A 243,793-nucleotide genomic window follows, 5' to 3' on the forward strand; every position below is an offset into this window, starting at 1 on the left:
TCAGTATCACCCACTCAGCCACTCTCCTGTAATGCACTGCTGCAGAATAATGGCAAGCACGAGTACAAGCAAGCAAGCACCCTCTCCCCGTCCCATTACCTGTAGCTTTCCCCTTCTTTGGGGAGCCATTTCATAGCCTTCCAAGATAATTCTTTGTCCTTCTTCAAAATGTGACCCTGCTTGTCAGCCATCACAGCTTTTTTGTGGCTGCAGCCCTGCCATGTGAGGCTCTGGGTATGACCTGAGGAAGGATGGCAGTGCAGCTGGACCAGGAGTCTGCAGGTAAACAGCTGTTCAAGAAATAAGCTATGGAGAACATCAGCTTTACACAAGCTTTAACTGTCTGGTTTGAACATGGGACTTATCAAACCCTGTGAAAATAGCTTGGATATGGGTGAAATAAATGATAGAAAACTGAGTTCTTCCCCTCCTTTCCTGAATATTTGCTGCATCTCCTTAAAGTCACACAGGTTCTTCCTGAAGGGCCCAATCCTCTCAAGCAAATGGCAGATGAACCTAAAGCAGACATGAAATCACAGACCTGGGCTGTTTGTCACTTGACATTGCCAGCAGGTGTGCCTCAGCAGCACTGCTGTCCTCATTACAATAGTTTGCCCAAGCCAGTTGTGGCAGCTACAGTAGTAAAACATACTTGCTGCCATATGTGTGCTCTGGGTGCCTCTTGGACTGCAAGCTCATCAGAGTCACTGCAGTCCTGGTGTCATCTTCCAAGGCTCAGTCCCATTTCGTTCATAGTCAGCATGAAAACCATGACTGCTTTGCAGGCTGCATGGGCACACAAGCATGAGAACAGCTCTGGTGCTGGCATGAACTGCAGGAGAGCGTTCTAGCATGGTGCACAGAGGGGGATCCCTGAACCAAGGGAACCTTAGGGGAGGATGAGAGAGTTACCAGGAGCCTGCAGTTCACACAATAGCAGCTAACAGGACCTGGGCAGGGCCAAGCCCCCCCCCCATAAAAGAACCACTTAGACATGTACAAGCAGAATTTGATCTGCTTGTGGGTTGCAAGATTCTACAGAGGGATATGGGAAGGATCAATGGGCAGAGGCCAATTGTATGCAGTTCAGCAAGGCAAAGTGTGGCACCCTGCACTTGGATCACATAAACCCCACACAAAGCTCCAGGCTTAGGGAAGAGAGACTGAAAAGTTGCCCAATGGAAAAGGACCTGGGGGTGCTGATTGACAGAGCTGAACATGAGCCAGCTTGTGCCCAGGGAGCCAAGAAGGCCAAGAGCATCCTGGCCTGTATCAGCAATAGTGTGGTCAGCAGGAGTAAGGAAGAGATCGTCTCCCTGTGCTTGGCAGTGGTGAAGCTGCACCTTGAATCCCGTGTTCAGTTCTGGGCCCCTCACTACAAGAGAGACATTGAGGTGCTGGAGAGGGTCCAGAGAAGGGAAACAAAGCTGATGAGGGGCCTGGAGCACAAGAATGATGAGGAATGTCTGAGGGAACTGGGATTGTTTAGTCTGGAGGAAAGGAGGCTCAGGAAAGACCTTATTGCTCTCCACAGCTACCTGAAAGGAGGCTATAGTGAGGTGGGGGTTGGTCTCCCAAGTTTAGGTTTAGATTAGATATTAGGGGGAGGTTTAGATTGGATATTAGGACAAAATTCTTCACAGAAAGAGTTGTCAAGCATTGGAGCAAGCTGCCCAGGGAAGTGGTTCAGTCACCATCCCTAGAGGTATTTGAAAGATGCATAGATATAGCACTGAGGGACACGGTTTAGTGCTGGACTTGGCAGTGCTGGGTTAACAGTTTGGCTCGATGACCTCAAAGTTCTATTCCAACCTAAACAATTCCATGATTCTATGAAGAATTTTCTTACGTTAACTTCATAACAAAGCAAAAATTTTGGTCTCAAATTTCGCTGCAAAACAGGGAGTAAAGTACCCTGGTGGTCACTGGGGGAGAATAATAATCAGTGAAAATATTAGAATAAAATCCATGAGTAAAAACCAAGAAGCAGCATAGCCAATAACCAGCATTAGCATTTCTCCCACATGGAGACATTATTTCACCACCATATTTCTCACACACTGTTGTTTCAGGTTCACTGGAGCGATGTGACTGCGCAATCGCTCCCCTCACCCAAAACTAAATTGACCTGAGAGAACATCTTTGATTTTATTGCCTTGCTTTCAATGCCTGTTCAGGATCCAGTGCTTCTTTAGATATAGCTTTAATATGCACTTTTCTAAAGTGCTTTTAACAGTAAATATAGCAGACCAGGGATAAATTTGGCCCAATGCATTTAACCACATGAAATAAATCCAAGGCACAGAGGACATCCTTGAGTTTCAACTCATCTGCCCCCCAAAATCCATAATAATAATATTTTTATTTTAGCACTCATACCTGAAGGCCTCTAGGTACTTTAAAAAAACGTGTAGAGTAGTAAAAGCAATTTAGTCCCCAATACTTTCATATTTTAGTTCATGGTATATTATTATTCCTCTGCACACATATTGCTTCAGTCATCTACATTTTTATACCCTTTCTTTTTACTGTACAACTGAGTTCTTAACTATATTTATGGACTGATGTATTTTCCCTGTACACCTATGCACCTTATTATTTATTCATAATCTCCCATTTCTCTTTAAGTTATTGTTCACAATATATTTTTAAAATAATAATAAAGCTTAAACTCCAGATTTTGACTTTTTAAAATAAAGAAGAGACTGCACAGGACTAAGCAATGTTTGTTTTACACAACAGGAGTGAAGATGGGATTTGGCTCAAGAATACATTACTCCAGGTAGGAGGGAAACCATTAAGATTCACACCACATCCTGCCTCTCTTGTGCACGTATAACGAGCAGGCACAGGTACAGTTGTGAAGAGAATGTATTTTGCTAGCACAGACATCTCATTAACCATTAAAATTCCTCATAGCAGCAGGTTAGCCAAGGCCTTACCAGCACACTGCGCCATTTCCCAAAGCACCTTTCTGTAAGCAAGGATGCTCTTGGCAAGTCCTTCCCAGGACCACTGCCCCCTCCGACAGCACCAGCACGAGTAGGTCTGCATGCAGCCATTCAGGAGCCTTGTGGCAGTAATTATCTGCTTTGTAATCGACTGTGGTGGATGTTTATAAAAACACTGCACTCTGAGCCTGGTGTTTTTCCATGTCTTTTTGCCTTGAAGGTCTTTCCCAGAGAGGAATACTGTGTACGGTTAATCTGAATTAACTGTTAAAACGGATTAGTTAAAAATGCATTAAATCTCTACATACATATTCTCCTTCAGAATTAACTTGGCCTTTATGAGACTTATCTTTCTTTACCTTAATTCTGAACAAGGACATCTACACAGGGACTTGATGCAATTTAATCAATCCACTTAAAATTCAGATCACTTAGCTAGCTTGTATTTTTTTCCTTTCACATGCCTGTAGACTAACTTATGACTCAACATATCTGAGGAAAAGCTGACAGAGAGCAGGAATCTGTAGAGAGTTGTACCTGTTTTCCTGAGACATAGTGAGTACTTCCTATTTTCACATATGTATATGCACTCACAGAGCCCAGCAAAGCATCCACATGCCCTTGCAATTTTGAAAGAAACTTGGGTCTGAAAACAGCCAGGATCCCTTCCATCATAACCATATGAAGGTGCCGAGAGATGGCCCTTAGGAAGTCCATGCGGCTCTAGCAGGGTCAACAAGAACCTCCTCCATGCAAAACTGAGGCATCCAGATGAGAGGAGACAGCTCTACCATTTTTTGTAAATTCCCACCTAAGGACTAAGTCACAGGGAGACACAGACACTATTTCTTATCATAACTTCTATTTGGTGAGCTGTCTCCTCACCTGACCAAGAGGTCATGCCACAGGGTTTTTGCTATCTACCACCTATTCCAGCAAACCAAAACCAGGTCTCTTCCTGGAGTTAGAGGAGACCAGTTAGTCCCAATTGACTGTGTGTTTTTGGCAATGGTGAAATGAGCATCATTTAAGCTGCTTAAGTGGAACTTCGACATTTTTCCGACTTTTCCAGAAATGAGGAGAATTGAGCTGTGAATGTAAAACCTTGCTCTCTGTGTTACAGCTTTCTCTTTCCCTATATATTCATATATCTAAGCCTTCTTCCTCTCTATTAGGATGTTTCTCTTCAGAAGTCACATATTTCACTGTTCATCTCCTAAGGGCAGCCAGAATATCACATGAAAGGGAGTTGTCATTTCTCCGCTATTCCTTTGGGGTTCATATCGTAATTCAGAAAGGCCCAGACAAGCTGGTAACTTACAGGATTTTTGCAGGTTTTTCCTGCATGCTCTCTTTTCTAAAGAGATTCGAAATAAAACTCACAATACCAGCAGACTTGGTATGTATGAGAAAGATATTTTTTGTTGCTGGGTTTGAGATGGAGGAAGAGAGGCCAGTGAGAATTGGGAAGATGCTGCATTTTAGAATGAGTAAAGTGTAGGCTGTGACACTGCCCTCTCACAACACAGCCACATGCTCTTAGACTGCTTGAGGAGAGAAAAGATAGCATTTGTCACATCACACGTCCAGTCACTGCCATCTAAAAAATACCGGCTTACCATGAGCACCTGGACAAGTCTCACCAGAACTCTCTGCTGAAGGTAAATAACATTCATAAGCAGATGGGCTCATTCTGGATTTGATACCACTCCTAAGCCACTGGATCGATGTCTTTCCCTCCTCCAGCTCCCCATACAGAGTCAGACACCAATTCCTTAGTGTATTTACAGCACTGCTCTGTCCCTCTGCCTGCACTTGTCCTTGTCCTTTTGGTTGCACCGTCTTGTTATCATCAAACTCTGTACCCTAGAGAGAATCTCCCATGGATAATCTCTTCCTTATGTACATATCAGTTAAAATAAATTTCTGTTGCTATATTTTCATGTTTGCCTTCTTTCTTTTCAAATAATCAAAGCATTTTTCCAGGTCTTTATCACTCCCCTCCTCCAGGACTACAGATTCAGATTCACCTTTGCAAAGGGTATCCATCCTTTCTGGTGTCTTCACTTCCTCTTCCTTCTAAGCACTCGTTAATGCCAGTCTCCAGCTAAACATGCCTCATACCTTCACCCAGGCATTCCAGCCTCTTGCTTCATCTCCCACCAAATATTTCCTCCATGTTTTCACTTGCACCAGCTTTGCTGCCTGCAGTTAAGCTTCTTGTGATGATACCTTAACATGCTCACTAGGACAGACCATTAGATGAACAACCTCCCTACACCTGTCCAACAGGTTTATCCACAGTCCTTCTCATTCTGCTCCTCTACACAGGGAGGTCCCATATAACCAGCCCCTCAGTGATGGCTGGGCAGCCAGCATCCAGCTGCCACGCTATTTACAGTATTTTCACTGTAATTGTTTTCACAGCTTAAAATTACTTTGCTATTCTTCACCCTCCTCCCCTTCTCTTAGGCTACGTAACTTCTTATATACATCACCAAGCCAGCAATCAAGTCAGCATCACTACTCCTGAGTCCCTGTTGCTCCTACTGAAATGCAGACCTTAAATGATAGCATCCTGGGACATGGGAAATACCCTTGATGTTAAGATAAGTGTTGCCTTGTCTCACACATGCACACAAACATTAGGTGGCCACAACAGAGTAAGTGAGAGTCACTATTAAATATCTGGTTAGCGAATGTCCTTTTGCTTACATCTTGTTGCAGTAAGAATATCTGTCTTTCTCTTAGTGTTTTGCTGCTTGAAGGGTTATTTTAATTAAAACGTAAAATGTCAAACATTAGTAAGAAGGAGGATAACCCTGTGGGGAGTGAGGATGAATCAAATTTATTAGTCACTGAGCAGCAGGCTGGTAGCCCTTCTCTTGGAGAAATTTTAAAAGGCAGTTAATGCAAAATACAGAATCAGTCTTATCTCCCCCTATTCTAATAAGCCTTCTGAAAAACAGTATTACAAGTTTCCAACAATTTTGGAAATTAAAGACAAATCTGCTACAGAGATTAAAGCAATGTCATTTTTGTGTGCAGTACACACAAAAAGTAAGTCTCATTCATGGACTGTAGAGAAAAATGTCTCTGTTAGTGTTATTTATCCCTGTTATCAAGAGATGCCTGTGTTAGCACCATACATGGTGTGTCACAGGACTGTAAGAGCCACTGGCATTTGGTAGCAAGCATAAAAACCAACCCTTGGAACTACTATTTAGGGAATTGTTTCCAAGAACAGAATTTGCCCGTCCACACTGCTCAGGAGCAAGGATGACTCAAGACCCCTCAGACAGGAGTGGAGAAGGTTAGGATTTTAGCACATGCAAGCTCTAGCTCTCCACCTACTAACATGATATTCTCTGCAGTTCTGCTTTATCCTGTGTCTGAATCCACTGGACTGTTCTATCTGTCTTCCTAATCATCCAGAGATAAATACCACCTTGGTTATTTTGTAATGTTTATTTCATAAATAATTTCTGGTGTATTTTTTACTTTGTTAGCATCAAGCTAACAAACGATCACTTTTTGTTTTACTTTTCAAGGTTCAAATTTAAGATGCAAAGGTAGAGCCTTGTGACTTGTTCCCCACAGAGATTACTCAGACACTTATGAGGACATGGAGAGCTTTTTACCCTATACACATACTAAATGCACGTAGTGACACAGAGATAACCATCACCTGCAAAGGAGGGCCTGTGAGTGGTGGTCTTCAGCTAGATCTTCAGCTCCTCTACAAATAAATGGATGGTGGCATTTGCTCTGAACAACTCTACTCATGGCAGCAGCCAAGGATTTTAGTTGATAATGATGTCCTTTGGGTTATTTACAGCCCATGAACACTGTTTAGTCATAAAGCAGGGTACAAGCACTCCTCCTTGGTCATTCATGGTCCACACACTTGGCCTGCTAGGGCTAAGGTGCCTTGGGCAAAGTGGGTAAGTCCCTTCCTTGAGAGGGCATCAGCTGCTACAGGATAAATCAAAGCAGCCATCTCAACAAACACCTTATATAGGGGATAATTTTCACACCATCTCTTCATAATGATTTTTTTTTTTTAACTTATGATGCGGTGTAAGTTCTGGTAAAGAATTTGAACAACTTTTAGTTAAGAGTCCTTAAAATTAAATTGTTTCATTCAACTTGAAATATAATTCTGTATGGCAGAAAAGACAGGCAGCATTTGGGAGGTGGGGAGGGAGATAAAAAGAATAGAGCAACAATATAGAGCTTACAAATTAAAACCAAGTGGAGCTGTCAATAAGATCTTGCTCACCATATTGTCACAGAATTTTCCTTCTGTGTCACGTTGGTCATTACTGTAACACTACATGAGAAATCACTCCATCTGTTAAAAAAGAAAAGAAAAGCAGCTGCTATCTTCCTGCAAAATGGAATTAACAAACACCCAGTAACTGTATTCCTTTTAACTTTTGTAGTCACAATTTCAGTTGTGCCATGCAAGCCACCAAGCAGTTCTAATAAGGCCCGTAAAAAACTCATTAACCAACAAAAGGATGCTACCTATGGAAACTGCAATGACTGTGACAGTTTTAGCTCCTGCACTGATGGTTTGGAGGTCTTTGGGTTCTCCTGTGGCAGGGGAGACGTTAACATATTGGGGAGAGGAGCACTAATCCAATCATTGCAGTAGAATAGGAGAAATCTTAACAGAGATTCGAGATTATTTTGCTGACTTAACTTGGCAGTTGAACCAGGTGAGTATCATTACATCCAGCCACAGAAAATACAAGCATCTGAATGCATGAAGTAGAGGAGCCTGGAGCAAGAACAGCAGGCTGCCAGAGGAGGCACTCAAGCTCGGGAGGAAGCCTGGGCTAGGATTTTATGATTTGCCATTAACACTGAACACCTGGGAACAGGCTGTATGTACCAAGAAAAGGACTGGGTGGGATCACGCCTATGTGCCACACTTTTCTGTATCTAAATTAGGCTGGAGGGCAGCTTGCAGCCCTTGCAATTCAGGGAATATTGAGCCAAGCTCAGGGAGAGCCCAGATCAAACACCTAATGGAGACCAAATCCTGAAACAGTTGTATTTCTCCTAAGAAGGGCAAGATAGCTAAACTCCACTTACAGAAAAGAATCCATAGCAAAACCATACATGATAACCAGTGTTTTTAAAGAGCTACTGAGGAATGAAGGCTGGCCTGTGATCAGACAGGACTGTACTGGAGACAGCACTTTGCATTAGATGGAGCCAGCTGCTAAATAATGCCTTAGGCAAGCTGCACCCTGCCCGGGGGGGACACCCCTTATTCTCCATCTTTGGGTGTGCCTCCTTGCCCTCCCTTCCATCTTCTTAGTCTTGGCTCTGGAGGTACGCATCCCATCAATGGTTGCCTTCATGCCGGCAGGTTTCTGCACCAGCTTGAGCCGTGACAAGAGCCATCAAGCCACAAGAAAGTGTTCAAACATGTATCACCATTCTCATGTCATGATTTTTATGCCCCTCACCAAGCATGTGCTGCTGGCCAGGGATGGAGATAGGAGCCCCTTTAGAGGCACGATGTTACAGTGAGTATAGCTGTTATCATGCAAGGGTAGTTTGGGTTATTTTTCCCAGCAGTTCAGGCTTCTTTTTTCCTGGCAGGTTGCTTCAACACACTTGTAACCACATCTACATTGGAAGAAAACACAAGAGGCAAACACAGTTCCAGCTGTTTGAACAGAAACCCCCTGAACTAAAAGAGGGTTCACTCTGGGGGCATTCCTGACTCATTTGCTATCCTGTAGGACTCTTCAGTTCACCAGGGAGTGATTTGCAGCTATTCTGCAGCAGAAGGAAAATGCCGGTAGACAGCATAATTCCAACAATCTGCAAGATGGTACTCTAATTTTCTGGAAAGATTAGATTTTGTTATAAGTGCGCGAGTTGTATCTGTTCATCTGGTCTTTTAATTCATCCAAAGGCTTCACCATTCTAATAGGCTTAACGGTTACTGTAGCTGGTAGGATACCTCAAAATAATCACTTAATTAAAGATAATGTTATTTATATTACAACAATACACAGATGCAAGTGAGATCAGAGTTCCATTTTCTACCACAACGAAGTACTAAAAATCAACTTCCAAAGGATTTTTATGGAAAAGACAAGTAATGGGAGAAGGGAAGTTGAGGCACAGAGATTTGAAGTGCTGCTGCACAAAAGTAGCAAAGCAAGGAATAGAATTACATGCTTTAAGTTCCCCTGATACATCTACAAACAGGAACTTCATGTTAGTATCAAGGTATGGTATTCAAATAAATTGTTCTGCAGTAAAAATGATCAAAAAAAAACCAGGATCAGTGCCCACTAAAGTTGGCCAGGAATTTTTCATAAAATATCACCACAGAAGGAAGCAAGATTTTTTCATAAGAACGCATCCGTTTCTAAAAGGAAGAAAAAAAAAAAAAAAGACAAAACAAAGCAAAATAAACCTTCCTGGGAAAGCTTCCTCCAACCCATGATGAAAATTCTGGCTATGCCAGAGAAAGGCTTAAGGGACTGGAGCCCACCCTGAGATGATTCAGAGCACAGCCTGGCCCAAGGTTTACCTCAATTTGGAGCACCTTGTCATGGTGAGCTGAGTCCTTCTCATTTTCCCTGCACTCTTTTGCAAGTGAATGCAGCTGGACTGATGAAGATCAGGTTTTCTATCCCTGTCCTGAACAGGACAAGAAGAAATTTAAAACAGGGGCTTCCAACTAAAGGGTTCCACTAGAGTACTTACCTGAAGGGCTCTGGAGCCTCGAAACTCAGCAGTCATGTCTCCTGCCTACCTCTGCTACCTACATGCATGGGACAGAGTCACTGTTTTAGCATGTATCATGGGTTTTAACAAAATATGCTGCAAGGGCTGCTTGACATTCCAGTCCAATTGTTTTAACCAAGACAGGTCACAGGGCTTGGATCTGTGCAGGCATTTTAAATACCACAAGGTCTGTTACCATTTATATGGCTTTGTTTCAAGCTATCCCATTTTGACAAGAAACAAAACTGTCATTTTGAGGCAACACAACGTGAAGGCATTCAATGCACCTGCCAGACTGCCACCATGAAGTTTTTCAGCATAAAGGGTCAGCAAAACCACTGCACCACACATGAACTCTTACATAGCCATATTCATTGTGCAAACGAAAAACTGTTCTACACAGCATGCCTGACCAAGTGCTTGGCACCATTGCAAGAACTGGTCTACAAGGCAAACTGGATTTTATCGCAGGCTGAAAGACTCTTCAAGTCCTTGAATACAAAGAGCTCCATTTAGAAAGAAATTGCAGTGTGTAAATATAATCCACAATCAAGGCTCTCAGAGTCACAAAATAGCATGACTATATCTCTGATTACTAATTTAATCAGGCACCACAAGCACTTAAGTGAAGAACCCCAACCAGACAAAGGGAGCTCCTTACAGCTGTTTTTAGCAGGCTGTATTTTGCAACAGACATGTGAGCACAGATCCCAGTTTGTAAGCTATCCCATGTCTGAGGGGCAACATTTACTAAAACAAAGTGAGATTGTACTGACACAAAGTGAATTCCAAAACTGCACAGATCCAACCCTGCACTCATAAACGATCTACCACCACGTTATGAGCAAACAAGTCCAGAGAAGGGCCATGAGGATGATCAGGGGACTGGAGCACCTCCCATATGAAGATCGGCTGAGAAAGCTGGGGCTGTTCAGCCTGGAGAAGAGAAGGCTGCATGGAGACCTCATAGCAGCCTTCCAGTATCTGAAGGGGGCCTATAGGGATGCTGGGGAGGGACTCCTCATTAGGAACTGTAGTGACAGGACAAGGGGTAATGGGTTAAAAATTAAACAGGGGAAGTTTAGATTGGATATAAGGAGGAAATCCTTTACTGTGAGGGTGGTGAGGCACTGGAATGGGTTGCCCAGGGAAGTTGTGAATGCTCCATCCCAGGCGGTGTTCAGGGCCAGGTTGAACAGAGCCTTGCGTGACATGGTTTAGAGCGAGGTGTCCCTGCCCATGGCAGGGGGGTTGGAACTTGATGATCTTAAGGTCCTTTGCAACCCTAACTATTCTGTGATTCTATGAAACACAAGTCTTTGCACCATTCACCCTGTTTCCCATTCAGTCAGGATGCATCACAAACTGGAGTTAGCTTGAATGACATTCAAGTCATTCATGACTTGAATGACTTTCAATTTTTATTGGAAAGATCTACCATAATTTCTGGTGCATAAATAAATAAATTAATCAAACGAAACCCTGACAGATGCCTGCTACAGATGCAAGTCTCATTATGGACTAAGTGGAAGTCCTAAGTCACCTATACTCTGCAAAACATCTGGGGAGAGCAAGACCTAGTGGGATTTTCTGACCTGAGCTCTTTGGAAGCTTCAGAGGAACTAGGGCCACTCTTGCCCATCCCAGGGCAGCAGCACATCCCACACAGCAGCTGGAAAGTTCTGACTTCCTTTTCCTCTACGCTCCTGTGCAGTGTCTGAGGGGAAAGGGAGATCTAACATTGCTTTATTCTTTTAATTTGCCAAAGAGCACACAGGTCTCTCTGGCTATGCGTTAGGTGCCTCAAATATATCTGTTGATCTGGGTGCCAGAGCATAAAGCAGTGTGAATACATAGGCAACCCTTGCATTTTAGCTCACTTCCCTTTTTCCCCTATTTACCTTGTTCTGTTCGCTGTCATTGAAAACCTTTGAAGCAATTCAGCTAGCATCAAGACATCTTCTTAGTGGTGCTGTGCCACAAACTGCCAATCCCATATGGACATGAGGGAACTAGGTTGTTTAGTCAGAGGAAGAAAAGGCCCAGGGGGGACCTTATCACTCTCTACAGCTACATGAAAGGAGGTTGTAGTGAGGTGGGGGTTGGTCTGTTCCCCCAAGTAACAAGCAATAGTACAAAAGTTAACGGCCTCAAGCTATGCCAGGGAGGTTTAGATTGGATATTAGGAACAATTTCTTCACAGAGAGGGTGATCAGGTATTGGAACCAGCTGCCCAGGGAAGTGGTGGAATCACAGTCCCTGAAGTGTTCATAAACCATGTAGATGAGGCCCTCAGTGACATGGATTAGTGGTGGAATTGGCAGTCCTGAGGTAATGGCCGAACCTGATGATCTTAAAGGTCTTTTCTGACCAGCCAACTCTAGGATTCTACCTCAGACATAGCAGAGCAGTCAAAACTGGCAAGCTTTACATACCTATCAATGAGTCCTATGACCAGCCCGCTGCTGCTTACAGACATGAATTATATCCATTTGCTTAATTTTCTGACAATATCTCAAAGTGATATAAAAATATCTATATGACACATATGTTCTCCCCCTCTCCTACCCTCCTCCCCACTCAGCCCTAAGCAAGCAATGGGTGAAAAAAATTCAGAACGCCACATAACATGAAATCTCTGCTTGGTTGGGTGTATTAATAGCTCAGCCCATTTTCTGATGCAATTGCATTAATTGTTCCTGTCCCGACTGGCTTTGTAGGAGAAAAAGGAAGGTTAATTTAAATATTAAACAAGGAAAATGTTGGGGTTTTTGTTACAGCTTTGTGCGCAGATGTGTAACAGAGTGCTAAATATCAGCACTCTGCCTAGTTGAAGGCTGTTGTGTTAGCAGGAATCCTCACCTATTCGTACAAACTAGCATGTACCAGATGGCTCCATGGGAGTCAGGAGGCTTGAAATGGAGCAATCATTCAGTCTGCAGATGGAATATACAGTACGTTCCTAGTTAAGTAAGGGGCTCATTTATTCAGATAGATTCTGCATATATGGAGCGTGTCTCAGAGGACAAGCCAGTTTCTGCCTCCAGATTTCTAGCAAATTTCTAAGCTAGGTCCATTTCTAAGCTGGCTACCAGAGTCCAGAAAAAAAAAGCCCCCTTACTAAAAAGGTGGAATTTTGTTCAAGCCGTGGTGAAACAATACAAGGAGCACAACATTTACTTTTTATTTTTGAAAAAAATCTTCCCAGCCTGGAATATAAAACATGCTCTAATATTCTTTTTTCCTACTCATCATGCAAACATTTGGACAGAACCTCTTAATTCAGTGCTCCAATTAGAGCAGAACTACATATTTATATGCTACTTATGATTATTTATCACCAGAAAATAAATCAATGACTTAATGTTATTCAAGACCTGCAGCCGCAACACCCACTGTTGCCATGCAGAGTCCCAGAAGAGAGCCATGCCTTGCCTTTGACGTCTGCAGTAAATGAAGCACAGAGGCAAGACACGTGCCTTAGTGGAAAGAAGCAAGAAGGATCCTACCTCTTGAACAGACATACAGAGAAGTCCAAGGTAGAAGTTTCTGACATGGGATTGTCATTATTTGTGTAAGAATGTAAGCTAGAGGCTATCCTGAACAAGATTAGGGACTCAAGGAAACTATTATATTGCAAAGCAACATTGCTCTCAAGGACACGGAACAAATCCGCATTCTAGCCTAAGATTTTCAGTGGCCTAGTAAAACTTACTTAGGCAAATAATTGAAGAAAACAATGAAAAAGCATTTTCAAATATCTGGGCAAAAGATATTCACTGTTTCATAATGTAAGGCTTTGTAGAGCTGATTCTACAGGGGAAGGAATATGAAAAGTTACCTAGGTTTTGTTGTGTTCTAACCAAAGCCCATGAAAGCACAAGAGTTCATTTTCCACACAGAAGGGAAAAAACCGTCATCCTATGCTTTGGCTCCACAAAGTGGCTAAGAACATGGAAAGGCTTTCTCTCCATACCAAATACAAAACTGGGTCCTGAGAGCTTCGTCAAGCCATGAGCTAGATCCAGCCTCAGCAAAGTTACTTCCCACCTTCTTCCTGGGGACACCAAGCTGCTTCAACATACTGTCTGCTTTGCTGCTTCCTAGAAGCACTAGCATCTCCCTGCACAGAGGGGAAGGGATGGCTTTCAGGCTGGATGCTTCTTCTGCCCTCCCCACAGTCCGTGCTACTGCTGCCTACTGAGGGACTGCTCACTTGATCCCTTATTTTTTACCAGTAGGCATAATTTTGGCTCACAGTGCCTGACACAGGTGATGTAGTATGTGATAATAGTATAGTTTACAAATGTGAACATCACAGGGTAAGTACTGATTCATAATAACAAGCTAGAGGAGCAGAAAGAGGGAATTGTCTTCTATCACTTTCCAAGGATGGGAGGAACTCAATTATACCCAGCAGCCTCACCTAATGTAATTGTATTTGCTGGCTGTTTGCCTTTGAAGTGTCTCTCCTGAAGTATGTCTTGGCAGGGTATTCTGCCACATCAAAAAGGGAAAGTTTTACTACCTGTGCTTTTGGAAGGCTCATTAAAAGCACACCAAGTAAAGAGATGGAGCAGAAAATTGTTATCAAATCCTCTGGGGCTTTTTGTTTTGTGTTGTTTTTCTTCTCAGATCATACAGAAACCCATGCACTTTGTGGACTCTGTTACAGAAATGTTGATCGCACGGACTGCTGTTAATTCATCACAGCTTTGCTAGGCTACTTGTCTTCATTTGCCATGAACACAAACAAATTCTACAGACACACCATATCAAATCTGTTCTCCTGAAAAGAGACATTCACTGGTGAAACAAAGAGAAACGTAATGGCAATTAATAAACTAACATTTACTGCACTAATTAGCATCTCCTAGAGGGCTTGATTATGTGTTTACACCAGTTAGATACAGCTCAGTATGAGAAAATACCCACATTTCATACATCAAAAGACATTTCTTTCATATTTCCTCTTCCATTCTTATAGTACTGAAGTATGAAGACAAGAGCATGAAGGAAGGTAGAATAATTCATTACCTTGTCTCCTACTGATTTGTACATTCAACATTTTTTTGGAATAAACACAAAGTCATAAATTAGCTTGTAGCAAAACAGAATTAATTGAATGCCTTAGTAGGATCATCAAACCAAGGTTTAAAGTCAATTTATCTGCTCGGGATTTTGCTAATGTAGCTTCAACTCATTAGGGTGAGAGCTGATGCTGTGAATGGGGTGCACAGGCTCATGAAAACACAGAACAACCTATGTTTTCTCTATTTAGGGACTAAAGTCTCTCATACATGTCATGCACAAACACATGCATACACATGTACACATATTTACATTCACAGAAGAAAAAAGTGTGAGCCATAAAATAAATGTTCTCAAGAAAAGGATTTTATATCAAGAGGCCAATACAAGGGTTTCAAACGCCTCCTGAAGACATCCAGTCATATGCATAAACCCAGTTTGTCCCAAGTTTCCTAGGATCCTTATAGCACCATGTTATTTGCTCAGTTCATGAACAGTGCAGAAGCCACATTAGTAAGCAATGGATACCGAGAGACAGTTCGGTTATATTGGCCCCTATACCTAAGAGGTAATATTCTGAGGCTGGAAACAGATGAGGGACAATTATGACACAGAAGTCAGTAGTGTGGTTTTGGGAGACGTTTTGGTAACAAATACCGTATTAATCTCTGTGGATATACTTCATTACAGCCAGAATGTTTCCTGTCAGGAGGGCTTTCGACAATAAATGCTCCAGCTAAGCAAGGCAGATGGAGTGCGGCAGGAGCAGTCTAATGGAAAGCATTCCACCGGCTCCTTCAGCCCACTCCTGTAGGCAGTGGGTTGGTAGGTTTTCCTGAGCTGGTGCCACAGGGAAGCAGGACACAGAAAGCACCTCAAGTGCAGATCAGAGCTTGAAGGCTACCCTGAGCACTCTGCGCTTCCGGATACATTCTGCAGAAATGGCACCAAATTTTTATGGGATGAAAAACCTACCAGGGCTCAAAAGCAGCTCCCAGCTGTACCTGGCTAAAAGGAAACTCCAAGCTGCCAAAAGACAAAGTGCAGCTACCACATGTCATTAGGTGGGAGAAGAACCAAGTACGCAGCAGCTCAAACAACTTAAATCCTGGGGAAGGAAAAGACAACGCAGTGCAGCACTTCAGCACAGCTTCAGATGAAGTCACTGCTGGTTGCACAGGCTGATGCCAAAGGCCAAATACAACACCTGCCACATGAACAAAGTCAGTACACTGAGACAAACAGTCAAGAAATAAATAGCATTTCAAATCTGCAAACCTGTGACACACAACTTGCCAGCTGTGAGCATCTCACTTTTGTCACTGCATAAATGCCTCATGCTCTTATTCCTGTTTACTACTTTCATTTCATGAGGACTTCAATCTCAACCAGCTAGCTGAGAGCCACGTAAGTGTATGGTAGCAGGAAGCAGTACCTCACAATCCAGTAAAAAGAAAAAAGAAGCTGCAGCAATGATAAGAATCTGAATGATGAAACCTCTCAGAAAGGGCGATAAGCTGTTCTACTCACATCTTTAAAACATTGAAAACACTCTAAACACAGCAACACATCAGACTGCTTACACACCTAAAGACAGCAGTGGTACAGGCAGCAATCTCCAAAAGCACCCAGGTTCAAATCCTCCTGAATGGGCCACTCAGAAACTTTTGATAATGCCAGCAGTTGACTTCGAATGGTTTGCTGAGCAAACTTATTTTAAGAACTTCAGGATGAGGGAGATACCCACTACCTTCAATCACAGCTTTAGTCAGAGCCTGCAGATAGAGCACTTCTTCATTTACCAGCAACCCCCGTGGGGTGTTATCAGTAGCCTTACCTGTCTCCAGGAAGAAAGCAGTTGCTTCAGAAGTCTTCCAGTTTGTCAGCACTTTCACTCAGCACATTGGCTTTGACCATGGACAGATCATAAGTGGAGGGTCTGCCACATCATCAATATAGGGGCAACCACTTCGCCTGCACTCCCAAGTCATGAGATCTAGCTTCTTGTGTGGGTATGAGCAAATTGTCCCAGGCTCAACCACAGTCCAGTAAAAGCAATGCCTGTAGGTAGTTTAAAATGCATAATAAAGACAGCTGGTGGTCAGCTGGCTCCCCTGGAACATGCAGGCCTGAGTTTTTCCAGCCTGGCTTGGTAATTCTCAACAGAACTGGATCAGTTGCTGCTTTTAGATCCTAGGGGACAAACCGTGGTAGGAATGGATTTTTTGGCCCTCAGGCTCACAAGAAGCTGTGACTTCTGCTGCAGTAGATGGGACTTCTGACATTCTGAAGTCTTTGAACTTCAGCCCTCAGTTTCAGAGATTTCCAAGTGCAGCAAACCAGTCCTGAATGCATCCCCCCTTGTTTCAGCCTATGCCATGCTGAAGTGCTGTGAGCATTGGACACATAACATGCATGCATAAACATGTTTTCTCACTCTTCTGCCTAGTCCTGCATTACCCCTCAGCTAGCTGCACTCCCTTCACAATTTACTAATCTGTTTGCTAGAGACAGTACAGCAGCATCTTAAATGGGATATATCCAGCTGGGAACGGGGAAGACAAATAGCTGTTAGCACCACTGCCTTCCTTTAATGGTCCCAGCTTTCAGTTGTCTTCTCCCTTGCCAGCCGTCTGTCCTTCTTCTGCAACCATGGCCGGCTGCAGACCATCTGATACAAAAAAGATGTCTGGCACCTCATGCTCTAAATAGACTCTCTGATGTAGCCCCTCATCCTTGCCAAACACCCCAGAACTAGGCTAGATAAGGGAGAGCCAGGGCTGAATTGTGTATACAACTGTATTACCCAGGGCTAATACAAATATTTGTCCATATATTCAACCAGTGTTGAACCTAGCACCACTAGCTGTAATGGATGGATGCCATTTCACATCAGTCCTCCTAAACAGCAGTAAGCTGTTCACAGCACGTTTTGCTGCAGATACAAGAGAACTTCTAAAATTCTTTATGAAAGACCTATTTTCCTATTACCTTAAATCAGCCTTTCTTCAGACAAAATTCCATTTTCATTTTACGGAGGGAACTTAGGGCTAAGAAGTCTCATAAAGAGTCAGCAGTAAAGTAGAATCAGGACTACTCTGAAATCCAGCCCACAAGCTATCTTATTCAGACTCCAAACTCTCCCACATCATATTGACTTCTCACATGCTTCTGTGTGCCTTCAGAACAATATTTATGTTTGTAGTTTCCCATTCTGTGCATACAAGTCGCTGCCTTCCTCTTCTTAGAGAAGACATTTGCCTTTCTGCTATGTCCTCTTCTTCTACAGAGAAGGTCCCTCTGGCCCATGAGGTAGGACAGTGCATAGGCTCTGTGTACTTCTTCAGCAGCTACCTTTTACAGCTGCTTAGATAAACAAGAAGAATTACAAAATCCTAGAAATGTATCTGCTTGAAGAAAATTCATCTGTGTTTTCTTGCAATGGAAACGATCCCGCTATAGTTAAAAAGACTGTTTGCTTTTGGTGAATTTACATTTGTTGGCAGCTTGAATGTCACTCCAGCTCCTCTGCTTCCCTGTCCTTCCCTTTCATGTGATCTGAAAGCAACTTTGGTTTGTTTCTCTCACTCACAGCAAAGCAGAGCTGCAATAACAGCAAATGGTCCTTGGAAATCACAGTCACATTAGGCTTCTGTTCAAATAGCTTTTAGGGCTGCGATAATAGGAGGCATTCCTAATAACTGGTGACTCAGTGAGACCCTGCACAGAAGGCCTCCAAATGACAGTACACAATTTAGAATTTAATCTAGAAACAGTGGCGGTGATGAGATTCCAGCTGGGGACCTTCTGGTCTGGAGGCCGGTGCTGTACCAAATAGTCTAAAGCAACTACATTACCCAACCAGAAAGCAGATGAATCCCCTTCTCTTCCCCTAAACTTCACAACAACTTTGGGGCTAGTGTTTGACCCATGAAGCAGAGAGTGCCTTCATTGCTGCGTTGACTCTGGAGACTCACCACCCTGAATCATGGCACGTTAAACTGCTGATAAGTGAGAGCATGAAGTCATGCAGCATTAATGTGAAAGTTAGTTCCTGAAAACTGAATTTCAGCACACTTCAGTTCACAGGCCACCCATATTGTGCATTTGGACTGTCCTTGATCTGCTATAAATCTAGACCAGATGCTCGCCCAGAGAGAACAAGAATAGAGTTCATCCCTTGCTCTCTCTCTCTCTCCTAGTGCATTGCTTATGCTGAAATCACACAATGTTACCATGACCTATGCTTAGCAACCCAGATTACATAAAGAAAAGGTTTCTTTCTTGAGAGTAGGAAACCATGACCCGAGTGACAAAAGTGTATTACATTTCTTAAAATAAAGCCTTCAGACCCTCAGTCTTTGCCACTGTGATATACAAAGGAAGGAAAATTCAGCACAGACTTATCTTTACAAAAAGGTGGCCACTAGGAAACAGTCAATGGCCAGAGACAAGCGCAGTGCTTGGAAAGGGAGAGGATGGATGAGGGTCTCCTGGGAACAGACATACCTTCCTATGCTCCTACTTAACGTTCCTCTGATGTGCCCTGGTAGCATCCAGTAAGAACGGGAGGAAAACACACACAACAGAGAAAGGACAACTCCACCTCGGGAAAGCAGGTTGAGAGGAGACATGATTGCACTCAGATGGTTGGGTCCCATCTAGTGCAAAACTCACTATGGACAATCAATTTCAAAAAGCCAGGACAGCATTTGCTGAATGATGGGCAGTCAGAACAAATACCAGGGGTTTGGAGTTTTGTTGGGTTTTTTTACCATCAGTGGTCTTCCAGCGGGGTGCAGTGTTTGCTAATATAGCATAATCTATTACCCACAGATAGTTCAAAAATACAAAGAGTTCATTGCCCAGATATCTCTATTTAAAATAGATTTGCTTTTGTTCATCAGTGTAATGCACATGGCTGAGAAATGGCAAGGTGCCAAAATGAAACTGCTCCTAATTTTCAGAGAAGGCCACCGGCTAATTACACAGACTGCAGGTGTGAAGAGAGAAGCTCAAAGTAATCAATAGTAGTAATTAATCTGCTAGACTGGAGCTAAAGAGCTAACAGCTGGACATCAGAAATGGACACATGCAACAAGATCAGCAATAATTACCTCTTTAAATATTGAATTTCCATAGCAACAATTAAGCATATAAATAAAGGCTTGAAATCAAGGCTCCGAGGCATGATGCTGAATTGCAAACACAACATTCTCCAAATCAACCATTTTAATAAAACAGTAACAATATGCTTGGGCTGGGTCGACTGGTCTCTGGTGCTAGCAGAAGCTCAGCTTCTGCTGCCTCCAGATTTTTTGGCTGTTTCTCCTTGGCTGCTTCCAAACCCACAGATTCTGCTGTAACTTCTCTTCGTTCAACTAACATCTAATGAGACCTGATGCAACACATGCCTGCAGCTCACCCCCCTCTATTCTAAGCCTGTTCACCTTACAGTTTTGGCTTTTCCACCCTCTGGAGATGATATCCTCTCAAAATGTTCTTCTGAGGCACCATCTGGATCAGGCTGGCAGTGCCATTTTGACTGGGCAGTGTCAGGGCACTACCTGGTAGGTGACCTCACCACAGCCTCTGCTGGAGTGTCAGATGGATCAAGTGCCAGAGTCACAGCTTTTCTGGAAGAAGTTTCCCTGAGCATCCTGCAACCATGGGAAGTACCGCCACTGCCTCTCAAGTAAGCACCCAGAGACCTCTCCTTTTGTCTCACGGCATAGGCCCACAGCACACACAGCAGCATTGCATTCCCCCAATACCTTCATGGGGTCAGTAGTAACTGAAGAAATTGATACCTGATTTCCCTATTGGCTTAATAGCATGGCTTCACCACAACAGCTCTCTGCCATGGAGATGCCAGGAAGCTCTCATTAAGCTCAAGCTTATCTTCTCAATAAATGTTACATTATGATGTATACTGGCTAAAACCCACCTTTGCTTAGGTCCATGGAGATGTCAAGGCCATCTGCTCCCTTCTCCAGAAAATTCAGACCAATGGAAAAGGCACAAATCTGCTCTTTGTTATGTTCTTGTGTGGCTGTGGGACCAGAGATGGCTCTATAGATCCTGACCCCTACAGGCTGCACCAAACCAGGTGGCAGCCACAGACCACCAGGGTTTTAGCAACTGGAGCAGCCAATGCTGTAAGTTTACTGCAGGGATGATGTGCCTTCTCCTTTTGAGGAGTTAAATAGGGTCTTACCAACATGTTTGACAGGCCACATGTTAACTCATATGTTACCTCAGTAATTAAGGAAAAAAAATATAAATTCACTCAGCAACTATGTGCTATTTGAAGCACCGTCAGAAGCATTATCCTCCTTACATCTGCTTTAGCGCAAGGAAAACTAAATCACACCTACACAAATTCAAAGAAAAAAGAAATCCTAAATTACATACATGCATCATTTTGAACACCATGTTTCCGGAACCAAACCTGGCACTAGATGAACATTTGGGGAACTGTTTTTAGAATTTATATCTTACATTTTCTGTATTTTAAACATATCTTTTTTGAGTCATTTATGATCTCAAAAGTTTTCCTTTTCTCCAGGATATTTTACTTTTTTTTCCTTAAAACAGTTAGAAGTAAGGGACCTATTTCTATAGCTGGCTATAGAACTACATCCAGTTAGATAACACAGTTGAAGAACAGAATCTCCTTGAACTTTCCATTGGTTTCAGTAAAATTTTGTAAAGGTCCACATTAACTGCTATTAAGGTAGGACGGGGACCTATATTTTTTGCCTCAGAAAGCAGCAGCATTTCATAATTACCCTCATGTATCGATTCCCCCAACCATGCCAGCAATATTTCTGAATCTCCATGGTCTGTAAATAATTCTACACATTGTATTGTAAACTTTTCTGCAATATTGATTTGCAATGTACCTGCCATGCTATGATATGTTACCGGTACTGGTACTGACTGTGCTTTCTGCTTTTCTAACAAGCATGCAGCAGTTCAACTCTGTGAAGAACTATTGCCAGATATTACCAACACATCTAAGCTGAACTTATTTAAAAAATAAAGCGATGTGCTTGACTGAGAGACACATTTGACTTTATATCAGGCATATATGAACTACCAGAGCTCAACTATTCGCTCAACTCAGCCGCAAAATAGTATGATAAATCATCTGCTTCCCCCCACACTCCTCCATGGCGAGACATGTGCCACTGCTATTAAGAATTGTTTCGGAAAAGTAGAAACTGGAAGAAGGCTTTACTACAAGCACTTCTCTGAGCAGCACCTATGATCCCATTTGCCCTGGTGCCAAGGGTGGGCGGGTGCTGAGGACCAACATCCACAAACCACAGAGGTGCCTGGCTCTGGTAGCAAGGATCCAGGCAAAGAGTAGAGCACATAGCCAGCAAACATGCCTGCCCAATAACAACCATCTGAGAAAAGCATCAGATCTCACCCTCCAGTGCCTCATACCTTACATCTTCTGGAAAATTATGCATGTATGTGGTATGAAATGCTGCCATTCTACTCCAGGAATCGAAACAAGAAGCTCAGAGGGAGGTCAGCACTGTGGGGCTGAGAGCAGAGGTTGTTCTCAGCTCCACTATGGCTCTCCTGTGAGACTTCAGCTAAACTGCTCGCACCTACCTTTTTGTACCTATTCATCACTATGTTGGAAAGGCATGTGAAGAAATGATGTCATCTTCTTTCCTGAATCTTCTAGCTTGTTTCCACAAAAGGGGATCTCTTTCTTGGGAAAGCTTGTCTAGATTAGGCAAACAAGTTATGATTAGTCTTTCCCTCCCTCTAAAATGGGCACACTACACAAGGTGAGGGCCAGGATCTGTTAAGATCCCTCTCTATCACTGGACAGCCACAACAGTACTCTCACTAAGTCAGGTACTCATGTTGCCCAGCTCTTAGAGGATTCAGAAAACATGGTACTTGACCCCAGCCTATTCTCAGAGTCTTTTTCTCAGTGGCTTTTCTTGTGCCACATCAGCAGTCTCCTTTGCATACAGGAGCAAAACTGGAAAAAGCCTGTGAAATATCTTCTCTCCCTCCATCATTCAGGATACATCAGGAATCCCTATCTGTGGCTCAAGTAAACAGGGAGGCAGAGAAAGAGAGATCCTGTTGTCTTAAGGCACAAACATTACAGTGGCAGCTATTCACTCTGCTCAACACTATAGATAGTAAATTTAGATGCCAACACTGAAGAACATAAATTATCCTAAATTGTCCATATATTAAGAGAGGAAGGTACTCCTCTGAATTTGTGCTCAGAGGAGTCTATCGCACTCGTGCTTGTCCTCTCTTACTTGTTGCACTAAGCATCCTGAAATGCATATTACACATGACTAAGTGGTAGATAGGTTTTAAGTTAACATTAGCATATATTATTCAACTAAGTATTTTGATGGAGAGACAATTTTTTAAATACAGTGTGGAAAAATAACAGGTTTTATTATTAGTATGGCTGGAAAATAAGCTAGGGATGGGAATGAGATCCTTCAGTTTCTTTCCTATATAACTGTCTTTTGGGGAAGAAACCACAATAAACTATCAGGTCAATGTCAGTGCATCAGAAAAAATGCCAAGGCTGCCTTTCTCAGGATATTTTGAGCACATTCACACTGGAAACACACAAGAATAAGAAGTCTCATGACATTTCTGCCAATTCATGTCTGGACTGCATTATCATTTGAGAAAGAGACCGAGCCCCTCCCAGAACAGGGAGTCATTTCCATGAAGAGCTGTGAAACAGAGCCAAAGTTTAGAGTGGATCAAGGGCAAAGCAAGCACAGCACAGCTCCAAGCCCCTGGATCATCCTGCATCAAGCAGGGCAGCCCCTCCAGGTCCTACTGCTGGCAGCTGCAGGGAGATCTGGGAGCCCTTCACTCTTGCTAAAAGCCAGGCAGCTGTTTTCAACACTGAAGTAGTTTAGAAGCTTAACTTTAAATACACTTCTCCGAAAAAGAAGAAGAAAAGAAGACACAAAACCCCCTAGCTGCCTCTCGTAGTTCACATCTCTCTATGAAGGGCATTCATGCAGGCTCACAGCAATCTTGGCCCTCACTGTTGAGAGAAAAGCCCTTGCATAAGGAAATTGCCAGAAAAAAAGTCTACTTCTGTTGCTCTAGCTCCTCTCTTCCCCTTGACAAGGGCAGGAGTCTAGAGACCTTGCTGGGCAAAAGATAGCCCCTGCAAATACTTCTTGGGCAAGACAAAAGAGTTTACAAATCCCCCAGCCACACTACAAGCTTGCATACCGCTCTGCAGAATCAAATTGACTTGGGTCATGTGTACACATATGTGTACCCACATGTGCACAATAAACAACTTGATAGTTATTGTTTCATCTTAAAATAGCTGTTAGGAGAAGCATATCTTTATTTTTAAAAGGCAAGATTAAATAACCCTCCTCTTCCTGTTTTCTCCTAGTGGGGTTATGGCTTGCCACTGCATAGTTGGTTCATTAATTCATTCTGTGCTTTCCATGCATCTTTTGACTTTCTCCTCCCACAGCACGCAAGATCCATGCACACATAGAATTAACACTTGCATGTATTGCTGGTCCTCTGTCATTAATAGATCTTGACAAGCAAGCACCTCCTAGCAGGGCTCATGTGCTCCCTGGGCTGGCAGGCAGCCAGAAAATTCCAAATCAGGTTGATCACCTGCATGTAGTGTACTGAGCTGCAAAGTGGATGAGGAACCACAGCACTGTGTGCCGATGAGCAAGAACCATGCCCAATGGCCAGAGAAACAAAAGTTGGCTGCATAAAAATCTCACATCTGTTTGCCTAGCATGTGCCACCCGTGTGGGATAGTATTGACTAGACAGAAAAATGTACGAGGTGCTTCTGAAGGCATCTCCAACCCAACAAAGACACCAAAACAGCTCTGAACAGAGCTAAGTATTCTTTAGGTTTATTGTGTTGACAGTATTCCTTGCTCATGCTCCAACCTCAGACAAACCCTGAGTACCCCTTCCCTCATGTTCGTCCTAGCCCTTGTGGACCCCACTGGTTGTGACCAAACACAACAAGCAACTTGTCCTTTTATGCATGCTACATACAGTCTGTCACCTCCAGAATAACATCTGCAACAGGACATCCACGGGATACGCGTACCTTGGGTGGAATAAGCACTGAATTTTGTATTCCTGCATGCCATCATAAGCCATTCGCATAATGACTTTGTGCAAGGATACCCATTTTATCAGACCAGCAAGGCAAACAGAAGTAACATTACACAGGCATCCATCTCCTTGGATATCTATGCATTAGAAAAGCACTGTCACATCAGAGAGCTGCTGTTGAGTGAGTGTTAAGGTAAAAACATGTATCAGTGTGACACATCACAGCCTCTAGATATTGAAGGAGACATTTCAATACAGTCACATGCCTAGTGCCAGCAGACAGGCAGCTCCTTGCAACCCTTGAAAATGACTCAGTGCTTAAGACAGACAGCCATTTCAGGAAGACTGACATGATATGATTATGCTTAGGTTTATGCCCTGTATTGAAGCACGGCTCCACAGCTAACTACAATGCCCTGCTCACAAGGACTGAGAATTGAACTCATTTCTGTTTCCATGTATCTTCAACTAAAGTGGTTATATAGGAACGGAGGTGCTTTCACTGAAAAAATAGTTAGCATAGTCTTTTTCAGACTCGGTGACTTGCAAGTACTTGGACTACCATACTTGGAGATTAAAAATACACAAGAGAAGCATAGGAGTCATCTACTGTGACTGTGCAAATATCTGACCTATATAAACCCAAGTCCTTATTGCTGATTTCATTGTCTTTTTTCCAAGTGTTATTACATCTTTTCAGATTTGAACTCTAAAATACTCAGACAGTGGAACATTTCCTACTTTGGTCTTACACAGCATCTAGTGCCATGAGGCCTGAGTCCCCGTGCTACCAAAACATAAATATCGTCTTGAACACTGCTGTTGGGTACATGATGTGTTGCTGTTCTTGTTCAGCCCGATGCAGAGGACACTCAGTCTAAAACAAGATGATAGATCTAAAGACCTGGATCTCTTGATGATTCACAGACTGACACCCACCCCACCTCACACACTGCCTTGCACAGCCCCATTCCCACCTAGCAGGATGCAGTGCAAGAGCTGAACCTCTCCATCCCACCACACACTGCTGCTCACGAGCATTTCCTCTCCTCACAGATTAACATCTTCAGTATTTAGCAAAACTACATGTGTACAATGCTTGCCATGCTGTTCACACACGAAATCAAAACTGTTTATTTTTGCAACAGGCAAATTGTGGGCTAATTTATACAGATGTATTTATTCAGTGACTCATTAACAATAAGTATCAGCAACTTCATTTACTGCAACATCAGCCCACAGATTGTGGTAAATTATGTTACACAGAGAAGACGACCCAGGTCTGTCAGAACTGACATTTAGAGCTGAGGTTTATTTTTAGCATCCATTTCACAGCCAGCTTTACATCAGCAGGATGGATTCTGTCAGTACTCTCAGGAAATGCTTACCCACCTATCTTCAAGTCTTTTTTATTATTATTATTTTATTTTTTTTTAAATCTGATGACAGGTTTGAGTTGTTTTGGGTTGGTTTTGGTTTTTTTTTTTTGTTTTATATGGCAAAACATAATGTTCCTGAGGATTAAATAGGAAAGCATGTAGGGTCTGAGTGCTTTAAAAAGCACCTTAATACAATGATGTCAATAATCAATTCCTTGTTCCTCTCAAACCAAAGAAATATTGTTGGGATGGTATAAGAAAAGGAAATATTTAGCTTGATCTAAAACAGCTTTTAAAAATTCGATTTACTTTACCTAGTAGACAAGTGCCAGCCAATCCTTTTCTTCAGCTCCAATTTAAAAAAGTTTGTATTTAAGGTACTTGTAATGAAAGAACCTCAGGTAAGGAACACACAGTCTGCAAAAGGAAACCATTCTCCTTGCCTGCAATGGTCTGGTGGCCAGACTATTCACCCTAGAGGCAAAATAAAAGCTTTTTTTCTTCCCTCCAATTCAAAGATATTAAGCCACGGTCTCTAACCATCAGGAGAAAGTTCTAACCATCAAGTATGCTGCAGGGTACTCAGAGATAAAGTTTTTGTTTGAGTGTCTCTGATTAGAGTTGTTCTACTTCTCAATGAGTATCTATGGATGCATTAAGAGTCAGGGAAAGAGAGACTACACTTAGCTGGGAAGGCTGGTTACCCAGTCCCTGTACTAGTGAATATCTTATTATCTGTACAAAGATGAACCAGGGGCAAAAGACAAGTTATAAACATTCCCCTTTCCAAGCCAGAGCATCCTATCACTTGGCAGGCAGATAAGAGGCCTCATGTGCATGGCCACATCATGGTTGAGTGCCCTGAGAATCAGGCTCGGCACTAAAAGGCAATCCATAATAATTAACCTGTAAAAACCTTCCCCTTCCCATCTCTAAGGGGGACAAAAGAAATGGAAATGCAAAAGTCCCATTCTCATTTCAGAATGCACATTCACAAACTAAAAGTCCTTAAAACTAGCAGTGCCTCCCAAAAGCTTTAAGACCACAAGTCCCCTCCTTCACTACTCAGATCAACACATGTTAGCTTGGTCAGATGCTCCCAGAGTTTTAAAATGTAAACAATGCATATGTTTTGAATGCTTGGTTTTTCATCTCACCGTGCCTTTCTCAGCTTGACACATGCAAGCTTTATTGTAAGCGTTCATTTATTGCTTGCATTTAAATTTATACACAGCCCATAAATGATTAATACGTACCCGTGAAGAAGACTTTAATATCAGTCAGATCAAAATTAATGAAACCAGTCAAGTAGGTAGGTAGCTGTTCTACATGTTTTTATTCCAACATTATCCTATCACATGTTATATTACCCTAGAAGTGTTTTAATGTATTTTGTATGTATTGTGAAATGCTTTTGTGGTCTCTTGCCACTGCACCCTGGTGAAAACGCCCCCTGGTTAGAAGTGTTTGAATAAATTACTAAATCCAGCACAAAGAAAGGAAGCCAGTACAGAAATTGGGGAGGAGGAGAAATCAGTGCAAGGGAAGAATGTATTCTTAGACACAAACTCCCTTGCATAATACTTTGTTCAATAGATCGTATTTTTCTTTAGCACTGAGGGAAGAAGCTTTTTGCAGATTATAACATTTCGAGCATTTGATGGAAGGCGGGCTAAGTTTATTTATAAAGAGAACCACAAAGGAACAATAGGCACTAACATCTGTAGTCACTTGTGAGTTATGTTTCTGAGCATCAGCCTGAGAATATGAATAATTTCTTTGCAAACCATCCAGTTCCTCACCCAGCTCAGGTCAATGAAAGTAAGAGCCCCTGTACTACCTTTATTTGTCTTCAAGACTAACCTCATACAAGATGATTACTCTTTTATTTATTTTTTGTACATCAGATGTATTTCTGAAGAGTTTTTGAATCATGGGGGGAAAAACCCAAAACAAACATTTCCTCTAACCCTTCTTTTTCTCTCCACTGAAAATACAACCATCAGTGGTCTACCTGCTAACACTCACAGACCAATAACTTAAATTTTTGGCACTAATTTATAGACTCAATATATCCATCCACACCTCCTTTTCCCTTAATTAGTTGGCTATCCAAAGGCTGTAGACTAGCTGCTGCCAGCTTCCTCTACTAATAGGAAGATTACTTAAGGCTGATATAAAAGCACTAAATAAATACATAAAAATATCTCATTCAGAAACACAAGGAAAATATTAACACAAAAGGGAAAATACAAATGAAAACTGAGAAGGGCATGCATTGTTGGGGAGGGTTGTTTCTTGTTTTGCTGGGGTTTTTTTAAGTCTGAGAAACTTAAGCCTGCAAAGTTCTATAGGTTGATAAATAAGCAGTGAAAGGCCCTGATTCAGTACCATTACAGTACTTTCAGGGAGTTCCGGATCACCATGGAGGAGATGAAATCTTCAACCTCCTCCAACTACACATCTTATAAAGAGAGCTATTGTGGTGGTAAGAGTCAAACTATTATTAGATTAGCTATTAGCCAGAGGGAGGAAAATGCTTGAGAGAGATTTACTTTCCACTGTGCTATCAGCTGAGTCGCTAGAATAGTAGGCGTCTGAAGACTAAAATGACAGGAACATTGTAAGCACCTAAACGGACAGGGAATGGGTTGGGGTATTTTTTTTTAAGTAAACACTTGGGTCTTATTTTTCCAAGCTAATAACACAGAGACAGCATTCACTACACTTAGCCAGCATACAGCCTCTCAAAAAAGTTGGTCTCCCATCCCCAGATAGGGACCACGTCAAGGCAGCACCCTGTTGCAGCTTGCACCCAACCCATTTCAAAGGATGGGATTAGCTTCAATCAAGGGCTGCAAGTTGCACAGGAGATAATGGTTTTCTTCAGTGCTCTGCTGCTTTTAAGTTCCTGCCTTAACACATAGCGAACAGCACCCTGCACAAGGGCATCTTCATCAATCTTATATCCTCCAGACAGCGCTGTAATTACAAAGTCTGGTCCTACCGCTGCTCAGACCTTTCAGAGTTTTATTTTTAGGAGAGTAGCTCCAATAAAGCACCCAAGTCTTACCATTTCCAGGGCTCAAAGAAAAAAATTGCCTTGTGGTGCATGTTAGGACAGGAGGAAAGGAAGACTGTGCAATTAAATACCTAACTATGAAATAGAACAAGTAGGATAGTAAGAACTAATTACTCATCTGAGGGTTTGCTTTGACCTGCTATTCTGCAGTCACACCTATTTTACTATTATGTTTCAATAACCCATTTTTGTTCTGCTCCAAAGCTTAGACCTATGATATTACATTAGATGAATTTCCCACTTTGTTCTTTTCTGTTTGGGTAGTGGTATAATTATAGAGACTGATTTAGAGAGAAACAGTTTGAAAATGTTGCCTGAGGCATTCCAAAGTCCCATGACTTGTTAATAAGTCACTTCTCTCCCAGAGGCTTTTTTTTTAGCTACTTCTTGAAACAACATTAGGGCTTCATCGCGACATTTTCCTAATATTTGGGTATGCCAAGAAACAAGGGTAAGAGTAGCTGTTTGGGTGTATCTATTGCAGTGGAGAGCCAGCTTAGCTCTTACACAGGCTGAGAAGCCCTTCCTGTTGAAAGGTTGAGTCTCCAAAGGGGTCTGAAATCTCTGCTGACTCAAACTACCTGTGAATTTGCCATGCCTCAAAAGCGTCTGTTTGCCACCCAAAGTTAGGGGCTTTTAAGAAAAGGACAGAAGACACCTCTGCGAGACACACAGTCTGAAGGTTAAATATCCCAGCTCCAGCCCTACCCATTGGAGAGGGCTGTGCCAGCATTGCTGTCAGGACCTCACTCCAACCCTCACCTGCCTAAAGGCTGCCCAGTACAGCCTCTAAGCAAAGGCACCATGAATTCTAGTGCACCCAGGACAATCCAGACTCCTCTTGCCTGCGAGAAATGTGTATAACATGTTTTGCACCCACCTGCATGTACCCCTAGCTTGCTCCAAGCTTGAACTCCAGCAGGATAGTGTATATGTGCCAAGACCTGGAACCCTAGCTCGTCAACCTGTGCTGGAGCAACATAAAGGCCAGGGCGCAGGCTGGGTCAGCTCCAAAAACCCAGTTTAGAGGAGACAATCATATGGGAGCTCAGTATACAACTTTTGAGGTATTAATATTTTAACAGCCTGGGAAAGGGACTGGGCCAAAGATGCATGTGAGGTTTTATAACTTGCCTGAAACACAGGGGAATGGAGATGCATCAGGCTACTCTTGCAAGCTTCTAGGCATTACAGCCACTTCTTGAGAAAACACTGAAGACTGGAGAGACAGATCACAGGTTTGTATTCTCTTCTGCTAGCCCATAAGCATTTCAAAACGTGCCTATAACTTCAAATCCATGGTAGCGAAATCGATATTGTTACACATAAAAGAATAAAACCACTTAATTATAAGACATCTTATTTCCTCTTTAGATACATATATCAAGTAAAAACCTGTATGTTAACTTCAACTGCCTAAGTCACCACTATTTTCAACAACAACAACAAGAAAATTCTGTTACAATTGTTTCAGCCTAGGAAATTCACTGGCAAATGTCTTTGTTACCAGAAAGTCTGGGCTGCCCAGTAACATGCACTGCTCTGAATGAGCAACCCTTTGGAAATGAGAAAATTCAGCTGCACAATCGTCACCTGACCTCAGTTCTCTTATAGCACACTTTGTAGATGCAAGGAAAGGGAGATGACCACTGGTGACCACAGTGGGACAGTGTCCAACACTTTTTGTTAATGCTAGCTGCACTGTGTGCTGTACCAAATGGAAGTTGCACATACCTACCCCACACCCAGCTACGTAGCCTACAGCAGCACCCTCAACCCAGCACTAAACCTGTAAGTCAATATTATCTTATGCCATGCTGCCATTAAATCTCCATTTCTATATCTTGTCTCCTTCAGCATCTCAGTGCTGAAGTGAAATTCCAGAGCTGCCCCAGAACATAGATGCTGTTTTCCTTTATGCATGCATATACACACAGAGGTACGTGTATTCAGCTTTTCATCTCGCCCTTCCTGAAATTTTTTCCTATTATTCTCCAAGTTCTGCCAAACTCCAGCTAATCCTCCCACCATTCAGCTAATACAGTGACTGCAGCTGGAGTAGTTGCAAATAATTCCCAGTGAGCACTACCAGCTCCAGGGAGGCAGAGTTAATGTTGGCAGAGTTAATGTTGCAGAGTTAATGTTGGCATGTACCTTGATTCTGTATTTCCTGGATTTGAATTTTCCACTTGGAAAGGTCTCTGCTACAACCGGGTCATCTTAACTCTGCATTAACAGTGATTTTTTTTATTTCTTCTTTTTTTCTTCATAACCCTCAGAGCTTCTTTGTGGTAAGGTAGCTGTAATTATCTTCAAAGACTTTCTGTCAGATTTTTTAGCATCTTACAATGCATATCATCTATAGAATTAAACAGATTTGTAAAGCAAATTACAAATCCCAAATACTGAATGCAGAAAGCTATAAATGCAGTTTGACCAGTGAAGACATCCATTTACAAAAGGCAACATCTCTGCAGCAATACAGAGCAAGAAATCACTGTAGCAGGTGTGGGAACAGGGGCTCTGCAGATGCTGGGACACCCAGGAGCCTGTTGTTGTTTACAGGCAAACATTTAAGTTCTAGGAGGCACACTCCAGTCGCTTAAAGGAAGGATGATGACTGCAGCAGGTTTGAAAGCCCTGGTGATTTTCAGCCAATCACCATCCCTAGGTACAAGGGATGAGCATCACCCTTATTTTCTATCCTTGTGAGCAGCATTACTGATGCAGTCCAGAGGGAGGAATTGGCAACCTACCTCTTAAGCAGCACCTTATCCCAGAGCAGCTGGGCAGGGCAGGCATCCCCAGTGCCACACACATCACTGGTCCCCAGCACATGGCCAGCCAGAAAGAGCTGCCTTGACAGAAGCCAAGCAGAGCCTGCAAGGGCTGCTCAGCATAGTACAAGCCCTGTTAGGCCAGCAGTACTGGCACTTCATCCTTTCAGCCTAGGGACAAGCCAGACACCATCAAGAATAAACATCTGCAAGGCTCTTTGACCACCCCTTTCAATCCTACATGCACCCCGTGTGCCCACGGGGAGCATTCTTCAACCTGATGCCAAACTAGAGAATTATGACTTTATTCTGGTGGTTTGGCAGAACTTCAGGATTCTCACTCAATCCCCCAAGCCTTGTATAAATGTAAACTTCCCTCTGAGACTGAAAAGAGGGTGAACCAGGTTCTGCAGCTTTTCCTTTTCATTGTTGCTGAGCTGTAAAACATTATATGGCAAGTAAGGCAAAAAATCTTGCAGTCCTGTGGTTGCGGGCAGTACCGGATCCCCTAACTGACCCTGTAACAGGTACCTGCCCTCATAAAAGGAACAGCCATCTTAGAGGGCTTGCAGTATGCAAGGTACCAGCAGGGCAAGAGATGCAATTTCCTCCTCCTTCAGCCTCCATGAGCACTCTTTTCCTCCCTTTTCTGAAAATTGACCAACTCTTCAGCCATGTAGCAAATGTTTCTCCCCATGTACCCTATGTGTGTGCCCTCCCATCCAGTGTCTAGAAGAATGTCTAACCTGACATGGAAGCAACTTGAACCAGCCCAGAGCATCTCATCTCAACATATGACAGCCTCACTGGCACTATTATACATGAAACACTCCCACCCACACATGAATAGGCACTCGCAGGTGACTGCTCCTGGGATGGCTTAAAAGCAATCCTAGGTTCAAGCCAGCTATACTATATATTAAAGTTTACAGTTAGATTTTTCCTTTATCATCACTTAAGATCATAGCAGCCTTCACTAGACCAAGCTAAGTGATGTGGACAGAGTACTTTATACTGACCTTGATCAGAGGCTGCTCATTCAGCAGTATGGGACATGTCAAATTTGACCAAGCAGACATTTCTCCAAAAAGACACAGTTGTTTCAACCGTGACAACCTTTGGGTAATTATCACCTTTCCCTCCCATCTTCCAACCCCAATGCCACTGGAGAAAAAAAATTCTTTCTTAAATAAACTGATTTGACTCACCCTTTTGAATAAACAGGCTTGAGCAAAGCTTATTTCTTAGGAAAATTCTCCCATGTCCTCTATGTCCTACTCTGTCCTGCTGCAGTACAACTTGGATTTTAATCCCTCAACTGAAGTGTTTGGCTTCTGCATTCCACATAAAAGTTTTTAAGTAGAGACCTCTTTTTATCTATTCCTACAGCTGCTTTCTTACAATTACTTTAGCTATCTATTTATTTTCCTGCTTGGAAAAAAAAAAAAAACAGTCAAACCAAGCAACTTACCATTATTTCTCAAAATATATATGCACTTTTCTATAAAGCTCTGCAAATTCTACAGAGCTTCATCCCCTTCTTCTCTTAATAAGACTCATTTTAGAGGGCAGCAATATTCCCAAGGAAATGGTGCCTCCTTCTCTTACTGCACCAGAAAATGCATTTCAAACATAAACAAGCTAGCAGCAACCATATCTTTGTTTAGCAAATGGAGTAGTCTCATCACTTAGTCCTGTTCATAGCAACACACAAAGGAGTACTCTGTAGCCAGGGGTAATAGCTGATCCCATAATCTGGCACTAACACTTAGAAAGATTAATTACCCTATTAAGATCTTAGACACTACTAAGAAAATCTTTGTATAAACCTTTTAACTCACAACAAATGCAGCATATTTGGTGCCATCAGTTTGTTGCACAATAAAGGTTCTCACCCTCCCACACTTGTTCAGTTTTGTCTCTGTCTCCCATACAATAAAAACACACACACACGTGCTCACACACACAACACTTTTTTTCCTTTTTTTTTTTCTTTTTCTTTCTCTTTTCTTTTTTTTTCCTGTTTTCCCAATACAAAGGAATAAAATACAAGTGTGTTTGGAGCAGATAAAGTAAAAACTCCTTCTGTCCCCAAATTGGCTGCCTCAGAGATTAAGCAGCAAGAGCAGACGCTCGCCGATTCAAAGGCTGCTGCTGTGTCAGAAACCAGAGGCACCTAAGCAGATTCAGGTTGTAATCCCCACACAAATTATAAAACCAAAAATATGAGGAGGGTTAAATTATTAAAGCATGTTATCAAAGACACCTTCTAAAGTACATCGTTACTGATTAGCACCATCAGATGCCAATGCAAAATAGCTTGTCACCTTGGCACGGCCTCCCACTTCCAAGCTATCTCACTCTCTCACTCTGTCCTTCTCTGCCACATCGTCACCAGCAAGAAAAGCTGCAACAGTGTGAACAGACTTAGATAAAGCAAATGTGAGTCATCCAGTAATGTTTAAGATCACCATTGCTGCCCTGGCTATCCATAAGGTAATTGCATGTGACTGAAGTCTGGCGCAAGACAAAAATGTGTGCTTCAGTTGCAGCCTGCAAGGAAGCGGCTGTGGAGCTCTCCCCTGCTGGGAAGCAAGTGGGAAGAGGCAGGGAATAACGTTTTACCTGTACCCCACTTCCCTTATTCACAACTGGGGCTAAGCACCAGATTGCCCTTTCAGGAAACACTTGGGCTGAAAGTCAAAGAGGCAGTTTAACATTTCAAAGTTCTTTTCTGCAGGAGCACTTCCAAAAAGATCATTGTAAAATCTGTGATGCTTCCTTCTTGCAAATGAAATGGTTGGAGCACCTCCTACCCTAGATCCTAAATGCAACAGGCATCAGCAGTAACTTCAGATTGCCAGCAAGCTGCCAATACTACAAAGATCACGCCTGCTTTAATGCATCGTCTATGAATACTTGTCCCTGAGCTTACCATTTTGATTTCAAAATATATCTGAATCTGACCTTCATGGGAACATACCCGGAATCAAAAAAAAAAATAACATTCACATCCTAAAACACAGTTTTCTCGTTGCTCATCACAGCTTTTCTTGATAATTTCTGGGCCCAAGCTTTGTCAAGGATGATTTCATCGGTCAGCAGCTGGTGCGGGTGGGTGAGTGGCCATCATTACTGGTACACAGGGAACATCTGACACAGCTACAGTCCTTCACCAGGAGTTGCCTGAACAGCTTTTATTATTCACATCAGACATCAGCCACACAAGTAGCTGCTGCTTTGCAAATCAGACCCCAACGCCCAAGCAGACTCGCCTTGTTGCCAACTCTTTCCCCATGAACACCCTCAGTAGTGCATAACCCAGCCTCGCTATGCAATCATGTTGCTCATATGAGCAGTTGATAACATTATTTGCACAAGCCTACACCGAGGATGACCCATTTCTTCCTCCCTGACATCTGGTAGGTTTTTTGCAACTCAGTGGCCAGGACAGAGCGCAGTAACTCTAATAATCTTCCACTGCCACATCCAGGTCCCTTTCAGTGCCTTATGGCCCACACTGCTCCTGCCGCAGCCATTATGGAGACAGCAGTTGTGCTGTAATTAGGATCCTCTGGGCCAGCCAATCTGAATTAGCAGCGGAGGCCAGCTGCTCCATGCCAGACAGATCTTTTTGGCACACCCTCCTCTCAGGCACTCGTCCCCTCCTGGAACCCATCCTCTCTTCCCAACCACCGGCAACACTCAGGCAGGCTTTTGATGAAGAAAATTTCCTCCTTCCCACCACTGCCGGCCCCGTCCAATGCTGCAGCCAGCTGAGGCTTTCCCCCAGGGAAGGCTGAGCCTGGAGCACAACGTGGCATCTGCATGTCCTGTGCCACAGGGATTTGCTGCTACTTCAGCCCCTCCATGTTGTTTTCACTGCCAGAAGACATCTTGCACATAGTGGATGTACCCATTTCTTTTAGTATCAAATGATAAAGGTGGAGTATGTTCAATATCACACTACCCTATCCTTTTGCCCTCCTGATAAGGACCAAGGCAGTTACAAGCATAGCCACCTCTTAGTCACTTATTAAGAAACTCTCAGCATGGTATGATCTCACATTTAAATTTTTTCATGCTTCCTTTCATTAATAAAGTGCGCTTGGGGTGGTGAATTGTGGACATTTTTTGTTTGTTTCCTACTGCTATCACAATATATAACAGCCTGTACTTAAATAAATAAATATGAAAGCCAAACACAAACCCAGATATGAGCTTTTTCACTTCTAAACTGTTAATATCCCTGTTTTTCCATTGTTCAGGCTTGAGCAACAGCCATGGTCACATTCATTCTTGGTCAGTTTTACCTCATTTTGAAATTATTATTATTTGCATGTTTCAATAAATTGTTTCTCTTAACTTTTTATTTCATTTTAAACCTTTTTTTTTTTTTTTTTAAATACCAGTCTACTGTCTTCCCTCAAAGGCAGCAACCTCCCAAGAGATGACAACACCCTTGCATGCAGTGCTATACAGCACAGTGTTATGACCATGGCCATCACAAAACCTAGAAGAGAGATGTGCCCTTGGTTTTCTTACAGAGCCAGTAGCTCATTCTGACATGCCTGCTTCCACCCTTCCATATCTTGTAGGAGAGATGGACAGTCCCTCTATCACATGAGGCTAAAAACACCATAGCTAACTGATGGCACTCTGGTGAAGAAAGCTGACCTTAACTACTTCTCATAATCCCAAATCTAGAGGAAACTGATAAAGAGCTACCAGGTTTCACGAAATAGGTTCTGAAAGCAGGGAAGTTGTCTTCTAGTACTTCCCATGGGAGCAGGTTGACTTTACAACAGTGTTCCTATTCCTAGGTTGAAACTGTCATCATCTTTCTCTTAAATGAATTTCAAAATTGCTATGCTTTCAAACAAAAAAGAAGTGTCGATGGTGCACTGCTTCAAGAATCTATCACCTAACAATGGCATTTGTTCAAAGTTGTGGGGTTTGCTTGGGTTTGGGGTTTGGTTTTGTTGTTGTTGCTTTTAAATTAGCTTTCTTAATATATCTGTTAGGTAGAGAACAGTCATCCCTTAAGCTGTGTTTTTTTGAATGGTTTGATTCGTTCAGCCACATCACAGCTTCGGAAGCTAGAAAATATACAAGAGCTGATAAGTTATTTGAAGGAGAATATTTCTGGGGAGATATGCACATATTCCCCCTCAGCTCAGAAGGGTGCAAGGACACACCATATGGTGTTCAGCACATACCTTCACCTTATGGCGTGCGTTAAGTTCTCTCAGCCCTTCGCCCACCCTTTTAGTTACCACGGGTGGAATGTGACTTCTTCGCCACTGCACTGCAATTTCACTTCCCACAGAAATTACTCCAGGGAGTATGGCCAGAACTTGCTGACAGCTCTGAATATGTCTGCAGCCTGCTTTGCTCTCATGGTCCTCCTCCTTCAGCAGGTGCCCAGGGCTACGCACAGCTTCCCTGAACCCTGCTCGCAGCAACCTGCGAGGATGAGCACATCTTCGGTACCCTGCTTGCGTACCATCGAAAGAAAAAGCCCACCTACCAGGTTTTACCTGTTCCTCATACAAAACGTGCTAGAAGAGCATCTGCTGCCCTGCCTGGAGCGGTTGGACGGAGGGGGAGACCAGAGATGAGGGAAGGGGTGATAATTCCGTGTAGTTTTCCTCCCTCTAGCGATGGAAACCGAGATTGCGGGTCACTCCTCCCGCACTGAAATGGGACAGGAGGCTACGAGGAAATCCCCAAAAGTCAGCCGCCTCGAATTACACTGGAGGAGCGGGCTGGCTGCTCAGAGCGGCTCCCAGACCCCAGAGCTGGAAGTATGTGCCAGGAGACCACCACGTCCCAGACTGGGGGCTCGGGAGCCCGGTTTTCACATCTGTGCCGGCAAAGAAACCCCTTCTGCCAAACATTAGGGGCAGGATTTTCAGCTGTGACCCGAGAGGCACCCGAGCACACTTTTTTTTACACAGATAAGAACAAAACGGGGTGATAAGTGTGAACTGCTGTGGCTCTTTTGTTGCATTTTGCCTGGGTTTAACGATTGCGGGGCTCATAAAAGAACATGTGTCTTCCCAACACCACTTGGCGAGGCTTTTCAAATATTTACAAAATGTATTTGGTATCCTTGGCTAATAATAGCCCAATAGGTCCCCAGATAGAGAGCGAGAGACTGAGGCACTCTTGTTCTGGTTGCTGTTTCGCAGCCTTGCTTCACAATGCTGAAAGACTTCTCAGTTCTCGTAAAAGGGTAAGAGACAGGGAAACAGATTGCAGAGGTTCCCGAGGCTGTTATTTTAGGAAACACTGCCTCAGTGGTGGAACTGCACACTTTCTCCAACCAGAGTTGTGTGAGGCCTCTGGTCCTTCCTTACTTTTTGTTCAACTTACTCCAAGCAGAGAATAAAAACCTGTAGAAGCAAACAAGCTTGCTGGAAAGCTTTCTTGGGCTTGCCCCTTTGTAGGGAAAATTAGCAGTTTTAACCACACTGCATTTCTGATACCAGACGCCAAAACTAAAACAAATACCATTTCAAAAGCCCCTGTCTTTGGCAATGAGCTATAAAACTAAAGCCTATCTATACAATGGACAAAGCCAGACACCTGCCTTTTGTGATACAGTCAACCCTAAACCACCAGGAGCTACTCAAACTGCAGGAAATCAAAGCTGTCTTATGCTCTGGGCTGACAAAAGAGCCAAACAGACCTTGTTGGGAATGCTTCCCAGCAGGGACCTATAGAAGAAACCATGTTTCCCACACCCTTCCTTTGATCTCTGGTCGCACACGCAGTCCCCAGGGACCTGAAGCTCCCACTGCACTAGGAGAAGGAAATGAACAGCATAAATCCCCTATGAAATCTCTGTGGGAACAGGGACGAGAAAGGGTTACTTTGTATTGTCCCATCCTGCAAGAGCCCTCATGCAGTCCCTGTGCAGGGATCCCATCCCATTCTACATACTCCCCATCAAAAAACCACAGCTCTGGCCCCTCTCTGAGGGCCACCCATCATCATGTCTGGAGGTCCAGAGCCAGCTCTTCAGCTGAGTTTCAGGGACAGACCTGTGCAGCTGGAATGAGAATGGTCACTCCTGCCTGTACCACACTGGTGGCATTGGGGTGCAGGACATACAGGATCAACAAAATCTAAACTTCTGGCCTGCCGGGATGTCATCCACATTTTCATTCGTTGTATGCACTCACGAACATCAGAGAGGGATCAGGCCTGCCTCAGCTGCGGGTCTTGCTTGGTGCAGCAGAGCAGTTACAGCCTGCAAATGAGATCCAGGTCTCAGCTGTATATTCCCTCTCTTTAAGCATCACTCATGTCCCACTCAATCTCAGTTTAACTCCAACATGCAATTAAATGCTGTCCTAAGTGGAAACACTCCTGTGAACCGGGCTCAGAAATGCAGTTTTCCCAAAGTACATTTTAGCAGCAGCAAACTAAAGAGAGTGGCTGCTGTCAGGAATGGTGCTGAAGGCATCACCACCAAAAACAACTCCTTTGGGGCAGCTGGGTGGCAAGCAGGCAGGTCCCAGATCAAGCTGGTAAGAGGAAGCTTTTCCTTCAAGGCATGTGTTTTGGGTGGTTTTTTTCTTCTTTTTCTCCTCCCGCTCTTCTTCCCCCTTCATGGTGCAATGGAAAAGAAGAAGCAGGAGTCACCAGCTGTATTTTAGTGCCAGAAGCATTAACAGCAGTGCTCAGTGATAGTGAGAGGGCTTTGTGGGGCACATTTGGGGCTCCAGGAAAACTGGAGTGGGGCCAACCCGAAAGGAGTCACGTCTCCCTCCTGTTTTCAAGAGCTCCACAGCACGCACACCAAGGACAAGCATATTCTGCATGGAAGCCTTGTATAGGATAGCAGTGCAGCACAAGCAAGGAAATTTGATGCATGTGGATACACATGTGCCTTTCTCTCATGGCTTTATGCACAGTCTTCCTATCAGGCTGTAAAATGGTATCCCAAAACCAAGATGGTGCTTTTCTACTTAGAGTGCCCCACATACCACATGCTTCAAGAACTGCATCAAAACCCTTGGCAACGCATTTGTTATCCCCTGCGGTTCGATGCTCTCCTGGGCTGAGCACAGGTTCTTGGTATGACAAGAGCATGTAAGTTGAAAGCCTCTCAAGTGAAACACTCAATAGCCATGGGTTTGCACCTTTCCCTAGTGCACAGGAAGTGGCACACAGGGAAGTGGGAGAAAAATTCTTTCAAACAAGTCTAAAAACTCCCCTTAGCAGCCAAAAGACTTGTTAACATTGGCAAAAAGAAGCAAGGATGAGTCCGCCAGTTAAGGGAAGAGGTATGACTGCAGTGGGATTTCTAGGAATAGCTTCACTTCTTGTCTCCCCCAAGAACTCATGTGAAGAGCTGGAAATAGAATGAAGCTAGGCACATGCAGATGTCCTGAGGATGCACTATGGCACGTGCCAGGGCAGTTTCTCCAGGAACAGTTCACTGCAGATGGGTGTTGAGTACATTCACATTGAGTCCAAGAATGTCTCTGCATGCTATCTGAATTCAAAGGGATGGAGCAGGGTTGCAGGAGCAAAGGCTGTAAAGTGAGGGCCCAAGGCTCACCCATCCCAAATTACTCCCATTTTTCCCACCTAGGCCAGCACTGGCAGCCCCACATGCAGTATGTAGGGTCAGCTCTGGCCATCAGCACAGTAGTACTCATGTTGACTGAGCTGGACTTTGCTGGATTTGATTCACACGCAATGATCTGCCAAAAGCCCTATTTCACTACATCCTACAGTGACCACTATTTACTTTGGGCTGCTGGTGGCTCATCCTGGCTGGCAGGTCCCTTTGCTTAACCTTTATCATCCAGTTGGTCACCTTTATCCTTAGCCTTACCCTAGATCTTGGGCTCCCCAGTGCTTCTGCTGGCAGCCTCCACCATCTGAGAGCACTCACCCACTAGCATCCCATAGGACCTCTGAGACCTACAGTACTAGCAGGAACAAAACAAAAAAAAACATGCAAAAGATGCACATCTGAGTCTGAACTGTGTCTGCCTCTAAACTAGCCAAATCAGAACTCCAAGGACAATGTCACAAAGCAAACCTGACTGTACCATTGTAGTCTAAAACCCTCCAGACCATAGTTACTTAGGTGCTGGACCCAGTATTTTGGTCACTCCCATCTGAGCTGTTGACAGCCTGTACCAGTATTGGGCAATGTGTTTTGGGGTGATTCAACCTTCTCCATTCCCAAATCTAAAAGACAGCCTTGGAAGAGTGCAGGAACAGGCTCATGCTCCATTTCAGCTCAGCTTTTCTGGAGGCAACAAGCATATACAAGTGTGAAAGTGAATGCATGAGGAAGATCAAAGCTGCAAAACATACATGACTGCATGTGCGGTTTCTATATATGTGATTCACAATGGTTAAAGTATCACCCAACAACATTATCACAGCAGCATTTGGCAAACCAAGAGCCACCCAGTTGCTAGATACAGTAATTTTCTACACAGGTACTGTGGTTTGTCCTTCAGAAAACTTCATAGCCTTGTCATGAATCTCTATGATTTACAGTACCTGCTGCTAGCTGGAGCTCACAGATGGAGCACCAGTACTCCAGACTGACAATATGCAGCCAGTAACGCTGAGCAGGGATGTGTCACCTCTATAAAGGTTGAAAATAGGACAAAAATATCAGAGAACAGAATAAACTTCTGGGAGAGGCTATTTTAGTCTTCTAATGTGAATATTCAGGCTTAATTTGGTATTTTACACCAGGCCAATTAGACACCCACAAAATGACACAAGGCTGGTTTGCCACTGATGAGTGTTCGGGCTTTGTAATTCTTCTGTCAGTACACTTAGTCACTCGTTATTTCATGGTCAACTTATGGGTACCTTTGCAGGAGGTTAGGGAGGTAGGGAACATAGTATTTTTAAAAGATACTGACTAAAATGCCATCAAGAGGCCATCCGTCCCCACTGACATTCCCAAATTTGCTTAACTAGGTTACTTGCCATTTTCAAACACTAGAATTTCAAGTCATCTACCAAAATGAAGCAATTGTACTCTAGGGAAATGGTAGGTTGGGGGGGGGGGGGGGAAAGGAGGGAGAAAAGTACACACAGACAGACACTTCCCTGGCTTTTAGAAATCAGAAAATTTCTGCTATCAGCATCAGATGATTTAGGGGAAAAAAATAAGTGAAAATATAGCAAGCTAGTTGTGGGATTAGCCAGCTATATTTAGCCGTTAAGCAAGGGCATAGGGTGCTCTAAAAGGAACATGCAAGTGGGTATCAGTGGAAGTCTCTGCCACAGCAGTACTGTGAGCCAATGCTTCTCCACTTGTGGCACAGTCTGGAAGGGACTGCACTCCTGTCTATCATGAGCAGATCATTTAAAGTGATAAGAAACATTTCTAAAGGAATGACGAAAAGTGTCAAAATGTTTTAAGCGTTAAAAGCAACAAAGACTTGATTCTGTGTTTTTCTCCTCTGCCCAGCCAGAACTATTGTCATCAGGGATGCCTGAATCTTCTCAGATTGTTTTTTTTTGTCCTTATCCAACCCTCCCTCCCCACTTTCATCTACTAAATTTAAAAATAATCCTATAAATTGTAGGTCTATGACATGTTTAATGAAAGAAACTGAGCCTTCCTAGCAGCCAAACCAACTTTCAGCAGACTTGTTGATACATATTAGGAGACGGGGATGCTATGGACATTAGGTGATGGAAAGTTTTCAGCAGCCTTTCGCAGACTTATTGATACATATTAGGAGATGGGGATGCTATGGACATTAGGTGATGGAAAGTTTTCAGCAGCCTTTCACAGACTCAAGAAGAAGGATGATGCACCAGATGACCTGTGTATGTCATGCACATGCTCACTTTACATGCTGCAAATCACAGAACTGGCTAGAAGAAAATCAGTCCTACCTCATCAATGTGACCAAAGCCATAGCCAAATTCTAGCATTAACAAACTGAACTCTGGAGAGAACATCCTCACCTAAATTGGTTGAGGCCATACAGGAAAGACCACACCTGCTCAGCATGGCTCTGAGCCTGATGGGCCATGCTCTGTGGATGGGGAGCTTTAGAGCTCAGTCTCTGTTACAGCATGCACATGGGCATGCACTGGCACAGACGTGGCAACCATTCAGCCATTCTAGGTTAAGAAAGACAATTTAAAAGCATAACAAATGGTCAGGTAGATAGACCTTTATCAGAAGGTTTTTAATAAGCAAAACTACCAAGCCTACACCAACACTACCCTTAACTGCATTTGACCTTCAGCTTTCTCTCAAACACTGCCTTCCTAAAGGTCAGAGCTTTTCCCGGCTGAGATCGCAAACAAGACAAGCTTTCCCTGTGGCAAGCCTGGTGCTGGTTTGGGAGCACACTGCCAAGCTCTCACTGAAGGAACAAGTGGTGCTTGTGCCAGATTTGGCTTCTGGGGCACTCCAGTCCCAAAGGAGTTTGGAAATGCAGCAAACAACAATCACAACCTGATGGGCTGAGGAAAAGGGTCAGAGCATGAAAGGGGTCTCAGCTAGAGAGGGATCTTAGAAGTGATCTGCCTCCTCCAGAGAGCGTAGGAGAGCATAATTTTCCAAGGAAGAAGGCAGCTTTTAGGTGACCTATTTCAAAAAAATAAGAGCCCAAAGTAAGTTATGCAATAAGTCATTGATTTCTGTTATCCTTACACCTTTGCCTTCCCATTTTCCCCTCACAAAGCAGAAGGCGGCCTAGGAGCTAGTATCACATGTTTCCAAGACAGGCTGAAGCTTTTTTCAGGGTACGAACAGACCAGTCAAACATGGGACTAGTCATTTTTGTGACTCTCAGAAGGAACCTTCTTGCCCTGAAAAGCCTTCATTGTGCTCCCTGTGGGCAGCAGCCAATGCAGACCTCCAGCATCTGGTGAATCCAGAAGGAGCAGTGGCTGGAGGGGAAAGGGGACAAGAAGGATGACCCTCCTAAATAACTTTTGCAAAGTGACTCATCCTTTCACTGACAGCATTAACATCTCTGCTCCTGCCAGCTGGGCAGCTGCTGGCGGCACTCTGAGCTGTGAGGGAATGTTTTGTTCCAGAGATGAAAAAAGGGGGGCTCAGGGGGGGAAAACAACCCTTCTGCGTGCATGTGAGCATGCATGTGTAATTGCCACATGATTTTAGCTATTTTGACCTAATAAGAGTTACTGCATTAGTCACCAGCCTTGGTACAAACAGATGGATTTGCAAGAGTTTAAAACAGAAAGAGAAGAAAATAAGAGAGATGAGAGATGCCACAGACCCCAGGGCAACAGGGCATCCTGGTCATGGGCAGTGGGGAAGCCCCAGTGTGAGCAGCAGACCCACAGCACCCTGGGCTCACCCCAAGTGGTGGCTTTCCATCTCTGTGCACCAAGGTGCCAGAATCCCCTACCCTTCCAAGTCAAGAGGACTTGACTGCTCTACCTGTGCTGAAGAAGTTTCTCATGAGAAAGAAAAAGCACAGCTGACACTGTGTAATAGCTTCTTTAAAAGCCTCATTATTTTTGTCACATTGTAGGGTCACATCTTTCAGCTATTCATCATAAAGCTGCAGTAAGGCTCGCTTGGGGCACAGACTGCCTGGTTTTGCTAATCAGAAAAGGCATGGCAAGGCATCAGAGCAGCGTTCCTGCCCTCTGAAGCCTCTAGATTGACCAGACATGAGCTTCAGGCCCACAGGGTTAAGCCCACCAACATTAGGAAAGAAAATTCAGTGCACTAGGAGCACTGTTCCCCCAGCCAATATTTACTTTTCCAAGCTGAAGCAGGCAGGCTTTGCCATCGTGCATGGAAATATGGGCAGTTCTCTACTAAAAATACTTCTTAGCCTTCCCCCTTTCCTCCTCTCTACAGGAGGTCCCACTCTCCCTCCAAAAGCATCTTTTTTGCATAGGTCTCTGCTGACTCCACTGCCAGATGGGGAGGGGAAGGAACAAAGAATGTTTCTCTTTTGCACATGCCTGGCTCCAGCATAACCCATCTCACCCACCCTCCCCAAAAAAAAGTTATCTCCACCTGAGAGCTCCATCCTCCAAAGCCACTAACTATCCCCACTCTGTCTTTCTCTGTCTGTATTAATTCTTTCCCTCCTCATCTTTCATGCAGCCAGTGCCAGCAATGCAACATCCCACATATCTGCACCACAGCATTTACCAAACTATAGATACGGCCATTCCTGCAAGGGGCTGAATATGGGGCAAGACAGCACAGAAGAGGACTCAGTTAAAGCACAAGCTACACATGGACCACACCACTTACTGTTTATAGGATGCCTGTTCCCAAAAAACAGGGGAGCTGGGAACACAGACATCAGCCCTGAATGTTGACCTGAGCCCCAGCATACAGGAAAAGGGAGGGAGAAGCTTCTTGCCCTAAATTACAGGTCTGAACTTCAGCAACAACAACCCCACTCAATGAAAACTTGTAAGGACCAACCCGAGCACGTACATTTCCATTTTGAAATATAAAGAACAAATTTGAGGACATAAAGGTTTTAAACTGTTGATTGGAAGATTTGCATGTAGACAGAGTATTGTTTTCTTCTCCTGGCTCCCTGGGTAGCAAAACAGAAAAATTATGTGTAATTAAAATGGAAACAGTATCAATTAGCTGTGATTCTCTGAGCTGTGGAAAGAGTAAACCAATGAGGAAAGACTATTCTTGTCCTCTGGCAGCCTCTTCACAACAAGATTATTCTGAAGATATCTTAAATCCACTTAAGCATAAACTATGCAAACAAAATTTAAAAGGAATTGGTGCAGGTGGAGGAGTATTTACTAGCCAGTGTAATACTTGATCAAACAAATCCTGAGGAATTAACTTGATTGCCAGTACTCGAGCTCAATTCATTAACATTGCATCCTTGTCCTCTTTTGAGTTATGCCCCTGAAGTTTAATCTAGATAGGGGCAAGCTTATCTTTTACTTCTACGGAAAGTTCCTCTTGTGTCAACACTTTAAACACGCCTAGAAAAAGGACACACACAAGAACAGAAAAAGTTAACGAGTTACTGCATCTAGTCACACACAAAATCAGGAGCTTAAAAATGAGGTAGACTCTGCAAGGACACTGCCTGTAAGTCCCATTAAGCAGAAAACATACTATAGCATGATGAGAATCGCAATTCTGATATGAAGGAGTGTGTTATTCCTTCTAATAGAGAAAAAAAAGAAAAAGACAGATCACTTTTGGATTTGATACAGACTTATTTTCTCCTCTGAGGTATTGCCAAGTCAAAGATTGCATCAGTTAAATCTATTAATTCACTATAAAAACAACTTTCTTGTCATTCATTATTTGAGTAGTACACTGAGCACACAGATCAGCAAATATTAACGTTCCTGTTTTATATTAGTGTTTCGTATGAGGAAAGAGTTGGACCTGAACGTCATATAGATAGATATTTCCGATAGTTCTCTTTTACAAGAAGAATTGCCATCATGCTCAAAGTAAAGGATATCATTTAACACTTTGCGGTGCAACTCCTGCATCTCAACTCAGACTTCCACAAACCAGCCTTTCACTAAACCACCACCAGCATGTCGTTCTTCCATCTTCTTCATGCATATTCTTTGGGTCAGCTCCAAAGGGGCTGAAGTACATAGAGAACACATTTGAGAATAAATCAATAAATAGAAACACAGCTGTACTGAGTCACCATTTGAAGCGATTTCACAAGCACTGTGAATAAGGACAACTTTTCCCTGCCACAGGGACAGTTTTGGTTTTCTGGTCATTTTGTCTTGAGAGCTTGACATTAAAACACCTCACAAAATTATTTCTTGTGAGCAAACAGCAACTTGCATTCTCTAAAACCCCAAGTCTAGCCTGTTGCTGCCAACCTGGGGATTTCTGGTGGTATCAAGAGCACACCTTGAAAGGGAGAGTAACTGTCCGTGACTCAGAAAAGCCTCTGCTCTGCACCAAGGTTAGCCCAATACCATGCATCCTGCCCACTCTCTGCCATGGTGTGACCCTGCTGGTCTTCCTCCAGGCAGGGAAGATGCCATCTCCATACCACCTGCCAGCGCCCTTTCAAACTGTTTGTCAAGTAGTTGTTTGTGAGTAATTGTTTTAGTGCTGACACATATTATAAGTTGGCTTCAGATAACTGACAAATAATGAAAAACTACAATTGCATAGTAGAAAAATTCATTGTTAATTATTCTCTTAGGTCTAAGAGAGTTGCTGACCTTCTTTTGGATATTTCTTTTAGTTAAATGAGTACAAACAGATGCTGACTTTCATTATAACAGCTCTGACATATTTCTTGAGGAAGCACAAATGAGAGTGTAAAGACATGACCAAACATATCCCAGCCAGTCACATGTTAGTCATCAGGAACATTTTCCAAAGTGCCTGCTAAGTTCTGATGCTTTATATTTTGGAGGGGGATAAAGGGCACATCACACCTCTGACAAGTCAAGTACAATGGTCTTGGAGTTGAGCAACTGGAAAACCCAAGGACGTAAACCAAGTAGGTGTTTCAGATCATTTCAGACATTGTTTTGCACGTTTTCTGTCAAGACAGCTTCTGGACCATTGTTACTCATCATTTCATTTGCATCAAGTTTTAAACTAAGGACAGCAAGAACTGCGGGTTTGAAATGTGACACCACACATCACAATTTAATGAGGCCTCTAGGGCTATGTGCAACACAGCCTCATTCCCCCTACATGTATAAGCACACTCACACAGTGAATCAGATCCAAGAGCATCTTGCAAAGCACCCCAGGGCTTTAAATAAATTAAAAAATAAAGTAAAAAAGTGTGATTTGTCAAAGACACTACAGCTCTCTTGGAAGGAATGAGATAGTCTTTCCTGAGTATTTGTGCTCATGGAGACTTAGAGATCCTTGTCAGCAGTGGAAAATGGAATCATTCTGGGTTTTAATCCTGAGCAGCTAGTCATTTTAACAGCAAGGTTTTTACAAAATCATTTTTCTTGACCTGAAAGGGTACATACATACAGCCTCCAACAGATGTGAAAACCAGTTAAGTCAGCATAGATGCTCCATTCAAGGCCCTCCTGAACAGAGATGCCAGTGCTACATAAAGACGGGTATTCATAGCATCCTCTTAGAGCAATTTCAACCATCCAACTTGGACATTATTTACAGCAGCTAAATTCAGAAATCCAAGTTTCCTCTGCAGTCCCTAGAAAGAGGAGATCAACCAAGTGCAGCTCAGACTACCTAGGGTAGGATGGGATGGGCTGGGTGAGGACCACTGCTCCCCATCAAGCACTATTTGAGATGGAAATTGGTGACCTCTGTGTGACAGATTTCGTAGAAGTAAACCAGTCTACATGCTTTATGATGGGTTTCATCTCCCAGCTACAAGGCTACAGTCGGTGCTTTAAGTAGCTTTGAAAGCACAGTAGAGAATAGAACGACCAAAACATCACTTACCCTTTTACGAAGCTGCTGAGTTGAAGAAAGAATCTGAACTGCGGTGATAAACTTCAGCTTTCAATTTATAAAGAGAAACTGACTAAAATCATTTAGCACAAATCCAGGTCCTGGTTTCTCTTAAGCCTTATCAAACCTTCATGCATATTCTTTTCACCTACTCATTTGTACAGACTCAAAATTAAAAAGCTGAAAACATTGAGAAACCTCATTCTAGCATAAAAATTATTAATTACAGAAGACAAAATAAGCTTTCCATTTTCACATCCCCATCTCTCTGTGGCTCTGCGTGTATGATATACATACATAAAATATAGAAGCTACATGTTTTTCCAAGTACAAGCAAAGTACCAGTAGTACTCATAGCACCTTGTTATGAAAGGTAGTACCCAACTCTACATTTTATACAGAATCTGATGCATGGAAATGAAGGGCTTTCACATGAGATTCATATTTTATATGTAACATTGGCTTAATGCGGATAGGAAAATGCTGACAGACCACTTTATCCTACCTATACCAGGGTGTTCCACATCACCCACAAACTGCTGGTTTTGAACTTCTGAAAGGTTGGTGCAAGAGCCTACATCGCTGTTGATGATGAAACAAAGAGTTGGAAGGGCTGGTGGCATTACCAAAACCCACAACCCTGTGATGGCTGGAAATTCAATAGCTTGACCTCACACACCATTTTGACTCTGGGCAGTATGTAATCAACCCCATCTCCGGGGTACAGATCCCCCATCGAGAGCTCTATGCATAAGGATGGCTCTGGTGACCAGGACATTTCACAGAAAAATAAAAAAAAAGAGCTAAACAATCAGAAGAACAAGTCCTACCAGTTCCACAGGCAGGGAAAATCCCTTCCTGGCAAACACGAGTGAAGCCGGAGATCTGTTCTGCAGCCTGTGTCCCAACAGCAATCACAGCACTGCTACCCTGTCAAAAGAAACCCTTCTCCCCTGAAGATCCACAAAGTTGGTGATGAAGGAAGGAACCCTTGTGCCAAGAAGCACTCACTGTGTCCATACACAACCTTATTGTTAAAAATAAAGCCACTAGCTTGGGTTGGGAGGGTTTTTGGTTGGTTTTTTGTGTTTTGTTGGTTCTTTTTTTTACCTTTCTCCCCCCACCTCCACTTTCCTCATTGCAGAGCTACAAGTGAAGCTCTCCTCTGTTTGCACTGTTCAAATTCACGGAACACTGTCTCTCTCATCAAGATTGAACTCACATAACCAGCAGGGACCTGCCATCAGTTCTTCCACAGAAAAAAGTGTGTTGGAAAAGGTACTTATATGGAGTGATCAAGTTATCCCTCAGACTGTTTCTGACACACTGAATGCACTAACTTCCTTAGATCTCACAAGATCTAAATAAGCAGATTTTATAACACATTCACCATTTCTCTGGCCTTCCCTTGGACTTTCTTTGCACGCCAGCACTGATTCTACTAATAGTTCAGAGATGGACTATAGTCCTTTTAACATGAGCATGACAGAAGGAAAAACAAGAAGAAAAAACATCAAGAAGATAGGAAGTTAATTTCCCTGAAGGCATAGCGTTTATATGACTATTTGCCAGTTTTGACAACAAAGTCCCTCTCACAGTGTAGGTACAAACTGTCATGTACTGTTCTCCCATTATTAGCCAGCATGTGTCTGGATCAGACCATCTAGCTGGAACAGGATGCAGAAGGAATTGCAAAGACAGAGAAGAGTCTATATCACCTGAGCATCACAAGTGAGCACAGCACAGCATATTTTGAACTCCAGCCAGAGACTATATTGAGTTGAGCCACGGGAGGAAAGGCTTGCATGAAATTATTAACACAAAAATCAGTGTGACTTCTACCTCAGCAAGCAAAGTACTTAAAGACCCAAGCTGAAGACACACAGAAAACAAAGTCTCCTACTGAAAGAAAAATTTAAAAATAGTTCTTTAGAAAATTGAAGCTTCCTTTATTCTCAACTTTACAACAAAATAAGAATGAAGAGGGCACTTTACTACTCTATTTCACAAACCTAAGAGCAAATCAGAAAGTCCTCTAAAAACAAACACTTAACTAGGACATTTCTCAAAGCTGTTCTGCTTTCCCTAGTTGCCATGCAGAAAGTCACCCTACTTCATGCAGCTAGCAGCACTGAAACTCCCCTCACAAATACCTGACTTGCTCCCTACAGCTTTTGTGATACTAAAATTAGTTTACAATTGGAAACATCTTCAGGACTAAGAAAGTGACAGAACTAACATTCCTCCACCTTCTTTTCTGCTTGATTTTATCTTAGCCCTGGGAGATGCAAGCACTTGCAATGTGCTGTATCCTGTGAGACTATTAGCTTTTACTTTAAAACCATACTTTGCTCTGTTATTCTTAATGCTCTATTTGTGTATTCCATATTGTTCACAGAGCTGTCTTAAGAAGCCTTGGGAGAGAAGGCTAAATTCTACTTTTGCCTCCACATAAATGTTATCTGTTACCTCTGGGGAAAACAAATTCAGGTTCTCCAATAACAGCAGAGAGAATATAGGAGGAAAATGTTTGGAGGAACTCAGGTCTGACCAAACCTCACTCATTAGTGAGGTCTGGGAGCACAGACAAGAAATAAAGTATGTGTCTATGGTGGGAGATGCAGCTAAGGAGCTGAGGATAACAAGGATTTGGGACTGGAAAGAGATCCAGGGACTATGAGGGTCAGGCTTACCATGGGAGACAGCCTTTGTGGAAAAGTCTTTTTTTCTCCCCCCCCGCTTGCCATTTCTCCAGTCTCTACAGCTACCCTCCTTCCTCCCATCCCTTTTCCTCTTATTCCCCTACTTGAGAAAAGGCAGGAAAAGATCAAGGGGTACTTTGAAGTACTAGAGATCAGCATTTGCACATCTTTTTTGTTGTCGACACTCTCACATGTTCCCACCTCCTCCTGGTGGTGGCCAACAGCTGGGCAAGCAGAAAGCATGGATGGGTTGTTGTCTGGCAGGAGCACTTGAAAGCACTTCATGTGGACCATGAAGACCATGTACATAGCTGGGTGCTGTGCCTGTGATGGTGAAAGCCCTGCTGAGCTGAGGAGGGAGGAGGGCAGGTAAGGACTGCTGGGGAGCAGCATCACCTCGGCAATGCTGGATTCTGCTCTCTATTAATAGGGCAGCAGCTTCCTGCTCCTGCAAGAGTCAGAGATGCTTTGAAGTAAAATCAGCTTTTCCGGAGACCGATCAAAATAGAAATCCAAGCTGCCTAAATCTGCAATGGAAATTTCAATCAACACCAAGTTTTTAAATAAAATTTGGACTCTATTCCAGTTCGAAATGAATTGATTAAAGAAATCAGATACACAAATAAGTCTTTTGGTTGGCTTTTGCTCTACATTAGCTCCAATGAAACTTCCTGTAAAGTAAGCATTAACTCTCAGAGATCCCAAGCCCTCTCGCTCATGTTGAGATCCTGCCAAAGATACCAGCAATCAGCCCAGATGAAATAAAGAATCACTAGAAAATTTGTACAGGTAGAGACCCTGCTCTCCAGTGCTGACTAGCTCCCGGTCGGCAAAATTCAGCCTCCCAAAGAGTTAACTTTCAATGGGCCAATAAAGTGTGATTGATTCATCGATAACACGGCGCTGCCTTTGGGAGAGGGAAGAAGCCATCTCGAGAGACAAGCGAGGCAATTGTTTGCTTTCTGTGGCGTTCACAGAGTGCCCTGCGGTAACCCTCGTGCTCTGCAATACTCATATTGGTTATTTCAAAGTTGGGTGCAGAGCTGTGCTTTCCCATGGCTGCCACTAATGACTTGCAGCTGTTGCTAATCTGTGCCTCTGATTTCCTTTGATTACTATGTGTATTGATGCCTGTGGTAAATAGGCATCTGCCAGGTGCCAGCACAATCAGGGGGAAAATATAAAAAGTTCCCTGTTTCAAATTCAATGTGACATTGTGCTTGTGGAGAGGCAGCCGGTTAACTATTTAAGGGGAATAGTTTCCTGGGCTCCTCACTGGCCTCCTGGCTATAGAGGAGACTCTAGTGCATTTCAGTGACAGCAATCCCCCAGCTCCTTCTTCCAGCCCCAGCTGTAGGAAATAGCCACAGGGAGAAGTTGGTGGGAACTGTCTCAGCCATGTAACAGTCCATGATACCTGAGTTTGGCTCTGCTAACCTGGAGAGAGTGAAGAGACTCTGACTCAACTCATCCCAATCCCTGCGCACAGCATCCCAGAGCTGCCTGGGGATCTCTGCTCCTGCACATGGACTTGGGCTGGCTACAGCCTGCTGCCTCTTTATCCTCTTGTGTAGAAGAAGGTCCTGCTTCAAACCACACTGAAAGGCAGCAGGGCACTTTTGCTCACAGTCCCAGGGTAAAAACAGTGGAGCAGAGGCTTCCCACATTGCCCATTAGGAAAACATCTGTCTTGCTGACAGCCAAGGCTAATATTAGATTTTCCAGAAGGAAGCATGAGGGTCTTGCAATAAGAAGCATCCCTGGAAGAATTTCCCCAGCAGGCTGCTGTAGCATGACCTGTTACTACCACTTGCATTTTGCCCCAGCCCCAGAGCCTCTCCAAGCAATGTCTCTGGGTGCTTCTCATCTCCCCCCCTGCCCTTGCAGCAGCCAGCTGAAGACACCACGCAGCTGCTCCTCACTTCCATCCATCATGCTTCTTCCTGGTAGCAGGTAATTATTTCCAGCTGTTAATTATCCAAGACCATCACACCTGACCCATATTGTTTGCCTTTCATTTGCACCTCATGTGCTGAAAATAACTGAATAAAGGCAAACTTCAGAGAGACACCAGCTACGTGTCAGTGCTAGAGAAAGGAGCAACTTGCCCTCTCAAAAACTGCATTTGAGGTTCATTTCCTCAGCTTGGAGGGGTCACTATTCATTTATGTGCCAGGTTGTGTTTAAGGAGCAGCAATGATTTGAAAACACAAGCCTCCTGGAGCATACCTAAGTGTCCACAGCACTGATTTAATTTCATTCCCCTCTCTGCTCAGCTTGCTTCCCTGTGTGCTGTGAGCTACCCTGGGCTCAGGAGGGTGGGGAGCCCATGGAGCACAGCAAAGTACACAAGCCCCTTCCTCGTGACTGCAAGGGTTATGGAGCAGAGGCGTAGCTGTACGCTGACATTTTGGACCTCCTTCCCACTAGGAAAAGAAGGATGAAAATTTAAGTCATGTACCCAGCTATGCATGCACAATTTCTGTAGCCAGAGAAGATCACCTTAGCTGCCAAAAAAATCAAGTTGTCTGGTACATATCATTATCATATCTGATATTATCATGTGAGTTTTGTGGAAAGTGCTAGATCTAACTCCTTATAAATCATTGGAAGAGGAAAGATGGGCATACATGTCCTCCTAAAACAAGTCAGATAAGGTGCCTTAAAAATTAAAGGGCTCTCAGTTAAAAGGGTTAAAAGGGATAGGGCTGAGCTCTGTTTCAAAGAGCTATGATGACAGAGGAAGCTGGAGACAAGCTGATCCAGCTGCAGGAGGAGAAAGGCTCTTCATAGGTATGCCACAGTACACAGGCCATGAGAGTGGTGGAAAGCAAGGTTTTGACCTAGGGAGCAAGGTACTGGAAACTGGGATTTTTAATAAAGATACAGACTCCTAGTTGTTTGATTGCTACCGAGTTCAGGTTAACACAACCTTGTACATGGGAGGTACAGCCTGACTTCAAAGACAATCAAGCTCTCCATTAGCCTTTTCTCCAAAGTGGAATAACCTTAAAGACCTAAACTTTTGGCTTTAGTCATTATGTCAAATTTAGCCAATGTAGAAAAAGCAGACTGATTATGGTTATTGTCACTGAAATAGAGAAAGCAAAAAGTGCTGCAATGACAATGATGCACATCCAAAGAGTATTCTTTAGTTTAAAGACTGGGTGACATTTTGCCTGAGGCAACACCAGCCTTCAAGACCAGCCAACGAAGGCCTTGTGCTCCTTTTTTTTGTCAGCACTGACAGTCCATTCTTCCCCTGGGCTATAAAGCAAGCCCCTCCACATCCCCACTTCAGGGAGAAAAAGATGGACATTGGCAAAGCGCAGCAGAGTGCAGTTCGTGGCACTTCCCAATTAGCATGTTTCAGCTCACTTGAGAAAGTCACATATCCTTGCTCAGATGTGGCTGGGGACTCAAGGGGTCAGGAAGGTTTTACATTTCACCGCTGAGACTCCCATAGGTTTTGCCAAGTACTTGCTAAGTTATTTAAAAGGAAAACAAGAACCCGGCTGGGCTTCTCCTTTGTTTCAGTCCTGCTCTGGGCTCAGGCACCTGAGCTGGCAGCTGCATCTCTCTCTCTAATGGCACAAGGGAGAAGGGACATTCATGCTGTCATCCCTGCTGGCATATCCTGTTTCTGCAAACTCACATCTTGTAACTAGCCTAAGCTAGTCAGCGCTGTGTTTTTCAAGAAAAAGAAAAACATCTGAACTTTGGCATCAAAACCTCACTGGAAACCAGCCATTGGCTAGAACGTAACTGAGTCCTTCAGCTCAGCTTTCATTATAACAAGATTTCCCAGGAGAAAATGCCCAGACGACTGACAGCAAGGAGTTTTCTTAGGACTTACAGTCTCTGGGCCTCAGCCTCTGCAGCACTAAAACACACACACCACCCATCCCACTCAGAAGCTATTCACAGCCTGCTGCCACCTCTGCTAGGAGCACACTTCTGTTCCCAGCCTCCCCCCAGGCAGCAGGGTAGGAGGGTGCCCGAGGACCAGCTGGATGCTGGAGGCAGTGAGCAGGCTCTCCCAGGCATCCCCGTCTATGCAGCAACAGTCAGCACAGAGGATAGACAGGGCTCAGGCTCCATCTCCAAGCACCGTGCCAGTGCCAAGGAGAGATACTCTGCCCCAGGGAAGGTGTGCAGGGTTACTCTCCGCAAGAGAACAAGTAGGGACCAGACCAAGATGCAGGGTCTACCCCTGCTTTCCTAAATGGATTCTCCAAGTTACACTTTGTCCTCCAATCACTGAGCAGCCCCCAGGCACACTGGGCAGCATTGGATCCCGGTGACAGTAATAGCCCCTTTTACAGCTGCAGGCTCCACAAAATAATGGAGTAGGGTGAGCGCCTAGCAGTGGACAGAGGCACTGCTTGGCTTGCCACTCTAATCTCTTCCCACCATACCTAGGAATGGTTATAATGATAAAAGAGAGGCTGGAAACTGTTATTGTATCAAAGCAGATCTGTGGTTTCCAGATTTTGTGCAGTTCTATTGTATTATCCTGTGCTGGCTCTCTATTTTTAAAATCTAAGCTAGGAAAAATAAATTACTCTCGACCTGAGCATGAAAAAGAGTTTTCTTTCATACTGGCATCTTAACTTTATCTGATAATGAGACCCAAGTAATTTCCTTGAGTTTCAGCTGATGCAAGTAATGAAACAGTGAAATCTTTCTTTGCTGATTAACAGTATTAGGCTTCTAGGGAACTGAAGCAATTCTCCAGCCTCAGGAACATTAGAAATCTGCAGGTAATCCTAACCTCATCTGTGCCCCTTCTGCTTCCCCAGCTTCTGTCTCACACTGTATGTCAGGTTGGCAGCACTGCAGCAAAACATAACTTCCCAAATATTAAACTGATTTAAATCGGGGAGAGGGGAAGTGAGAAGAGGGAAGGGTTTTATGGGATTTGTTTTCTTGCTTTCTGGAGCTTCAAAAAGGGCAGAGTTTCAAGATTTCCTTCACAATAGGAGAGGAGGCCTACTTTCCACTCTTGGTATTTCTAGCTGCATCGTTCCATCCAAAGTACATGGAAAGTCAACGAGAGGCTTTCTATTAGCTTCAAAGGGCTCTTGAGCTGTAGGCTTCTGGTCAAATGCACATCGCTCGTTCCATTCACACAAAAAGCTTATCTGCCTACAAGGTCACATCTGCATTTAGGCTGTGTTATTAATCCACATATTTTTTAATTGTATAAGCTCTGTATATTCTCCTACAAGGTTTCAGATACATCAGCACATACTCCAAGCCTCGACATTTGTGTTTCACAGTGAATATCCATCCACCCACATAAAGTGGCTCAGCTAATCTCCAGTTTTCTTTTTGCAGCCAGGAGAGCATAGGCAGTCACAGACAAAAGTGGTCATGCCTTGAAAAGAAGTGGAAGTGTTGTACTAGAGAACAACTATGACAATAACTTATAGCTGTCTTACAGAAAGAATAACCTAGAGCCTTTGTAGATAAGCTTTCTGGGTAACTGCTAATAGTTCCAGTATCCAACTGGATTTAAGCACCTGGTTTCCAAAGGATGCTGAATATCTGTTCTCTGGCAATAAGATACCTGTGCAAGTTTCAGAAGCTAGACACAAAAAAGAGCAGAAAAGGCACCCAAAAATCTACCCAGCAGTTTGCTGCACGCTGTCATGAACTCATTCGTTTTCAGTCTTGAGACAATTTTGTATGATGACGAAGCTGCAGCCAAAACTTTCAGAAGGTTTTGTTTTATTTCCAAATGCTGCAACATCTTTGCTGATGCTTGTGGAACTACTGCTCATGGTGCCTGCGCAGCTTGCAGTAATAGAGGATAGCATTAACTCTCAAGTCTATGGCAACCACATGCCTGCTTACAACTCAAGTTAGTTGCACACCCTCATGCATAAGCCTACTACTTTGGTATTAATTGAACAAGCTTTCAAAAATAGTTTAAGCAAATTAGTTCCTGACACATTGCACATATCGAGCTTTCCATTTGTGGCCTTTCATTCATAAGCCATCATCCAGAGTGAAAAGAAGCACACTTCACTCTAATTAGGGAGGAGCTAATTATCCTCCATCAATTAGATCCTACAACACTTATCTGTAAACAGTTGCTGGAAAGGTACATAACAGATTAGTGATTGAAGACCTAATTAATAAGGAATAATGAGCTCCTTCCTGCATGAGATAGAGGAAATGTGCTCTCACTCCTTGAAAAAGCCCGGTGATAAGAGCCATGAAGCTGACCACAATTGTGTCAGGAGTCATTTCATACATAAGAGCTTTCTAATTTTTACATCTGATGCACAGTGTGTGCTTTCCTGACCTCATTGTGCAGCAACGCCACATCATTCTGCATGCCACTGATGTAGTTGTGCCTGCAAGACAAATACATCCAGGGCTGCAAAGCAGCCCCAAGGACATGAGTTCTAAATGCTTTATGGAGCAAGGACTTGGGAAATGCAGGAGCCTCAGACTCTGTTTTCTGGGTCTTCTCTGCCACTAGCACAGTGCATTTCTTCTTGCTCTGTCTCAGGGCACACATACATCCACTGACCTTCATTGCATTCGTCATTTTCACACACACACAGACCGTAAGTAGTGTTTCCTCCTCATCTCTGGACTGAAAGGAGTTTCAGCCCTTGGACAGTGTTTTCTGAGCCTTACCTTGCCTTTTGAGCCCCGTTTTACTGCCATATTTTGCCTCTGTGTTTCTTTAAAAGTGCTTTCCAGAACTGTACTCTCCTTCACCAAGGACTTAGCACTGCAGAGCTGAAAGGAATACCTCTCTCCCACAACCTATCAAAGTGAGAAGTGCCATTTTTTAGTGACAGCATCCATGTTATTAACAGACCTAGGCTGGAGCAGAGCAAGTCCCATGCTACCTGAGGTCATATCATTATTTTTAGGCATACAATTTCTTCATCTAGCAGTGAATTAGTGGCATAACTGGATATATGGATTGAGAAGAAACATCTGGAGTCCACTAGGACACCAGCAGTGTGGCAGAGGTCTCCCCTCTCTGAATAAAGATACTTACAGACTCCACAACAAGTCATTTCTCCTGTACCATGCTTGCTACCAGTTTACAAGGCAGTTCCCGGAGCCTTACTCAAACCAAGATACCCCACACTCACTGCTTTCCCGTCACCCATGTGGATGACTCCCATCAGAGAATGGAATTGGCCTGGTTCGGCATGATTTGCTCATGACAAACCCATGTTGGTTGGGTTTTTAGCAACACTGTAAATCCTTCTGATACTTACAAGGAGTGTTTTGTTCAGGTATCTTTCCAGTGTCAGGCAACCTGGTTAAACATTTCCAGCCTCTCCTTTCCCCGCCTTTTTAGAGATAGGAATCATCCTCATTTATCTTCAGACCTCTGAGACCTCTGAAGTTAATTTCCTCTTCACCTTATTCTGCTGGTCTGAATACACTCAGCTTCTCTAAGTTTCAACTGATTTTGACCAAATACTTTCTTCACAAAAATGAAGCAAAGAAAATGCTGAATTTTCCAGCCCCTATGCATCATCTGCTATTTGTACTTCTTTTCATTAAAGCATATTTTCCTCTGTCTAGCTATAGGAAGGTGGTGGAATTTATTTTTTTCTTAATTGGTTTTGAAGGGGATTTTTTTTTCTGATTGCACCCCAAGCATGTTTATGCTGCCTTGTTGCAGCCACTCAGTTACAAGTCCCTGTTTTGACCTATCTCTTAAGTCCCTTTGATTCTTAGGTCTTGGCTCCTGGTGCAGTTGGATGCTAGTCTCCTGCTTGGTTTCCTCTTTCTTTCACATCAGGATAACTTACCATTGTGCTTTTGTTAATGGCAGTTTCAGTAACTGACAGTTCATTTATCTTCAGGATTATCTTCCCAGAAGACACACATTTACCTGTTTCCCAGGCTTGTTGACGTCTGCTTTTTGAAGTTCATTACCCTTTTTCTGCTCCTTTCACTCCTTTCTTTTCTCAGAACAGCAATTCTCTTGTTTCATGGTTGCTTTCACTCAAATTGCCTTCTACCTTCTAATCTCCACCCAGTCCTCCCTTGCAGAGTCAAATCTAAACACAGACATTGCTTTGAGATTTTCAGTTTTATAAACCCTGAGCTTGGACTAACAGGGAAGATTAACAGACACTCATAGAAGTGATGCTGTGGTGTTTAGGCCAAGGTGCCCCTCCTACTCTGCAGCCAATGGAAGGAACACATCAGGTTATAATAAAACCAAAGCCTGGACACCTTTAAAAATTCTTAGCTGTATTTAGTTAAAAGTATGAGGAAATACATATTTTACAGACCAATAAATCAGTCAATCAAAAATACTATAAATGTCCTATTAAATCAGTTCTAGACTACATCAAAAGTCTAACTTCGAAACCTTTGAAAAGTTAGGAAAATAAATTATTCCTGAGGAATCATTGGCTAAGGTTACCTAGACGCAAAATGCAACAAAACAAAAAAGGAAACTGCTCAGAACATCTCAAAACCCCACACCCAGAAAACACCCTATTAGTAGCTCCTCTCTCCTGTTAGTTCAGCAATGACCATGAAGGATTACAACAGTACAGATGTACAAATAGGTTCCAAGACAGACCTGAATCCAGGCAGCTTCAGATGCTATATCAAGAAGATTTTGTATGGGATGAGGTGCCAGAAAGCCAAGCCATGATCTGGCTGGGACTGGAGCAGCAGTGAAAGGCCCAGGCTACCCCAACCCACTCGTCCACATACAGAGTCATTATGCGCATCAACATTGTTCCTGAAGTGTGTGTAACTGTGCACCCAGGAACATGCAGAACAGAGGGATGGACAGTGATTCAATGCATACAAAACCCAGATATTACCAAAATTTCAGGGTGGTTTTTGAGGAACAAAAGTATGACAAAGCACCGATTGTTTTCTGGAAACACTGAAAAGACCAATTTCAGAAAGCAGCAGAGGAAATGGGAAGAAAATTTGTTGCTTCTGTACATAGCAATCTGTTCCTTCCGCTCAGCATGAATAAGGCCTCAGCTGGAGTACAGTCCCCAGTTCTGGGCATCACACTTCATGGAAGATAAGGACTAATAAGAAAGTATTTAGCAGAGATCCACAGTCAGACACCTCCAAGAGACTGATTATGAGAAAAACAGAGTTAAATGATACCAATTTTTTTCAGAGGAGAGAGAAATTAAAGAAGCAATGGAAAGAGTTTAAGAATTAAAAGATTTTTATTCAAGAAAATCTGTTTTTCATACTGAAGACATGGAACAGATGTCCTGCAGCACCACATTAGTGAGGAAAATAATCAGGTTAAACAACAGAAATGGGATTAGTCTGATTAAACACAGGTGTCTACACTGTAGGCATCTTCTGAAGTCAGCAGCAGTGAAGGTTGGGGTGAGATTCACTTTGTTCTCAATAGATGACTGCAGACAAACTCAGCTCCAATGAACACAGACACTAGCTAGAAGTCCACAGAGCACCACGGCAGCCAAGACTGCTAGATCAGAAGAACAAGTGAGAAATTAGCAGAAAAGACTCCCAGCTTTCTAATGAGGGCAGCTAGCACAGGAGCAGACAACCAAGGCAAAGCAGTGGGAGCTTCACCCCTTCTAAGGGCACTTCGGCAAACCTGCGGTAGCAAAGGTTTCAGAGAAGCTGGGCCCTTCTCTGGGGAAGCAGAGTGGAGCAGATGACCCATTGAGGTCCTTTCCAGACCTCTACTACATTGCAACCAATATCCAGGGTGGTTGCTTAAGGTGAAAGACCTGTATTCTCTCTCCAGAATGCACAGATATGGCACTCCTTAGAAAAGTTGCTCTCATTTGATCATTGTGGGTGATTGCTGCAGCAGAATTGCTGCTCTACAGACTCACAGACCCATGCAAAATACATGTGGATTTGCCAAGGATGCAATAACCTACATTTGTTACCTTCAGTGTACCAAAAATCCCTGAACACTGCTGCAAGAAAGCAGCAACTCCCAACACCAGCAGCAGTAGCAAAATCAAGTTGAAAGAAGGCTAAAGCCACAGCTACAGTTCTGCATCTCCACCAGCTGCTGCTGCAGCAGCCATGCAAAAATTGTAACATTTGCTTATGTCAACCCTCACACACCCCAAAAGAGTGCTGGTGAGAAAACAGCAGAAGGGATGCCCAAAAGGGAGAACGGGGAAGTCTGATTTCACAGCAGAGGTTTGATTCCAGCCGGAGACCAACACTGTGGTATGTGCAAAAGGCACAGAGTGACTGGAGCTTCTTGGGAGTCTCATTTAACTGTGCATCAGGGAAAAGTATAACTGGACTCAAAATACTTTTACACCAAAAAAAATCCTTTGTATGTCAAGGTGCATTTGAAGGCAACATTTATCAAGCACCTTAGTAATTAATATAGGCAAACTTAATTCACTATGAACATTTATATGTTTAATAAGAGTACATACAATATTTAGCCATAATGTAAAAAAGTAAAGTAAGGTTTCAATGAGAATGTTTTAAAGGGCTGTTATTAACTCTTCAAAACAGGGAGGCTTGGGATACAGTGCTTTGTCAATAAACCCTGAGCTCCCTGCTCAGGTAGATCCCACAGACATCAAATCAAACTCTAAGCAAGCCATCCTGAGTAGGACACAGATAAACTTGAATAAACTGATACACCAAGTCTCTGGTGGATTTGAACCAAATCCCTGTTGCAGGACAAATCTGGGACAGTTACCTCTGCCTTTTCCCACGCTTGGTCCCCTAAGGCACAGCTGAATGACACCAAGGCTGAAAAAGTACTCCTGTAGACCTAGAACCAGCATATCAATGCACCCAGGTGCTGCATGATGCCAAGGCACCACCACCGAGTCCCTTTGCCATCACAGCTGCGTAAGAGCCAAGCCCATGCCCAAGGAAGTTATGAATGCTCCAAGGCCAGGTTGGATAGGGCCTTGAGCAACCTGCTCTAGTGTGAGTCATCCCTGTCCATGGCAGGGGGGTTGGAACTAGATGAGCTTAAGGGTCCTCTCCAACCCTAACCATTCTATGCCCATTGGCACACCAGATGCTACCAATGTCTCAGCCACTTCTGAGAGCATCCACACTTCAGGGGAGGTTCAAGAAACACCTGGTCTCTGATTTTATGAGTTATCTGAACAAATGCTAAATTCAGAAATATTTTTAATCCACTCATGGTTAAAATTCAGGCTTGTCAAACAATTCCCCCCGGCAGGGCCAGCCCCTCTCTCAACTAGCCGACTCACCAGTTGGCCAAGGGTATCCAGAAGTATAGCTCCCTTAGGGCAGAAAGCATGGACTCCAGCTAGTGCTGCTCAGATGGTTAGGACTGGTTGGGATTATTGTGTCAGGAATTTGTCCTTCTTTACATGCCACAAAAACTATTGGACAAATCTGATGCAAACCACAATGGTTTTCCACCTGAAGGGCATTGGAAGAAAAGGGAGATTTCAAGGACAAAATCATTCTCATTTATATGAAAGTGAGCATGCCTTCAGACCCATAAAAACTCAGGGAAGAGTGACAAAATATCATTGCCTAGATAATGTTTTTATTTACCTGCATTGATATTCTTTAATTACCTGCAAGGGACTATGATCCAGTGGAGAGAGAAAAGCCAGTGCCTTACCACCAAGCTGAACAGAAAACCAAATCTGTGTGGACATGGCTGCCGGTGCCTCCTGCTGGAAATTAACTGATCGCAACGTTAAAAACCAAACAGGATCGCTCCTGCTTTCTTTCCGCATGTATCCACCGCTAGAGGTCATCACGCATCGACTCCTCTGGAGAAGGTTGCACTCAGTTAAGCCCCGGTGGCCCGACGCGACAAAAAATTACATGCTTTTAAATGAAGCTCCCTGTTTGAGGAGCTGCATCCCGAGTGACTGATAAGAGACAGCTGGCAGAAACTTTAAGCCTATAATGTTTCCTTTCTTAGCATCCAACATTCAGCCTGCAGGCTTTAGGTTTGATACACAAACTTCAGCAATCTCACTGAGGTGTCTTGTCCAGCTTGTATCTCCTGCCATCCCCTCAAGACAAAGCTGGGCTATTTCTTTTTAATCCATCCATTTAATTCAAGCAATGTCAGAGGATTATAGTTTACCCGTGTGCTTACACACATACAATCAAAGGGTACACGTGGTTTTCTGCCTGCTATGCAAGTAAAGCGAAGCATTTTCTCAGATATTTGGTTATTTTTCCATGGAGTTTTGAAGTCCTGATTTTGGTCCTCGTGCAGCTGACCATGAAGTTGATCTGAATGTTTGCTATGCACGTGGTTCCTAGCATGAGGAAAGGCTGACTTAAAGTTTGCATATAAAATAACCACCTTCTTTTTCTCCTCTGCTTTAAAAGTAACTTTAACAGAGTCAGCTTCTGAGTCAGGTTTTGGAATCACTGAAGCCAGTTGGTCATTTTGACACCCTCAGACATACCAGGGAAAAAGGGGGATAGAAGGCCAGAACTTGAGTATTATCTCTGCAAGAGTCTACTCCCCAGCCTTTATTCTAGCAAAAGGTAAAAAGTAGCACAGAACAGCTCTGGAAATGTAATCCTTTGCTAGTTGCAAGGAAGATACTGCAAACACTGGGGTTTGATATCACCAACATCTGAGACTTGTGAACCATCATCTGAAGTTTGGGGTATGCACTCCTGCTCTTGCTATGCCCTGAGGCCAACTACTTACGGCTTTGTTATACCATGATTTTGGCAAAGACATTGCATCTTGATTTGGCAACTCCAAATAACAGAGAAGTCACCATGTTACCAAGGCAAGCAGTACCAAGAGTTAAACGCACTCCTTGCTTCAAATTGAGTCTGGTTTCCAGTCTGGACATGCAGTGTGAATGTGCAACAGTGTAATTTTTGGATAATGTTCCACGAGTGGTCTCTTTCACTCATAACTTGCCATCATTAAACCTGTTGCATGGTGCATGCCAGGGGTTTGGTATTTGTGGGCTGAATTTCTCCAGACTATCTCACTGGGACGAGTTAAAGTGTAAAATCCATCCTGCACAACAACTTTTGGTCTTCAAGTGTGACAAAGGACAGGCCCATTGATGCTCCAGAATTAAAGCCCAGATGTGGTGTGCTCAAATATTTCAAAGCTGCACTCCTGATTGGAGCAGCAGAAGAGCAATGCACCAGGTGCATCAGGAGCCGACTGGGCCAAGCACTGATTCTACCACCCTATACGCTGTGTCCTCCACAGCCACAAGCCCAAAAGTTTGCAGGAACATCTCTTATGCTTCCTACCAGGGCAAAGCAGGGGGTCATCAAACCAAGATGGGCTTCATTAGTTATGTAGTGCCATGGTATGTGCCAGTGAAGGAAATGTCAGCCAATGTACATGTAGCAGGGGTGGAAATGTCACATGTTTCACCATACAGCAGAGTGGGAAAGCCATTCACCTTGTGGAAGTGCACTGCTCTTCTGAGAGAGCTCTGCTTTCTGTGCACTTTCCACCATCAGTCATCTGCACACCTCCAGGAGATGCTTGACTTTGCTTCTGTCCAATTTTGTACCTCCCCAGTGTTCAAAGAGTGCAGCAGAACTATCACGGCAAAGACAGACTCATCTCCTGGGGAGAGTGAAGGAAGGTATTACACCACTACCTCCTTATGAGGCAGCCTGGCCCATGAGCATCCCCAGCTTACCATTCCCACCCCCATCCAAGCGCACTGTCAGCACCCTAGGTCACACACACATCACTTTCATGTGTCCAAATGAACCTCCAGACTCCAGTGAAGAGGACAGTCATCTCCAATTCCCTTGTAATAATCTTTAACGTATTATAGGTGGGAAAACAGTCACCACTTTTAAGAGCACTGCACATTTGTTCTCTTTAACAAGAGATCATTAACCTTGTTTTAAAAATACACAGGTTGGGGGGCAGTAGTTTGAGTATTATATTCCTGTTTTGGCTACACACAGTGCCCTTGATGCCAACAGTTTACATCCTATCAAGGATTTAAGCTCTTCTGGGATCATGGCAAGGTTTTCATGATGGCTGAAAGCAAGGGTCACTCCAAGTAATTATTGTGGCTGCCCCCAAGGACACAAACAGCAGAAATGATTTATCACCATTGGCACCGCAGATCCCTGAGGTGCCAGGGAACAAAATAGACTAAATTAATGGTAATGGGATAGTATTTCTAGGTGTCCTGCTCTCAGCAGCTAAAGCCTGGGGCTCCCTGCAAAGCTGCAGGCCAGGAGGAAAGCAAGTGAAAGGGGATATAAAGGAAAAGTCATCTTGCAATACTCTCTTTCCATCACTGCTCTTGCAAGCCACTGTTCAGAGGTGGAGAGGAGAAGCTCTCCAATATGATGCAAAGGCATTAGTTCTTGCCAAAGCTCTTTATAGAACGTCTTGCATACCCATGATGTATTTGTACTGGGATGAACAGGCCACAGCAGCAGCATACACAAAGAAGCTCCAATGAACTTTACAAAAACGTTTTCAAGACTAAATATTCTCATCATATTATTTCAGAAGCAGTAAATGGACTCCCGACTTTAAATGCGACAGCTTGGCCTAATTGAGATCCATAGGAGATTCTCCCATTACTTTCTGTAGAAAAATCTTTATGTTTTTACCTGTAAGTCCAGTTTTAAGAGTGAAGATGAATTGCAATCTTATTAATTTCCTAGAACTGGGAAGGCCAAAAAACACCTGATCCAAATAACCCGCCTCAAGCAATCTACAGATTTTTTGCTTTGTTAAACCTTCCCTGTCCTTCTCCATAAGGGATGGTGGTAGAAGGGGGGAATCATACGGATCATGGTCCATCATTATGAAGTAAGCCTGAAGCACTTGAAAGGTCAAAAATGAAAGAGCTTTTCTCCTTTTTATTGAGAAAATGCCACTTCCCTCAGGAGAGCTTTTATCAGGGGCTTCTCCCTGTGTCTGTGCAGACATTCCAAAGGCACAGTTAAAAGGAAACGAAGCCTGCCCCAGTCTGGAGCAGCAATGCTATGGAGGGGGAAAGGCAGCTGTAATTTTGCCTCTACTTTGGGAAATAATCTTATTCAATGACAAATGCACTTCATGACTAATTACCCACCGAACTCTGTCTTACAGTGCCAGAGCTTCCCACGGCTGTTTTGCGGGAGATACAGAAACCAGAAAGACCAGGATATTTCGGGATTATTTCCCTGCTGTTTAACTTCGCAAGTTGAGCGGCTCCGTTCGCAGCCCGGCGCTACAACCAGGCGGCTCCTGACACTTTTCGTTACCCTTGAAACTCACTAGAGGGCAGCAAGAAACTACATTTGGCAGCTGTTTTCTCCCATTGATCGTTTCGGTCAGCATTCCAGGGGTGATCCCACACACTCAGTTCTCCTTCAACTCAAAGGCCTACATTTCTTCAACCAGCTGCTCTTTTACTTTATTTTCTATTAACAGCCACCTCTTTCCCTTTACATACCTGCACTGATCTGCATGACAGAACTACCTACAGAGACGCCCTCCCCATCTGCCTGATGCAGTGGAAGGTCAGGGGAGAGAGCATAACTGGGATAACCCACTGGTTTTGTTTCACTCTGTTTTCAGTATTTGCTTACAGGCCACCTGCCCTGCCATGCATTATGCAACATCTCCCCACACGATATCCCATGACAGCTCTTCTCAAGGGGCAGGAGGGTCACTGCAGCACAGAAAGCCTTCCTGTATACCCTATGCAGGGGTGGAAATAGCAACAAGTAGGCTGTTTAAAACTTGTGGTGATGGCCTCAACTCCTGTGGCGTAAGCACTAGAAGCAATGAGGCTGCTCACAGGTTTGCTTTCCCAAGCTGTATTTCCTGTATACAGGCACCCAGCTGTGCAGCCTCTCAAACTATACACTCTTTGCAGGCCTCTCAGAGCAATGCCAACCACTGACTATCCTGGGAGATTATCTGAAGGGCCTCCAAGCACTGTCCGGGAGAAGCTAAGGCTGAACTGGGGTACAGCATCATCAGTCATGCCCCATTTTTAAGCTTGTATTTTAGATGGCAGGCCAGGATTGTGGTGAATCCTTCATCTTTCAAAACACTCTCTAGGGCCTTTGATGGCTCACCCAGCCCCAGTTGGTCTGCTGCTGTCCCGCTCTTTCAGGTGACCCTGCTCCTGTTCAGAGAGGACCCTGTTTCCCTCAGGGGCTGTGATTTTACCCATCTGATCTCTTCCGAGTATCTAACCCAGCCTGCTGCAGCACAGAACCACTGATATTTGCACAGTGCCTGCTGGCACCAACCATCCTTCAGCCACACCAAGCTTTCCTATCATATCCAACAGCAGCTCCAGGGAACCCCCGCAGGCAGCAGCAGGGGGTCACTGACATCTCCAGATCCTTTGGAGCGCATGCCAAGAAGAAATTTCAGCTTTTAGCAGGAGAATGGTAGCTCCATTTCCTGGTGCCCACTCAGAGATAAATAGGTATTGGTTTCTAAAAGGCAAAGCTACCTTTATTAGCCCCGTTTAGCAGGTGCTGGGAAGGTCAGTCCCAGCCCTCACCACAGTGGCACTCTGGTTACAGAGCACTCATACAGGTTTGACTCCAAAATGGTACTTGGCTGAAACCTCTGGGTTAGGGCTCAGCTTTATGTCAGAGGGAGGGCAGCAGCCACAGGGAGGTCACAGGGGCAAGAATGTAGCAATCCCTTTACCCTACCCCTTGCCGTTGCATTGAGTCATGCTTGCAGAAAGGGGAAAGCAGCAAAGTCCCAGAGTCCTCCTAAGTATACACAAAGGAAAGGCAGGTTATTTCCAAAGTCGTAAAGGCATTGTCCTGGCAAGTAATAGTGAAAGCTCCTGCACAGAGAAGTATCTGAAGTATTTCAGAGACATCCTTTGACTTCAGTTAAAGCAAAAAATTCCACTTTGCTTCCAGAGCCTTACATTTCACAGCTGAAGTGCACAGCAATTCTTGTAAAACCCCTATCTTTGTTAATGGGAAGTTGCATCACCCCAGTAACTTAAAGCATGTTTGGATGTGTCAGATGTTATGGTACTTGAAGAATGTAATCTACTTCTACTAGCTAAATTTGTTCCTATTTGCAGAGAATCACCCACTGCACCAGAGCCAGGGAGGGGAGGTTGCACTCATCTGTGCTAAAGATCATCATTTAACCTTCCCATCAGTGCAAAGGGGAAATTGCAGTGAGTGAATCCATGTAGAGACAAACCTCACCAATTTATCCTATTTCTACTCCCACCCTGGCTAAAGGTCAGGAAACAGAGAGCTGGACACCGTGAGGCAGCTTGCATGGCCCCATCTCCTCCTGCCCCTCTCTTCCCAGATATAGGGAACCAGTGCTTGGTGACATGGGGTGTCCCATTAGCCAGGCAGCAAGACACAGGCATACTTCAAATCATTCTGCAACCCACCTAACATCCCTGTAGTCACTGTGCACAGCCTACAGACGTGGCTTGGAATGTAGCTAAGTGCATGACTGTGGTGGAACCGCACATAGTTCTAGAGCAGGCATGTGTCTCTGCCTGGTGTGTCACCCCTCCTTGAGGCCATGCATGAGAGGTTTTGGGAAAGCAGGGGAGGCAAACAGGGAGAAACGAGGACATTAGCACAGCTTCATATGCTCAAATCAGGTGCCCAAAAGTTTTATGTGGGGAGAGGTATACAGTGGCCAGGACCCACCACTGCAGCATCAGCTCAAGGAAGCAGCATCCACCTGAAGCCTTAATACAGGCTCTAAAAATGCCCATGAAGAGGCTGGAGAAGGGGAAGAAGATTAGACATTCATGTACAAGATGCCAGCACAGGGCTCTGTCCCACCCCGTGCTGGATCCACAAGGTAAAAGGCAAAGGCCCACCCAGCATAATCTCTGGGGACATCCCATGACAGCAGGGCAGAAGGGTCCTCACATGCCACCCCTCTGGGAGTAGCTGTGCTGATCTTGTGCCCTGTGGAACCTCCACCAGCACCCAGCTCAGCAACACATGCAGGTGTCCATGCAGTAATGAATGCCTTAGTGTCTATCATCTGTCAGTCCCTGAGCTATCATTTTGAGAGCCCCATCTCTCACACACTCAACACCCACCTCCAAAGCCAGAATCACCTCCAATTCCTCCAGAAGCAGGAAAAGTCTGTGTGTCTGACAGAAAAGTCTGTCACTGAAATCAGCTTGCCACAATTCCTCATTGTTTTTTTGCCTTTGGGTCAGACAATTATTATAGCCTGCTTTGTACTTATTGGCCCCTGTTCTGCCTGTCTACCCATGTAAGCCCTCCTTTACAAGTTGCTTCCATGCCATGATACAGGCAGGAGTTTTGGAGCACAGGGGACAGCCTGCAATTGATCCTCTGCAGCGTTTGACAGCTCCATCACTTCCCAGGAACAGAGATGATGTAGCACAACCTGCAATAACACTGCAATGGGGGGTATGATGGCCTAGGAGACACTTTAGAAGTACAAGACAAATCTCTGACACTCGTTGCTTTCACTGTAGTGCCCTTTTTCCCTTCCCCACACTCAGTTTCTCCTCTACCCAGTAACTGGTGACCAGCCACTGATCCTGTGCTTCTGCTGTTACTCCCTCGCACATCACGAACCACATGCTCCTGAGAGATGCAAGCAGGGTGGTGGGTTGTGTTTCACCTCAGAGCTATCAGCATTTGACCGTCAGTGTTAGCAAGATGAGATGCACCAAATGGTGCCAATGGATTTTCTGTGGGTACCACAACCGTAAATGGCAGAATCTTACATCCTATGCAGTATTTGGTTTTTCTTTTTCCTCAATCTATCTCTCTCCCCACCTCTGCCCCACACCACCCTCCCCCAGCTTGGGCTTGTTTTCCCAATGCAAAAGCACATGATGTAAATGAAACACAAAGAATACAGCATGAACCAAAACAAATGATTTCTAGTTAAACCCTGTTTAAAAATAGATGGTATCTTTCCTTTTAGTACATTGGCATGCATTTTTTAAAGCGAATCTTGGGGAGGAAGCTATAATACGTATGCTTCTTAATGCAGTCCCATAGGATATAAAGGACTCTCTCCTCCCTCTGTCCTGCCAACCCATGGGAATGCTGCAGCCTAGCAGCAGCCCCACATTAGTGCCAGCTTTACAGGAAGCTCTGGATGTTCAAAATCCAGTAACAAGAGGCAGAGAGCACAACTTCAGCCAAACCCACTCTGTCATTTCAAAGAACAAGTCCGGGCTGGGACGGGGAGGAGCACAACTTACAAAGAACAAATTACTTCATGTTTCCTGAGGAAACGTCTTCATCTTCCCCCCCCAGCAAAGCAATGTCCCTCATAACCCCAGCACCTTATCATCCCCTGGCTTCTCCAGGCCTTGGATGGCTGCCATGTATTTTAGTCTCACACATACTGGAGCATAATCCTTCCTGAGATGAAACTGGTCACCTCAGGTGTTCTAAGATCACTACGTGCATACAAATAATGACGATTACATAAAATGATACTCTGTGATTGTAGAATGATAACTTGAGAGCAGTGGGGTTTATAATAACACCTCCACTGCTGAGGCCATAAGTGAACCTGGTTACAATTGGTGCTAATCCTTCCTACATGACCTCAGCATAATGACAGATACAGACACAAACTGACACAGAGCCCTGGGTCTGAGAGGGACTTGCTTTCCCAGAGGAGCAGAAGGGGGAATCACAGAGTACTTTCCTGCTCATGCACAATTAATCTGAGAGAAGGAAGAGGTGAGCTGCAGACATTCCTCTCTGTCAGGGGGTATATGATGGGGACACACACTTCCCTACATGGCACCACCACAGCTTGTGCTGGAGAAGCCACCATGGACACTTACTGTTGCACCTCCCTCCCCACAGCCTGCACAGCCTCCAAGCTCAACTGGAATTACTTGGGAGTGAAGATGTTTATTGTTCACATATCAAAGCCACCTTTAGCCTTTCCTTGAAACTGGAAGTCTGGGTCTGGCCATGCATCAATAACAGCCAAAACAGATGGGTACAGGGCCAGAAGGAGATGGAAGCTGCTTGGTGGCACCACCTTCCACCCCCCTGTGTCATTAGCAACAGACAAGGCTGCTGGAGGAAGGTGGGCATGAAACCTCACCAGTCTCTGTGCCCACCACCATACAGGGCTCCTCTGCAGAGCTGCTGTCCCACAAAGGCTTACCCATGAGCACAAACTGGGCATAGACCAGACTGGCTGCAGTGGGACACACACGAACATGTAGCACCAAGCACAGCCACAGACCAAGGCCTGAGGCCATCCAAACCAAAACTGCAGCTGGGAAGAGTGACCAAAATGCTCAGAGGGATTATGAGCCACCAGAAGCTTAGAATTAGAATTTTGCTTTTAATTAACCCAAAAGCACACACTCTATTCTTTGAGTTACCCCCTGTTGTTAACATACACACTCTCTTCTTAGAATTCCCTTTAATGATCCCATATGCCTCAACTCTGGCAGCTGAACTAAGTCATCTTATGCAAATTAACATAAACATAATGTATTTTTCCACACTGCTCCCATTGTCGGTTTTTCCTGCACACGCACTTGCCTTTGTGTCTTTCTTTCTTCCCCTCTCTGCAGTCAGTCAGGTCTGGTTCGTCTCTGCAACCCTCACTGCTCCAGGGCTCCCAAGAGGCTTTGAAGGGGTTCAAAGGCCTTGCCCCACGAGGGGCTGCTGGGAAGCAGCTCTGAGCACAGACAGCCCTGGAAGGCAGGAGAGACACCAGGGCAGCAGCAGCCAGGCCTCCCTTCTCTCCCAGTGCCCACATGGACAATGTGAATACCTCTGTGTATCCTGTTCAGGTCCCCAGCTGGAGCGCAGGACAACAGGAAAAGCTGCCACAACCATGTTCATTCACCTTATGTCCAAGCATCTTCCCAAGTACCTCTGCACCCTCAGACCCTTCCTTCCCCCTCTGCCTTCAGCAGGGTCACCTCTCCCAGCAGTCTCCCATTCTGACATGTCAGGAGAACACTATGTGGCCCAGGAACAGCATGCACAGCACCAACACCAAAGGAAGGCAGGTGCCAGCAGCAAGGAGCTTGGCTGCCCACTGGCTGCTCCTTGCAGATGCTGTAGAGACTGGGTCTCATTAAGCACACTGATAATTTCACTGGTTCGTGTAGCAGTGATTAGGTCTTTTCTGCAAGAAGCGGATTCTTACATGGAGGGGAGAAGTGAAAGAAGCAAATCCATAGCAAAGCTCTCCATCTCACCATGGGAGAGGCCCCTGCCCAAGCCCCATACATGTGATGAACGGGTGTCAGCCAAGCTGCTGTGCAGCAGCACAGCCCTGCAAAGGAGTCACTTTTACCACCTCTCACAGCACTCAAGCACAACAGTCCTGGGCTACAGCTGGACCAGCCAGGCCAGGGGCCAAACAACAAACAGCCCTCAAGTACTGCAAGCACGAATCTCTTCTCCCAGCTGGCCCCTTGCCACCCCCATCCTGCTGGAGCTCAGTGCCCCCCTGCCCTTGACTGGCCTCCCCACCATGTCAGAGGACACAGCCACATGCACAGAGCGCAGGCACTGATGGGGAGGCAGGCAGAGGGGCTCCCTTCTCTACCTCCACAGAACTAACATGCTGAACCGTAACATCAGGCTTTATTTTTATGGCTCCCGATCTGCAAACTGAACAGGTTGCTCTTGGCAGACACAAACAAGAGCACTCAACTACTCCTGCCGGGATGCACATCTGAAAACCTGCTTGCCCAAGCAGAGATTAGGTTTTAAGATGATGAGGGAACACAAGGGAAAACAAAAACCAGCCACCTAACAACAACAGCAGAAAAAAACAGGGAAGGGGAAACAATAGGAGAAAAGCTTAGATAAGAGTTAGATTTGAGGTCACTAGAGCTTGGATGCCAGTTAGACACCCGTGAACTGAAGATCCTAGCCCCTCATCTGTCCCACTGGGGCCAGCTCAGCACTGCTGCTGCTGCTGTACACCAACACACAGGCAGTCCAGCCACAGAACAGGCAAACTTCAGTAACACCAGCACCAACAGCTGTACCACTTGTCTGGAGACAACAGGCAGAAAAAACCCACACATGCATGGAAGTCTGTGTTAGGGACTTAACATCAGTGAAGCTACTGACCCACTTCTGTTAAAAAAGAGATGATTTGTGGGATGTCACTCTCCTTCATAAACAGTATTAGTAAGATGGACATTTCACCAGGGAAACATATCAGAACACCTGAAACTAACTAATTTTTCCTCCAAAAGCTACATGTGATGCAGTCCAAAACCTCAGCTTAGAGAAATCCCCTATATTACTATAGGAAACATTATACAGTTGCAAGGAGAGAGAAGGATAAAGTTTTCCTACAGACACTCTGAACCTCCACCCTGCCTGCCAGAGTCTTCCTGCAGCCAAGCTCCCTAAAGCACATACCAGGGAGATGCAGGGCAATGCAAAGACAATGCAGCTCAAAAGCTGGGGAGATGGGTGTAAAACCCAGCTGCTGCTGCACTCACCCAGCCGTGAGGAACTCTGGCTCCTGCCCAGAGCATCCCTCTTACCGCTGTGAAACTATTGCCGCAGAGAAGCCATAGACTGCTGCCTGCTTGGTTATACCAAAACTTGTGGGTGACACAGGATGGAAGCCTCAGGGCCTGTCACATTTTAGTTGTTTGCATTTATAGCCTGAGCAAAGCTAGAAACTTACATTCCATTCCAATTATGTTTTTACAATGGCACTGTAACACTGCATACTTAAGCTCACATTGGTAGCAGATGCACTGCAAGGCTTCCCCAGCTAAAAACCATCAGGAACAACATTTCCTCCAAGCAACAGCTAAACATGCAGAGTATTAGTTCAGCAAGACTGAATACAGTATACAGGCAAACAGATGCATTCCCCTCTCCAGTCACTGCTGAGAGCAGAGTGAGAGAGTTTAGTCAAGCCTCAGCCCCCCAAAGAAGCAGATATCAAATGCAAGTCTTCCCTTGGTCTTTCCTATTGCATATCTCACTGTCCACACTATCTGGAGCTCCTAGGGAGACCAAGGGAAAAAAACCTACAAATGGGAATAAATACAGTTTAAAAAATCCCTCAAAGCTTTCTCAATAGCCAGTTGGCTGAGCTAGTCTCACAGTCCTGAGCTATCTCCTCTAGTATCCAAAGCACTGCTCCAAAGCACCTTCAGTACACCCTCCAAAGTCCTGTTCCTAGGCCCTGACCCACAGACTCCATTTCAGACCCAACTAAGCAAGCAGTGGAATGTTCAGGCACACTCACATGAGGAAATCCAACAGCTCCCAAGGCAGCTTCCCTGATAGTGTTGACATCCAGGATGAAGAACAGCTGCTGGAGACAGCAAGAGTCTCTTGCCTTTCACAACATGCAGCAACACAGACTGCCACAAGCATATGCACTCACCTGGACTTAAGTTCGTTAGCCAAGATCCAGGAAAAGTCAATTACTCACTAATTGGCCAGTCCTCCCGGCTTTCTCAAAGTCTGGTGTTTTGGCACTGGCATGGATCTCAAGAAGGCAAGACTGCAAACTTATCAACTGTGCCTGCTGATGGATAGTGCTAATCCATGTCAGCACTGGGAAAGGATTTTTCATGGTAGTACTAAGGAAAAAGACCAGGCAGTCTCTTGCATGGAGGCATCATACTAACCCTTTAGCAGAAACTTCCTGAAGCCTCTGTTTGAGAAGCTAGAGATCCTGCAGTTTTCCCTTTCTGGATAGAACATGGGCACATCTTCAGGCAGGTGTGAGCATTGGGTTGTTGCTTTCAAGCTCTGCCACCAAGCAGCTATTCCAGCATCCCTGCTGAGTTTTAAAGTATACCTACCACTATGTGCACTTGATAGCCCCTCTAAAGCTCAGGCAAGGGAAAGGAATGACAAGAAAGGATTATATTTATGTTGAATATCACAGCCCAAACTTGCAGCTTTGAGTTTGCTTGTTGGACAGCCATGAGGCTCAGCATGGCAGTGGCTTGAGACATCACTCTGGCATTTACAAGCCGGGCTCTGAGTTGACAAGCTCAGCCTGAGAGGTCCCATGTGAGAAGTAACCCATGATGTAAGATGGAAAGTGTTTGCTCTGAAAAGTATGATTTCATGGGTGGATTTATTTTATTTTATGTTTTTGCTTTTGTCTTGTAATTCTGGGGTATCCCTGGAAAGGTCTGTGGAAAACCAAGACATACATATAATTTTCAGTGATTTCTGGTTTCCAAAACCTAAAGTTTTCAGATCGGAAGAACTGTAGAGCTTGAAAGAGAAAGGAGTTGCCATGTAGGCACCAGGCTCAAAGCCATTGGAAAATATACTTGCAAGGGCAATCCTTCTCAGAGGCCATCAACACCTACAGGGCTGGTAGCATCCCCAGAAGGAGTCACAGGCCCTGCAGACAAACATGACAGAGTGATGATAGGGTGGAGAGCATCAGCTGCAGGGTAACCCCGGAGCAAAAATGTTGACCCACTTGCTGGGAGACCAGAGGAGGTGTTTTATGAGCGTAATACGGGTTGTGTTTGCCAACTGGAAGGATGGATCAGGCTGAGGCTAGTGTTTAAGGCAACACTTGCCCCATGCAGAAGGGGATGTGGGCTTGCAGACAGCTGTTATAAACACACAGGTTAAGGTAAACAATGTCTTTTGTAATCTCAAAAAAAAGAGGAGTTTAAAGTCCAGGGATTTGGTTAAAAATAACCCTGAAATAAAAGGCTGTTGAAGAAAAAAAAGGGGTAATGGGTTAAAACTTAAACAGCAGAGATTTAGGTTAGGTATAGGGAAGAAATTATTTACTCTGAGAGTGGTGAGGCACTGGAACAGCTTTCCACAACAGGAAGCTGTGGCTGCCCCATCCCTGGCAGTGTTGAAGGCCAGGCTGGACAGGGCTTCGAGCAACCTGGTCTAGTGGAAGGTGTCCCTGCCCATGGGTAGGGGATCTGACCTAGGTGATCTTAAGGTCCTTTCCAACCCTAACCATTCTATGATTCTATAGGAACTGGGAGAAAAAATGCACATTGAAGCTGGAATGAAATCAAATGTGAAGCCATCAATTTTTTTCCCCTTCTTAGGACTGGTCAGAAGATGTTTGGGTCGGCAGGAGTAGTGGCAAGTGCCAGTTCTCCATACACATGAAGAGAAAGACTGAATGTGGCAATTAGTTCCTGTTTCTGGCAGTTAGCTCCTATTTCTGCTGAAGAACAAGTGAGCGTGGAAGATGTGACAATCCAGGAGTCAAAGGGCCTCTGGACTTCCTGCTCTGCTGAAAATTGCTCACATTCATCTGATAAGGAATTTCAAAAATCGGAGAGAAATTCAGAAACATCAAACTTTGCTTGGAAAATGCTTGTTGGGGTTTTTCTTCAAAGTTGCCAGGTGAGGAGCTGGCAGTTTGCTCGTCTGCCCAGTGGAGCGCTGGGCAGTTTGCCCATCCCTGGCAGCTGGTGTGCTGGCAGGGCACCAGGCCTGTGGGCTGCCAGCAGCTGGTGTCCATCATGAGTTTGTCAGAACTGACACGTTCCCACTGCAAAGCAAGATGCTCTGAAAGAGAAGGGCCATGCTGGAAACCTTCTGCCTGCTGCAGTACTTCACCTGCGTTACTGTGCGGACTGATGCGTTGCCGCTGCTTTGTTGCACATTCACAGAACAAGATCAGAGCCTTGGCCACAGAAAACAAGTAAATAAATAAAATGGTTGTATTTAAGTGGAATAACATCAGTGCTGAATTTACTCGACTCTAACCAAACTGATGGGGGGGGGTTTAAATTTACAGGCATGACCAAAACTTTGAGCTGTAGGTGACAGTGGTGACATTCTCTTTGACTCTTGTCCTGAAAAAGTGTCCTCAGAAACAAAACTATCAAGACCTTCCAGATAGAGATACCCAATTCACTCTATGATCTGCAATTAATTCACAGATGGCATGCTGGGTTTTCAAGGATGTGTCACCCAGGTGGAAAACCCTACCTTTGGGTGCTGAGTAATTGTAGATAAGCTGGAAATATTTACTAGTAAACATCACCATAACATGTGATGCTTACAAACACAGCTGTGATTGTCTCCCGCAGGCACTGAAGGATGTGGGTGTGTGAGAAAACTAAGGTGGATCTGAAGGCATGCAACCTGAAATTGCATGGCAGGGTGTAGTGTTTCATGATGTCTTTCAGAAGCACAGAGCAGGAGGCCTAATTCTGCTGCAGGGACAGGCAGGCTTGAGGGAGCAAAGGAAGTTCTCTTTCTAGTGGGCTCTGAAGCAGCAGACTTTTCTTTGTGCAGCTTTCCATGGGTGTCTGCCCCCCAGCCTGGGGTAGGTCCGGCTGCTCACGGTCATGGTCTTCACCAGATTTCGCATGGGAGCAGATTTATAGTAACCCTGCACCCCACCTGAAGAGAGCAAACAGCACCACCGCTGTGGTATCTGCATGCCACTGCAGCAGCACTCAGGAGCTAACACAAAGCCTGCCCCACTCGCTTTGAAAGGGTTTTAATGTCATGTACTTTTTGAGAAAGTATATAAGAGTCAAGACTCTGATCCTACCTCTTCTACCCTTGTTCATTCTCAATATTCCCATTAAGCACCCCAGATGCATTTGAGTTTTTCCCGTAATTTTTCTACGTTCACCTTTTAAAGGCAGTGAAGGATTACAAGACGAGACAATGTTTTTACACTAATTTTTTTAATGTTGCACATACGGCATTTTATAACATTAGAAGAAAACACAAACCCAAAATAAACCTGAAAGACAGAAAATAAATATATTCTTTTTATGAATGTATGCAGAGAGTGCAAAAAATCGCATCTGTAAAATGTTTAAATGCTGAATCATACAACAAAAAAATTACAAAAGCACTTACTTCTTTATACATGTTAGCTTTCCTCTTATAAACACAAACATATTTTAACAAATCTTACAAAGATCAAACCCTTTTGCCCTTCACCAGGAGAGAAGTGGTGAAGAAAGTGTATTACCTGGAGGAAAAGAAAACAAACAGATAAACAAAATCTAAGCCTAAGCAGGTACCAGGGTAATGAATACCTAGATGCTGAGTAGGAATTCACCCTTGTGTGCCGCAGTGCAGGAGATGAACCCCCTGAGAAGGGACAGCCCTGTGGAGAGGAGCATGATTCCTCCTGAGGAGACAAAGCTGCTCTTTGCTGTGCCACTCACCCTTGCAGACCAATCAAGCCTCTCTCCTGCTTCTCTCCATCCAAGGCTTTATTTGCACACAAATACATCCAAAAGCTGCACTAGTCCATCTGGGAGACCTTAAACTTGAAAAGAGGTTGGAGCACTGCAAATACCCTGGCTAAACCCAGTGCCTCTGCCTACAACACACAAAGCCAAGCACCTGCCTCAGATGGGGCACTGCAGGATCCATGATCACTGCCAGTTTGCACCAGTGCTCAGAAGCAGACCTCGGTGTCAGAGATGGACACTTTCAGTCACACATATTTCAAATACACGGATTTTTTCAAAACTAAGCAATGCTGGGGGAGCTCTCACAAGGTGACCCTCAGTGCCTGTGGTGCTGACATCAGTGTGGTATGTAACAGTTCTGCTGGCTTTTCATTCACAAGACTTGCTCGTTAGGCAAAGCTAATGCTTAGACCACCTGAGCTCCAAATAACCGATCTGAGCTGAGGTTTCTTTGAAACTGAAACAGGAGAGACTGGAAAATGAAAAGAACGGAGATTTGCTGTGGAATTTTTGGGTAGATGGGTAGCTATGGTGAGGGACAGCTTGAGATAGGACCCCTGATGAAACTCTGCTATAGAGCTGTCCACATCCATCACAGCTGTAGTGCAGCACCAGCCCAGCACTATACAACTGGCGGCACTCATAAAGCTGCCTGCATGAGTCCTTTCTGCACGATGTCCACTGCATGGGCCACAGAAAGCTGTAAAGCTCAAGCACCTTCCTAAAATTTAAGCAACTCACTGCACATGTGCTGCAGCATCACACATTCAACCTGTCTGGGATCTCCTGGCATGTGGCCACCAGAAACTGCTCCTTCTGTTAGAAATCCAGAAGGCACAAGCAAATGACTGAAGTCCCTAATTTTCAGCCCAGAAAAGAGGAAGCTTCTTGCACTGAAGGGGAAAAAATGAGGTTGTATCCTCTAAAAAGCTGGTCGACCTTCTCAACCAGTATCATCTTGTACAGCCTGAATTGTGATAGCAAATAAAAACTACTGCTAGGAAACGACCTTTCCTAACAGAAATTTGCGTGACTCAACTAACTTGAGGGATCATAACAAAACCTCTGATATAAATAAAAAATAGCAGTAAACATTTACTGTGGACTGCACCAAATCATAGGAATTTACCCTTGTAGGAACACCATGACCTTCTCCACAGGAAGCAGAAGAGGAAAGGCTTCCAGGATGAATACATCTAAAATAAGTCTTTCATATGATAAAAGGCAATGATACTTCAAAATCAATATTAATAATTGCTAGCTATAAATTATATATGAATTGTATAAATTATAATTATACATTCTAAAAACACATTGGTTCTGAGCAACTTGAGTGTAGAGACACAAAACAGACCTTTCAGCTTCCCGTTCAACAAAATCATTCAGCTCTCACTTCAGTACTTTACTAACTAGAGGACAAATGAAAATTAGACTGAAGTTTTCCAGAATCTTAGCAGTAAGTTCATCTTCCAGCAGGCTGCAGAAGAATCAACTCTCACTACTCTAGGAGAGGTAGAATTGCACATCTTTATTGCCAGACACATAAATTAAGAGCCTGATCCTACACACTGATGTGTGAGAGATGTCTTAAAACTGTTTTATAACTAGCACACTCTGCTCAACTGTTTAGTTTTAAAATTATCTGACTGTGTAAGTATACCCGAGAAAGAGATGCTATTTTGACTTATATAATAAAAATATGTATATAGGATGTAGGGTTTTTTCTAGCACATTTTCAAAAGTCTGCTTGTAATAGAAGCATCTTTCCTGTCAAGCTCAAAAGCTGTAGGGCTCCTTATAAGCTCTAACACAGCAATCCTTATTTATGTTTTCCAAGACAACTTCTTAAGTGTGAATGAGTTTGTCTAAACAAGTGAAGTCTGAAATTTCTATCTTTGGTCATTTATCCCAGCATCAAATTTCTTATTAAAACCTGGGAGAAAATTGTTGGGAGATTTTTATCTTCTTACACAGAAATATACTAATTTCACTCTAAGAATCTTTGGCCTGAGATAGAGGATGAAAAACACGATCATAAAAGGAATTACTTTGAGAAAGATGATAGTGACTGGGAGAAGGAGATTACAGTGCAAAACAGATTTCATATTTTTTAAGTGGTGGGCACTACAGCACAACCACTCACTGTGGTACCAGAGAACACAGCAGCCAAAAGTTGATATCATTGTCCCATTATGGAAATGCAGTTGATTTCTATCCACTTCTATATATCTTCAAGCAAATATGAAGGTAATACCCAATTTCTCTTAGTTTATCCAAGTAAAAATTATTATGTACATTTAAAACTCGCCCTTAGACTTTGTGCTGTGTTACTGGACAATCAACAGCACACAGCATCATTAAAGCACTGTAGAAACATTAATTACCGTTAACCCCTCATGCCCTTCTTTGGGGTATTTAACCCCATACACCATTAATAGATCATAACTACTGAATGGCAGTGTTGACTGCCTCCCATGATTCTCAATAAATACTGCAGGGAAGTACTTAGGCTACAGCATGACAAATATTTTCTTTTTGTTAACAGGTGATTTGGGGAGCAGGTTATCATCATCCTTATTTTAACACAAGGATATGAGATGCTGAGTGGGGTCCTCAGCTGTATTTGACATAGCTCCAGTGATTGCTGGGAAATTATAATGAGATATGTGGTCATGGAGATTTGTGGCCAGTTGCAGTAAAAATCCAGATTCATAGCACGGGTCTAAGATCTCCTGTATAAACATCTAGAGCCCAGAAGGCTGAATGCCCCTGGTTCAGAGGGAACACAGCAGTTGCCACTTTTGTTCTTCAAGAGAGACTTCTGTAGATCCTGCCAATATAAAGTTAATGGCCTAAAACCCCCAAGGTCTCTCTCAGTGAGAGAGGTGGAGCAAATTGGTGATGGAGCTAGGGTGGGCCTTGTGCCATAGACTCCAGCTCCTGAGCAGTACCCTCCCTGTGTCAGTCCTGAGCTCTACCCTGGATGCTACCAACACACCAGCCACCTGCCACATGGGAAAGCAGAGCAGTGAAGCCTGGTACTAACATGCACGAACTACACCACACAGATAGCGTTCAAGAGGATAAACTTACAGCTACATTGATATAGAAGAGTCACGAGTAGATGGAGTCCTGTTTTTGTTTCTTTCTCCCTGATTTGTTAGTATTATTTGTCATAGTTGCAATAAATTTCCTATAAAGTGACTCTGATTTTTCTTATACAGTTAAAAACCAACCAACCAAACAAAAAAGCCAAAAAAACAACACTGTAAAAAGATCCCTGCTAAAATGGTTCTCTGGAAACTCTGTGAGCAATACCAGCTAGTGCAAAATAGCTGCCTTCTGGAAAACAAGGCAACAGGGCCCTACTGCTCCCAGCACATGAGCACAGGTACTGCTCTACTCGGCAGAGTTAGCACATCTTCACATGCTGACCAAGTCGTGGTCTACTTAAAGCACCTGCTCATGTATCCCTGTGCAATGAAAAGCCAGGACACATGGTGCACCGAACAAAGCCTTTTAAAGAAAATAATCTTTGTAAGACTTCTATTTTAACCTTTCAAGTTCTAAAGTATTTCTAGAGCTTCTATCTTGGCCAACTTGCTGCATCTACACAACCAAAGGAAGGTATGCCTGTAGCTCATGCTCTCCTTACCCAGCTTTAGTGTAAAGACCTCCAACTAGGCCACTGCTGCCAGTCTCCGTACAGGCCCCTTAGATGCCTGGACTGGCACTCTTGCTGCCAGGTTGTGCTAATACCTGCATAGTGCTTTTGGTACCTCCACCAGGCACCTAAACTGGCACCAGAAATAAAATGTGTGCACAGAAAAGGTACGCCTTCCTTCTGCTCTGCAGGAATTAGCCTCCAAAAGGAGTTACCCTCCACTTTAGCTAAAAGGTTAAAAATAAACTAAATAGTGTTGCTTTCCCAGACTTTACAACTATGCAGGTGTGCAATGTTGTTACAAAATATTATCTTTGAAACCAATTAAACAAATTCTCACTTTATGACGAGATCTGCATTAATTTTAAACAGCATTTAAAGAATAAAAAAAGGTTAAATTTGCATTGCAATTTAAATGGTGACCTTGTGTCCATTAGTGTATTCAGGGTAGGACAACTGCCTTCAGTTGCATGGAGGAACTTGGCAGTTTCATTAAAGCAGCAGTATTAATGAAGAAAACATGACACCTTCATTCCAATAGGCATTTTAGCAAAAACAAGCCAAGGGAAACAGGGAGAGGACACAGAGAGAAACCAGATTGTAGAGGGTGCATTGGACATACACAAGACCATAAAACATGAATAACCCTTGAATTTAACATGCAAAGGATACTGGTACATTGCAATGCTGGTTATGGTTAAAGAGACTATACAGCTCCTGTATCTTTGTCCTTGACGCTTCATTAAAGTAAGACTCTGAACTTCAAGTTCATACATAAAATGGAAATTACAGTAGTGCCATAAAAACGTACATAGAAAAACAGTGCAAAGCCAAGGGCTGGACACTTTAATCTGTCACAAGTACCCGCAAGCACTACTATTAGTGCTCTTAAAGAAAACACATACAGAAAACATTCTCTATTTTTTATAAATGGCAGTTGCCTGCATTGCACTCTGTATTTAGAATGTACTGACTATCTCTCTGCTTCCCTTCGAAGCTGTGGATGGAGAATAAATACAGCCTTTCACACTGGCGAGCACTGCCTGCCCTCCAGTCACGACTGGTAGCAAAGTCAGACAGTATTTATAAAAGAAATCAATTAAAAAGTAAACCAGACAATATCATTTAAGGCCTCTGTCCCTGCTAGTCTGCTCAACAGACCACACTTTCTTAAATAAGAACATCTTCCACTTCTGTTACAGTAACCAGAGAGCGAAGTTACACAAAAAAAAGGTCACATTTATGGCTGCCAAGAAGGCAAAGTTCCTGAGGCTCGGCCAAACGCAACAGCAAAGATGCCCTTCGCAGCACTCTTCGAGTGCCTCACACTGTGCAGATGGAGGAAGGAGGGCAGATCAGCGGAGGGTGAGCCCAACATGCTGCTCAGGCTGAGCATCTCATTTAAACCTTGCCGCCCTTATTGAAAGGGGTTTGGAATTACAACCGATTACATAGTGCAAACTCAGATCAGCTCCCACAGATAAAAAATGGACAGATGGGAGTCTAGAACAAAAGCCATTACCAGCCAGGGTTGTGAGGAGCACCAGCCATTAAGGAAATAAACTCCAGGGAGCAGAGTCTGACATCAGCTACTCTTGAGTGAGCCTGGAGTAGTTCCAGCTTTTCAGTGAGGATTCGGTGAACTTACACAGGTGTAACTGATACCAGAGTCTGAATCAGTTTGGTGGTCAGGCACCAAATTAAAATGAAGCATTCATTAAATGACAGCCTTTCAGATTTAGAGTAACTAAAAATCATCGGAAACAGTTTGTTAACCTCGAGTGGGACAGAAGAAACAGCCACCAATGGACAGAGCTTATATTTACACAGCATTTCTCAAGTATTCACTTCAGCAGGTCCATAACGTTTTAAAGGAGGGTTTGGCTTAGCCTGGTCTGTGTAAATTTTTAACAGGGTTCTTGCTGCCACCTCATGTAAACTGTTGAAAAAACATATTCTATCCGTGCCCATGCAGCCAGTCTACACAGGCACAACCAAAATTCCAATACTGTGCACAAAATAGGAACCGTATCATGGCCTTTCTTAAAATATTAGCTTCATGGTGAGTTTGCTGCTTGCAGGTTACTGACAAAAGGCATGCTCAATGGCAGGAAAATACACATATTCCTCATATTTCAAGGTAAATGTCATGTTTGATCTGACAAAAATACCATCTTTCCCAAGGTAGTCCAGTCTCTCAAAAGAGAGTGCTACCTTAGTCAGAAATAGTTTTGCTGGGTTTTAGTTCTGTAACTGATTTCTACTGTATAAATCAAATTGATTTCAATGCCAAAAGAAATGCCATGGCAGCCAATTGACAGGAAACTGTCAAGAATATATTCTTAAGAGTTTGCTGTCTTTAATGGGACACAAGCTAGCAGACAGAGGAACTTAATCAGGCTTTTCCCTCTCCCTCTTTCAAAAACTAACCCAAACTTTTTGAGGAGTCTGAGCGGCACCAAGAACCAACAGAAAGCATGAAAGTAATGACTGGGTCTGCAGAGGTGAAGTAATACTGCAGGATCAAGTCATGTGCAGCTGATGGAAAGATAATAAAGTTCTAGCAGTCTCAAAAGCTGTCTCATTTAAGGGTATGCACTACTGAATGGTGTCCCATTTTCCTTTTAGAAAGCAAAAACCTACACCGTATGTACTGAATGATAATCTTAGACTTTTCCCACACTGGGACTTGTTAGTGATAGAGTAGCCTGTAAGGAATAGGCACTTATCCCAAGAACTGGCGTAGAAGAGTATTATTTGGCAGGTATGGCACCAAAATACAACCATTGTGCTTTCTCACAAAAAATACACTCTGCAAATGGAGGCTCAGAGAGACACAGAGTTTTAGGTTGTTGGCGGGCTGTGTTTCTTCTTTTTGCTTCGGTAAGATTTGCAAATGCAGCAGATGATGCACGGAGATGCCACGAGCAGCAAAGGAGAGGTCACCAATGCTATTATACCTAGTCCAACAAGGATCCCCACAACCTGAAAGACATGGTGGTGAATAATATGTTTTTAGCTGACATGGAACATAAAATACACATATGCATGCATAGGCACAGCAGACATCCAAAAAGAAAAAGATAAAAACATGAAAATAATCATCTTTATCCTTCACTGAAGGGTAAAATCACTTTGCTTCCTGCATGCATAAGAGCTTTGTTCAGCTGACTAGGAACGCACCTGCGTTCTGTTCCACATCACCGAAGCCCGTGAGTGGCCCAGCTTGTTTCTGCAAGGGCCTCTGTCGTAATGTCGTAAGAAGATATCGTTCTGAAAAACAAAAGTAGAAGCTGTAAGAACAGGTTACAGTACCGCAGGGAGAGGTTCAAGACTGGACTGGAAATACAACTTTCCCAATGCTGCGTTAAAATTACCAGCTGCCAGCAGACAAGTTTGTCCCGCTTCCAAATAATTATCTTGAGAGACTTTTTGCCGTTTCAGAAAGTGTGGTGTGTGTGGGACCTGAGCTGTTTTATAGAACCTTTCACCCCCACTTTTAAAAACCACAAGCATATGCGTTGCACCTACTGCAAAAGTACCCCATCTGTAATTTGGTGATGATAAAGGGGCGAGGTAAATAGCAGATACTTCTGAAAACTAGCAATTTGAGGAATCATAGAATCATAGAATAGTTAGGGTTGGAAAGGACCTTAAGATCATCAAGTTCCAATCCCCCTGCCATGGGCAGGGACACCTCGCCCTAAACCATATTACCCAAGGCCTCGTCCAACCTAGCCTTGAACACTGCCAGGGATGAAGCATTCACAACCTCCCTGGGCAACCTATTCCAGTGCCTCACCACCCTAACAGGAAAGAATTTCCTCCTTATATCCAATCTAAACTTCCCCTGTTTAAGTTTTAACCCATTACCCCTTGTCCTACCATCCTCCTCATCTTCCTGAGGTACTTCCACCTTCTGTTCTGCTGTTCCTACACCTTATAGACATCTCCTTCTTAAGCTTAACAGGAAAATTCAAAAAAAGAGAAATCCCTGTTTCCTTGTTCTTCTTCCACTGATGCTTATGAAATGACCCATTTTTACTCCAGAAAGTGACTAATGCCCTGCATTACCCTCCCTCAGCCAGCTATGCTGTAACCTGTTGCTGCTTCCTCTTTCATTTTAAAGCCCTACTCTTTGGCTCTGCAGGTAGTACCTTCACCTATGCCAGGAGGTCCTGTAACCCTGCATATTTAGAAAAACTACATTTAAATCACCCTCCAGCTTCCTTCTTCTTCCTCATTTTGAGCTGATGAAAACTTGATATGGGCATGTTTGCAGAATCTCTGAGGATGTGGCAGTCTTCCAGTTCAGCACAGTGTTAAGCAATTGTGTACTGTATGTACTCTGGGGCAAGCGGTAAGAATCATGTTGAAAAAGCATGCTCACACACAGAAACAGGATCTGACACTAAGCAAAACCTGTTTAGCATGCTGAGAAAAGGAAGGACAAAGAATGAGGAAGTCTCATTGTTTGCTGGATGCAAAGTACAAAGAAGAAAAGCTATGCAGCACCTAACATTTCATTTCAAGTGCTGGTAAAGTCCTTTTCACACTCCCACTGTTGTTTCTGACAACCGTTTCAAGAAGGGAAGCTGCAATATACATGAGCACATTACTTCCTGTACTATTAATCCTGCTAGGAAACTTGAAGCCACACAAGTTGAGACTAGTTGGTATCCCTTGAGAAGTAACTAGCAACCTGCACTTCACAATTCAAGCTTATAATCCAATACTTTTATAGCCAAACCTACTAACCAATCATTCTCTTTAGTAACCATGGCACTACAGATGGACCAGTAAAGGAGACCTAGTCTATATGAGTTCACCCTGCAGTTAAACAACCCCCTTCACCCACTACCATGCCATTTTTTGAACAGGCTGTGACCTGTCAGGTGGAAGACCCTTATTTCCCTGGCTCTCAAACAAACTGGTTTTAGCTACTTCACTGGAAGAGGGAATCAGAGAAAGCTAGTGCTGGAATGGACCTCCAGGAAGCAACTGATTTATCCCATTTCCCTCAAAAAAACTAGCATGGGACCCACAGAAATGTTTATAACCCTTTATGGAAAAAAATATATTCATATAAATAAAAACACTGGGTGAACAAGAAGAAAGAAATGAAATCAAGAGCTCAGTTGAGCCAAGACATTCACTAGGATATCAATAAATTGATGAAGAGTTTGTACAGGGCCTCAGACTAAGCCCAGCCCCTTTACCCTTTATTTAGCTATTTTTTTTCTGCAGCACTTACATCCAAGTTCTGCAGACAGTACCAGCAAAATGTGTGTTTGCAGTTCTTGCACATCATCTGAGCACAGCCCTCATTTCGCTCAATGTAGATCCGACAAACTGGGCACTGCTTAATTGGTGCCTCTGACTCTGTTCCAATAAGTGATCTAGAAGGGCAAAGAAACATTCAAGTTAAACGTGAATGTAATTACTGTTGATATTCAGGTCCTTATGTGTACTGAGCTTATTTTCCAGAGCATTTAATGTTGTTGTGTTTAATGCACTCAGTGTGTGAAGCTTATTATGCTCAGTACAGTATACTGAAGTATACTCACTACTAGGTGTAAGATTATTAATATCACGTAAAAGTTAAACTCCATTCCCTTTGTCTTTTATGCTACATAAAACTATCACTCACTACACCCACTAATCTATCATCTGTAGAATTAAAAAACAGCACGTTGTAAAACAGCTTGCACAATTCATTTAACAAGACTGGATTACGCAACTCGTAACAGTCCTTGCCTGAACAAAATAACCTTAACCTCCGCTAAAGCCAGATATCAAACTCAGAGAAAAAAAAGTTAGGGCAAGAGCTCTCTGGCAGCTCCTATTCAATGAGGTTTCTAGCAAGCAAAATGCTTAGATTTTAAGGAAGTCTTTCATTTTTTGCAAAAAAAAAATAATAGAAAACTTTGAATGCATATGACTGAAAGTTGTCTGATTCTAAAGACAAAGACAGATGGCCAGAGATATGATCTAATTTAAATACAAAAGTGCTCTCTTTCTGTAGATTAATCTCTTATTCAACTTTATCTGTATGAGCTTAAATCAGGTTTCTCACACAAAATGGGACATTTTACTCTGCATAAGAGTTAAGATTTGTCTGTGCAGATAAATATTAAGCAGGGGTGATTTCTTAATCACTGTATAAGCTTGACTGGATAGGATATCCTATCTAGGATACAAGTTTGAATCCTAGAATATCGTTGGTGTACTGGATTTTTTGTATGGGCACAAGTCACAATTCTAGCTTGTGAACAAACTGTTTAGGTAGATTCAAAGCCCTGGAGGGTTTCACCTTTCAGAAGTGTCAGTGGCAACCCAAACTTTGTAAGTACACAAATAATATTAAGTATTAAAAAAAAAAATTATCATTTAAAATAATAAGACAGGAATTAACTTTAGGAAGCACCAGGAGAGAAAGAAAGCCTCAGAGATTCACCTAAGGAGTTAGAAAGAAGGTGTTTCATTAAACTGATGAGAGGCACAGAGCTAGCACCCCATGTCATAAAGAACCAAAAGACAGCGTGACTTCTGTGGGTTCCCCTCTTACCCCTGCTCATTTAGCAAAGGAATTTGGTTTTCCTGGCACAGGTGCTGTGGGTGCCATGCCTCCTTGCAAAAGGAACAGAACTTCAGGTGGCAAGATGGGCATTCAACCAGCATCCGTGCTCCCGACTCGCTTGGTGCCATATGGCACACCGTTTGGCAGTCGACTGCAGGGCACCATGTTCTCCGGGGGTCCAAGTGGACTTCTGAAATGTATCAGAGAGAGAAATAAAACTGTTTATTCAGTCCCCTTCCCATTCCAGTGACATTCCAGTGACAGGTACACAAGACCCAGTTCTGCATGTGGGTGGGGAAGCTGAAGTCCTCCACGCCCATGCCTATGGGCGTCTGAACCTACTCTTCAGTAGGCAGGTCTGCAATTGTGCTCTGTTAAGGCAGTTGCACTGGAAGCATCACAAGAATGGCAATGCACTACACAGGATGTATTCTTTGACTTTATAAGGAGGTACAAAAGATTAACCTAACTGCTGCTCCCTGAGAAGCATGTATCTCGTGACATCAGGCCATCCCATGTTTTTCACGTGTGCAAGCTATGCAGTATCTTTCATGTAAACAGCAGGGCTGTGATTAAATTAATGTTAGGTCACATTGCATGCCTTATTTCTTCCCTTCTACCTACAAACTCCAATTAATATTCACTTTATTATATGATCACTGTTTGTCAGATACAGTGATAGTCAACATGAGATTCGGGGTGGAGATGCTGAGTTACAGACATGGCAAAGAATGATAAATGTTGATCCTTCCTCTCACTCCTCAGCATATATTCAAGGAATCTGGACCTGCAGCAGAAACCCAGCTGAAACGCATTCACTGTTACGGGTGCCCACTCTGTGTACAACCTTATGCTGCTCAAGTCCATGAAGTGCAGCCAAAAACTCCCACCCTACAGAGCCTCCTTAGAAAAGGGCTGTTGTGCTTGCAGGAGCTACCTGCCTCTCCTCCTTCCCTGGGAGCTCTCTGGTACCACCACTGAAAATAAGTAGATGGAGGATATGTCTCAGAAACAGGTGGAAATCCCTGACTGTGAGATGCCAAAGCCATTACAATGTACCTCCAGCAGATAAAATATTGTCCCACTTGAAACAAAAAGCTGTGCGAGGGGCACAGACACATGTCCTCTGGCAAATTTTGCTAAAACAGTTGAAGGCACTTCCTCCAAAGCACATCCCCCTGGCCTGTACTGCTCTTCTGCAGGAGGTTGCTTGTAAACCACAGTGAAGGGGGCTGGTGGATGGATATCTAGCAGATGCCCCAATCATGTCATCTGTAGGTAATGCCAGCAAAACACCTGTACCATCCACCTCCATCTGTTTCATGAACTTGTTGCATTCTTTCCTCTTACGCTCTTACATGTGCTTCCTTTGCCCCACAGACCAAACAAACATTTTGGTTTGTACTGAATGAAAGCTGGAACAAAACAGTTTTCAGCTTCATTTGTTGGAGGAAAGGAGACACAAGGATGGGCAGTACAAGCCATATTTCATTTTTATATACTTTTAAAAAGTAGCGTCCTGACTGAGAAATCATTATTTCTGTAGCTTCCCTTGGTGTCTCTTAAAAGAAACTCTGAACTAGTCAAGACCATGGCCTAGGACTGGGTATTGCATTTAAGTCTTCACACAGTAGGTCCTGTATGCTTTCTGTTGATAAACAGCAGTTAAAATGAGACAAAGTGCAGCTCCCACAGACAGCTGCTTAACATACCTCTGGAAGCCTAACTTCTCCTGTCCTGGTTTTGGATGAAAGCTAGGATGTCTGGTTTTAACATCACTGGGAGGAGGGGAGTTGGCTTGTAAATCTTAACTGATTTTTACAAATTTGTTGTAGCAAGATGTAATGCATGAGATGAAACTCCTCCTCTGCCACTTCCTCCATTTTACAAAGAACCTACAGATGGTGTTTTGCAATCCATGGCTTTTGTTTACCATGGCTTAAAAGTGAAACCAGAAAAAACTAAACAGGAGCACCCAAAAAAAAAAAAAAAAAGGAAAGAGGCTATCTCATTGCTGCGACAAGCTTCTCCATCTTTTGGTTAGGGCCATTTCTCTCCCAAGCCTTTCCCCTGCTTCCCCAGAGCCAGTTCAGACACACTTGCTCCACTCTCAGGAGGAAAGCTTTCCCACACAGTGTCAACAGCAGGCAGGAATTGGGCCAGTTTTCACAAGACATACAAGCAAGCAGGTGGGAGACAGATGGGGGAAAGACAGCACCCTGAAGAAAGGAGAACTGGCTCAGGAGAGGTACTCAATGAAAGGATGAAGCCTATGCCTTTCACGGAGTATTAGGAACACTTCCTTTTAAAATGGACTACTTTTTGGTCAGGCATAAAATAGAGATCCTCATTATCTACCACCTGGTCTATTGGGCAACTGTCACAAAAATAGAAATATAATGCATATGTCCTAACCACATCCTATTCCTCTATTTCATTACTTCTGATGACCACATCAACCCCTTCCTCAACAAACACAGAGCAATTCCTGTTTCTTCTGTTAAAATATGCTGCATGGAAGCTCTGTGGCTAGGTCCTGACTGGATGCAGAGAAGTTACAGATATGTAAGAAAGCTTGCTTTTAAGCCTGAAAACATTTGCATTCTAAGAACACAAAACCCACAAGACAATACTTTCAGTGCATTCCTTACTGAACCAAGCAAATGTACACAGGTATACAACTGGATAACAGTTCCCACTACTTTCTCACCCAATATTACTTGCCTTTTTTTTTTTTTAATAAGGAAACGGAGAAGAGATCCCTTCTATTAAAATAGCTAGCAAGGGGAATAGGAAAAACAGCTTTTGGATGTATAAGCCCTTCTTCAGGTCCTCAAAACTTTCCTCAAAATTCATCTCACAATACAAAATGTCTGGAAGGGTGAGAAGCGTTGGCTTTACCAATCACTTGAACACTGGTAAGCAAACACTACAGAGTGAGTCTTCTGACTTACCCAAGAAGCATTTCTAGTAAAGCAAAGGGAGTGCTGAAGCAAAGATCCTGTATCTCAACAGAATAAAGCTGAAAGAAGGGTCTAAAATAGGAAGCTACAGGGTTTGAATAAATCACTCAGTTGATCAGAGCAAGTCATGAAGGATACCCTAGTACCTGTCCATTTTAAGAGAGGAGAGGCCTGGGTTTTCTGTAGCCCCAGGTTTGAAATGGGCTACGCTGCACTAAGGCTGACACAGACACAAGACACATACCAGATCTCTGCTGCTGGGAGTCCCTGGGCAGATTCTGGGTCAGAATACAGCCCCAGCAGGTGCCATCAGCAAGGTTCATTGCTGGTTTCAGAAAAGGACTCTCAGGTCAGTGTTGGCTGGTACTAGTCGGGGCACGCAGGCTTGCCATGCTGGGGTCAGGTATGAGGACAAGCTTCAGGCCAGCAGAAGCTAATAAGCCAAGTCCATAGAGATCAGCCTTGAGAACGGGGCTAAATCCAGCACAGGTAAAAGGTCTTAGCCAGGATTTGGATCAGGCTGGTGTCCAGGTCAGAGCTTTAGTTAGCAGGAATCAGTATGCTGGATTTATTACTGTGACCAATAGGCAAGGCAAAAAGGCTATGTATAAGCCTGCTGCTGGTATGCCAGTTTTTACTCATCATAAAGGAGAAAGGACAGATCTTAGAAAAGAGGTAATGGAGGTGGAGGAATATTTGCCAGACCTAATCAAGAAAGAAAAGGAGGATTTTAAAAACAGACAACTTTCAGGGTTCTGTGTGTGGGAGGCAGTAAAAAAAAGAAAAGAGATGTAACAGGGAATGGCACAAAAGATCATGAGTTCAGCTTTGGCTAGTTACAGAGGAGGTACCAGGAAATCCTTAGTTTCAAGACCTCAGCTAAAAAAAAGGTTTTATATAAAACAGATCAATGTATTGCAAGAATGTCTGTTTCTTAATTGCTTTAATATGGTGATTTAAAAGCTCTGATTTCCCCTGTCTAGGGCTCTAGACAAGCCACTGCTTGGCTTATGAACTTGAGGGACTTCTTAAGGAATTAAGGATAAACAAGAAGGAGGTAAAATAGGAGAGAGAAATAAAAAATAAAGCAGGGTTTGGGAATTTCATTTTTTCTTTTTGGCCTGAATGCCTGCAAATCACAGCTACAATCTGCATCTGTCCATGAACTCGGGGGCATGCTGCAGTTTGTGTACTTCGTGATCATTCACTGTGACTCATGTCAGATGAAATTCTGTAAAAACCCACTTATTCTTCCACTGACCATCTTTCCAAGTGCATTACTGTGCCTCACTTTTATGAACTCCTGCATTTTTGTACAGATGTTCCCAATCTATTTGCATCTAGGCATGCATGTAAAGCAAGAACATGAATAGTTTGTCAGGGGAAGTTTGAAAACAGGCAGAGTCACAACAGATCAGTCCAGATACACTACCCTGCAAGCCACCATGGAGTGAGCTCTTTGAAAAACACTGCAGCTTCCAGCTGAGGCTTTCAAGTCAGTGTCAGCCTTTAAAACCAGTGTGGGACCTCATCTTTCTGACTAGCAAGTTTATTCTTCAGCCTTGGCAAGGAACCATCTTCTGAAGCAGAAGGCTGGCCTCTGGCATAGGAAAGCTGGGCCCCAGTAACACTTTCAAACTTCTTTACTAATGGGCCTTACTCAGTAATGAGGGGTTCATTTATCCCTCAGGAAAAATAAAATACACTAGATGAGCACACATGAGACTTCTACATATGAAAAGTTCCTTGTATGGAGCAAGCAGCTTTTGCAAAAACCCATATCACACTGCAGGGTCTCTCTCCCCCGGAAGCTCTGAAGATCCCTATGGATGTATGAAATGACTGTGTGCATCCTGCACCAGCCTCTAGCACCTTGTCTAGTTCTACCAGTACAATCACCACCTCAAAGACGCAGGACGAGCATGCTGCAGGAAGAACAATGGAGCCTCAGGCGTGCAATCTGAAGGTGTTGCCCACAAGCTTCAGTAAAACTGTGGTATTTCAGTAAGACACCAGTCTGTTGATTCTGCTCCACTGAAGTCATTTCAGAAAAAAATAAAAAAAATAAAAAATAGATTAAAAAAATTGTCTATGGAGCACAGTCAGACCTAGTGATTGCTCTTAAATTCTTTCAGAACAAAGGTATCTTCTCTGTCTCTTAAGTTGCCCAACAGGCTTTGTCTCTGCAGTATGTAATACTGACACTGCCTCCACTGACACATTAAAAAGGAAGGTAATAGAAACCATAAGGTTCACACCTCGTTCAAACCTCAGTCTCTTGTATAACTGAAACTGGTCAACCGGCACCAAACAGGCAATCTGAAATGAGAAACAAACACACAGGAAAAACATTAGGAACACAGACTTGAAAAGAATTAATAAGCACTCTGTTCTATACACCTGCCCAACTGAGCTGGCTCTCCAATCCACCACTTTTCCCTGCTTGCTTTCACCACCACGTTCCTCTATACCTTGGCTTCCTTTTCCAAAATTTAAAGTAGCTCTTGATCTCTCCAGTTTCAGCAACACAGCCCAGTAGTTCAGGCCATGTCTTTTTTACTATGCATAGGAAAGTCTTCTCTGTAGACTCTCTATTTACTTCAGGCTTCTCAGTCTTATTTCATGTTGGTTTAATGTAACAAAGGGTGACAGCTTGCCAGGCTTCTAGACTGCAGTATGTTGTTCATGCACAAGAACACAGCTCAAAAGAATGGTTCCTCGTTCCTCAGCCTTAATGGCAGGGGTCACTTAGCTCTTTGGTTTCCATTTTTTATTCACTTCATGGGTTTTGGGCTGAGATGGTTAATGCACTCCTGTTAGAATTTGACTGAGACATACACCAGCCCACTGGGAACTGAAGTTAACAAATTTAGCTGGTATAGCCAAACAGGTTTTGCTGATACATTTTATACATTACCATAATTAAACTAGCAGCCTAAAAGATAACAGTCTATGTAGGAAAACCAAGGACCCTATTTAAAACCCTTAAACAAACCTGCATACTAGGTAAGGAAGGGTTCAAAGAAACTTTACAGACATTTCAGGAGCCACATGTTTGTTGGACTCAGAATCTGAGATCATTCTCTGTATCTGATTCATTTGGAATATTGCACCAGCACTGAAAATCTATTTCTCTTTTACTGAAAATAAACCTAGGCTAATACTAATACAGCACCTCATCATCTGAAGCACTGTGGGACAGTGCAGAACCGGCAGTTTCAAAATGAAGGGCTCTCAAACCTCACATCCAGCATCCCAGCACAGTCCTTCAGATTACTGTAAAAGGCACAGTTTTGTCCTCCGTGAAGTGGACATTGGCCCTTGCTATCCTTCTGGGATGTGTGACACAGCACTCGTGAGAAGAAATACAAAAGCAAAAAAAATTCAATATATAATTCAACATCAAGATGTGGATAATTTGCTTTTGTAGATGGAAAAAAGAAAATGATATATCCACATCAAATCAATTGGAATTAAAATTGCATTCTGAAGCAGATATTTGGATCATTTATCTGATGTCAAGATTTAAGTATTCAAAGACGCTTAAAAGACTTACACTTGAATAAATCAAAGGATTTAATATCACAATGGGAAACACAGATCTGAACAAAGCATACTCTTAGGCAAGACAGCCCTGGGTCAAAAGCACTGTCCTTGTTCAATTTCTGACTTCAGGGAGTAAACTATTTTTAGTATGAAAGTATTTGCATATCTAAACAATATTACATTAGTATGATTGTAAGACATGGAGGGCTTCCTGGCAAACTCTTCACTTGTTCATCAGAAATCAGCTGTAACACTCTTGGAAAACAAGTAACAAACAGGGCGAAAAGAGTCAAGTTCAGCAGCTTCGGTGAAGATGACAACCAACAAAGCTGTATAAAATCCACAAGACACATAGTTTCAGTATTGCCCACTTCTCCACAGGGCAGCTGCAAATCTAAATGGGAGTTTGGAAAACGAAAGAAGTCACTGCTTTTCTCTAGCTGGCTGAGCATTGGCAACTACTCTAAATTTCCCTTCATCATGACTAAATTAAACAGTGCGTCTCAATGCTGTAAGAGCCACTTGAGTGAATTGTTTAGTTGTCTGGGGTCTTCCTGTGCTTGCTTTTGCTTTTAGCAAACGGTTTTCCAAGAGCAGCTCTGTTGAGCCCAGAACTTCCCATGTATTAAAAATCAGCCTTTTTGATTACAGTGGGACTGGAGTTAGGAGTGTCACTGTAGATTTCAATAGAAAGCAGAGTCAGCACTGTAAGCCTTCCTTTCTCCAACTGGAGACCTGGCTTTACCATGAAAGCCTTTCCCACCGGTTTCACCAACTCCACTCTTCTTCTTACGTACCCTTTTCACAGTTTAGGTCCCCCATCCCTGCATACAGCTCTGGGTGTTGAACACACACCAGTGGCACTGACTCCCCCAGGCTTTGAAGGATCAGACCCCAGTAACACCCACACTGAGATCAACCTGAGAAAGACTGAGCTGAAGCCTCCCACAGGTTTAGTATCATTAGGCAAGAGGACAGGAATGCACAATCTGCTGCTGCCTGAAACTGGGGACACATCAAAGCTGTACATGCAAATTCAATTGAAATAAAAAAATAATAATAATAAAAAAAAAAGAAACATCAGTATCAGGTCCCCCAAAAACCAGCAAATCCTTTCCTGAGTGAACTTTTAAACCCACTTATGCTTAATTGAGGAGTACAGCCGTAAACATGGTAAGGGGATTAGGTTTTTATCTTCTGCTTGGCATCAGAGTCTAAATGTTCATCTTCATACAATTTTTCTGCACAACTTCTCCAGCTCCATGCAGAAGTCCATCCCAAACACCTCCTCTTCTGCACAATCGCACACACTTCTGGGCTAGACAGAGGATGTAGATCATAGAATCATAGAATGGTTAGGGTTGGAAAGGACCTTAAGATCATCAAGTTCCAACCCCCCTGCCATGGGCAGGGACACCTCACACTAAACCATATCACCCAAGGATTCGTCCAACCTGGCCTTGAACACTACCAGGGATGGAGCATTCACAACCTCCCTGGGCAACCTATTCCAGTGCCTCACCACCCTAACAGGAAAGAATTTCCTCCTTATATCCAATCTAAACTTCCCCTGTTTAGGTTTGAACCCATTATCCCTTGTCCTATCACTACAGTCCCTAGAAGAGTCCCTCCCCAGCATGCCTATAGGCCCCCTTCAGATACTGGAAGGCTGCTATGAGATCTGGGGAAGAAGCAATCCAGTACTCCAGCAGGTGGCAAAGGGCCAAGACAGAAAGACCATAAGCACATTGGAAAGCAGACATTTCCTATTCTAGGCCATGAAATTATTCAGTGTAGCCAGAAATGCTACAGGACAAGTTTTTGGTCTTTTTTATCTCTCTCTTTTTTTTTTTTTTTTAATACTGGATTAAGGTTACAATCAAAGCCTATGAAGAAAATGAGGCAAGAACTCTCCTCTCCTGAGAAGATGTAGATTTGTGACTTAGCAGGCTGCTGGGACTTGAAGTAGGTTTTCTGGTTTTCTATAACCTGTTAACAACATAAGCAGTTAAAATACCCTTGTTATAGAGCACAAGAACATGTAAGAGCTCTCACTAACAGCAGCAGCTTTCACCTGAAGTACAAATATCCATGGAAAAAAAGCAAAAGTTTGAAGGTTCACTACCACAAAAGGCTCCAGCTGGACCCTTGCCAAGTGTCCAAAAGGACTGCCCAATGTGGTGCGATAACCAGGGCCCTGTTATTATGCGAGACAAAGAGCAAAGGAAGGAAAATGAAAGCATTTGAAATAATCGGGTTTGGTTTACACAGGGGCAGAGTGTTCCTTGTAACCCAGGCAGTGTAGTAACCAGGAGCCAAGGAAGAACAACTCCCCTGTTTTCAAATGCTGGCTACCACAGTGGAAAGGGAAAATCACTGCTCCACCTATTCTCAGGCCTTCAAGGGAGATGCAAGGAGGCAATCAAGAAAACTGAATAGATCTTACTTCCTTTCACACCCATATGAATCAAACCTTGATAATGCCAAGGCAAGGAAGTTCATCAGTACAAGTGCTTCTCCCTTTCTCACTTTAGCAGATACACAACAAGGGCAGATCATGCACTGGCAGCAGCAATGGCTGTTTGCAAAGGGGTTGCATTGCCCTCCTCTGAGAAAGTCCCAGTCACATGGGCACTGTCTGGCTTTGCAAGGAGTGCAAAACAGTTTTCGCTTGGGCAGTGGTTTGCTTTTGAAAGGGGCATGGGAATTCAGACTCTTCACTGTTAGAAATTACACCCACACCTTTCTTCACCAGTTACCACGCTCACTAGAGTCATAATGAAATATTAAATTATTCATTTTCTCCATTAGGGAGCTCTTCTCTTACTCGGTGGCAAATACAACCAAGATTAAGGCTCTCTCATTTGCTCCACTTGGATTTATTTAAAAAAGAGTAAATAAGAGTCAAAATTGTAATTTTGACCCAGAAAAAGACAGGTTGACTGCAACATTTTCTCAGCTTCCTCTTCATTTTACCATTTCAATCACCCCGAGCAAATTGTAAACCAATTTTCAAATTAAAAATAAAACTCTTATTTTAAACTGACACCCAACGGGATTTTTGTTCAGCCGTGCATGGAATATAGCGCAATTAAGAGTTCTAAGATCGGGGTCATTGTCCCATTTCAGCATAACTTTACGAAGTGCTGACAACCCTCTGTCAGGTTAGTATTAGTGCAGATCATAGTCTACACCGATGGAGTGACAATAAGCAGAATTTGCACTGCATGCAAAGGGGTAATTCTCAAAAGACACAAAAAGACAGCCCAAATCAGTAACTACTTTACTGCCTGCTGCCTTGTTTTAATTCGGATCAGATTATGTATACATGGATCATTGGCATCAATGCTATAAGCTTCAAAACAATACAGGAATCAGAAAGAGCAAAGCACAACTCCCTAGACATTATCCGAGTGAGTATTGCATTAGAAATCCCTGTTTGCAGTTGAGATTTACCCTGATTCATAGCTCACACTGGTGATTTGATTTGCACCAAACAAAACCATTTCAAACCATGATAAATTAACCCTTATTTAGGTTAGGGGCCAATGAAATCAATGGAGCAAATTCCCAAGAGAGAGAGGAATATTCTAGACAGAAGTCTGCATGGTTAAAAAGAACGGTACTAATGTAAGATGTTCCTTCTACCTTCTGCTGCCAGGAAGGAATCCAAACCATAGAATCATAGAATCATAGAATAGGATAGTTAGGGTTGGAAAGCACCTAAAGATCATCAAGTTCCAACCCCCTGCCATGGGCAGGGACACCTCACACTAAACCATATCACCCAAGGCCTCGTCCAACCTGGCCTTGAACACCACCAGGGATGGAGCATTCACAACCTCCCTGGGCAACCTATTCCAGTGCCTCACCACCCTAACAGGAAAGAATTTCCTCCTTATATTCAGTCTAAACTTCCCCTGTTCAAGTTTTAACCCATTACCCATTGTCCTGTCACTACAGTCCCTAATGAAGAGTCCCTCCCCAGCATCCCTATATGCCCCCTTCAGCTACTGGAAGGCTGCTATGAGGTCTCCACGCAGCCTTCTCTTCTCCAGGCTGAACAGCCCCAACTTTCTCAGCCGATCTTCATCTGGGAGGTGCTCCAGTCCCCTGATCATCCTTGTGGCACTCCTCTGGACTTGTTCCAACAGTTCCATGTCCTTTTTATGTTGAGGACACCAGAACTGCACACAGTACTCCACGTGAGGTCTCACAAGAGCAGAGTCATGCTGGTCACACTCCTTTTGATGCAGCCCAGGATACGGTTGGCTTTCTGGGCTGCAAGCGCACACTGAAGCCGGCTCATGTTCATTTTCTCGTCGACCAGCAGCAAGTCCTTCTCTGCAGGGCTGCTCTGAATCTCTTCTCTGCCCAGCCTGTAGTTGTGTCTGGGATTGCTCCGACCCAGGTGTAGGACCTTGCACTTGGCATGGTTAAACTTCATGAGGTTGGCATCAGCCCACCTCACAAGCGTGTCAAGGTCCCTCTGGATGGCATTCCTTCCCTCCAGTGTATCAACCGAACCACACAGCTTGGTGTCATCAGCAAACTAAAAAAATCATCTTTCATCATCTAAAAGATCATCTTTCTAAAAAATCATCTTTGTTTACCATACTATTAGAGCTTGAAAGGACAAACATCCTGTTTAATGAGATTGCTTTTAAACTCCCCTTTTTTTGTGTGTAACCAGCTATTTGAAACAGAGTCTGTAGCCAAAACCATTGCCTTCCCAGCACCAACACCCATTTATTTCTACTTGAAACTGGCTATAATACAAGCAGCTGCTATCTTGATGTAACAGGTCAAGATCTGACCTAGGATTGCACTCCAGTGCAATCAAGCACTCCAGTGGAACAGTTCCTTCTGTTTAAATGTACTATTGTCAAAACAAAAAAGAACTGCTGGGAAACGTATCAGTTTTGACTGGATTTTGTTGAAGTAAAAAACAAAACAAAACCAAAAATCAAACCCAGAACCAAACAGAGGGGTTTCAGGAAACATATTTTCAAAGTACTGAAAAGTACATTTCTAGTTTAAATGACTCTTCATTTTAAGTTCTTTTGGAACTTTTTCTTCTCAGGTCCAAAGAGGCACAAAGACCAAAAGTAAAGCCTGAATTCCCAACATTTCCTATACAGTATGAATAAAGACCTTGAGAGAGAGAGGTAGAGGAACCTTCATAGCTATAACGCGTTATAAATTGCTTATAAGCTCTGTTATTAATTGTTCAGTTTCCTCATTGAATCAAGCTCAATCCAAAGCCAATGAAAAGGCTTTCCTTCACTTCAAATTATGTTGAAATTCACCTTTACAGGCAAGGGCAAAAGGCATTTAAAAAGGAAACAAAACAACCATGTTAGCTAACATAATTAAACACAATTTGGCCTAAAGTTTAGGAACCAACTTAACCCCATGTCCATGACAAAGACAGTCTGAACTGCTGTTTTCTCCAAACTGTAATGGTACCTGGTAAACTTCAGTCACAGCAGAGTCTAAAATGGACATGACATGAAAAGTATTTTTTCAAAACTCTGATGCTAACACAAAGGTGAAAAAAAAGACCAATACAGAATACAGAGTGCTCCTACACACTCTGTAGTTTACATACTAAACTTCCATATTATTAACAGATAATCTATACTTTCTATCATTACTTTGGGGCTCGGGGGGGGGGGGGGTTCTTAAAGAAAGGGGTTTGGCAAAATACATGAGCAGTTCATTTTAACCAGGTTGGGTGCCTGTTTGCTTTTCAAGTGGAAGTCTGTCTTTCAAGCACATTGCCAAAAGGGAGCATCAGAACATTCATTTATCCACAGGATACTAATGCGCATTTGGGCTGTTTAGTCATCCTGCCTTCAGCCCAGAAAACACCCTAAGATTAAGCTAATGGTTCATTTATATCTGCCCTGGAGTTTTCTCCTGCTTTACTAAGGGGAAATATATCTCTATAATTCCTATAGCATCATAATGCTACCATTTGTTAATTTTCTTTAAAAAACACATTTTCAAGACTAAACCCCCAACCTGGTGGGATGGGTAGAAGGGATATTGCTACACCCTCTCAGTATCTATACAGAAGAAAGGAGGAAAGGAAACAGTTGGCTACTTTCCACAATAGCTGTATCTAGCCAAAGAAAAGTGCCACCATATCCTGGCATGCCATGACAAACATAGTTGCAATTCCCAGGCCCTGATTCAGCTAAGCATGGTGTTTCAAAGGTATGCTGGAGAGGAGATCATGATTTTCTTCTGGAACAATAGGCATTTTTGGTATTGGGAATTTCACTGCCTGTGACTATATTTTAGTAAGATTATATACTTCTACCACAGCTATGTCATCTGTAGTCACAGGGCTCAAGGGAACCAAGAAGGTAAGCTGCTTTTCTTCAGTTCAGGGATGGAGACCTGATTCTCTTTAATTTTGTCTCTGCAAACAAATGCACAGAGAATGCACAAAACCAGCTACAATTCCTTAACCACCTTTTTTTCCTGGTTTGATTTCTTTTCCTGCATGTGTTCTCAGGCCCAGCAGGGCAGCTACCTGGTTTACAAAGCAAGAATAGCTGCAGAGCAACATCAGATTTGTCCACAGTCTTCTGTGGCCTTCTAGAAGCACAGAACATCTGGCACCTCCTAGGGTTCCAGCCACGTTGCCAACAGCTTCTCCCACATCATGGGCTTGGTGCTAAACACAATTCAGCAACTTTACACCATCCCTAAGTCAGGCAGGAGGCTGTTTGAGCATCGGTGGGAAAGCCATCAGGCAGCCTGTTAGGAGCCATCTAAAAGCCCCTTGGGCCTCACTGTCCCAAGCAGTGCAAGAAGGTCTGAACAGCACAATTTCCCCTCCAGTTTCTCCACCTCTGACTTTGAAACTGAATCTTCCAGTTACACTGGAAGATTGTGCGTGTGTCTGATGTGCAAACAGCCCTACCTAAACCTCATTTAGCTTCTGAGCTCTCAGCCTGTCCCATATCTGCCTTGGGAGAGAAGACACTTGAATTTCTTAAGACCTACTTCCACTCAGTGCTGTGCAGTTACCTTTCTTTCTCTATAACTATACAGAGTCTTGCACGTTTATATTGGACTTCAAATTGGTTGTTGCAGACCAATAAAAACGTACATGAAGAAATTCTGGCCCATGACTTTGAGTTCTTGCTCTTGAGTTACAAGAGGTGCAAGAATTACAGTGTTTGCAGTCAAATCAAATCTGATTTAACTGACAACAGTAATGGAGGCTCAGCAATTCTGGGATACAGGGTATTCTGGCTAAGTCACCTGCATGGGTAATTCAGAAGTTGTCAGGATGCCAAGTAAGCCTTTCTTCAAGGAACAGAGGGAGGGAAAAGTGCAAAACCCTTGAAAAACATCTGTTTGTTTCTAGTTCCTCTTGTCAGTCAGGCTTCTTGCCAAAAGCTCATTAAAGGTAATTAAAGAGAGGAAAAGTTTATGATCATATTCATTATGTATATATAAAGAAGATTGGGGAGGGGGAGGTATGTTAAAAAAAAAAGAGAGAAAGAAAAAAGTACTGGTACCTCTTCTTCGTGTAGGGTCCCATGGTTCAGGCATACCATGTCTGGACATGTGATAGAAGATCCACAACCTTCTTGAATTGCCAGCTGTACATACTGTTTTAGGCACTAAAAACAAGTAAAGAAAGAAAAAAGCTATAGCCCACATGTTGGTAACACACAGATGCTAGAGATGCTGCACAGCTACCACCAGCTACCACCTCCACTGCCTTAACTGGCTGTCTTGAAGCCCCAGCACACAGAAACATCAATTATTATAAGTGTGAATGCTACAAGTCATTATACTGGAAAGAATGCAACAAAGAACAATTAATTATGCATTACTTTATCTGCTGAGCATTGCATTTACCCCAGTCAGCAAGTCAGACCTTTCAGTGCTAACAACCCCTATGCTCTGCTAAACTGGGATTGGAGGATTTAGAAGGGAGAGTATATCTCATCCTAATTAAACAGGCTTCACTCTTTTGTCTTTCCAACTATGTTCTTAATTCAGACTCCCAGCCAGCAGTCTCCATTGTAGGAAACCTCATTTACAAAAAGAGACTACTGTTCTCAGCAGCATAAAAGGGGAAGAGAGTTTATAGCCTAGTTAGGGGGTTATAATCTGCCTTAGAAAATGTGCAGCTATCAGTTCTTCCCCCCACCTCCAACCACCCACATAGATCAGGTAATTTATCATTAGCCTCTAGTCTGTGGAGCAGGAATTCAAAGTCCACCTGCAGCATGGAGAATGCTTTATGACTGTTCTCAAATTGTTCCATTACACAAAAATGGCAGGCCTCCCCCCTCCAAGGAAAAAATAGCCCTCCCCACATTTCACTTGGCATGCTGATTTCAAATATATTTAGCTTGTCTTTTTAACACATATTATAGAGGCTTCGTTGCATAAACCTCCTTCAGTGGAGCAAAGGACAGGGTTTGAATTGTACCTCCAAACTGCACAGCTAAATAAGTAAGCACACTTTAAAATCAAACAAAAAAAGGGAGTCTCCTCAAAATAATGACAAAGCATACAGTCAGTTGCAAATCACTGTTAATAAAATAACAAAACATGGATTTCTGGCAGATTCTGGTATCAGCTTGCGTAAGTTTATTGTAAATGAAAACCAACATATTTTACGAGCAGCAAGACTAATGAAGTTTTTCTCCCTACAGATTTGTATTTCATGCCCACATGATAAACTTCTCCTCTCCCCCCTCAGTATTCCTGGCTTCTTCCCATATTGCCCCATTAGTTTTGAAGAAATATGTCAAAGTGTAAGGTCTTTAAGACCTTAGGCCAACTTGCAGAACAGGCACTGAGTTCAAAAGGTGCTGGCTATGTTATGGGCAAATCACAGCCTTCTGGAACATCTATTCATTCTATGATTCTATGAGTCTATGATTCTATAATCAGCTCTGGTAAAATCCCAAGAGTCTTCACAAAATGTTTTCCCAGTACTTACAGGCATTTAACATTCAAGTCAGCGTTAGTTTGAACTGTTCTGAGAAGGCCTTGCATATTGTGCTCTGATTAAAGACACTTCCTCATTTGTATTTTTTATTGGAAACTGGTACCCTCTTAAATGTCAGGATAATTAGGACTTTTACAAATGGAAATGAGGTTTCCTTATTATTCTGTCTTTCTCTTGACTGACATGTCCATGTCCACATGTTTTGGTTAATTGCGATGAACTATATGGAGGTATTAGTTCAAGCAAGTAGCATCAGCTTAACTCATTATTTTAAATGAGCTTACTTCTGATCTGTAAATATTTGAAGCATATTCATTTAGAAGAATGTAGGGGTATAACCTAAATGGTAAGCTTTAAATATCTAGCTCATTAGGCACTAATGGATTCAGATCTAGCACACACCCCTGTAAGAAAGCAGCAGAGCAGGCTGTAAGGAACTGATGGTGCAAGGAGTATGTGGGAGGTGAGGGAAATGCAGGTGAAGAGCAAAAAAGAAATCATGTCAGTAACTGAACACAGTATTAGTTAGCTCCTTAGGGAGTATCAGACCCGATTTAACCAAGAGCTATTCTTCTATTATTCAAGAAGCAGCCTCAGTGCCCTGTACCCAGCCTCCATCATGAACGATGCAAACAGAAAGTTCTGCCCCCTAAGCTCCTTTCCCAAAGCCTGCACATGCTGCAGCATGTTTGGTGCACTTCTTAGAATCGTGGGTGTTGCTTCAGCAGAGCCTCCTTACGTCTTGCTACCTCTCCTCATGGAAGACCTTATCACTTTCTGGATCAAGTCTCAGGGCAGCATTTGGGGAAGGAGGACTATTTCCCTTAATGTTTGCTTGCCTGAATTCCTCAGCAAGCATGGAAGAGCAACCTTTTACTTTCGCTAAGATCCTGGCTTCTGTCTCCTCACTGGGGCTGCCTGATACTTAGTAATTTGTTTTGACAGCATGGTACAGTGGATTTGTATGCTGGGGACAGCTCAGGTCAGGCGGTTACAGAGCAAGGACAAAGCCTAAGAAGTTACTACAGGCCTAGAAGCAGCCCAGAGGCTTGTTCTTAATTTAGACTTCCAGGACAGAAGCTCAGAGCACTGACAGTTACTGTTCTGGATGGGCACGAAGCTCTGAAGGAGCTTCAATCCACAGTATGGATTTTGCAATCAGTTTCAATATGCAGTATCTTAACAATTAGGGTTCCCTAGCTAGGAGAACAGAGGTTTCTGATGATTGCTAATGCATCTCGATTCTCCTTGTCTTCCAGCTCACTCTTGGTTGTAGGTAAGGACAGGTGAGCAACTGGAGACTTCTGTGATACTTTTAGAGGATGCTGTTCTTTCAGAGGTTGACTTGGAGAGACTTTATAATAGATCTGTGAAGTGCCATGGGTCATCAAATATTCCACAGAAAACTTCCATGTTAAACAGTTTTTACAGGTATTGAATTTTTGCCTTGATTTTCTGCACTTGGAAAAGGTGCTGTGGGTGTAAGTCAACAAGTTCATGGAAGGACTTTAAATGTGCTGGGAAACTCAAAGGAAGCATTTAACATTCACCACTGAAGGATTAAGCTTCTTACCTAAGTCTGCACATGAACATGAACTTCTTGTTCCCTGTTTCACAAGTCAGCAGCAAAGAAGAGCCAGTGGAAAATCACTAGAATTTTAAAATAACCATAAGACTGTTTTTAGAGGGGTTTCAATACTCTTTACAGCTCAGCTACTAATTTAGCTACTTACTTGAGAAGCAGCAAACAGAAGTATCTGAAAAGATGCACAAAGCTGCAAATGTGATGAAAAGAGGATTCAATGTCTATATAATGAATCATGACTGACCTTCTCAGCAGCATGTCCTCCCACAATGTGGAGAATATATTATACAGACATCAAATATATACACATACAAAAGACTCTTTGTTCATTTTGTCTACAAAGATGAGCAGTATCTCAGGAAAACCGTACACACTACCTATGCTACTTAATTGCTCTACAAAGTGAAGGTAAGATCAAGATATTCAGTCTTCTGTGGTATTAGCAGCTCCTTGAAAGGATCTTAATCTTGACATCCAAGAAATTACATGGTCTCAATGAATTTCCCACAGTGTGGTGACTCACAAGCATGGAGAGCGAACAGTGGCTGGAGAGGCCACACAACAGGACTTGTGGCTTACAGTGATAGTGATACCATGTCTTACTCTCCATGGCCAGAGAAAGTCATCAACAGTGACCTTTCTACCAACACAGCAAGGTTTCAACAAACGTGCCACATAGTCAAGGTAAAATGGCTGAGGAAACAGACTAAAAGTCTATTGTGGTCTTGCTGAACAGACTTGAATCCTACAGACCAGAACATTTGAACTTTGGCTACCTTATGTTCACCCTAAAATAAATGCTAAACATCAACACAAGGATTTTTAATTTCCATAACTGCAAGTGTAAGCTAATCAGCTATGTTCACTTTATTCAGATTTTCCCCACTGAGCAACTATACCATGTACGTATCTTTGTTCTGGGATACACAAAAAAAAAATCCTGATGCAACCAAGCAAGAGGAATCTTTTCAAATGTGATAATGTAATTCCACCAGTAAAACTCAGTACACCTAACAGAAGGTTTTGGTGCTGAGCTAACTTTCCCAAGCATCCTCCTGTTGTCAACCTCAGTGGAAAGCGTACTACAAGTAATTTTAATCTGCCTGAGATTCATCATGTATAATGACAGCTTTTCAAACCATTTTCTGTCTAAGCATTTGGGGCAAGATTTTATTTTTATTCTTATGCCATTTGTGTCTTTCAGACCATTGCCTTCCTCTATTTGATAAAGTCAATATCCATTTACCTACTTCACAAAATGATACTCATGAATATCTAGTAAGTTAAGGCCTGTAAAGTACCTGGATCAAATTATCATGCAACATACATGTATTTCTTTTTTTTTATCTTGCAGGACTTATAAGAAAGATTACAGGTTAGGTAAATATTTACATATGCCCCAAGTACACATTCCTCTCCTGGAGCTCAGGCTTTGCTGAAAGTGTTTGTCGTAACATGAGGGAAGAATCTCTAAAAAAGCACCTAAAAGCCCAATGCAGGAATGCACAAACTAACAACATGAGCAATTCCTTCTTCAGTAATGAACACTTCCTCTAACCTTTGAAAGTGTTTTCTGTGGTCAGCTGTGAGCACCACAAACAGAAAATTCTGTTCAGGCTATTCATGAATTCTTCATTTCAACACTTCTCCTACATGTTGCTCTAATTTCAGGTTTTTTTCCCCTGAAGTCTATTGTGTGGAGGGGATTTTCAATGTACTGACCAGGAAAAAAAGGAAAGAAAAAAAAGTCTGGCAACGTATTTAATCTGCAAAGGGACCATAACAGTTCCGCATTTTAACATAACAATGAGTTCAAAGTATAATCTCAGCATTATGTTGCTAGGTAATGATATGAGAAAGGCACTATACCTCTCTTACTGTGAAATCTTATGTTTCTATTCAAAGCCATTTTCAGATAATCTCTGTACCAGAGACAAAAGATGGGTCTCAATCATTCCTATATATTGCTTTTTCAAGTGCTTTGACATGTTTCATTACTTTGCTCATCTCCCATCTGCATGCAGCTCTTCAGCTCCCCAAATGCAGCCTCATTGGTTTGGATGCAAAAGCATGGAAGGAAACCACATATGAGACATGACAAAATTGAACAGGTAGTTTCATTAAGAAACATGGGAGGATGGGTAGGAAGAAGAAAGAAATGGAAAGCGCTGGCCCGTATTCCTGTCAAATGCTACAGAAATTGCTTCTAGCCACTGTAAAGCAGTTGATGTAGGATAAATAAAGGATTAGTTAAGTCTTTAAACTGCATAAAGGATAAAAATGGATCTACAGTATTTCCTAACCAGTACTAGGGCATGACCTACCTACATTAAATATAAAAATGCAAGAAATTATTGAAGGCATCTTGTCAGAAGAGTGTTTTCCCTACTAATGTATAATTTGAAGACAAGTTCAATTTCAGAAAAATTAAGAAAACTTCAGGTTTCCATCTTAAAATCCACAAGACTGGTTAAAATGTTAAATCTCTCTCCCAAATCTCTCTGTCCTCAAACTGCATTGGTTTGGGTTTGATTTTCTTTTTTTAGCCATAAGCTTTTTACAAATTCAAAATTTAGGTGAGGGCAAACCCTGTATACGAAGGGAAATCACAACGTTTTAGTTGGCATTCATAGTGTCTTATGATTCAGAAAGGTCAACAGATAGGAATCTAGTTTTTGTTTCAGTTCTGAGCCGTGTTTATGTACTTTTTATTCGGTAAGACATAACTTTCATTTCTTTCTAACCATTTACCCGTTCTTCAGTGGCTACACAAGACAACGTAGTAGTCATGTTGTTTTAAATGGAATATGGAGTATTATTGACTTACGTGAGATGCCAGAACTCTAAATTTATCCCCCTGATTGCCTCAGCATTTAATCAATTGTGTACTCAAATAAATATACTCTGCCCCCACAACAATACTGATAGTGTTTATGACAGACCTACATAACATTTAGTATTATGTTCATCGGTGTCCTGACATCTGCACTTCTGCAGGTTCAATCTCTAAAATGGCCTCATCACTTTCAATGTGTAGTAATCAAACTCCTGGAATCTCTCAAGTGTTTCTCAACAGGTCTTAAAACCAGATCAATCAAGTGTATTGGCAATTAGCCTGGAGGCATCTACACTTCACCTGGAAAACACGTGAGCTTTTCCAATTGAAGATATTTTTTAAGAGTACACCACAGAAATAGCCATTTATTAATTTGTTAGAGATATAATAGGCACAGTTTAAAGAGGGAAAAAACAGACATCCAATGAAATATGCATTTCCATTTCCCAACCTATATTTTAACTGCTAAGGACTAGATACAGTGATAAATGAAATTGCTTTCAAATGTATAGATCATCAGGCCACATTAGAGCCTTACTGAGAGAGATGCTTGAAAGAAAGTGAGAAAATGCCCCTTTAGCCTCAAATGACATATAGTCATCTTGTGGCTCAGTAAGAAGGGGAGGAATAACATCACTGGCAAGCATTTCATTTTGTCATGACCAAGTGAAAACAGCAAGCAAACATGACAATGGACCAGAATATAATGGCCTCCCGCTGCTCCACAAGCCTGTTTTTTAGGGAATCTTTCAAGGGTATATGAGAAATATACTGTTATCAGCTTTGTCTTAGAAGATGTACTACCAATGGTGCTAGATTCTGCTCAGATACATAGTCTAATACTTACACATAACCTGCCATATCCTGGCAGCCTTTGATAAAAGTCAGGATAGTTTCCTGGTAATCATTGCCACAAAGCGTTACCACCAAACAGAAAAGGACCAGAGAACAGGACCAGAGAAACTCACCCTTCCCAAAACCAAACCAGCTGCAAATACCATTTCTCTCACAAACAAATCTGTGTCAGGCCAAACCCGGTCTTAACCAACAGCTACAAAAACAGACATGAGCATGAGGCTGAAGTCATAGGCTGGCTCAGGTACTCTCAGCATTGACAACTTACTTCACATCTGTTTCTTCATTTGTTAAATGACAATAACACCAACTTCACCAAAGTGGTGCTGTCATTAAACATGTTAGTTCCCTCTTCCTAACCTGTCTTCCCTTGGCCACCATCCAGATGCTGCCACCTCTGTTGAGTTCCGAAATACACAATCCCTCTTCCTGGACAGTAGCATCCATCAAAAAGCAATGGGTACATTTGCACTCTTTTAGTATCCCTAGTAACTCTGCGTTTGATGTGACTCTGCACAGAAATGCATTTAAGAAGTTCTTAAACCACCTAAATTACTATAGAAGTGCTTTGTGTTCAGTGCCAACATTAGCAGGTGTGGCAATTCCATTTTTTATAACTTTAAAACAAAGCTATTCTGAAACATTCCAAATATCAAGCTGGGGGGGGAGGAAAGAATCCAATATGTCAAAACCTGACAGCTTGCTGCCTGTGCGTGGAAGCAGAAAACAACCTGAGGTGAGCTTTATACAAAGTTAAGTAGGGCATTTTACAGCACAAGGTCTAGTTAGGAAGAGGAAAAAGTAGTGCTCTGGTGTAGCTGTGAGCACATGCAGGTGTCTCCAAGGATGGGGGAAAGAGGAGGAAGAACAGCAGACCAAATTCCTTATTGAAAATTAGCACAAAGAAACAGAAGAGATGCTAAAACCCAGTGCTGGCTAGATTGAGGCAAATACAAATTTTCCCTGACTCAGAAGTTTTACTAAGTAGTTTTTCACTGGAGTATTCATGTACATTTCCTTCATTTATCAGGCAACCCACGCTCTTTGTCATCTGCCTCCTCCTTGCCTTTGATCTACTCAGTCTCCTCTGCTCTCGGACTTTTCTGCCCATGTTTTTTGCTGATGACGCTGATCCTCCACATCAGTTTGTCTCCACTTCTGCAGTGCTCTCCTGCACAAGTGATCTGAGGCTCCACAGCACCAAGGACAAAATGTCAGTATTTAGCCACCCGAAGCTGCTTTTAAAAAGATTAAGGAAAGCAGAGGAGCCTTAAATGCAACAGAGAAACTCCTAGTTCTGGAAGGGTTTCCCCTTCCCCCCTAACGAAAGTAGTTGGCAGCAGCATGCAAGCCCCCCTGTCAGAGGCTGCATTCTCCCAAGGCCCTGACTCACCAGGCAGGCAGCTGCTCAGGGTGCCAGGCTGCCAACAGCAGCAGAAGAGCCTTTTACACCCATGTCTAGCCCTGGCCCCGCTGTCACATAGAGCTACAGTGGAAAACCTTGTTCTCATAAACACCTTCAAGATCACCTTCTACTTGTTGAATAGCTAAGACAACACAGAAGCTACCAGGCTTTTATTCAACATTGAATGCTGACTTCTTCTAAGGTTGCATGAAGTTTAATCTCATTCAGACTGCATTGTGTGCACCAAAATAACAAACAGGTGGATCATCATATTTGTTTTGCACCTTTTGTTACTCAGTTACCTCATGTATTTCTCAGAAGTATAAGACCCAACAAAGAATTTGCTTGGAAGAAAAGAAGGGTGAATCACACTAGATCTGCACAAACGTGCTGACAACAGAAGCTCATACAGGAAAATATCTTCTGTTTTCAGGGTTTGTTACCTGTTGTCTTAGGCATATCAAACCCTGTTCCAGTAAATAACACACAGATGGATCTAAGAAGCTGTTTGATGTAAATAGCAGCAATGTTTTTATTGCTCACCTGGCTCTCATCAGGACTCTGAAATGCTAAGGAGGAAGGGGAAAAGACAAAAGACAAAACCAAACAGAATAGTCATGCAAGGAAGAAGCTGACACTGGCTTTTTTACTGACCCCCAAAACCATGTTTTCCGTGACAGCACTGCACTGATTCTCTTCTGTCATCACTGTCACCACGGCAATCTTATCGCACCTGGTAAAACCTCATCTCCATGACTGCTACAGGCTCCAGACTCGCACCAAGTCTTACACAGGGCCCTTAGTATTGCCAGTATTACTGTTAGTCCTACACTCCTCACTACTGCTTCCAGAGTGTAATTTATGCTGTGCCAGCTACCAAGGAACTACTTGAGATAGGATGTGAGGTGCATGTGCTCACACCACTTATCTCTGCCAGCTATTTTCCCAGTTTCAGCCAGGTTTTGAAAAGGCAGGAGTGTCCAAGATGTATACTTTCCAGTTAGTTTAATGAGTACCAAAGCCTGGGTAACATCCAGTGCCCCCTCCAAAAGCAAAACTGGGCAGTCGGCCCATCCACTTCTGGCACTACCCCGTTCAAGCACTGCTGAATCTTGCCTGTGTGAGGCACCTCTGGAGCTATCAGAGGGAAGGAGAAGAGCAAAGGATACAAACATGTAGAATTGACTAGGAATAAGTTTAATACTCACAATATAATTCTATAGATGTACCAATCAGGACGCAATTAATATTAGTTTCTTTGAACCCAGATATAAGTGGACTAAAATACTGTATTTTGTAACCTTGTGATGGTGTAGCCAGACACAGTACATAATTATTTCACATACATGTGTGAGTGATGTAACCACCATAGGGGTGACACCTCAGCAGTTGCACATGGGCTCATTCATGGCAGAAAAAAACTGAAAGACAAGAAAAGCACAAAGGACTGTAGATAGGAAGGACATCCCACCAAATATACAAGAAGGATGAATGGCAAGACAAAAAACAAGCAGTATCAGGAATAGACAAGAGCCCCTCTACTTTTGGGAATGGGACAAACAGCAGAAAGTTCCGTAACATACATTGCTGAATATATATATATAAAAAAATGTGGGCCACACCATGGCACTTCCACAAAGATTTTATGGGTATAGGAAATGAATTGAGTAATGCAAACTGCCAAGCCATCAGGTACTCTAGAGCCATTTTCAAATTCTTAGGATGAGTAAATGTGTGCTTTATCTCACATTTCAGTGGAGTCTTACAAACGCAACACACGTTGATAAATACAAGGCTGATGCCTCTTCAGACCTGACCGGGCTACCAAATAAGAGGGTGTGTTCCGCAAGCCATCTGCTTTTTCTTCTCTGAACAGAGAAAGTAAAAATGTGTATAGCTATTTGAAAACTCTTGTCTTACTAGCAACATTCCACCAAACTGCAAACATACATCCTCTTAAACACAGGTTACTTACTTTGGCTAGAACACAGCTTTTACAAGGCATAATGTTTATTAAAAGAGTTTCTAAGCTGAAAAATAGCCGTACACAATTCTAACTCATTTGAATTCCTTGGTTTTACAGGCTACAAGTGAAAAGGAGATACAAGCTCACCCCCACAGATGCCTAAATAGTAACAATTTCCAATTATTACCACAGCCAAAAATACTGCAGTGAAAAACAATCATAGATGTGGAATCACTAGCTAGCAAAAAAAAAAAAAAAAAAGATGTCACAGATGTAATAGAACAAAAAAGAAACTAAACTGTTTCATCTTAGTAGAGCAGAACCTATTATGTCCATGTCAAGCCCTTTTCTATTTCAAATTTAAAATTACTCTTGGATCTATATAATTAACCTTAGTGGTAGGAGATAAGAATACGCTACATACAATGAAAGGCATTGCCAGATGAAAAACTCCTATGGGCTCAATCCCATAGCTCACAGTTGACAGTCTTACCCCAGTCTCTATCTTAAGGGTAGAATAAAAGAATCTAGAAGCCCTGCCATAAGCAGGAGGAAATTTAGGGCATTGTGTACTAGTGCAGCTACTGCAGGCGGTGGCCTTGAGCAATCACTCATATAAGCCCCAGCACTAAAGCCTTCTGTGGCAAGATGCTTCTGGTTCTGCCCTTCAGAGCTGCCCAAGGGGCAACACATACGGCCTCCCAGAAACTGCTCTGGATTCAAGACAGAAAGCCATATAGGCAAGTTAAAACTTTCCAGAGCCCTCTGATACAGGATGTAAGGTCTACGTGTTTCTGTTGCATCAGTCCAGACATGTCCATTGAGAGGATGTTCAGACACAGACAACAACAGCCAGACAAAGGGTAGGCATGGAGCGTAAACATAACTGAGACATATTACACCCACTGAAATAAACAGAGCATGTCTAAAGCTTCTCCCAGCTGCATTCAGCAGTCACTCACGGCTGGCTCTTGGTACAGAGGAAGTCAGTAGTCAGTGAAGTTTGCACAAATACCAAACAACTGTGACTGTACTCTCCTCTTCACTGTCATGGCACTGGAGAACCAAGCTCAGAGCAGATGTTCTTCCTGCTACTAGCCAGGTAAGGGGTATATGTACGGAGTGGCAGCTGCAGCACCAACTGGGGACAGACAGGGACAGCAACATCCCTAGCCATCACCGACCTCTCCCTTTGGCCAGTACCCTGGAGGAGCAGAGAGCCCAACGCTGCCTGGCATAGTTCTCAGCAGTCCTCCCTTCCATGTGCAGCTAACACTGAGGTTAACGTGCCATTGATACTAAACCAGATACACTGAATTCTTGAAGAATAGTGGGAGTACTGTAAAGGTATTAACTTTTTCTTTTTCTTTTTTTTTTTTTAAATTTAAAGCAATATCTTCATACCTACTTGTACGTTTTTTTAAAACTAACATACAAAAATGTTTTCTGCAAGTTGGCATGGAAAACAAAATTCATGAAGTTTGGGTTGAAAATGCATATTAATCGATCTTATCCTAGTTTCCTGAAACACAGCTGGATTCTTATATCATCTAAGCTACGCTGAACTCAGAATAAATGAAGATACTCTCACACAATCTGGCTTCACAAGTATCACCTTTCTTCAATAAGTTCAAACAATCAAGGGCAAAACTTAAATGTACTTGCTTGAAGCTTATCCACAATTTGTTGTTAAAAAAATAAAACCAAGCACATTTATTACAGAGTTAAAAAGAACAAAATCCTTTCACAAATTATCAAAAGCAGAATGACAGAGAAGTCTTTTAAATAAGGCAAGACAGGCAAATAGAATCTTAGAATCAGCTAGGTTGGAAAAGATCTTTAAGATCATCAAGTCCAGCCATTACCCAGGACTGACAATTCCACCACTAAACCATGTCACCAAGGGCCTCGTCTACATGGCTTGTGAACACTTTCAGGAACGGTGATTTCACCACTTCCCTGGGAAGCCTGTTCCAATACCTCACCACCCTCCTGGTGAATAAATTGTTCCCAATATCCAATCTAAACTTCCCCTGGCGCAGCTTGAGGCCGTTTCCTCTTGTCCTATCACTTGTTACTTGGGAGAAGAGACAGACCCTACCTCACTACAACCTCCTTTCAGGTACCTGTAGGAGCAATATGGTCCCCACTGAACCTTCCCTTCTCCAGATTAAACAATCCCAGTTCCCTCAGACATTCCTCATCAGGAATTCTCCAGGCCCTTCACCGGCTTTGTTGCCATTCTCTGGACCCGCTCCAGGACCTCAGTGTCTTCCTTGTACTGAAGCACAGGAATTGAGGTGCAGCCTCATCAGTGCCCAGTACTACAGGGGTTCGATCACTTCCCTGGCTGTGCTGACCACACTATTGCTGATACAGGCCAGGATGCTCTTGGCCTTCTTGCTACCTGGCCACAAGCTGGCTCATGTTCAGCTCTGTCAATCAGCACCACCAGGTCCTTTTCCCCTGAGCAGCTTTTCAGCCGCTCTTCCCCAAGCCTGGAGTGTTGCATGCGGTTGTTATGGCCCAAATGCAGGACCCAGCACTCTGTCTTGTTGAACCTCGTACCATTGGCCAGAGCTCATTGATCCAGCCTGTCCAGATCCCGCTGCAGAGCCTCCCTATCCTCCATCAGACCAACACTACCGCCCAGCTTGGTGTCATCCACAAATTTACTGAGGGTACGCTCAATCCCCTCACCCAGATCGTCAATGAAAATGTTAAACAACACTGGCCCTAACACCGAGCCCTGAGAGACACCACTACTGACTGCTTGACAATTAGATGTGACACCATTCACCACCACTCGTTGGGCTCAGCCATCCAGCCAGTTTCCCACCCAGTGAAGAGTACACCAATCCAGACTATCAGCAGCCAGTTTCTTCAGGAGGACACTGGAGACAGTGGGAGACAGTGTCAAATGCTTTACTATCCAAAGAGACAATGTCCGCAGCCTTTCCTTCATCAACCAGGCGGGTCACCTTCTCGCAGAAGGAGATCAGGTTGGTCAAGTAGGACCCACCCTCATTAACCCGTGGTTCATGACTGGGCCTGATCCATCCATTTTCCCACACATGCTTTATGATCTCACTTAGGATCATCTGCTCCACGTCCTTCCCCAGCACTGAGGTCAGGCTGACAGGCCAGTAGTTTCCAGGGTCTTTCTTCCTGCCTTTTTGTAGAGAGGCATCATGTTGGCCAGTCTCCATCCCCTGGGACTTTCCCACTAGACCAGGACTGCTGATAGATGATGGAGAGTGGATCAGCAAGCTCCTTGCCAGCTCCTTCAGCACTCGTGGGTGTAACCTATCTGGCCCCATAGATTTGTATGCCTAAGTGGAGCAGGAGATCATAATTTTGTAATACCAGTGCCCTTTAGGAAAGCATCCTCTATCAGCATAGCTAACACACATTTCTTGTACAGGAGAAGCAAACCCATCTCACAGTTCTGCGTATCTCCCATTACATCACCCCTGTAATGTAAAGATGATGCTGGAACTTACCGATGTACAAAAGATGCAGCTGCATTCCTGAAGAGTAGTCATCTTATCCAGGGAATATTCACAGAGACATAGTTTGCAAGTGAGCAGGGGCTCCAGAGCTAACTCTCCAGCTTCTGACTTGTCAGCTGTCATGATGTGAGGACAAGCTTCCCCAGCGGAGCCCATTCTCTCATTAATGGTCCACTCAGCCTGAAAAGAGAAATCAACAGCTGAAACATCCCACAAGACATGTAGTCACTTCTCATTGACATCTGAATTTACATCTCAGATCCGTAAAAGCATCTGCACATCCAAATATACGACTTCAGCATCTCAGTGCCAGTCTCACCTTCAGGTCATCAAAATTTACAGAGAAGGTGACTGAGAGCTCACCTCCCCAAAAGGTGTTGGGAACAGGGTTGGGTTCTCAGAGAACATTCACCTTGCTGGCACAAAGCACCTCAGTCAGGCCACTCATCAAATTAACAAACAAACAAACAAAATTCACACAGACGAGACACTACCTATGTTATATGCCACAGTACAGTATATGCACTATATGCAACTGAAAGAGAGTAGATTTAGATCAGATATTAGGAAGAAATTCTTCCCTGTGAGGGTAGTGAGGCACTGGCACAGGTTGCCCAGAGAAGCTGTGGTTGCCCCATCCCTGGCAGTATTCAAGGCCAGGTTGGATGGGACTTTGAGCAACCTGGTCTAGCGGAAGGTATCCCTGCCCATTGCAGGGGGCTGGAACTGGACGAGCTTTAAGGTCCCTTCCAACCCAAACCATTCTGTGATTCTATGATTCTATGGTAGTGGTCAGAGCACTTCATCAAAGTCCCAGAAGCAGGGATCTGACCTGGGACAATAAACTGTTTATTTAAAAAATAATCTGCATTGGTATGTGTATATATATCCCTCTGTCTTTATGAATAAGTTCCTGGCTTCACCAGAACACAAAGTGGGAGCTCTCCTGTGCAGCAGAAGGTGACAGCAAGCACAGATTCCCTCTTCCTAGGCAAGCACTTCAGACATTTAGCCTGTGGTATTGGTTGTGGGTACCATGAGCTTCACTTTCTCCATGACTTGTTACTAAGATAGTGAGCTAGCAGTCCATTGCAAGAGGGGTGGTGAAGGCATCTAAACCCAGGCAAGGGTTTTAATTGCATGTCCTACTTCATAGAGGGCTGAAGTTTAAATCCAAGTGCATGCGAGTATTTCATGTGCAGTCCTCCTTTCTGCATTGCTTTGATGATGCCAGAGAGCTGCCTGCTCAGGTGTGAAGCTTTTGTGCATATCAATTATTGACATGTAGCTCTTCTATCTATTTCATAAGGCTCTTGGGCATCTAACTGAGGGTTGTGAACCAGGAACTAAGTGCACTAGCCCTTTGACAGGGATAATCTCAGAATAGCTGTGCAGTACTTGGTACAGCAGTACTTGGGTAACAAATTTCTATCCTTTGAGAAGCAAGAAATAGAAACATCATGCTCATGCATAATGTTTTCTGGCCTAAGCATTTCAAAACACTGCACCATAACAACACAAGAAAGTCCCTCATTCTCACACAGACATTAAAGAGAGTATCCCCATGCTTAACATGGAAACAACAGAAAGCAAATTTGCAATTTTATTTGCGTCAAAATAGACAGTGGGGTTCTGTGCAGCATTTAAGGTACAGGAAAATCTACTCCCATCTCCAAGAAACTTGGCCCAACTTCCATAGAACTGCTTCTGAACACACTCAGCTGACGGCAAGAAAATCTTCATATACGTTTCTTACAAGCATAGACCTGGTGGCTGGCTGCACACAGCTGCTTGCAGCGGCGCCAAGTAAGAGTGTGGCTTTACTACATGTTAAAAGCTGCATCACGAATGGAGGCTGCATGAACATGAAAATAACCAAGACCCATCCATGTGCCGTGCCTGTCACATCTGACATCTCACGGGGCAAACAGGAGACTCGAGTCCTTTGGTCCACTTCTGCTTGCCTCCCTCGCAGTCCTGAGTGTCCTCATGGCAGGGCTGTCAGGTCACATTTGGCAGCATGTCACTGCTGCCATTCTGTAGCTCCCAGAGCAACGAGGCCAGCTGCAGCCAGTCAGTGCATACGTGACGTGCTGGCTTGCAGTACCTGCTGAATTGCTCCCCAGAGGGAGAAACAATGGCGTTCATGGAGCTGGAAGGGTCAATGCACAAGAACCTTGCCCCACAGCTCCCCTGATGCACAGCCAAGCCCCATCCCTTGGCCTGCATTGTAAGCTTTATGCCCTGTGTTCCTACAGCTCTGTGGGAAGATCCTTTCTCTTCAAAAGCCATGAAACCACAACAAATCTGTGTGGGAGCACACTTGTCCATTCTTAACTTTCACACCTTGCAGTTTCCTAGTGCAGCCTGACAGAGAAGCCATCAGATGTGTCCCTTGGGATGTCTTTTCTGCAAGCACCCAGTGTTGATACAAGAGTATTTTAAAGCCAAGATTCTGGCAACCAAATTTCTGGCTAAGAATTCAAAGCAAACTTTGTCTTTAATGGCTTGCTATCACTGGTTCCGTGCTTGGGTTATTGTTAGTGCAGTCCTGACCTGCTACCATGATGCCCCCACCATCTACTCCATAGGGCTGCAGAGCTGGAGCTCCAGCATGGCCAGAAGCCTTGGAAGGATGCCTCCCTCTGAGTCAGGAGTTACAATACTCTTTGTAATTACTGCAACGGGTGGGGAGGGGGGAGCAGTGAGTCACTGGAAATGCTATGGCAGATCAAGAACTACCTGTTATTTAAAGCTACATGCTAGGCATTACCTCATTATTTAGGAGGATTGCAGCACATTTACTCAGCTATGCTTTTCAACTGCAGCTGCATCTGTACAGGTAAGCTACTCACCCCTATTCCGCACAGACCTGGAATTTCTTCATTTCCATGGTAAAAGGTGGCAATGTTAAGAGGAGGGATGTACAAAAGAACAGGTGGGAATATTTTGGGCTGGATATAAAATGGATACAGTTATTTCTAAAGTCAGTGTTCTTTTTATAACCAAAAGGGTCATGACCCTGCATGCTTTTATTAAGGCAGCAGTAGAAAGATTCAGGTGTGTGACTGAAGTTTAGAGCCAGGGGCTAGCTTTAGATGGCTTAAATCTGGCACTCAGTGTGATAGCAAGAGAGTTTGCCACAGGGAAGAGTAGGCTCCTGATACACTGCTCTGCCCTAGAAGCAACCAGATGCCAGTGTGATGGTTGTGGGGACTTGTTATGATCTCCCAAGCACCCCTGTCCCTGAAGACTGCAGATTAAATTCAGCTTTGCTCCCTGTCCCTCCCTCACTCCTCCTCCCCTTGCATCAGGGTTCCAGAGCAGGGCTAAGGTTTCCCCCAAAACAGCCAGAGCACCCTGCGGGAATCTCCAGCAGACAACACCAAGCAAACCTGGCAGACCAGAGGATCCAGCTCCACACAGGCCAGGCTGGCCCACATCACCTCACCTCACCATGGCCTCACTAACCCCAGCAGGGTTCAGCAAGCAAAGCGAACGCAATGGGAGCCATGGACACAGCTCTGTGACCTGCCGGCACAGCTCCTGGAGCAGGCACCATGAATACAGAACAGAACAACAGAACTCCCTTCTATGCTCCCTAAGGGCAAGCTTGTCCACAACCAGTCCTCCAGGTGAGGCTGGCACAGGTAAAGCCATGCAGTTAGCACCTAAAACCCATCAAAGGGAGAGCAGATGCGTGGCCTTCTTTCCTGCTCTTTTTCCCAGAGCAACCCAACCAGCTGGTCATTGCTTCTGCCCACCAGAATTGTGACTTCTGCTACTGCTGCCCAAGGAAGCGTACAGGGGGAAGAGTTAATGGCTATGGAGAAAGGTAGCCCCATCCAGTGGCAGCTGGGCCCTAAAGAGAAATAAGGTCTGTGGAGAAAGTTCATTCCCATAATCAGATCAGATGGTGGGAATGATGAGGAGAGAAGCACACATAGAATCATAGAATCGTTAGGGTTGGAAAGAACCTTAAGATCATCTAGTTCCAGCTGCCCTGCCACGGGGAGGGATACCTCACACTAAACCATGTCACCCAAGGCTCTGTCCAACCTGGCCTTGAACACCACCAGGGATGGAGCATTCACAACCTCCCTGGGCAACCCATTCCAGTGCCTCACCACCCTAATAGGAAAGAATTTCTTCCTTATATCCAATCTAAACTTCCCCTGTTTAAGTTTTAACCCATTACACTTTGTCCTATCACTATAGTCCCTAATGAATTGTCCCTCTCCAGCATCCTTATAGGCCCCCTTCACATACTGGAAGGCTGCTATGAGGTCTCCATCTTCCTCTTGTTCTTACTCTCTATTCCTTCTCTTATTCTTTCACATCATTTCAAGATGCACTGTCCTCTCCTACGCTCTCAAGCCACCTCCTCAAGTTTACTACCCTGGCAGAACTGACTTTTCCACTTCTCTGCAGAGAAGCAATGAAGCTCCACCTCAGCTGCATACAAACACAAATGACCCATTTAGGATTGAATCCCAAGTAAAGCAAGAAATGTATCACTGAAACTGTAACACAGCACCTAATTCCTCATAAAAACCTCCACGGAACAGCAACACAGGCTCCATGAGATGCTGTGGAATAAGGATAAACACATCTCAAGGACACTCTAATTCAGAGGAACATGGTAGACTACACTGCACCAGGGCACACCCATGGCAAGGAAGGGTCAAACTGGGGCCAGTGAGTGTCAACAGTGAGGAACAGTAAAGATTCAAAGTTTTTACATACTTCTATTGGCCATGTACATGCTCACTCACGTGCAGAGCACACTCCTTTCACATTGCACAGAATTTCCAGGAAATGGGATGTATTTCCTCAAATTGTATGCTCCCCTCCTTATAAGGAAGAACTGTTGGGAACGCTCATCCTTCCATGACTCTGACACTAACAGTGTTGATGCCATAGGACAAGGCAGGACCAGGGAGTCTGAACAAATGTGAGATGTATGGGGTCAGCCTTAGGAGGGCATACACTGAACCCTCAGCCCAACCACAGCTTGGTGAGTACTCTGACCTGTCAACGTTTCCACTTTGTTCATCTGCGTGAGGACACTTCTGCTTTGTCTCTGGGGGGTGACAAAGCTTTGTGCTTTTACACAGCACTGAAATGTCTCAACACTATCCTTAAGCAAGAAAACACTGGAGTGTGCTGAAAGCAGACAGAGAAAGGGCTTGTTGGGGTGGGAAGGACAAGTACAAGCAGAAACAGTAACACAAAAGCAGTGGAGATTTTGAGCGAAATAGGAGCAAAAGCACTAAAGGAAGGAGTATAGAACTTGTCTGCCTTCAGGGCTTCCTGACACCATGGTGTCTGGTGGCTGGCTTTCAAATCCAGGCAACTTCCTAACAGCAAATATCTGCTGTGCCTGTTTCTAGACAGGCACCCATTACAAATCTTGGTATTAGTGTTCTGAAGTGGAAACTATTAAGCCCCTGAAGTGGGACTGAGAGCAGCTGGGTGGACGTCTGACAGCCAGCCAAGGTCAAGCGACCACAGCTCCATAGAGGTGTTAAAAATTGATGAAAACTAGGGCTGAAACTTTCCCGGTGAGCATGCGTCGTAAGGTTAACATCCTTGTTACAATCACACAAAGGGTCACTTGAGTCCCCGCAGCTGCCTCAAACCAAGATTACTAGGCTCAAAGTACAAAAGTTACTCTGTATATGTGATAGGGGAAACAAGTGAGGCAGCCTCCTGAGCTGCAACATCAAAAGGACATTGTCTGTGTGCCTGCAATCAAGACACTGTACTTTCCCAAAAAAATGTGTCTGAATGTGACTTTCACCCCTGACAAAGATCACACAAAATCATGAAAGCCTTCTGCACTGAAGCTAGAGCAGAATGAATGGATTGTATTCAGCACTGTAATTCATCCTTTCATTTTTCACATGCTGCATACAACAGCAACAACAGAGCTCTTGCAGAAGCTACTTCAAGCCTTGTGTTTACAAACAATTCTGCTCAAGTTAGTAGTGCTGCATGCTTTTAGCTGAGTTTGGATTCAAAGGAAGTCAAGACATGTATAAACATAAGACACATTGCTCCAGGAAACATTAATGGAATAAAAAGGGTACAGGTTTTTCCCTGTGGGATGGTGTGTGCCTCAGCCCATCCTGTGGAGCAAGGTGAGCCCTGACAGTCCCATGCACCCCAGTACCCCCCAGGCTTGCCATAAACCAGGACCCAGGCATGGACTTGCATCAACATGGTGGGATCATAAAGAGGTCGTGGTTATGTTTAAGGTCATGTATGGGTCTAATACAGCACTTCCCCATTTGACATAAACCATTTTGGTATCAAAATGAACTCATAGCACCTGTGCTAAGCTCCTGTTTAGTGTACCAGGTATTCAATGAACTTTCTTGAAGAAATATTTGCAAGCACTGTAATTGTTCCTCATGCCCTGGAGACTTTTTAAGTACTCCACCCATTACAAGATTATTTCAATGCCATATAAAAACCTGTTATGACACTGCTCAGATCAGAATTCTGTTGTTTCCTGTAACCAAGGTCCCCCCTTAAAAAAACAGGAAAAAAAAAAAAGCTACCTGAATCATATAAGTGTTCAAAATCAATGCTAAAAATCAGGCCCTTAGAGAACAAAAGTAATTATAGAAAGACTTCAAAAATGTAACTGAGTGGTATTAAGATAACAGGGTCAGACCACAGAAGGTATAAACTGAACTATGAAATTAGGACATGTGAAGACAGCTGTCAAAACCCCCACACTTCAATCAATTTCAGCAAAACCCTATCATTACCAGTTTTGGCAACAAGTCCCTAGCTGTCCCAACTCTCCTGATACTGTGTTAGTCAAAATTAATTTCTTAAGCAGCTTTTTTAAACTCAAAAGCTCTGCACAAAGAATTAGTCTGAATCAAGCACACTGGAACTTCTGTGGTCTAATAGATTGACTGACCACTAAACCACAATGCATTCATTTCTCCGTCTTTTGATAGGCACTGTTTACACAGAGCTATCAAGCTAGTCCATACAGCATTACTTATCAAGCAATGACTCAGTAAGGCTGTAAAACATATGATTAAAGCTGCAAATCAGGAAAGCCTTCATCTTCAAGAAGGACATTTAATCACATGTTTAAGTGCTCCTGTGTATCAAAGCCTGAATATTTTGCTTTACTGCAATGGGACTATTAACAAGTTAAACAAGTACTTGAGATTTTCTGAAATTGTGGTGTCAAAAAAAGGCAACCAGATAGAAGGTCTAATCTTAAATACATTTTTAATATATTCAGAATTAATGTATTACATGTGCGCCTTAATACAGCAAGCAGTTGATTACATGCATGTACAAGGAAAACCCATTTCTGGATTATCATAATATGTTACCAAGACTAAGCATTAGAGAGAATAAACGTATTTCAATATCTGTTCTCTTTGAGCAGGGCTTAAGAAAAGTCAGATATATAACATTTCATGCCAGTTTTCTGCACTGTAGAATTTTTATTTCAAGGAAACTTGTTTAAAAACCAAGCAGCCTAGGTAAACGTGCTGCCTGGTACATGAGAACACACCGAAGGCAATTCCTCTCACTTGATTTCATGGGAATGACTGGAAAAAAAGAGAGAGCCCTCCAGCTGCTGTTCAAGAAGCACCAGTTGTATGGAGTATTTTCATACCACGTTAGCAACCAAAAATAATACTTACAGACAAAAACACAAAGACTGAAAAAGAAATAATGCAGCCTCTTACTAAACTGAAACGCATAATCACAATAAGGTCTTCATGTCTTTTCAATACTGACAGGAGCCACACAATGACTAATTTCATTGAATCCTGAGGACAGGAGTAAGCATGGTATGAGGTCACACCATCACATCACAAAAGCCACCACATTTGCTCATTTCTGCTGGAACTGTATTTGAGCTAGGACACACCAAAGTTCAGGACACACCTCTGTCAAAACTGGCAGGCTGGAAAGGCATAGCTCCCGCCACCAGGCCTATTGGACATGAGCCCTGGGCAGTGGGTATCAAGTTTGGGATGACCCAGATGTATCGAACTTGCTATGCCTGAGCAGTGTGACAACGCCAGCCACAGGCAGCAAGCTATGCATCTGGTCTCACAGAAGGTCAGGAGCAGGATTCCCCTAAAGATTTATATTCAGCCCGGCAATCACAGAGCTAAAGGAAGTTGATCATCACAAAATGCTGTGACACAGCAAAGTGCAGTCAGATAATAGAACTTGCATATTTTGGCATCAAACATTTCCAAGTATTTCCAAAACACGTTGAAAAAAACCCAAGTAGTAAAATTATACCAACGGGAATTGTTAGTGTTGGTTGCCAGATCTAAGATTAAACTCCCAAGCTTATCTAAATACCATCCCATATTCTCAGTGACACTATGCAACATCTGTTAATGCTAAACTACAAGGAATTTCCCCCCATACTAGTTTGGTGCACTTTACTTTTAACTTCCTGTTGACAAGAAGTAATATACCAGTGTTAAATAAAAACATAGTCTTCATAACATTAATGCCAAATGCAAATGATAGTTCTTCCTTTCCAACCACATAAAGGCTTTTGGTAACTGTAGCATTTACTAATTAAAAAGGCTTTAGGAGGAGCTTTCAGAAGGTCAAATGGGTTGATATCCTGGCTAGCTGTCTCAGCTGAAACAGGAATAGGAAGTCAGATGTAACAATTTGCCTTTGACAGAGAAAAAAAAGTTTATTTTTGTTAATCAAATAACAAAACCTTGGGATATGTTAACTCCTTGAGATGGAATGTTTATAGCTTAGACACGGGTGTGTTCAGAAGATAGTTGTGACACCGGCCTGTTCTATCAAGGATTATTAGAAGGTATTTGTAAACACACATTGTTAAAGTGAAAGCAATGGGACTTTTACAGAGGGACCAACTTCATCTGTTTCTTCATATACGTACTGTTCTTCTAACAAGAAACTAACGGGGCTGTCAGGCTCCTCTGGCTGGAGATGGCTCTTTTTTCAGAGCAGCAAAACTGCATCTGGAGCAAGCAGCGTCCTGACTGCAAGGGAAGCAGGTCAAGGCAAGTAGAGACATGACACAAAGCCAGGCCTTGAAAAGGACAGCTTCCTATGGCCAGGAGAAGCGTGAAGAGTTTGTCAGAAACCAAAGAACAACTCAGCTGACTGAAACAGTGAAATTGATCCTCCACTGGATTCTGCAAAAGCACCATGTACCAGATAAATTTACTTACCACCTACTGAAAAAAATAAGTGCATATTTAGGTGTTTAGTTTTAGAAGGGATGATCTGAACAATGCTTTTTTCAGTGCTTGCAATGAGTTGATGCCTTTAACATTGCTTTGATTTCATCTTGTCAGGCTGAGGAAACTGCAAACTTGCAAGATTATGGTTCAACAGTCTACCCACTCCAAGCATCAAAACCACGCAACTTTACATCAACAGGAATCAAAGAATAAATTAATTTTCCTTTTATAACAATTTTTGTGTGACTGCTCAGTGAGTAAACTATTAAGTATAATTTTTTAATTTGCCCCTATCTAATCTTTCAGTCAAATATGCTGCCCATTATTACAGAATGAACAAGGCAACCCAGATAAACAGGTACTACATTGAGAAGTGCCCTTGATCCAATACATCTCAATGATTTAGAAAGTGGTCACTTTCAAGTTTTAGCTACAGCAACATTCAGTGAATCAAACACTGGGAATCAGAACTGAATATTAGACCTTGAGGAAGTCTCTTACCACAAACATAAGCATTTTTTATTATGAAAGCAACATAAATGTAATTTTCCATTAGAGAAAACAACACTGACTATACTGGAGTTTGTTAAGAAATAATATAGTCATGAAGAAGCAATAGCAGAGCTTTGGACCCAGATATGAACAGATCGTTTTGAAACTAAACACATGCACTTACTGAAGGAACTATTACTGTTTCTCACAACAACTTACTAAACTAATCAGAGTGTATCCCTAAACCACCTCTCTGTTAGCTCCTGAATGAACCCTATCAAAGTCAGCTGCAACTGGAGATGACGAAAGGACAGAGCACTGAACTAGTCCCAACTCTGGCCAGAACTGCAGAAGCAAAAGAGGGAAATAAACACCAGCAGAGATCCGCTGACTGAGTTTCTTTCTGCTTTCCTCTCAATATCCATATTTGCTCTCCTTCTTTTCCAGTCCTCGCATGGGAAGAGCAATGAGAAAACACCAGCAGAGATCCGCTGACTGAGTTTCTTTCTGCTTTCCTCTCAATATCCATATTTGCTCTCCTTCTTTTCCAGTCCTCGCATGGGAAAAGCAATGAGACCAGCATGCTGGGAGACAGCTCCTGGGAGGAGTTCTGCTGCAGGTGATTCCTTCCACATTGCCTGCTGCCCCAGTGTGAAGAAGCCCCATGGTGCCCGCCCCATCAGTCAAGTGTGAATATGGAACATCTCTAACCTCTGGTAGGCTTCACATACATGCCACTTAACAGAAGTTGCAATAATATAGCTTCAATTACAGTTAGTTTTACACTCTTGACTAAATTTAGCACCTACATATTTTTAAACCACCTATATATTCCCACTTTTATAAATTAACATTTTTAACAGAGCATGATATGTTTTGTTCTGCATCTTATTAACTATGTAAGACAGAAATGTAATTTTCTTAAACTTGAGTAAAAAACTTTGCAGCAGCTCAGCCGATGACCATCATGCATGCAATGCATGTCCATCATGCAATGCAATATTATCTCATCACTGCCCTGCCCTCTCCCACCTAACTTTCTGCATCCCTCTTCTGTCTCCATGTTTCCAGCTTTAAGCACTCACAGAAGATTTTTGCCTGTACAGTGTTAAGCACAGGGAACACAGTTATTTTCTCAGAGGCTCAATGCAACAACTTAGAAATCCAGATGATACTACAAAACATATAATAAACCAGAAGTGTACATCAAATGCAGTTAGAGGTTTACATTCATCATTCCCTCACTTGAGTTCCAAATTTCAACCTCTATTGCAGAGTTAATTTCAAAGGAGAACAGCAACCTGTAAACATACAAGATTGCAGACTCAAGTGCCTTAATACCTGTTAACAACTGGCTAGTCTCTACATGATCTTACCCATGAAGTCAAAGCCCTGCCAATGGGAGTGTTTCCAACAGCTCCAGTGGACCTGCTTTATGTGTGCAAAGACAAGCAACTAGGAGCAAAAGAAAAAAGCTGCCCCACCTCTCAAACACTCAGTAAAATGAGTATGTAGAACACAGCACTGAAGGAACTCATAGACTTACTATACTAGAGTGAGACAATCTTACAAAAAGCTTTCTGAAGATATCTTTCTGCTAGCTGGTCTGTTAATTATGACCTTGACAACTAATGCCCCTCAGACAGGCCTTCTGTCCTCATTGTTAAGGAATTACAAAAAAGAACCTATGTCCAGAATTCTCAACTCCTTCTCTACTCCTCTCCCCACAACTGCATGTTTCCTTCATTTGTTGGACTATGATCCCAAAATGTGGGAACCTAAGTCAACAACAGGTTTGAAACCGGTCAAGCCATGTACACTGCTTGGGTATTTGCAATAAAAACATTGACCAATCCAAAAAACACATGTCCTTAAAGTAAAATCAGCTTAATTATATATATATGTGGCTTTCACTCTACTCCAGGCAAAGGGCATGACTGCATTTCCCACAAATCCTCCCTAGAGGGCTGCGATAGAGATTCCCCACCACTGAACCCATTAGTGCAACTGTGAAGAGGTCAGGAAGATGCAAGATTGCATCCTGTCCGTTGTGCAAAACTTCAGCAAGCAAGTTATTGCTGGCCTTGTGGATGTTATCTTAGCCCTATAATGGGTAAACCATATTAGGAAGAGTTCCAGGACCAGTGGTTAGTGGAGTGTTTGCTGCTGTGAAAAAACTTTAAGAGAGTGTGATACTAAACAGCCCCCAGGATCAGCTAGTTTTCCCCGCTGACTACATACAATCATAGAATGGTTAGGGTTGGAAGGGAAGAACATCTAGTTCCAACCCACCTTCTTTTTTAGAAGGGGGAAAAACCAGCTTGCTTTCCTTCATCATCTCACCACCTCCACCCATCAGAATGCTTCCAAAATTAAGCACAAAGCAGAACACATGAATTTTCCCATCTACGGCTCAGATATAACCAGTGTCAGCCTGCACATCACAGCTTCTACTTAATCCTGGAATTTTCTTTGCATGCAGATGATTAGCTTATATACTAGCTGTCAAGAAATGTGTTTTACCTTCTATGTATACAGGGGTTTGGAGCATGCAATTTTGAATGATTTGCGGCTATACATACATAAGCAAGGAATTCACCCCTAAGCCACAGCAACATAGTACATAAATGCATAGGTAGTCTTAAAAGACCTGTTTCAGTCCCTGAACACAGATACAGCTCTTCCATTGCAATGTTTTTTCCTTTCTGCAAGCATACAGAGCTCATAAATGTTTTCAGATCTGCGCATTTACTCCCTTGCAGTCTGAAAATACAATAGCCTGTATAACCAAACATGAATATCAAAGCTTGTCAGACAGCCAGACAGCATCCACTCTTTGAGTAATGACTCATGTCTTATACTTTCCCTCCTTTCCTCATCATTACTTCAAAGTGAAGGGTAGAAAAACTTAACAACAGTCACAAATACTGGCATTCTCAATTAAAGGAGAGAAACATGAGAATGACAGTAAAATGGTATCTTTTTTTCCTTTTAGTATAAAGTAATTCTGTACTCTGTCTCCCAGTCAGCATCTCTGATCTCTCTTTCAGACTAAAAGCATGTAGAGAAACTCTCCATGAGTCTTGTGTCTACAACAAGCTCTGGCACACAGGGAGCTCCATGCAGGGGATGTGTTCTAGCATGCACAAATGCACACACACAAGCTGGACTTTTCCAGAGTAACATCCTGGTTATGGTTTTCATGAACAGCATATCTTGGCTTCACTGTCATCACCGGTAACAGCTCCAGACCAACGCCAAAAAAATACACCTTATCAAGTCCCAGTTCTGGTAGTCCCACTCTGACTCAGCCCATTGCCCTTTTACAGTCTCTGAAGTCTGTCAGGCAGGTACTGAATTTCTCATTAGGTTTTATATAAACATAATTTAAACAAAAAAGTCCCTTGACCACAGAATGTCCAGGACTGCCTTACTTCAGAAAGGCTACCCATTCTGTAGCAGGAGCCAGATTCACATATCCCAGATCTCTGTGCCTGGTGCTGGTGGGCTTTGGGACTCCAGAGATACGAACTCACTAAGAAACACAAGGCCCAAGGACGCCCATAGGTCCCGTAGTCTAGTAGCCTGAACTCCACTGAAGTTAAAACCATACCTCCAGTCACCAAGGACTTTCAAAGAATCAGGTAAATTGATGTCATTTCCAATTACAGATTATGGATTTTCCCTTGGAGGATGAGCAGATTCCCCTAGAAATACAGTAGAAAACCACCCAGGTTTTGGGCAATCCCACAACATTTTTTCTTTATTGTAATAGAGTAAGAGGAACCAGAAATGGGGAACACTTATGTCATTGTGTACAAGTATCAACACATCCAAAGAGACCTTTGAAACTGCATCAACAAAATGGTTTTTATATACCCACATTTTTAATCTGAAAGTATGTTTTCAAGGCAGTTACCCTAGTCATGCCCTCAAGAAATCCCTACTTGGCACTTCTGCTCCTTCCTGGAAGCCTAGGAGCTGGAAAAGTCCCTCTTTTGTAGGAAGTGAAGGATGAGGTCTTTTGTAATTTGAGATACTATCCTCTTTTTTTTTTTATGAGTGTTTTAGTATCTGCTAGCACTTTATGACTGTAATGCCCACTCAGTTCCCACTAAACTGAAACCAGTTACAAGAGACACAGAGAAAGATTACTGAACGCTATTTTCTTACTGATCAGCACAAAGTTATTTGGCTCAAGCATCTCTGTAAATATTTGTCCAAGACTAAGTAAATTTGCAGTGTACAATGGCCCTCCAACCTGTACTTCTATCAGGTGAGAAGGCTCATAGTCCAGCACTGGATTCCAACTGTGCTTCTGCAGAAACACAGAATGCTAGAGGCTGAGCTTATTAACATTGCTATCCTTCTCTTTGGATCTGTTCTTTTTCATTTTGTTCAGTGTTCCATTTCACAAACAAAAAGAAGATTAATTCTGAGATGGAATGAATGTAAGGTTATTCCTGGCTGTTGGGTAATGAAGAGAATTTGTGAAGTGCATTACAAAGGGCTAGGCTTTGGCATGGGGAAGCCAGAGGGAGAGGAGGGAATTGTATCCACCTCCCAAAGAGCATGCAGAGGAAGATCCAGATCCAGAACCATTTTCAGCCTCTTGAAGTGGAAGGCAATGTCTGCTTTGGCATGTGCAAAGAGGTTCAATGGACTCAGTTCACAGCAACGCTGGCAGCCTGCCACAGTATTCTGTTCATGTATGCCTGTGACATCCATGGACCCAGAGCTGTAATTACGGTCTCAGATGTCACAGTACTACTAGCCCAAGAGATCTTTATGGATCAAATACATACAATCTATAGGCACTGTATAGTTTCAGACACATCCAAGAAAACTCCCCACTCAAGAATAAGGACAGCAAGTCTGTAGCAGGTTTTTTGAGCTACTTATCAAAGCAGTACACTCCACTGGGTCTCACCACTAAAAGTCACTAAAAGGTCTGGACAGGGTGGATTGCAAGCACAGGGCTCAGACTCATACCACAGATACTATCAGAGGCATACTAATGAACTGGGAACCACGGTAAGTATTAGTGCTGCTTGTTTTCCTGTGAAGTGACTTTCTGCTTCTCACAGTTCCATTTTAAATTTAAGATGATAATAAGGAAAAGTACATACTTTCCTTCTCCACCAGAAGGGAAAGGCCAAATAACCACATGCACACTGTTTATTTATTTCTACAAAGCTTATGAAGCATCTAGAGAATATAGTGTAATCCAAGAACCTAGCTAGAGAGAAACAACTCCATATTGTTTGCTATTTATGTTATTAACTTTTGCTCCAACATATACCTCCACACACATAAAACCACCAAAATGTCACCATTTGTGGGAAATACCATGACTATCAGCAAGGAGCATGCAGGAGTTCAGCATGGGGAACAGAAACTATACCAGGTTGCCAAATGCTATTCCTACATGGAGTGTTCAGAGGTTTCCATGTCCTTGTATAAGCAGACAGCACTTTTGTATTAAATACCCCCACTGGACAGTAAGATACATAGGAGAAAAGGAGTCTGATTCTCATCGTACTGGCTTGGCTCCAGAATAGCTCTAGTTTATTTAGAAGTACCTCCCACTTCACCACAGCTTTAGGTACTCTGCAAACACATGCTTCTCTATCCATAATCTAAAGCATTACTTTTGGCATCGTAACTGCAGCCATCCCTTTATCAGTGTGCTGTAGTTTTTTCAAACCTAGCTTGTGTTCACTGAGGGAAGAGTTTCAGCCACTTTCATGCTATCACAAGAACCCCTACAGCCACTGAAATTCAGGCATAGACAAATCCCAAACAGGACCAGAATCAGGTTAATATATACATTTTGGAAAATATTTAAGGACAGGATTCTGAAACTTCCACTTCCATAAATACTGGTACTCCAAACCCAGTGCTTGCCCTTAACCAAGAACACTTGCCCTTCAGGCTGAGGGTAGCCAAACATATCATGTTGCTGTGCCTGCACACAGGGGAAAGCTGCATGAGGGTATTTCAGTCACGGCCTGTATCTCTGCTAAAATTTACTTCTTAAAAGCATTCAGTGTCTATTTACCAAGAGGATGGGAAGTCACCTTGCAGTGCTTTCTTAACTACAGTCATCCTAAATAATTTACTACTTACTTATAATAAAAGTTATTATAAAACTGAAAAAGACAAGGCATTAGATATGACAGCCATAAATATTTTTCTCTGAATTAAGATAAGTTGCCATAAACAGGAAGCAGAGTGCCTTTGTATTACAGAAAATACAGAGCTTTATAATAAACTAGACTGAAACATCTTCATTACTGAACCAGCTTTGTACTGAGACAGCCTTACTCTGAGAGAGCAGTGCAAACATGCCAGTAAATGCCATTTTCTATTCTTAGGGTAAAAAAAGTGTAAATATGTAAACTAGAAAACAAATGTACTGTGTATTTAGTATGTGCTTACATAACCACGTAACCCCTAACCCTGAGCGGATTAGAACTGCACATTAACACTAATATTACAGATCAGCATATTTTTCCTTCCTGATACCAGCTGTACAAGATCGTGGCAGAAGAAATGCCTTTAAATCAGGAGGAAATCTCTGCGTTTCAAACTAGGGCTCTCTCCAGCTTAATTAGATGTGTTTTCAGTGTGAACAGAGTTCTGGTATTTAAACAGCTATAGTACTGACAGTATGCCATCTTAGCAACTGCTTTCCATAAAGATATGTCCTAATACTGCAACATTTTTAAACACTTTACACAGATATTTCGTTACAAGTTACACTGACAAAAGTAATCTCATCCTTTTGGGAAGTACCTGATGTCTACTTCATTTTCTGTGCCTTTAACAGTCAAGCCTCCAAGATTTCCTTTTGCCTCAGCTCTAAGCACCACACAGTTCAATTTTAGCCAAACAAAAAATAACATTTATTCTAGCTCTTTAATCACTCTACTTCTTACCTTTTTTTCTAACTAAGCCTTTCCTTCCATTAGAAGCAAAAGCTGGCTTTCTGTTGTATGCAGGGTAACCTTTGCTTTTAAGGAAAAAAAAAAGACAGAACGCTGTATTCTGACTTACCTTGAAAGGCGAGTGGCATTCACTGACAGCTGTGTGACTTTTCAGTAGCTGCACTCAGACTCCAGCGTTCCAAAGAACCACAATGTCACAAACCCCTAAAGCTCGCAACCAGGAGCAGAGGCAGATTGCTCTCGCACGCCCTTCCTCTTCACCCGGTATCTGACAGCTGTACACTTTTTAGGACTGCAGCAGCACTTGTCTCCCAGCCCCTTTGCCACTCCTGATAAATCATTCCCTCCCTGCTACTAAAAGCATGCTGCTATTATATCTTAAAAGCACGTCACAGCTTGTATGCAGTAGCTGTGGGAAAGCTGCATTTATTTATACAGGAAGCTTGAGTACAGCACTTCCTACTTCCCATCCGAGTCTCAATTCAACTGCAGGTGATTACTTAAGCCCTGTCAGCTTCCAGCCAATGCATACCCTTCGTTCTTATTTGGATATCTGTAATGCTTTTAATCGTAACTGCCACCTGAGCCCTGACATGATAAAACTGAAAGAGACAAGGCATTAGATGCCACACTCACAAAAACCCTCCCAATTGCCATTTAACCTGTTTTAGGATAGCAGTTCGTATAGCTGCTGCTCTGCCTGCAGATGATGTCTGAAACATTGCTGGCTTCTGCTTATCCACGTGTGTGAAAAATGCCATCTAAAAGAACACTGACTTCTTCACATTGGAGGGGAAGGCAGCAAAAAATCTAAACTGACAAGTGAAGCACCGGTGTAATTTCAAATGTGAGTGCTTAATGATGATGGTGCTCACCTTATTCTGCCAATAGGTAGGGCAGGCTTGTGTGCAAGTGGGGCTGGAAATGCTGCAGTTCTGCACCCCAACCCTATGGGTGTGATTCACACTAGCCAAGCAGCCCAAGAAGGTATTGCTGTGCCACGTGACACACCGAGTCCTCAAGAACTTTTCCTGCTGTAGGAAATGTACCGCACCCACAGATAAGAAGTGCAGATACATCGGAGTGCAGGGGCTGCAGAAAAGCAGAGGCAGAAACAAATATAGATGCTAATCTGCAATTTTCTCTCCATGATGAAATAAGTTTACTTTGTGCAATTATGGCTGGCATTTTGCCTTCAGGACTTTTGCAACCTCATGCAACCTTAATTCAGCCTCCTTGCAACTATGCATTACAGCTTTGCTTCAGTTATCATCACATACTCTCTTTCCCCTCAGAATAAGTAAAAACATTATCAATCTATTTGGCATTGGGTATTATATTTAATTTTCTATCTGGAGAGGGAGGGAGTAATCACTAGAAAAAATACAGCCATTCCAACATGTGGAATCATATTGATCCCAAGTGTTCATCAATAGGATTAGGCAACCTAGAGCAGTGTCACAGATACTGCCCCTTGAGCTAGTAGAGCATTTCCCAGTAGTAGCAGACTTTCTTCCATCCTCAGCAGTGACCAATCCCAGACAGTACTCAAGAAACACGTGGGGCTCAGAGATATTTTTTAGCCCTCAGAACAGCAGTGAAAATGTTGAATTCTGTCTCAAACTTGACGATTAGAAAAGCAGTCTCCTTTGGTGGTCAGATTTTTACCCTCCGTCTTCTGTTCTAGTGTGAAATAGCTTAAGCCTCTCTTATGTTTTTTTCACCACCACTCCTCTCCTCTCCCTCCCTCTGTTCCAGTTACTATATTTTCTTCCTGCAGCTGCTACCTTCGCTACTCTGCCTCCATCACACAGGTACTTGGTCGGCCACAGATGAAGCACTGCAAGAAAAATCTTCCTGCTCTCAGCTCCTGTGCTCAACACCACAGCACTTGAACAGCAAAAGGACAACTAACTCAAGGAGAAGAGTGACGAGACAGGAAGGATAGAGGAAATCAAGTCACTCTTGCAGATGTAGGGAAAATGGCAGTGCAGTAGGTCCAGAAGCAGAGCAGGGCAGCTGCCAGTAGCAAAGTAGCAAAAGTAGCATCTGGTTTGGTATCTACTCCTTGCTGGCACAATAAAACAAAAACAAGCCTCACTGCAGTAGCCTCCACCAGTCAAGAGAAACAACTGCAAATAAAGGCTAATCATCTTTCCTTCAGATAAATGATGAGGCTAGCTTGTATCTAGGGGAGCTGTTCTTTTGAATTAAGGAAACTAGATTAGTCCATTAAAATGCAGATAAATTATGGAAACTTCAGCTGCAAACATCACAAGATATTTTTACTCAGTTTTCTACTACGTATCTCTATGCATAGAAGTTATAATGTGAGTGCACAAATGTGGAAAACTGCTTACAGCAAAATATCCCTTAAACATCACAAAATCGGTGAGAAACATTGTGAATGTTTCTCAAGACGTCTAATTTTCTGCAAAATGTTAATATGTGCTCATTCCAAACACTCCACTTCTAGGGTATCAAGCTGCAGTCCCCAGATTTACATGCAGGAGAAGCACTTTCTTATGCTCTGTGGACAGCTGGCTATTCCCCTTCTTCCATCTTCACCTCTGTATTTGCCCCTGCTTCTGTGCTTATCCAGGATCTCTGCAGCAGAGGAGATGAAGGTGATGTGGCACTATGCAAGAGCTCAGGCTATAAGGACTTGAAATGATCAATACTGATGACTTTTTCCACTGCCATTACCAAAGGTGTGAGCTGGACTCTTATGAGCTATTCTGTCAAAACTGATTTCTCTTCCAGCCCAGGTACTGCATAGTTTCACAGAAGCACATCTTCTTGGCAAGCTAATTTTGTGAAGTGTTATGAGTCATGCTAAAATTGCTACCCAGCTCAAATCCCTGAATCTCTTAACCGAGATTGATTGATTTCCTTTTTCAGCCAACAAAGAAATAAAACACAAGTTCACAAAGTCATACAGTGCCAGTCAAGGCACAAGCTAAGCCCTCCCCATTTGCTTTCTTCTTCAGTAACAGTGATACAAAGCACAAAACTGAGAGGGTCCAGTTAAATTTTTGGACACTCTTAACTGATGCTTTATAACTCCAGGGCTGGCAGGACGGAAGAGCCTCTGAGCTGATAGATGCCAAAATACAGTATCAATGTGAATTTTTAGTGGAGCTACTAGCCAGTAGAGGAATAAAGGTTGGCACAGTTAATAACTAACATTGCTCTGTCATCCTTGCAGCTACTTGAAATACTTACAAAATGACTAAGCCAATCTGGCATTACCTAAAATTACTAATTAATTTATGATGTAGGTGGGTAAAAAAGGAATACCATGACCAGTGAAAAGCCCTCTCATATCCCACAGACAGAATACCATTAACAGCAAGTGAAAACACTGAGTTAGTGTATAAATAGCAAGCAGTTTCGCTGTAATTCGACAGAAAGAAGTAGGATTAACTTGTGAGGAAAACCAAGGAAATTTTCACTACCTCAATTTACCATTTTCAACTCATAAAAAGCAAATATCTTGAAAAATAACTGCTACCCATAAGCATAAAATAAAATCAGGTTTTGTAACAAGCTTTCTAAAACCAGAGCCTAAGTAAGAAAATCATGGTTTTATCTACTTTACATGCAAATTATCCATTTTCCTATGGGAAAAAATAGAGTGCATATAGAATCATAGAATAGAATCGTAGAATCACATGTAGAAAGACAGCTTCACAAGAAAAGTAGATACTAATGTGTAACATAACCAATGCTGAAAACAAAACAGGAAGGAGTTTTACACAGTGGATATACATATATTACCTGAAGTTGCAAGCATCATACCCCTGATGTCAGGGCTAAGAATAGTTTTATTTAATGGGAACAATTTTAAAGGGGGATTACACCATCAAAAGTCATTTGTGCTACCTTCATAAATCTAATGTTTTAAAAAAGGAATCTCTATTAATATATGCATTTATATAATCAGGCAACACAAGAAATCAGATGTCAGTGCAAAAAATATAGAGCTATGTAATATTTACATGCAGCAAGCTTTGCTCAAAATAGCTACAAGAAAATCAGGATCACATCTTTTCCTGTTTAAATAACGCTATTGTTCTACAATTCTGACTTGATATGCAAGTCACTCACTGACAAACCAGGCCTGAAATCTTCATTATTCCCTTTAGATAAAACATAGTAAAACTTTATTATAAGATGTTTTGCATTGGAGTGAAATAAATCAAGTTAAATTATTTTGAAAGAATATTAGGTACAAATCCATGAGCTTTTTATTTCACAGTAAAAAAGTGAGTGGGATGGCACACTGTCTACTGAACATTTATAATCGTTATGATCTCAAAACACGTGGATTTGTCTCAGACACAAAGAGAAATGGTAGGTGACTTACACTGATCCTGCTCTACAAAAAGGCAAAATGCAATACTCATTAAAATTTGTTAGCAGACCGTCTCCAAACAAAACATAATCATATGGCTTCCATAAAGCCCTGGTTCTTCTCTATAGATACTTTTTCCTGTGTTTATACTTTGATGCACTTCCTGACATACTGGAAACTAGCTTTTGGCATTTGACCCATATGGAACAGTGCTAGAGGAAAAATCCATACAGCCTCACCAGGAAACAATGAGAAGACGGCCTGCCACCCCAGTGGGTAAGTTTGGGATGCTCAGAAATCTCAGCTTAAAGATCAAGGCTAGTGGCTTTTACTGTACATTACTGGAGTTCCAGTGCAGCTTGCTTTCTTAGAATCTGGAATCAATTTGCCCCCATAGAAAACCCTGCTGGTGGCAGAGATCCTGTTGCCACGCTGTGCAAGCGGTTCCAGCTCCCCAGCTGGACAGCACACAGAGTTTCACCCTGACCAGCACCACCTCATGAAATGCTGGAAAAAAATAAAACCAGCTTGCCTAGTTCTCATGTTCCTGTGTAGCGCATACAGATGTGGAGATGCTTAGGTCTTCTGAGGATCAGGTAACAAGTGAGAATTTCTAGCTGCAAAAAGATTACTTTCTAGGGTACATACATATGAAATAGGTGACAATGAAGATGTTCTCTTCTCCAGCTCTCTTTTAAATTAGACAAACATTTTTAACAAGAGTATAGAAAAATTGTAAAAGAAAAACCTAAAGTTTGGCTAAATGAATTTCTTTTCTATTAACTGTGCTTACAACCAGCTTCAGCATATGGCACAGGCTTTCAATTATGCACAGATTATTTTTTTTCCTGTTTGCCCAAAGTGACACCATCTGTTGACTTTTAACCAGTGTTTTGGTAACGTACCTAGAATTGCAGTGATTCCAGACATCGGAATCACCATCAGTTGAGAAAGTGAGAGGGCAAAACCATCCTGGCAGCCAACACAGGAAGCTTCCTCTGCAGGAGAGGAGGTCACCAACCTGTCTTCATCATGAGGAAAAAATGTGCACACTGTTTTCACTTCTCCATTTCTACTGCTCCTTCTGTCCTGCCCCAAGCTCTTAACAGCCCTTTTCTGGAAATACTAAGAGACAGCTTTATTCCTTCCAGCCCAAGCCAGTCTCTTAAGTCACAGTTTTGCCTTAGCTTCATGAGACTCTACCTAGCTTGTAAGACAGAAGGGGCGGGGGGTTGGGGGGGGAATATATGTTATAAAACACATTTCAGCCCAGACTTTTTTGTTTTAACTATACCTCTGGAGTCACGGATGCACAGATCAGAGATGAGACAGAGCTGCGGCACTGAATTTTATGGCTATAAAAGACAACAATGGGACTTCCAGAGACATGTGACAGGCAGGATCAAGGTGTGGAGCTAAAGCATAACCTCCATTCATCTCTTTTCTTTAGTATTCAGGTGTGACACAGACTTATGCTTTGATTAATTTAGTGTGAGGAATTGTTTCCAAGTTGAGAGGGGTTACTCCAGTGGTTATGCAGGGAAATGCTGGAACTTAAACACACCCATGTAAAAAAGCCAAGAGCCTGTCCCTCTCTCCCAGCATCCCTCCCTTACTCCATTCCCCTCCTCTTTATAGTCTCCTTTCTCTATCTTGGTTTACATTTCATGCACTTTTGGTGAGACCAGACATTAAAAGGTTTATCCAGATCTACTTTTCCCCCTACAGAATTTAATTATGCTGTTAGATAATCCCAGCTAGTAAGAATTTTTAGGGATTTCAGCCTCTCAGTGCACCACAGTAGGACTGTTCGAGCGAGCCTATCCCTGCTGTTTCAAGCTGGCCACCTTTGCAGTGACAGCATCCAACAAGGACACAGTACAGCTTCCCAGATGAGAAGCAGCAACATCTTAAACCTCATGCAACTGTTTGCTGGCAGTCATGGTGTTACAGCTGTATAAACAAAATCCAGGATCGCTCCAGATGTGGGTCCCTTGTTAGGATAAAACTTTTTTACCCTCCTTTGCTTAGAGCAAAAAAATCCAGCAATTACAATAATGCCCTTGGAACAACATCACCACCACCTAGCAAGTGGCTGTTAAGTTCAACAATCCCAAAATTAGCATAGCGAGAACTCAAAAACAAATGGATTGATTGCTTGCTGCAAGTGATGTGAGGATTCATTCAGTCGTACTGAAATAATTTGGCTGGTTTTATCTTCGTGTTGTTTATTTTTGTGTCTGTTACATCCAAGTGCCAGGTAAGTTTATTAAAAAGATGTGCTGTTTACATAATAACTTTTCAAAAGTCTCTTGCAAAACTAGTTATACTCATTTGGGCAGAGACAATCTCTAGGAATAGAAACATGAGTTTTACGAAACTGGACAGGGGCAGAAGGGCAAAAGGCATACTAGAACCTTTGCTTTTCCAAACACAGATAAAATCCAAGCAAATAGTGTTTTCTGCTTCACTACCACTTGCGGTCATTGAAGAAATGGTAAGTGAATTCACCTTTTTGTTAAGCGTGACTTCATCTGTGAGAACACGGGCTTCACTTAACTCCCCTATACTTGTCAGCAAGAAATTTAAACATTCAGGCATATCCTCCAACCTTTTATTTTAAACATACATATGCATTTCCCAGGATATGACAAAGCAAACTAGTTAGGAGCAAAACTCATCATAAATTTATTCCCACAGAGAATCACTTTGGATGATAGAAACAAAGTTTTGAAGTGTGAACTCAGAATATGTATAGATTCCACAAGTTCTATTTTTCTCTGATCACAGTATAAGAATTCAACGTTAAAAAAAACATGCTCAATGAACTCTATCAGTAAATAACAAAATTTGTCCTATATGATTGCAATTTACAGATCTGGAGAAAAAGCAATTTCCCAGCTCACAGGGACTGGAAATGCTGCTTTGTAGAAGAAGAAAAAGAGGCTTTAGTAAAGATGAGAAAAAAATGGCCTGTTTGTATGGATAAAGCAATAAAGTCTTGACTTCTCTCTTACTTCCCATATGACCAAACTTGTCAGCTCCCACCTGCAAGAGGCAGAGGGGAAGAAACTTCCAGAATCTTGAAGTCTACCAAGGAGGTATAAAAGAACATGCAGTTTAAGGAGGAACAGGGGCCAAAGGCAGGAAAAACATTTGACTCTCTTGAATGTCAAATGAACAGCATGAAGAGACTGACAGTATCACAGTATGTTAGAGATTGGAAGGACCTCAAAAGATCATCTAGTCCAATCCCCCTCCGGAGCAGGAACACCTAGATAAGGTACACAGGAACGTGTCCAGGCGGGTTTGAATGTCTCCAGAGAAGGAGATTCCACAACCTCCCTGGGCAGCCTGTTCCAGTGTTCTGTCACCTCACGAGAAGAAGTTTCTTCTCAAGTTTAAGGGAACCTCTTGTGTTCCAGTTTGTACCCATGCCCCTTGTCCTTTTGTTTGCACTGAGAAGAGCCTGGCTCCATCCTCGTGACACTCCCCCTTTATATATTTATATACGCTAATAAGGTCACCCCTCAGTCTCCTCTTCTCCAAACTATAGAGACCCAGCTCCCTCAGTCTTTCCTCATAAGGGAGATGCTCCACTCCCTTAATCATCTTAGTTGCCCTGCGCTGGACTCTCTCCAGCAGGTCCCTGTCCTTCTTGAACTGAGGGGCCCAGAACTGGACACAATATTCCAGATGAGGTCTCACCAGGGCAGAGTACAGGGGAAGGAGGACCTCTCTCGACCTACTAACCACCCCCCTTCTAATACACCCCAGGATGCCATTGGCCTTCTTGGCCACAAGGGCACAGTGTCGGCTCATGGTCATCCTGTCGTCCACTAGGACCCCCAGGTCCCTCTCCCCTACACTGCTCTCTAACAGGTCGTTCCCCAACCTATACTGGAACCTGGGGTTGTTCCTGCCCAGATGCAGGACTCTACACTTTCCCTTGTTATATTTCATCAAGTTATTCCCCGCCCAACTCTCCAGCCTGTCCAGGTCTCTCTGGATGGCAGCACAGCCTTCTGGCGTGTCGGCCACCCCTCCCAGCTTAGTGTCATCAGCAAACTTGCTGATAGTACACTCAATTCCCTCATCTAAATCACTGATGAATATATTAAATAATACTGGTCCCAGTACTGACCCTTGAGGCACTCCACTAGATACAGGCCTCCAACTAGACTCCGCCCCATAGACTACAGCTCTCTGGCTTCTCTCCTTCAGCCAGTTCACAGTCCACCTCACCATGTTTCATGAAAAACATATAAAAAAGGAAAAGTTAGTTCAAGTTTGCTAATTTAGTTTTTCCTTTCTAAAATCAGCTTTTAAAATAACCTTTTAGCTTTGCATAACTTCAAGGCTTTCTGAGAAATGTAACCAAGGTGGTGAGAAACAGCATTTCCCAGTAGCCTCACAGAGAGCAAACTCAGCGACAGAAGCAGACGTGTAGCATCTCCAGCATCCCTTCTGGTGATCACAAATGTCTCTCCGGTCTCTGGGTGTCCCAAGGAGCAAGCTGCCACAGGCTTCAGCTGTGAAAGCAACAGGAAGCACCTTTGTGGGCCGATGAAACTGGAACAAATATGCTGCTTCCTACTGAGCAAAGCTCAGAGAGATTATCCAGCACAACTTGGTAAGAACCAAGTTCTTCACCTAAGATCCTTTTGAAATAGAGTGATCATCAGAATATGCCACAGAAACTTGTTTACAATAATGGCTTCTTGGTTTTGGGTTAAAACAATTATCAGATTGTGACATATGTAGCACCCAAACTTTGTACATGGAACAGGACTTGGACAGCAGGAAATGATAACTTGTTTCCACCATGGTTTTGTTCCTATCATACTGGCTTAAGGATTTTAAGATTTTCTGGCAGTTCTGTTTAACTGGTATTCTTAGGAATAGTCATTTCTTCCCTACCCCCCCCCCCCGAAAAATGACAGGAAGTATGAATCAAGACTGTTTAAAAACTAAAATAACAACTTCCTTTGTCCTTATTGATAACATTTTTGGGCTTGTGACCTGAGTGGATATTTGTGTGTGTGTTGATTGCTGGAAATCTTTTCCAGTGACTCACTATTTAGAGGCAATTTTTTACATAAAGCCAACAGTTGATCTTTTGTGTCATTTATTCTGTTGTTGATTAGGAGGGAGAGAAGTGAAAAACATAGGAAGAATAAGTAAAATGAATGTTTTACAGGAAATTATATGGATGTTCTGCTGCAGTTAATTTCCAGTAAACACAGCAGAGTATGGCATGAATGGAGACAGTGATAAAGGAAAAACTCAACCAGCTTTAGCAACTTGACTGTCCATGAAACACGGAAGTTACTTTAGCTTCCTTCAACTGACAAGTGCACAATACATCTTTTGTCATTTAGTGATAACCCAAATGTGCAACACTCCATGTACCATGATATTTTCAGTATGGATACCATTATGAGCCAAGAGGCCCATCCATCGCTCTGTCCCGACCACTCAAGGTAGGCTACTGGCACTGCATCAGTGATTAAGATTCCCTCACATTAAAGTGTCCCCAAACTGATGACCAAGATCTCTGCTCTGTACCATCAATTGCCAAACATTATTTTTTCAATTATAAATTGTATAGGAAGATTACAAAATGCTGATGAATTTAAAGCAATGAAAGGTTTGATTGTTGTTATGTGTTCATAGGCATGTTGCTGAGAAAAAGTCGATGAGAAAAGTACTTTCCTCATTCAGAAGTTATTGTAAACTATGGTTTTTCTCAGGAATGAAGATTAACTAGGCAGATTTTATGCTCCAAACTTCTACATGAAGAAACGGGTGAGTAGCAAAGCTAATGAAGCCTTGTTTCTAAGGATTTATGTGCCTTAACACTACTGAAACAATAACCCCCAACACCCTGATACTGTGTACAATGTGCCTCTGGACAAGGCGCAACACAAGTTACGACTTCCATTGATCCGCATGAGAGTGGTGAGGCACTGGAACAGTAAATGCCCCATCCCTGGAAGTGTTCTGACCTTGGGAAAAGTACACTAATTTTATCAGCTGGAACACCACAAAGAAAAAAAAAACCCTTACTCATTTGTGCCCCAGGTGTCTTGTATACTTTTTCACACACTGTAATGTGTCTTGCACTTTCAGGCTAGAGAGATTCAAGAGTAAAGCAGAGAAACATACATGCTCAACAGGGTAATGTGAATTACTAGAATGAAAAATTAGTCAATATTTAAAAAAAAATAGTTTTGTAGTGACCGTCACTAATCTGATGAACTGGATTGTATTTGTTTGGAAGTTAATACAAATGACCGTTCAAACAATGCAAACTGTTGTACATATACATGGCGTATGTCAACCTTGCCTTAGCTAAGGTAGAACAGACAAATGCCATGTACACTCTAACCACCAGAAAGCTAGATGTGAAGACAAAATGAATGCTCGCTCATTGCCTTCAGAGGTGCAATGGGATCATGAGGTGTCACTGATACCTCTCATTTCTGAATCTCTCCCCAAGGTCTTCCTTCCAACTTTTCACCTTCTTCCCTTTAACTTTTCAAGGTATGCCGTGTATGTTTTGTAATCTCAGCCACACAAAGACTTTGGTGGGCAGTTCTTAAAACCTCCTGATTGGTCCTCCCTGTGCTACATGTCTGAAACTGGCTAAATCTACTCTAAATTTCTAAATCTTTTCAACTTTTCTTCTAAATAGTCTCAGTCAGCAAAATCCCAAATATACCACTGTGAATATGACAGTAGTTTATGACTTTTACTATATATAGAAACATAAAACATGCTCCAGTGTGTTTGATCTTGGTTTTGCCTCAAAGGCTTTTGTGTGAAATGTGTTGAACCAACATTTTCCTGTTAGTATATATAACTTAGTTCCTGTTTTACTGGAAATTCAATATGCATGACCATGATATTTTTATGCTTGTCATTAACGTGGCCATAGGATTACCATAAGGCAACTCCTTTAGGAAATACCCACTTTATAATTCCTAACTGCTAACATTTCTAGTATTAGAATGAAAGTAATCGTAAGAGGCTGTATTTTGTGGGACTATGAGCTAAATTAATTAACTAGCCAGGTATCGATTACATTTTATCTACAGATTTTCTGCATCCTACTTCAGATTGTAGTCCTCCTGCAGGGCATCACCCAAAAACCACAGAAAGCTACACTGTCAAAAAGAATTCATAGCCTCAGCTGCAGAGGGAACAAGGAACAGTTATTGAAACAACAAAAGAAGAAAAGGCAGGAAAAGTGTGACTGGAAGAAGCTACCTTTGTATACAACCAAATTATTCAGAAAATTTGACATTTCTTCTTCAGTCTCCTTTCTTCCTCATCAAGAAAATAAATAACTGCAATTTTTGACCAATATTAACTAGTCATCACTGTTGGCTAGCCACAGGTGTAAGTCACAGAGGAAGTGAAGAAGCTGAAGGAAGAGAAGATGTTTCCCTTATGAATAATAAGGCAAGGTGCTTTTTTTTTTTGGTGGGGGCACATAAAGGATCATTAACAACATGAGCAAGACCGACATCATTGACAGAAGACAAGGGAGCAGTAATGCGCTGTGGAGAACCTGAAAAGTAGAGAGGAGAAGCAGCAATCCTCCCTGCTGGCAGCCTCTGGGAGACAGGGCACTCGGCATGAGCTACAGGCCAGTGTAGGAAATGGAACAGCCACAGCTGAAGAGCCACAGTCACCACCACAGGATGGCCGATGGTAATACCTAATGCCTGAGAAACACTAACAACCAAACCACACATTTCCTTTCACTATTTCCAGAATTGTCCATTTCATCACTTAAAAAAAAAAAAAAAACAAAAAAAAAACAACAAAGCTTTTCAAGCACATTTTATGAATTGAGCAGAATGCTTTTCCGGACCCAAAAGCCACATGGAACACTGCAACATCAGTTGAACTCAAGTGTTTTTCAGTCACCTTATTTTATTACAAAGCTGATGGCTCCTGCATGGCAGTAACTGAAACGTAATTATAGGGATATTCCTCTCATCCCTCCTTTTCACCTTTTCTCAGTTCAGCCACCAACCCCTTCCCCACTTGCCCTCTCCCCCTCAAATCCTCACTATTTCAGACAGGTCCATGAAGAACCTGTTTTAGTAATCAGTAGGGTGCTCCAATGGCTTTTTCGTGACACAAATATTGACAACACCTCACTGCAGAGATGCTTCTGGCAGGGTTTGTACTCTGCCTTGTACCCTTCCTCCACAGCATGAGCCACCTTAATAAGGCATTTTGCTGACACCGGCAACTGAGAGGGGCTTTCCCTGGCATTTGTAATTGGAGCTTCAGTTTGATTGTCCTGAAAAATGGTATGAAGAAACTATTCTAGGAGGGATTAGCTTTTGGTTAGGAGCTAGAAACAAAGCAGAGTGTTTAAATGCTATGAAATGTGGCAGTGCTCCACAGACCATTCTGGAAGAACAGCTCCATGTGGACAAGCTTCCTGAAACACAGACACAGAAGGATGCAGAGACCAGGCTCTAGAAAGCTTTTGTCTATCTGTCTGCCACTGGGGTTGGCAGTGGCAAGAAAGAGAGGCTGCTGATCCCAACTCAGCCCCCTTGCAAGAGTCACACATAGCTGCACCTTTCCTTCAATACAAAGTCCCAAACCCTGCTAACACAATCTGCAAGGGATGAACAACCTGTCTTTGGCTAGACACGTCTCCTTTTTGAAGTCCATTTAATTGTCATGAATGTTACCTTTATCAAGCCTGCCTTGAGCCAAGCGGCAGAGCACTACCTGGCAGAGCAGCTGAAACCTAACATGTGGAGAAGGGCTATCCACTCCCCTGAAGCTCAGATCTCCTCTTGAGCTTTACCTTGCCATGTTTTTAGACTCTGGGAAAGCTTTTTGCCTTTGAGAAGTGTCACAGGCTCCAGACCTCCTCCTTCGTTTCCATCTCCTCTTTCAAAGTGAGAACAATTTATCTATTTCCCAGCTTGCCCAAACCAAACAAGCTCTCCTCTTACTTCTTTTTTTCAGCCCTTTCCCCCCACACTGACACCATCTACAAGAACACTGGTTCAGTCCATTTGCGTTCTCTGCAGATCTTCAACCTTTTCAGGGACATGCAACATTTGTAGACTACTTCACAGGAAAACTGCCCCACATTGGATCAAACGTCCGTAAAAATAGCAACAGCTGAGAGTGGGATCTAGCCTGAAAGTTAAAAGGCTCACACAGTATGCTATCAACATTCGGAGTGTTAGACAACCTTTAGTCAAGTACATATGCTATGTACTGTGACCATACAATTACGTTTTTTTTTTGTCTTAGTATCGTGCACAACACTAATCTGATGGTTGCTAATCAGCTTTTCAACTTCTGTAAAGGCAAAATCAGTAATGCACACTAACAATGTGTGGGAATTTCCAATAGGCTTTCCAAGCGGACAAAAAAAGTGATGAAGAGCCCTCTGCTCCTGTACCTCATCTCTTTCAAAAAGCTACTGAACTAAATGAACATGCTAAGGTCACCTAAAAACCACGTCTGACCAGTTATTCAGTGGCTCTTCAAGAACAAAATAAATACTTTAAAACACTGTTCATATTTGATATTTCCTCTAACATCAAAAGAGAAAAGTCAGTAAAATAGAAGAGAGACTACCTAGTCAAAACTACCACAATAAAAAAACAAAAAACACTGATGAGAGTGCAAATTAAGAGCTGTTGTGATAACTGGATAGTGTCTGGCAGCAAGAGATTGAAGAAAAACACACTGCCATATAAAAGAGGCATAATGTCCGAAAAGATGTGCAATTATTATTATTACCCAGCTATCACAGGGTTTAACACATTATCTCTTCAGACTCCACCAAACAAGTTCATAAGGATCTTCATTAACTGAATCAAATAGACACTGCTGGAGAAAGAAGTTACTGGTGTTCCCAACTGCTCACTTGTGGGATAAATACCTTTGAGATCTAGAGCAAAAACAGTGCACCAAACTAGAGTTTACCTTTTGGGGTTGTTTTGGGGTTTTTTTTGCCAGACTGATTGTAGCTTGCTTACTAAACTGCATTCACTCCTTCTGCCTTCCTTTTATTTTGCTTCCTGTCTTCCCTTATATTACAGTGTGCTGCATAATGTTGTTAAACACATACATTTACAAATGTTAGAGAAGAGTAACCTTTTGAATTCATTCAGCAGGAACCAGAAAAGTTGCAGACGAGGACCAAAGATGATTCTCTCTATCCCCTCTGAAATGGTGGCTCTTCCCATGTGTACACCAGGCTTGATTTTTAAATCCTCTCTCTGATGCAAGTACATACCAGTCATGATTTTAAAGTTCCCTTTCAGTAAAACTACTACCTGTGCTTTCTTTCATGCTACTGTGAAAAAATATGAACACAGAAAGCTATATTTTTCTGTCAATATTCTACAGACATGTAAATGGGAATCTAGCTTTGCCCTCATGACTTATACTGTCAACAGAAAGCTTTAACTAACTTACAGTAATATTATTCAGTAGAATTTAGTTTGTTGTATAGTAAACATATGTGAGCTATAAATCTCAAGAAACAAAAAATCTATTTAGCTGTAGGCACTCTTATATCACCAGTGGGTTTAGGTATGCTTTCAGCATTTTGTCTGTTCAATGCTAATGCCAATGGATTAGGCAGATTTGATATGCCTACTGGTGCAGCTCCCCGATAAATTATAGGCTTTCTATCCACAGCAGGCCCTCAATAATTCCATTTTCTGTGGAAATGAAAATGTATCTTTGGAACAAAAGAAAGTACTCGGTCATCGAACCATTCACTGAAAGTTTAGTTAGCATACAGCCATACATCAAAGCATGCCTAGCATTCTGTAAGTCACCCTGGGAGCAGCAGGACAAATGAAGCCTAGTTTCCTATGGAATTATGTCCTACATTTAGCACCTACAGTATAATACAGTCCCTGAGCCTTCCAGTGTAACACATCTGTATTCCCTAAGCTCCCTCACAGCAGTCATTACTCACACAATACCTGAGCTTCTCCATCACACACACAGCTCTCCTTCTCAGTGTCCTCCCTCCATCACCTCTTCTCTACATCTTCTCCCTTCCTACAGTTACCACCCTCGCCCTCCCTCTTCCATCCAGCTCCTGCATAGTACTACAACAGTGACCAGCAGCAGTTGAACAGAATGAATTAGACCTAAGCTCTGTCTCTTCCAGTCTGGCAAAAACCACTGGAAGTTGGGCAGTGAGTCCCCTTGGAGAGAAGATGGACAAACAAATAGGGTCATTGCATACACTGTGTTCTCTTCAGAAGCTAAGAATCAAGTCTCTTCCAAAGGCTACTGGGATGGTGCTTGGCACTCCTTTTCAGGAAACACATCAGCATGCCTGAGGTATCAGAAAATTCACCTTTCAAAAATGTCCTGGTACAATTATTTTTCATTGCGCAACTTCCACTTCTGTAAGCTTATTTACAAAGTTAACTCAAAAGAGAAAAAATAGCCAGTTGCTGTGTTATACACATTTTAGGAAAGCCTTTAAGAAACCACCTAAAAATATTAGTACTGCTGCTTCAAGACTGAGGTCCTCAGTCTCATCTTCCACCTACAGAAAGGCTTTGCTATGACAGAGCGGTATGTACTATACAATTCCTACAAAACAAAAAAGATGGGCTTATGGCAAGTTTTTCAGTTTCCTCTACCTGTGAGAAATCACAGTGATATCAGCAAGATATTTAACATGGATTTGGCTGTTGTGTTATGAGAGGGATCTCAATAGCAGTCAAATAGCTTTTGCAGTTGTATTTTTAAACTGTGTCATTGAGCCTAAAGCAAAATTTCCTCTGTGGTGGAAACATGCAATCTGAAAAAGTATGGACTCGGCAAAACCAATATGGAAACTTGGGGGTGAGTTTACAGCTCCATCCAGCCTGTCTTTGGGACTCTTTTGCACAGGCTGTCCTTTGAAAATGAAATCAAAGGCAAGAGTGGAAAAATGGGGACCCAGTTGTGGCTATGATGGGTTTAGACAGCATGGCTGTATGCTTTTTATTGACTAAAGGTTAGTTTTTACCACCACCCACATAAAATTTTCCACTTCCAGCTGAACTACTTGGATGAAATCTGGGAGACACCAACTTTAGATAATGGATAGAGAGAAACATATCTATGTATCTATCATAGAACGTATTTAGCTGTGATTATAGTGGCCAACACCCATTTTCTTAGATTGTCAGTAAGCTGCATTGCTAAGAAAAGGGATTGGCACTATTTACTGTTGCTTAGTAGAGAACCTGCAGATTTCATTAACTTAATCAAAACCATAGAGCATCAGGCCTCTGCAGTATTTCCACCCTTACCAGTATACAAAGAAACAGGAATTGGTTTTGGACTGGTACTACCAGTTTCTACTGGTAGAAGTCAACGCCTAATATGAACATGCTGCCTATACAGCGCTTTCTTCTCTTCCTCTTCTTTCATCCCCTCTCTACAATCCAGGAGCACATTACCTATTCCTCTAGAAAAAGCCATGCCTTTGAGGGTCAGTATTAATATAATTGGTTTTAAATTACAAGAGGCATTGAGGCAAATAATACTACATATGAAAGAGGATTTCCCACATTTGTTAAGGCCCCCAGTTGAATTTCTTTCATCAGAAAGAGCTCTGAATGTGCTTTTAATCTCTGGCTTGTTGTTGATGATAAAGCTTGGTGTAAATTTTTTATTTATTTACCAAATGTCAAAATGATACATCTAATTATTTAAAAAACGTTTTTAACAGAAATGTTGTCAAATGTTCCTTGTCTACAACCAACTTTTGTTTCAGAATTTATGTAATGCAGAACAAATATACTCTCCTTGAAAGAGTCCTGTATCAATTTTAATAACTAATGGTACTAGTTCATTATTTTTCCTCAGACAAGTTAAGCCTTTTAGAATTATGTGACTTTTCCAAACATAAGCCTTTATCTTCTAATAATGTGAAATACATTCATCTTTCCTGACTGTGCTTGGCACAATTTAGCTTCCTCCTGAAATGCTGCAATTCTTGGCAATTATCTGAATCTTGCTCTGAAACCTAGAACTGCCAAAGCTAAAAATATAAAAATACGTTATTTCAAGTAGGAACTGTATCTATTTATTCACACTAGCAAGAACTGAGTAGAGTTAACAAATGAGCTCAAGCTTTCCAAAATGCCAATACTGTGTACTCAAACAAAGCCTAGTCAGATAAAACTAACCATGACACAGGTGACTGAAATAATTTTGAGATGTATTATGTTCTTTTCACTGGGCATTCAATCTGTTCAGCTTAGTGCCAGCACAGGTTCTCCTTAAATCCTAGACTGTATTCAGGGGATAACCTTCTGATTTTATCAAAGGAACCTTCTCTTTGCCAAAATACTTGCTACCTGACTGGCATTTTCACTAGCCAAGTGTGTTTTGTAAGCTTTATGAACTGTGCTGCAGCCCATGCTATTTTGGTTCTATGATAGCTAGAAGCAGCAGCTGAGACATCCAAGCCTGTCATTTTCTAATCTAAGTCACCACATGCATCGTGCTTCATCAGTGAGGAAAAGTAAAAATATAGCAGCTGGATGTGTCCTAGGCTGAATAGCTGAGTAGCATCTTTGGCCATATAGTGTCCAGAAGACATTTTAACGAAGTCCAATGTCCATAGCTCTAATTTGTATGTGCGCAGAAAACTAAACCACACATACACATGCAATGCATTCATCCTCAAAGAAAATTGAAATTACTTTGATTCTGCTAATTGTCAGGTACAACATCAGCAGTGTTCAGGGAGAGCTACGCTGTCCTCCATGGAATCCCTTCAAAGCTTCTCAGCAAGACAGGCAAAACTACTGTTAACTGCCCCAAGTACGAGAAGAAACTAAGTAATTTTGTCCTCATCCCTGAGCCAGCAATATGAACTTGGGAACAGCAGCAGAGCAGGGGTATAGGTGTGGTAGAGGTGCTAAGAGGGTGGTTATGGTAAATGGTGAAGTTATTGGACTGTCGGGGAGTAAGGGTGAGGACCTGAAAGAGGTCTGGAGAAGGTTTAGGAGCAGTCAGGCATGCTTTGGGCCTGTAGTAGGCTTTCTCCTTCCCCTCTAAACCTCCCAGCCTCCTCCTCCCAGTCTGACCTTGTACAGCAGACCCCTCTGCCTACTGCTTTTCAACACTGTAGACTCTTTCCTCATCTCTCTCCCTGGCAGGCAAAGCACACTAATTCCCCTCCCATCACCCTTACATACATTTCTCCATACATTCCTTTTCTCCCACTTCACTCGGGAGCTTCTGGCATGGAAGAACACTAATGTGATCTTGATGGGACTTGGAGGACAAAGAGTTAAAAAATGGACCACCAGTGTTCTTTCCCTGCTCTCTTTGCAGGCTGTTCTGGTTGGTTAACACTTCACTCACCATCAGCCAGGATCTTCCCTGACCAGTTTAATTCTTCCTTGTAAATCCATATCCTTCTTTTGGATAATGTATATTTTGAGTCATGAAGTCTCAGGAATCTGAAAGAAAAAGTCAAATGGAAATGTCTCCTCCCAGTCTTGAAACAGCTGAAATAGAGTTCCTACTCTTGCGACCACTACACCATTACTTCCACTACAAGCCTCCTTCAAAAAATTCCACTTGGAGGCTGAATGTTTTCTCCAGAACAACCACACCATGGGCTAAAAATAAGCTGCATGTACCTGTGACTGGAAACAGTACAGCAGGCCAGGAAAATCCAAGAAAATGGGGAGTGTTTGACAGCCAAAGAAAGTCCCTCAAGTAAAGTTACTCTGCTGCTGCCAATATTATTTAACACTGAAGAATCTCCACTGGTTTCTAGGACACTGGTCCCATGAAACAACTACCTCTCAATCTCTCTTTCAAGTCTCATTTGCTTCTTCAATGATTGACTTGCTGTAGGGAAAAAAAGTGCCCTTCATTTTTCTAAACAAGCAACCTACACATTATTCTCCACAAACTCTTCCTGAAATGAGTGTCTACATTTGTGTGTATGCAAAAGCTTTACATTTCAAAGCACAGTAGTATTAATTTTGGTGCATAATTTCAGGTTTCCCTCTGACAATATAAAATTATGCTGCCTAGAGTGATGTAAATTGGGTACCATAATAACTAATTCAATTTGAAATGTCTCTTCCTTTCTCTAATATCAATTATCTTCTACAACACCACAGTGTCATTGAAAACGCCAGAACAAATTATGCACAAGAACAACCTTGCAAAGAAAAATCAAGAGGATGCATGAAAAAAATATATCTGATTACAAAAACCATGTAAACCGAGACAATGAGATCACTGTTCCCCTACAGCTTATAGAGTGGTCCTATTTTACAGTTTTTCCCATCAATATAGAGCAGGTTTTGCAGCTCCCTTCTTCCCCCACCACCTCCTGCCAATGGTATCAGTTAACACTGGTATAAACACACATAGGGTCTGAATTTCAGCCCGTGTAAGATGACAAAGCCTTTCTAAGCTGCACTAGAAATTCACACCAGCTAAGAATCATTCTTGACATCCACAAAATAAATGTTTGACCCTTTCTTTAAAAGTAGGTATGAAGTGATTGAGAAACACTTTCAAACAAGTAAAGTGACATTTTACATTCACCTCCGCATACAAGAATCATGTATGCAGCATGGTACAATGCTACTATAAATTAACTACCAAGTAAGGAAAGAAATCTAAAGGTGGACATACAAGCAGAAAGAAATATAAACCATTACCTTAAAATAAACCACTTGGAATGGGAACATGAAAAAAAAATAAATCTTACCTGCTAATCAGAAAAATATATAAAAAATTTAAGCCAGCTAGGTTTAAAGGCCCCACTTCTCAAAAACTCAAATACTTGCTACATAACAAAAGGTTATACTTCTTTCAAAGATACTGATTCATTGCTTCTTTAAAAGGAGTGTGTTACACGATTCTAATAAAAAGTATGGCTTTGATTATTTAACTCAAGATAACGAAATGCCTCAGACTCATCCTCAGTTATTAACATGACATTGTATTATTTTGCATTAGTCTAAAGAGCCCTCTAGTGTTCACTTACCGCAGGCATAATAAATTATTTAAGATGACTAAAACTTCCTTGCAAATCTCTACCTAGTAGCTCTGCCAAACACCCCTAGCTACTTAGGCACTGGGTGATACATCTGCATGAAGATAATAACTTAAATTCCATAGTTGAAATTGTTTATCAGGAGAATATTTCTATAATACTCTCTGTACAATTTTAAAGGACTTGTGGGTTTAAACATTTCAGACAAACAATAATATTCATTGATATATATTCATTTTTATACAGAAAAAGAACCTTCAGTCGTCAAAATGAACTATCTCTCTCAGTGAGTCACCACTACTGAAAGTCAGTGACTAATAAAGCAAACTGCAATAATCTCCAAAGAGGTATTTTACTACAGAGAGAAAAGAGGTTCTGTTCAGTTCTTGATGGACCACCTTGTTCCAATTTAAGCAATGAACTGCAAAAAAAATCTTTACACCATGATGTAGGGAAAAGGCAACATTAGCTAAAGATTTCTTACTCATTAACATGCCTCACTCCCTAATCCCCTAATCTGGGTCAACAAAACTGCCTGTGGAAATAAACTACAAACCACAATTTGCCACAGCGCTACCATGAGTTACATGCCTTCAAGTTCCCTATCCACTAATAAAAGTTTTTCAGAAGCATTCAATCCTCACAGTTGTTTTCGATGAACTGCTGGGTCCAGGGAAACACCTTACTTAAATGGACACCTATGAATGAACCAAGTCTTCAGAAAATCTTGACCTGAAGCTTTTAGCCTTCTGAACAATTCCTGCCCCTTAAACTCTACATTTACTTTCCTCTCTGGAACGGCCTTGCATCTTGTGATGGAAGACTGCATCCAGGCCCTGTCTAAGCTAAAGAAAGGTGCCTATGTGAACATGAATCAGTCCACAACTATACATAGTCTCCATGATTCAAAGTAAAACAATGTCTCCTCATTACCTTTGCATGGATTAACAATCCTTCCTTTGAATGGGTTCCCAAGAATTAGACAATGCAGCGTGAGTACAGTTTTCCACAGATAAAGCAGTCTAATTTGATCTACTCTGTAATCTCCAACACCTTGAGTTCAAGGTATAAAATGTTTATCAGTACACTTGCTATTCAATCTTCCAGCCCACACCACTAACAAGCACTACAGATTTCCCAGTAAATGGTGGTTGCCAGGTATCGCAGAATTAGCGGTGCCTTTTTTTTAAGGGGAAACTGTTTTTTATCCAAGTACCTGTAATCAGAATTAAGTTAGTATAAAATTGTAACTAACTTCCTTTCCTCATCATAATGTCAGCAAGCTACCATTGGTTATGCCTTAGAAAGTATTTTGTCATCTGCAGTCATGATCCACGCAAGAAAGAAGAGCATATTCTCTGCATTTAGCATTTAAGAAATTACTCATGTACTTACAAACACGTCAGAGAGTTATTCTTTACATTGTCCAAGCAGCATCATGTGAAACTCCATACCCAGGCTCTTCAGGCACCTTTCAAAACAAACAAACAAACAAAAAAAAAAAAAAACCCAAAAAAAAACCCCAATATTGTCCCCCCTTAAATAAACCCCCAAACCAAGGAAAAAACCTGAACAAACTACACACACATATAAGTTATCTGAAAATCTATCTAGTGTTTACAGAAGCAGAGAAGACTTTGGCCTTGGCAGAGTTGGATATAACACTGCTACTACTGGAGACAAAACTTTCTCAGTAGATGATGAGTTTACTTCAGCTCGTACAATTCTCCTAGACTCTGCTATGCATTCAAAATTGTCTAGGACATGGTACCTCTAATACCTATGCGAGGAATATGGTGTGTAGCCTAGAGGATAATGTGACAGCAAAGACAAAACTTGTAATGTTCTTTAAACTATAAATGCATAACTTGTATGGACCAAGTGGTTACACTGGTACTTCCACATCAGTTCAATTAGCTTTGATGCAGCTCTTACAGGTGAATTTAACCAGGATTCTCAACCATTTTTTCCTGTAGGATTCTTGCTCTCAGCAAGAGGCAACTCTTCAACTATAGCAAAGCTTTTTCTTTTGGGAGATACTGCAATAAATACCAAAGTATTTTGACATTTTATTTCTGATTCTTTCATAATTCATAGTAATTTTTTATTTCCACTGCATGGTTGCAATTGAAAAAGAACAAGACATGAAACCCTTCAGTGAAATAAAAGCAAATATATTAAATACTTGAACAAATAGTATTAACTTCTGTAACCTGATTTCTAGAAAGCCTGTGCAAAGGTTCTGAGAATAAAGTTTGATAGCAAAGAAATCCCCTCCTTCGAGACTAATATTTATCCTCAAGGTGTGCAAGACTGTCATTCCAGTGTCCCTTTATATTTGCTATAGCCTAATGATATATTATGTACAATCAGAAACACTACTAAAATAATGGGATTATGAGGCATAACATCAGCTTTTGTCTGAGCTCTACTAAGCAGGTTAGGCATATAAAATGCCATTCAGTAACTACCTGCTCACCTTTCCATTAGGAAGAACATTGACTATGTGACACAGTCTTAACTTTCACAGGTTTACTTAACAGGATTCTTACTTTGGGGATTGGAAAGACTATTTTTTGTGTGAATTATTCTAAGTATGGAATGAAAACGTCAGTTTGCTGACCTCAGTTATAGATCATTGGTATAAAAGCTTTAGAATTGTTTATAACTTCCTAGCATTAGCACAAGTTGCTTATCTAAATGTAAATGAAATTTGTTTTCCATCAATATCAATAAAATTGTCAAGGAATAATAAGCAAAAGGAAAATACATAAAATCCTACAGTAATTTTAAGTCTACAAAATTACTCTGCTGAGGTCATTAACCACAAGGCCAAAGCACATATGATTTTATGAGGAACAATAGTACCAAGGAAGAAAACCTTGTTTTCCCAAAGGAAATTCACTGCTACTTTACTATTATTACATTTTTCCATGTAACGTAGAGTTACATTCTCACTGTTCAGTTATGATCTCCCTCTTCATGTAACCTCTATTAGAAAATGAAAAAGCAGCATGAACGAAAGCAGACTGACACTAGAACAAATTAACTATGATGCCCTGACACAGGGGATTGGGTTGTTTTATTATATTAACGATAATACAGATTAATTTTCAAGAACCCTACTGGTCCTACTTCACAGAGACTATAGATGCCAGAGGAATATCTGTTAAAACAAGCAATGATTTCCAAGGTCAGGAATGAACTGAGCATGCCATTATTTGACAGGAACATTTCCAAATACTTCCCATGACTTGAAATCATGTTTGACAGCTGCTATCAAGTCAATTGTCACAGACACGAAGTTTCACTTTCACCCTGACATAGACCAAAACTATCAACTATTCTGTCCCCTAAGACAGACACAATATTATAAACCAAATTTATTCAATAGGCTTGCCTCTCCTCCTAAAAAAAAAAAAAAAAAAGTCAAAGAAAGGAAAAGACATGTACTACAGATGCCTGTTGAGAGGTGGCTCTGCAGAAGTCAACTCAAGCAAGCATGTTTTCTCCATTCGAAAACTGAAAACCACAAATATGCATCTTTTACATATGCTTTAAAGAGAACTGTAATTCTGTAGCTACAAAAGTTACTTCTGCCTTTGTCTTTCAAAAGTACACTGAACAGGAACCATTTGCAAGATATAACTTCATACTTTCTCTTCCATACATCAATCTTTGATTAATAATCAATTTTTCTTTTCAACTTCTCAAGAGAGATGTCAGAAATCAACACATTTTCATTCTCCAATCAAAAAGGTTTACGGATCTCATAAGATTTTACACTGATCTCTTAAAATATCCCTAAACCTTACGTGCCAAAAGAGGAGCAGATTTAAATACTTACCCAAGATTCTTTCAACCCATTTCAGGTGAAATAAAAGTCAGACAATAAAAATTTTATGACTGTTTCACATAAAGTCAATTTTTTTTATAACAGCAGGTATGAACTGAACTCCCAGTTGAAACTGAAGCTACTTCAAATTCTGTGCAACTCAGACCAAGACCAAAGCAGGGACCTGCTGCACAAGAGCAGCATACGCTACTGCCATCCTCCCTGGCAAAACCAGCTTGTAGCCCCAGCATACAATGTTCACTTCCAGTTGTGGAGCCACTAGTCCTTCACAGACCTCACACGGGAAACTGGCAGGATGATACAGAATTAGAGTGTTATAAGAGACATTAAAATTCAGCACTTTAGAGTAAACCACCAGAAAACTGGCAGCCAAAATCTTAGACCTTCAGGGGCATATGGAGTGCCCACCTCTAACCAGCGGCTGCGCTCCTAGTCCAGTAACCCTGTTCAGCTGCAGCTCTTCATGGACCAGACAAGTGCAGTTTTATTTTCTGGCACTTAGAGCATTCTCCATCGTGGCAATACATAATTTTAAAAACAACTTATATACGTGCGTTTTAAAATATCTTGGACTCTTTCAAATGTATGTGAAAATGCAAATTGTCATAAACAAATATATACAGGCTTACATATTACACAACAGTTGCCAAAATCTAATGCAACACAGAAGGGCAAAATGGGCCAGTTCTCAGCTCTGCAAAGGTAGAGAGCGGAAGTAGGGAAAAAAACATACATTAAAAAAAAAAAGCTTTTAAAGTCATAATATACTATGAAATGAAAAAGAGACAAAATGTAAATGATTACAAGTCTATGAGCAATTCTTATACTAGCCTTGACAGAAGAATCCCAGGCACAAACCTAGGTATCCTCAGAAGAAAGGAAAAACCAACACATAGTAGCACTCCTAAAAAACCTGATTTAATTCATTTTCAGGACTGTTTTTCTGAGGTCAGGAGCAGAGCCCAGGCCAAAGAATGTGATCTGTTTCATCAGTCAAAAGGCAGTATTTTGTCTAAGGGGCATATTCTGGGGCTTTTTGCTGGTTACTACCAGGCAAATTCCAGATTGTTGGGACTAAATCACAAGAGAAAAAGTGATGTGTAACTACTTAAATGTTATAAAGGAGTTTAACATGCATTACTACACACAATGTTTGAAAAGGAGTCAGTGTTCCTAGCTAGAACCACATAAACGAGAAAGATTCCATATGCTCATCCAAATCAATCTGTACCAAATCTAATCATAATTCCAGAAAAGGAAGAGCACCTTATCCCACCACTAACTGCATTCAAAGTTTCCTCTTGCACACAATTTCTGCAGGATGGCCTCACCGCATGAGTATCTCTGGCATCAGGGATGGCCACAACATGAGAAGCATACTTTTGTGCTGCTGGAAGAGTGTGGAAAAATATTCAAGGATACATGGCCTTGTGTGACAGTAAAAGGACTCTTACAGCTTATCTACACAAAGGAGCTACTCTGTATTATTTGAGGGTATGAATTTACAGAGTAAATTCAAATGCTCAATAACACCTTCCATGTGCAATGAGTTGAACACTCCAGGATAATGAACTACTTCACATTGAAAAAGAATATTCAATAATAGCCAAAACAGGAGCCAGTGTGGAGCAAAAGATGTTGTGCACATCCTGCCTTATTCCATGGCAACTTCTCTTTGAAGACACACTTCAGTGTCAGGAAAACAGAAACTATATATACATGTATGTGTGTATATATATATATACATACAAACAGTTTAACTTAATGCCTTCATGTTTTGCAGATTTCCAGGAAATCCTGCAATTGAAGATGTTAGGGATCACTGAAGACATCACCACTTTTTGCTGCCTGCCTCACCTTCCGCCAAAGATGGCCATTGCTGCAGCACAGTAAGCAATCTGTCTGTGCTTTATGACTCCCCAGTTTACCATCCACTGTGCTTGCCTTCTCTGAACATAAGTTTGCATCAAGTGCCATTTGTGAACCAAACTGGCTGCACAGCAAGTCTACATGCTGTTCTGCTACTCTTTGTCCAGAAGCCTAAGAGGAGCAGAACAGAGAACTAGGCAATGTAACCTCATCAATCACCCTTAACAAAACTTAGCAGGCTATATTAGCCAGAACCTTCAGGAAGATTAATCTGAATAAGCTTTTAAAACATATTAGTTAACCATAAATAGAGTTTAAAAGTGACTATGAAATGCTTTTGTTTAATTTACTTCAGAAGTCAGCTAAACAAACAAACATCACTTCCAAATAAACGTATCCATAACAGATTTGAATGTGATCTAATTAATACACTTTGGAAGTTAGCTCAAATTAATATTCCAGAGTGCCCATGCAGTTAATGTGGAATATTTTTTACTGAATGTTCCTATGTATGCAAGCCCAGAGACATCTATTCATATTTTCTGAAGCACAAAACGCAGTCAAGACAGAGGGCTGTGTTTAGCATTGGGCAGGAAGGTAGCTGTGAAGAAGTGTTAAGTGAAAGCATTTCAAGCAAGTATTTTTGTAAGGCACTCACAAAAATCACAAAAACGGCTATGTTGCTTAGCTCACTTTTAAACTGAATTACTTAACCAGACGGAAAGCCAAGATATGTGACCTTCTGTGCCAAGTAAGGTCACATATCTTTTTTCCTTTTTTTCTTTTTTTTTTTTTTTAAGAGAGTTTAAAACTAGAAACTACTCTGAAGAGACAAGCAAAACTCTTTGGTCAAAACTCGAGGTGAATGTATTTTCTAAAGGATAACTGCGTAGGCAGTTACCCATACAAAAACCGATATAATCTAACAGCACTCAGATTTCTGTGAAAGAAACATGTATTATACCTCCCTCTGTAATAATGATCATTCTGATGCATACTGCAGGCCACATTCTTCCTTGGCAAGTCACCTCTTAAGCACAGAAAATAAGAAAATGACATACCTATCCATTTTAAAGAAGAAATAGCCATGACCTAACTAAATTCCTACTCTGATGAGCACCATGGCATTTGTTTTAATAGGTCTTAACTTCTGTAGTTAATGCTAGATCCTGCTTTACTTTTAGTATCGGCAAAGCCCAGAGCAGATTAGACAAAGGCTTAAAGTTACAAACTGAATTGACATTTACATGTCAGCAGTGACACACAGAAATTCTGCAACTGTATCACTCAGCCTGCATACTCCTTGCAGCTGGCTTCAATAGTGGGATGCATGAGGTGGCAAGTTAACTGTAGGCAAAAAAGACTCTTCTCAGAAGAGTAGCTTCATTCAAAATTCCCTTACAACAGTGGAAGGACTTTGAGTAGTTAAATCAAATTAAGTAAATTTTTAATGCTTACTTTTCAAGGCCAAAATAGGAAGTTTTATAGAACAAGCATATCTAATAACATTACATCTTACAATTTTCTATAAAGCTTACAACTTCTCACAGAGATACCAGCTATGTCACATAAAGTCTATAACCCTGCATGTAACTGTAGAAACCTTTAGGTATGTGAATATGCCATCTTTATTTGAGTAGGCAAATCAGGTAACCACTCTCATAGGTATTTATAGCATTAGGGTTTCAGGACCTATTTCTGAGAGGTGAGAGTCAACTGCTTCCAGCTTACCAGAGTGTTCAGGTTACAAAGCTCAAGTGTGATCAAGGATCTTGTAATTAATGCTGCAAATCCACCACCCAAAAGTCTAATTCTCATGAATAATAAAAGCTGCATTACATAGTGGGTATAAGTATTTCCCTTAAGGCCTAACTAAGCATCCAGGGAAGCCTCATCCCACGAAAGGCAGTGGCAAGTGTATTATGTTAATTCATGTTGATCTATGGCAGTTTAAAAGCACAGCAGGACGAGCCTCACCACATGGCAGCAACCAGGGTACAAGTCTTTCAAAAAACAAACAGCATAAAGCAACCAAGAAGTAACTAGGAACAGACACCAGATTTTTTAAATATTTGTTCAACCTTTTATTTCCAAAGTAATTAAACACTCAGTGAGAAATGGACAAGCTGAAATGCTCAAATTGTATAGCTGTGTTTCTATAACAGCAGACTTGGTCCCCAGCTACATTTCAAATGGGAAAAGTACATAATTTTTTATATGTATGCTTGTTGTTATTTTTTTTAATCAAAACCAGGAAGAGGATTTTCCCATGAGCTTCCCAAGCAAGTCAACTTCTGGACTAAAACCTGATCAGGAAAGAAGAATATTTCATTAAGTTGCAGTGACGCAAAGACAACATTCAGAGACAAGATGATGGTGAAAATTCTTACATAACTTCTAATTTAGCAGGCTTCTACAGGCTACCACCTACTGTAATAAGACCATAATAACTTATTTAAAAAAAAACCAAACAACTCTCATCTGAATCCAAGGCACCAGCATTATATTGTGTGAGCTCTATTTCTGTCTAATTTTCATTTATTAACCTGCAGTATCAGGAATGAATGCTTAAAAAACATGTATTCTGTTCCACAGAGACACTTTTGTCCATACATGTTCTATTCTAAAAAGCAGCAGTTTCATAGAATCATAGGATTTTGCCAAGTTTGACACTTCACATTTTTGCCAAAATTAAAGAGATTCAGTTTATTTATACAATAATTGCTCAGAGAAGCTAGGATATTTCTCTTGAAATTTCCTATACTGTGTCATCTTCTTGCAAACTGAAGAAATACAACAAATGCTTGCAACAACAGAGGTTCTGTAACCAGAAAAAAAGTTTTAAGTGCTTTGTGAAACTATTTTTATAAAAGCTGGAAAGAGTAATATCTGAGGCACCCCAGAAACTTTTGTAGCGTATGAACAAACCCAAGATCTATTTTACCAATTCTTCAATCCTTTTAAATTACTGGGAGTAATACACCTCTCTGTGTATACTGGATCATTAATAAGAGTTAAGTGAGACATTTATTCAACACAGGCCTAAAACAAGCATGATCTTAACCAATACATTGGAAGAATAACAGTTTTCTTCCTTAAAATAGACTTACAATGTACCTAAAAGCGCGGAGCAAGGATACGGGAGACATCAGACCTCTGGATATATTACTCTCACTAACACCCCTTTGCCCTGATAACAGGTTATCTACAGTAACAGCTGTTTGGTTGGCCTTTGCTGAAATCCCAAAAAGCACTAACAATGTAAGTCACAAAGTTATTCTCAGAAATTGAAGCAAATAATTTTGTCATATTTTTCATGCCAGCAAAACATGCACAATAAAGGACATACATGTTCACAGAGTACTTCAAAGTGAAATTGGGGAGAGAGCTTATACTAGATGTATGTTTGTACACTGTATGTTTGGTTTTCTGTCCCATAGCTCTCTGTCACAGATCTCAACCTGGTGTTTCACCTTAACAGGTCAAGCTGTAAAGCACAGTGAGGCTGCTGCTCCATAGACAACAAAACCGTTGAAGCAGACAGAATGGATATCATACCCATTTCAAGATAAGCTATCCTGTTAGCAATTAAAGGTCCTGTGGGACTGTACAATTTGATCATTTTACGCTGTTCTTTTCTACTGACTTTTAGGAAAGATGTTGTAAATTTCCAGTTTTTTCAATTATGCAGGCAGTACGGATGGGAATCAGCAGACTTGTAGCCTATTTTCATTTCTGCTATTAAATGATATTCATGCTATGCTATTCCTCAGTCATAAAATGGAGAGCGGAAGAAAAAGTCAAAAAACAACAACAGATTTCACCTGAGCAGCTAGCCCAGATTTGGCATCTTACAGGTTGTTTCACTTAGAGAGATTGATTAGTAATGTCCAGAATTCCAGTAACAGAAATTTATTTATTTACAACAGAAGAACCAGAGCTCTTCTATCACCAAGTATTTACACTGTTATATATGTAATCAGGGGATGAATATGACCTAACTAGCCTGTGAATTTTCTGAAAAAGCTCACCCATCTACCTACAGATGCATGTGGATAGCGATATGATGCTATTCCTGGAAAGTCTGTGTGTAATGTCCACATTTTAGAAGTGGTATCGCTCATCCTCAGGCAGTTGAGTACTCAAATTCTGCCTTCTGTGACACCCTTGCAATAATTTTGACTTGTATTTGGATTGCTGTGACTAAAGTGTTTTACAAAACAATCTAATTTTTAGACTTATATCAAGTAAAACAGTGTCTTGATACTGTGCAAAATAAACAGGATAACTAAGGTACTGATTTCCATGTACATGGATACTCTCATGTTTGGTTATTTTGACCAGGAAGGCTTAGCCCAACATTAGGAATTACTTTAAAATAAAGCCTCTATACAATGCCAAACATTGTGAGAACTTACATAGCTTTCATTCACTAGGCACCACACAGTGTTTCATCTTTTTGAGCAAACTTCAGAATATTCCTGTATTTTCTCTGTCTGACATCTGCAAAACCCAGGTACAGAAACCTTCGCTAGCTTGTCTTTGATGACACAGCAGGTGACTATTAGATTCGCACACACTGGACCAGAAACTTATTTTCTAGTTCCATACTCAGAAAGTCTTCCCACTTTTTTAAATAAAGCTAATATTTGGTAAAGCACGCAACCTGAGTAAATGTTTTCTAAAATCCACCAACACACATAAATACACTATTCTGTACTGGGAAGATTTCAGAATCTATTCTGTTATGGTCATCAGAAAGAGACTGAAATATGAAAAAGTCTTTCTGTTTAAAAAAGCAATAAAATCTACAACTACAAGTTTCTCTTCCACAGAGAGAACTGAAAAAAAAAAAAAAAAGGGGAGCAGCCTGTGCCTTAAAATCAGTGTCTTCCTCCATAAAGAATGTGGAGGAAGCCCTAGAAGTAAAATTAGGGAGAACTCAAGTTGCAAGAACGGACTGTAACCTTCCCCCGTAAGTATCCAGCCACATTCCCTTTTGCATGGCAACATCAATAATCAGTCCTATGCCAGCATTTTCATTCCTTTATATCATTCTAAAGTAATAAATGCCCTTGAATTACACTCCTGCTTGTTGCAAGCAAAATCATCCACCTGATGCTTTAACATGAGGAATTTACCTATTACAATCCCTGCAAACTGGATTGCTTTATCTGGTAATTACCAAGGTGCAGTCTTTATTTCAGCCTCTTGTAAGTAAGAAATTTTTATCACCATACCCACAGCTGCTAGTCAGGAATGATTAGTTTCACAGCTTTCAAACCTTTCCACATCATTTGAATGCACTATACAATGGCACATTCCAAAATGATGGGATTCTTCAGCCAGCTACATCCACTGGAAGAAGTGGTGAGTGATTCAGTCCTCTCAGTCTCAATGTACTCTTCCTTGTATAGTTTTTCTTAATCATTATTGCATATGGATACCTCTTGGAATTATCTAATGCATTCATGTCAGTGCAAATCTCTCATACTCCAAACTTTAAATAAGAGACATCAATTAAATTTATGGAAAATAGCTTTCCATTTCTAGGTTTTTTCTAATTTTTATCCATTTCCTAGTTTTATAGGCATGAAAAATGATAAATGAAAAATGATAAATGCAAAAGCATGTGGTGAAGAAATGTAGAGACAGAATCCACAATTACAGACTTTTTACTTTTATAACATTTAGATTAGGATGCAGCTCAGAGGAGATTCCCGAATATTTATCTTAATTTTTCCCCTTATATGACAGCTCTTTGAGTCTCATATTCAAAAATGGCCTTTAGCTATATTTTTTCCAAAATAAGGATCCTGCTATCAAAGGTGATTCTTCAAATAAGCATTATCAAATATGTTTCTACTTTAAAGTATTGACAATATTTAAGCAAATTTTTTTCCATCCATTTCTACTTACTCATACTTAGATAAAAATCTTCTGTATTAAAAAAAAAAAAAAGATGAGGCATTTTCCCTTTACAGACTTTGAGAATTTAAAATATGTCCTTCTAGATTCATACAGTGCAAAAAAACTTAACCAAAGTGCCCCCTACAGATGCATTAACATCCAGCAAGACCAAACCAAGAACCTGACTTAACAGTAAATCTTCTATTCCATGCCAAACCCCTTCAGCTCTTCACAGGCCTCCTGTAACTCTCCTTGGGGTTCAAGACTGTGGTGGAACCCTTCTCACACTAAGGAAGCTAGATGCAGAAATCTCTGAAGCCTCTGAGGTCCAGCCACCAGAAAGGAAAATAGGAGCTTCCTATATTTGTCTCTATTTCAGAATGTCATTACTGGAATTCTTTAATACTTTTTTTAACTTTAAAAGTCCTTCTCATCTTGACTTTGCAAAGCTATTTATGTGTGTTCACAAAATAGTTTCCCTAAGGCTTTAGCTCTGTCATACCAGAATTTCCACTAAAAAGGTCGTTGAACTGAATGGTTGTAGCTTTTGGGCACATAAAACAGCATTGTGGTTTCTTGCCTCTACTAAAAACATGTGTTACATTTGTATTTCCAATTCTGCAAGCGCTATTGAAGAGGAGAATCAGTTAAATTGTGCATTAGCCAATTTACATACAAATCCTGTATTAAAAGCCTGTCTTGAGCTGACAAAAGTCACAAAATATGACAGAAGCTAGTATCCAGTTACAGTCAGGTAAACCTAGAGTAACAGCTCCGAGAGTTACCATGGTGTAAAGTCTTAAGTAATTGGGAGCAGAGCTTGGCCACCTGGCATTAACTCACTTCACTAAACCTAAAGCCCTGTAAGGGTCAAACAATGAGTAACTACATAATTTCTGAGAAGAAATGCCTAGAAAACCAGGACACAGAGGTGAAATGAGGATAAATGCTTTTCTTTCATGCAGAACTTTCTGGATTTTGTTAGTCTGTGCCAGACCATGGATATTGCTTTAATATGCCATGAATATTTTAAGTGTGAAATTCCATTCATTTTTAAATAAGACACGATTCATACAGAATTCAGGTGGCAGGCCCTAGAATTTTAAAGTAGCTTGAATATAGCAAGCAGATGCATAAACCTTTAAACAAATTTAGTTGGGATTTCTTTTTCTATATAACATATGCAATTGTTTCAACTACGGATTGTTTAATATTTGTTTCTGTGTCTAGTTTATGTATTTCAGAATAAATACTAAGGGCTGAATTTTGAAAACAAGAAGACTTTCTTCACAGTAGTAGTCTAAGGTTTAGAAGCTTTCGCAAGGTTGCACTTACACCTCACAGGTAACAAAGCCTATCTAGAGAAAAGGTATAGGAAAAATACTTTAAACCACTGTTAAAACTGCAGAGTACATGCTTAAATGGATATATACCAGCCTTTATGAGGCTTCAGAATATTACTTGTATGTAAAATGAAACCCCTCGCTGCATACCACTGCCACTGTTAGCTCTGGAGCAAAGGGAGGAGCAAGCCTACACTCACAAACTCCCAGAGTCAAAAGGAACAGCACACAATTCCCGAAGGTGGGGAAAGTTCACCTCTTTTTCAGAGAGCAAAGCAATTAACACACATGCCCAGAGCCGGCAATCACCGCCTGTGCACCTGAAAAGTAGGGGTGCCGAAACCTACTTGGCTTCGGGCAATGAGAGAAGCACACTCGGCTCACTCCCTCGCTGCTGCAGGTGCCCGTTGGTGCCGTGGGGCAACCTCGGACCGCCCGGGAAACAAACTGGAGGCGACGGCTCTGGGCGCGCACAGTCTCCAGCACGGAGAGCGTCACCTCCCGCTGCCGGGGCGACCGGAGACCGCTCGGGAAGCGAGTGCGGGACAGCCTATAGCCTCCACCGGCCCTACCGCCGCCCGCCGAGTTTCAGCGCTCGCTCGCCCGCCCGCCGTTCCCTACCTTTGCCCCTAGGCTGGCGGCGGCTCCCTCCGGAGGCGGCGCGGGTGGGACAGCGGCGACGGGCGGACGGACGGGCGGGCGGCCAGGGGAGCAGCCGTGAACCTCAGTCCGCCTTCCCTCGCTCTCCCCCCCCTCCTTCCCTCACGCATCTGCCTTTGGCGGAGGCGGCTGCCGACGAGCGGGGTGCTGGGGCCAATGCCCCCGGCACACCCTCCCCGCCGCTGCGGGCGGAGGTAACTGGAGGTAACCGGCGGCCCCGGGCTGAGCCGGGGGCGGGGGTGCCCCGGCCGCTGAGGCCGCTGCCGGCGGCGCGCCCGGGAGGGAAACTGCAGGCGGCGCTGGCGGCGCCTCGGACAAAGGGCAAATTCATGTTGCCTTTCCTCAGCGCGGCGGCGGAAGGGCTCGGTGCCGGGCGAGTGCCGCTGCTACCGGGCGGCAAGGCGCGGGGGGGGGGAGCTCACTATGAAAATAAAAGCCTCTTGTCTTCTGGAAAATGTCAAATTATGTCAGGTCATGTCGACTAATCATTACCAAGATCACCTTAAATTATTAGAAAGCTACTAGTTTTCCTTTCTCTCGTTTCTGGGGTTTTGGTGTGGTGTTTTTTGAAACAGAGGTTGGCACTAACGACAGGCAATGCATGTGGAAAACCACCAGTTTCTCTCCGTAGCCCAACTTTTAATGAAGAGTAAAATGCAAACTTGTCCTAGTGCAAAGTAGTAATACCCCTGGAAATGTTTTCCATTTATGATGAGTTTAAAAATGTGTAATTGTAAATTGCCAACTGTACCAAAACCTATAATAGAACTGTCAAGTAGAAATTTACTGACTCAAGCCTTAAAGCACAAATGAATTGACAGAGTTTCTTTTTCCAAAGTGTGAGTTGCAAAGCATCTACACAGTTCACTGGCATGTTGGCATGCTATTCATTGCAAAACTCTCTCCAAAGTAGCAGGAGGCCAGTAACGGAGCAAGTATTCACTGTGGGCCAGAGCCTGTCCTTGTGGAACCTCGCTAAGAAACCGTAACAGTTCTGCCAGCACTTATTGACTAGTGAGCAGTGTGTGAGACACTGGCGAATGCCCTTCTGCCACCCTTAACCTCAGTACTGCAGAGCAACACGGTAGAGTTTACAGAGCCATTGCCTTGGTAACTGGACTGTTGACAGAAATCCCAATACCAAGCTCAGTCTGACAGGGTATGGCCTTGTCCTTCACACACAGACAGAAAATGTTACTTGGTTTTGATTGCCTGATGTTTCTTATTACTTTACAACTTTTTTTGCATTTTGCATAAACTTAACATGAAACATGGCCCACAGATTTACAAAATATAGTGAAACTGCTTAGATCAAGTCACAGCAGCTACTCCATGTTTGTGAGAATTTGTATTTACAAGGACAACTCTTTAAGCTTCTCAAGGGTAAGAAATGGATGACCTGTGGATGACATAACAGCTTGCTAATCCTGACACATTCAGGTGGGGAATGAAAGGGGGGGAAGGCAGGATGTCAGAAGTGAGCAGGACACCCTTAGGAAACACTCTGCAAAACAAGTATTCTTATCATAGAATCATCATAGAATGGTTTGGGTTGGAAGGGACCTTAAAGATCACCTAGTTCCAACTCCCCTGCCATGGGCAGGAACAGCTTCCACTAGACAACTTTGCTCAAAGCCCTGACAGCCACAAGTTCTCTTTCAGTCTGGTCCAGTGTCTCACCAACCCCACAGTGAAAAAATTATAAAGGATTTAGCAGTCAACAAATGTAAAATACCTGGAACAAATTTGCAGTGAACACTTGGCGATGCTCATCATGTTGTTATTCCCACCATAACTTGTCTATATATTGCTCAGATAGTGGTCAGAAGTTTGTCTTGTAAATTATCTTACTTTGCTCAATTATCTGTTTATATTTAGATTCCTGCTTTCAGTAGCAATTCTATAACCTTTAGATTCAAAAGCCATATAATGCTTTTAACTTTAATGAAGACTGTTCTTGGCATTTACAAAGGACTTTTCTCAGCATTCCATTGACAAGCCACTTTGGCATTTCCAGGAAATATGCAGTCACATGACTGTTACAGAGAAGCTGAAGGGTGTACATATATTTATATAATTCAGACAAGAACACAAAGCATCAGTACCTGCATTGTTTAAAAGTAGCATCCCATAATTTGTTGCTGTGGTATTTTTACTCCATGGATGTAACTCCTAGCAAGAGCTACCAAGTACTTACTTTGATGCAGGGCACTTTCTCTGCAAACTTCAGGAGATCTCTTCTGTAATGTTGCTCACAGCAGATCTCCTGGTTTCTGTGTTGACGGCAGGATACTGCAGTAACCAGACACTTTGGAAACAAACACAATCTTGGCAGACTTCGTATACCCTGTCAATCCCACACTTCCATTCTTGAAAGCTCCTCAGAAACTGCTCTATACTCTACACTGAAAACTAGTAAGTATTGCTTCCTGAAAACTAGTAACTATTGCTTGCTGATAAAGCTGCTCTGAACTGACTGAAAAGCACTGTTTATATTCAGCAACAAAGGCTGGTAACCATGTTTGAAATTACACTGCCCAGTGCACTAAAACATACAACACAAGCTTGAAATTTATCTTCAAAAACACCAGCAGCTCTTTACAGAGCCTTCAAACCATTATTCAGCTTTTAATTCTACTGAGTTACAATACCTAAGAAACATACCCTTTGGTATCTAAAAAGTGAACCCAAGGTATCTCTGGGATAACTATGTTTTACGGAACTGGTTTTTGCCAATGGAGCTAGCAATCAAAACTAGAGACAGCTAGAGAGAGTGTCCTTAACATCTGGACTATAGCAGTAGAAGAGCAGCCTCCCTGTGACGGAGTAAGAAGAGCAGGCTATAGTAAGCAGCTCATGCATTAACTCCTAGAACCTCTTGGAATCACTTATCCCTTTCCAATTTAGCCTTCTTCCAGCACCAAGGTTTTAAAGTTGTGTTTAGTACATTTCACTACGCTGTCTGAACACCTTAGATAACGCTAACATTTTATACCAATATAATTGTCTTATCCAGGCCTTTCAACTGTCAGCTGACACTGTATCATTCCATTAATTACATCAGGTTGGGCAGAGAAAAGGTAGCAATATAAAAGTTGATGCAGTGACGCATCCCAAAGCAGTGTATTGACAACAAGCATTCTTACTCAGTAAAAATGAGAAGATGAACCAGTTTCAATCTCTTTTATTGAATTAGCAATTCCCCTTTAACATTTATCTAAAGGTTTTGCAAATTTGCCCCCTCCTTCTAAATACCAGCTTTGCAGTTTTTTTCTAAGTCTTTTTATTCATATTGTTTCAATCTTGCCCAAGAGATGCAACAACAAAACTTGCATACTGAAACTATTGCATAAACTTAGAAATCAAAAAGATACTATGAAGGGCAGAAAAGGTTTCAAAAAATAGAATCCAGAAAAACTTGTTTTTCGTAGCTGTTGAAGTTCTGCCAGAAGAAACCTGAGACAAAATGCTATATACCTGCACTGAATATATTAGTTCCTAAAATACTGGATTCAGTCCATGCTTAAAGGTCTGCCTGCTGCTGAAGTGGTATGTCTTCACAAAAAGGATCAATGAAGCCATTATCTTCTATTTCTCCTCAAGATGTGGCTCTAATGTGGTATGTATACAACATTAACATAGGTAGTTTACTTGGGTAAATCACTTCCATTGGGTAAACCTGCCCCTCTCATCACAACCTGAAGCACAGCCTTTGGATGCTTTGTCAAGATTCTGAACTAATCCAAACCTATTCATCTTATACAAAGTAGTCTGTTGTCTTCAAGCATCTCTCTTGAGCCATTTGTGTAGTCCATGGCTTAATGATGAGATATTTTTGCCTCCTTGTGTGTTAACTTCAGGCTTGTCTAATTATATTGTTGGTAAATAATTTACATTTTCCCTTTAAAGACCACAACCATCTGTGATTGCGCCACCTGTAAAAACTTTTGGAAAATGATATCTGTATCTCTGTTGCCTAAATTGGGACATGATTAATTTACAGTCCTCAGACTTTCAATATGTACACTATATACTGTAGTATTTCTGAAGTACTTTCCTGTTCCAGATTCTATTATTCTGTAGTATTTGTATTACACATATTTTCTAGTTTTATTACCAATTCTACACGACTGTGCTTTACACATGCCTAAGATTAACAACTCACACTGGTGTGAGTGACATTTTACTCACTTCCTCTCTCTCCCCCATACTAAGAGCCACCTATTTACAGCTGCTCACACTAGCCAACAAACTGGTGGTAGTATAATGTAGCTCTGAGACAGTCATCAGCACTGGCTAATTCACAGCATCACAGAATGGTTTGGGTTGGAAGGCACCTCAAAGGTTATCTTGTTCCAAAGCCTCTGACATGGGCAGCAACACGTTCCACTAAACCAGGTTTCTCAAAGTCCAGTCCAACCTGGCCTTGAACACTGTCAGGGATGGGGCAGCCACAGCTTCTCTGGGCACCCCGTACCAGTGTCTCACCACCCTCACAGGAAAGAACTTCCTAATATTTAATCTCAATCTCCCCGCTTTCAGTTTAAAGCCATTACTCCTTGTCCTATCACAACATGCCCTTGTAAAAAGTCCCTCTCCAGATTTCTTGTAGGCTCCCTTTAAGTGCTGGAGAATGCTGCTGTAAGGTCTTCTCTAAGCTTTTCTTCTCCAGGCTGAGTAAGCCCAGCTCTCTCAGTCTGTCTCCACAGGAGAGGTGCTTCAACCCTCTTATCATTTTCATGGTCTCCTCTGGATGCTGTAGGAGACTAGTTCCAGCTGCTTCCTTATCCAACCTATTTTCTGAGTACTCCTGACTCCTGCTGAAGGCACACTAAGCTGCTCTTTGGTTTGAAGAGTAGATCTTAAGTTCTGGCGGAGGTATCACAGGGAGCAGGACTGGGCCTTTGCCCTTTCAAAGGCTGTCTGTGATTTGTCACATTTCACACAGCTGAGGAGGAGACCTCACCCTTCAGCCCCAACTTCTACTTTTCTTCCATTTTCTTCCATTGCTCGCAAGCCCTCAGCCTGTCAGCACCGTGGCCGCCGCTCTACACTTCCCCAGCACCCGCAAGTGCAAGAAGATGAGCCCGTTCCGGTAAAGCGGGGTCGCCCGAGCTCTTCTCACCTGCATGGAAGGGCACTTTAAACTGCCACCCACAAAGCACCGGTGGGGACGGTAACGGTGGAGGAGCAGCTCGGCCCTTCACACACACCCGTGTCCTGCTCCCCTTGTCACCAAAATCCAGGAAATAAACTGTCTAACCAGAATGACAGGTTGGAAAGCCGATATTACTTTATGACGGTACCAGGTGCATGAGGGATTGCTCTGCCTGTCACACGCACCGAGAAGAGGCAGTTTGCAGCTTATTTATCTGCATTATATCATACTCATGGTAATTCTGCAAAGTGCCCATCCAATTCCTGTTACTCATTGCATATGGTGATTTGGGTAAGGTAAGGCTGCTGTGCAGGTGCTGTGAATTTTGAAGAGTGGGCTCTGGGGGTCGTTTGGGTAGAAATATCCCCATTCATTGTACCCTTTTATGGAACTCCGTTACTGAAGAACACTGGAATGTGTTTAGTCTTTCCAATTAACTACATGTTATTGTTCGGTTTAATTTATGATCCCGAAAGGTTCCTCGAGTTGTTTTCTTTCATAGCTGTTTGCCTTTTTTCTTATCAACAGAAAGAAGGCATGTATTGATTTGAGAGAAGGCATGGCTCTCTTGTTGCATGCCTTCCTTATCTCCGTATCCCCTATACACAGTAAAATTCCAGTTTAAGGACTTGTAGCCCTGTCTATGTCTAGGTCTCTGTATTCAGTTAAATACTAATTTAATTTGTCATCAATGATACAGTTATATACTAATTTAATTCGGTGTGACCCTCCCCGCCTCAGTAGACCCAAACGCCCTCACGCAGGACTCCTACCCGCTGCCGCCGCCGCTCGCGGCCTGACGTCACCCGGGAGGGCGGGAGCACGTCGCTCACATCCACACACCCAACAACAGCCTTCCCTGCGCGCGCACCCAGCCCTTCCCCGCTCCGGCCGGGTTGTGGGCGCTGATTGGCCGCCGCCTTCCCGCTTCCTTCTCGCCGTTCGAGAACCCGCCATTTTGAAAACCTTGTTGATTCCGGGGTGGAGAAGGAGAGTGATCGAGCGACCGACAGACCGAACGAGTGACCGACCGGCGGCGGGACGCGTCCGTGTGTCGCTGTGCGTCGCGGCGCCCGGCCCCGCCTTCTCCATCCTCCGGTAACTGTCGCTTTCAGCCGCTGTTGCTGCCGCAGCCGCTCCTGAAGAAGGAGATAGGATCTGGGGCTCGAGCTGAGGTGGGTCCCGCCGCCATGGCCATAACGGCGCCCGAGGGCGCGCTGCCGCTTCTCCCTCTGTCACCTTGCTACGGCCGGGCCGTGCTGGGCTGAGCTGAGACGGGCGGAGCGGCTAGGGGGGCGGGGTGAGGAGGGGAAATGAAATGGGGCCGCTGCGTAGCTGGACTTCTATCCCGCCGGGGAACAGGCTGTGTGCCGGGGGCGCTTGTCACCGGCCCAGCGGCGCCCAGGGGGCCGTCTCCCTCCTAGGCTTATTCTGGGCGCCGGGCTGTGTTTTCCGCCGGAGTTGTCTACTGGGCGCTCTGGCCGGTCCGGCGGAGGGAGCGAGACGGAGCGGAGCGGTCTCTGCTTGCTGGTACGGGGAGAGGGGTGGCGCTCGCCGCTGCCCTGCCGCCCTGTTCCTTGGCGGCCGGCTCCTTCCGGCGCTGTCCATCGTGGTCGCTTTCTCCGGCCTCCGACTGGGGAAGGAGACGGGTGGCGAGTCCACGTTTGAAAGGTGTTGGACAAGGGTGGGACGTGCTGTTGTGCACGATTATCCTTGGGGCGGATTGCGAGATACTTTCTCCCTGCCCAAAATACCCCCAGCTAAAGTCTTCCTAAAGGTGGTCCCCTTTTTCACTAAACAAGTTGTCCTCGCGGACCTGGTTGCTGGAAACGCTAAAAAGCCTCTTAATTTTCCTATTCCACTTCTGCCCTCATTGAAAGGGTAAGGAAAGACAACTTGTAGTTCTTCACTTGCTCTTCCAGCTGTGCAGACAAATAAAATTCAGAGTCATATAATGAAAAATTCGGGTTACTTTTCCATGTCAAATTAAATACTGGTAGCAATACCCTGAAAGAGATTTAATTTTTTTTCCTTTGTGATTTATCAAAGAATAATAAACTTTCTTTTTCCTATTGGTAAAACAAATCATATCTTCTGTCGTTTGGAGTGTTGCTGTTCTCTGGCACCTGCTAATATTGCATATAAGCAGTTGATTTAATTGTTCATTCATCTTAAACTCCTACAAATAATACTGACTTTATAGTATCAGAAAAAGAAAGTGTGTAACCACATGATACTTTTTCCACAAGGGCTTATACAGCTGATGATGTATTTTGTTCCAGATCTGTAAACAGTGAAAGATTCTGAAAGCTAGATTATTATATTTCACATTCTCAGTAAGTAGGGAAATGGTACTTGCCAAAGTGAGATATTTAAGTTTTTAACATTTAAGCCACTTCAGATGCTAAGGAAAGACTCCTTTTAAACATGCTGACTATGAAGCATTTATTCTTTTTGTTGTAGATCTACAGGTTAAAACCAAAAATCATTTTCAAACCCTGAGATGCCTCAGCTATCTGAACTCTGAAGGCAGTTTTTTCTAAATTGTTTGTAACTTTTTATCCTTCAGTTCTTATTTCCCATGTTAATATGTAGCTTGTTCAACTTATCAGAAGCCTTGTATGCATAGTTAACCATTATCAGAAATAACTATTCAGTTTATAATGCAATGCACTAAAATACCTTAAAACATTACAGTTCTCAATAGATATCAGCATCAGCTGCTTTGAGTGGGTGTTTCCGAATGCTTCACAAAGACTTGTGTGCAGAAAGAATTTATAACCTTTTAAACTGTCCTTAACCAGGCCAGTTGCAGAATGGATGGCAACTATTCCTCAAAAACCTTTTTTATTATGTGTATGCAGAATATTTTTGCTTAAAAAATGTGAACAATCACAATACGAGCATTGTGATATCATGTAGACAGTAGAAGATGTTTTTTAAAAGTAAGTTTCCTGTATTTATTATCTATAATGCTATATTGATGGTGGTTTCCCTCACTTGTTTTTATAGAACCATATACCATGTCTTCTGTTCCTTCATCAAAAGAAGATACAATGTCATCTGAAAAAGCAGATGAGAAACAGTCTGAAACTGAAAACAAAGACAAAGCTGAGGAAAGCGATGAAGAAGAGGAAGAAGAGGAGGAGGAGGAGGAAGAAGAAAAGGGTACTTGTTTTTCCACTGAATAAGTTGTCCGTTAAAAAATGCCAAGCTTACCAAATGCATTCTCCTGCAATTTCAGCTAATTGTACAATTTAAGTTTAGGAAATTCCATGGTATATCTATCTCATGGGTCATAAATCACTTCCCAGTAGACTGTAATACGTGACACTAGAAACAGCAATGCTTTTGTTCTTCAGGAAAAATTGAAAGAATTGTCAGCATCCTGGGTTCCCACACTGGGATTTTGGGGGGGGGTTCTTGTTGTTGTTGTATAAACTTCTAGATGCTTGGAATAGGTAACGTCCTTTATGAAATTATCTGTATAAAAATGCATATAAAAAAATATTTTTTGCCAGTAACACTCTGAAGTGATTTGTGTTTGCAAAAGAGAGACAATTCAAAAATCTGTGCCATATCTTTGGAAACAGTACAGATGTCTTTGCTTAACTACTATGGATTAATTTACTGTGTACCAAAATTCAGTTATACTGGAGGTGGAATATCCCATTTGACTAACTTTGGCAATGTAAATCACAGCAATATCGTAGATGAGCAAGTAAGGTGGGTTTTGTGTTGTGGCATGTAATTGAATAGGATAGCCAAGGAATACAAGATGTGATGAAGGAACTACTATGCAGAAATGTTAATTTCCGTCATGAAATCTCTAGGCACCTGTTCTGCAAATAAAGGCATCCATGGAAATAGAGATGCTGTATGACGCAGTGAAAACTAAGTCACTCATGGTCTTGGATTCTTAAAAGAGCTAAAGGTTGTCTTTAGGAAAGGTAGTAGAAAGAAGAGAGATTATTCTGTTTGAATAGGGTAATTAGAATTAGGCTTTTAGAAACAACTGTTTCTTGTGTACACACACACATATGTCTTTCTCTGTTTTCAGCAGGTACGTATCCAGGCTTGATTATGTTCATACAGATTCTGAAGCTGCTTTCAGATGTTAAAGCCACGACAGCCCATATATTTAGTGCTCAGGATAGTTTGATTTGAGGGCAAGTATTTTAGTATGAAATGTTGAGGTCAAGTGTTTGGTTTCTCTCCTGACATGACATCGTTGAAGTAGTGATGTGCAGCGTGTACATAAAACAATGTATTCATTGCTAAACAGTATCAGAATTACTGGAAGTAGTGTTCTTTTAGTATTTGCGACACTTGTATTGAGCCTTGCAGAGGGTCACAGTGTGTAGCCCTGTGAGGTGTAGTACCGTCCCACTGATCTTGTGTTTCTGCCTATCCTGCTGATACATGGGAGACCTGCAGTCCAGTAGTGGGAAGAGAAAGTGTCTGCAGGCATGCTGGACTCTCCTTTTGCTCGTCTGGTAGTAGTGTTCTTCCCAGGAAAGCTGAAGTGGAGCTGGTGTGTGTAGGTTAAGCTGGATACAGGACTGTGGTTAAGAACTAGATTCCTCTAGTTACATATATACACACATGCAGACATCCGTAGAATCCCATTGACCTATTGGTGAAAGGTTTGAAAGTGTCACAGTAGCTGGTTATATCATAATCTGTTTTTGGTTTGCCATGTCAAAAATTCAGTGTTGTATTGCTTGTCACTACAGTCAAATCTGCTCATGTAATAAAAACTACTGTGTTTAAGGAAGCTGTCCTTTGCAGAAAAGAGTCTAATTGTTGAAGGAAAAAGGGAGAAAAAGAAGGTTGACCGACTGACCATGCAAGTGTCCTCGTTGCAAAAGGAGCCTTTTACAATTACACCAGGTAAACTTGTCCTGTCACATAAGAACTGAGTGTTGGGACTGATAATGAAGCCTCTTAAAAGATCAAAATACTTATTTGTTGTAGATGAGATATAAGAGTCATTATCAAATTAAAATTATAAGGCTGTTATATGAAAACCCTCTTTTATTCTGTAACATCAATTTAAACCATAAAAGATAATGTTTATACTTACCTGGAATAGGATCTTCAGTACCCAGCCACCACTAAGAAAGGCAAGAGCAGTTAGAATAAAAACTAAATGCCAGGTCCTTATACACTGGTGTAGGTACTGTCAAGTAAGGTAGATAAAGGGGCTGTCAGGATGCCTAATTGATAGGAAGAGGCCTGCTTAATAACTTCTTTGCTTTTTTAACAGAACAGTACATATTTGAAGTTATGAATACATACTGATGAACATGATGAATAGCATAATTGATTTTAATTGTTTCAGGAAAAGGACAAAAACTCTGTGAAATTGAAAGGATACAATTCTTTCTGAGTAAAAAGAAGACAGACGAACTTAGGAACCTGCACAAACTCCTCTACAACAGGCCAGGCACTGTAAGAATTTAAAATCAACCTTATGCCTGTTACTTCTCATGCATAGTGAAAATGTTTTATTACAGTTTCTTAATTTTTATTCTATTTTAATGGGAGAATGAATGGTTTACCTTATGAGGATGAGCTGGAAATACTTTATGGTTCACATGCTATTAGCTGCTGACATGCAGGTAATGGTCAAAGTACTCCATGTAGTTCTTTTGTTGAACATAGCTTTTTTTTGGTACTTTGTTTGTTTAATGTTTGAACCATGTTAATACATTGATACTAACCTGGTGATTTTTTAATTTAGTTTGAATAAAGCAGTAGAAAGTAAAACTACATTATATGTAAAATCTTAATAGTGATTTTTGGCACATTTATCTAAGACAGTTAAATATTAGTGAAAAATTATATGCTTGCTTTTGTATTTAAGGATGGAACTTAAAGAAAATGCAGTAGCAAGTAATTCTTGGAGCTCTTTATGTATCAGTGATTATGCCTTAAATTTCAGGGTAAATATGACCCATTTCCCTTGCTATTAGAGGGAAAATGGATGTAGAGAAATTGAAGCAGATTAAATTTTAATACTTCAATACACATACCATATTTATAGGAATTTGTTTTTAATCTCTCTGTATTTTGGAAACCTGAACACCTAGCACAGAAACCAGGAACTGAAGACTACTAGCATAGATTCATGCTAGCTCACTAGTAATACCTCAGACCACTGCTGCTAATGCAATGCTTGTTTAAATGGCAAAGAAAGATCTGTTGCCTCACGTATTCAGAAAAATAACAGTATATATTCACTAAAACCTACTTCTGTGAATTGCTGTTTATTCATCATGGCAGTAGACCAGACTAGAGAATTTCTGACTTGGTGCATTCAAAGTTTTGCAAGCTTTTGGATTGTCCTGCAGTAGAATTTATTTGTTAGGGAAGGTACCATGGCAGAACCATGTAACTTTCCCATTTAACTGGCTTTATCATAAAAGTTTTCAAATTGATCCATTTACCCTTCATGAAACCATCTTACCGTCTTTGGGTGGAGGTACTGGGATACCATAACCTCTGAATCCACCTTTCCCACTTAAGATTGCAGATCTGAGACACACTACGAAGAAACTAACAACTGTTATTAATAATTGGTTTAGCAATAATAATTTATCTAATAAACTAATAGACACATCTGTTTGCCATTTCTTAATTATGTCCAAATGATGTAAATTGATACTTGATACTCCTAAACCGTATTAATTATATACAACTGCTGTTGAAATAGAGCTTTCACCCTTCTCTCCCATACCACTTGATTACATTTCCACCTCACACCCTCCACACTTTGCTTTGCCTTTCCACATTTAGTCCTTTATTTATAGACTTGTTGGAAAGTCCAGCTGGATTGCTGCAGCATCCCAGTGGTTTGAGTCCAAAGGTATAAAAATATACGTATTTGCTTGGAAATATATCAGTATGATTTCATCCAAAACTGTGTTTAATTGGTATTGCTGGGAACTCAGAATGATCTTTAATATAGTGAAGATGACATGTTGTCTTGTATGCGTGTTCTGTATGTGCTTTAGATCATAATTAATGTTTTTAATAAACCATACCAATACCATCTGCAAATTTTCTCTAGGTGCTGGACAAAAATAATTCTCTTTGGGAAAAGGAGCTTAGCTTTGGTAAAATTATAAGCTAATGGAGAAATACCAGGAACAAAATTTGTAGAACTGTTGAAAGTGAGTTCAAATTATTCTTGATAGTGTTAAAAATCTAAGGAGAATGAAAGATTTGGGGATATTTTTTAACTTATTTTTTGGTAAAAAGAGAGTGAAAACAAAGAACTATATTAGTGTCTTGATGGGAGCAATTTTCCCATTGTAAAGGCTTTGCAGTGAAAGTTAACTGTTTAGACTACAAGTATAATGGTAGAAGCTGTAAACCAAGTGGTATGTGGATGCAAAAATTGGTCACGCTAAAGAAAAGGTACAAAGGTATAATCATGTCTGATGTAAGACTTTAGAAAAGCAAGTAAAGCAAATCTGCTTTAGCAGATTATATAGTAAAAATAAAATTCACTGTTCTGTAACGAATTTCATGGTATGAAGTATGCAACAGGCTACATATGTTCATATTTGTGCAAACCTGTAAATAATCATGGAATACATTCTAAACAAGCTTGAAATGGCAGGTGATTTTTACCTAGGAAGTTTTTTAAAGTAACAAGATCACAAGAACTTGGTATTTTTAATCTCTGTGTTTTGGAAATCTGAACAGATAGCCCAGAAACCAGGGACTGAATACTGCTAGTACCAATGCATGCTAGCATACCAGTAAATTTTTTGTACTATAGCTGCCATGACATAAATAAAGGCATGTATTTTATCACTTGAAAGGTATAACTTTTTGTCAACAGAAAGCTAAATGCTAGAATAGACTTGTATGCAAAGTTGACATGTAATTGGATGAAATCTTTTGAAAGTACTTGCATTGGAAAGTAATTGTGTGTTCTGTTCCAGGTTGCTTCCCTAAAGAAGAATGTGGGTCAATTCAGTGGGTTCCCGTTTGAAAAAGGAAGTGACCAATACAAAAAGAAGGAAGAAATGTTAAAAAAGTAATTATTGCTTCTTAATCGTATCTTGACTCATGTTATACACTCTTCTTGTTTTCAGAATTTTACTTCAGATTAAATACAATTTTAAGCTGAATGGCTGTTTCCTAGAGCTCTGTGATCTGTTTCTGAGCTGATTTTTATCACACAAACCAATCTCTAAAGATTATTTTAACTATTACATGCTACCTAGCAGATTTTTCTGCCAAGTGAGAAGAAAGCATTTCCCCAGTGTTGTGAATACATTGTGCCCTGTTCATGCTGCAAGCTTGCATCCTTCTATGCCTCAAAACCTTTCTCCTTCAGAATCAAGGCTATTTCTGCCTATGTATTAAATATAGTCTTATTCCTAGAATTGATGTAGCAACTAGTCTATCAATATTTCTTCTTTTGCTGTCTCCTCACATTAGCTGCTTTTCTATTAACAGGATAAACGGCTGCAGCTTGATTTTGACTGTTCTGAAAGGGTTTTAGATGCCCTTGCATATCTGTTCACCTAGTTGTGACAAGAAAAAAAAAAAGTAGTAACAAAAGAACTCCTAACTTCCACTCAGTTAATTCTAAATCTTTTTTTGGTGTCAGTTTGTTGATAGTGTGGAGGCTTCCAGAATTAAAAATTTGCAAATCTCCCTTTTTGCTGTTTTCTTGCAAATTTTAGGATTGCAAGATAAACAATTTTCTAGGACTAGGGTTTGTGAAATACATGTGAATCTATAAGACAAACTATCTCAGGATGGGAATATTAACTGTTTCTGATTGGTTTTATTGGATAATGATTTCCTTTGTCTGCAGAAGGTCACAAAATATTTTTGTACTTAAATTTTTTTTGTATTTTCAATATGAAGGAACTACTAGTTAAGTTTTATTACTCTTCACTCTTCAGCGAATACTCTGAAACCTGACTGTTCCATTAAGCCCTGCATGCCTGCATTACTGTGTTAAATTCTGCTGCTGTTCATAGCTATGTATGAGGTGCTGCTGATTAGATTATTAATTTATTCTATGTGGCTTATTTCTGCCCACACTACACTTGCATGTCATCATGTTTTAACACGATTGAACAAGGTGAACAAAGGACAAAATTTATTTTGCAGAATCTGACTATTCTGGTTATAAATTAGAAAGAATGAGGGATGAGGTTGATGTGTGAATTAGAGTTCTTGTATTTTGTAAGTCAAAAATACTTGTGGAAATTACGGACTCAGAACTTTGTGTGCACTTGTTTATTCCACATTTAAACTGCATTTTAATACCTAGGACTGCTGTTAACCTGCAGATGTACCATCAAAGTATTAGAAATATGAAAGCTTGGTTCCAAGTTAAAATACAAGGACAAAGTGCCATGTGTAAAACAAGTTGTAAGCAATTTTAGTTAAAGCAGCAATAGAACCATAAAATCCTAAATTCAGTATACAAGGTCTTGAAAGTCTGAAACAAACTTCGACACTATGCAGTTTTAAAATCTCTTAACACATTAACTTGCTTTTACTCTATAGTATTATTGTCTTTGAAAATGCAAGAGACTGGCTTTGATTCTGCAGGAATACCTTACAAGTATTCAGTGTATGCCCAGCAGCTAAACAGGAAGGCTTTCCACACAGTAAGATCACACAAGAGTTTTTATAACCTGGTCTAGAAAAATGATTGAAAGAATTTATTTCACTGTTGGAAGGATGGTGGTTGAACTATACTTTGAGTTTGGGAGATACATGAGACCTGTCAAAATTTCCCCTTCCCATGCCCTAACATATCGGAGAACAAAGTTATTCTGCCCCCTTAAAAGTCTGAGTTTAAAGGGACAGTCTGAAATTAAATGCTACTTTAGGGAAGTTGTAGGCCACCATGGAATAGCTGCACTGGTTTTAAACAAACAATAATAAACAATAAAAAATAAGTTTCCTTTTATTTTGGTTATCAGAAATAGCTATTAAACTTGTGAAAAACGGTCAGACAACAAAATCCACTTTTCAGGCAGCATTGTACAAAATGAGTGAAAAGTATAAGCATTTGAAGGGAAGTAAGGGGTAGAGTAAGTAGGGGGGTTTTGGTTTTGTTTTTAGAATCTCATCATGCTTCTATTCTGATGTACCTTCACAGGATCCGACTCTTCACTTTTTTCAATACCAGTGGAACAAACGATAAAGTGGGGCAATCGGTTCAAGATCCTTTTGGATCTTGAAGGGGGTGCATGTCAGAGTTTCTCATAACCTTGTATCTTCATCAAAGGTACTGCCATAAGGGCATAAGGAGCCAGAGAAAATTAAGGGAGGACCCCATGGTCTTGCAGCCACTGGATACATTGTCCCAGGATTGATTCTTTCCAATGTGGTAGGTTAGGAAAGATGCTGGAGAAGATTTTTCTCCTCTCCCCCCTAAGATTTTATAACTTTTTTTTATATATATATCCTACTTTACACACATACGGATTTGGGATTTTTGTTTTATTTTGCTTTATGTTATGGGGTGTTTTTACTTTGTGTAAGATAGGTAAGACTGGAAATGTAGTTAAGTGTTCGGTTGCAGACACAAACCAGATGGCAGCTTCAAGGAGTCAAATCTTGACTGATTGTTTAGGATGTGATACTGATTTTTCTCTCTTTTTTTTTTTTTCTTTCTTTTTCCCCCCTTTTTTTTTCTTCCCTCCCCAGATTTAGAAATGCAATGTTGAAAAGTATCTGTGAAGTTCTCGACTTGGAAAGATCAGGTGTTAATAGTGAGCTTGTAACCAGAATCTTAAACTTCTTAATGCATCCAAAATCTTCAGGCAAGGTGAGATGCAGGTTGTTACACTTGCTTTTGCAGCTCTGTTCTGATGAAACATGCAGCTGTCTTCGTTGTTTATTATTTGCATGTTATCAGTGGTGATACAGTTACACTGTACCTGCTGAAGTAGCAGTCACTCTTGAAAGACAGTAGTTCTACTCTTGCAGGCATCTACAGTGGGGTGAGAGTTTAGACACTATATGCTTATATGTAAGTGTACCTGTTATACACTGTTAGTGCACATAAGTGTATGTAATCAGCGCAGGAAACTACACCCAAATACCATAAGTAGCTTCTGCTTTATGGGTGGAAAGAGGGGAATAAACATAATGTGTGAGCAGGAAAGGAAAAAAAAAAAAAGGTGTCAACAAAGGAATAAAACATAAAAGGATAGGAAAATAAGCAGTCAGATGTTACCTGGGTTTGCTACAAGTTGGCAAGTGAATGCGATCACATTTGGTCATCACAAGATGAAATTTGTTGTAATGTGAGGAAAACTTGCTTTAACTAGTATATGCTTGTGTACTCGATTCTGCTGCCAAGACTACAGAACTCTATTGATCTTGGGGTTTTAGTTTTTAATCTAAAAGCAATACTTGAATAGTTAGACTGTTGTTCAGGAAATTCTGCATGCTGACTTAGATGCACTGGTACTGAGTGACGACAAAATGCAATTTTGCATGAGACATGTCAGAATTCCTGCCTTTTAAGTCTTCAGAAGTGTTGTCAGCTAATTTGTTACCAGAAAAAAAGTGTACTTTTATGTTGGGAGGATATACGTATGTAAAAGGTTCCTGCTAGATTGCTTTTTTTGCTTCCCTTCCCTAACCCCCAGCCTTTGAAGATTTGTTTGGTTAGGGGAGCGAAAGGGGTGCTTAGCTTAGAACAGAAATTTCATTTTACTCAGCTCTGTCTCTGCAATGAATTTCTGCTTAATACAAAATGTTATGGCTAAAGTTTAGTATATAAAATAGTCCTGGGTTTTGTTACCAAGACTCAGACCTCTATATTTGTTTACTTTCATGTGATTTGAAGTAATTTATATTTTTTAAATTCACTTTTGTATTGGTGCTTGGATTACACACATCCTTGTTTCTCAGCCGTTGCCAAAGTCCAAAAAAACACCAAGCAAAGGTGGCAAAAAAGAGCGCAGTAGCACTGGAACAGCAAGAAAAGCAAAACGCACCAAGTGTCCAGAGATCTTGTCAGATGAATCCAGTAGTGAAGAAGATGAAAAGAAAGAAAAAGATGATTCTTCAGAAGAAAAAGAAAGTGAAGATGAGGTAATGAGGGGTTTTGTTTGCTTTTCAACATAGGGCTAAAAACATTTGTCTGCAATTTATCATTACATAGTTATTCTTAACTGGTAATTCTTGGAACACAGTTGGGGGGTAAGTGATGTTTAGCTGAATGAATAGTTAAAAAAAAAAAAAGGAAACATCTGCAATTTTTAAGAAAATTTCATCATTTTTTTAGTGTGTTAGAGAATCAATAAGATAAAAGCCAAAGGTTCTCATTCTTGGATATATGTATGCACCTTATAAAACCATTCGTTCTACATCATTTTGGGTTAGCCAGGATTTCAGGCATAATTTATTGCATTTCTTATACCATCTGTGATGACTTTGTTGTAGTTTCATAAAAATTACCAATATCTATTTATTTATTTTTTTCTGTGTAGCATATGATTTGATACCTATGACTTAAGTTTGAATTCAGTAAGTTTTTCTAATCTACCTAACTGCATTGGTTTTGGGTCTTTGTTCCATATTACTCCTGGATTGTATGTTCTAATATCTATTTTAGGATTCTATGTCTTGAATCACAAAGGTAGAGTGAGCAACATAGTGAGCAGCCTAACAAAGATCCCTGCAACCTCCAAAGTGCTTAGCAGTAGTTGAGCAGACTGAAGTCTTTGGAAACTGAAATTGAATTGCATAAAAGCTTAAGTATTACAAGAGCACTAGTATGTCAAATTAGTTTGAATGTAGGAAATCAAATGGAAAATGGCTACATTTGTACAACTTTAAGATTGCAGCATTAGAAGAAAAAGAGAAGGTTAGGTTTATGGCACCCTTGAACATACCACAGGTTGAACAATGTAGGCATCAAAGCATTGCTGCCCCAGCTTGTGGGAATCCTGCGCATGGAGTGGCTGGAATAGGTTGTCCTCCGAGTTGTGTGTCTTTTGATTGCATCTCTTCCTTTAAACAATTGTTGTGGTTTAAGCCCAGCCAGTAACTCAGAACCGTGCAGCCACTCGCTCACGTCCCCCCCTGCTCTCAGAGGGATGAGGAGAAGAATTGAAAGAATTTAAATCCCATGGGTTGAGATAAGAACAGTCCAGTAACCAAGGTATAATACAAAACTACTACTACTACTATTACCACCAGTAATAATAATGATAAGGGAAATAACAAGGGGAAAGAATATAAAACTAAAAGGGGAAAAGGAAAAGAAAGCAATAAACACAAGTGATGCACAATACAATTGCTCACCAACCGCCAACCAATAGCCAGCCTGTCCCGAGCTGTGATCTGGGCTTTCCAGGTGACTCCCCCAGGTTTATAGACTGGGTATGAAATATCCTTTGGCTAGTTTGGGTCAGGTGTCCTGTTTCTGCTTCCTTCCGGCTTCTTTTGCCCCTCCTTGCTGTCAGAGCATGAGAGACTGGAAAGTCCTTGGTCAGAGTTAGCGTTACTTAGCAAAAACTAAAAAAACATTGGTGTGTTATCAGAGCTGTTCTCAGACTAAAGTCGAAGACACAGCATTGCACCAGCTTCTAGGAAGGAGAAAAAATAACTGCTACAGCTGAACCCAGGCCAACAATACAAAAAGTCTTAGTTATCTGAAAGCAAAAGATACCTGAAGTATTCTTGTGTGCTTGGGGAGCGTAATTTTATAAGAAACTGAAATCTGAGTCCCAGGTTTGTCTTCTGACTTTGTACCTGGTGATTGAGCTTTTAGCAGAAATTTGAAAGCTGAAAAGTTGAAAAATCTTTTGTTTTCACTCTTTAAATTTAAATACATCTTTACAAGTATTTGATGAGCTAATTATAAGTAATTACAAATAGAAAGCTGTAGCACAACCAAACTGCTAGTACCATCAGAAAGTTCTCACTGCTTAAGCTTAAGTCCACATAGAAAGATGATACAAATCTAAAAGAATGCAGGAACACTGTTTATGGACATATTCCTCCTGTAGTATACGGGTAGAAATTGCCAGCCAAACTCAGTAATCAAGTTTGCTGATTTAGTTCGTATTGACAGAAATGGTAATTTCTATTGTGGAAAAGATATATGTGGTTTTTGTGTAGAAGCCATCATTTTGATCTTCTGGTTTTCTTCTTTATAGCCTCCTAGAAAAACATCTAAAAGAGAAAGATCTAAAAAGAATACTTCCAAAACCAAGAAAGCTGTGAAGAGTGCGAATGTCAAGAAGGCAGATAGCAGCACTACTAAAAAAAGTCAGAGCAGTTCTAGAAAAGGTAAATGCTTTAAATCTTTCATCATACGTTGACTTGTGGCGTAACTGGCATGCTTATTAGAAAGCAAGTTTTTGCACCTAATTGTAAAAGAAAATAGAACTTGGTGGATCCTTGGCTTGCTACTTGATGTTTTTTTTCCTTTTAACAGCAATTAAAAAAGGTCTTTGTTGGGAATACTTTGTAACTTCTGTTGAGTGTGTGTGTATATATATATATATATACTTTGTGTTTGCATATAAACTGAAAATATCAGCTTAGTTTTCCTTTCAGCTGGAAGAATGCTAGCAAAATTCTGTTGGTGCATCTTTAATGACTTCACACAAATCTTACCAGTCCAGAAGTATATATTCCCATTGTGCATGTCCTTTGTTCAGCAGCTTGTTCTGGGTTTTGTTAACATAAATATGGGTTCTACCTGTGTCCTATTGATATGCATAAAAGCTATCCATATATTGAGTTTATTAATACCTGTGTAAAGATTGCAGCCGTGCAGGTGGGGACAGTGATTTCCTTCTAAGCAGCTTTGTAGAAAAAGATCAGGGTAGGGGAGCAGGTGGTTCTTACAGACGGCAAGTCGAACCCAATTCAGCAACATGCCCGTGTTAAAAGGAACACTTGCAGCACTCCGGGCTGTTTCAGCATGTGTAGCCAGCAGCTTGAGGGAAGTGATTCTTACCCCCTATTGTGAGTCTGCCTCCCAAGAGCAGAGTCCAGCTTTGTTCATGACAGACACGGACATAGTGGAGCTAGTCCCATGGGGGTCACCAAGATGGCCAGGGAACTGGAGCACATGATGCAGGGAGAGAAACTGTGGGAGCTGGGCTTGGTCAGCCTTAAGAAGAGATGGATAAAGGGGGATCATAGTGCAGTCTGCAAGTATTGAATGGGAGAGCATGGGAAAGGGAAGACCAGGCTCTGCTTGGAGGTCCACAATGAGAGGATGGGAGGCACCAGCCACAAGTTGCCACCAGGGAAATTGCAATTACAGGTATGGGGCAGAAAACCTTCACCATGAGGTTAGTCACATGGAAACAGGGCCTATAGCAGTTGTAGAATCTGTGTTGTTGGAGATGTTCAGAATTCAGCCTGGCAGGGCCCTGAGCAGCCAGTTGCACTTGGTGCTCTTTTGAGTAGTGGCTTAAACCAGATGATCTTCATAGGTCCTTTCTCACTTTAAGTTCTCTTGCTTTCTGAGGTAACAGCCATGCCTCTGTCACAATTGTAGTATGAGTTATTAATGTAGCATATATTCATGCTGCAAACATGCTTCATTTAATGCCAGCAATCAACATATGCTTCTATAGCAGACATCAGTTCAGATTAATTATCCTGCTTTTCAGCATGTTAAGAAAGGGAATGGTTAGACTCTCATGCATAGAATTATGTTGAACTTCTTCATAGCTTTATTTCTCAGCAGAGTTAACTGGCCTGTGCTGAACTCTGTATTTTCAGATTGGCTGCTGGCAGTACTAATGCGACTGTGTGTACATTTTTGTTTGTCATCAACACACACGCACATATAAATGTCAGTATGTGTTTTGCGTATAAGTTGTGGAACATATTCATAATTTCTTTTGTACTCTTCCTGTATTTCTGTTTTGAGTATATGTTCTTGGTACAAAATTCAAAATGTTAAGTAGGACTTTTTGTGAGCTCATTATCTACATTGTTTGGCATCTGCTCTAATGTTTTTGTTGTTGTTGGCAGTGCAGGAACTTGAGTGGAGTTGTTCAGTCTAATTTTTTTGCTGCTGGAAGAGATTGTAGGAGAGTTCTATGCTTCTTGACTGAACTTCCTTTATGATTCTCTTAATTTGTTGTGGTGGTTTTTCCGATAGCATGTTTAGTAATGCATCATTCCCAAATTACAAGATCTTTGTACACAGTGCTGCTGGGGGAAAAAAAAGATTCAAACTCCTTTTTAAAGCAAATAAGTACTTTCATTTTTAAGGGCCATGAGATCTCAATTTAAAATTATGATAAACCACTTTTTGGCTTGATAGATTAATCTGTCCCATACCTTTCAGAGTACATATTGATTTGTAAACTGATAGTTCATCAAGAGCAGTGCGGATTCATAAATAATTGTAGTGCTGACAGCGTTACCTTTATCTTCAAATGGATGGTCTGGCAAGATGGCTATTTTAAGGGAGAGCTTCTGCATCATGTATTTGGGGAAAGTTCTGATAGTTTCCGTTCTGTAGGAAGAAAGGCAAATTGAAAACCTTTTATTACAACTCAAATTATTCTTCCTATTTAGAAAGCGAGTCTGATGATAGTTCAGATGATGAACCTTTAATTAAAAAGCTGAAGAAGCCACCCACAGATGAAGAAATTAAAGAAACTGTCAAGAACTTGTTGGCCAATGCAAACTTGGAGGAGGTCACAATGAAACAGATTTGCAAGGAGGTAAGCAAGTATGATATTGCAGTTTCATTTTGGGCAACAGGTTGTCTATGAGCTGACTTTTGTAATTATATCAGAAGTGGAGGGTTGCACTTTGCACAATGGTTCAGAAACAAACTAGTTTTGCATTGATTTATTTACTTTCTAACAGCTTTAACAAGGAGAACTTTAATCTTAAGGAATGTAACACTGATACCCAACATTAGAATTGAAATCCCCAAAGAAAAAATAACTACATGGAAAGTAGCAGTATTACCTCCAAAACAAATGCCATGTACTGAAGTATTTGAGATGTTGAGAGGGTGCAGGAGCTTGCTGCTGACAAAAAGGGAAGGCTGTGTTCTGCTCTCTAAATTTCTCCTACTCACTTTCTTCTTGTTCTTCATATGTGTTCTTTCTGAGTCCATTCAACTCTCATCTATCAGCAAAAAAGTTAATAGTTCTTATCTGCATTAGTTCAGTTGAATGAATTCAGCAAGGAATTCATTGATTGTCAGGACAGGTGCCAGCAAGGGTCCATGTGGCTGGGAAAGGTAAGGAAAAGTTACTACACGCAGACAATACTGTTACCTTGATGTTTTCTGTAGTCAAACTGTGTGTTTGTTTTCCTGGTACTTCCAGGAGGCAGTCTTGAGAAAATGAAACCAGAAGTTATGAGAAAACAGTTTATTTATACTGTGCGAACTTTTTGTCACAGTCATTTTCTAGTCTTTCTAGAAGTCTGAAATTTGGTATACTGAACTAAAATATTTTGCATTGGTTGTCAGTGTTGGCATCTGTTTCTTGTTTCTTTGGTCCTCTCCCACCCAGTTAACCAAAAAATAGTTGTAGAAGAGCATTCGGATACATTGGCTTTTCTGTTAGTCACCTGAAAGGATCACAATTTTACTTACTACCAAAAAAAAATAAGTAAACATCAGGATTTGGTATTTGTTTGGCTTCCTATGCTAGTGCGGGGGTATCTGACACTTAGAGAGCATGTCAAAGACTTGAGAATTCTTACTTGCCTGATAAGGCAAGCTAGGCATTCCAGTTTACTAATGTGAAAAATTATAGCATGAATTTTGTCAGTGACTAAGCATAAAAAAGAGTATTTAAATATTTATGTGGTCAAAATAAAGATAGAAAATAAGCTTTTCACTTCCTGTAATTAACAGAGGGCATTTTAGTATATTAGAAATACTAGGTTTTGCCGTAATTTCATTTAAGCAACTTCTGTTCATACAGTATGTTGAATGAAAGTAATTTGAGGTTTATTTTGTTGTGTGTGTTTTGTTTTGTTACTTTTTTTTTTAGGTGTATGAAAAATATCCTAGTTATGATTTATCTGACAGGAAAGACTTCATTAAAAAAACAGTCAAAGAGGTAAAAACTTTATCATTTAGAAAATGTGCTGGGTTGGGGTGTTTTTTCTTCAGCCTTTTAGAAGGGAGCATGGCATCCTGTTAGAGTTTTGAAAGCCTCCTGTATAGTATTGGAAGTTTAGTGGTCCAGTAAACCTGAGCTCTGCTCCTAATTTGATTTTTTTCCTTTTGTATCTCTACTACTGTCGTGAGTTTCTTTGGTAAGCACAACTTAAAGCTATCATGCTGTCATCATTTTTGATTACTTTTACTCTCTGGAAGCTATGCATTTGCTTTAAATGACAGCCTTGACGGCAAGGTGCACTGTAATTCATGCGCTGACCACATATATGTTTTATGTAACAATGCGTGAGGTTGTGTAAGTTCTACAGACCTGCAAGCGTTGGCAAGGAGAGAAGGCAAAAAGAGGATAGGTAGCTTTTCTCTACATTTGCTCCTGGTAGCTCAGTTATTATGTTGCCTTCAGGTTTGTTGCACTGAAAATTAGGGATCTTATGTATTCATGACAAAGGCTTTGTAGTCTGGTCTGTGGTTGTTGATTAGTAAAAAAAATTTCAAGTTCAATTACTTTTGCTTGCCCCCAAACTAAAAATGGAACCTGAGAAGTGAGGTTTTGTTAGTGGAGTTAGTAAAGTAACTTTCTCTTGTGGCTTCATGTGCATGTGTTGATACATGGCTATCTAGAAACAGTTGTCTGTGTGCTGTGCATACATATGTCATTATCAGTGAAGGTGTAAGAAAGCAGTTTGTTTGCTGTAGGGATGTTCTTGGGGGTTTGTGATAGCTAAAGTAGAGTGCATTTTCTTGATAGTCTGATGGAAAAGGAGTAGCTGTATGTAACTGGATTGAGAGAAAGGAGAAAACTAATACACTTCTCTTTTCAGTTGATTTCGTGATCTGATTTGACTGTGGGGAATGAAGATTCCTGGTTTTATGTTCCTATGGATTTGAAGATCTGATAGGCACCAGCAAAAGGAATGTGTGTTACCCTTGGTGGTATTTAGTCAGAGCTGATTCTGCTGATCTAATGTTGAGTGTTAATGTAAATTGCTTTGTGTGTCTTTTTTAATTTGGGGGTTTTTTTTGCTTGTTTGGTTTTTTTTGGGGGGGGGGAAACAAAGCTGCATTTGATGCAGTTTTTAGTTGAACATACTTAAGCTTTGTGCATGGCAATAAATGTTCCCTTTTTATAGTTTTTGTACATTTTGAATTGCTTTGTATAACTAGATTCATTAGAAACATCATAGCTTTTCAGTGTGGATTACTAGCTCGCAGGAGATTTTAAAATTTAGTAAAATGAAAGCTGCTTATCTACACATATACATGCAGAGACTGGAATATTGCAGTATTGGTTATAAAGATATTTTGAATACATATCCATTCTGAAAATAACAAGAGTTATTCACATGTTAATCTTTTATATTCTGATAAATTCTACAGATGCAGAGTTATTCTGAATCTAGATTATTGTCTTGCATGTGTAGGCACTGAGAACTGTCAAAGCATGGTAACTAATTGGCATAAAGATGATATTTTTGTACTTTCAGAAGGCTTTCTGTTGTGTATATAAAGCTATTTCAGATTTCTTTTGTGCAAATCAGTTTTTTGATCTTGTTATCTTAGAATTTATGACGTGAAATGTCAGTGTTCAGCAGTGAGGCTATAATGAAAAGTGGTATGCAGAAGTTTCATGAAGCTACAAACAAGTTGAGGTTTTATGATGTTTGTCCTATCTTGCCTTGTGCAGAAACTAAGCTGTAGTTTATACTTAAGCTTTTCAGCTTATAACTTTGTGTAAAAGACTACAGATACATTTGTTTCAATAGCTTGAAAAAGTAAATGAACCCCTCCACAGGCTGTAGGAAAATTTGTAAAGGGTCTGCAAAAGAATCTTTAGTGTCTTGACTTGATGGCCCAGCATGTTGGAAGTGGGTTTCCAAGATGTACAGCTGGGAGGCTCAATAGTTTTGGAAATCCACAGTGGGGTTTTTGTACTGGATAGCACTGATGCGTGTGGTTAAGTTCTCTTCTGTATGTGAAAGCTCTTCTAAACCTGAGCCTTGGTGCTTTGACATAGACAATGGTACTTTTAAGCCTGCGGTCTTGAACTTTGACTCACGCTTTTCAGATCAAAGTGAACTCTGCATAAGTTTTTGTTATTTAGGTTTTTGTTCTCCATATACCTTGGGAAATCCTACACTTAGCAATTATGAAACTAATAATTGCCAAAGTGTGGGCTGCCATTAATGCCATGAGCACAGAATCTCTCTGACTGTAGTATTGCTGAAAGACAAAGCATATTTTTTGAATTTTATTGTACAGTTGGGAAATATGGGTTCATAAAGAATTTAAATTCTGAAAATGTTCAGCCAGTTAGACTATTATTCTTAACATACTTTTTTAATTTCTTTGCGTGTAATGGTTTATAATAAGGCTGAATGTAATGGGGGGGTTTTGTATTCAATAAATAGCTTTCACAAAAATGTAAATCAATTTCGATGATCTAATACTTGCTTAAATGTATAGTAAAAGAAAAAAAATCTGTACAGAAACAAGGTTGTCTTTATCTCATCTTGTAGAAACTAGTCAAGCCTTTTTCATCAGGCTTTTCTGTTTTAAAGAGACTATTGCTGAAATGTATGTCCTTGCATCAGTGTACAATTTTATATGTTCTGTAAGGTTGGTTTGTTTTTATTTGTTTGGCTTTTTCTTTCTTTCCTAGAACTGCCTTAGCGTAAAGACCACTTTTTCATTTACAAATAAAAGCAACAAAAGTTTCCAAGTCCTACTTAAAAGCAAGAAGTTATTTCAAATTTTCTTGGGGTTTGGGATGGATTTTCTACAAACACTTGAACTGCTTTGTTATTTTTAGGTAAATATACCAGTTAGTTTCAGTTATATGGGTCAGGAGGTGTATTTGAGTGACTCAGAAGTATAAAAATTCTAACAAAAAATTACAAAAAGTTAGTGTACTTCTGTTCATTGTATATACACATTTCTTGCCACTTTGGAATTGTGCAGATGGAATGGAAATGAACTTGGCATCCTTCAAATACTTTGTTTCAATCCTGTAGCTATAACTCAGTGTAGTCATCAACAGAGAAATGTCTGAGTTGTTTTGCTGCTTACCCATACCAGTCTTGCTGCAGCTGAGACAATATTCCAGTTCTTTCTGCAAGTGGGGGAAAGACTGCAGCACAATACTAAAAGGTAAATAAAATGTCTTTCTTATCCTCATGCTGTTGGATTAAAAACAGCTGATAAGAGCTCTAAATCCTGTACAGAGATGCTCATAAAAAAATAGGAACTGGGTAACTAAAGAAAAGGTAACTAATTAAAGTGTTCAGGCATATACCTTCCAGGTGCTTCAGATTATGTCCTGACTGTTGTATTATAGAAAAAGTCCTAACATTTTTATTCTTACAGTGTAATTCCTGCAGTCCAGTGTATTTGTTCCTCTGTTTAGTTCAGTTTTTGCTATTCAGTATTTTGGTTAGTGACCTGGAAAACCACCCAAGTTAACCTGAGTGACTTGTTTGTATCAACAACTGTTCTTAAGACTGAGCCTGGCATCTGAGATAGCAATGGATAGGCCCTGTAGAAGAAGGGTGGAGAGGGCTAGGAGGGGAAAAGGGAGAATAGAAATTTTGAGTGAAGAGGTTACATGTCTGTAGGAAAAGAGCTGAGTTGGAGTTACGTGGTAACCCATGGTACACTGCTCAGTCATATCTAACAGGGGTGAAATTAGGAAGATGCGGCTTTATGCACCATCCTACTTTTTTTCTGGAAGCTCTTAGACTAATAGCCTTCTTGGGCCTAGCAGGCTGCTTGTAGCATCTGTGTTCCTACTGCATTATCATGTTACAAGGCATATGACAGAAAGATATATGAATGTCTGGGTTTAGATTAGCCACTACTAAGATGGACTTTAAAATAACCTTTTTGGAGGCCAGTGCTTAATCTGGCTAAATGATGCCCCTGGCAGTCAGCATGGTGATTTCCGATAAGGTGTATTAGCTCTGCTGTTGTTTCAGAGAGACACTGACTCATAACCACTTGGGTAGATCTAATTATTCCTGTTTCCAAATCACAAAGTTGACTATAGTCTGCAACTACCAAATAAGAGAGCATGGGGAAGGCATGGCCAGGCTGTGCTTGGAGATGCACAGTGAGAGGATGGGAGGCACCAGATGGGGCAGAAAAGCTTCACTGTGTTGTTCCTGACACGAAGATGGGACCTGGGGCAGTTGTAGAATCCCTGTTATTGGAGATGTTCAGGACTCAACCTGACAGGGCCCTGAGCAACCAGTTCCACTTGGACATGTTCCAAGTAGTGGCTTAAACCAAGTGATCTCCAGAAGTCCTGGGGTAAGAGGATGACAATATTATGTAACTTGCCCTACCTTTTCACCTGACCTTGTTCACTGGATTGCACCCCTTTGTAGACTCACCACTTTTATTTCCAATTTAGGTTTTAGACAGGTGGGTTAAAAGGAAAGAAATTCCTTCATATCAACTGTTTTCTGGGAGGACTGGCACTCCTAGGAGGAGTGTGATGAAATCTACCGATTTGCACTTAATTTTAAAAGCAGCATTAGTATTTTGTTTCCATTTCAAAAATTGTTATTGAATGAAGTTAATGTTTTCAAGACCAGTGTCAAGCGTAACGATAATTTTCCTGCCAGGAGATACTAGAAGAACAAAGTGCATTTTTGGGATACAAACTTTAAACTGCTAATAAGTATGACAGGTTTAGGGGAAGGTGTGGAAGAATCTTCCACACCATAGTGCTTTCACTGGTTCAGACCTACATGTGTAACTAGTTGAAACAAACTTTCAAAGGAAGTACCAGTTTGGGGTGGGGTTTTTTGTTGTCTGCAGTCAGACTTAAGCTAAACAAATACGTAACCTCCCCTTCAAGAAGAACAGTGTAGATAAGTGTTATCAGAATTTGTTGCTGTAGTGAGGCTTGCAAATGCTTACAGTGATCTGTGACTATTAGGAATCTTTCAGGACCACAGTCCTACAAAAGTGTTCATTCTACATTTATTCAGTGAAAAGCATTAAGTGGTTTGCAGGTGATTTTCCTGGCTATTTGAAAATTATGGGCAGTGCTTCTAAACAACTGTTAGCTAAAATTCCTCTGGCTAAGGAAAATAATCTGATAGAAGCTTATAAATTTGGTAAAACTTTGAGGGAAAATACACTATTACAATATTGTCCAAATAATATCAAACCTAGACCTCAGTGAAGGCTGTAGAGCAGCACTTTTGAGGAACTGGCTAGCTATAGGAATATCTAAAATGAAATTGTAATATCAAATATAATAAAGTAGATTTAACTACTAGTTAAATTTAAAGAAAAAGGAAAAAAGCAAACAAAAACACCCACGAAAACATGAGCATCCTTTGGATACTTTCCAGTTTTATTCTGCTGCCATAACATAGTTCACACAGAAGAGCTGAAGTGTAACAGATCATGCTCTGCATTCAAACATGTAACAAATCTTCTCAAAGAAAACATTCCCCAGTCCTTTATTTGCAGGGAATAAATTAAACGCAAAACATACACATGCTTGAAATAAATTTTAACATAGGTATCAAAAAAATTTGGGGGGAACATTAATTAAGGAACGAATTCTCAGAACCAGCCTGATGTTCTTATACATTTCAAACAAATGTAAATTACAATGGAACATACTTATTTTATTTACTCTTCAAACTGAAGTGCAGCACAATATAGTTTAGGTGCCTTGGCACCGAAATAATATACAAATAATTAATATACGAGGCCGTTTGTAAATTCATCATTAATTCATTATTAGTTAGCCTTTTTTTTAATGCTAAAAGAAGTGTGTAGCAGCTGAAGCCAAATGTGACCATATTTTGTTCATGTCCATCTTTATTCTCTAGAATATAGCATTTATCTATCTGCAAAGTTATAGATTTGAAACTCCAAGTACAAATTAACAGTATGGAAGCATATGCCTAAAATGAAGCATGTCCACATAAACTTTGGACTGCAGAAAGGGATGCTGAGCTCAACTTTCCAGGCATTTCCTGTCTAAAATGCGATGTTATTTATATGCTGTTACTAAGGTGACTGAAGTTTTGATCAGCTGAAGCAGCTATTTGGGCTTGTAGAAATTAGGGGGTTTTTTCCTACTTCAGAAGCTCCTCTCCCGATAATTTTGTCATATACAATAAACTAGAAAAGAAACGTGGAAGTCAAACTATGCAGCTCTTTATCTCTCCTACTTAGGCTGTGAATTGGCTTCTAAGTTATGAAATTAACAAAGTGCAAATGATTACCCAAAGCAAAATCTGATGCCCGATTACCTTTTCTTATCAGAGGATTTTGTCTTGCTTCTTATAACCTTTAAATTACAAGTCAATACTTGGAAATACTTTTAAACTGTACATACTAGCATTCATATAGAGGAAAATTATGAACAGGTACACTTTTTCTATTAATTCATATAATTCAGCTTTAAGAAGCAGAACAAAATATATATCTGAAAAACATTAGTTATATAAACATCTTCATCTTGTAAATTAGAGATTAATTAAAGGTATTTAACAATATCATAGCTATTCTAACAACAAAATATTAGGTAAATAAAAAGAAGAATTGCATTTATTCAGTAGGATTTTTCTTAAGATTGATTGTTGGGTTTGGTTTTTTTTTTTCCCAAGGATACAGCTTTATGAAAATAAGCACTGTAACTCAAAAGCTTGCTGTTAACTCTTAAATGAAGAGATTAAACAAAAAGAACCTATGCATGAGAACAGATGAGGGGGAAGAGAACAAGTGCTTACTTTCCTTTCAGAAGTCAGGAGATTTGTGCAGTAGTTAGAGGGAAGGTGTGGGGGAAGAGATCTAAAAGTTGGGTTACATTTTTCTTTTCATTAATGCTGTTTTAGTGGAACAGTATTACAACAGAGATCCTCATTATGTCTGTCTTATTTCTATTGAAAAACACTTCATTTCCTTCCCTCTCCCATTGAAAAGCTATTAGATAGATGCTTAGGCCTTACTGAATTACACCCTCAAGACATTTTTAACAATACTTTAATTATAAAAGTAAAAAGAAGAAGAAAAAAAAACTTCAAGTCAAAGTGCAAGCCACCTTGTTTCAGCCCTTCATAAAAGTCTTAATGTTTTTCCTCATTCATCTTCACTTATTTTTTAAATATAAAAGCTGAATGAGCCTTTAGGAACTTAGAGTCCTTCATCCCCAACCGTGCAGTCATATCAGTAGATAGTTTTTCTATTCAGCCCAAATTTCATTTGGAAGTTTGTTTTCAAAATACTCTTAGAGGTAAGAGTGTTTTTAAGCTGTCGTATTCCTATATGATCAGAAGCACTAAGCAAATCTGCACTTAGCGTATTATTGTAATAAGAATTTATCTGAATATGTAGCAGAAAGAATATTTTACATTTCTTTAAAGTAATGTAAATGTTAATTTTTCAAGTTCTATTAGGTACAATAACCTTTTTATGATTGCACTGTAAACTGTTCCAGCCATCTGATTTAAAGGAACAAACTTGATACTCCAAAGCCCACTTTGTGGAGGCTAAGAATATGAAAAATATTATAGAAAAGGTTATTGATTCCAAGTGGAAAAAGTTCCTTCCTACAATAATTCTAGAATTTGTCTAGGTTCTTCAGGCTTTGGGAAGGAAATTGGAACTCCTGTGAGCATAATCAACCTGAGAAGCACAGTTAGCAGAAAATCCCTGTGACTACTAACTGCTAGCATTTTTAATGTTGTATATTAACTTGGTTTTAATCTGACCTTCTGAAATGAAGGTTCATAATAGCATGATTCAAGCTGTACAGAAGAGGATGCTTAATGAAAGTTCCATTAGTTAAGTCGTGGCTAGGGATTCCAGTGTCACTCTTGCCAGTAATACCTTAGAATCCCTATTAATATCAGGGCTTAGAAGGAGGGGAAGTGAGAGGGCTAGGGAGAAAGAAGAGTAAAGGAAGATGAAGATTTTATCTTCAGGTACCAAACACTATTTAAGTACCACTTAGGGAAAAGGCAGCAATAGGAAACTTGAAGATAGTTCTACCCACAGAAAACAATTAAAAATATATCTATAAACACAAAATTTCAGTACTTAAAATGCTGCTATTTTGCTCGCTTCTCGAACTCCACTCAGGTAAGCTCCTGTGACGGTCTGAGGAAAGTGCCTATTTGTGGCCTGTATTTAAACAAAGAAAGTTAGTTTTTTCTAAAACTATTAGAAGATAGAATTTCAGTTCATAATACTAATTTTATTTTCCTTAATCATACACAAACATTTTTTAAAGCCATGGAAAACTTCTTAGAAAGGATTTTGGACGAAATATTTAAGATTTTAGCTACTTCAAAATTTGCAAGCAAGTCAACTAGCAAAAGCAGTAGTCTGTTTTGGCATTTGCATGTTAGTGGGGCAGGTAAGTTCTGATCCAGTGTAGAACGCATCTATACCATCAGCAGTATGCCTTTGTTATGTTACCCACAAATGGAGTAATACACGACTGAAGATACAGGTGGATTGTATAGTCTTGTCATGTTCTGCGCTTACAGTTTACATGGTTCACTCCTGGCCTGAAATAGCTGACAGACTTTCCATGCCAAATAACGTTAATAAAAAGGATTGAGTCAAAAATCAAAAAACATTAGAATTGTAGAACCACAGAATGGCTTGGGTTGGAAAGGACCTTAAGATCATTTAGTTCCAAGCCCCCTCCCACAGGCAGGAGTACCTCACACTAGACCATGGCACCCAAGGTTCTGTCCAACCTGGCCTTGAACACTGACAGGGATGGGAACATTTACCACTTCTTTGGGCAACTTGTTCCAGTGCTTCACCACCCTCACAGTAAAGAACTTCTTCCTTTTATCTCTTCTGATCATCCCCTGTTTAAGTTTAAATCCATTACCCCTTGTCCTATCACTACTCTGATGATAGTAGTAGTGTCACTACTTCCTGATGAAGAGTTAGCGTATTTGTGTAACGGGATATTTATGTGCTACCTCTAGATTAATGGTGTTGGCTAGCAAAAGATGATCTTTCACAAGAAATAGTTCCCCAATGACTTTAATCAACACTAACAGAGATACTTACCTCACCAGCAAAAAATATTTTTCCTTGTATGTCTTCAGCTATAATGTCATAAGCTTCACCGCTGCCCCCTGTTTTCACAAAGCTATATGCCATCTGGAGCCAAGGGTCTTTGCTCCACTGAGTAACAAAAAACTTCACCGGGTCAGGAACCTCCTGCAAAACCAAAATCGAATTTATTCACTGCAAAGAGAAGCCCAAAATTGCTTTGCTTCTTCTTATAAACAGTTCCTTGTCATCTTTAGAGTATGTAGCGTGATTACTATACAAATTAGATTACATTTCAGAATTAAATTCCAATTTTCTTTATTACAGTACTAACCACAAAGATAATTTTATTTGCTAGATGTGCTTGATGCCCAAAACATCACAGCTGCACTGTTTTGAATGCAACAAATCTGGATACTACACGAGGGGGAAAAAAAAAAATCTCAAAATAGATACTCTTGCAAACAGGTAAAATACCAATATCATCGTCAGCCTTCCAGTATCTGAAGGTGGCCTACAGCGATGCTGGAGAGGGACTCTTCATCAGTGACTGTAGTGATAGGACAAGGGGTAACAGGTTCAAACTAAAACACGGGAAGTTCAGGACAGATAAGAGGAAGAAGCTCTTTACTGTGAGGGTGGTGAGGCACTGGAACACGTTGCCCAAAGAAGTGGAAATGCTCCATTCCTGGCAGTGTTCAAGACCAGGTTCAATAGAGCCTTGGGCAACATGGTCTAGTGTGAGGCATCCCTAGCTGTGGCAGGGGAGTTGGAACTAGGTTACCTTAAGGTCCTTTCCAACCCTACCTATTCTAGGATTCAACACGTTTGTGTATGTAATGTAAGCACTTTCTATCTTGGTAAGGCATGGTGCTTTGCTACTTCTAGGTGTTAAATGTCAAATGGTAATCTTCATTTTGGAGATAACTTTATTCCAGTGGAGAAATAACATTACTTATCTAAGACCAGAAAACGAGCTGGCTTGAAAACCAGGTTCAGGAAGAAATTAAAAAAAAAAAAAAAGAAAAAAAAAGGAAAAAACCAACCCAGAAAGTCAATAGTGCTTATAGCGAAACCATGACAGTAATACTGGGTATTCTTTGTCACATTGCAGCATAAAAATTGCACATAATTCTACCAAAAAGAGCCTGGATAACAATTGTCTGAAGGCTTAGTCAACTACAACTGTATCTTACACTTGAGGAGCTTGTGACAAGTAAACAGAAGCACCTCTGGTTGCCTCCTACACAACATCTGATATCAACAAATAGACTGCTCCATTTAGGTAGCAAATGAGAGACTAAAGCTCAAGCAATTAAGACAACAGCTAACTAAGTGTGTCAGGTTTCATGGACAACCCAGAAGAAGTTCTCATACACCTCTGGAAGCTATCTTCTCTTTGAAAATCACACTGTGTTGTGGACAGATGACTGAAATTCACAACTGCTATAAAGCATGGAGATGGACATGAAAATCATTCTTCTAGTCCAGAGCATCACCAAAACCAAAGACCTGTTTGCTGCCTCTACATTCTCATGAGATCACAATAGCAGGTATGTGGACTTAGCTTGCATGTGATTCTGGTAACTGTAAAGCTATCACCAAATGTATGTTTTCTAGGAAAAGTCAAGCTTTCAGACACCAAAGTTTTTTCCAAGATCATTAATTCTAGCATCTCAAATAAAACTTGAGAGATCACCTGTGAGCATTAGCACAAGCATTCCTTGGGATCCAACTGCTCTAAGTAATTTAAACTAAGGCATTACTGTCTATAGAGTGGAATGCAAGTAACATTGCTGAGTGATCGTCTTCTGCTTGCCCCAGATTTCCACGAGTTTCCTATTAGTTTTTATCCTAATGATGAGCGGGGGGGGGGAAGTAGAAATTTCTATCTGATTTTTTTTTTTTTTTACACTCAGGATACAGGGCCCTTGATAAATCATTCTGCCTGTACTTCCATCCCAAGACAGCTCAGCAAGGGTTGTTTCTTATTACAAGAATAAGGGATTTGTTTTGGGGGGCATTGTATTTTTAGTTGCTTTTTACATAGGGGGTGGGGAAATAATAATCTAGCTTAAAGCTTTTATGATGTATTGGAAGCAGTGATGAAAAAAATACCCTCAATCAACTATCTCTTAGAAAAAGTGACAGCTAAGAAAGAAGCATATTTATGTTATGTGCCCAAAGTACTGATTTTAATTCATTTGCCTTTCTAAAAATGCTTTCAAGGGTGACAGTTCATTTCCGGTTTTCAATTCATTACCATTTTCCTTCAGACAGATCTAAGATATTTCAATTCACATTTTTCACACAAGAGACCAAGCATTGTGTTTTTAAGTGTATCTCAAAGGAAGCATATTCTCTCAAACTGTTAAGAAAGGAAAAATAGAATAGTAGAATAGTTAGGGTTGGAAAGGACCATAAGACCATCTAGTTCCAACCCCCCTGACATGGGCAGGGACATCTCACACTAAACCATGTCACCCAAGGCTTTGTCCAACCTGGCCTTGAACACTGCCAGGGATGGAGCATTCACAACCTCCCTGGGCAACCTATTCCAGTGCCTCATCACCCTAACAGGAAAGAATTTCTTCCTTATATCCAATCTAAACTTTCCCTGTTTAAGTTTGAGCCCATTACGCTTTGTCCTGTCACTACAGTTCCTAATGAAGAGTCCCTCCCTATAGGCCCCCTTCAGATACTGGAAGGCTGCTATGAGGTCTCCACGCAGCCTTCTCCAGGCTGAACAGCCCCAACTTTCTCAGCCGATCTTCATATGGGAGGTGCTCCAGTCCCCTGATCATCCTCGTTGCCCCACCTCTGGACTTGTTCCAACAGATCCATGGCCTTTTTATGTTGAGAACAGCAGAACTGCACACAGTACTCCAGGTGAGGTCTCACAAGAGCAGAGCAGAGGGACAGGATCACCTCCTTCGACCTGCTGGTCACACTCCTTTTGATGCAGCCCAGCATATGGTCGGCTTTCTGGGCTGTGAGTGCACACTGTTGGCTCACGTTCATTTTCTCATCGACCAGCACCCCCAAGTCCTTCTCTGCAGGGCTGCTCTGAATCTCTTCTCTGCCCAACCTGTAGCTGTGCCTGGGATTGCTCCGACCCAGGTGTAGGACCTTGCACTTGTCATGGTTAAACTTCATGAGGTTGGCATCAGCCCACCTCACAAGCATGTCAAGGTCCCTCTGGATGGCATCCCTTTCCTCCAGTGTATCAACCGAACCACACAGCTTGGTGTCATCGGCAAACTTGCTGAGGGCGCACTCAATCCCACTGTCCATGTCAGCAACAAAGATGTTGAACAAGACCGGTCCCAACACCGATCCCTGAGGGACACCACTCGTTACTGGTCTCCAGCCAGACACTGAGCCATTGACCACAGCTCTGTGTGCGGCCATCCAGCCAGTTCTTTACCCACCGAGTGGTCCATCCATCAAATTGATGTCTCTCCAATTTAGAGACAAGGATGTCGTGTGGGACAGTGTCAAACGCTTTACACAAATCCAGGTAGATGACATCAGCTGCTCTACCCCTGTCCATCAGTTCTGTAGCCCCATCATAGAAGGCCACCAAATTGGTCAGGCAGGATTTCCCCTTAGTGAAGCCATGCTGGCTGTCACCAAGCACCTTGTTGTTTTTCATGTGCCTTAGCATGCCTTCCAGGAGAATCTGCTCCAAGATTTTGCCAGGCACAGAGGTGAGACTGACTGGTCTGTAATTCCCCGGGTCATCCATTTTCCCCTTCTTGAATATGGGGGTTATATTTCCCTTTTTCCAGTCACTGGGAACTTCACCTGACTGTCATGATTTTTCAAATATGATGGCCAGTGGCTTATCAACTTCATTTGCCAGCTCCTTCAGGACCCACGGATGGAGTTCATCAGGACCCATGGACTTGTGTGCATTCAGGTTTTTAACATGGTCTCAAACTAGATCCTCTCCTACAATGGGCCCAAGGTCTTCATTCTCACAGTCCCTGCGTCTGCCTTCCAAGACTTGGATGGTGCGGTCAGAGCCTTTGCCAGTGAAGATCGAGGCAAAGAAGTCGTTCAGAACCTCAGCCCTTTCCAAATCCTGTACAGTCAGTTCTCCTGATACCTTCTGGAGGGGGCCTACGTTGTCCCTAGTCTGTTTTTTATTCACTACGTACCTATAGAATCCCTTCCTGTTATCCTTAACATCCCTAGTCACATTTAATTCTGACTGGGCCTTCGCTTTGCTAACCTGGTCCCTAGCTTCGCAGACAACATCCCTGTATTCTTCCCAGGCCTCCTGTCCTTGCTTCCACTTTTTGTAAGCCTCTTTTTTCATTTGAATTTTCCTCAGCAGCTCCTTATCCATCCACGGAGGTCTCCTGGCCCTCCTGGTGCACTTCCTTCTAGTTGGGATGCAACACTCCTGAGCTTGTAGCAGGTGATCTTTGAAGACCAACCAAGAGTCTTGGGCCCCCCTGCCCTCTAGGGCTATATCCCATGGAACCTTACTAAGCAGGTTCCTGAAGAGGCCGAAGTCTGCTCTGTTGAAGTCCAGGGCAGTGAGCTTGCTGCATGCTCTTCTCACTTACCTGAGGATCTCAAATTCAACCATCTCATGATCGCTGCATCCAAGGCTGCCCTGCAGCGTCACATTTCCATCCAGCCCTTCCCTGTTGGTGAGCACGAGGTCAAGCATGGCACCTCTCCATGTCAGCTCCTCTATTACTTGCAGAAGGAAGTTGTCTTCCATGCAGTCAAGGAACCTCCTAGGTTGCTTGTGCCAGGCTGTACCATCGCTCCGACAGATGTCAGGGTGGTTGAAGTCCCCCATGAGAACAAGGGCCTGTGAGCGTGAGGCTTTTCCTATCTGTTTATAGAGTGCTTCATCTGCAGGTTCCTCTTGATCAGGCGGTCTGCAACAGTAATGTCTCCTATCGCTGTTCTCCCTTTACCCCTGACCCACAAACTCTCTGTCGACTGCTCACCTGCCCCCAGACAGAGTTCCATACTCTCCAGCCTATCCCTAACATAAATAACAATAGTTAAACGTCAGAGGTTCTTATACATCATGAAGTAATGCGATCAAAAGCTTTACGCCTGTTGGCAAATTAATTCATCTCTTAGTAAGAGTCTTCCTTTACCTGCTCCTTAAACAGCTCTCGAAGTACAGTCATACACTGTTGTAGTACTTGTTTATCATCCAAATTTTTAATGTTTTCCACAGCATCTCCAGTGACCACTGACATTAAAATGCTTTCTTTGCCCTAAAAAGAAGACATTAACATATGAGATCATTTTGAAATTAATAGGCTAGTATTTCTTGAAGAGTCCCTTTTAATTGGTATTGACAGAGATTCTAAGCTACCAAGCAACTTTTGTTCTAGAGGAAAGTGGGTTTAATTCCTTAGAATAAAGACTGCATATTCTACAGTATTTATGCTCAGTTACTAACATCCTTTGACGTCTTGTTCACAGATCTGTGTTATAGTCAGCCCCATTTATAACTTGCTGAATTAACTGAAAACTTCCTATCTACCTATTTAAAAGCTACACCAAAACATTTCACATTTATGGTGTTATTCTTTATGAGAAACCTCTTGAGCTCCAGTTCTGTGCCAAAATTCTACCTCAACTGAATTCCAGTTTCAAAAGGTGGTAATAAAAAGAATCTATTAAAATACTAGTTAGATACATTTTGGATTAGGCAAATACTAAGTTCTTACCAGGAGATTTTGGCCCAATTCTTCCAGCAGAGAATAGCTATCAGGCAAGTTAAAAATTGTATCTAGTGTCTCTGGACAGCACCAGCACATTAAACCTCATGTAGAATGAACTTTAGTATTGAAGAGAAAACTTCTGCTTAAGGGTAGTCATGTACAGGTACAGAGTGCATAGTAATGTCTTCAAAGGATGGCTTCCTTTTGGAGTAAGCCATAAGGTTACAAAATGACCTTTTAACTGCAGCCAAGTAGTAAACAGCAGTTGTAAAAACATAAAAGGTAAGATAAAAATGTGTCATGTCTGCTTGGAACTGGCAGGGAAAAGAAATATTATGTCAATGCACTGGTTTGAATTTGTTTTGAAATTCAGGAGTTTGGGACTAATCCTACAGACCTCAGTTTCATACAAAGCCTAGTGTTGGTCTTCTGTGATTCCACATAGCTATTCAGGCTAGTGCAAGTCATTAAGTGTTAATAAACCAGTATGATCTTTTTAACAGGATTTTTAACTAATTTAAATAAGGGAACAGAAGTCCTAAACTGGAAGTGACTGGTAGACTTTGTCCCATACTGATACATCTATAGTCAGGTATTAACAGAATTTTTTGAGAATGAAAGTATTAACTTGCTATATTATTTGTATCCAAAAGTAAGAAAACATTCCCATTTATTACAAAGAAGTATCAATCAGATTTTGTTTGATAAGTAACACTGCTTCCACTTCTTGGGACAGTTGCAGGAATGTGGGAAAGAAAACTTTTGTTGTTCAGTAATTGTCACACCTAGATTCCAGACTGAATTTCTGAAAGGCCAATAGAAAATACAGTTAGCGCATGATACCTCTGGATCCATGTCATAGAAAACGCTGAAGAGCCCACGCTGGCTGGAATTGGGTGGAACATGACCAAAAAAATCAGCTCCTTGAATTTTACTGTCCCAGAATCTGTAGGGAAACTGCAAGGCAACCTAGAGGGAGATGAAATTAAAGCATTACATAACACAAAAGTTAAAACTGGATATGGTCTATGTTCTTCTTCTAATTCTTTGTCCCTTTTTCACTCAAGTAGAGACATCCATTTCTATGAGAGGGTCTCAACAGAGAATATGTGGGTCCGTTCTCCAAGAGGGACAGGGAAGAGAAAAAGATGCTAGTCTCACAAACTGCAAATGCACAGACTGTCAGTTCACTATGGAAAATGCTCAAGAAATTCAACAGAATTTTTAAAAACCTAATGTAGAACTTGGTGATCCCAAGCTCTGTGGTTTCTGAACCCTGGCTTGAAATTTCAACATTGTTACAGTGCTGTTCCCGGCATTACTTCTGTTACTGTTTTGTTCTGAGTGCACATTTGTGATCTTACTAGGGATCATTTCAGGAGAAGTTGTATTTGCGCTAGGAAAGGGTAGAAGATTTTACACTGGTCAAATGCACAACTTTCAGCATTCTTCTGAAATAGCTTATGTATTTATTATGTCTAAAGGACCTAGAATAAGCATATTATTTGAATTTTGGAAGATTTAAGACCATCATGAAGGCTTGCTGAAAATTAAACCTAAAATGTTTAAGTTGTGAAATGATTCTGCAAACAATCTCTTTAAAAAACCGATTAAGTTTGGAAATCTAAGAAAGAGAAATATATGTCATCCCCAATAGCATTTTGCTCTTCTAGGCTAGTGTATACAAGGAAAACCAAATGCATAGTAATTCCTGAGGGATATGCAGTAAAGGCAACAGGGACAAAGCAGCTAGTGTTTCTATGAAAAGAAAATTAAATATAATCTGAAATTACTTACCTTCTCAATGACTCCTGCTCCTAAACTATTAATGGCTTTAATTTTTTTTTCTGACAGTGGAGGATTAAACTGAATGACATTTTTCTGAAGAAGAGCCAGTGGTACAGTCACTAATACCTGAAAGAAATAATTACAACAGTAGCAAAAACTACTGCACTTAAGCCTTGCAGCATTGTCTTGACTATCTTGGATTATCCTTGTAAGATGCAGCATAATACTCACCAGACATCTTTTGACCAGTGTCTAGTTTTACTCCCCATTAATGAGAAACTCATGACTTACATTCAGGAGAGAACAGGTCCTACAGTTCACTCTATTTAAGTTGTAGTCTGTTGAATTGTTTGTAGCAGAGTGGGTAACCTTGCTACTAATTTTAATACCTCCCACAAATTATAATCAGTGGCTCTCATATTAACAAAACTGCCCTTTTTGGAAAGAGAGAGAAGATGGTCTTTGCTTTCTTTTTTCTTCCTTCACAGATCCCTTCTTTTTAAAATATGCTCAGTAACACTGTTGATGTCAATCCAGCCTTGATCAAATTCATGTATAATTTTAAAAATCACTAAAGGCTAAATTACACAGCATGAAGCCAGCATGGATACAATGAAATACAAGTTGTCAAGTCCTGCAAGCCAAAGGGAAAAATTTTAATAGGGCAGATTCACTGGCTAAATAGGGTAAAGCTGTGAGCAGGGAATAGAGCTAGAAAACATAATCATCACTTCAAAGACCAGATAAAAATCTATTTGCTTCACATTTTTATTACTAACTTTATAGTGTTTAGTTCTTCAAATTAACTAGTACCCAAAACTCAAGCATGCTTAATGAAAAATAAGCTCTAGGACATCCAAATATGGGTCACTAAAGTATATAGTGTTTTCATCTTTGGGGGAAGAAACTGGACTAAATAAGTCTTCTGATGGGGAAGGAAAAAAAAAAAGAAAAAAGGACTGTACTGTGGTCAATATTGAATATTCAATATTTAATGTCATCCTGAAGCATATTAGGTACCTTTTGTGTTGTCCACACTGTTCCATCTGCAGTAGTGACCTGTATTTCCTCACCAGAATAGTCAATAGTCTGTACCTGTCGAGAGACGAATTGAAGGTTATACTACAAAAATATACATATGCGATGGATGCAAATTCAGACAATAGCAAATATAGCACCAGTCTGAAAACTAGGAATTGAAGAACAAAGGTTTTCCAAGAAATATTGAAAGAAAAAAAAAGCCTCCATGGAAGCTGAAAACAAAACTCATAGTGATTCTAACATATAAGCTCATCATATCATAACATTTAAGTACTGATAGTTCTCAAAGAGGATTTCCAGAAATGGTGAAATTGTCCTCTCTTTATTATTAAAGACAAGTCGAAATAATCACAGGCACATATTTGTCTGGTCCAAAAGAATACAAAGATATGACTTTGTGCTTCAAAGCAATCCCAGACAGGCACCACATCAACATTTTCCAGACTCACTGGGAAATTCAGCCGGATGTCCAGCCCCTCTGCCAATTTATCAATCACAGTAGAATATCCCACAGTTAAAAGAGTGTGATCTCCTGCAAACTGTGCAAAAAATTCATTGTGGTCCCATGAGCGTGCAGATACCTGTGGACAGAACATAACTAGCTGTGTTTACTGGTGAGGTGATACGGCTGCTATCAAAAGTCCCACAGTTTAGAAGCAGCCACCCTAATTCCCTTCACAACTGGAAAAAACCAAAAAGCGTATCCCCAGAATGTATGGAAATACTGACAAACCAAACAGCTCGTTTAGCTAAGGACACTGTACAGCATATGAATTGCTAGATTAAGAAATGTTGTAATGTGAGTTGGTCAATAGCAGGTACTTTATAGATCTGCATAGTAGAGAAAACAAGGAAAGCAGTACAAAATTTCAGGTGGGTTTCAGTGTATTTATTTTGGTTTTCTGTCTCTAGCAAAGAAATCAGATTTTACAGTCTTAAAGCTTCAAATAAAAATGGAAATATTTTATTTCCCAACAGGAAGGGAAAAATGAGATACCGAAAGATCTCAGTGGAAATTTTCTGTTACTTCAGAGGCTCCTCCATGGTATCTTTCATTGACCTCCCCCACCCCTGCAAACTCATAGTACAAAAGTGGTGATTGCTTAGTGCAAATATCACTAAGCAATAAAAAAAAAAAAAAAACGGAAACACTTCTCAAAGTGCTATTCAGATGCCAGCTCCTATCACTGCAGGTGCATTTACTTCATATTTTGAGTTTAAAATTGAAGGTAACACAGATTTTAACATCTCTCTTATTTCCTTGGGTGTTTATGAAGTGTGAAAGCTTGACACATCAAACTGTTTTCCACTGGCTGCCCAGTCTTGCAGATTTTTATTATGTTATGTGCTTCTCAGTTCAGATTTGTGCATCTGCACAGATCAGTCAGCTGTCCCACTACAATTGACTCTAAACATCTTTAACCCAAGCAACAGGACTGAGTAAATAATGCAGTGCAAACAACATCATACTCTGATATCAATTTCCTGAACCTGCTTGGTTAAAACTGAAGTTGCAAGGAAAGCTAAGTATCACATAGTCAACAGAATACCTAGGAGTGCTGAACTGGGGCCCACCATCAGGGTGTTGGAACACTTCAGAATTTAAATGCATTTATTCTCAAGATACCTAGCAAGGTAGAGAAATACCTCAGTTTTTAAACACAGAACTGAGAAGCAGAAGTCACAGACAATATCTGAGGAGGAGTAACTCTCCTGTGAATCCTACCACCCAGTATCTCAGCAAGATGTCCTACTACACTGCACCATCTACTTTCGTCTTCTGTGTTAAGGAGGATCTCACTGGAAGTATGTAATGAACTCCTGACAGATTACCTAAGGCAGCACTGTAGTCTGTATCTCAATGCTTTTGAAGAACATGTTTGGGACACAGGAAGTTTAGGGGTAGCTGATCCTTTGGGACCGTGGGATGGATCATCTCAATGTTGCCTCCAACCCTGTTTCCTATGAAGCTCAACCACATCAGAACACAGCTATCAAAACTCACCTGAGAGAGGTTGCTGCCACAGGCATACTCCAAATTACTGAGATGGAACTGTAATACTTTTTCTTCAAGCTCACTGAACTGGATACCAGACTCCTGAATAAAGGCTTTATAGATCTCTTGTATTTTTTCTGTGAAAGAACACGTTTAAAACAAGGATATATCATGATTAGTCAAAAGTCCTGCTACATTTCAATATGCTGCTCTCTGGATCACAAGATTTTCATGCTTATTGCTATTTTGCGCCAAGATGTTTTTCTTCTCATAGGAAAAAAAAAAAGGCAGGAACTTTCTGATGATAAACAACTCTGGTGTTTGATCACAGGTTTCCCTAGTAAATGGGAAGTTTTAAGGTAAAATAGAGGTTAAAATTATTTCAAAGAAAATAAGAAAAGAAACACTGCGACAGCACAGCTGGGCTAGCCAATTGAGACAGGATTTAAATTAATTGTTTAGCTATCATCAATATACAGTAGAAGATATTTGAAGGAAAATACACTGTAAGATAATGGAGAATCCTTGCAAATAAATTCTTGCTGAATTTTTACAAAACCAAAAAAGCTGAGGAATTTAATCCAGAGTTCACTGAGGAACATAGGAGCTGCTAATTCTGTCTTACGGAATCCAGCTGGAAAGATTTGGAAGGCAGACATTTCTGAGTAAGTTTTTGTTGTTGTTGTTGTTGAATGTGCTTGTATGCTGTGTGGTGGGAGGCGTTACCAATGGAGATGGGAAAATTCTTGCCAGCAGAAGGCTTTAATCAGACTATTTTTTAGAAAGATTAATCAAAAAGTGTAAGAGCTGTCAACAAATATGTCCTGCTTCAGCAAGGAACACATCCTTTTAACTGCTTCTGCCACTAGTTACACTGAAAATGCTACCTCATGAAAACAAGATGCTACATCAGAAGTTACACAGTATTATAAAAGCCTACCAATTAGACTTCCTTAAAAGTTACAAGCAACATTTTGGTCTGTGTGTATACAACAGTCCTCCACAGAGCCAGGTTATCACCGCTGGATTTAAGGTCAGATGTATATCCATACACTTCTAAAAATGTCTGCTGTAAAAGCCAATCTAATATAAAGTCTATGAATACAGCCAACATCTTCAATTTGCAATACCTCTCACACTTACCACCAAGAGGAACATCTTGATGTTGAGTTTTATCTTTTCTCCACTCAGAGACAACATCTAGGATGGCATTGAAATGAAAATCCATACGTTTATCAATGGTGGGATCTGTTATTCTTCCGCCTTCTTGGATCAAGTCACATTTCTCCCCTAGTTTGTGCATTTTAATGCCAAGCTTAAGAAAAAGACATTTTATTGTGCTTTAAGTATTGAAAAACTACAGTGCATAGCCTGCTCAAAATTATTTAAAATAACATAAATCCCTCAAATTTAAGTGATACCACTTAAAAGATATCCATAACTTTAGATAATTAGTCAAACTAACTCCAACTTTCATTGTCTTAAAACTGGAATACCCAACAATTTTTAATTCCATTGATTTTTCAGTTTTCACCTCCCTCATCCCTCCTTCCTTTATTAGGGATTTCCAGAAACCTTATCTCCAACTTCCCTCTCAGGCCAGGGGCTGGTATAGAAATGTTGGATCTGGTCATCAAACGTGATGAACCAGTCTCCTTTATTTCTACCTTATCTTATTCTTTAAATAGCCATTAAAATAATTCCCCAGAATTTTCTTCTGCCTGATGCCAAATAGTTCCCTGCATTCAGGAACTGACAGGATGTTGCTTGCCAATTACCTCCAATTTTATTAACAAGCAAGCAAGCAAAGAAAGAAATTTGGAATTAAACCTTCTAGAGTACCTTGCTCTACTTGTCCAACTTGTATCAAACACACAACAGAACTAAATCAGAATAAAGATGTTTTTATGTTCTACAGTCTAAAGAAAACAGCAAATACAGCACTGACTTCTTCCTAGGGCCCTGTTACATAAGGGTGCACTCCAGTTTTTCACATATCCTCACAACTCTCTAGGCTGCTGGTCATCACTGCAGATCCATTCTCAAGATAGATAGAGCTGTACTTCGAATGAAAGACAATATCAAATTACCAAAAAGGGATGGGCACCCAGGATATTCAGAAGCCATTGCTCCTCACTGCATAACTAAAACATGATTAAAAAAAACCAAATATCCTCATGAAAAAATCCCCTTATGACACTATAGAGCACTATACTGGCTGGATTTGCAAGCCTCTCTGAACAAAATCCATACTCTGGTTCCACTTGGAGATACTCAGCTCCCTGCCCCAAAACACCCACATGAAACAAAACAAACAAAAATCTAACTGTAATGTGTTTACATTAGTAGCTGTTGGACATAATCAACTTGTGTGGAATTGAACTAGAAATACAGAGGCTGAGCAAAGGCAAGCACATCACAGAAGTATATATTATGACAACACAGCAGTAGCCTCTGACAGCAAATCCTTTCCAGAAATAGGGAAAAAGTGGTTTCTTCTGGTTCTGAAGCTGGAGCTTTCCTTTACATAACGTACCATTCTACAGCCCTTCTTTGTTCCCAGCTGTTATCAAAGATACAAGAGCAACATGGAGTTTACTTACAACACAGAATGGTGTTTTAACAGTACCATGAAAATGGACTCCCACCCTTATCCAGCCACTCAAACCTGGCTTTAATGACAGTTTTTCAGTAGTGATAATGCATGACTACTGCAGGGAACCCACTTGCTCACACATTAGTGCCATTGGGTTGTTGACACATCCATTGACGATTTGTGCACCTCTTCCAACAGTGACTCCTTTGAATGTCTTGTCATCCCATACTCGGCCACCAATTCTGTCTTTAGCTTCCAGGATGATGACCTATGACACAATGCAGCTTAGTAAATTGTAGGATTTGATTACATTAAACATCTGCTCAACTCCAGAGCAAAGGAGAAAATGAAACATTTAAATTGTCTTTGAAAGGTTGCCCTACAGGATATACACATATAAAACAATTGTTAATTTAAGAAATTATCCTAACAAAAATAGGCTTAAGATGTATTCAGGACATCTCAAAATTGAATTTAAGGCTATTTACATATATGTTTAAGTGCTGGAGTCTATTAAGCACAATCATTTCGGTGCAGTGTCCATCTGAGGAAATCCATTTACCTTTTGGAGAAATTTGATCCTGGAATATTCCAAGAAAACCCCGTTCTCATGTATTTCCACCATTCATACTCATTCAGCATCCACTACCTGTCACAGACACAGGATACTGGACTAGGTAGATATTTGACTGATTACGTTAACACCTACTTATGTTATCTTTTTATTTTTAGAGAAACATCATCTCTCCAGAGCAGTAGAAACCAACAGTGTGTGTGTATATCTATAATGTATCATATGTTTTAAAAAACCTCTTGCCAGTTGATATTTATGTATTTTACTGTAGGATAGCTTTCCAAAAGACTTGGTGTACAGAAAGCCTGTAGTTCAGTTTGCTATTTAGCAACCAAAGAATGAGATAATGGGCCTGTAGGATTCAGGGAGTCATAAATATATACATATATGAACATATAAATATGTCAATCTAGAAAGTCAAATGCTTATTTATTTCCTTAAACGTCAGCTTTGCAAACACTTCATACGTAAAGAGTCCCATGGAATGTACAATCACGTCAACATGTAAATATTGTGAGATCACACTGTCAAATATGAGAAAGGCAAAATACATAAAATTTGCCTGGTTTTAATAAGCAACAAGGAAGTATAGTAAAGTGCACAAATGAAAGAATATTTCACCTCATTTAAACAGCATTATCATCTACAGCCCCATTTTTTGGACATGACTATCTCCCCTATTCTCCCAAACCAAGCCCTTGTAAAATACTCACTGTGTGCTTTGCTGAATTTTAGATACCAATAAATGCTGTTTTAAACCAGCAGATTTACTCAATAAGCTTCTAGATTTTACAAATTGTCCTGGGTTCAGGAGTAGCAGTCATTTTTCTCCTTCTTAGTAGCTGGTGCAGTGCTGTGGTTTTGACTCTCAGCCTGAGAACAGCGCGGTAACACTGATGTTTTTAGTTGTTGCTAAGTAATGTTTAGTCTGACCAAGGACTTTCTGAGTCTCATGCTCTGCCAGGGAGGAAGGGAAGCCGGGAGGAAGCAGAGACAGGACACCTGACCCAAACTGACCAAAGGGGTATTCCATACCACAGCAGGTCATGCGCAGTATATAAACTGGGAGCAGTTACCCGGAAGGGCTAGATCACTGCTCGGTTGGGCTGGGTATCAGTCACCGGGTGGTGAGCGGTTGTATTCTCTTCCCTTGTTATTTCCCTTATCGTTATTATTACTGGTGGCAGCAGTAGTGGTTTGTGTTATACCTTAGTTACTGCACTGCTCTTATCTCAATCCATGGGAGCTACATTCTTTCAATTCTCCTCCCCATCCCTCCGGGAGCAGGGGGTGGGGGAGCGAGCGAGCGGTTGCGTGGTTCTGAGTTACCGGCTGGGCTGAAACCACGACACGAATTAAAATTCCCCTATACATAAATGTCTGTAACAAGAATGTAATTGTTATTTTTTCTTTCATTTTAATGAAGAACACTTCCAAAGCAGAGGAAGTCTAATTTTTTAAGTAGTGTACTCCAAAGTTTCATACCTTAATTCCAAAGTTGTGCAGCTGTCGGGCTGCTGCTAATCCTGCTGCACCAGCCCCAACAATAATGACAGATTTCTAAAAAATAAAAAAATATTTATAAACTAAAAATAGAGCTAGAATAGAAATTATCATTGCACACTTATTTTTCTTCTTCCTAAAGTTAAAAATACCTGTAGGTTTCAGAAGTCTAGGCTCTCTTGTCCTCTAAAGTAATCAGTGATAACTGTTAAAGATGACAGTGCTTTTAATATAGAGAAAAGATAAATTGTAGCTTTGAAAATAGTTACAACTTTTAAGGACTTTAAAAGCAGATGTCTCAATTTCTTTTAACGGAAAAAGCTGAAGTTATCAGCCAAGCAGAATCATAGAATAGTTAGGGTTGGAAAGGACCTTAAGATCATCAAGTTCCAACCAAGTAACAAAATCTAACTGAAGTTATCAGACAAGAAACATGCTTACATTGTCAGGATGTCAATCACAGATTGGGTTGAGTAGTAAAGACTATTTCATAAATTAAAAACATACAAATACACTTTCCAAACATGAAGCAACTTACAATTTCTAGGGGATATTCCCAAATGCATTAATTAATTTGATAATTAATATGTGCTGTCAAGCGAATTGTAGTCATAAACATGTACCCTTTAATCATAGTTCTTGCAAACTAACATGGAATAGGAATTTCCTCACATATGGAAGCAGACGTGTATTGTAAGGTTAAGCCATGAGAAGAACATAAGTGTATCATGTCTTTTTCACTCAGTTCTCATCCACCCGAAAAGCTCAAAGGAAGTACAAATCCATGAATTCCATAGATTTTAGTGGAAACAAAAACCTTGTTGTGAAAAGTCCAATGGTTTCCAGAACTACTGAAGACAGATGAGAACCATGTGAAAAACATGCAATGTGTTTGCTTTCAGATGTAATTTTACATATTCCAGTTGTTTATGCAAATGAGAAAAAAATCCAGAACCAAAACTTATGACCTGTCCCATGTAGTTTTATAACACTAATAATGTAGGGATTACTACAGCAACTTACGTTGTGGTATTCTTTAGGAAGAAGATACTGGTCGGGACTGACTGATAAAATCCCTGTATTAATTAGCCCTTTCCTTGTCATAAAATAAAGTATCCTCTCCATTTCATGGACACAGCGAATACGCACAAGCCCCCGAACGATGATGTGATGGATACATTTTTGAGGGGTAAGAGCCTCCTGCAAAGGAGAAACAAAGTAAGTTGATTTTCTAATATTAATTTTTTTTCATGCATTCACATCATATTTAACCTGTAAACCAGGTGGTAAAATTAATCATGAATCAGCCTTCTGAGAGCATTTTAAAAGCAAGTTGTGTGGAAGTTTCATTCTAGCCAGCTGTACTCAGTAAAGTAACAATTTATTAAGCTAGATTCACTTGGCACAAAAACAGATGAGTCTACCAGACATTCTCACAACCTCCATGGTGTGCTCCATTACTATAGGAATTGAAATGCGTCCCTGATTGCAAAATTAATCTACCTAGTGGCAATGCTCACAATGACTTTCCAGTAAAATCTATTCCAAAATGGCATACCAGCTAGAAACAGATCTATCTCCAACACCTTCATATAAATACAGACATCAGTATCTGAAAGCTTCCGTATGTGAAGTTCCAGTAATTCCACTGAAGGCAGTGTCACAGAGTTAGCATAAGTAAAAAGACTATCCCTGACCAACAGTCATATGAAAAAAAGAAAATCATAATGTACCCACAAATACTGTTTAAAAGTTAGTAGCTGGGTCCACTCTGTAGAGTTTCAATACTTTCAAAACTTTTGTATTTTACTGCAAAAGAAGCTCCGAGGCATTAAAATTAAAAATTAGTAAAAAAAAAAACAAAGCCACCGAACATCCAAGAAGAGAGTCCACATCCCCAAAAAGTAGCTATTTTTTGTAAACAAATTAACTATTAGCATCTCTTACCTTACAGTTTGTATACCACAGAGCCAAAATCAGGTTTCTCAAAGCCAAGTACATGGTAGGGTCTCGTGAATATTCTGGGAACTCATAGAGCTCATCCAGTTCCATAACATCTGGCCTCACACAAAGTGCTTTCCCACATTCATTGGGCTGGTAAAAAGGCTGGAAATACTTGTTCAAGCCTGCAACTGAATAAAGACATAGCATGAACCAGTCATATTCTGATATATCTTCACCACGTCCTTTTCCCTCTTCAGATGATCCATTGACCTCAGACAGAAAAATAAGTAACAAAGATTTCCAGCCTCTAGCCACCTTTAGAATGATTTCATTTAAATTGCTGTTTCCTCTCCTACCCTCTAGGCTGTGCAGTATTAATTATTGTCCTGCTACCTGATGGGTATGTCTTGGACCTATCAGAGCTTAAGTTTTGTCAGAGAAACACTATGTGCCCTCAGATATCATGATGAGTCCAACAAGGAACAGGATCTATACTCGAGTCTAAGGTTCATCACTGTACAGGCTCATGCAGTACCCTAAACCCATTAGCTTCAACTCCCAGTACTGCCCAGAGTGGACAGTAACTAAAAGTAATCATTTTCCACATGCAGTATTGGTAGCAATGAAGTTTTCCATTTGTTAAGCAGGTAAATATCTGTGGAATAGATGAACAGATTTTTCTTCAGCACATAAGGAGAGCAGAGCCTGCTAAGCCAACACAGAAGCTGAGCTTCCCTCAAAGCACTCTCTCTGAGATGAGTATTGGAATCCTGAATTACCTTTCTCTGTACCTGACCTAGTCTGCAGGTCTGCACTCCCAGGCTGTCAGCCTCAGACCTGTCATTAGCAAAAAAATAAACAGAATCTGAGTGCCTTAAGGAATCAAAGCCCCAAGGATCCACAATACCAAAACTAGCAGAATTGTGTTTTGTTTTGATAAATCTTCATTTCCTTAAGAACACAATCTTTAAGTACCCATATGTTAATTTCCTATTTCTATAAACAAATGACAAGTGGTAAACAAAAAGGTATGCAGTTTCTGGTGACTCCCTCAAGAAAAGCCATACAAAATGTATTACCTTTACCTTACAAAAGGAGTAAATTTCATCAAAGAAATAGAGAGGCAGTTACACAGAGAGTGTGTATCGGTGCTGAGAACAGAACCAGTACTTCCAATCAGGAGCATTATGTGTCTTATAAGCTCAGTTATAAGACAAAATTTATCACAACTACTTAAGCAACAGAGCCCTGCAGATGGCCCTTACCAGTCAAATTAGGCACGCTCTTTAAGTGCTCTAACTTCACAAGGTTGGATTCACCAGGTAACCGATTGGTGCTGGTACAGGATGGACTCATGCCCACGCAGTCGGGATAATATGCAGCTAGAAAGGGAGCTGCCACACTGTCTTTCAGCAAGGGAGGGAGTATGAGCATGGAGTACCACCAATGGTCTGAAACTTCAGCCACTCTCTGGCCAAGCAAGAAGTGAAGGAAAGAGGGGAGAAGAGAACATGTCAGTACTTTGAAAATGCTGGGAAAATTAACCAATTCCCCCCTCCCTCCAAAACTGAGTCCAATAAGCACTAAAGTACCAGTCTCCAAATTGCAAGACATAAAGACATTTTCTCTCCCTCTTTCCCCTTCCTCAGCCTGACATAGAAAACCTGTAGCATTAATCACTTCCTCAGAAATGGAGGTGAAACTTCACAAACTCCACATCCACGTGGAAAGCAAACAGATGAGACATGCCATGACAACACATCTGTGCCTTATCAGGCCCTTTATAAAATATCCACAGGCTTTTATTCATCCAAAAATCTGAATTTAGGAAAGTCTATGCCAACTGATCAATTTAATTTAGGTTCTGCTATCCCCTTCAAAGACCTAAAATCCTAAAAAACGCTAATGATTCAGTCTTAGTTTACAAGTCAAACATACATTAAGGAAACAATCTACGAAGCTTCTACAAGAGACCACAAAAAGCTTAAACATGTTTCCTGGGATAGAGGTACCTCAGGTACACTTGTCAACATTGGCTTACTGAACATCAGATGATACTATATCTGAAATGCAGGGTTACATGATCATAAACCCATTGAAATACCAACATACATCAAGTCTAGTCTTGTGTTATGAGGGAGAAGAAAACATGTTTGGATGTTCTCTTGCAGTCTTTAGAAAGAGGAGACTAGCTTGACTAAAGATAGAAACCACCTGGAAGACAGGGAAATTTTAGGATGGGGAATTCTATTTGAAAGCTGGCAACTGAAGACTGTTTTGCCTCGATCATAAATGAGAATTAGGAGTAAACCTTGAATCACAGGCCACAGCTCAAAGACACCACAAATCACCTAAAAGCTAATTGTTATGGTAGGGCTGAAGAGGAAAAAGATGAGAAAGTAGAAGGCCCTAGGCTCTGCTGCAAATAGTGTCTGACAATTTCCTGAGCAAAATGCGTAAATGCTGCTACAATGGGCCAAAGGACCAAGAAAATGAAAGAAATATGCCATGCTTTAAGAATGCTTTTATATTCTAGAACAAATGAGGAGGAACAGTCACTACTCACCAAGTCCTCAGGCATGGAACACTGGTCTGAGCCCTCGCCCTGAAAGAAAACCAAACAGTATCACAGATATTCTTAAGCTGTACAACAAAAATTAAAAAACAAAGTAATTTGTCTAAACTTAAAGTGTTGGTATTAGCCTTCTGCAATAAAGATGATTATGTTAGTCAAAAATAGCGTAACATATACATAACTAAAAAACTCAATAGACCGTAAATTAAAAACAGGCCAGAAAATGTTTCTCATTTGTTAAGTTAGTTTCTATTGATCAGACATTAAAATATATGTTCTATTCCATGAAATGAAGGGGAACACTGAAACAAACAAATGAAGGAGGAAAAAAAAAAGGAACTTTATGGAAAAATTATTTCACTTTTTCCAAAGACTCTTCCAGTCTTGACCATAAAGGACAGTTTCTCATTTATTTTAAGAGTATCTTTATCAAGATTAAATGCTGACCCTTCAAAATTTCATATGGTCAGTCTTTTCATGTTACGTTTTTAACTATATAGAGTCTATGGCACTGTAAGGGCTTCTCCAAATTTCAGGACTTAATTTCATGTCATAGCTGAGAGTTTTCATGTAAAGCCCCATGACAGACTTGCTAGAAATTGATTACAGCTTATTGAGCATGTAGGCCTGCCACCATGCAGCTCTCCAGGCCATCAATCATTTTGATATTAGAAACATTAAGCAGCAAAAAAGAAATTAATGTCTGCAAACAAGAAATACCAACTTGTTGTTAGTTTCAGTATGAGCAAATTCTTCTGTTTTACCTTGGTGGAATTGTTCAGTTTCATACCACATCTGTAGGTTTTTGCTATTTCTGGTGTCAGCTGGATTTCCTTTGTCAGCTGACGCCATTTACCACAGTCTGACTTTGTGCACTGCACCTACAAGTCAGAAAACAAACATGTTTTTACTTGTTGCTGCCTGATTACAGATAAGATTAATGAAGCATAACTAACCAATTAGAAAGGAGATGTGAGACAGTTGTCAAATACAGTTGTTAAATTCGTTCTCATGTAATTCTCAGGTCATATACAGAAACCTTGTGCCCATCTCCAGTAAGATGGAATTTCTCCACAGAACCTAACTTCGAAATTAATTCCACACCCAGTTACTACAGCCTTCAGTGGGTTTTGCAAGCATTATTGCAAAAGCACATTGTTCACCGCTTCAAAAACAAAACCCCCAACAACAATATTGCTTGCATTCCAATCTCTTCTTCTGCTCTCTTTACCAGGGAATTAAAAAAAAACTGGTTTGGAAGTCTTTAACACTTGTACTTTCTTATAGCTCCCTTTTCTCTGCCAAGTCTTACTCTACCTGAATGTCACACATCTAAGCTGCCACTCACTGAAAAGTGACCAAAGGTTGTCCTTTGTGGGGTCTGGAGATCAGCGATGTTAGAGCTGATCAGAATTATTATCTTGAGCTTTTCCACAGTACTCTAATACTAGAAAACCCCTAAAAAAACTCAACTGACCTGCTGCTTGAACAGACAATATCAGAAACTCACATCAGAACTTCACATTGAAATATATCCTATTAAATAAATCACCCTCCATCTTACCCAGTATGGAAGCTGCTGATCAGCCATGAAGGCTTTTGGACTGGGCTCACTTTTACCATTACTTGTCCAAATCCTTTTCCAGGCAGTGTATTTCTCATAACCATCTTTATGGCTAAGAAAAAAGAGCAAGCAGTCAGAAAACTAATTATCTAGTTAATTTTAAGCAACAGCAGTTACTCTAAAATTAAAACTTTTTTTGTAAGGACAGAGAAATAAGGCTGTACAGAGTCCTATATTTTTCCTATTAAAAAAGGAGAGTCATGCTTCTTAGGACAGCAATAAATTGCATCCTGACCAGTATGTCTTTTTGACCATAAGCACACTTCCTGGTATCTAAGGCCTGGACTGAGTCACAGGTACTGCTGAGCACATTAACATGTGAAAGTCTTGGCAGAGCTGGACTGGACTTGACTCCCTCTCAAACAGGAAGGAGCTTGGAGCTGCATGCACTCTGTGAGCCTGGCCAGTCTTCATGGCCACTGAACTGCAAGAGTCAAATCTGCTCACTGATTTGATGTTACAGAGAGGCAAGGTCTCCTGAACTCACACTGTAAAGTAAATTTGCTTTATAAAGGAAAATAGATTTACCTGAAAGTGTTATTCTATTTCAAATTTTCTGACATTGTTTTTAAAAATGACAAAAGCTTCAGGAGAACTGTATACACACACCAGCCTGCCTAAAGTAACCATTTTATTCATGCTGCTGTGTTTAAGTTGATGATTAGTCCATAAAACACCTGCAGTTTTAGCACCAATATTTAAGTTTTACTTCGAATAAAGCAAGCACAGAGGAGAAGTCTTTGTATTATGTTTATGTATGTGATGTTTCAGCAGTTGAAAGGACTGACAAATTTTAGTAAGCACTGAAAAAGCACAACCTTAACTGGCAAATCTACCTTCGGTAATAGTGGTCAAAACATTCATTGCAGAAGTGTTCCCCACAGGAAAGATGATACCATCTAGATGTATACCCATTTTTAGCACATCTGTAACACAGGAGACATAGAAATAGATTTATGATACATTTAGGGGAAAAAAAGAATAAATCAAATCTTTCTTTTGACAGCAGCACATTCTAGAACATGAACAAAACATTCAGGACAAGCCAGGGCTTTATGTTACATTCATGAAGGCTGACTCGCACAAGGCGCTGAAGTCATATGAACAACAATAAGATCATTTCAATTGTCTCAAACATTTCCATTTTCCAAACTAAGCAACACCAGATGCAACAGAGGCAAAATGTACACAATGTGCAGTTTTATAGCTGGACTGCCTTCCAGCAACCTCCCGCTAACAATGGTCAGCTGAGCCTGCCTTAATACCCTTTAAGCAGACGTTTCCTGAACATGAAATACATTTGCTCTTATGGTATGTGCTGTGACACACTAAGCATTTTACAAATTTATAAGACAACAAGTCCCTCTCCACAGGAACTTACAGTTCCTTTGTTCCATTTTGTTCTGGGGTGGGAGGTATCATTTAAAATAGTATTTTCCTTGTACGTGTGATCAATTCATTCATAAATCATTATAACATCCCATCCCCAGAACAAATGACAAAAGTATAACAGCAAATCTGAACACAAAACAGATGTTGCTTATTTTTTTCACATGACTGAGTTGGCTGCGATTTTAACCCAATGAGAAAACCCTCAGGAAGCAGTTGCACATTCTGGGCATTTATTACTCTCAGATAGAAATATCAGTTAACAAAATTATCCATTAAATTATCCATTTATTTTATTATCCTTAAAATATCCATTAAATTATTCATTTTAGTGTGAGGTGTCCCTGCCTATGGCAGGGGGGTTGGAACTAGATGATCTTAAGGTCCTTTCCAACCCTAACTACTTTATAATTCTATAACAAAGATTATATTTGTCAGACAAAGACATCAGTCTTCACTTAGAAAATTATTATTAAACTCTATGAAATGTTTCAAGATAAATGCATGAGGTAAAAAGCACGAGGTAAAAAGCAGTGACCTAAGCTACTAACTGAAATAGCCACAAAATTATCTCATCTCTAATAAATAATGTTGAAAGTACGTACTTGGGGGAGCAGGAGGGGTGGAAATCAAAATATTAAGATAACAATTCAAAAAGATGACTAAGCACTATCGTTTCCTTAATAAAAACAAAATCACCAATGCTGATATCTCAGGTGCTCTTTTCTCCTACAACTCTCTTATAAAACTGGCAAAACACTTGATTTTCCTATGCCAACATCCAGAATACTTCGACCTCCTGCCACCAAAGAACAATCCACACAGAAATGAAGCACTGAATTTTATCATTGGGAAACAAACAAAACAGGGAAAGTTTGTCTCAGTTAAGGAGGAAGGGAGGAACGCTATATAATTACCGTCCATCTACTGCAAAATGAGTTCTAACATGTTGCTTATTATAGATACATGTTGCCAGCATCTCAGTCCTGCCATGGTCAGAATGCAAACGGACTTGTACACAGAAGCCATGAACAACTCAAAAACAAATTGTTCGAGTAAGTGTGACTGTCTCCAAAGACCTAAAATTTCCAGGTCAGAATCTCACCTCAGACTGCAAAGCATGCCAACAAGAGCGATAAAGACATTCTGCAGTAAATGACTGTTTCATTTTCCATCTTGAAAGCAAGGTCAACTTTCTCAGATTACACTAACATGCTATCAGTTTCACAGAAACAAGGCATGCTCCAGAAGACACCACTAATAACATAAATAAATGTATTCTAAAGATATTCTATATCTGAATTGGCAACTTGCATAGCAGAAAGTTATCCTTAACACAAATAACTTGTGACACTCTCCTGGAATCTTAAGACTCCTATGAGAACCTTTTGATTCTCCCTCTACATTTAGAAATAAAGGGATTTTTCAGAATATAGTTGGGATCCTGTATTTCAGCTGCAAGTTTAGAAAAGTCTATGGAATATGCAGGTAAAAAGAAACAAACCTTTCAGCTGCACTTGCAAAGCAAACAGGACATGTTGCGGTGCATCCAGCTTTTTCACACTTTCTGTATTTCTTCTCTGATGCATCATCATCATCATCTGCTGCTTCAGCTGCTTTCTTCTTCACCTAATAAAGAGCAGTTGAAATCTGACCAGAATTGACACAAATGCATCTTCTAGAAGATGGCATTTGGAGAGTTTTGCAGCTCGTGGGTAGCATCAAATGGCTAAAGCGGTATTAATGAAAATGTTTGTATCCATTGTGAAATAGCTGCCGCATGAAACAGCTGTCAAACTAGGTCAGTTTTTCTACCCCCAAAAAAAAAAAACAACTCGTAAGACTGGAAATATCATTTAAAGCTAAAAATGTCCTCCCTTAGTCTATGTGATCCAGTGGAGAAATTATAAGCAAAGCTTCCAGTTTAAATCATATTTTAAGCTCCATCACATGCTAATGAGTCAAGCCTCATCATCCATTCGGTTTCTCCTTCAGAAAATCTCTTCTTCACATACTTACTGATATTAATTAGTGGCAATCTTATCTGCGCCTCAAATAAAATACTAGCGTAGGCTTGCAGCATTTTTTGGATTCCAGATATAAAGCTATATACCAAATGTCTCTTCTGGGCCTCAAAGGTACTGTGTATTGTGTTGATTTAGGCCTCATCTGGATGAGCAGACAGTTTTGTCTGGCTATACAGCAATCTGTGGTTGTATTTTTAACACATTAACCAGTATTTACAGGTTACACTGAGCACTTTTCTTTTCTGAATAGTGTTCACAAATGGTACCCTTCGCCTACTTATTCACAGAATTAGTAATGCTCCCTTTCTCTGGTTAACTAAGTCCCAGCTTACCCACAGTGAAGCCCACTTGCTTTATAAATGCCAAAAGAAAATAAAAACTACCAGAGCATGAACAATACCTGTCTTCCAGAACTCCTCACAGGAAGGCTGTCTGGAGACTGGTCGGCAGAACATGCCTTTTTTTTGGCTCTTACCCTTCCAGTTGACATTGTATTATTAGATCTGCAAAAAAAAAGGTAGGCAGTTGTTTAAAATAAATAAATACATACATAAATACATAAATAAATATAATTACTTGACTTTGCAGAGCTGTCTAATCACCTGGGCACCGTGGCCATTCATAATACTACTTTAGTCATAATACTACTTTCTTACCTAGGTAATAACCTGTTTAGCTTGCCTGTTAATTCAGGAAGAAAATGAGAATGAAGCTTTATGGAAAGGAACAATACTAGTATTTTAAACTAAATTTGGAGTTAAGATTAGATCCTTGAGTACATCCTGACAGGCTGTTCCAGATCAGCATATCCTGGATTTCAATAATCCGATTGGCATTACGTGCAGACCTGGACTGGAATTTGGGTTGGCACAGTGAATAGACGTCAGCTCATAATGCACACATTGAAATACCACTCTGAGTAATGCTCGTCCTGCTAACTACTGATTTATTGGTAGCAAGAGATTTCCACTGCAAAGCACTTTTCCAATCAGAGTACCAAAGAGATCTTTAATACGAAGTGAACAAACAGTTCCAAGACTTGCACACCCTCCTAGGAAAGTACATGAGAATTTAACGGCTAAACTTCAGTTGCATTGCAGTTATAGGAGATGAGAATATTAAAAATAAATTAAAATCAATAAAATAAAAGGTTTAAGCCACAAAAGAGCTCTATAGCGGTCTGCTGTTTTCCACAACATCGTCGGGAACATGAAAAAGATCACAGTTTATCATGTAAGCTGCAAAGCACGGAGTATGAGAAAGTATGGCCCAGAAATATGAAAGCATATTTAAAATGGTATTATCAAAGGCATTCTTTTCACAGGGAGTAAAACACAAAGAAAGAGAGCCTAGGAGAATTAAATGTAAATATGCTCCAGCACATACAGAAAGGAAGTGGAAATAAAACCCTTATACTACAGTGCTGCATCATGAATGTTAACTTGCGGTAATAGAGATCAGTTTGTAATTTTTTATTAAAAAAAAAAAACCAACAAAATTACATTTGAGACTTCTCAATTCTCTGTTTCAGGCTGCAACCTCCTTGTTCAAGCTGACAGTGACGGACATGGCAGCAATAGCGTCATTCAGGAATTCTGCTAAAAGTAAAGGGAAGGGAAGGGAAGAATGGGCATTTTTACAAAGTTTCAAATCAAGCTGATACAAATCAAGTGAATTGGTGCTTCATTCTCCTCTCAAGCAGTAAGAAATTGATTTGGGAGGGAAAGGGAAATGACATGATGATATCCATGTAAGTGAAAAATTAGCTGGGACACCCCAATACAGAAAATAACTTTCTTTTTTGTAGCCCTCCTCCCCCTGCTCCCCTCCCCAGTTATAACCAATTAGAGGGAGGGAAAAAAAAACATTAAGGCAATGTTTAATGCCTAAAAACCCTCCAAAACGTCACTGCACCATTACTGACCACTGTATGGGTGTGGATGAGGTTGGAGAGTAGAGAAAGGAAAACCAACCAGTTTCATTTACATAAGATTTGCCTACGTTGCTGCGTAACACCCAAGGAAATGGTGGCTGTTTCCCACCCCCACCCTGGGAGCTTTCCTTCTGGATCAGTGGCACAAGTCAGTATTTCTCTGTATTATGTTGGCTTCTGACACAGGTCATTGTTCTTGCATGCTGTTGCCTTTACAGTTAGGAGGCTACAAACTACCCAAATGCTGAGCAAGGCACCAGGCAAGTCATTTTGGTGACTACCAGGTGATCACAGTATGGTGCCACTGTGAGGCCCTTTATCTGAGAAGGTAAAAGGACCTGGCAGCAGTTTCACTGTGTATACAGGGGTAGAAAAAGAAAAGGTGGCATTTATCATCCACTGAGAAGTTTGGTAAACATATTTAATATTGAGAGAGGCCTCCCATTTTGAAAGGCAGAACAGAATCACAAACATATTTTTGCTGTAAGCCCTATGGGAGTTGGGGTGAAAGAGAGAAAAAGAGAGCAGCTCATGCATGTAAGTGTAAGAAAGGCCATTACTTCCAGTTGTATCCTCATTTTCTCCCCACTTCCCCTCCCAAAACAACACCCCTAAAAAACCACAATTTTTTAAAGAACAAGCAAGCATTGCTTACATGACTCTGCATCCTATAAACATGAAATTACCGGCTGAGAAAATAGGCCCTTTAAAGGGGGACAGAGAAATGCATAATATGCTGTCGTGTTCTGTAACATTTCATCTGCCTGTAATGCGTAGTACGGGAAAGCTCTGCGAGGTTTACCTGTGCAGTGACAGCAAGTTTGTCTTGGGGGGGGGGGGGGGGAAGGGGGGGGCAGAGGGGGCGTAAAAAGAAACCCCACACTGACACAGGGAGGAAACGAGAGCAACCTGACACAGAAGGGGAGGTGGGACCACGAACGCGCACACCTCTGAGACTCGCCCCCGAGGGGCCGGCGCTGCCTGGGGCTGACAGCCGGCAGCCCCCTTCCCCTCCCCTCCCCTCCCCTCGCCTCCCGCGGCCGCCCCCGGTCCAGCGCTGTGACAGCCGCGAGCGGGGTCCCCAGTGGGAGTCCCCGGTGAGGGCTGTCCCCGGCGGGGATGTCACCAGAGGCAGTTGGGGGCTCCCCGCCGAAGGCGCACAGCCGGCGGCAGAGGAAAGCGCTCGCGGCGGCGCGGCTGACGCCGCCTGGCACTCACCTCGGGGCCGGGTCATTCAGGGACCGGAGACCACATTCAAACGTGTCCGCGCCGCCTCCTGCTAGCGCTGCAGCGGGGGAGAAACGGGAGAAGAAGGGGGAAAGGAAAGGAGGGAGAGAGGAAGGGAGACAGAGAAGGGGAAGGAAGGTAAAAGAGGGGAGGTGAGGACGGGGGCAGCGCTCACACCTGCCCCGCTGCCCGAGGAGCAGGAGCGGGGCAGGCGGGCCCCCGTCAGGCAGCACTGCTAAGGATAAGGAGTCACTCACCGCCGCTGCCATCCCCGCCGCCATCCTCCTCCTTCTCCCGGTGCCGAGCACCCTCAGCCCGCCTCCTCCTGCCGCCGCTTCCGCTCTCCGCGGTGCGTAGCGAGGGGGAGGGCGAGCGGGGAAGCACCGCCCCAGCCCTGCAGCCCCCACCGGACCGTGGACCCGCGGCCGCGCAGGTACCGACCGCCGCCCGGGTTGGGGGGTGGCGGTGAGAGGGGCCGTGCTGAGCCCCGCAGGGTCCTTCCAGGGCCCCATCGTCCCGCGCCGGTTCTCGGCCCCGCGGTCTGCTCGCGGGTTTCACACGAGACAGAGAAGTGTTGGTACCTGCGCACTTACTCACGGATCCCGGGCTTGGGCCAGTCCCACGCACCCACCTTAACCCCCTCACCCGATAACCTTGTCCCCCGGGGCAATAGGGCCCGGCAGCCTCTGGGCGGCCTTCAGATGTGCGCAGACCGGGAGGTCACCGGCGCTTCCGTAACGCTTAACTGCAGGCTTCACTCCGGGGAAAAGTCTTGCTGAAGCCACGGGCTGCAGGAGTACGCGGCATCACTTTCAGTACAGCTGCATTTAAACAGTCGCCAACTTATAATCTCTAAAACTGGCCTGGTTTTTGATTCAAGGAAGTAAGAGCCAGTTCCAGACCATCCATTGGGTGGGGGTGATTTTTCTCTCCTTTTTTCACAGCTCCTAGCGCTCAGTGGGGACCATGGACCGCTCAACAAACGCAGCCGAGATCCAGGAGCACTCTGATACTGGGGCACAGAAGAACAGAGTGGTGACTGAGGAGGAATGGCTGCAGAAATGGGAAACGCATAACATTGGGTTTCACAAGGAACAAGGGCATCCGTACGTGACTTCATTTTCTTGTCTAAACTGTTCAGAGAAAGTCCGTGGGATGAATGGCTTGAGTCATTCAAGACACTTTTAATAGAAAACGGAGCACTTACAAAAGGAAAATTATTTTACACCAGCACAGCTTGAAACTAAAATAAATGTACATATTCTCATTCTCTACCTTTGTCAGCAAAGGGCAGAGAAAAGAAGGGATTGAAATTGATTGGGAATTTTTACTCTTGGATCAGGCTCGGCTAAAAATCATATTTTGGCTAAAAATCTTCAATTTTCTGATGCAGCAGCTTTGCGCTCCTGTTCATAAGTTATGACACTGGGGCCTAAAACAGTATACAGGGGGCATTGGAGGATTATTGTGCACTGAAAGACAGGGACCTAAGAGAGGAAACCTGATTGTATAGTCTCAAGTTTCAACCAATAATAAGTTTCAATGTAAGTTTCAACCAGTGAAACTTACGAAAACCAATGAAGCTGTCTGTTGTGGCCCACTTAGAGGTAGGTGGGTTGGTTTCCTTGAGAAGACCAACAGAAAACAACAAACAGAAATGTATTTGTTTCTAACAGAAATCAAATTTACTTTCTTTCTAAGTAAATGGAAGTTAAATGGTTTTATTTTATGTATTTATTTCTAATGGTATGAAGCAAGTTGAACTAAGAATCTGTGTTCCCTCATGGAGTTTGTGTACTCCCTTGCATGGTGTGTAGCCCTTGGCTTTTAATGTGCCAGCACAAATACAGTGTTAAGTAAAATGTGTCTGTTCTTCTGCAGGCTCCTCCAGAAGTATCTGGATGTTCTTTTAAGTGGCAGGAGCGGACTGAGGATATTTTTCCCACTTTGTGGTAAAGCAGTAGACATGAAATGGTAAAGCACAGATTGTAAGAGCAAAAATCTTATTTGATGTGGGGATGGAGGGAGAGAGGGAATTCCCAACCTTATACTGGCCAGTGGAAATGTGCTGCATCTCTGCTGGTAGGAAAGCAGTGTCACTGCAGGCTGAAGGGAGGAGGAAGGTTGGTTTAATTTGCTAGTGTTTTGTATAGTAGCATGAATGCAGTTGATAAGGACTAACATGAAAGTCCTCCTGATTGTCCCAATTTCAGCCAGGGCAGCGCTGAATGTGTGATGGACAGCTATGCCCTTGCCACTGTTGCTTTTGGTGACAGTGCCAGCTTAAACCGCTTACAATGAGGTCAATTGTGCTAGACCATGTTTTCAGTGGACCATGTGGTCTGCCACACTGGGAACTTAAAATGATTTGGGCTAAATGTAACTTCCTCTTTTTTACATTTATTACTTTCCTTTTTTGGAAAGGTTATATTTATAATTAGGGGCTGCGTAAGTCAGTGGGGTTTTTGGAAGGGGGGGACACAAACCCAAAAATAGGAGACTGAACCGCATCCTCAAGGAATCAAATCAAGTTAGTCCCAATTGGGTTTTATCGTGGTAACTGCCTATGAGGCTGACTGCAGGATCTGATGCATGTTGCTGCCACACCCTGCTGTCTCTTACTGCCAAGCTGCAGAGGCAGCAGGGTGGACAGCATGCCTCAGCCACTGCAAGTCACAGCAGAACATGTTTCTGTGAACTGAAATGGACTGTATGGAATTGAATTTTGAATTGAATCCAAATAAAGCCTGTAAGTCCTTGTCAACTGTATGCCAAGAAGCGATAATTTGAGCTCAGATCATGGAGGGCAGGTATTCAGTAAAATATGAAAAATAGGAAAGTCAGGATAAGACATACCAGTGCTTCCTAAAATGAGGGTTTGTCTACAAGAAATCTGGAGAGGGACTTTTTACAAGAGCATGTAGCAATAGGACAAGGTGGAATGGTTTAAAACTAAAAGAGGGTAGATTTAGATTACATATTAGGAAGAAGCTCTTTACTGTGAGGGTGGTGAGATACTGGCACAGGTTGCCCAGAGGAGTTGTGGCTGCCCATCCCGGGAAATGTTCAAAGCCAGGTTGGATGGGCCTTTGGACAACCTGGTCTAGTGGAAGGTATTGTGTCTGTGGCAGGGAGTTGGAACTGGATGATCTTTAAGGTCCCTTCCAACCCAAACCATTCTGTGATTCTACAACTCTATGATTCTAACAAATAAATGCTACATGGGCAATACACATTTGGTGATGGTCCAACATGTGGGCCTTACATAGCCTCAGGACCTCTCTCTGCTGTGTGCAGGCTGGCAGACATGGGACACCGCATTGTTGGTGTGGAAGTCAGCGAGCAAGCACTGAAGGAGTTTTTTGAAGAACACAGTCTGCCTTATAGCGAGGAGCCAGTCCCAGAGATTCCAGGAGCAAAGAAGTTGCAGGTATGTTTCATGCATTGTCAAATGATCTGGTGTGGTTAATCATGCAATACAATAACTGAGCAAACAAGTCATTCTACTTTTATGCCTCTGTCTCCCTGATAATCATTCACTTGCCCTGAAGAGGTCTGAAAGGAAGCCAAGTCGTAATTCTGGACTGAGAAGTCCTTCTTTTAAGTCTATTACTTCAGCCTTCTTTTCTTATAACATTGAAGCACCTGAATGTAAAGGAAATGTATTTTAAAATTGAACAGTTGCATGCCTTGATAGATCAAAACCTCTCTGGATGGCATCTTCAGGAGTGGTGCTTCAGTAAATTAAAACTAAAAGTGTTTCTCACAGTTTTACCCCATTACACCTAAGTGTATAGTTTAAAATAGTATATGTGCATATTTTAAGGTATAAACATACCCTTTCAAGTGCATATTTAAAGACAGTTTGCTAATAAGTATTGTTTCCTTTGCTTTATATTGTAGAGTATCTCTGGGAACATTTCTCTGTACTGCTGCAGTATTTATGATTTGTCCAGGTAGGAACACACAGTTTATTTTACAATTCTCTGCAATCAAACATGTATTAATACTGTCATAATACTGTCATATTATTTTCTTTGAATCAGCCGTAAAAATTTGGAACAGGTCCTCTCATTAACTTGTATGAAAAACATGAATAGCCAGTCTGCAATAAAAACTAACTGTTGTTGATCATTAGATAAAGATGCCAGCTAAGTCTCTTTAAATGGGCTGCTTGTTCTGTGCTGTCCTGTGGAAGTTATGGAAAAACATGTTTGCTTTTACAGTAAATACGAATAATCTTTAACATTATTGGAGGATTCTATGAAGGAAAACCCTATCATGATCCCTTATGCAAAATAGCTTAGTAGAAAATATATGCAGAAGTATCTTCTTACTCAGCTTTTCCTTTAACTGAACACATTTTTTCCCCAAAACTGTTGATTAGCATATGCATAGGTAAGCTGTACCCATTGGTTATATGCATCCCATGCTCTACTTAACATACGTTTCTTGTTGGACCTAAAGTACATTACATCACTCCAGTGTATGTAACTACATAATATATTGTCAAACAGTAACTCTGCAAGTGTCTTGGCGAACATGGCTTGACTTAGTAATGTCTTCTGAAGGACTTTTAGGGCTAAAATGTCCTTATTTCTTACTGAAAAGACGCAACAGGGAATGCAAAATACTTCAGCACAGTCTGCACTACTGACTCCTGAAAAATGTTTCAATCCATTGTGCTCTGTGGCCTCAAGCATCGCTTCTCAGACTTTGTGGTGGCTTTGCACCTGACCTTCTTGTGCTCAGATGTCAGCTGATGGGGGAATTTTGAACATTAACAATTTGTTCAGAGACTACAGGAGGTCTTAAGACTGTCTCCAGCCTCTAGCATAGAATACTCTGCACAAACAGTAATGCATCTCGCATGTTTATTTGTCCTCAGTAGTTTCCTAGTGGTATTGGCAGTGGGTGCATTTAAATTTGTCCTAAAATTCCTACATGGATGCTGGCGTAGCTTGGAGACCAGGCAGGAAAGCAGTGCTGTTTCCGTTTTCATAGTGTATCTTGTAGGAAGCTGAAGGTACCCGAAGTCCTGCATTATAGTTCCCTCTTCATGCAGTTCCTCAGACATGATTTATAATCTGTAGATTATAAGGTTTTGGTGAAGTTTTGTGTGTTTGTTTGCTTTTCTTACAAACAACTGTCAGGAACAAAGATTTGTTCCATAGCTGTTCAGTAGGAAAAGGAGGTCAAGTCTTAATTGTTGTCTGGATGTGCTTTTCAAAACTAGCACAAATACAGGCATAATAGTAATGGTTTAGGACACCAGAACATCCTGTTTACTAATACTCCGTTTGGTTTTAGTTTTTTCCTTCATCTTCATAAACTGGAAGAAACCCAGTATTTGTTACTAGAGTCCAGATTCTGTTAGACAATAGACCATTGCTAAGACTTCTGGTGCAGCTGACTCCAGTTGGTTTGGATGGTATTATATATAACTAGTCCTGCAAGTGAGTGCTTTGGAACAGATGGGCTGTATATGAATGTGACTTTGTAGATACCGCCTGGTTTCTTCCCCGCCTTGCCCCTGCGGTGCAGCTCCTTGCTGTGCAGATCCCTGTAAATCCCTCTTGCTGTGAGCTGACAAGTTGCCCAGGGATTGCTCACGCTTCTTGTCAGCAAGTACTGAAAAATTCAGTTCTAAGTTTTGTAGCAAGTAGCATTGTGAAACCTGTAACTTCCGTCATGATGTGGTGGAATACTACTATGAAATAAACCAGAAGCAGGTAATTAATGACGTTTTCAGTGCATATTACTGGGCCCAGTAGGTAGTTTGTCATACTCAAAATAAATTGTCAGATAGGTGTTCTGAATGCATGGTTCTGTACTGGTTGCAGTAATGGTGAAAGTATGAACTACATTCCCTGCAGCAGTCAGCAGATACCTGTAACTAGCAAAATGCACTCTTTGAGTTTCTACATACAGACAATTTGATTAATTACCCAGTTATTATGGAAATGAAACTTATTTCTCTCTTGCTGAGGCTGGCCTGCTAACAAATCCTTTTGATCTCCATTAGCCTAGCCTTCATTAGAGGAGAACTCAGATGTGCTTGTGACCTTTGTCAGAATGAGACATTTCAAAGACTCTTGTTAGTCTGGTAGTTAAAGAGTAACAGGAGTTACTGCTTTTTGTGAAAACTCTGGACATATGTAAAACAGTTCTGTTTATTACACAACCACTGTACCTCCTAATACAACTATAGCTGCAAGACTCTGCAATTTAAAAAGAATTAAATTGCATTAACTGAATCTACTAAACATATGCAGGGAGAGGAATTCACAGCTTCACTGCTTGAATCCAGTGGTGTTTCAGCATATATGTGAATTTGTGCTTTACATATTAATTTGTATTAGTTGTTGTAGTACCTAGACTGTGATCTCTCATGCCATGTACCATATAAACACATAGCAGGAGCTAATGTGGGGCTAAAGGATTGGGTAGTGGTACACTGAAAGGTACACCCAAGAGGAGCACTTTCACTGTTCCAGTTAGACCAGATTAAAGTTAGAAAGGAAAACAGAGTGCAAAAAACTCCAGGGGCTTGCCTAAGGTCATGCAGCAGACTCAGCTATGCAGAGAGGAGAGCCTCCAAGCCTCAGAAGGTCAAGTTTGTTACCTGCCCCACTAGACTTTGCTTTGTCCCTCTTGTGCACATTCCATGTTTAACTGTCTCTTTAAATACCTCCTTCCACTTAAGAGGCTGGTAATTTTAATTAGATGCTTAGTCTTGGCAAACTTTAAAAGAAGTCAGGACTTAAAAGTGTTATCATCTCTCATCAGAGTAGAGTGGGAAACACAGAATCAGCTTCTAGGTTAGATGCCAGAGACTTAGCAATGAAATGAGCGGAGGTAGGGAGAAGCTGTGGTTTAACCCCAGCTGGCTACTGAACACCACACAGCTGCTTACCCACTCCCCCTCAGTGGGATGACAAGGACAATCAGAAGAGTAAAAGTAAGAAAGAAATGAGTGGGTTGAAATTAAAAACAGTTTAATAACTAAAAAGAGGCTTTTAAAAAAATAAGGGAAAAAAAAAAACTCCCCCCAAAAAAAAACAAACAACCCCCCCCCCAAAAAACCCTTAGCAAAGAATGAGGAAAATAAAACCCAAGAAAGACAAGTGATGCAGATGAAAAGAATTGCCCACCACCAACTGACTGATGCCCAGCCAGTCCCTAAGCAGAGGTCCCCATGCCAACCTCTCACCCAGTTTTATTGCTGAGCATGATGCTATATGATATGAAATATCCCTTGGGATACAGTTGGGTTCAGCTGTCCCAGCTGTGTCATCTCTAGCTTCTCACTGTGCACCCCCAGCTTGCTCATTGGTGGGGTGGTGTGAGGAGCAGAAAAGGTGTTGATGCTGTGTAAGCACTGCTCAGCAATAACTAAAATGTCTATGTATTATCAACATTATCATCAGCACAAATCCAAAACGTAGCCCCATACAAGCTGCTATTAAGAAATGTAATTCTACCGCAGCCAAAACCAGTACAGAAGTGAAGAAACAGGTGATGCAATTGGACTCTGACACCCTGCCAGGAGGCATAAAGGTATTACACAATTCCGTACCATATTTTCCTCACCAAGTGAATTTGTCTCAGACTTTCTTTGAAATCATACAGGTTACATTATTACTACCTCACCTTCTAAACTCATATGTCAATAATTAGCAGAAACAATGCTCTTCCTTCCCCACACCCCCAAATACTCTTATTTCTAGTGTCACCCTGACTGCTTTTGCCACCCACTTCTCAATAGTCTTGGCCATTTGCAGGTTTGGGGTGGTCACCGAAATCATCTGCCAGCATATCGAGGAGCAAAAATTGTATCTGCAGCAGTGTTAGACTGAGGCAAGTAGCAGTGTAACTTAGCTTTTATAACATCAAACAAATTTCAAGCTGAAGCTGACTGTCCTGGGCATGTAGCTGGGAATTGATGTGTCGAAAATTACGGGGTGTGCTGAGTTCAGTGATAGTAAAGCAAAGAGGCACCTTCCTTAACCTGCATTTGAAATCATGCATGGGTTTTAGAAGGTGGCCAAGAACTATTGATGTGCTGAGTGCATGTTAGTGCAATGTATGATTGCCAGAACCCCAGACTTGTAGCCCAAGTGTGTTTAATCTGCTTTCCTGCCTCGTCCCAGCACCCCCTAATGACGGGGAAATGCTGAGCAGTTCTAGCACCTCTGCTGTCGCAGCTGGGCCATATACCAGTAGGGTTTATTGGGTTCCAGATTATATTGTTTTGGATCATGGAAATACTGGACCATAACAAAAAGGTAGTAGGGGAATCTGCAGTACAGATAGCTGGAGAATCCCTTTGACTTCATAGTAGCTGGATAAAGATAAATGTGTCTTTAGTATTTTTAAGCCTTTCCCTCATCCCCCTTTAGCTCAGTAATCGGCAAGTTTGATGCGTTTTGGGATAGAGGAGCTCTAGTAGCCGTGAATCCATGCGACAGACAACGGTTAGTAAACTTGCTTTGTTATTGTCTTTTCTCTAATGTATGCAGTGACACATTTTTCCTCCTGCCACTTGTTGAGTCCCCTTTCATTCAAAGGACTAACCTAAATGAGTTCTCTACTGCACACTGCAGCTGCAGTCACACAGTGTTGTACTCTAGATTTGTGAGGTTCCTGCAGGAAGCGGCCCTGCCTCTTGGTTGTAAAATATGTGGTTTGTTCCAACCCAGCAGAAGCAGAGCTGCAAGTCTCATCTGAATTTTATTATTTCCTTTTCACCCCATCTGCTTCTTGTCCTTTTGTTCTTTCTGCCCTCACTTCCCTTTATTCCAATTTTCCATTCTTGCCTATAGCCAACCCAAATGTAGTTTGACCCAGGTTTTTTTAATTAGATACATAGTCTTGAATTCACAATAATTTTAAAAGATCAGTGCTCTATTGTGTGCTGTATTCTAGACTGTGGCAGATGAATGCTATGTTTTGTCTGTTAGTTTTGAGATGAACATGCAAAAAAGATTAATGCTTGTTTATGAGAAGTAAACAGTAACCTTTATATGGTGCTTCACGTTTAGCATCAATTTCATGCTCATGAAATTCAAACTAAGCTCTGCTTAATTTCTGTGCAGTTAAGTTGTGTCTGCATAGAAATACATGTTACCTCCTTTGTTAAGTATTTTAATAGCTATGCTTGAATGTTTGCACAGTTACAAAATAATAATTTAACTTTCTCCTTTTAGCTATGCCAGTTTGATGATCAACCTAATGGAGAAAAATTCTTCTTATCTCCTTGTTACAGTTTCATATGATCCAAACAAACACAAAGGTGAGAGCTTCGCACTGTTCATGTTTTGATCTTGCATGCTTTAATACAGATTGTATAGAGATGTGGTAGATACATTAGTATCTTCCCTGGGTCTTTTGACAGCACAGCTTTGTCAGCTGATCACACCATTACAGCTGTGTGTTAAAAGGCTTTCTTTCTAGCCTTCAGGCATGCTAAAGGTAAGTGGAGGACAGATACAGTATGTTAACAATGAAAGGAACCTGGAAGTGTGGCTGTAACAATGAAGCTGGAAAAGTGAATGCTTAGAGTAACATTCTGTCTGGCCTAGGGACCTTGAAGCACTCCCACTCAATGGCTTCCCTCTGTTTACCCAATATTGCAACCCAACATGTTGCCTCTCTCCCAACCGCTGCTCTGGTGTGAATATGCTTGGAAGAGGTGAAATTCTGTAAAATAATAAAGTTTTGGTGGTTTATTTTTCTTTTTATAGCTTTTATTACATACCAAAGTCTGAGATATCTTAAAATATTTTTGTTGTTGTTAATTATTATCTCTCAAAAGAAAGAGATTTCTTGCTGCTTTTGGGCTCTTGAGCATAATTACGCCTGGAAAAAAATAGGGTTTGTTATCATAAGAAACAATAGTTTACTTCATTGCTCTCCCTCTCACATTATTTAGTTTTTAGCTTTAATTAAGCCATTGTAGTATAAAGAGATTGTAGGCCAGATTCACACATCACATTGACAGTGGTTGTATCCACTGTACGTTCATGACTTCTGACAATGGGGTTACTGTAGATGCAGCAGCAACACCTGAAGGTGTCTGACAGCCCACCAAGGTGCCATGAGCTCTTGGACATGATTGTTTTCCGGTTCCTGCAGATGGTAGTACACACTGGGGCCCAATTACAGGCCAGGTGCTGTGAGTGATGGGGCTGTGGCTCTCCTGTTGCGGTGTAAATGTCTGTCTCTTTCCTGTATTCTCTGAGTGGCTTTACTCATTTTTTTTTCCAGGCCCTCCATTTTATGTTCCTGAATCTGAAATTAAAAGCCTGTTTGGTAAGTGGTATTTCAGCTGACCCTTGGGATTTTTTTCCAAAACATATCAGCATGTTTATATGCATCTATGTTACCCTGTGACAAGTATTAGAGAGCTATTCACTTCTTATCTAAAGGGTGGAGTCATGGAAAATCAAATACCATATAGCCACAGGGATTTTGCTGTCAAGGAAAACACTCAGCTTTTCAAAAGATAGGAAGAAAACCCAAGAGACAGGTACTGTCTCCTTCCTGCCCTTGCATCTTTCCATTCTCCCAGGATTCATACTGCACTCAGTGATCTTGTAGCTGTAGTCTTAGTCCAGTTTGACCGTTTTGTCTTTCTCTGCACCTCATCACCACCTACCTGATTTTAATGCAAGGCCTTTGCATATGCATTTTACAGTTTCTGCTGTACTTTCATAGCCATAGAAGAAAAACATGCCATGTGAAGAAAACGGTAACTGTACAACTGAAATCCATCAAAATAATGACATTCAGAATCATGTTGAGAATCTAATTTTAAAAGCTATTCCTGATATGCTTTGTTATTGCACTTTTTTCAAGTCTACAGCTTTCTGAGACCCTTGTGGTGTCTGTTTCTGTGTGAGTCGTTGGCATGGGCAGTTGCATCCCTGTACAAAAGCGTTCCCCAGTACATATGTGCCACTGCATTAGGGCTATAAGGAAATCCGTAATATGACTGTTTTTTCCCCCCGACAGTTTGCATTTTTCAGTGATCAGTCAGTAATTTGTTACTCCTTCCTCCTTTTCAGGCAGCCACTGTGAAATTAAGTGTCTTGAAAAAGTGGATGACTTCTCAGAGAGACATAGACAATGGGGACTAGATTATTTTCTGGAGGTGCTGTATTTGCTGAAGCTTGTATCTTGATTAAAATTACTTAAAATAATTCACCTCCCATCTTGCTTTTATTTTTCTCTCACCTTTTAGAATTTGAAATGTTTTGGATCACTCTTAAAGCAGGCTTCAGCTTACAGGAAAATGCCGGTCCATTTTGTTTATCAAGCCAGCTCTCCTACATAATTGCTTTCACTGTCTTGAGACGTTCCCCCCTTTGCTTAAACTCCATGCACAAATAAGATTTTCTAAAGTACATCTTTTCTTCCATAGCAATTTGTGTCTTCGGGACCGGGAAAAATAGATGTCCCTGTTCCCTTCCGGCTGTTGCCGGTCAGTGGCACTTCCTGGCATTCCGCAGGTCGGCCTCATTGGTTGGCAGCCCTGGGAGAGATGGCAGCTGCTGTTCAGATACTCTTTACTTCAACACTGGCCTCATGCCAGGCCGGGCAACTGAGCAAGAGAGGTGGGAAGCTGGCGCAAGTTGCTCCTCTCTGTCCATGTTAGTCCTGAGTACAAGTCAAGTGACAAGCTGGAAATGAGCGGGCAAGAGCGCTTGGCAGCAACTGCCAAAGGGGAGCTACCATTGAGCAGGAAGGAGAAGGAAGGAGGGAAGCAAACCAGCTGACAATAAAAGAGAAAGGGGACAAAATGCCCTCACCTTCTCCCCTTGACAGCTTATTTTAAAAAATGGTGGAAAGGTACAATTGCAATGTGGTGTATTATAATTCACCAAGGCCAGAAGGTGAGTAAAAGCCATGGGACATTTTAGATTGTTGCAGTCCTGGAGCCACAGTGTGTGTGATGATTCCAGCTCAGCAGTCCCCAGGCTACAGCCTGCTGCAACTCTCAGTATTGCTTGTGGCTACTGGTGCTTCAAGGTCGGGTTGACAGAGAGAGGAAAGGGTGTAGCCTAATGGGCCAGTGCAAGCTGAAGGCTGCTATTTTCATATATTTTCACTGCTGGCCAGTACTGCAGCTACCAGGTTAAGGCATCTCCTTCCTCTTGATCGAGAATTTTTTTCCAGATGCTTTGGGAGAGTCACGTTTATCTTACGCTTGTGGATACATGGTGGCTGCAAAGACCAGGTGCTTGGGGCAAATGCTCCATGATGTCCTGCAGAGGATTCCCAGGTATGTGACAACCTGGTGAGAGCAATGCCACCTGCCAGGTGAGCCATTTCAGGATGTGCGAGATGGCTCTGCTGTGCATGTACCCTGGCAGTTACTCTGAGAATACATTGCAAATACACGATGCGGAACAAGCACGTGCTGCCCATGCAGCTTACAGGATGTGTGTGCGTACCTGATGGAGGAAAGTGGCTACTGGCCGTTGGTGTAAATATTTTTGTTGCATTTGCTGAAAGAGGACACCTCTCCTGTGAAGACACACTGAGAGAATTGGGCTTGTTCAGCCTGGAGAGGAGACATGAGAGCAGCCTCCCAGTACCTAAGGGGGCCTACAAGAAATCTGGAGAGGGACTATTTATAAGGGCATGTAGTGACAGGACAAGGGGGAATGGCTTTTAGCTGAATGAGGGAGGATTCAGATTACATATTAGGCAGTTCTTCCCTGTGAGGGTAGTGAGGCACTGGCACAGGTTGCCCAGAGAAGCTGTGGCTGCCTGATCACTGGGTATGTTCAAGGCCAGGTTGGATGGGGCTTGGAGAAACCTGGTCTAGGGGAAGGTGGCCCTGCCCATGGCAGGGGGTTGAAACTGGATGATCTTTAAGGTCCCTTCCAACCCAAACCGTTCTGTGATTCTGATTTTAAAAAGCTTCCCAGAACAGCAAGAGAAATCCTTTGAAATTGCAACCTGTGCATTTGGTCTTTTCCAGCGTTCTCTACTGCCAGGTCACGCAGTAAGCGCTTCTGGTGGTACAGAAATGCCCCTAGGCTATGCTGCAGTAGGATAAATAGCCTGGCAGCGGTATGATGATCCGCTGCCGGGGTGTCTCTGCGGGTCTGGCGGGGGTTTAACCGGCGAGGGCGGCCGCGGACCGAGCGAACCCCGCCGGCAGTGCCGCAACCCGCCCGCAGGGGACGCCCGCCCGCAGGGGATGGCCGCCTGACGCAGCAGCACAGCACAGCGCCCCGCCCCGCCCGCACCCTCCCGGCCTCACTGCGGCGGGCATGGCGGCGGAAAACGAGGAGGAGCTAGGGCTGCTGGAGTGCCGGGTCTGCTTCGAGCGGTACGGCCACGGCGGGCAGCGGCGGCCGCGCAACCTGCCCTGCGGGCACGTTCTCTGCCGGGGCTGTGTGGAGGCCCTGGGCGGCCCGGAGCGCCGGCGGCTGGAGTGCCCCTTCTGCAGGCGGGCCTGCAGCTCCGCTGAGACCACCGACTGCCTGCCGCTGCTGCAGCTGCTGGAGGTCCTGGGCCCCGCCGGCACCAGCATCCCCTCGGCCCTGGGCAGAAGCGGCGGCCGAGGAGCAGCCAGGCCGGGCGCCGCGGGCCTCGGACTCCGGCTGTCGCTGGGAGGCTGGGGGTCACTGGTGAACCCCACCGGGGTGGCAGCCTGCCGGAGGTCGGGGCGCCTGGCGGTGGCACATGACGGCAAGAAGAGGATCCACGTCTTCGGGCCGGGTGGCTCCTGCCTGCAGCAGTTCGGGGAGCGGGGGGACGCGGGCAATGACATCAAGTACCCGCTTGATGTGACGGTCACATCAGACGGGCACGTGGTGGTCACAGATGGTGGGGACTGCTCCGTGAAGGCCTTTGATTTTGAGGGAAGGGGGGTCCTGGCTGTCCGGGAAGGTTTCTGTTTGCCCTGGGGCTTGGATGCCACCCCGGACAGTGAAGTAATCCTGACTGACGCGGAGGCAGGTGCGCTGTACCGCTTGACGGCCGACTTCAAGGCGGGGAAGTTAAGGAAGTGTCAGATGATCCAGTCTCAGCTCATCAGCCCAAGAGGGGTTGCAGTCTCCCAGACTTCGGGTGCTATTGTGGTAATAGAGCACCTGAAAGCGCAAGGACCGAACAGCAGCAGCACCCGAGTGAAGATATTCAGTGCAGAGATGGATCTTGTCGGCCAGATGGATAGCTTTGGTCTGAACCTTGTTTTCCCCTCCAACATATATGCTACGGCTGTGGCCTTTGACAAAGAGGGTCATGTGGTAGTAACTGATATCTGTAGCCAGGCTGTAATATGCTTAGGGAAACCTGAGGAGTTTCCCATCTTTGACCCTCTAATTAGCCATGGGCTTTATTATCCTGTAGGACTGACTTACACGGCAAACAACTCCCTCGTTGTTTTAGACAGCGGTGATCATTCAGTAAAAATATTTAGCTCCACCTGAATGGGTTTAGGTGCTTACTGCTATAGGTTCAAGCTGCTTTTGGCCATAAAGCACACAAAGTTCTGGTACTACTAGTGTGCAGGAAGGAGGCATTTTCTGGGCTGTAAGTGATGTTGTCCTCTTTGACCAACATGCTGTGCTTCCTGCAGAACTTATATTAAATCTCTTGCCTGTCTATGGGAGACTTGTTGGTTGCAGGCTGTAGTCAACAATGAATCGAGCAGAAGAAGAATGTGGCATTTTAAAGCAATTCTGTACCTTGACAACCAAATGTTTTGGGCACTTTTGGACAAGAACAATGACATTTGGAAAGTGATGCAGTTTACTAGCACGCAGTTTTCAGTATTCTTTGTTAAGCACAAATGCACTCATAGAAGTGATGGAGTTTCTGTTTCCAGGGTTTCTGCCTGAGAAAGGGTACTGGCTTGACAGAATGATAGGAGAAATGGAAGCTTCAGTTAAAGTTTGCCTGAATTCAGCTAGGATCATTGCAATGGAGGAGCTACCACTGATGAGTGAGTTATGTGCAGTAAATTAGTGCTTGAAGCCTGTTTTTTTCCATACTGGGGAAACGCTGTTCTGCAAGTACTCTTCCTGTAGTAGTTTATTCCCACCTTTATTAGGGTTCTACTGGAGCACTTGATCTTCCTGTATAATGCACAAGCCTGTGTCTATACCTGGAGATAACTTGGTGTGTGGCTACCAGCATGAGCAGCTTTCCCTAAAACTTCCTTGAAGTATTTGTGTTTAGTGCACAAATACTTCTGCATATATAAAATTGAGTTGGCTATGCTGCCAAGACTCCTGTGCTTGGGAACTTTCCAATACTGCCCTCCTCTGTCTAGTCGGTAGTATGGTACTTTTGCACCCAAAATGTCAAGATTCCACTGACAAATGAAAGGTTGGTGAGAAGAAATAGAGAAAGGGGGACATAAGCCTCATTTTTTTCAGAGCATCCAGTGAGGTTTTGTTGATTGTGAATACACAGCAGGTTTAGGTCAGTTCGTATTTTCACAAAAACAGTTTCACTGTGGACACAACTTAAGTTGCCTTATTTCACAGTGGAAATTAAGGTTTTTATTAATGTTTTTACCACTGAATGATTCTGAGAAGGAGTAACACCCTCCTAGAAGTCACTGCTGTGTTTTTAGGCATATACATGCTGCTAAAATGACTGCTTAGGTGGTTCAGCATTAAAAGGAAGTTAGATACAAATGTAAATGCTCTCTGAGTTAGAGACACGTAGGTTAAAATGGTATAAAACTTCTGGCGTTATTTATTTAGTCATTGAAACCATTAATATTAACTAACAAAATTTGAAATGCACAGGCCATCTTTCTACCAGTACATTTTTAATCTGGCTTTTGATCTGACTTCAGGGCATTTAATAGCTGCATGTATTGCTGCACCAGCGATTTACCAAATACTTTAAATTGGAGTGGTTTAGCCCTCTTAGACAATGTATTAATCTGTTTTATGGTAACATTTATATAAACAAGACAAATCTATTAAATGCAGCTGTGTGTAAAGGTTAATTGAACAGTGACAGGCCAATGAAGTGTGATTTGCTTACTTCTATATTGAATAATTTAGTGAAAACTCATACCTTTTTATCATGGGTTTCTCTGTTACAAGCCAGTCCTTGTATTGCAGTTGCCCTGTAGACGGTTTCTATTTTTTGTTTGGGGATGTCCTGCTAAAGTTGTGGTAGGCTCATTTGTTGCTATTGGAAAATATAAGGTGCTGCACATTTGGTCTTTTCCAGCCTGGCCAGAGCCTCTGGTGGGACCAGAAATGCTCCTTGGCTGTTCTGCAGTAAGAGGTGTATGGCCCTTAGCAGGATCCTTCTTGAGGGGCCAGGAAGAAAATTTACTCAGAGAAGCAGTTCCCTGGATTATATATTCCTTTTTAGGAGCCAAGGAGATGTCTGAGGGGTATAAAAACAATTAGATAACATTTCCTTTGGGGAACTGCTTTGTTTGGTTCAAAATGCATGCACTACCATCAATGCTGTATTCATACATAATTAATAGTTTATCACAACAGCATTTCCTCTGAACTGAGGGCTGGGAGCTTTCATCTCCTCAAACCTTTCTGTGCACCAGGAGCTTGGTTTTGCTGCTGAGCTCAC

General features: G+C 41.7%; 5 protein-coding genes and 2 long non-coding RNA genes across 10 annotated transcripts in view; 4 read left to right on the forward strand and 3 right to left on the reverse strand.

The window, feature by feature from the left end:
• Positions 1 to 7,765, reverse strand: part of LOC133208389 (uncharacterized) — a 7,943-nt gene extending 178 nt beyond the window's left edge. The window contains exons 1-2 of the long non-coding RNA XR_009724352.1: positions 7,655 to 7,765; positions 7,234 to 7,305 (exon numbers count right to left, since the gene is read on the reverse strand). This is a non-coding gene — a long non-coding RNA (uncharacterized LOC133208389). The remainder of the gene's footprint in view (positions 1 to 7,233; positions 7,306 to 7,654) is intronic.
• Positions 7,766 to 77,861: 70,096 nt separating this feature from the next.
• RNF144B (ring finger protein 144B) lies at positions 77,862 to 169,349 on the reverse strand. 2 transcript variants are annotated; one of them, XM_061346409.1, is made up of 8 exons: positions 169,144 to 169,349; positions 116,225 to 116,392; positions 102,624 to 102,728; positions 93,795 to 93,855; positions 88,562 to 88,763; positions 87,248 to 87,392; positions 85,177 to 85,266; positions 77,862 to 84,978 (listed from the first exon to the last, which is right to left on the reverse strand). In XM_061346409.1, the coding sequence occupies exons 2-8, from the start codon at positions 116,387 to 116,389 to the stop codon at positions 84,838 to 84,840; spliced, it is 909 nt and encodes a 302-aa protein (XP_061202393.1). In that variant the 5' UTR covers positions 116,390 to 116,392; positions 169,144 to 169,349; the 3' UTR covers positions 77,862 to 84,837. The 2 variants fall into 2 exon arrangements, with proteins under 2 accessions (XP_061202393.1, XP_061202394.1); XM_061346410.1 differs by lacking the exon at positions 169,144 to 169,349 and adding an exon at positions 132,888 to 133,712 and having other exon boundaries at positions 116,225 to 116,390.
• A 3,634-nt stretch (positions 169,350 to 172,983) lies between these two features.
• On the forward strand, positions 172,984 to 192,674 carry DEK (DEK proto-oncogene). Its single transcript, XM_061346414.1, has 11 exons — positions 172,984 to 173,290; positions 175,128 to 175,283; positions 176,907 to 177,008; positions 177,460 to 177,569; positions 180,074 to 180,168; positions 182,814 to 182,934; positions 184,029 to 184,211; positions 186,284 to 186,416; positions 188,676 to 188,824; positions 190,118 to 190,186; positions 191,070 to 192,674. Exons 2-11 carry the CDS (start codon positions 175,139 to 175,141, stop codon positions 191,079 to 191,081), a joined length of 1,119 nt encoding a protein of 372 aa, XP_061202398.1. The 5' UTR covers positions 172,984 to 173,290; positions 175,128 to 175,138; the 3' UTR covers positions 191,082 to 192,674.
• Positions 192,675 to 195,582: 2,908 nt separating this feature from the next.
• KDM1B (lysine demethylase 1B) lies at positions 195,583 to 227,553 on the reverse strand. Of its 2 annotated transcripts, none has more exons than XM_061346412.1 (22): positions 227,470 to 227,553; positions 227,204 to 227,270; positions 224,453 to 224,555; positions 223,530 to 223,654; positions 221,473 to 221,562; positions 220,577 to 220,688; positions 219,777 to 219,893; positions 219,004 to 219,042; positions 217,703 to 217,907; positions 216,441 to 216,625; positions 215,517 to 215,693; positions 214,476 to 214,550; positions 212,547 to 212,684; positions 210,964 to 211,135; positions 209,830 to 209,957; positions 208,274 to 208,405; positions 207,804 to 207,878; positions 206,793 to 206,909; positions 205,839 to 205,964; positions 204,420 to 204,542; positions 199,306 to 199,458; positions 195,583 to 195,717 (listed from the first exon to the last, which is right to left on the reverse strand). In XM_061346412.1, exons 3-22 carry the CDS (start codon positions 224,540 to 224,542, stop codon positions 195,634 to 195,636), a joined length of 2,463 nt encoding a protein of 820 aa, XP_061202396.1. In that variant the 5' UTR covers positions 224,543 to 224,555; positions 227,204 to 227,270; positions 227,470 to 227,553; the 3' UTR covers positions 195,583 to 195,633. The 2 variants fall into 2 exon arrangements, with proteins under 2 accessions (XP_061202396.1, XP_061202395.1); XM_061346411.1 differs by having other exon boundaries at positions 195,583 to 198,396; positions 227,470 to 227,551.
• LOC133208507 (uncharacterized) lies at positions 200,005 to 225,742 on the forward strand. Its single transcript, XR_009724394.1, has 2 exons — positions 200,005 to 200,843; positions 225,584 to 225,742. It is a non-coding gene; the product is annotated as an uncharacterized LOC133208507 (long non-coding RNA).
• Positions 227,554 to 228,178: 625 nt separating the features above from the next.
• On the forward strand, positions 228,179 to 238,420 carry TPMT (thiopurine S-methyltransferase). 2 transcript variants are annotated; one of them, XM_061346415.1, is made up of 8 exons: positions 228,179 to 228,318; positions 229,094 to 229,186; positions 230,510 to 230,642; positions 231,116 to 231,168; positions 235,615 to 235,689; positions 236,422 to 236,507; positions 237,482 to 237,526; positions 238,282 to 238,420. In XM_061346415.1, exons 1-8 carry the CDS (start codon positions 228,179 to 228,181, stop codon positions 238,395 to 238,397), a joined length of 741 nt encoding a protein of 246 aa, XP_061202399.1. In that variant the 3' UTR covers positions 238,398 to 238,420. The 2 variants fall into 2 exon arrangements, with proteins under 2 accessions (XP_061202399.1, XP_061202400.1); XM_061346416.1 differs by lacking the exon at positions 235,615 to 235,689.
• Positions 238,421 to 240,487: 2,067 nt separating this feature from the next.
• NHLRC1 (NHL repeat containing E3 ubiquitin protein ligase 1) lies at positions 240,488 to 243,240 on the forward strand. The gene is made up of 2 exons (XM_061346417.1): positions 240,488 to 241,411; positions 242,061 to 243,240. Exons 1-2 carry the CDS (start codon positions 240,499 to 240,501, stop codon positions 242,198 to 242,200), a joined length of 1,053 nt encoding a protein of 350 aa, XP_061202401.1. The 5' UTR covers positions 240,488 to 240,498; the 3' UTR covers positions 242,201 to 243,240.
• The last annotated feature ends 553 nt before the right edge of the window (positions 243,241 to 243,793 follow it).

The sequence above is a fragment of the Neopsephotus bourkii genome, unplaced genomic scaffold, assembly GCF_033783945.1.
Source record: "Neopsephotus bourkii isolate Nb327-2 ecotype Australia unplaced genomic scaffold, CSIRO-AGI_Nbou_v1 NB_272, whole genome shotgun sequence".
In the NCBI taxonomy this organism is placed as follows: Eukaryota; Metazoa; Chordata; class Aves; order Psittaciformes; family Psittacidae; genus Neopsephotus; species Neopsephotus bourkii.

Coding starts and splice junctions, on each gene's coding strand:
- KDM1B (XM_061346412.1), bottom strand. CDS start 224,542: ATGTCAACTGGAAGGGTAAGAGCCAAAAAAAAGGCATGTTCTGCCGAC. Junction 217,908..219,003: donor GTTCCATGCCTGAGGACTTG/GTGAGTAGTGAC, acceptor TTGCTTGGCCAG/AGAGTGGCTGAAGTTTCAGA. Junction 204,543..205,838: donor TCTATGACATGGATCCAGAG/GTATCATGCGCT, acceptor TCTTCTTTTTAG/GGCAAAGAAAGCATTTTAAT.
- TPMT (XM_061346415.1), top strand. CDS start 228,179: ATGGACCGCTCAACAAACGCAGCCGAGATCCAGGAGCACTCTGATACT. Junction 235,690..236,421: donor AATCCATGCGACAGACAACG/GTTAGTAAACTT, acceptor TTCTCCTTTTAG/CTATGCCAGTTTGATGATCA. Junction 237,527..238,281: donor TGAAATTAAAAGCCTGTTTG/GTAAGTGGTATT, acceptor CCTCCTTTTCAG/GCAGCCACTGTGAAATTAAG.
- RNF144B (XM_061346409.1), bottom strand. CDS start 116,389: ATGGGCTCCGCTGGGGAAGCTTGTCCTCACATCATGACAGCTGACAAG. Junction 87,393..88,561: donor CCTTTGCTAAATGAGCAGGG/GTAAGAGGGGAA, acceptor TTGCCCTTCTAG/ATCACTTATTGGAACAGAGT. Junction 84,979..85,176: donor TGATGTGGAACAGAACGCAG/GTGCGTTCCTAG, acceptor CATGTCTTTCAG/GTTGTGGGGATCCTTGTTGG.
- NHLRC1 (XM_061346417.1), top strand. CDS start 240,499: ATGGCGGCGGAAAACGAGGAGGAGCTAGGGCTGCTGGAGTGCCGGGTC. Junction 241,412..242,060: donor CGGCCAGATGGATAGCTTTG/GTCTGAACCTTG, acceptor TTCTGTTTCCAG/GGTTTCTGCCTGAGAAAGGG.
- DEK (XM_061346414.1), top strand. CDS start 175,139: ATGTCTTCTGTTCCTTCATCAAAAGAAGATACAATGTCATCTGAAAAA. Junction 180,169..182,813: donor AAGGAAGAAATGTTAAAAAA/GTAATTATTGCT, acceptor TTCCCTCCCCAG/ATTTAGAAATGCAATGTTGA. Junction 182,935..184,028: donor ATCCAAAATCTTCAGGCAAG/GTGAGATGCAGG, acceptor CTTGTTTCTCAG/CCGTTGCCAAAGTCCAAAAA.